This window comes from Coffea arabica, chromosome 10c (genome assembly GCF_036785885.1).
Source record: "Coffea arabica cultivar ET-39 chromosome 10c, Coffea Arabica ET-39 HiFi, whole genome shotgun sequence".
Taxonomy (NCBI): Eukaryota; Viridiplantae; Streptophyta; class Magnoliopsida; order Gentianales; family Rubiaceae; genus Coffea; species Coffea arabica.
Genome location: NC_092329.1, coordinates 38356545 through 38644902, shown reverse-complemented (window position 1 = coordinate 38644902; position 288358 = coordinate 38356545). Strand labels below are relative to the sequence as shown.

Below are 288358 nucleotides of genomic sequence, written 5' to 3'. Positions count from 1 at the left end.
TGATTAGAGAAGGCAAAGGACTAAGCCATCAACTTTCTTCATACTTCAAGGTTCATGTCTAGCAATCCTTTCTTTGTTCTTGATTATGCTAAATTAGTGACTTGTGATGGCTAAAGAGATGGTTTGATGGATTATATCTTGAGTTGTGGTTGACTTGATGAAGTTTTATAATTTTTGGGGATTTTTCTGTTTTAATATGAACATGGTTGTGTGGTTATATATGATGATTGGAAATGATGTTTAAGAGCTCTATGAGGTGGAAAAAGTGGTCAATTGCAATCAGTTTCTGTTTTGGAAGAAATTTCAGAAAATTAGGTTTTGTGAAGGAACATTCTGCCCGAATTTTTAGCTCCTAGTTAGAGGCTGAATTGGCCTTAGCTTAAAACATAAAAGTTGTAGGGAATGACATTTTAGAGGTGCTTACAGAATTTCAGGTCAATCGGAGTAGTGTAGAATGAGAAAAGTCGAAATTACTATTGCTGTCCTGGTTTTACCCGAATGCTAGAATTGCGCATGTAATTGGTTGTTTTGGCTGGAATTGCTTCCGAATTGGTTGTTGACGTCTTCTGATAAAATTTATCCCTGTTTCTTAGCTTTCAGTTGGTTTTGGAATTTCTGGATTTGGACTTGGATAGCATGATTTATGATGTTTCCGCTAGAATGCGATCTGTGAATCTATTTTTCCGGTTCTGGTGTAGTTTCTTGCATTTTTGACCTGGTTACACTCGAAACTAGGTTGAATGACCTTCTGTAATATTGTAGCCCTGTCTCTTAGCTTCGAAACGGTGGGTCTTGAACCTTCATCCGACAATCGTAGCGCCTTTGGTACCATTACCGCAAAATGACGTCAAAACTGTTTTTCTGGTTTTGAGCTTAACTTTCATTTCCGGACTTTTCCCTATCTTGACTTGTACTAGTACTACTTGGAGCTTGCTGAATGACTATTGGATGAACTTGTTGTTGTGTGTGTACCTTTGGGACTGGCTGAGGAAATAATGAAGCCATGATGGCTGGAAAAGTTAGCAAATTCAGGGGAAGTGCTGTCCGAACTTTGAAGGGACTTGTTTGCATTGAGTTTGTGATCGAAGACTTGGATTTGAGCAAGGCAATGTTATATGATGGATGATTTCTGAGCCATGGAGGTGAGTGACCCTAAACTATTTCCAAAGTACTTGTGAAATGCTTCTTGCATTATTTATTCGATTGCATATCATGCGTGCTTGCATGTGAATTCATGACATGATTTGGTTTCAATGAGTTCTGAGAAAGTCTAGTGCTGGACACCAACGTCTCCACCTTGTTTATGGTTCATGTTCATGTTTATCTGGAGCTCAAAAAGGGGCTCCCTCTCAATTTTAATGTTAAATGATCTATTTGAGCGTTGGGTGTTCAAGTGCAATGATTTCACCGGCTCATGAGAGCAATAAACGTACATTTGATCTCTGAATCATGACATCATCGAAATGATCGAAATGCATTATTGTGAAATATATTTGATTTCTGATTTTACTGGTTACTCGCTGAGCTTCTAGCTCACCCCAAAACTATTTTATTCCCCTCCACAGGGCTCGTGGCGAAGGAAGGCTTATTGTGATTTTATTGTTGTGGAATTCCTCTTGTATAAGAATTGGGATCATGGATCAGAGTGGCGCAGTGGAAGCGTGGACGCTTCGCTTTTGATATGTAAATGTTGGAACTTTTGAGTTATATTTGAGATTTATCTTGTATTTATTTGAGGACTGTAGTTTACGACTGAGTCCCGGCGAGAGCTGGACAGGCGGTCCGCCGAACCCTGGGGTACGCCCTAAGGAGAGGTGGGGCCTTCACAGTTGGTATCAGAGCTTAGGTTTCAGATCTCTGTAGTGTATCCTAGGCATGAAGTTTAGGATGCCGGACTGTGGGTTTGGTTTGCAATATTAGTGATTCTTGCGGGATATCTCGACTTGATTGGTACAAGACGGAATGTCGAGGACGACATTCTTTTAAGGAGGGGAGTTTGTGACGCCCCGAAAAGAGTGAGTTTGAGAACCCGAAAATTTTCTAATTTTCTAGGGTTTATTTTTTTTAATCGCCCGCCTTTTCTACATTTTCTTGATTAGAAAAATTCCCCAGATAAATTTTATGAGCAAAGATAGTTTTAAGATGATGTTTCTAGTATCGGTTAGTTTTTGAGAAATTAAGAGCGTATTTTGAACGTGGGACCCGCAAGTGCGGTAAATGCATTATACTTTTGACAACTTGTTGGAATTTTGTATTAAGTGATATTATTTTACAAAGTGTTAAGATATTTGTATTGGAGAGACAAAAAGATAAGTTTTAAACCAAAAAGGTGACATGTGTCACTTTCTTATTCAAAGTTGGACTTTGACTAATTTGCATCACCTTTACTAAACCTCAAAAATTGACCAATTTCTCTCCATTTTAAGCTTGTCTTGGCCGAACCTCTTGGAGCAAAAATACAAGAAGAAAGCCTTCAACTCCAACTCCATTTCTTGCTCAATCTTGTGAATCAACCGTTAAACTTTCAAATTCCTCCACAAAAGTCACTTGTTTAGGAAGATTGAAGGTAGTGGTGGAGTGATTAGAGAAGGCAAAGGACTAAGCCATCAACTTTCTTCATACTTCAAGGTTCATGTCTAGCAATCCTTTCTTTGTTCTTGATTATGCTAAATTAGTGACTTGTGATGGCTAAAGAGATGGTTTGATGGATTATATCTTGAGTTGTGGTTGACTTGATGAAGTTTTATAATTTTTGGGGATTTTTCTGTTTTAATATGAACATGGTTGTGTGGTTATATATGATGATTGGAAATGATGTTTAAGAGCTCTATGAGGTGGAAAAAGTGGTCAATTGCAATCAGTTTCTGTTTTGGAAGAAATTTCAGAAAATTAGGTTTTGTGAAGGAACATTCTGCCCGAATTTTTAGCTCCTAGTTAGAGGCTGAATTGGCCTTAGCTTAAAACATAAAAGTTGTAGGGAATGACATTTTAGAGGTGCTTACAGAATTTCAGGTCAATCGGAGTAGTGTAGAATGAGAAAAGTCGAAATTACTATTGCTGTCCTGGTTTTACCCGAATGCTAGAATTGCGCATGTAATTGGTTGTTTTGGCTGGAATTGCTTCCGAATTGGTTGTTGACGTCTTCTGATAAAATTTATCCCTGTTTCTTAGCTTTCAGTTGGTTTTGGAATTTCTGGATTTGGACTTGGATAGCATGATTTATGATGTTTCCGCTAGAATGCGATCTGTGAATCTATTTTTCCGGTTCTGGTGTAGTTTCTTGCATTTTTGACCTGGTTACACTCGAAACTAGGTTGAATGACCTTCTGTAATATTGTAGCCCTGTCTCTTAGCTTCGAAACGGTGGGTCTTGAACCTTCATCCGACAATCGTAGCGCCTTTGGTACCATTACCGCAAAATGACGTCAAAACTGTTTTTCTGGTTTTGAGCTTAACTTTCATTTCCGGACTTTTCCCTATCTTGACTTGTACTAGTACTACTTGGAGCTTGCTGAATGACTATTGGATGAACTTGTTGTTGTGTGTGTACCTTTGGGACTGGCTGAGGAAATAATGAAGCCATGATGGCTGGAAAAGTTAGCAAATTCAGGGGAAGTGCTGTCCGAACTTTGAAGGGACTTGTTTGCATTGAGTTTGTGATCGAAGACTTGGATTTGAGCAAGGCAATGTTATATGATGGATGATTTCTGAGCCATGGAGGTGAGTGACCCTAAACTATTTCCAAAGTACTTGTGAAATGCTTCTTGCATTATTTATTCGATTGCATATCATGCGTGCTTGCATGTGAATTCATGACATGATTTGGTTTCAATGAGTTCTGAGAAAGTCTAGTGCTGGACACCAACGTCTCCACCTTGTTTATGGTTCATGTTCATGTTTATCTGGAGCTCAAAAAGGGGCTCCCTCTCAATTTTAATGTTAAATGATCTATTTGAGCGTTGGGTGTTCAAGTGCAATGATTTCACCGGCTCATGAGAGCAATAAACGTACATTTGATCTCTGAATCATGACATCATCGAAATGATCGAAATGCATTATTGTGAAATATATTTGATTTCTGATTTTACTGGTTACTCGCTGAGCTTCTAGCTCACCCCAAAACTATTTTATTCCCCTCCACAGGGCTCGTGGCGAAGGAAGGCTTATTGTGATTTTATTGTTGTGGAATTCCTCTTGTATAAGAATTGGGATCATGGATCAGAGTGGCGCAGTGGAAGCGTGGACGCTTCGCTTTTGATATGTAAATGTTGGAACTTTTGAGTTATATTTGAGATTTATCTTGTATTTATTTGAGGACTGTAGTTTACGACTGAGTCCCGGCGAGAGCTGGACAGGCGGTCCGCCGAACCCTGGGGTACGCCCTAAGGAGAGGTGGGGCCTTCACAGTTGGTATCAGAGCTTAGGTTTCAGATCTCTGTAGTGTATCCTAGGCATGAAGTTTAGGATGCCGGACTGTGGGTTTGGTTTGCAATATTAGTGATTCTTGCGGGATATCTCGACTTGATTGGTACAAGACGGAATGTCGAGGACGACATTCTTTTAAGGAGGGGAGTTTGTGACGCCCCGAAAAGAGTGAGTTTGAGAACCCGAAAATTTTCTAATTTTCTAGGGTTTATTTTTTTTAATCGCCCGCCTTTTCTACATTTTCTTGATTAGAAAAATTCCCCAGATAAATTTTATGAGCAAAGATAGTTTTAAGATGATGTTTCTAGTATCGGTTAGTTTTTGAGAAATTAAGAGCGTATTTTGAACGTGGGACCCGCAAGTGCGGTAAATGCATTATACTTTTGACAACTTGTTGGAATTTTGTATTAAGTGATATTATTTTACAAAGTGTTAAGATATTTGTATTGGAGAGACAAAAAGATAAGTTTTAAACCAAAAAGGTGACATGTGTCACTTTCTTATTCAAAGTTGGACTTTGACTAATTTGCATCACCTTTACTAAACCTCAAAAATTGACCAATTTCTCTCCATTTTAAGCTTGTCTTGGCCGAACCTCTTGGAGCAAAAATACAAGAAGAAAGCCTTCAACTCCAACTCCATTTCTTGCTCAATCTTGTGAATCAACCGTTAAACTTTCAAATTCCTCCACAAAAGTCACTTGTTTAGGAAGATTGAAGGTAGTGGTGGAGTGATTAGAGAAGGCAAAGGACTAAGCCATCAACTTTCTTCATACTTCAAGGTTCATGTCTAGCAATCCTTTCTTTGTTCTTGATTATGCTAAATTAGTGACTTGTGATGGCTAAAGAGATGGTTTGATGGATTATATCTTGAGTTGTGGTTGACTTGATGAAGTTTTATAATTTTTGGGGATTTTTCTGTTTTAATATGAACATGGTTGTGTGGTTATATATGATGATTGGAAATGATGTTTAAGAGCTCTATGAGGTGGAAAAAGTGGTCAATTGCAATCAGTTTCTGTTTTGGAAGAAATTTCAGAAAATTAGGTTTTGTGAAGGAACATTCTGCCCGAATTTTTAGCTCCTAGTTAGAGGCTGAATTGGCCTTAGCTTAAAACATAAAAGTTGTAGGGAATGACATTTTAGAGGTGCTTACAGAATTTCAGGTCAATCGGAGTAGTGTAGAATGAGAAAAGTCGAAATTACTATTGCTGTCCTGGTTTTACCCGAATGCTAGAATTGCGCATGTAATTGGTTGTTTTGGCTGGAATTGCTTCCGAATTGGTTGTTGACGTCTTCTGATAAAATTTATCCCTGTTTCTTAGCTTTCAGTTGGTTTTGGAATTTCTGGATTTGGACTTGGATAGCATGATTTATGATGTTTCCGCTAGAATGCGATCTGTGAATCTATTTTTCCGGTTCTGGTGTAGTTTCTTGCATTTTTGACCTGGTTACACTCGAAACTAGGTTGAATGACCTTCTGTAATATTGTAGCCCTGTCTCTTAGCTTCGAAACGGTGGGTCTTGAACCTTCATCCGACAATCGTAGCGCCTTTGGTACCATTACCGCAAAATGACGTCAAAACTGTTTTTCTGGTTTTGAGCTTAACTTTCATTTCCGGACTTTTCCCTATCTTGACTTGTACTAGTACTACTTGGAGCTTGCTGAATGACTATTGGATGAACTTGTTGTTGTGTGTGTACCTTTGGGACTGGCTGAGGAAATAATGAAGCCATGATGGCTGGAAAAGTTAGCAAATTCAGGGGAAGTGCTGTCCGAACTTTGAAGGGACTTGTTTGCATTGAGTTTGTGATCGAAGACTTGGATTTGAGCAAGGCAATGTTATATGATGGATGATTTCTGAGCCATGGAGGTGAGTGACCCTAAACTATTTCCAAAGTACTTGTGAAATGCTTCTTGCATTATTTATTCGATTGCATATCATGCGTGCTTGCATGTGAATTCATGACATGATTTGGTTTCAATGAGTTCTGAGAAAGTCTAGTGCTGGACACCAACGTCTCCACCTTGTTTATGGTTCATGTTCATGTTTATCTGGAGCTCAAAAAGGGGCTCCCTCTCAATTTTAATGTTAAATGATCTATTTGAGCGTTGGGTGTTCAAGTGCAATGATTTCACCGGCTCATGAGAGCAATAAACGTACATTTGATCTCTGAATCATGACATCATCGAAATGATCGAAATGCATTATTGTGAAATATATTTGATTTCTGATTTTACTGGTTACTCGCTGAGCTTCTAGCTCACCCCAAAACTATTTTATTCCCCTCCACAGGGCTCGTGGCGAAGGAAGGCTTATTGTGATTTTATTGTTGTGGAATTCCTCTTGTATAAGAATTGGGATCATGGATCAGAGTGGCGCAGTGGAAGCGTGGACGCTTCGCTTTTGATATGTAAATGTTGGAACTTTTGAGTTATATTTGAGATTTATCTTGTATTTATTTGAGGACTGTAGTGTACGACTGAGTCCCGGCGAGAGCTGGGCAGGCGGTCCGCCGAACCCTGGGGTACGCCCTAAGGAGAGGTGGGGCCTTCACAGTTGGTATCAGAGCTTAGGTTTCAGATCTCTGTAGTGTATCCTAGGCATGAAGTTTAGGATGCCGGACTGTGGGTTTGGTTTGCAATATTAGTGATTCTTGCGGGATATCTCGACTTGATTGGTACAAGACGGAATGTCGAGGACGACATTCTTTTAAGGAGGGGAGTTTGTGACGCCCCGAAAAGAGTGAGTTTGAGAACCCGAAAATTTTCTAATTTTCTAGGGTTTATTTTTTTTAATCGCCCGCCTTTTCTACATTTTCTTGATTAGAAAAATTCCCCAGATAAAGTTTATGAGCAAAGATAGTTTTAAGATGATGTTTCTAGTATCGGTTAGTTTTTGAGAAATTAAGAGCGTATTTTGAACGTGGGACCCGCAAGTGCGGTAAATGCATTATACTTTTGACAACTTGTTGGAATTTTGTATTAAGTGATATTATTTTACAAAGTGTTAAGATATTTGTATTGGAGAGACAAAAAGATAAGTTTTAAACCAAAAAGGTGACATGTGTCACTTTCTTATTCAAAGTTGGACTTTGACTAATTTGCATCACCTTTACTAAACCTCAAAAATTGACCAATTTCTCTCCATTTTAAGCTTGTCTTGGCCGAACCTCTTGGAGCAAAAATACAAGAAGAAAGCCTTCAACTCCAACTCCATTTCTTGCTCAATCTTGTGAATCAACCGTTAAACTTTCAAATTCCTCCACAAAAGTCACTTGTTTAGGAAGATTGAAGGTAGTGGTGGAGTGATTAGAGAAGGCAAAGGACTAAGCCATCAACTTTCTTCATACTTCAAGGTTCATGTCTAGCAATCCTTTCTTTGTTCTTGATTATGCTAAATTAGTGACTTGTGATGGCTAAAGAGATGGTTTGATGGATTATATCTTGAGTTGTGGTTGACTTGATGAAGTTTTATAATTTTTGGGGATTTTTCTGTTTTAATATGAACATGGTTGTGTGGTTATATATGATGATTGGAAATGATGTTTAAGAGCTCTATGAGGTGGAAAAAGTGGTCAATTGCAATCAGTTTCTGTTTTGGAAGAAATTTCAGAAAATTAGGTTTTGTGAAGGAACATTCTGCCCGAATTTTTAGCTCCTAGTTAGAGGCTGAATTGGCCTTAGCTTAAAACATAAAGGTTGTAGGGAATGACATTTTAGAGGTGCTTACAGAATTTCAGGTCAATCGGAGTAGTGTAGAATGAGAAAAGTCGAAATTACTATTGCTGTCCTGGTTTTACCCGAATGCTAGAATTGCGCATGTAATTGGTTGTTTTGGCTGGAATTGCTTCCGAATTGGTTGTTGACGTCTTCTGATAAAATTTATCCCTGTTTCTTAGCTTTCAGTTGGTTTTGGAATTTCTGGATTTGGACTTGGATAGCATGATTTATGATGTTTCCGCTAGAATGCGATCTGTGAATCTATTTTTCCGGTTCTGGTGTAGTTTCTTGCATTTTTGACCTGGTTACACTCGAAACTAGGTTGAATGACCTTCTGTAATATTGTAGCCCTGTCTCTTAGCTTCGAAACGGTGGGTCTTGAACCTTCATCCGACAATCGTAGCGCCTTTGGTACCATTACCGCAAAATGACGTCAAAACTGTTTTTCTGGTTTTGAGCTTAACTTTCATTTCCGGACTTTTCCCTATCTTGACTTGTACTAGTACTACTTGGAGCTTGCTGAATGACTATTGGATGAACTTGTTGTTGTGTGTGTACCTTTGGGACTGGCTGAGGAAATAATGAAGCCATGATGGCTGGAAAAGTTAGCAAATTCAGGGGAAGTGCTGTCCGAACTTTGAAGGGACTTGTTTGCATTGAGTTTGTGATCGAAGACTTGGATTTGAGCAAGGCAATGTTATATGATGGATGATTTCTGAGCCATGGAGGTGAGTGACCCTAAACTATTTCCAAAGTACTTGTGAAATGCTTCTTGCATTATTTATTCGATTGCATATCATGCGTGCTTGCATGTGGATTCATGACATGATTTGGCTTCAATGAGTTCTGGGAAAGTCTAGTGCTGGACACCAACGTCTCCACCTTGTTTATGGTTCATGTTCATGTTTATCTGGAGCTCAAAAAGGGGCTCCCTCTCAATGTTAATGTTAAATGATCTATTTGAGCGTTGGGTGTTCAAGTGCAATGATTTCACCGGCTCATGAGAGCAATAAACGTACATTTGATCTCTGAATCATGACATCATCGAAATGATCGAAATGCATTATTGTGAAATATATTTGATTTCTGATTTTACTGGTTACTCGCTGAGCTTCTAGCTCACCCCAAAACTATTTTATTCCCCTCCACAGGGCTCGTGGCGAAGGAAGGCTTATTGTGATTTTATTATTGTGGAATTCCTCTTGTATAAGAATTGGGATCATGGATCAGAGTGGCGCAGTGGAAGCGTGGACGCTTCGCTTTTGATATGTAAATGTTGGAACTTTTGAGTTATATTTGAGATTTATCTTGTATTTATTTGAGGACTGTAGTGTACGACTGAGTCCCGGCGAGAGCTGGGCAGGCGGTCCGCCGAACCCTGGGGTACGCCCTAAGGAGAGGTGGGGCCTTCACAGTTGGTATCAGAGCTTAGGCTTCAGATCTCTGTAGTGTATCCTAGGCTTGAAGTTTAGGATGCCGGACTGTGGGTTTGGTTTGCAATATTAGTGATTCTTGCGGGATATCTCGACTTGATTGGTACAAGACGGAATGTCGAGAACGACATTCTTTTAAGGAGGGGAGTTTGTGACGCCCCGAAAAGAATGAGTTTGAGAACCCGAAAATTTTCTAATTTTCTAGGGTTTATTTTTTTTAATCGCCCGCCTTTTCTACATTTTCTTGATTAGAAAAATTCCCCAGATAAAGTTTATGAGCAAAGATAGTTTTAAGATGATGTTTCTAGTATCGGTTAGTTTTTGAGAAATTAAGAGCGTATTTTGAACGTGGGACCCGCAAGTGCGGTAAATGCATTATACTTTTGACAACTTGTTGGAATTTTGTATTAAGTGATATTATTTTACAAAGTGTTAAGATATTTGTATTGGAGAGACAAAAAGATAAGTTTTAAACCAAAAAGGTGACATGTGTCACTTTCTTATTCAAAGTTGGACTTTGACTAATTTGCATCACCTTTACTAAACCTCAAAAATTGACCAATTTCTCTCCATTTTAAGCTTGTCTTGGCCGAACCTCTTGGAGCAAAAATACAAGAAGAAAGCCTTCAACTCCAACTCCATTTCTTGCTCAATCTTGTGAATCAACCGTTAAACTTTCAAATTCCTCCACAAAAGTCACTTGTTTAGGAAGATTGAAGGTAGTGGTGGAGTGATTAGAGAAGGCAAAGGACTAAGCCATCAACTTTCTTCATACTTCAAGGTTCATGTCTAGCAATCCTTTCTTTGTTCTTGATTATGCTAAATTAGTGACTTGTGATGGCTAAAGAGATGGTTTGATGGATTATATCTTGAGCTGTGGTTGACTTGATGAAGTTTTATAATTTTTGGGGATTTTTCTGTTTTAATATGAACATGGTTGTGTGGTTATATATGATGATTGGAAATGATGTTTAAGAGCTCTATGAGGTGGAAAAAGTGGTCAATTGCAATCAGTTTCTGTTTTGGAAGAAATTTCAGAAAATTAGGTTTTGTGAAGGAACATTCTGCCCGAATTTTTAGCTCCTAGTTAGAGGCTGAATTGGCCTTAGCTTAAAACATAAAGGTTGTAGGGAATGACATTTTAGAGGTGCTTACAGAATTTCAGGTCAATCGGAGTAGTGTAGAATGAGAAAAGTCGAAATTACTATTGCTGTCCTGGTTTTACCCGAATGCTAGAATTGCGCATGTAATTGGTTGTTTTGGCTGGAATTGCTTCCGAATTGGTTGTTGACGTCTTCTGATAAAATTTATCCCTGTTTCTTAGCTTTCAGTTGGTTTTGGAATTTCTGGATTTGGACTTGGATAGCATGATTTATGATGTTTCCGCTAGAATGCGATCTGTGAATCTATTTTTCCGGTTCTGGTGTAGTTTCTTGCATTTTTGACCTGGTTACACTCGAAACTAGGTTGAATGACCTTCTGTAATATTGTAGCCCTGTCTCTTAGCTTCGAAACGGTGGGTCTTGAACCTTCATCCGACAATCGTAGCGCCTTTGGTACCATTACCGCAAAATGACGTCAAAACTGTTTTTCTGGTTTTGAGCTTAACTTTCATTTCCGGACTTTTCCCTATCTTGACTTGTACTAGTACTACTTGGAGCTTGCTGAATGACTATTGGATGAACTTGTTGTTGTGTGTGTACCTTTGGGACTGGCTGAGGAAATAATGAAGCCATGATGGCTGGAAAAGTTAGCAAATTCAGGGGAAGTGCTGTCCGAACTTTGAAGGGACTTGTTTGCATTGAGTTTGTGATCGAAGACTTGGATTTGAGCAAGGCAATGTTATATGATGGATGATTTCTGAGCCATGGAGGTGAGTGACCCTAAACTATTTCCAAAGTACTTGTGAAATGCTTCTTGCATTATTTATTCGATTGCATATCATGCGTGCTTGCATGTGGATTCATGACATGATTTGGCTTCAATGAGTTCTGGGAAAGTCTAGTGCTGGACACCAACGTCTCCACCTTGTTTATGGTTCATGTTCATGTTTATCTGGAGCTCAAAAAGGGGCTCCCTCTCAATGTTAATGTTAAATGATCTATTTGAGCGTTGGGTGTTCAAGTGCAATGATTTCACCGGCTCATGAGAGCAATAAACGTACATTTGATCTCTGAATCATGACATCATCGAAATGATCGAAATGCATTATTGTGAAATATATTTGATTTCTGATTTTACTGGTTACTCGCTGAGCTTCTAGCTCACCCCAAAACTATTTTATTCCCCTCCACAGGGCTCGTGGCGAAGGAAGGCTTATTGTGATTTTATTGTTGTGGAATTCCTCTTGTATAAGAATTGGGATCATGGATCAGAGTGGCGCAGTGGAAGCGTGGACGCTTCGCTTTTGATATGTAAATGTTGGAACTTTTGAGTTATATTTGAGATTTATCTTGTATTTATTTGAGGACTGTAGTTTACGACTGAGTCCCGGCGAGAGCTGGACAGGCGGTCCGCCGAACCCTGGGGTACGCCCTAAGGAGAGGTGGGGCCTTCACAGTTGGTATCAGAGCTTAGGTTTCAGATCTCTGTAGTGTATCCTAGGCATGAAGTTTAGGATGCCGGACTGTGGGTTTGGTTTGCAATATTAGTGATTCTTGCGGGATATCTCGACTTGATTGGTACAAGACGGAATGTCGAGGACGACATTCTTTTAAGGAGGGGAGTTTGTGACGCCCCGAAAAGAGTGAGTTTGAGAACCCGAAAATTTTCTAATTTTCTAGGGTTTATTTTTTTTAATCGCCCGCCTTTTCTACATTTTCTTGATTAGAAAAATTCCCCAGATAAATTTTATGAGCAAAGATAGTTTTAAGATGATGTTTCTAGTATCGGTTAGTTTTTGAGAAATTAAGAGCGTATTTTGAACGTGGGACCCGCAAGTGCGGTAAATGCATTATACTTTTGACAACTTGTTGGAATTTTGTATTAAGTGATATTATTTTACAAAGTGTTAAGATATTTGTATTGGAGAGACAAAAAGATAAGTTTTAAACCAAAAAGGTGACATGTGTCACTTTCTTATTCAAAGTTGGACTTTGACTAATTTGCATCACCTTTACTAAACCTCAAAAATTGACCAATTTCTCTCCATTTTAAGCTTGTCTTGGCCGAACCTCTTGGAGCAAAAATACAAGAAGAAAGCCTTCAACTCCAACTCCATTTCTTGCTCAATCTTGTGAATCAACCGTTAAACTTTCAAATTCCTCCACAAAAGTCACTTGTTTAGGAAGATTGAAGGTAGTGGTAGAGTGATTAGAGAAGGCAAAGGACTAAGCCATCAACTTTCTTCATACTTCAAGGTTCATGTCTAGCAATCCTTTCTTTGTTCTTGATTATGCTAAATTAGTGACTTGTGATGGCTAAAGAGATGGTTTGATGGATTATATCTTGAGCTGTGGTTGACTTGATGAAGTTTTATAATTTTTGGGGATTTTTCTGTTTTAATATGAACATGGTTGTGTGGTTATATATGATGATTGGAAATGATGTTTAAGAGCTCTATGAGGTGGAAAAAGTGGTCAATTGCAATCAGTTTCTGTTTTGGAAGAAATTTCAGAAAATTAGGTTTTGTGAAGGAACATTCTGCCCGAATTTTTAGCTCCTAGTTAGAGGCTGAATTGGCCTTAGCTTAAAACATAAAGGTTGTAGGGAATGACATTTTAGAGGTGCTTACAGAATTTCAGGTCAATCGGAGTAGTGTAGAATGAGAAAAGTCGAAATTACTATTGCTGTCCTGGTTTTACCCGAATGCTAGAATTGCGCATGTAATTGGTTGTTTTGGCTGGAATTGCTTCCGAATTGGTTGTTGACGTCTTCTGATAAAATTTATCCCTGTTTCTTAGCTTTCAGTTGGTTTTGGAATTTCTGGATTTGGACTTGGATAGCATGATTTATGATGTTTCCGCTAGAATGCGATCTGTGAATCTATTTTTCCGGTTCTGGTGTAGTTTCTTGCATTTTTGACCTGGTTACACTCGAAACTAGGTTGAATGACCTTCTGTAATATTGTAGCCCTGTCTCTTAGCTTCGAAACGGTGGGTCTTGAACCTTCATCCGACAATCGTAGCGCCTTTGGTACCATTACCGCAAAATGACGTCAAAACTGTTTTTCTGGTTTTGAGCTTAACTTTCATTTCCGGACTTTTCCCTATCTTCACTTGTACTAGTACTACTTGGAGCTTGCTGAATGACTATTGGATGAACTTGTTGTTGTGTGTGTACCTTTGGGACTGGCTGAGGAAATAATGAAGCCATGATGGCTGGAAAAGTTAGCAAATTCAGGGGAAGTGCTGTCCGAACTTTGAAGGGACTTGTTTGCATTGAGTTTGTGATCGAAGACTTGGATTTGAGCAAGGCAATGTTATATGATGGATGATTTCTGAGCCATGGAGGTGAGTGACCCTAAACTATTTCCAAAGTACTTGTGAAATGCTTCTTGCATTATTTATTCGATTGCATATCATGCGTGCTTGCATGTGAATTCATGACATGATTTGGTTTCAATGAGTTCTGAGAAAGTCTAGTGCTGGACACCAACGTCTCCACCTTGTTTATGGTTCATGTTCATGTTTATCTGGAGCTCAAAAAGGGGCTCCCTCTCAATTTTAATGTTAAATGATCTATTTGAGCGTTGGGTGTTCAAGTGCAATGATTTCACCGGCTCATGAGAGCAATAAACGTACATTTGATCTCTGAATCATGACATCATCGAAATGATCGAAATGCATTATTGTGAAATATATTTGATTTCTGATTTTACTGGTTACTCGCTGAGCTTCTAGCTCACCCCAAAACTATTTTATTCCCCTCCACAGGGCTCGTGGCGAAGGAAGGCTTATTGTGATTTTATTGTTGTGGAATTCCTCTTGTATAAGAATTGGGATCATGGATCAGAGTGGCGCAGTGGAAGCGTGGACGCTTCGCTTTTGATATGTAAATGTTGGAACTTTTGAGTTATATTTGAGATTTATCTTGTATTTATTTGAGGACTGTAGTTTACGACTGAGTCCCGGCGAGAGCTGGACAGGCGGTCCGCCGAACCCTGGGGTACGCCCTAAGGAGAGGTGGGGCCTTCACAGTTGGTATCAGAGCTTAGGTTTCAGATCTCTGTAGTGTATCCTAGGCATGAAGTTTAGGATGCCGGACTGTGGGTTTGGTTTGCAATATTAGTGATTCTTGCGGGATATCTCGACTTGATTGGTACAAGACGGAATGTCGAGGACGACATTCTTTTAAGGAGGGGAGTTTGTGACGCCCCGAAAAGAGTGAGTTTGAGAACCCGAAAATTTTCTAATTTTCTAGGGTTTATTTTTTTTAATCGCCCGCCTTTTCTACATTTTCTTGATTAGAAAAATTCCCCAGATAAATTTTATGAGCAAAGATAGTTTTAAGATGATGTTTCTAGTATCGGTTAGTTTTTGAGAAATTAAGAGCGTATTTTGAACGTGGGACCCGCAAGTGCGGTAAATGCATTATACTTTTGACAACTTGTTGGAATTTTGTATTAAGTGATATTATTTTACAAAGTGTTAAGATATTTGTATTGGAGAGACAAAAAGATAAGTTTTAAACCAAAAAGGTGACATGTGTCACTTTCTTATTCAAAGTTGGACTTTGACTAATTTGCATCACCTTTACTAAACCTCAAAAATTGACCAATTTCTCTCCATTTTAAGCTTGTCTTGGCCGAACCTCTTGGAGCAAAAATACAAGAAGAAAGCCTTCAACTCCAACTCCATTTCTTGCTCAATCTTGTGAATCAACCGTTAAACTTTCAAATTCCTCCACAAAAGTCACTTGTTTAGGAAGATTGAAGGTAGTGGTGGAGTGATTAGAGAAGGCAAAGGACTAAGCCATCAACTTTCTTCATACTTCAAGGTTCATGTCTAGCAATCCTTTCTTTGTTCTTGATTATGCTAAATTAGTGACTTGTGATGGCTAAAGAGATGGTTTGATGGATTATATCTTGAGTTGTGGTTGACTTGATGAAGTTTTATAATTTTTGGGGATTTTTCTGTTTTAATATGAACATGGTTGTGTGGTTATATATGATGATTGGAAATGATGTTTAAGAGCTCTATGAGGTGGAAAAAGTGGTCAATTGCAATCAGTTTCTGTTTTGGAAGAAATTTCAGAAAATTAGGTTTTGTGAAGGAACATTCTGCCCGAATTTTTAGCTCCTAGTTAGAGGCTGAATTGGCCTTAGCTTAAAACATAAAGGTTGTAGGGAATGACATTTTAGAGGTGCTTACAGAATTTCAGGTCAATCGGAGTAGTGTAGAATGAGAAAAGTCGAAATTACTATTGCTGTCCTGGTTTTACCCGAATGCTAGAATTGCGCATGTAATTGGTTGTTTTGGCTGGAATTGCTTCCGAATTGGTTGTTGACGTCTTCTGATAAAATTTATCCCTGTTTCTTAGCTTTCAGTTGGTTTTGGAATTTCTGGATTTGGACTTGGATAGCATGATTTATGATGTTTCCGCTAGAATGCGATCTGTGAATCTATTTTTCCGGTTCTGGTGTAGTTTCTTGCATTTTTGACCTGGTTACACTCGAAACTAGGTTGAATGACCTTCTGTAATATTGTAGCCCTGTCTCTTAGCTTCGAAACGGTGGGTCTTGAACCTTCATCCGACAATCGTAGCGCCTTTGGTACCATTACCGCAAAATGACGTCAAAACTGTTTTTCTGGTTTTGAGCTTAACTTTCATTTCCGGACTTTTCCCTATCTTGACTTGTACTAGTACTACTTGGAGCTTGCTGAATGACTATTGGATGAACTTGTTGTTGTGTGTGTACCTTTGGGACTGGCTGAGGAAATAATGAAGCCATGATGGCTGGAAAAGTTAGCAAATTCAGGGGAAGTGCTGTCCGAACTTTGAAGGGACTTGTTTGCATTGAGTTTGTGATCGAAGACTTGGATTTGAGCAAGGCAATGTTATATGATGGATGATTTCTGAGCCATGGAGGTGAGTGACCCTAAACTATTTCCAAAGTACTTGTGAAATGCTTCTTGCATTATTTATTCGATTGCATATCATGCGTGCTTGCATGTGGATTCATGACATGATTTGGCTTCAATGAGTTCTGGGAAAGTCTAGTGCTGGACACCAACGTCTCCACCTTGTTTATGGTTCATGTTCATGTTTATCTGGAGCTCAAAAAGGGGCTCCCTCTCAATGTTAATGTTAAATGATCTATTTGAGCGTTGGGTGTTCAAGTGCAATGATTTCACCGGCTCATGAGAGCAATAAACGTACATTTGATCTCTGAATCATGACATCATCGAAATGATCGAAATGCATTATTGTGAAATATATTTGATTTCTGATTTTACTGGTTACTCGCTGAGCTTCTAGCTCACCCCAAAACTATTTTATTCCCCTCCACAGGGCTCGTGGCGAAGGAAGGCTTATTGTGATTTTATTGTTGTGGAATTCCTCTTGTATAAGAATTGGGATCATGGATCAGAGTGGCGCAGTGGAAGCGTGGACGCTTCGCTTTTGATATGTAAATGTTGGAACTTTTGAGTTATATTTGAGATTTATCTTGTATTTATTTGAGGACTGTAGTTTACGACTGAGTCCCGGCGAGAGCTGGACAGGCGGTCCGCCGAACCCTGGGGTACGCCCTAAGGAGAGGTGGGGCCTTCACAGTTGGTATCAGAGCTTAGGTTTCAGATCTCTGTAGTGTATCCTAGGCATGAAGTTTAGGATGCCGGACTGTGGGTTTGGTTTGCAATATTAGTGATTCTTGCGGGATATCTCGACTTGATTGGTACAAGACGGAATGTCGAGGACGACATTCTTTTAAGGAGGGGAGTTTGTGACGCCCCGAAAAGAGTGAGTTTGAGAACCCGAAAATTTTCTAATTTTCTAGGGTTTATTTTTTTTAATCGCCCGCCTTTTCTACATTTTCTTGATTAGAAAAATTCCCCAGATAAATTTTATGAGCAAAGATAGTTTTAAGATGATGTTTCTAGTATCGGTTAGTTTTTGAGAAATTAAGAGCGTATTTTGAACGTGGGACCCGCAAGTGCGGTAAATGCATTATACTTTTGACAACTTGTTGGAATTTTGTATTAAGTGATATTATTTTACAAAGTGTTAAGATATTTGTATTGGAGAGACAAAAAGATAAGTTTTAAACCAAAAAGGTGACATGTGTCACTTTCTTATTCAAAGTTGGACTTTGACTAATTTGCATCACCTTTACTAAACCTCAAAAATTGACCAATTTCTCTCCATTTTAAGCTTGTCTTGGCCGAACCTCTTGGAGCAAAAATACAAGAAGAAAGCCTTCAACTCCAACTCCATTTCTTGCTCAATCTTGTGAATCAACCGTTAAACTTTCAAATTCCTCCACAAAAGTCACTTGTTTAGGAAGATTGAAGGTAGTGGTGGAGTGATTAGAGAAGGCAAAGGACTAAGCCATCAACTTTCTTCATACTTCAAGGTTCATGTCTAGCAATCCTTTCTTTGTTCTTGATTATGCTAAATTAGTGACTTGTGATGGCTAAAGAGATGGTTTGATGGATTATATCTTGAGTTGTGGTTGACTTGATGAAGTTTTATAATTTTTGGGGATTTTTCTGTTTTAATATGAACATGGTTGTGTGGTTATATATGATGATTGGAAATGATGTTTAAGAGCTCTATGAGGTGGAAAAAGTGGTCAATTGCAATCAGTTTCTGTTTTGGAAGAAATTTCAGAAAATTAGGTTTTGTGAAGGAACATTCTGCCCGAATTTTTAGCTCCTAGTTAGAGGCTGAATTGGCCTTAGCTTAAAACATAAAGGTTGTAGGGAATGACATTTTAGAGGTGCTTACAGAATTTCAGGTCAATCGGAGTAGTGTAGAATGAGAAAAGTCGAAATTACTATTGCTGTCCTGGTTTTACCCGAATGCTAGAATTGCGCATGTAATTGGTTGTTTTGGCTGGAATTGCTTCCGAATTGGTTGTTGACGTCTTCTGATAAAATTTATCCCTGTTTCTTAGCTTTCAGTTGGTTTTGGAATTTCTGGATTTGGACTTGGATAGCATGATTTATGATGTTTCCGCTAGAATGCGATCTGTGAATCTATTTTTCCGGTTCTGGTGTAGTTTCTTGCATTTTTGACCTGGTTACACTCGAAACTAGGTTGAATGACCTTCTGTAATATTGTAGCCCTGTCTCTTAGCTTCGAAACGGTGGGTCTTGAACCTTCATCCGACAATCGTAGCGCCTTTGGTACCATTACCGCAAAATGACGTCAAAACTGTTTTTCTGGTTTTGAGCTTAACTTTCATTTCCGGACTTTTCCCTATCTTGACTTGTACTAGTACTACTTGGAGCTTGCTGAATGACTATTGGATGAACTTGTTGTTGTGTGTGTACCTTTGGGACTGGCTGAGGAAATAATGAAGCCATGATGGCTGGAAAAGTTAGCAAATTCAGGGGAAGTGCTGTCCGAACTTTGAAGGGACTTGTTTGCATTGAGTTTGTGATCGAAGACTTGGATTTGAGCAAGGCAATGTTATATGATGGATGATTTCTGAGCCATGGAGGTGAGTGACCCTAAACTATTTCCAAAGTACTTGTGAAATGCTTCTTGCATTATTTATTCGATTGCATATCATGCGTGCTTGCATGTGGATTCATGACATGATTTGGCTTCAATGAGTTCTGGGAAAGTCTAGTGCTGGACACCAACGTCTCCACCTTGTTTATGGTTCATGTTCATGTTTATCTGGAGCTCAAAAAGGGGCTCCCTCTCAATGTTAATGTTAAATGATCTATTTGAGCGTTGGGTGTTCAAGTGCAATGATTTCACCGGCTCATGAGAGCAATAAACGTACATTTGATCTCTGAATCATGACATCATCGAAATGATCGAAATGCATTATTGTGAAATATATTTGATTTCTGATTTTACTGGTTACTCGCTGAGCTTCTAGCTCACCCCAAAACTATTTTATTCCCCTCCACAGGGCTCGTGGCGAAGGAAGGCTTATTGTGATTTTATTGTTGTGGAATTCCTCTTGTATAAGAATTGGGATCATGGATCAGAGTGGCGCAGTGGAAGCGTGGACGCTTCGCTTTTGATATGTAAATGTTGGAACTTTTGAGTTATATTTGAGATTTATCTTGTATTTATTTGAGGACTGTAGTTTACGACTGAGTCCCGGCGAGAGCTGGACAGGCGGTCCGCCGAACCCTGGGGTACGCCCTAAGGAGAGGTGGGGCCTTCACAGTTGGTATCAGAGCTTAGGTTTCAGATCTCTGTAGTGTATCCTAGGCATGAAGTTTAGGATGCCGGACTGTGGGTTTGGTTTGCAATATTAGTGATTCTTGCGGGATATCTCGACTTGATTGGTACAAGACGGAATGTCGAGGACGACATTCTTTTAAGGAGGGGAGTTTGTGACGCCCCGAAAAGAGTGAGTTTGAGAACCCGAAAATTTTCTAATTTTCTAGGGTTTATTTTTTTTAATCGCCCGCCTTTTCTACATTTTCTTGATTAGAAAAATTCCCCAGATAAATTTTATGAGCAAAGATAGTTTTAAGATGATGTTTCTAGTATCGGTTAGTTTTTGAGAAATTAAGAGCGTATTTTGAACGTGGGACCCGCAAGTGCGGTAAATGCATTATACTTTTGACAACTTGTTGGAATTTTGTATTAAGTGATATTATTTTACAAAGTGTTAAGATATTTGTATTGGAGAGACAAAAAGATAAGTTTTAAACCAAAAAGGTGACATGTGTCACTTTCTTATTCAAAGTTGGACTTTGACTAATTTGCATCACCTTTACTAAACCTCAAAAATTGACCAATTTCTCTCCATTTTAAGCTTGTCTTGGCCGAACCTCTTGGAGCAAAAATACAAGAAGAAAGCCTTCAACTCCAACTCCATTTCTTGCTCAATCTTGTGAATCAACCGTTAAACTTTCAAATTCCTCCACAAAAGTCACTTGTTTAGGAAGATTGAAGGTAGTGGTGGAGTGATTAGAGAAGGCAAAGGACTAAGCCATCAACTTTCTTCATACTTCAAGGTTCATGTCTAGCAATCCTTTCTTTGTTCTTGATTATGCTAAATTAGTGACTTGTGATGGCTAAAGAGATGGTTTGATGGATTATATCTTGAGTTGTGGTTGACTTGATGAAGTTTTATAATTTTTGGGGATTTTTCTGTTTTAATATGAACATGGTTGTGTGGTTATATATGATGATTGGAAATGATGTTTAAGAGCTCTATGAGGTGGAAAAAGTGGTCAATTGCAATCAGTTTCTGTTTTGGAAGAAATTTCAGAAAATTAGGTTTTGTGAAGGAACATTCTGCCCGAATTTTTAGCTCCTAGTTAGAGGCTGAATTGGCCTTAGCTTAAAACATAAAGGTTGTAGGGAATGACATTTTAGAGGTGCTTACAGAATTTCAGGTCAATCGGAGTAGTGTAGAATGAGAAAAGTCGAAATTACTATTGCTGTCCTGGTTTTACCCGAATGCTAGAATTGCGCATGTAATTGGTTGTTTTGGCTGGAATTGCTTCCGAATTGGTTGTTGACGTCTTCTGATAAAATTTATCCCTGTTTCTTAGCTTTCAGTTGGTTTTGGAATTTCTGGATTTGGACTTGGATAGCATGATTTATGATGTTTCCGCTAGAATGCGATCTGTGAATCTATTTTTCCGGTTCTGGTGTAGTTTCTTGCATTTTTGACCTGGTTACACTCGAAACTAGGTTGAATGACCTTCTGTAATATTGTAGCCCTGTCTCTTAGCTTCGAAACGGTGGGTCTTGAACCTTCATCCGACAATCGTAGCGCCTTTGGTACCATTACCGCAAAATGACGTCAAAACTGTTTTTCTGGTTTTGAGCTTAACTTTCATTTCCGGACTTTTCCCTATCTTGACTTGTACTAGTACTACTTGGAGCTTGCTGAATGACTATTGGATGAACTTGTTGTTGTGTGTGTACCTTTGGGACTGGCTGAGGAAATAATGAAGCCATGATGGCTGGAAAAGTTAGCAAATTCAGGGGAAGTGCTGTCCGAACTTTGAAGGGACTTGTTTGCATTGAGTTTGTGATCGAAGACTTGGATTTGAGCAAGGCAATGTTATATGATGGATGATTTCTGAGCCATGGAGGTGAGTGACCCTAAACTATTTCCAAAGTACTTGTGAAATGCTTCTTGCATTATTTATTCGATTGCATATCATGCGTGCTTGCATGTGGATTCATGACATGATTTGGCTTCAATGAGTTCTGGGAAAGTCTAGTGCTGGACACCAACGTCTCCACCTTGTTTATGGTTCATGTTCATGTTTATCTGGAGCTCAAAAAGGGGCTCCCTCTCAATGTTAATGTTAAATGATCTATTTGAGCGTTGGGTGTTCAAGTGCAATGATTTCACCGGCTCATGAGAGCAATAAACGTACATTTGATCTCTGAATCATGACATCATCGAAATGATCGAAATGCATTATTGTGAAATATATTTGATTTCTGATTTTACTGGTTACTCGCTGAGCTTCTAGCTCACCCCAAAACTATTTTATTCCCCTCCACAGGGCTCGTGGCGAAGGAAGGCTTATTGTGATTTTATTGTTGTGGAATTCCTCTTGTATAAGAATTGGGATCATGGATCAGAGTGGCGCAGTGGAAGCGTGGACGCTTCGCTTTTGATATGTAAATGTTGGAACTTTTGAGTTATATTTGAGATTTATCTTGTATTTATTTGAGGACTGTAGTTTACGACTGAGTCCCGGCGAGAGCTGGACAGGCGGTCCGCCGAACCCTGGGGTACGCCCTAAGGAGAGGTGGGGCCTTCACAGTTGGTATCAGAGCTTAGGTTTCAGATCTCTGTAGTGTATCCTAGGCATGAAGTTTAGGATGCCGGACTGTGGGTTTGGTTTGCAATATTAGTGATTCTTGCGGGATATCTCGACTTGATTGGTACAAGACGGAATGTCGAGGACGACATTCTTTTAAGGAGGGGAGTTTGTGACGCCCCGAAAAGAGTGAGTTTGAGAACCCGAAAATTTTCTAATTTTCTAGGGTTTATTTTTTTTAATCGCCCGCCTTTTCTACATTTTCTTGATTAGAAAAATTCCCCAGATAAATTTTATGAGCAAAGATAGTTTTAAGATGATGTTTCTAGTATCGGTTAGTTTTTGAGAAATTAAGAGCGTATTTTGAACGTGGGACCCGCAAGTGCGGTAAATGCATTATACTTTTGACAACTTGTTGGAATTTTGTATTAAGTGATATTATTTTACAAAGTGTTAAGATATTTGTATTGGAGAGACAAAAAGATAAGTTTTAAACCAAAAAGGTGACATGTGTCACTTTCTTATTCAAAGTTGGACTTTGACTAATTTGCATCACCTTTACTAAACCTCAAAAATTGACCAATTTCTCTCCATTTTAAGCTTGTCTTGGCCGAACCTCTTGGAGCAAAAATACAAGAAGAAAGCCTTCAACTCCAACTCCATTTCTTGCTCAATCTTGTGAATCAACCGTTAAACTTTCAAATTCCTCCACAAAAGTCACTTGTTTAGGAAGATTGAAGGTAGTGGTGGAGTGATTAGAGAAGGCAAAGGACTAAGCCATCAACTTTCTTCATACTTCAAGGTTCATGTCTAGCAATCCTTTCTTTGTTCTTGATTATGCTAAATTAGTGACTTGTGATGGCTAAAGAGATGGTTTGATGGATTATATCTTGAGTTGTGGTTGACTTGATGAAGTTTTATAATTTTTGGGGATTTTTCTGTTTTAATATGAACATGGTTGTGTGGTTATATATGATGATTGGAAATGATGTTTAAGAGCTCTATGAGGTGGAAAAAGTGGTCAATTGCAATCAGTTTCTGTTTTGGAAGAAATTTCAGAAAATTAGGTTTTGTGAAGGAACATTCTGCCCGAATTTTTAGCTCCTAGTTAGAGGCTGAATTGGCCTTAGCTTAAAACATAAAGGTTGTAGGGAATGACATTTTAGAGGTGCTTACAGAATTTCAGGTCAATCGGAGTAGTGTAGAATGAGAAAAGTCGAAATTACTATTGCTGTCCTGGTTTTACCCGAATGCTAGAATTGCGCATGTAATTGGTTGTTTTGGCTGGAATTGCTTCCGAATTGGTTGTTGACGTCTTCTGATAAAATTTATCCCTGTTTCTTAGCTTTCAGTTGGTTTTGGAATTTCTGGATTTGGACTTGGATAGCATGATTTATGATGTTTCCGCTAGAATGCGATCTGTGAATCTATTTTTCCGGTTCTGGTGTAGTTTCTTGCATTTTTGACCTGGTTACACTCGAAACTAGGTTGAATGACCTTCTGTAATATTGTAGCCCTGTCTCTTAGCTTCGAAACGGTGGGTCTTGAACCTTCATCCGACAATCGTAGCGCCTTTGGTACCATTACCGCAAAATGACGTCAAAACTGTTTTTCTGGTTTTGAGCTTAACTTTCATTTCCGGACTTTTCCCTATCTTGACTTGTACTAGTACTACTTGGAGCTTGCTGAATGACTATTGGATGAACTTGTTGTTGTGTGTGTACCTTTGGGACTGGCTGAGGAAATAATGAAGCCATGATGGCTGGAAAAGTTAGCAAATTCAGGGGAAGTGCTGTCCGAACTTTGAAGGGACTTGTTTGCATTGAGTTTGTGATCGAAGACTTGGATTTGAGCAAGGCAATGTTATATGATGGATGATTTCTGAGCCATGGAGGTGAGTGACCCTAAACTATTTCCAAAGTACTTGTGAAATGCTTCTTGCATTATTTATTCGATTGCATATCATGCGTGCTTGCATGTGGATTCATGACATGATTTGGCTTCAATGAGTTCTGGGAAAGTCTAGTGCTGGACACCAACGTCTCCACCTTGTTTATGGTTCATGTTCATGTTTATCTGGAGCTCAAAAAGGGGCTCCCTCTCAATGTTAATGTTAAATGATCTATTTGAGCGTTGGGTGTTCAAGTGCAATGATTTCACCGGCTCATGAGAGCAATAAACGTACATTTGATCTCTGAATCATGACATCATCGAAATGATCGAAATGCATTATTGTGAAATATATTTGATTTCTGATTTTACTGGTTACTCGCTGAGCTTCTAGCTCACCCCAAAACTATTTTATTCCCCTCCACAGGGCTCGTGGCGAAGGAAGGCTTATTGTGATTTTATTGTTGTGGAATTCCTCTTGTATAAGAATTGGGATCATGGATCAGAGTGGCGCAGTGGAAGCGTGGACGCTTCGCTTTTGATATGTAAATGTTGGAACTTTTGAGTTATATTTGAGATTTATCTTGTATTTATTTGAGGACTGTAGTTTACGACTGAGTCCCGGCGAGAGCTGGACAGGCGGTCCGCCGAACCCTGGGGTACGCCCTAAGGAGAGGTGGGGCCTTCACAGTTGGTATCAGAGCTTAGGCTTCAGATCTCTGTAGTGTATCCTAGGCTTGAAGTTTAGGATGCCGGACTGTGGGTTTGGTTTGCAATATTAGTGATTCTTGCGGGATATCTCGACTTGATTGGTACAAGACGGAATGTCGAGAACGACATTCTTTTAAGGAGGGGAGTTTGTGACGCCCCGAAAAGAATGAGTTTGAGAACCCGAAAATTTTCTAATTTTCTAGGGTTTATTTTTTTTAATCGCCCGCCTTTTCTACATTTTCTTGATTAGAAAAATTCCCCAGATAAATTTTATGAGCAAAGATAGTTTTAAGATGATGTTTCTAGTATCGGTTAGTTTTTGAGAAATTAAGAGCGTATTTTGAACGTGGGACCCGCAAGTGCGGTAAATGCATTATACTTTTGACAACTTGTTGGAATTTTGTATTAAGTGATATTATTTTACAAAGTGTTAAGATATTTGTATTGGAGAGACAAAAAGATAAGTTTTAAACCAAAAAGGTGACATGTGTCACTTTCTTATTCAAAGTTGGACTTTGACTAATTTGCATCACCTTTACTAAACCTCAAAAATTGACCAATTTCTCTCCATTTTAAGCTTGTCTTGGCCGAACCTCTTGGAGCAAAAATACAAGAAGAAAGCCTTCAACTCCAACTCCATTTCTTGCTCAATCTTGTGAATCAACCGTTAAACTTTCAAATTCCTCCACAAAAGTCACTTGTTTAGGAAGATTGAAGGTAGTGGTGGAGTGATTAGAGAAGGCAAAGGACTAAGCCATCAACTTTCTTCATACTTCAAGGTTCATGTCTAGCAATCCTTTCTTTGTTCTTGATTATGCTAAATTAGTGACTTGTGATGGCTAAAGAGATGGTTTGATGGATTATATCTTGAGTTGTGGTTGACTTGATGAAGTTTTATAATTTTTGGGGATTTTTCTGTTTTAATATGAACATGGTTGTGTGGTTATATATGATGATTGGAAATGATGTTTAAGAGCTCTATGAGGTGGAAAAAGTGGTCAATTGCAATCAGTTTCTGTTTTGGAAGAAATTTCAGAAAATTAGGTTTTGTGAAGGAACATTCTGCCCGAATTTTTAGCTCCTAGTTAGAGGCTGAATTGGCCTTAGCTTAAAACATAAAGGTTGTAGGGAATGACATTTTAGAGGTGCTTACAGAATTTCAGGTCAATCGGAGTAGTGTAGAATGAGAAAAGTCGAAATTACTATTGCTGTCCTGGTTTTACCCGAATGCTAGAATTGCGCATGTAATTGGTTGTTTTGGCTGGAATTGCTTCCGAATTGGTTGTTGACGTCTTCTGATAAAATTTATCCCTGTTTCTTAGCTTTCAGTTGGTTTTGGAATTTCTGGATTTGGACTTGGATAGCATGATTTATGATGTTTCCGCTAGAATGCGATCTGTGAATCTATTTTTCCGGTTCTGGTGTAGTTTCTTGCATTTTTGACCTGGTTACACTCGAAACTAGGTTGAATGACCTTCTGTAATATTGTAGCCCTGTCTCTTAGCTTCGAAACGGTGGGTCTTGAACCTTCATCCGACAATCGTAGCGCCTTTGGTACCATTACCGCAAAATGACGTCAAAACTGTTTTTCTGGTTTTGAGCTTAACTTTCATTTCCGGACTTTTCCCTATCTTGACTTGTACTAGTACTACTTGGAGCTTGCTGAATGACTATTGGATGAACTTGTTGTTGTGTGTGTACCTTTGGGACTGGCTGAGGAAATAATGAAGCCATGATGGCTGGAAAAGTTAGCAAATTCAGGGGAAGTGCTGTCCGAACTTTGAAGGGACTTGTTTGCATTGAGTTTGTGATCGAAGACTTGGATTTGAGCAAGGCAATGTTATATGATGGATGATTTCTGAGCCATGGAGGTGAGTGACCCTAAACTATTTCCAAAGTACTTGTGAAATGCTTCTTGCATTATTTATTCGATTGCATATCATGCGTGCTTGCATGTGGATTCATGACATGATTTGGCTTCAATGAGTTCTGGGAAAGTCTAGTGCTGGACACCAACGTCTCCACCTTGTTTATGGTTCATGTTCATGTTTATCTGGAGCTCAAAAAGGGGCTCCCTCTCAATGTTAATGTTAAATGATCTATTTGAGCGTTGGGTGTTCAAGTGCAATGATTTCACCGGCTCATGAGAGCAATAAACGTACATTTGATCTCTGAATCATGACATCATCGAAATGATCGAAATGCATTATTGTGAAATATATTTGATTTCTGATTTTACTGGTTACTCGCTGAGCTTCTAGCTCACCCCAAAACTATTTTATTCCCCTCCACAGGGCTCGTGGCGAAGGAAGGCTTATTGTGATTTTATTATTGTGGAATTCCTCTTGTATAAGAATTGGGATCATGGATCAGAGTGGCGCAGTGGAAGCGTGGACGCTTCGCTTTTGATATGTAAATGTTGGAACTTTTGAGTTATATTTGAGATTTATCTTGTATTTATTTGAGGACTGTAGTGTACGACTGAGTCCCGGCGAGAGCTGGGCAGGCGGTCCGCCGAACCCTGGGGTACGCCCTAAGGAGAGGTGGGGCCTTCACAGTTGGTATCAGAGCTTAGGCTTCAGATCTCTGTAGTGTATCCTAGGCTTGAAGTTTAGGATGCCGGACTGTGGGTTTGGTTTGCAATATTAGTGATTCTTGCGGGATATCTCGACTTGATTGGTACAAGACGGAATGTCGAGAACGACATTCTTTTAAGGAGGGGAGTTTGTGACGCCCCGAAAAGAATGAGTTTGAGAACCCGAAAATTTTCTAATTTTCTAGGGTTTATTTTTTTTAATCGCCCGCCTTTTCTACATTTTCTTGATTAGAAAAATTCCCCAGATAAAGTTTATGAGCAAAGATAGTTTTAAGATGATGTTTCTAGTATCGGTTAGTTTTTGAGAAATTAAGAGCGTATTTTGAACGTGGGACCCGCAAGTGCGGTAAATGCATTATACTTTTGACAACTTGTTGGAATTTTGTATTAAGTGATATTATTTTACAAAGTGTTAAGATATTTGTATTGGAGAGACAAAAAGATAAGTTTTAAACCAAAAAGGTGACATGTGTCACTTTCTTATTCAAAGTTGGACTTTGACTAATTTGCATCACCTTTACTAAACCTCAAAAATTGACCAATTTCTCTCCATTTTAAGCTTGTCTTGGCCGAACCTCTTGGAGCAAAAATACAAGAAGAAAGCCTTCAACTCCAACTCCATTTCTTGCTCAATCTTGTGAATCAACCGTTAAACTTTCAAATTCCTCCACAAAAGTCACTTGTTTAGGAAGATTGAAGGTAGTGGTGGAGTGATTAGAGAAGGCAAAGGACTAAGCCATCAACTTTCTTCATACTTCAAGGTTCATGTCTAGCAATCCTTTCTTTGTTCTTGATTATGCTAAATTAGTGACTTGTGATGGCTAAAGAGATGGTTTGATGGATTATATCTTGAGTTGTGGTTGACTTGATGAAGTTTTATAATTTTTGGGGATTTTTCTGTTTTAATATGAACATGGTTGTGTGGTTATATATGATGATTGGAAATGATGTTTAAGAGCTCTATGAGGTGGAAAAAGTGGTCAATTGCAATCAGTTTCTGTTTTGGAAGAAATTTCAGAAAATTAGGTTTTGTGAAGGAACATTCTGCCCGAATTTTTAGCTCCTAGTTAGAGGCTGAATTGGCCTTAGCTTAAAACATAAAGGTTGTAGGGAATGACATTTTAGAGGTGCTTACAGAATTTCAGGTCAATCGGAGTAGTGTAGAATGAGAAAAGTCGAAATTACTATTGCTGTCCTGGTTTTACCCGAATGCTAGAATTGCGCATGTAATTGGTTGTTTTGGCTGGAATTGCTTCCGAATTGGTTGTTGACGTCTTCTGATAAAATTTATCCCTGTTTCTTAGCTTTCAGTTGGTTTTGGAATTTCTGGATTTGGACTTGGATAGCATGATTTATGATGTTTCCGCTAGAATGCGATCTGTGAATCTATTTTTCCGGTTCTGGTGTAGTTTCTTGCATTTTTGACCTGGTTACACTCGAAACTAGGTTGAATGACCTTCTGTAATATTGTAGCCCTGTCTCTTAGCTTCGAAACGGTGGGTCTTGAACCTTCATCCGACAATCGTAGCGCCTTTGGTACCATTACCGCAAAATGACGTCAAAACTGTTTTTCTGGTTTTGAGCTTAACTTTCATTTCCGGACTTTTCCCTATCTTGACTTGTACTAGTACTACTTGGAGCTTGCTGAATGACTATTGGATGAACTTGTTGTTGTGTGTGTACCTTTGGGACTGGCTGAGGAAATAATGAAGCCATGATGGCTGGAAAAGTTAGCAAATTCAGGGGAAGTGCTGTCCGAACTTTGAAGGGACTTGTTTGCATTGAGTTTGTGATCGAAGACTTGGATTTGAGCAAGGCAATGTTATATGATGGATGATTTCTGAGCCATGGAGGTGAGTGACCCTAAACTATTTCCAAAGTACTTGTGAAATACTTCTTGCATTATTTATTCGATTGCATATCATGCGTGCTTGCATGTGGATTCATGACATGATTTGGCTTCAATGAGTTCTGGGAAAGTCTAGTGCTGGACACCAACGTCTCCACCTTGTTTATGGTTCATGTTCATGTTTATCTGGAGCTCAAAAAGGGGCTCCCTCTCAATGTTAATGTTAAATGATCTATTTGAGCGTTGGGTGTTCAAGTGCAATGATTTCACCGGCTCATGAGAGCAATAAACGTACATTTGATCTCTGAATCATGACATCATCGAAATGATCGAAATGCATTATTGTGAAATATATTTGATTTCTGATTTTACTGGTTACTCGCTGAGCTTCTAGCTCACCCCAAAACTATTTTATTCCCCTCCACAGGGCTCGTGGCGAAGGAAGGCTTATTGTGATTTTATTATTGTGGAATTCCTCTTGTATAAGAATTGGGATCATGGATCAGAGTGGCGCAGTGGAAGCGTGGACGCTTCGCTTTTGATATGTAAATGTTGGAACTTTTGAGTTATATTTGAGATTTATCTTGTATTTATTTGAGGACTGTAGTGTACGACTGAGTCCCGGCGAGAGCTGGGCAGGCGGTCCGCCGAACCCTGGGGTACGCCCTAAGGAGAGGTGGGGCCTTCACAGTTGGTATCAGAGCTTAGGCTTCAGATCTCTGTAGTGTATCCTAGGCTTGAAGTTTAGGATGCCGGACTGTGGGTTTGGTTTGCAATATTAGTGATTCTTGCGGGATATCTCGACTTGATTGGTACAAGACGGAATGTCGAGAACGACATTCTTTTAAGGAGGGGAGTTTGTGACGCCCCGAAAAGAATGAGTTTGACAACCCGAAAATTTTCTAATTTTCTAGGGTTTATTTTTTTTAATCGCCCGCCTTTTCTACATTTCCTTGATTAGAAAAATTCTCCAGATAAAGTTTATGAGCAAAGATAGTTTTAAGATGATGTTTCTAGTATCGGTTAGTTTTTGAGAAATTAAGAGCGTATTTTGAACGTGGGACCCGCAAGTGCAGTAAATGCATTATACTTTTGACAACTTGTTGGAATTTTGTATTAAGTGATATTATTTTACAAAGTTATAAGATATTTGTATTGGAGAGACAAAAAGATAAGTTTTAAACCAAAGAGGTGACATGTGTCACTTTCTTATTCAAAGTTGGACTTTGACTAATTTGCATCACCTTTACTAAACCTCAAAAATTGACCAATTTCTCTCCATTTTAAGCTTGTCTTGGCCGAACCTCTTGGAGCAAAAATACAAGAAGAAAGCCTTCAACTCCAACTCCATTTCTTGCTCAATCTTGTGAATCAACCGTTAAACTTTCAAATTCCTCCACAAAAGTCACTTGTTTAGGAAGATTGAAGGTAGTGGTGGAGTGATTAGAGAAGGCAAAGGACTAAGCCATCAACTTTCTTCATACTTCAAGGTTCATGTCTAGCAATCCTTTCTTTGTTCTTGATTATGCTAAATTAGTGACTTGTGATGGCTAAAGAGATGGTTTGATGGATTATATCTTGAGTTGTGGTTGACTTGATGAAGTTTTATAATTTTTGGGAATTTTTCTGTTTTAATATGAACATGGTTGTGTGGTTATATATGATGATTGGAAATGATGTTTAAGAGCTCTATGAGGTGGAAAAAGTGGTCAATTGCAATCAGTTTCTGTTTTGGAAGAAATTTCAGAAAATTAGGTTTTGTGAAGGAACATTCTGCCCGAATTTTTAGCTCCTAGTTAGAGGCTGAATTGGCCTTAGCTTAAAACATAAAGGTTGTAGGGAATGACATTTTAGAGGTGCTTACAGAATTTCAGGTCAATCGGAGTAGTGTAGAATGAGAAAAGTCGAAATTACTATTGCTGTCCTGGTTTTACCCGAATGCTAGAATTGCGCATGTAATTGGTTGTTTTGGCTGGAATTGCTTCCGAATTGGTTGTTGACGTCTTCTGATAAAATTTATCCCTGTTTCTTAGCTTTCAGTTGGTTTTGGAATTTCTGGATTTGGACTTGGATAGCATGATTTATGATGTTTCCGCTAGAATGCGATCTGTGAATCTATTTTTCCGGTTCTGGTGTAGTTTCTTGCATTTTTGACCTGGTTACACTCGAAACTAGGTTGAATGACCTTCTGTAATATTGTAGCCCTGTCTCTTAGCTTCGAAACGGTGGGTCTTGAACCTTCATCCGACAATCGTAGCGCCTTTGGTACCATTACCGCAAAATGACGTCAAAACTGTTTTTCTGGTTTTGAGCTTAACTTTCATTTCCGGACTTTTCCCTATCTTGACTTGTACTAGTACTACTTGGAGCTTGCTGAATGACTATTGGATGAACTTGTTGTTGTGTGTGTACCTTTGGGACTGGCTGAGGAAATAATGAAGCCATGATGGCTGGAAAAGTTAGCAAATTCAGGGGAAGTGCTGTCCGAACTTTGAAGGGACTTGTTTGCATTGAGTTTGTGATCGAAGACTTGGATTTGAGCAAGGCAATGTTATATGATGGATGATTTCTGAGCCATGGAGGTGAGTGACCCTAAACTATTTCCAAAGTACTTGTGAAATGCTTCTTGCATTATTTATTCGATTGCATATCATGCGTGCTTGCATGTGGATTCATGACATGATTTGGCTTCAATGAGTTCTGGGAAAGTCTAGTGCTGGACACCAACGTCTCCACCTTGTTTATGGTTCATGTTCATGTTTATCTGGAGCTCAAAAAGGGGCTCCCTCTCAATGTTAATGTTAAATGATCTATTTGAGCGTTGGGTGTTCAAGTGCAATGATTTCACCGGCTCATGAGAGCAATAAACGTACATTTGATCTCTGAATCATGACATCATCGAAATGATCGAAATGCATTATTGTGAAATATATTTGATTTCTGATTTTACTGGTTACTCGCTGAGCTTCTAGCTCACCCCAAAACTATTTTATTCCCTTCCACAGGGCTCGTGGCGAAGGAAGGCTTATTGTGATTTTATTATTGTGGAATTCCTCTTGTATAAGAATTGGGATCATGGATCAGAGTGGCGCAGTGGAAGCGTGGACGCTTCGCTTTTGATATGTAAATGTTGGAACTTTTGAGTTATATTTGAGATTTATCTTGTATTTATTTGAGGACTGTAGTGTACGACTGAGTCCCGGCGAGAGCTGGGCAGGCGGTCCGCCGAACCCTGGGGTACGCCCTAAGGAGAGGTGGGGCCTTCACAGTTGGTATCAGAGCTTAGGCTTCAGATCTCTGTAGTGTATCCTAGGCTTGAAGTTTAGGATGCCGGACTGTGGGTTTGGTTTGCAATATTAGTGATTCTTGCGGGATATCTCGACTTGATTGGTACAAGACGGAATGTCGAGAACGACATTCTTTTAAGGAGGGGAGTTTGTGACGCCCCGAAAAGAATGAGTTTGAGAACCCGAAAATTTTCTAATTTTCTAGGGTTTATTTTTTTTAATCGCCCGCCTTTTCTACATTTTCTTGATTAGAAAAATTCCCCAGATAAAGTTTATGAGCAAAGATAGTTTTAAGATGATGTTTCTAGTATCGGTTAGTTTTTGAGAAATTAAGAGCGTATTTTGAACGTGGGACCCGCAAGTGCGGTAAATGCATTATACTTTTGACAACTTGTTGGAATTTTGTATTAAGTGATATTATTTTACGAAGTGTTAAGATATTTGTATTGGAGAGACAAAAAGATAAGTTTTAAACCAAAAAGGTGACATGTGTCACTTTCTTATTCAAAGTTGGACTTTGACTAATTTGCATCACCTTTACTAAACCTCAAAAATTGACCAATTTCTCTCCATTTTAAGCTTGTCTTGGCCGAACCTCTTGGAGCAAAAATACAAGAAGAAAGCCTTCAACTCCAACTCCATTTCTTGCTCAATCTTGTGAATCAACCGTTAAACTTTCAAATTCCTCCACAAAAGTCACTTGTTTAGGAAGATTGAAGGTAGTGGTGGAGTGATTAGAGAAGGCAAAGGACTAAGCCATCAACTTTCTTCATACTTCAAGGTTCATGTCTAGCAATCCTTTCTTTGTTCTTGATTATGCTAAATTAGTGACTTGTGATGGCTAAAGAGATGGTTTGATGGATTATATCTTGAGTTGTGGTTGACTTGATGAAGTTTTATAATTTTTGGGGATTTTTCTGTTTTAATATGAACATGGTTGTGTGGTTATATATGATGATTGGAAATGATGTTTAAGAGCTCTATGAGGTGGAAAAAGTGGTCAATTGCAATCAGTTTCTGTTTTGGAAGAAATTTCAGAAAATTAGGTTTTGTGAAGGAACATTCTGCCCGAATTTTTAGCTCCTAGTTAGAGGCTGAATTGGCCTTAGCTTAAAACATAAAGGTTGTAGGGAATGACATTTTAGAGGTGCTTACAGAATTTCAGGTCAATCGGAGTAGTGTAGAATGAGAAAAGTCGAAATTACTATTGCTGTCCTGGTTTTACCCGAATGCTAGAATTGCGCATGTAATTGGTTGTTTTGGCTGGAATTGCTTCCGAATTGGTTGTTGACGTCTTCTGATAAAATTTATCCCTGTTTCTTAGCTTTCAGTTGGTTTTGGAATTTCTGGATTTGGACTTGGATAGCATGATTTATGATGTTTCCGCTAGAATGCGATCTGTGAATCTATTTTTCCGGTTCTGGTGTAGTTTCTTGCATTTTTGACCTGGTTACACTCGAAACTAGGTTGAATGACCTTCTGTAATATTGTAGCCCTGTCTCTTAGCTTCGAAACGGTGGGTCTTGAACCTTCATCCGACAATCGTAGCGCCTTTGGTACCATTACCGCAAAATGACGTCAAAACTGTTTTTCTGGTTTTGAGCTTAACTTTCATTTCCGGACTTTTCCCTATCTTGACTTGTACTAGTACTACTTGGAGCTTGCTGAATGACTATTGGATGAACTTGTTGTTGTGTGTGTACCTTTGGGACTGGCTGAGGAAATAATGAAGCCATGATGGCTGGAAAAGTTAGCAAATTCAGGGGAAGTGCTGTCCGAACTTTGAAGGGACTTGTTTGCATTGAGTTTGTGATCGAAGACTTGGATTTGAGCAAGGCAATGTTATATGATGGATGATTTCTGAGCCATGGAGGTGAGTGACCCTAAACTATTTCCAAAGTACTTGTGAAATGCTTCTTGCATTATTTATTCGATTGCATATCATGCGTGCTTGCATGTGGATTCATGACATGATTTGGCTTCAATGAGTTCTGGGAAAGTCTAGTGCTGGACACCAACGTCTCCACCTTGTTTATGGTTCATGTTCATGTTTATCTGGAGCTCAAAAAGGGGCTCCCTCTCAATGTTAATGTTAAATGATCTATTTGAGCGTTGGGTGTTCAAGTGCAATGATTTCACCGGCTCATGAGAGCAATAAACGTACATTTGATCTCTGAATCATGACATCATCGAAATGATCGAAATGCATTATTGTGAAATATATTTGATTTCTGATTTTACTGGTTACTCGCTGAGCTTCTAGCTCACCCCAAAACTATTTTATTCCCTTCCACAGGGCTCGTGGCGAAGGAAGGCTTATTGTGATTTTATTATTGTGGAATTCCTCTTGTATAAGAATTGGGATCATGGATCAGAGTGGCGCAGTGGAAGCGTGGACGCTTCGCTTTTGATATGTAAATGTTGGAACTTTTGAGTTATATTTGAGATTTATCTTGTATTTATTTGAGGACTGTAGTGTACGACTGAGTCCCGGCGAGAGCTGGGCAGGCGGTCCGCCGAACCCTGGGGTACGCCCTAAGGAGAGGTGGGGCCTTCACAGTTGGTATCAGAGCTTAGGCTTCAGATCTCTGTAGTGTATCCTAGGCTTGAAGTTTAGGATGCCGGACTGTGGGTTTGGTTTGCAATATTAGTGATTCTTGCGGGATATCTCGACTTGATTGGTACAAGACGGAATGTCGAGAACGACATTCTTTTAAGGAGGGGAGTTTGTGACGCCCCGAAAAGAATGAGTTTGAGAACCCGAAAATTTTCTAATTTTCTAGGGTTTATTTTTTTTAATCGCCCGCCTTTTCTACATTTTCTTGATTAGAAAAATTCCCCAGATAAAGTTTATGAGCAAAGATAGTTTTAAGATGATGTTTCTAGTATCGGTTAGTTTTTGAGAAATTAAGAGCGTATTTTGAACGTGGGACCCGCAAGTGCGGTAAATGCATTATATTTTTGACAACTTGTTGGAATTTTGTATTAAGTGATATTATTTTACGAAGTGTTAAGATATTTGTATTGGAGAGACAAAAAGATAAGTTTTAAACCAAAAAGGTGACATGTGTCACTTTCTTATTCAAAGTTGGACTTTGACTAATTTGCATCACCTTTACTAAACCTCAAAAATTGACCAATTTCTCTCCATTTTAAGCTTGTCTTGGCCGAACCTCTTGGAGCAAAAATACAAGAAGAAAGCCTTCAACTCCAACTCCATTTCTTGCTCAATCTTGTGAATCAACCGTTAAACTTTCAAATTCCTCCACAAAAGTCACTTGTTTAGGAAGATTGAAGGTAGTGGTGGAGTGATTAGAGAAGGCAAAGGACTAAGCCATCAACTTTCTTCATACTTCAAGGTTCATGTCTAGCAATCCTTTCTTTGTTCTTGATTATGCTAAATTAGTGACTTGTGATGGCTAAAGAGATGGTTTGATGGATTATATCTTGAGTTGTGGTTGACTTGATGAAGTTTTATAATTTTTGGGGATTTTTCTGTTTTAATATGAACATGGTTGTGTGGTTATATATGATGATTGGAAATGATGTTTAAGAGCTCTATGAGGTGGAAAAAGTGGTCAATTGCAATCAGTTTCTGTTTTGGAAGAAATTTCAGAAAATTAGGTTTTGTGAAGGAACATTCTGCCCGAATTTTTAGCTCCTAGTTAGAGGCTGAATTGGCCTTAGCTTAAAACATAAAGGTTGTAGGGAATGACATTTTAGAGGTGCTTACAGAATTTCAGGTCAATCGGAGTAGTGTAGAATGAGAAAAGTCGAAATTACTATTGCTGTCCTGGTTTTACCCGAATGCTAGAATTGCGCATGTAATTGGTTGTTTTGGCTGGAATTGCTTCCGAATTGGTTGTTGACGTCTTCTGATAAAATTTATCCCTGTTTCTTAGCTTTCAGTTGGTTTTGGAATTTCTGGATTTGGACTTGGATAGCATGATTTATGATGTTTCCGCTAGAATGCGATCTGTGAATCTATTTTTCCGGTTCTGGTGTAGTTTCTTGCATTTTTGACCTGGTTACACTCGAAACTAGGTTGAATGACCTTCTGTAATATTGTAGCCCTGTCTCTTAGCTTCGAAACGGTGGGTCTTGAACCTTCATCCGACAATCGTAGCGCCTTTGGTACCATTACCGCAAAATGACGTCAAAACTGTTTTTCTGGTTTTGAGCTTAACTTTCATTTCCGGACTTTTCCCTATCTTGACTTGTACTAGTACTACTTGGAGCTTGCTGAATGACTATTGGATGAACTTGTTGTTGTGTGTGTACCTTTGGGACTGGCTGAGGAAATAATGAAGCCATGATGGCTGGAAAAGTTAGCAAATTCAGGGGAAGTGCTGTCCGAACTTTGAAGGGACTTGTTTGCATTGAGTTTGTGATCTAAGACTTGGATTTGAGCAAGGCAATGTTATATGATGGATGATTTCTGAGCCATGGAGGTGAGTGACCCTAAACTATTTCCAAAGTACTTGTGAAATGCTTCTTGCATTATTTATTCGATTGCATATCATGCGTGCTTGCATGTGGATTCATGACATGATTTGGCTTCAATGAGTTCTGGGAAAGTCTAGTGCTGGACACCAACGTCTCCACCTTGTTTATGGTTCATGTTCATGTTTATCTGGAGCTCAAAAAGGGGCTCCCTCTCAATGTTAATGTTAAATGATCTATTTGAGCGTTGGGTGTTCAAGTGCAATGATTTCACCGGCTCATGAGAGCAATAAACGTACATTTGATCTCTGAATCATGACATCATCGAAATGATCGAAATGCATTATTGTGAAATATATTTGATTTCTGATTTTACTGGTTACTCGCTGAGCTTCTAGCTCACCCCAAAACTATTTTATTCCCTTCCACAGGGCTCGTGGCGAAGGAAGGCTTATTGTGATTTTATTATTGTGGAATTCCTCTTGTATAAGAATTGGGATCATGGATCAGAGTGGCGCAGTGGAAGCGTGGACGCTTCGCTTTTGATATGTAAATGTTGGAACTTTTGAGTTATATTTGAGATTTATCTTGTATTTATTTGAGGACTGTAGTGTACGACTGAGTCCCGGCGAGAGCTGGGCAGGCGGTCCGCCGAACCCTGGGGTACGCCCTAAGGAGAGGTGGGGCCTTCACAGTTGGTATCAGAGCTTAGGCTTCAGATCTCTGTAGTGTATCCTAGGCTTGAAGTTTAGGATGCCGGACTGTGGGTTTGGTTTGCAATATTAGTGATTCTTGCGGGATATCTCGACTTGATTGGTACAAGACGGAATGTCGAGAACGACATTCTTTTAAGGAGGGGAGTTTGTGACGCCCCGAAAAGAATGAGTTTGAGAACCCGAAAATTTTCTAATTTTCTAGGGTTTATTTTTTTTAATCGCCCGCCTTTTCTACATTTTCTTGATTAGAAAAATTCCCCAGATAAAGTTTATGAGCAAAGATAGTTTTAAGATGATGTTTCTAGTATCGGTTAGTTTTTGAGAAATTAAGAGCGTATTTTGAACGTGGGACCCGCAAGTGCGGTAAATGCATTATATTTTTGACAACTTGTTGGAATTTTGTATTAAGTGATATTATTTTACGAAGTGTTAAGATATTTGTATTGGAGAGACAAAAAGATAAGTTTTAAACCAAAAAGGTGACATGTGTCACTTTCTTATTCAAAGTTGGACTTTGACTAATTTGCATCACCTTTACTAAACCTCAAAAATTGACCAATTTCTCTCCATTTTAAGCTTGTCTTGGCCGAACCTCTTGGAGCAAAAATACAAGAAGAAAGCCTTCAACTCCAACTCCATTTCTTGCTCAATCTTGTGAATCAACCGTTAAACTTTCAAATTCCTCCACAAAAGTCACTTGTTTAGGAAGATTGAAGGTAGTGGTGGAGTGATTAGAGAAGGCAAAGGACTAAGCCATCAACTTTCTTCATACTTCAAGGTTCATGTCTAGCAATCCTTTCTTTGTTCTTGATTATGCTAAATTAGTGACTTGTGATGGCTAAAGAGATGGTTTGATGGATTATATCTTGAGTTGTGGTTGACTTGATGAAGTTTTATAATTTTTGGGGATTTTTCTGTTTTAATATGAACATGGTTGTGTGGTTATATATGATGATTGGAAATGATGTTTAAGAGCTCTATGAGGTGGAAAAAGTGGTCAATTGCAATCAGTTTCTGTTTTGGAAGAAATTTCAGAAAATTAGGTTTTGTGAAGGAACATTCTGCCCGAATTTTTAGCTCCTAGTTAGAGGCTGAATTGGCCTTAGCTTAAAACATAAAGGTTGTAGGGAATGACATTTTAGAGGTGCTTACAGAATTTCAGGTCAATCGGAGTAGTGTAGAATGAGAAAAGTCGAAATTACTATTGCTGTCCTGGTTTTACCCGAATGCTAGAATTGCGCATGTAATTGGTTGTTTTGGCTGGAATTGCTTCCGAATTGGTTGTTGACGTCTTCTGATAAAATTTATCCCTGTTTCTTAGCTTTCAGTTGGTTTTGGAATTTCTGGATTTGGACTTGGATAGCATGATTTATGATGTTTCCGCTAGAATGCGATCTGTGAATCTATTTTTCCGGTTCTGGTGTAGTTTCTTGCATTTTTGACCTGGTTACACTCGAAACTAGGTTGAATGACCTTCTGTAATATTGTAGCCCTGTCTCTTAGCTTCGAAACGGTGGGTCTTGAACCTTCATCCGACAATCGTAGCGCCTTTGGTACCATTACCGCAAAATGACGTCAAAACTGTTTTTCTGGTTTTGAGCTTAACTTTCATTTCCGGACTTTTCCCTATCTTGACTTGTACTAGTACTACTTGGAGCTTGCTGAATGACTATTGGATGAACTTGTTGTTGTGTGTGTACCTTTGGGACTGGCTGAGGAAATAATGAAGCCATGATGGCTGGAAAAGTTAGCAAATTCAGGGGAAGTGCTGTCCGAACTTTGAAGGGACTTGTTTGCATTGAGTTTGTGATCTAAGACTTGGATTTGAGCAAGGCAATGTTATATGATGGATGATTTCTGAGCCATGGAGGTGAGTGACCCTAAACTATTTCCAAAGTACTTGTGAAATGCTTCTTGCATTATTTATTCGATTGCATATCATGCGTGCTTGCATGTGGATTCATGACATGATTTGGCTTCAATGAGTTCTGGGAAAGTCTAGTGCTGGACACCAACGTCTCCACCTTGTTTATGGTTCATGTTCATGTTTATCTGGAGCTCAAAAAGGGGCTCCCTCTCAATGTTAATGTTAAATGATCTATTTGAGCGTTGGGTGTTCAAGTGCAATGATTTCACCGGCTCATGAGAGCAATAAACGTACATTTGATCTCTGAATCATGACATCATCGAAATGATCGAAATGCATTATTGTGAAATATATTTGATTTCTGATTTTACTGGTTACTCGCTGAGCTTCTAGCTCACCCCAAAACTATTTTATTCCCTTCCACAGGGCTCGTGGCGAAGGAAGGCTTATTGTGATTTTATTATTGTGGAATTCCTCTTGTATAAGAATTGGGATCATGGATCAGAGTGGCGCAGTGGAAGCGTGGACGCTTCGCTTTTGATATGTAAATGTTGGAACTTTTGAGTTATATTTGAGATTTATCTTGTATTTATTTGAGGACTGTAGTGTACGACTGAGTCCCGGCGAGAGCTGGGCAGGCGGTCCGCCGAACCCTGGGGTACGCCCTAAGGAGAGGTGGGGCCTTCACAGTTGGTATCAGAGCTTAGGCTTCAGATCTCTGTAGTGTATCCTAGGCTTGAAGTTTAGGATGCCGGACTGTGGGTTTGGTTTGCAATATTAGTGATTCTTGCGGGATATCTCGACTTGATTGGTACAAGACGGAATGTCGAGAACGACATTCTTTTAAGGAGGGGAGTTTGTGACGCCCCGAAAAGAATGAGTTTGAGAACCCGAAAATTTTCTAATTTTCTAGGGTTTATTTTTTTTAATCGCCCGCCTTTTCTACATTTTCTTGATTAGAAAAATTCCCCAGATAAAGTTTATGAGCAAAGATAGTTTTAAGATGATGTTTCTAGTATCGGTTAGTTTTTGAGAAATTAAGAGCGTATTTTGAACGTGGGACCCGCAAGTGCGGTAAATGCATTATATTTTTGACAACTTGTTGGAATTTTGTATTAAGTGATATTATTTTACGAAGTGTTAAGATATTTGTATTGGAGAGACAAAAAGATAAGTTTTAAACCAAAAAGGTGACATGTGTCACTTTCTTATTCAAAGTTGGACTTTGACTAATTTGCATCACCTTTACTAAACCTCAAAAATTGACCAATTTCTCTCCATTTTAAGCTTGTCTTGGCCGAACCTCTTGGAGCAAAAATACAAGAAGAAAGCCTTCAACTCCAACTCCATTTCTTGCTCAATCTTGTGAATCAACCGTTAAACTTTCAAATTCCTCCACAAAAGTCACTTGTTTAGGAAGATTGAAGGTAGTGGTGGAGTGATTAGAGAAGGCAAAGGACTAAGCCATCAACTTTCTTCATACTTCAAGGTTCATGTCTAGCAATCCTTTCTTTGTTCTTGATTATGCTAAATTAGTGACTTGTGATGGCTAAAGAGATGGTTTGATGGATTATATCTTGAGTTGTGGTTGACTTGATGAAGTTTTATAATTTTTGGGGATTTTTCTGTTTTAATATGAACATGGTTGTGTGGTTATATATGATGATTGGAAATGATGTTTAAGAGCTCTATGAGGTGGAAAAAGTGGTCAATTGCAATCAGTTTCTGTTTTGGAAGAAATTTCAGAAAATTAGGTTTTGTGAAGGAACATTCTGCCCGAATTTTTAGCTCCTAGTTAGAGGCTGAATTGGCCTTAGCTTAAAACATAAAGGTTGTAGGGAATGACATTTTAGAGGTGCTTACAGAATTTCAGGTCAATCGGAGTAGTGTAGAATGAGAAAAGTCGAAATTACTATTGCTGTCCTGGTTTTACCCGAATGCTAGAATTGCGCATGTAATTGGTTGTTTTGGCTGGAATTGCTTCCGAATTGGTTGTTGACGTCTTCTGATAAAATTTATCCCTGTTTCTTAGCTTTCAGTTGGTTTTGGAATTTCTGGATTTGGACTTGGATAGCATGATTTATGATGTTTCCGCTAGAATGCGATCTGTGAATCTATTTTTCCGGTTCTGGTGTAGTTTCTTGCATTTTTGACCTGGTTACACTCGAAACTAGGTTGAATGACCTTCTGTAATATTGTAGCCCTGTCTCTTAGCTTCGAAACGGTGGGTCTTGAACCTTCATCCGACAATCGTAGCGCCTTTGGTACCATTACCGCAAAATGACGTCAAAACTGTTTTTCTGGTTTTGAGCTTAACTTTCATTTCCGGACTTTTCCCTATCTTGACTTGTACTAGTACTACTTGGAGCTTGCTGAATGACTATTGGATGAACTTGTTGTTGTGTGTGTACCTTTGGGACTGGCTGAGGAAATAATGAAGCCATGATGGCTGGAAAATTTAGCAAATTCAGGGGAAGTGCTGTCCGAACTTTGAAGGGACTTGTTTGCATTGAGTTTGTGATCTAAGACTTGGATTTGAGCAAGGCAATGTTATATGATGGATGATTTCTGAGCCATGGAGGTGAGTGACCCTAAACTAATTCCAAAGTACTTGTGAAATGCTTCTTGCATTATTTATTCGATTGCATATCATGCGTGCTTGCATGTGGATTCATGACATGATTTGGCTTCAATGAGTTCTGGGAAAGTCTAGTGCTGGACACCAACGTCTCCACCTTGTTTATGGTTCATGTTCATGTTTATCTGGAGCTCAAAAAGGGGCTCCCTCTCAATGTTAATGTTAAATGATCTATTTGAGCGTTGGGTGTTCAAGTGCAATGATTTCACCGGCTCATGAGAGCAATAAACGTACATTTGATCTCTGAATCATGACATCATCGAAATGATCGAAATGCATTATTGTGAAATATGTTTGATTTCTGATTTTACTGGTTACTCGCTGAGCTTCTAGCTCACCCCAAAACTATTTTATTCCCTTCCACAGGGCTCGTGGCGGAGGAAGGCTTATTGTGATTTTATTATTGTGGAATTCCTCTTGTATAAGAATTGGGATAATGGATCAGAGTGGCGCAGTGGAAGCGTGGACAATTCGCTTTTGATATGTAAATGTTGGAACTTTTGAGTTATATTTGAGATTTATCTTGTATTTATTTGAGGACTGTAGTGTACGACTGAGTCCCGGCGAGAGCTGGGCAGGCGGTCCGCCGAACCCTGGGGTACGCCCTAAGGAGAGGTGGGGCCTTCACCGTTGGTATCAGAGCTTAGGCTTCAGATCTCTGTAGTGTATCCTAGGCTTGAAGTTTAGGATGCCGGACTGTGGGTTTGGTTTGCAATATTAGTGATTCTTGCGGGATATCTCGACTTGATTGGTACAAGACGGAATGTCGAGGACGACATTCTTTTAAGGAGGGGAGTTTGTGACGCCCCGAAAAGAATGAGTTTGAGAACCCGAAAATTTTCTAATTTTCTAGGGTTTATTTTTTTTAATCGCCCGCCTTTTCTACATTTTCTTGATTAGAAAAATTCCCCAGATAAAGTTTATGAGCAAAGATAGTTTTAAGATGATGTTTCTAGTATCGGTTAGTTTTTGAGAAATTAAGAGCGTATTTTGAACGTGGGACCCGCAAGTGCGGTAAATGCATTATACTTTTGACAACTTGTTGGAATTTTGTATTAAGTGATATTATTTTACGAAGTGTTAAGATATTTGTATTGGAGAGACAAAAAGATAAGTTTTAAACCAAAAAGGTGACATGTGTCACTTTCTTATTCAAAGTTGGACTTTGACTAATTTGCATCACCTTTACTAAACCTCAAAAATTGACCAATTTCTCTCCATTTTAAGCTTGTCTTGGCCGAACCTCTTGGAGCAAAAATACAAGAAGAAAGCCTTCAACTCCAACTCCATTTCTTGCTCAATCTTGTGAATCAACCGTTAAACTTTCAAATTCCTCCACAAAAGTCACTTGTTTAGGAAGATTGAAAGTAGTGGTGGAGTGATTAGAGAAGGCAAAGGACTAAGCCATCAACTTTCTTCATACTTCAAGGTTCATGTCTAGCAATCCTTTCTTTGTTCTTGATTATGCTAAATTAGTGACTTGTGATGGCTAAAGAGATGGTTTGATGGATTATATCTTGAGTTGTGGTTGACTTGATGAAATTTTATAATTTTTGGGGATTTTTCTGTTTTAATATGAACATGGTTGTGTGGTTATATGTGATGATTGGAAATGATATTTAAGAGCTCTATGAGGTGGAAAAAGTGGTCAATTGCAATCAGTTTCTGTTTTGGAAGAAATTTCAGAAAATTAGGTTTTGTGAAGGAACATTCTGCCCGAATTTTTAGCTCCTACTTAGAGGCTGAATTGGCCTTAGTTTAACACATAAAACTTGTAGGGAATGACATTTTAGAGGTGCTTACAAAATTTCAGGTCAATCGGAGTAGTGTAGAATGAGAAAAGTCGAAATTACTATTGCTATCCTGGTTTTACCCGAATGCTAGAATTGCGCATGTAATTGATTGTTTTGGCTGGAATTGCTTCCGAATTGGTTGTTGACGTCTTCTGATAAAATTTATCCCTGTTTCTTAGCTTTCAGTTGGTTTTGGAATTTCTGGATTTGGACTTGGATAGCATGATTTATGATGTTTCCGATAGAATGCGATCTGTGAATCTATTTTTCCGGTTCTGGTGTAGTTTCTTGCATTTTTGACCTGGTTACACTCGAAACTAGGTTGAATGACCTTCTGTAATATTGTAGCCCTGTCTCTTAGCTTCGAAACGGTGGGTCTTGAACCTTCATCCGACAATCGTAGCGCCATTGGTACCATTACCGCAAAATGACGTCAAAACTGTTTTTCTGGTTTTGAGCTTAACTTTCATTTCCGGACTTTTCCCTATCTTGACTTGTACTAGTACTACTTGGAGCTTGCTGAATGACTATTGGATGAACTTGTTGTTGTGTGTGTACCTTTGGGACTGGCTGAGGAAATAATGAAGCCATGATGGCTGGAAAAGTTAGCAAATTCAGGGGAAGTGCTGTCCGAACTTTGAAGGGACTTGTTTGCATTGAGTTTGTGATCTAAGACTTGGATTTGAGCAAGGCAATGTTATATGATGGATGATTTCTAAGCCATGGAGGTGAGTGACCCTAAACTATTTCCAAAGTACTTGTGAAATGCTTCTTGCATTATTTATTCGATTGCATATCATGCGTGCTTGCATGTGGATTCATGACATGATTTGGCTTCAATGAGTTCTGGGAAAGTCTAGTGCTGGACACCAACGTCTCCACCTTGTTTATGGTTCATGTTCATGTTTATCTGGAGCTCAAAAAGGGGCTCCCTCTCAATGTTAATGTTAAATGATCTATTTGAGCGTTGGGTGTTCAAGTGCAATGATTTCACCGGCTCATGAGAGCAATAAACGTACATTTGATCTCTGAATCATGACATCATCGAAATGATCGAAATGCATTATTGTGAAATATATTTGATTTCTGATTTTACTGGTTACTCGCTGAGCTTCTAGCTCACCCCAAAACTATTTTATTCCCTTCCACAGGGCTCGTGGCGAAGGAAGGCTTATTGTGATTTTATTATTGTGGAATTCCTCTTGTATAAGAATTGGGATCATGGATCAGAGTGGCGCAGTGGAAGCGTGGACGCTTCGCTTTTGATATTTAAATGTTGGAACTTTTGAGTTATATTTGAGATTTATCTTGTATTTATTTGAGGACTGTAGTGTACGACTGAGTCCCGGCGAGAGATGGGCAGGCGGTCCGCCGAACCCTGGGGTACGCCCTAAGGAGAGGTGGGGCCTTCACAGTTGGTATCAGAGCTTAGGCTTCAGATCTCTGTACTGTATCCTAGGCTTGAAGTTTAGGATGCCGGACTGTGGGTTTGGTTTGCAATATTGGTGATTCTTGCGGGATATCTCGACTTGATTGGTATAAGACGGAATGTCGAGAACGACATTCTTTTAAGGAGGGGAGTTTGTGACGCCCCGAAAAGAATGAGTTTGAGAACCCGAAAATTTTCTAATTTTCTAGGGTTTATTTTTTTTAATCGCCCGCCTTTTCTACATTTTCTTGATTAGAAAAATTCCACAGATAAAGTTTATGATCAAAGATTGTTTTAAGATGATATTTCTAGTATCGGTTAGTTTTTGAGAAATTAAGAGCGTATTTTGAACGTGGGACCCGCAAGTGCGGTAAATGCATTATACTTTTGACAACTTGTTGGAATTTTGTATTAAATGATATTATTTTACAAAGTGTTAAGATATTTGTATTGGAGAGACAAAAAGATAAGTTTTAAACCAAAAAGGGGACATGTGTCACTTTCTTATTCAAAGTTGGACTTTGACTAATTTGCATCACCTTTACTAAACCTCAAAAATTGACCAATTTCTCTCCATTTTAAGCTTGTCTTGGCCGAACCTCTTGGAGCAAAAATACAAGAAGAAAGCCTTCAACTCCAACTCCATTTCTTGCTCAATCTTGTGAATCAACCGTTAAACTTTCAAATTCCTCCACAAAAGTCACTTGTTTAGGAAGATTGAAAGTAGTGGTGGAGTGATTAGAGAAGGCAAAGGACTAAGCCATCAACTTTCTTTATATTTCAAGGTTCATGTCTAGCAATCCTTTCTTTGTTCTTGATTATGCTAAATTAGTGACTTGTGATGGCTAAAGAGATGGTTTGATGGATTATATCTTGAGTTGTGGTTGACTTGATGAAGTTTTATAATTTTTGGGGATTTTTCTGTTTTAAAATGAACATGGTTGTGTGGTTATATATGATGATTGGAAATGATGTTTAAGAGCTCTATGAGGTGGAAAAAGTGGTCAATTGCAATCAGTTTCTGTTTTGGAAGAAATTTCAGAAAATTAGGTTTTGTGAAGGAACATTCTGCCCGAATTTTTAGCTTCTAGTTAGAGGCTGAATTGGCCTTAGCTTAAAACATAAAAGTTGTAGGGAATTACATTTTAGAGGTGCTTACAGAATTTCAGGTCAATCGGAGTAGTGTAGAATGAGAAAAGTAGAAATTATTATTGCTATCCTGGTTTTACCCGAATGCTAGAATTGCGCATGTAATTGGTTGTTTTGGCTGGAATTGCTTCCGAATTGGTTGTTGACGTCTTCTGATAAAATTTATCCCTGTTTCTTAGCTTTCAGTTGGTTTTGGAATTTCTGGATTTGGACTTGGATAGCATGATTTATGATGTTTCCGCTAGAATGCGATCTGTGAATCTATTTTTCCGGTTCTGGTGTAGTTTCTTGCATTTTTGACCTGGTTACACTCGAAACTAGGTTGAATGACCTTCTGTAATATTGTAGCCCTGTCTCTTAGCTTCGAAACGGTGGGTCTTGAACCTTCATCCGACAATCGTAGCGCCTTTGGTACCATTACCGTAAAATGACGTCAAAACTGTTTTTCTGGTTTTGAGCTTAACTTTCATTTCCGGACTTTTCCCTATCTTGACTTGTACTAGTACTACTTGGAGCTTGCTGAATGACTATTGGATGAACTTGTTGTTGTGTGTGTACCTTTGGGACTGGCTGAGGAAATAATGAAGCCATGATGGCTGGAAAAGTTAGCAAATTCAGGGGAAGTGATGTCCGAACTTTGAAGGGACTTGTTTGCATTGAGTTTGTGATCTAAGACTTGGATTTGAGCAAGGCAATGTTATATGATGAATGATTTCTGAGCCATGGAGGTGAGTGACCCTAAACTATTTCCAAAGTACTTGTGAAATGCTTCTTGCATTATTTATTCGATTGCATATCATGCGTGCTTGCATGTGGATTCATGACATGATTTGGCTTCAATGAGTTCTGGGAAAGTCTAGTGCTGGACACCAACGTCTCCACCTTGTTTATGGTTCATGTTCATGTTTATCTGGAGCTCAAAAAGGGGCTCCCTCTCAATGTTAATGTTAAATGATCTATTTGAGCGTTGGGTGTTCAAGTGCAATGATTTCACCGGCTCATGAGAGCAATAAACGTACATTTGATCTCTGAATCATGACATCATCGAAATGATCGAAATGCATTATTGTGAAATATGTTTGATTTCTGATTTTACTGGTTACTCGCTGAGCTTCTAGCTCACCCCAAAACTATTTTATTCCCCTCCACAGGGCTCGTGGCGAAGGAAGGCTTGTTGTGATTTTATTGTTGTGGAATTCCTCTTGTATAAGAATTGGGATCATGGATCAGAGTGGCGCAGTGGAAGCGTGGACGCTTCGCTTTTGATATGTAAATGTTGGAACATTTGAGTTATATTTGAGATTTATCTTGTATTTATTTGAGGATTGTAGTGAACGACTGAGTCCCGGCGAGAGTTGGGCAGGCGGCCCGCCGAACCCTCTGGTTCGCCTTTGGGGGAGGTGGGGCTGTCACACCTTGATTTATAAATAGCCTTAAATACTTTCTCCTCCCGTGTCCAATTTTCATCACTCTTAATCTTCCCATTCAAACTCATACTTGTTAAACTTAACTATTCTCGGGTGCCATTCATGATCTTATTACAGGTCTAGAGACGTGGAACAATAGAGTACATATACGTATAAACCGTAAAATCAATTAAAAGCAAGGTAAATTTTCCTATGCCATAAAAGATCATAATAATTACACTAAGTTATAATAAGTTCATCAAATCATTTCAAAAGAAAGGGGAAACAATAAGATCAAAATGTGTTAAGTCACAATATACAACAAAAGGATGTCATCCCCTATACAAAAAAAAAAAAAATTACAACCTCTAAATGTGCCAGTCTATGCTAGGGTAAAACCACAATCCCTATTTGTTGAGTAGAGTCAGATTCACCCCTACTCGTAGAATTTGGATCCCTCTTACAATCATCGGCATTAATTATTCCTTTCGGCACTCGATTGATTTGCAGTGGATTTAGCAGGTTGTTGAGAATTTCCTTCTCCCTTAGAAGCTTTAGGGCAATTCGAAAACTTATGCTCGGTACTACCACACCTCAGACATTTTCCTTGTTTTCTCCAACACTCGGCCTCCGTGTGGTTAATCTTGCCACAGTATGCACAAGTTAAATGAGGAGTCACGGCTTGACTAGTTTGGGATTTTTACTTTGTTGACCTCGCCTACTCTGATTTCCTTTTGGCAGGGCTTCGCTTGATGGAGTTTCTCCGGGTTTGTCATGCATCCTCACTCCTCCAACCCCTTTTCCCATATCAAGGGGTTGGGTAGACTTCTCGGACAATTTAGGGGTATCGCTCGAGTTACCCCTTTTTCTAGCATGAAAAGCTTTAGATTGAGACTTAGCATTCTTTACCCTCTGCGCCTTATCTAAGGCATCCGTAAAAGTGGCAATTTGGGCAGCTGCTAGGGATTTTTGGATTCAACATTAACCCCTGAATAAACCTCCTTATCCGTTTCCGTTCGGTGACTACAAGCTCAGGGGCAAATTTGAAAAGTTTGGTGAACCGCTCCTCATACTCGGCCACACTTAATAATCCTTGCTTCAACTTAATAAAGTCGTCCTCCCTCTTTTCTTGTATAATTGGCGAGAGGAACTTGACATTAAATTCCCTCTCAAAGTTTACCCAAGTCCAACGGGTTTGTTCTCTTTCCCACATTGCACTAACAACATTCCACCATGAGCATGTTGCTCCCTCAAATTGGAAAACGGCAAAATTCACTTGCCTTTTCTCGGTATAATCTAAAGCAGCAAAAATATCAACCATCCTTTCAAACCAATTTTCCACTACCTCGGGATCAGATCCTCCATGAAACTTAGATGGAGCGAACTTCAAGAATCGCTCTAGGGCTCTATCCTCACCCCTCTCTTGGTTTCCAGGTTGGTTGACTGGTTCAGGTCCTTGACGCTCAACTAAGCGTTCGAGGATATCGGTCATGCGGTTAATGGCCGTAGCCACTTGGTCACCCTCTTCATTTCTAGGGTTTTGGTTTGGTCCAATCGCAGATCCCTCACCTCTCTCGGGAGTACGGGGTTGCCGAAACCCACGCCCATGCCCCCGTCCATGCCCTCGCCGATCCATTTGGCAAGGTTCTAAACGCATCATAAAAGTGAAAAGTATAAGCGCATGAATTGAAAAACATGTACACATTGCAACAGCACTTTAAATCACGGCATAGATATTTGCATAAGCCAGATGTCATGTCACATGTCAATATGCATACAACTAACTAACATTATTATCAAATACAGATTATGGGCAACTAAGGGCCGCAAATACAAGAGTACATGCAGGCAAAATACAAAAGGCCTCACGGCATGCGTTACCCCTACTATCATAGGCGGAATCAAAAGGAGAAAAATCATAAGTCTAGTTAGGGCAAAACTAAAAGAATCCACGATACCAAATCACATCATTTGAGTAATTGAAAATTCTAAATTTCTTTCAAAAGCCTAAGCTATTTTCTAAATTCTTAGTCTCCTTACTAGATTCAAGGTGAAAGTTCTTATACAAGCTAGGGTAATAAGTCAAACTAAACGGAATGCAAAAGATGTCTCATTTTTAAGTCCAAAGCGGAGGCCAAAATTGTTCAAATGGTTCAACTTTTCCTTCGGGAAGTTTGGCAAGCAAAATAATAGAGGAAACAAGGTTCCTACCCCTTAAACTCACCAAATGGTTATTTAATTTTCCTAATCTGGATTCACCTCCAACCTAACTTGAAGAGTAAAATCTTATAGTATTTTGTGAGCAAAATGGTGCTACAACCTCAAACACCAAGATCACTCTGCACGTAATACACAATCAAATCCCACAGTCCAGCATCCTAAACTTTTAAACCTAGGACACTCTACAAAAATCCAAAGCCTAAGCTCTGATACCAACTGTGACGCCCCCCACTTCTCCCAAGGGCGAACCCAAGGGTATCCGCGGGACGCCTGCCCAACTCACGCCAGGATTCGGTACAATTTCCCTTCAAACTTAAGAACAACCGATCGATACTAAAAGTCGAAGGTATAAAGGAAAGTCAATTCCTAAATAATCGTTCAAGTCTTATATCATAAGTTACCAAAATATCTCACATTACTAAAATATACAGCTTCCAAAAGTTGTCTAAATGAATACATTCAAAAATCTAATCAAAAGGCCATCAAATCGACCTCTCCACAATTCCATCCATTTCAGCTCCTGTTAAAGAAAACAAATCTAACGGGGTGATCGAATGCTCGTGAGGCCAAGAAAACATGCAACACGCGTAGTCCAAATAATAATAGCACTTACGCAAGAATGACAGCTATAATATTCAGGTGATTCACAATTTATACTAAGATACCCTTGAGTAGGATACAGGAGCTCTTATGAGCTAATTTCTATTTGTTTTGTCAAAGTTCAATCCAATACTTCCTTGGGATGACATTCCATCACCCGATTAGGTAATCAAGTCCGTAAAATTTCACGTTTTCAAGTATGGTTCTGAGTCAACATGAGAGGTACCTCCCACCCGAATCGGTGTGGTACATGCTACCGCTCAGTGGTCGATGAGACATCGCTCCAATCGACTTATACTTTATTTATAGTTTTGAATCGACCTGAGAGGTACCTCCCACTCGCATCGGTGTGGTACACGCTATCGCTCCAAAAACCAATTATAGCACTGAGACGGTATGAGAGGTACCTCCCACCCAGATTGGTGTGGTACATGCTATCCGCTCAGAGCTCATGAGTTAAACATATTCATGTACAATTTTCAATTATTGTTTATGGTTCTGAGTCGACATGAGAGATACCTCCCACCTGAATCGGTGTGGTACATACTATCGCTCAGGGAACCGAGTATGGCACTGAGTCGGGATGAGAGGTACCTCCCACCTGAATCGGTGTGGTACATGCTTCCCCTCAGAGCTTACGAGTTAAACATGTCTATGAACAGTTACCGATCATATGTATCCATGTAACAAGTATTGCATAATTAAAGGAAAGAGAGAACGAGGGTGTCCTCACGTATATACACATAAGTCGAGGAGGCTCACTCCACTCGACATCACAACACAAATAGGGTTGGCAATAACAACACTTCACTTAATTCCTATAACAATTCATTTCACACAATTCGAATATTAATTTACATAGCACATTTTAACTGATGTGAAACCCCCGATCTAGACAACCAAAACACCATGGCTTAGGCAGCGGAAATTTGACCGAACTAATCCCTAGAAGTCACGAACAATTTTGATATTATCTCAACCCGTCACTACTCGAATTAACGAACCAAATTGGAGGTAGTAGAACGCCACAATCAAGGAGATACTCGATTGATAACTTAAGGTGAATAACTTGAGAAGATTCTCAAGTATTCAAAGGCGACTCTCTTGCCAAAGAGAAAGTGAAAACTCACTAATTGTATTTAATAGCCAAAAACTGATCCCAAACAAAGAGAAAGTGGGGCTATTTATAGCCCTTACAAGCATTAACCCTAATCCAAAAGTTGATCAAACTACCCTACATACTTAAGAAAGATTTTGAGCCTTACTTACTAACAAATGGGCCGCAATTAAACTATCTTAATTACCTAGACTTTTTAAAACGAAAAATAACCAAAATCAATGAGGAAAATCAAATAATCCTACTAAACTCAAGCATTCGTGCAATCAACTAGTTTTCACTTGAATATTTCAATTCCCCATGTGCTTGAATGGGCCTTGGTTTTTATATTCTCATCATTCCCCTAATCTTAAAAGCAATTTGCCCACAAATTGAAGCACGAATGGTGACAAGACGAGTTACATGCCTTCGACTCAATCTTGTTATGATGGCTACAGATGGCATCCAATGCAAAGCCCATGTGCTAAGTTGGAAAATAACCCTCGTCGAACCGTGACTCTCACAAACCATCTTCAATGTATGCTCAATTTATTGATTGTGGTCATGAGGTAAGGGTCCTCAAAGTGGTATGGAGTGTATCCCGTGAAATCGAACTCCGGCTCGAACACACTTGCAAGGCACCAAGGCGGATTTGGTGATGTTGGAGCTGCATGTGGACTAAGAGCAAGACGAAAATCATAATGGTCATTGAGGTACTTGTTCTTTAAAGGAACCCTTGGTACACAACCATCCCTAAAATATGGAGTGTTCCCTTCAAGATGAGCTCGAATCAACTCCCCTTTGGTGTGGACTGATTTGAGTTGACATTGTTCCATGAATGGATACCAAGGGGGTTTAACCCTTGGAGTACCAACTCCATGGAGGCTTGCAACGTCTACAATTGATTTTGGAATGGAACACACCAAGATCAGCTCAACTTGCCTTTGCTTGATCTGTATAAAAGAAGAAACACTAAACAAAGCAAAGGTAAGTTTGTTAAGAAAATAATAGGCCTTCACCGGGTTGCTCAAGATCAGCCCACTTTCTCTTCTTTCTTCCTTTTTACCACCCATGTCATTAGATTTTTCCATCTCTTTTTCTAGTTCAACAGCTAACCCTTTTATCTCATTACTTTCAACTTCCTCGGGTTTTACCTCTGCAGGCACAATTCCCTCATCTAGTTTTTTCTCCATTCCATAACGCTCAAGCTCACTTTTCATGCATACTAGATCAATACAAAATTGGTCATAAGTGAGTGATACAAGTGCAAGACGATGACTATTAAATACGAAGGAATACTTATTAGTATGTCCATAAATTTTAACTTCTCGCCTCGACATCCATGCTTTGCCCAACAACACATGTGTCACTTGAATTGGGACTACATCACACAACACCTCATCCACATATTTGCCGATTTGAATAGGTACAAGTGTGTTCTTAGTAACCCAAACATCCCCATGAGTGCTCGTCAACTTGTACGGTTGAAGATGATCAATGGTTGGAAGATTTAATTTCTCAACCATGATAGCACTTGCAAGATTGACTTCACAACTACCATCAATGGCCAAGCTACAAATTTTATCTTTGACACCGCAATGAGTATAAAACCAACCAAGCAACTGAGATTTGACGAGGTCCAATTGCTCATCTACACCACGTAATGCCACTTCTTTGACTCCCTTAGGATCAGGAAGACGATGTTGTGGGCTAGCTTTTATGCGTCTTATACTCGCCATGACGTATGAGGGAACCTGCAAAAAGTTAGCAACGAAACCGAAGATATTGCCTTTCACGCTCCCTTACGTGTATCCACTCGCACTCGTGTATATGGATGTCACTCTAATGGACTTACCAAATACCTTTACCTGTTGGGTTAGGTAGTTGAGAAATGCTGCTCAAGTCCAACAACCGTTACCAATCTTTCCACAAGTGTAATCACAAGAATGTAGGAGAAAATGTAGGAAAGTGTTCCTAGAATCTAGGAAGAGAATATAGGAGAGTTTCCTAAAGTGGATGAGAGAATATAGGAAAGGTCCTAAAAATGGATGAGAGAATTTTAGGAGAGTTTCCTAAAAAATGGTTGAGAGAATTTAGGAAAGTTTCCAAAAAAAATGGATGAGAGAGTTCAGGAAAATTTCCTAAAAAAATGGATGAGAGAATTTAGGAAAGTTTCCTAAAAAAATGGATGAGAAAATTTAGGAAAGTTTCCTAAAAAAGGTAGGAGAGAGAGTGTCCAAGTGAGTACAAAGAGTTATCCAAGTGCTTTACTTAGTTTCCTAATTGATTTTGGAAACAAATTAGTTTTTGAAAACCCTTTGAAAATCCTTTTCCTCTTGAATAACTTTTGGTAATTTTCTTGAAACAACTTTTGGTAATCTTCTTGAAACAACTTTTGGTAATCTTCTTGAAACAACTTTTGGTAACCTTCTTGAAACAACCTTTGGTAATCTTCTTGAAACAACTTTTAGTAACTTCCAAATTCTACTCCAAGAAAGATTGCACAAATCAGATTTGGTTTCCTATTCAAAACAATTCGGTTGCCACTTTCTTTCCTTTCCTTTTTTTTTTCTTGCCAACCGATTCCTATTTTCTTTCTTTTTCTTTTCGTTTTTGTTTTCTGTTTTTTTTTTCTTGACTACAACTATCGACCACGACACAAAACAAGGAAGTCCACAAATAATAACTACCAAGAACTCCAAGATCTTTCAAGAACTTTCAAGGAAGTTGTCAGGAACTTCAGAAATTTCAAGATTGTGATCAAGAATGCAAGAAACTCAAGATTATTGTAAGTTCTCTTCAAGATTCACAAAATTCCAACAAGTTTTGCCAAAATTCAGATTTGAAAACCAAGTAAACAAGTTGGATAACACAAAAACAAGGCTGGACAGATTTGTATTCGGATGAACAGTAACTATGAACAGTGTCGGTGAACAGTAACGATGAACAGTGTCGGTGAATAGTACCGGGTGAACAGTATCGGTGAACAGTGACTCTTTTTTTTTTTTTTTTTTTGGTTCTAAACAAACGAACAGATTGGGATAAACATATATGACTCAAAATAAACGAAGAGAAAAAGAAAAAAAAAAGATATAACTTGGTGGAAAAAAGATATAACCTGGTGGTTGTCGACTAGCTCTGGTACCAACTGATGTGAAACCCCCGATCTAGACAACCAAAACACCATGGCTTAGGCAGCGGAAATTTGACCGAACTAATCCCTAGAAGTCACGAACAATTTTGATATTATCTCAACCCGTCACTACTCGAATTAATGAACCAAATTGGAGGTAGTAGAACGCCACAATCAAGGAGATACTCGATTGATAAGTTCAGGTGAATAACTTGAGAAGATTCTCAAGTATTCAAAGGCAACTCTCTTGCCAAAGAGAAAGTGAAAACTCACTAATTGTATTTAATAGCCAAAAACTGATCCCAAACAAAGAGGAAGTGGGGCTATTTATAGCCCTTACAAGCATTAACCCTAATCCAAAAGTTGACCAAACGACCCAACATACTTAACAAAGATTTTGGGCCTTACTTACTAACAAATGGGCCGCAATTAAACTATCTTAATTACCTAGATTTTTTAAAACGAGAAATAACCAAAATCAATGAGGAAAATCAAATAATCCTACTAAACTCAAGCATTCGTGCGATCAACTAGTGTTCACTTGAATCTTCCAATTCCCCATGCGCTTGAATGGGCCTTGGTCTTTATATTCTCATCACTAACTGTAGCATTCCCCAAAGGAGAACGAGCGCGATAAAATATACACTCGTCTCAACAAGTTTACGTATCATGTATAACACTTGTACAATTCACATTTCAATTACATAAGTATTTAACATGCACTTGACACTCACCAAGTAAACAAGAAGAAACAGCACTCGAAGTTCAAGCGTCCACCGTGGGATCCTCTTGAAGTTCCTCTTGTGTGCCTGAGCAATTAATAATGATTTATCACTCAAAAACACCCCAATTATTAGAAAGATTGTACTTAATGCACAATCTAAGAAAACTTCAAAGAAAACGAATCCCAACCACTCGTAAATCGGGGTTCAAAGATGGAATTTTAAAGCACAAAAGCAATTGAGGTTTCATCTTGGAAATCAAGTTTAATACGTTCAAGTAACATCAAAGGAATAAGGAGAATTCAAAAATCTCTATTTCCTTAAGATTCGGAAATTTCAGTTTTGGTACAAGATCTTTGAAAAATCGTATCTCATTCTTTACAAGTCCAAAATTAGAAAACTTGGTACCGTTGGAAACCGCTTCCAAAGTACTAAAAGTTCTTAGAATAACTTCTCTAAGATTTCAAATAAAAAATATTCAAAAATGAGCTCAAAGTCGCTGTTTTGGTTCATAAGGTAGATTTAAGTTGGTTTTTGGCCAAATTTGAAAATTTGGCAAAATTCACTTGATTGGAACTAGCCTTTGAAATTTGCAACTCTAGTAGTGTTGTAATCCAAGTTTACAACAAAATAAGCGGAATGAGAAATGGAGTTTTGAGTACCAAGATATGGTAGCTCAAATTTACCCAAATTTCCTTGTTAAACAAGGGTTTTCTAAAATTAAGTCTTGAACTTTGGAAATTTATTTGAGCCATGAAACGGTCTCGGAATAACACTAAAATTAGCAGTATAATATCACCATATAAGGGTTGTCCCTCTACCAAATTTCATGGAAAAATACCTTCGGGAAGGTAGTCAACCAAACATCCAAAGTTTCGAAAAAATCCTAAGGCAGAACTGCCTTGAGCTTTTTGTTTTCCATTCCAAACATTTGACTAGGGAAAATCCTTCAAACATGGTTCATTTGTGTAAGAAAAGCCTAAGGAACATTCATGGTACATTTGGTAAGTGTTTTAACTCCAAGAAATTCAATTGGCAAGTCCACACCAAATCTAGCATCAATTTTGCACAAAATTTAGGGTTTTCAAGAACAGGACAGGTTCCGTATTTTGATCACAAATCAGTCAAATTAACTTGGAATTGGGCATGGTTTATGGCATTGGAAAATAAATTCATAGAGATATAATTTCACAGAAGAAATCATTTTAAAATTCGGCACACAACTAGCTCGAATTCGAGCCTCAAGTTGCAGCCTCACCATTTCGTTCCAGGAAAACAGAGAAACAGACCAGCCGACTTTAAATGGTTGGTACGGGCTGCTCGGATGGAATCTTGGGTTGTATTTTATACTGTTGAAAATATGGGAATGTCTAGTTTCAAATGCCACTGACGGCACTCGATTTCGACATCGGAGTACAGAATTATGGACGAAACAAGCGAGCTGTCTGAGCATTATGGGAACAGTTTTCCAGATTTGAGTTCCAAACTTTGGGACTTTAGTTTGGTAGCAAAATAGACTCGGAATCACACCAATTTTGGTATGAATATACTAATATATAAGGTCCACTCCCTTGCCAAATTTCATAGAAAAATATAAATGGGAAGTCGGTTAACAAAACCGTTGAAATCGCAAGGAGTTCTAAGGCTAAGCTGCCTTTGAGCTTCCGGTTTGCCGTTTTCCAAACATTTGGCCAAGAAACGACTCAAACATGATTCATTCCAGTAGGTAATGTCTAAAATTTGTCCAAGGTACATTTGATAGGTGATTTACACCAAGAAATTTCGGATAACAAGTCCCAAATCATTGCTAGTACAAATCTGTCCAAATGTAAAGTATTCCTTCACCAGACATGCATTTTATACCAACAGAAAGCTAGGAATGTCTAGTTTCCAATGCTACAAATGGCACTCGATTCCGATATCGGAGCAACAAGTTATGGCCGAAACAAGAAGACTGCCTGGGCAGTGACGAGAATCAAATTCCAGATTTTCAAGTTTTCGAATTTCCGACATTTGGGTGATCAAATCATGTTATTTTTCAATGAAACTTTTAACACAACCAATATAACATGTAAACAACATAAACAAGCCATTAGAACCTCAAAATTTTGCACAAAAGTGGTCGGACAAGGTAGGGGTAAAATAGTCACTTTTGGCCATTGCACCATCTTGGAGTTTCTGACAATAACCCAACATTATACCACTAATTTAAGCACTAAACCAACATAATTATCATCATCAACCACCAAATCAGTCCATCAACCAAAGTGGGAGTTCATAGAGCCCACACAACCAAATTTCGATCATAGACAAGCTACCCATAAGCATGCAAGGGTATATAAATGTTATATTACTTCCATAAGCCAAGAATTGAGAGGTTGATCATTGATTACCTTAGTTGATGACTTAGGCAGAAATTTTCGGTCCTTCTTAGTCCAAGAAAACCATGAAAAGCAGCCCATTTTTGTACCTTAAGATGATCTCCAAGTTATTTTGTGTGTGTGGTAGAAATTTGAGGTGATTTAGTGCAAATTTGAGTGAAATGAGATGAAGAAATGGGTCTTCTTCTTCCTTGTGTTGTTTGGCCAGCTTGAGGAAAAGAAAAGAGTGTTATGGCTGATGAGGAAACTTCTGTGAGAAGCTTAGTAATTGTAGGCTCCAATTGTACAAAGTCAACTCTCCAATAGTCTCTCGGGTTTATTTCACTTGTGCACTAAACCTCTAATGCACTTATATTCATATAAATATTATTAATTCTTAATTGTCCCAAAATAATGGTCTAAAGTTTCTCAATTAATCGTGCGCGTGAAAACGCGTATTTCCAATTTAGGCGCGATAGAGTGAAACCTTCGAGAATTTCTTATAACGATCGTACCACTAACTATCACTTGAGTATTTAAACCTAAAATTACCTATTTTAGAACCATTGTACATGTCTCCAATTTTCCGAGCTTATTGTACTCCCAATTGGCTAAAATTTTCAAACATGTTTTCCCTATTTTCATTAATCGAGCTTCCAAAATTTAATTTTTGAAATGAGTCACTTTAAAACTTTAATGAAGTCATAATTCCATGTATTTAAGTCTAATAAGGTTAGAAAATATTATTCGGGGCAAATATTCAAATAAATAATTAAATGAGCCAAAAATAGGAGTTTAAAAATCGAAAAATTTGCGGGTCCTCACATCCTTCCCCCCTTAAAAGAATTTCGTTCTCGAAATTCATACCTTGATTTATAAATAGCCTTAAATACTTTCTCCTCCCGTGTCCAATTTTCATCACTCTTAATCTTCCCATTCAAAACTCATACTTGTTAAACTTAACTATTCTCGGGTGCCATTCATGATCTTATTACAGGTCTAGAGACGTGGAACAATAGAGTACATATACGTATAAACCGTAAAATCAATTAAAAGCAAGGTAAATTTTCATATGCCATAAAAGATCATAATAATTACACTAAGTTATAATAAGTTCATCAAATCATTTCAAAAGCAAGAGGAAACAACAAGATCAAAATGTGTTAAGTCGCAATATACAACAAAAGGATGTCATCCCCTATACCAAAAAAAAAAGAAAAAAGAAAAAAAATTATAACCTCTAAAAGTGCCAGTCTATGCTAGGGTAAAACCACAATCCCTATTTGTTGAGTAGAGTCAGATTCACCCCTACTCATAGAATTTGGATCTCTCTTACAATCATCGGCATTAATTATTCCTTTCGGCACTCGATTGATTTGCAGTGGATTTAGCAGGTTGTTGAGAATTTCCTTCTCCCTTAGAAGTTTTAGGGCAATTCGAAAACTTATGCTCGATACTACCGCACCTCAGACATTTTCCTTGTTTTCTCCAACACTCGGCCTCCGTGTGGTTAATCTTGCCACAGTATGCACAAGTTACATGAGGAGTCATGCCTTGACTAGTTTGGGATTTTCACTTTGTTGACCTCGCCTACTCTGATTTCCTTTTGGCGGGGCTTCGCTTGATGGAGTTTCTCCGGGTTTGTCATGCATCCTCACTCCTCCAGCCCCTTTTTCCATATCAAGGGGTTGGGTAGACTTCTCGGACGATTTAGGGGTATCGCTCGGGTTACCCCTCTTTCTAGCATGAAAAGTTTTAGATTGAGACTTAGCATTCTTTACCCTCTGCGCCTTATCTAAGGCATCCGTAAAAGTGGCAATTTGGGTAGCTGCTAGGGATTCTTGGATTTCTACATTTAACCCCTGAATAAACCTCCTTATCCATTTCCGTTCGGTGACTACAAGCTCAGGGGCAAATTCAGAAAGTTTGGTGAACCGCTCCTCATACTCGGCCACACTTAATAATCCTTGTTTCAACTTAATAAAGTCGCCCTCCCTCTTTTCTTGTATAATTGGCGGGAGGAACTTGACATTAAATTCCCTCTCAAAGTTTACCCAAGTCCAAGGGGTTTGTTCTCTTTCCCACATTGCACTAACAACATTCCACCATGAGCATGCTGCTTCCTCAAATTGAAAAGCGGCAAAATTCACTTGCCTTTCCTCGGTATAATCTAAAGCAGCAAAAATATCAACTATCCTTTCAAACCAATTTTCCGCTACCTCGGGATCAGATCCTCCATGAAACTTAGGTGGAGCGAACTTCAAGAATCGCTCTAGGGCTCTATCCTCACCCCTCTCTTGGTTTCCAGGTTGGTTGACTGGTTCAGGTCCTTGGCGCTCAGCTAAGCGCTCGAGGATATCAGTCATGCGGTTAATGGGCGTGGCCACTTGGTCACCCTCTTCGTTTCTAGGGTTTTGGTTTGGTCCAATCATAGATCCCTCACCTCTCTCGGGAGTGCGGGGTTGCCGAAACCCACGCCCACGCCCCCGACCACGCCCTCGCCGATCCATTTGGCAAGGTTCTAAACGCATCATAAAAGTGAAAAGTATAAGCGCATGAATTGAAAAACATGTACACATTGCAAGAGCACTTTAAATCATGGCATAGATATTTGCATAAGCCAGATGTCATGTCACATGTCAATGTGCATACAACTAGCTAACATTATTATCAAATACAGATTATGGGCAACTAAGGGCCGCAAATACAAGAGTACATGCAGGCAAAATACAAAAGACCTCACGGCATGCGTTACCCCTACTATCATAGGCGGAATCAAAAGGAGAAAAATCATAAGCCTAGTTAGGGCAAAACTAAAAGAATCCATGATACCAAATCACATCATTTGAGTAACTGAAAATTCTAAATTTCTTTCAAAAGCCTAAACTATTTTCTAAATTCTTAGTATCCTTATTAGATTCAAGGTGAAAGTTCTTATACAAGTTAGGGTAATAAGTCAAACTAAATGGAATGCAAAAGATGTCTCATTTTTAAGTCCAAAGTGGAGCCCAAAATTGTTCAAATGGTTCAACTTTTCCTTCGGGAAGTTTGGCAAGCAAAATAATAGAGAATCAAGGTTCCTAACCCTTAAACTCACCAAATGGTTATTTAATTTTCCTAATCTGGGTTCACCTCCAACCTAACTTGAAAAGTAAAATCTTATAGTATTTTGTGAGCAAAATGGTGCTACAACCTCAAACACCAAGATCACTCTGCACGTAATACACAATCAAATCCCACAGTCCGGCATCCTAAACTTTTAAGCCTAGGACACTCTATAAAAATCTAAAGCCTAAGCTCTGATACCAACCGTGACACCCTCACTTCTCTCAAGGGCGAACCCAAGGGTATCCGCGGGATGCCTACCCAGCTCTCGCCAGGGCTCGGTACAATTTCCCTTCAAACTTAAGAACAACCGATCGATACTAAAAGTCGAAGGTATAAAGGAAAGTCAATTCCTTAATAATCGTTCAAGTCTTATATCATAAGTTACCAAAATATTTCACATTACTAAAATATACAGCTTCCAAAAGTTGTCTATACGAATACATTCAAAAATCTAATCAAAAGGCCATCAAATCGAGCTCTCCACAATTCCTTCCATTTCAGCTCCTGTTAAAGAAAACAAATCTAACGAGGTGAGCGAATGCTCGTGAGGTCAAGAAAACATGCAACACGCGTAGTCCAAATAATAATAGCACTTACGCAAGAATGACAGCTATAATATTCAGGTGATTCACAATTTATACTAAGATACCCTTGAATAGGATACAGGAGCTCTTATGAGCTAATTTCTATTTGTTTTGTTAAAGTTCAATCCAATACTTCCTTGGGATGACATTTCATCACCCGATTAGGTAATCAAGTCCGTAGAATTTCACGTTTTCAAGTATGGTTCTGAGTAGACATGAGAGATACCTCCCACCCGAATCGGTGTGGTACATGCTATCGCTCAGGGAATCGATTACACATTTATGGTTCTGAGTCGACATGGGAGGTACCTCCCACCCGAATTAGTGTGGTACATGCTACCGCTCAGTGGTCGATGAGATATCACTCCAATCGACTTATACTTTATTTTTAGTTTTGAGTCGACCTGAGAGGTACCTCCCACCCGCATCGGTGTGGTATATGCTATCGCTCCGAGAACCAATTATAGCACTGAGATGGTATGAGAGGTACCTCCCACCCAGATTGGTGTGGTACATGCTATCCGCTCAGAGCTCATGAGTTAAACATATTCATGTACAATTATCAATTATTGTTTATGGTTCTGAGTCGACATGAGAGGTACCTCCCACCCGAATCGGTGTGGTACGTACTATCGTTTAGGGAACCGAGTATAGCACTGAGCCAGGATGAGAGGTACCTCCCACCCGAATCGGTGTGGTACATGCTGTGACGGCCCCACTTCTCCCAAGGGCGAACCCAAGGGTATCGGCGGGCCGCTTGCCTATCTCGCGCCAGGACTCAAAACTTAAAGTTTGAAAGAGCACTAAAAACAATATATACAACCCCAAAAGAGTTATAATTACATTCTCCAAAAGTATCGAGTCAAACCACCAAAACAAAAAAAAACAAACATCCTAACTGTTCAACTATTACAAGCCAATCTTACTATACTAGTATACGAGCCAAAAGTCCCCGCGTCGGCCCCTGCTAAGGAAAACAAAAGGAATGGGGTAAGCTATATGCTTAGTAAGTAAACAGGGGTGAAAGCATAAATTTCACGTAACAGTTACACATTTAGAGTAAAGCAAAAGCAGAAAAGTAACATCACATAATAAGGATACAGATGGCTCCAAAGCCAAGTCATGTGCCATGCGTGATCTCCTGCCGACACTCCGTCGACTGCAAATAATGGTCCGTAGAACTTCACTTGTACACCCACCGACACCTTATCACCCTCACTGGCCAGTCACCTCACAAACTTGCCCGGGCGAACGAAATCACAAACTTGAGCTTGAGTCACAAGCTCGGGTCACAAACTTGGTCACCTTCTCGGTGAACCGGATTTACAAAATTGGTTCATAACATGAACCTACAAACTTGGTGACCTCAGACTAAGTTGGACTGCCTTCGACCAAGCCCTAACCGGCTCGAATAGTCCAACCAGGTCAAGAGTTCGCCCCAAACTCACAACTTCACAAAAGTATTCAAAATCACAAACTTTGCAAACTTCACAAACTTTATACGAAAGTCGCCCCGAGCCACTAGCTCAAGGGTTTTGGTTCCAAAAGGTTCATATACATATGCCAAGTACAATTATACATCCAAATTAGGGTTTAGGTCGAGTGCGATAAAGTACACCCTCGCCTAAGTGCCCTTTTCACATATCTCAAACACATAGCAAAGAAAACACACCAAACTGGCCTGAATACTTACTCAAAATACCAAAAGTAGTACAAGATTGCTTCGCGCGTGATCGCTAGTAGTGGGCCCCACCGGCTCCGCCTATCTCACCACTATCTGAAATACAAGATTTTATCACTTATGTCACAAACGGCTACGAACCGATCCAAAACAAGTAAAACGACAAAATTGGCACACGTAATTTGCGGAAACGGCAAAAAGGGGCGCACGCGCGCGCGCGGAACGGCAAACGGAAACGGCCACAACTGCCATCTCAAACCGTTTTGGTCAAAAGTTAGGCTAGGAGTATCGGATCAAGGTACATGAGGTACCGTTGCGAAGCTAAGAGGAAGGGCTACAACTTCCCTTTAGACATCTCAACCCATATCTCAATAGGTATAGGTCAAAAATGCACGAAATAGTGCCAGCTGTTTCATTGCGGTTTACCACACAGGCCCTGTTTGCAAGGCCATAACTCACGGCTCAGGAATCGAAATCAAGAAATTCCAGAGGCGTTAGAAAGCTGAAATATAAGGTTAAAACTTTGATGTTTTGGCCAAGACTTGAATCCACTCAGAACAGAACGAAAATCGAGTGCCAAGGTACCCGTCAGAACTGTCCAGATACAAGGCAGTTCTGACGAGCGATATTGTTTTGATCATAACAGGGGCTACGGAACTCGGATTTCGGCGTACTTTATACCGTTTCGAAGCTAAGATCAAGATCTAAATTTCTTATGAAGGGATCAGTACCCAGTTCGTACGGGATCAAAACCGAAAAATCACGGGCAGAAGCTGAAATTCAAAACGTACACAAACCAATGTCTAAAACAGGCCTGAGGGTTTTGTCGATAACTCAGAATACGCTAACTTGTTTGACCTGAAATTTTACAGGGATACTCAGGACTCAAGGGGCTACATTTCCTAAGAAGGCACCAAAACCCAAATCAGAAGTAATCCCAACCAAAATAGCCAATTACTGAAGCAGTTTTCAAGTTCGGGTAAAAACAGGACAGCAAGGGTAATTCCGTCTTTTCATGAGCTACGCTACTCCGATTGGCCTGAAATTTTACAGGAACCTCAAACACATCAATATATACAACTTTAATGAAGACAATACATTCCAGTTCTCATCCTAACTAGGTCAAATTTACCAAAACAACCCCAGATTTTCCAGTTCAAAGTGTACTGCAGCAGTCCTGACTTATGCAGTCATATCTCAGCACCTACAACTCCAATTGAAGTGATTCCAAAGCCATTGGAAAGCTAAGATACAAGGCTATAAATGTTAAGAAGACGTCAACAACCAAATCAGTAGTATTCCTGGTCAAAACAACCAATTACAGAAGCTGATTATCATTCTCGGATAGAAACAGGGCAGCAGGGGTATTTCGGTCTTTTCACAGGCTACGTTGCTCCGATTGGGCTGAAATTTTACAGGCAACTAGAAAACATCATTCTCTACAACTTTCATGTTTTGTGCTAAGGCCAATTCGGCCTCTAACCTGGTCGAACAGAAACGGACAGAAAGGGGAAAAATGAAACCTTAAACTGGAATTTCCATAATACTACTTCCAACTATGAAATATACTCATAAACTACCAAAACTACAACTTTCAACCACTAATTACCAATTAATTGAAGTAAAGAAGAGGTTCTTGGTAAAATACCTTGAAAACTCAAGAAAAATGGTAGCTTAGGCTTTGTCCTCCAAAAATCCTTCCATAAACACCTTGGAAACTACTTGGAAAGCAAGTTTTATGGAGTAGTTTGCAAATTAATCGGTTAAAACTCAAAATTTGGACAAGAAATTGAAGTGGAAGATGAAGGGATTTTCTCTCTTTTCTCTCTCTCTAATTCAGCCAAGGAAGACAAGAAAATGAATGAATTTTGGTCAATTTTTGATTTATTGGTAAAGTTGGTCCAAAGGTCAAAGTCCAACCCAATCACAAAGTGACACTTGTCACTATAATTATTTCATGCCTAACTTTTTGTCTCTCTCACACTAATCCATTTGATACCAATAAATATCTCATCACACCCGGTAATTTAAACCCGGTATTCAAAACTTAACCTAGTTGGCCGAATTTTTCCGAACTTTTCGCACTAGTGGGTCCCACGTCCGACATACGTTCTTAATGTCTCAAAAACTAACCGATACTAGAAAAATCATCTAAAACGTATATTCACTCAATAAAATTATCTGGGGAATTTTCTAATAAAGAAAATGTGGAAAAGACGGGCGATAAACAAAACTCCATTTAAGCTTTCTAATATTGTAACACTAGAGGTTTGCTAATCCAGAGTTTACTAACCATTTTCAAACTTGTTAAACCTCTGTAAACTATAACGAATCCTATTTTTTTCTTGTGCCAAAACACACACTAGAATACCGCATAAACTAGGGTTTTATCGTAAGCAAAGTTAGGGTGTTCAATCTTGGCCGAGATTAGGGTTTCTCCTTAGCCCTAAAACCTTAATTTAACCGTACAAATAATGAATAACCCTAATCTCAACGTACGAACGGACTAGGTCCTCACACTTCCCCTCCGAGCTTACGAGTTAAACATGTCTATGAACAGTTACCGATCATGTGTATCCATGTAACAAGTATTGCATAATTAAAGGAAAGAGTGAACGAGGGTGTCCTCACGTATATACACATAAGTCGAGGAGGCTCACTCCACTCGACATCACAACACAAATAGGGTTGGCAATAACAACACTTCACTTAATTCCTATAACAATTCATTTCACACAATACGAATATTAATTCACATAGCACATTTTAACTGTAGCATTCCCCAAAGGAGAACGAGCGCGATAAAATACACACTCGTATCAACAAGTTTACGTATCATGTATAACACTTGTACAATTCACATTTCAATTACACAAGTATTTAACATGCACTTGACACTCACCAAGTAAACAAGAAGAAACGGCACTCGAAGTTCAAGCGTCCACCGTGGGATCCTCTTGAAGTTCCTCTTGTGTGCCTGAGCAATTAATAATGATTTATCACTCAAAAACACCCCAATTATTAGAAAGATTGTACTTAATGCACAATCTAAGAAAACTTCAAAGAAAACGAATCCCAACCACTCGTAAATCGGGGTTCAAAGATGGAATTTTAAAGCACAAAAGCAATTGAGGTTTCATCTTGGAAATCAAGTTTAATACGTTCAAGTAACATCAAAGGAATAAGGAGAATTCAAAATTTTCTATTTCCTTAAGATTCGGAAATTTCAGTTTTGGTACAAGATCTTTGAAAAATCGTATCTCATTCTTTACAAGTCCAAAATTGGAAACTTGGTACCGTTGGAAACCGCTTCCAAAGTACTAAAAGTTCTTAGAATAACTTCTCTAAGATTTCAAATAAAAAATATTCAAAAATGAGCTCAAAGTCGCTGTTTTGGTTCATAAGGCAGATTTAAGTTGGTTTTTGGCCAAATTTGAAAATTTGGCAAAATTCACTTGATTGGAACTAGCCTTTGAAATTTGCAACTCTAGTAGTGTTGTAATCCAAGTTTACAACAAAATAAGCGGAATGAGAAATGGAGTTTTGAGTACCAAGATATGGTAGCTCAAATTTACCCAAATTTCCTTGTTAAACAAGGGTTTTCTAAAATTAAGTCTTGAACTTTGGAAATTTATTTGAGCCATGAAACGGTCTCGGAATAACACTAAAATTAGCAGTATAATATCACCATATAAGGGTTGTCCCTCTACCAAATTTCATGGAAAAATACCTTCGGGAAGGTAGTCAACCAAACATCCAAAGTTTCGAAAAAATCCTAAGGCAGAACTGCCTTGAGCTTTTTGTTTTCCATTCCAAACATTTGACCAGGGAAAATCCTTCAAAAATGGTTTATTTGTGTAAGAAAAGCCTAAGAAATATTCATGGTACATTTGGTAAGTGTTTTAACTCCAAGAAATTCAATTGGCAAGTCCACACCAACTCTAGCATCAATTTTGCCCAAAATTTAGGGTTTTCAAGAGCAGGACAGGTTCCGTATTTTGATCAAAAATCAGTCAAATTAACTCGGAATTGGGCATGGTTTATGGAGTTGGAAAATACATTCATAGAGATATAATTTCATAGAAGAAATTATTTTAAAATTCGGCACACAACTAGCTCGAATTCGAGCCTCAAGTTGCAGCCTCACCATTTCGTTCCAGGAAAACAGAGAAACAGACCAGCCGACTTTAAATGGTTGGTACGGGCTGCTCGGATGGAATCTGGGGTTGCATTTTATACTTTTGGAAATCTGGGAATGTCTAGTTTCAAATGCCACTGACGGCACTCGATTTCGACATCGGAGTACAAAATTATGGACGAAACAAGCGAGCTGTCTGAGCATTATGGGAACAGTTTTCCAGATTTGAGTTCCAAACTTTGGGACTTTAGTTTGGTAGCAAAATAGACTCGGAATGACACCAAATTTGGTATGAATATATTAATATATAAGGGCCACTCCCTTGCCAAATTTCATAGAAAAATATAAATGGGAAGTCGGTTAACAAAACCATTGAAACAAGAAGTTCTAAGGCTAAGCTGCCTTTGAGCTTCCGGTTTGCCGTTTTCCAAACATTTGGCCAAGAAACGACTCAAACATGATTCATTCCAGTAGGTAATGTCTAAAATTTGTCCAAGGTACATTTGATAGGTGATTTACACCAAGAAATTTCGGATAACAAGTCCCAAATCATTGCTAGTTCAAATCTGTCCAAATGTAAGGTATTCCTTCACCAGACAAGATTTGAGTTTTGATCATAAATCCCTCAATTCAACTCAGAATTGATCGTGGTTGGTGGAGTTGGAAAATAGACTTATAAGACTACATTTTCTCAGAAGAAACCATTTTCAAACTCCGTCCATAACCAGCTCGTTCGTGAGCATTAAGTTGCAGCTCATGAGCTGCCTTCCAGGAAGCAACAAAACAGGACAGTGGATTTCAAATGAATGGTTTGGCTAGCTCAAGTGGAACCAGGACATGAATTTTATACCAACGGAAAGCTAGGAATGTCTAGTTTCCAATTCCATAAATGGAACTCGATTCCGATATCGGAGCAACAAGTTATGGCCGAAACAAGAAGACTGCCTGGGCAGTGACGGGATTCAAATTCCAGATTTTCAAGCTTTCGAATTTCCGACATTTGGGTGATCAAATCATGTTATTTTTCAATGAAACTTTTAACACAACCAATATAACATATAAACAACATAAACAAGCCATTAGAACCTCAAAATTTTGCACAAAAGTGGTCGGACAAGGTAGGGGTAAAATAGTCACTTTTGGCCATTGCACCATCTTGGAGTTTCTAACAATAACCCAACATTATACCACTAATTTAAGCACTAAACCAACATAATTATCATCATCAACCACCAAATCAGTCCATCAACCAAAGTGGGAGTTCATAGAGCCCACACAACCAAATTTCCATCATAGACAAGCTACCCATAAGCATGCAAGGGTTTATAAATGCTATATTACTTCCATAAGCCAAGAATTGAGAGGTTGATCATTGATTACCTTAGTTGATGACTTAGGCAGAAATTTTCGGTCCTTCTTAGCCCAAGAAAACCATGAAAAGCAGCCCCCTTTTTGTACCTTAAGATGATCTCCAAGTTATATTGTGTGTGTGGTAGAAATTTGAGGTGATTTAGTGCAAATTTGAGTGAAATGAGTTGAAGAAATGGGTCTTCTTCCTCCTTGTGTTGTTCGGCCAGCTTGAGGAAAAGAAAAGAGTGTTATGGCTGATGAGGAAGCTTCCGTGAGAAGCTTAGTAATTGTAGGCTCCAATTGTACAAAGTCAACTCTCCAATAGTGCGCGTACGCGCGCGTTTCCTCTCGGGTTTATTTCACTTGTGCACTAAACCTCTAATGCACTTATATTCATATAAATATTATTCATTCTTAATTGTCCCAAAATAATGATCTAATGTTTCTCAATTAATCGTGCGCGTGAAAACGCGTATTTCCAATTTAGGCGCGATACAGTGAAACCTTCGAGAATTTCTTATAACGATCGTACCACTAACTATCACTTGAGTACTTAAACCTAAAATTACCTATTTTAGAACCATTGTACATGTCTCCAATTTTCCGAGCTTATTGTACTCCCAATTGGCTAAAATTTTAAAACATGTTTTCACTATTTTCATTAATCGAGCTTCCGAAATTTAATTTTTGAAACGAGTCACTTTCAAACTATAATGAAGTCATAATTCCATGTATTTAAGTCTAATAAGGTTAGAAAATATTATTCAGGGCAAATATTCAAATAAATAATTAAATGAGCCAAAAATAGGGGTTTAAAAATCGAAAAATTTGCCGGTCCTCACACTAACCGTCTTTGCAGGTCATGTAATCATGCCTAGTAGAGTTGTATTTTGCTCATACAATCAAGAATTCTTGTAGAATGAGCCTCTCAAGGGGAGGAGTTCCATGTGAACTACGTCCAAGTACTCTAGTTCCATGCACTCTAGTTCACAACATGAGTTTCGTTCACTCCGGGAGGAGATGGAACGTTACCGTGCTTTGCATGCATATGAAAGTTATAAACATGCTTGTGATGAGTATGAGAAGGAGCAAAGAAGTTTGTGCCGAGCATCTAAATCAAGGTCATCCTCAAGCAAACGAGATTCATCTAAGGAGTGTCTTGACAATCAAATCAAGGAGTTTAAGAATTCTCGAATTGAGCCAAAGCCTCGTGAATCAAAGGATGATTTTTGAAGTCGGACTAAGGAATCGGTTGATTCTATGATGTGAGAAATTAGCCAAGTACTGCATTCATACTTTGAACAACTTAATCAAGTGTCAACCAGCGGTAATAAAAGAAAAATTCACTCCAGTCCCTCGTTGATTGAAGAGCCACATATGAATAAGTTGCAGCCGAGCCATGAACATCAGCTAGACAAAGAAAATCAACACTCAAGTGCAATGAGTGACCAATGGGCCGAGAAGAATGGAGTGGGAAAAGGCAAGAAAAATTTGGCCTTAGTGAAGAGTAAAAGGGAAGAGTTGGCCATGTTTGCAAAAGTTGAAAGTGTGAACATTTTGTTTTATAACCGGCTCACATGTGTTTTGTTTAGTATCTCTTCCTTTGTGCAGATTAAACAATGTTAAGTAGAATTGGTCATGGCATGTTCCATTCCGAAGTCACTTGGACACTTTGCGAGTTTTCGTGGAGTTTGTCTTCTAGGAGCTAAATCTCTTTGGTATAAATTCATGGAACAATATCAATTCAAACCTGTCCACACCATTGGAGGATTGACTCGAGTTCATCATCTTGATGAGAAGTGTTGTAAAGCTGTCCAAAATTTTCCAGCTATGATTAAAGACTTGCAATCCAATTTCATGCTTATTGCAGCTAAAAGTGGTGATCTTTGACGCTTATTCACATGTCCAAAAGCTGGTGGTCACGAGCCCATTTTATCAACTCTAACTTGTGCAAATTCATGTGATTAGTATGGAATGAGCTTCACTTCATTGCTGCCACTTATGTTGGGTGATGCAGACAAGTGTGTCAATCAAGATCCGAATGTTGTTCTTACCTCACTGGTTCATGCTTCTACGGATGTGCAACATGATTGGGTCATTGTTCTATCTCCAGATAGGCCAAACCGACAACTTGTGGAGACTTTTGTTACTTTGCATAACCAGATTCGAGATTTTTCTAAGCTAATTGAGTATCATTATGAAGATCCTCATCTGATGATTGCCAATGGTAAGTGGTTGAGTAGTTTTAAACTTATATATACTAATGGTGTTATTTGTTGTTTAGGTCTGAATTTGACATTCCATGACAAAGAGCTAATTAGAGAGCTTTGGAGTGTCACTTGAAATTCCCATAAGCTTTATAGGAGATGTTTCCTGTCTTGGAGGATGTTTTTATTCGAGAGCATTGTGAGGTTGACCACATGGCATGCAACATGGCTCGTAGTCATTCATCTATTTCCAACATTGTTGTCCTTTAAGCGCACCGTCGATTTGTGGACAAATCGCTTTCAAGAGGAGGGGAAAGAATACTGAAGGGTCAAAGGGAGTTTTCACGTTTAAATCTTGTTCTATACCTTCTTGACATTTAGCTAATGATGTCCCATTGCTTCACTACAAGAAAATTGGTCATCAGTGACAACTTTTCTTTGTGACGAAAAAAAGTTGTCACAATAGTGGATCCTTTATTGACGACTTTCTAACTCGTCACAAACCTCTAATGAGAGCCAACTCATTTGTGACGACTTTTCTAAATTCCCGCCAAATTTTAGCAAGAGCGCGGGAGTGTTTAGAACACACAATAGTGACGACATTAAGAACATCATCACTATTGCTTGCCCTATTTACGGACGACTTTTTGTTGTCGTCACTGATCACTAAAAAAAAAAATTTATTAGTGACAACATTTTTTAGTGATGACAATAAGTCGTCACAAAAGGAGCTTCTTTAGTCGCGACACCTAAAGTTGTCATAATTGCATCAAAACAACTAAATGTTTAGTGACGACCCGTTATTTTCGTCACAAACTACACTGCAAAAAATATGGTCATTAGTGACAACATTTTTTAGTGACGACAAAAGTCGTCACAAAACGTGGTTGTTTAGTGACGACAAGGAAAGTTGTCATAATTGCTCAAAGCAACTAAGTCTTCAGTGACGACTTTGAAAAAGTTGTCACTAAAATGATCTATATAGTGACAACTTCTAATATCGTCACTGTCACTCTACCGATTTGGATTTAGTGACAAGAATTAATCTTCACTGTTTAAAGTACTTATTTCTAAGTCACTCTCTGTAATTCTACTGTGCCACCCTAACTTTTGCGATTTAGCCCCAAATGTTGTAAAAAATTCCATTAATTCGATTATGATACCTTAACTTTTACAATTTAGCCCCATATGTAGTGCACCGATTTCTTTAATTCTATTATTACTCCCTAACTTTTGTAATTTAGCCCCATATGTAATTCACCAATTTTATTAATTCTATTATGGCACTATAACTTTTGCAATTTAACCCCCATATGTAATACACCAATTTTATTATTTATATTATGGCACCCTAACTTTTACAATTTAGCCCCTATTTTTTTATTAGGAAATTGCGAATGGTATCTTGATAAACTATGCATAAATATTTTATAATTTTCTCAAACTTAAGTAATAATTTGTTATAAACTCTAAAGATATATCTTTCATTACAATAGTTATAAGGCAGGCAGGTCTTTTTATCAATGGAATAAGAAATTTATGCCAGATTTATCCTTTGTACTACATGCCAAGTAGTATTAGCAAAGGAATAACAAAGTACTACAAAGTAATTAACAAAATAGCCTTTAGGGAGTGTAGTTTATGGGCAAATGAGCATTATCTATTTAAAGTACCAACTTTTTATGGGCATTTTACTCTCAAACATATAATTTATGATAAATTTATAAATGTTTGTAAGTAAAATTCAAAAAGTATTACACTGATTTCTTATAAAACGAAAACTGGCAGGTTATCTTTTCAACATAAATTAAATTTTTTTAAAAAAAAGAAATGGCCCATAAAGTACCAACTCTTTGTGGGTTTCCTCCATTACATGAATAAATATTCTGCTCTTTATGGGCATTTCACTCTGAATCATTTAATTTACGTTAAATACATAAATGTTTGTAAGTAAAATTCAAAAAGTGTTGCACTAATATTTTTATGAAAGGGAAACTGGTAGGTTTTGTATTTAACATAAATTAAATATGTGAAAGCAAAAAAAAAAAAATTACCCATAAATCTATGTCTTGCAAATCTATACTAGTAAAATAGTTTCAAACAAAATTAAATATTAAAATAAACTGTAATTTATACACAAAATATCTGTAATTTATACACATTTTGCAACTACTACTTTGTGTTTTCTCTGTAATGAATTTTTTAACTATTGAGAACTTAAGTTTTGTTTTGCAAATCTATACTAGTACAATAGTTTTAAACAAAATTAAACATTAAAATAAATGTTTGAAAAAGAACAAAAGTACATTTATCACTTGCAGTAATGTAACAAAATTTTCTCAACCATTATCAATATTTTCACAAAAGTATTAAAAACTAGCAATTGACAATATTAAAAACTAGCAATTTAATTAGTGACGACTTTTCTTGTCATTATAATCTTGAATAAATTAGTGATAACATTATGTCATCACTAAATTTTCTTTGATTTTGACTTAACAATAATGTCTTATTAATAGCATTTGATTATTTTTAATGAAAGTCTGTTATAACCATAGAATTTGACTTTCGTTATTTTCAATTAATGATGTACTTTAGTGCTGCAATTATAAAAAATTGCAGGGCTAAAATATTTGCAAATTATAAAAGTATATTTTCACTTATATGTAATTAACAAATTTTGCCACCTATATTGATGAAAATTTGTGTTTTTGTACTAAAAATAAAGAATAATACTATAGCAATAAAATCTATGCTTCAAACCAAATTAAAAATAAAAAAAGCATGATGATTGGTCTCAAATGTTGGGAAAATGATTATTTTTATTGAAACTATGTTATAACCATATAATTTGAGTTTAATTATTTTCAATTACATGATGTTCTTTAGTGCTGCAATTATAAGAAATTAGTATAAAATATTAGCAAATTATAAAAGTACATTTTCAATTATATGAAATTAACAAATTTTACCACCTATGTTGATGAAAATTTTTATTTTTTGCTAAAAAATAAAGAATAATACTATAGCATTAAAATCTATGGTTCAAACCATATTACAAATCCAGAAAAAAACATGATTTTTGGTATCAAATGGAGGGAAAATGAGTGAAGTCAAAATTTTGATCAAATCATAGTGAAAGTGCCGCACAACAAAAACAATATCCAAAGCAAAGCAAAGACCAAAGCAGCGGAACACATTCTGAAAAGAAAAACAACGGAACACTTGGTCTGAGTTAAAGCAACGGAACACTTGAGCAACACAAACTTTCACCGAGCTGAAACAAACAAGCTTCTGCACTGAGTACAAAACAGAGCTTCCGCACGGCACCTGATACCTTCACCCACACAACAAATCCGTTCTCTGGATTCTCACTAGCATCACCATGGCTGTCCAGCATTAAAGGGCAAGGTTTTCATTGGAAAGGTTCGTTTTTCTCTCTCCTATACATTTTCCCCAATTTTTCCAAATCCCTAATATTCTACAATATTTTTTGCAAATTTCTGCCCAAAATCTTTTAGCTGTCGAGGAAGAAAAGGGGGACGTCGGCAGGGGAACGAAGGAAAAGACTAAAGTTTCAATTGGGGGCTGGTGATTGAGGAAGTGAAACCAGAAACAGAGAAAGGTCTTGGCCTAGAGGGGACACAAAGAAAATACAGAGCAACAGCCGCTCATCGGCCATCACAGCGCGCAATCTCCATAGCTGCCGTCACTCTGCTCTCATCCAATTTCCGCCGCCTCCAAGTTCCGCCACGGCATCTCCATTTCGTGCGCCGCCTAGCTGCCTGACGCATCTCCCCTTCCCGCACGGCCTTTCTCTCTCACTGTCGCTCCTCGATTTCATGTTGCCACCCACCACTGGCGCCCAGCTCCAGCGCGGCTACCATGGCAGCTACAGCCGCCTGATCATTCGCACCTTCCTTCGACCATCACCATCGCCTGCAGACTTCGCCAAGCAAACGCTGTAAGCCGTCTGCCTTCTTTGAATTTTAGTTTTCCATTTTTAGTATGAACATTGAAAAGTCTCAAAGCATGTTTGCCGTGCGTTTGTTCAGTGCCAACTTCATGTTGATTGCTAACGATTTTAGATTGTATGCTATTGTATGTTGTTTGGACTGAAATCTCTTGTGTTTTGACAAATTTTGGGGGGCTAATTACAGTCCCAATTGAGCAAAAATTGCTGGATCCTTCTATGCCCATGTACTGTTTGTTAAAATGCCCGAGTGAAGGTCTAAATAGAAGATTGATGCCTAATCTGCTTGGGGAAGACGATCGTTTGCTTAAATTTGCAATTCCGGTCATTCCATCAAATATCAACTGAACTGAAAGAGGTCTCTAATTAGTTGTCGTTTTTAAGTGAATTTCTTTAGAGTGCGCGCGCGATATCAGAACCTAATTCAGGATTTTAAAATCAATTTACTAGCAATTGGAATTAGACGGTTGAAGTACACTACACACATGCTCCTTACAGATTGACGCAGGCAGTTTAAAGTTTTAAAACTTCAGAGTCTTTGCTTTGTAGTTTGACTTCCACAATGGTGCATATATCGTTTAGACAGATGGTTATTTTTAGTCGCTTTTTTATAAGTGAATTCATTTGATTATTAATATATATATATTTTTAGTAAACTAAATAGTTTCATGGCCGCTACGCAAAACTCTTATACAAACCTTTGATTTAAAGGTGGGTTTTTTCACTCTCTCTTCCCATGGCTTTGGAGTCTAGCTTTGTTAATATTGGATCACTTTACGAGATGTAAGCTGGTAATAATAATAATAATGTATCACTAGACAGTGGTTCTTTTTTACACTCCATTATTCAATCTAGTAGGATTTCATTGGTGGGTGCATTCTTTTTGTTGGTTTCTTTTATAAACGTGTAACTCAGCCACCTCTTCGATTCCAGAAAGTTGTCTGACCCTCTTAGGAGGTTAAAGAACGTCGTCATAGATAGGCCTGTTCTTAACCCTTTTTTTTGTAGTAGTAGTAGTGTATTTTTCCGAATACGACGATTATTCAAAAGTTGCCGTCTGGTGTTTTAGCTTCTCTCCCACTAAATTGCTAAAATGACGCACATTTATTTATCCCTTCCCTTGACTGACTACATAAAGACACTTCTTTACTGGTATTAATTGACTATGCCTTGAGGAGATCCAATCTTCTGTCGGAGCTCGCCAACCCCTTTTTTTTTTTAACGATAACTATTGTTTAGCTTCTTCTCGTACAGAAACAAACAAAACCGTAGCTTATGAGCCCACGTCACGAAACGGCACAGTAGACTGGAAATACGTAGTAGTTTAATCACAAATTACTGTATAAAAGTATGTTTCGTGTACAACTTCTTTAGGGAAATTCCAGTTGATTTTTGCTATTGGTGCAAATTAATAATTGATGTTCTTTCATTTATGTTACATGATTGGATTTATTATTGACATTATTAGTACAGAGTCTCTCTCTTATTATGATGGAATGGAACCCACTAATTGACTCGGTTATCTTTTCAATAAAAAAAACTGTTTGTATTATTGGAAAGCATTAAGGATATGTCTGTAAATTGGTTGGAAATGATTCAAATTAGTTCTCTCCAATTAAGCCAAAAAGTATATCAATTCGAAATGAGCCAAAAAACAAAGAGTTATTATCTGCCACGCCCTCCTCACGTAGCAAGTGACTAAAGATTTTTAGAATAACTATTATAGGATCTTCTTTAAACTAACTCAGTTCGCTAATTTGATAGGTACTATTTGATACTTTCAAAGCCATTTTTTAGCAAGGAAGGATTGGGAAGGAAGAAAAAAGGGAGATGGGAAAAAAAACCATTAACCACTAGGCTATCTATCAGATTGTTCTTCGCAGTTCATATCCTTCTTGTGTTCCTGCACTGTTTGTTAGTTTGATACTTGATGTTCATTTCATTTTCTTGAAATTAAATGAGTTCTTATTTTTTCCACTTGTTCTTGGGATGGTCACCACAATGTTTGAGCAAGCTCTTCGAACTCTTCAATCCCACGGTTGCTCAAGTAATTGTGGATTTCATCATGAGTGTGGAATTGCTTCATCCTGCAGTGTTTTAGTTTTTTTCTCTCAAAAACTATACATAAGAGTTTTACTTTTTCCAATAATATTTTTCGGTGCAAAAGGCTGTCTATCTACAATTTCCATCACCAAAGAATAAGCTGCAAAATTGGGAATAGTCATTGGAATAGATCTTGGAACTACCTATTCATGTGCTCATATTTACAAAAATGGTCATGTTGAAATCACAGCAAATGACCAAGGAATCGTATTAAGCCATCATGGATTGCATTTGCTGGTAGCGAAAGACTGATTCGATGTTATTGGATGAAAGTAAGGCACACTCGTGTATTTATCATTTTTGCTGGAACATTTTGGTGTGTATACATATGCTCACTGAAGTCTTAACTGTTATATAACAGGATTGAGACTAATGAAGTTTAGAGGGATATGAAGCTCGTTCCTTGTAAGATTGTGAACAAGGATGGAAAACCTTATATCTAGGTGAAAATTAAGGATAGTAAGGTTAAAGTCTTTAGTCTTGAGGAAATTAGTGTAATGGTTTTAACTAAGATGAAAGAAGCAGCTGAAGCTTTCCTTGCAAAGAAAATTAAGGATGCTGTGGTAACTGTTCCCGGTATAGTTCAATTTCTAGAGTTACTCGTTGAATCATATTTTACTTCAATGATGCCCAGAGGCAGGCAACAAAGAATGCAGGTATTATTGCTGGGCTGAATGTTGCTAGGACTATCAATGAACCCAGAGCAGCAGCAGTTGCCTATCTAACTACGAATTAAAAAAGTTTATCTAACTACACTAATTAACTGTTGATTTTGCAAAATATTGAACAATGATTAAAGCAACCAATTTCTTGTATAAGTTTTATTAGTTACATTTCTTATAAAAAGCTTTCATATGGTTCTAATTGCTCTGTTTTATTGTAGGCAAAGGCTTTCATCAAAGGATTATAGAATATTTCATCAAGTTGATTAACAAGAAACATGGAAAGAACATCAGCAACCACAATAGACCACTTGGAAAACTGAGGGAAGCTGAACGTGCCAAAAGAGCTTTAAGCAGCCAGCAGCAAGTTAGGACTCATGCTTGATTTGACGAGTTGAACAATGACCTCTTTAGCAAAAACATGGGACTTGTCAAGAAGGCTATGGGGGATGCTGGTTTGGAGAACCACCAGATGCATGAAATTGTTCCTGTTAGTGGGGCTACCAGGATCCCAAAAGTCCAATAACTTCTCAAGGACTACTTTGATGGAAAGGAACCCAACAAGAGTGTAAAACCAGATGAAGCAGTGGCTTATGGGGGTGGTGTTCAAGGAGGTATTCTAAGCCGGAAAGGTGGTGATGAAAGCAAAGGTACTTTTTAAAATTTTTAATGGACATGTAAAACTTGATATTTTGCAAACTTAAGATGCAACTTGATTGTCTCAAGAAAGTTGAAACTATTGGTATTGAAACTGTTGCTGTGGTAATGACCAAGTGATTGGTACTTGTGAAATTATTTTGCTGCTTCATAATTTATGAATTCATTCCTTGTGAACCCAGAACAAAAAAAAAATTTGCATGTGACCAAGTTGTAGCAATATCTTGCTACTTCCATTAACTGTTACTGCAGTAATGACCAAGTGATTGGTACTTGTGAATTTATTTCATTGTCATCTGAGTTGTTGTTACATGTTAATGGAATGTATTTGAACGTCAAAGGAGCCTCTTTCTTTTGAATCATCTATACTAAATTACTGCTGTATATGTAAATATCATGCTTTCCTTTTTCTTGTGAATCATCATTACTGCATTGGCTGTGTCCTTTGTATTAGTACATGACTACTCTTTGAACTAATATATTTTTGACTAATACTCCTTTTCACTCCCAGCCCAAGTTCACGATACACACCACATCACTCTTTTCATCATCTAAAATATTAAAAATATTACAATAACAAATACAACCTTACTAACAGGTCTAAAGTTCCCACGCCTTGCGTGGGAAGCAATCACCTAGTTTTAATATATAAACAACCAAAAGCATAAACATTAAACAATAATTACTGTGGGAGTCCAATTTAATTGTTCAATAAGTTGAGCTATTTAAAGAAGAAGAAAGAAAATTAAAAAAAAACTGTTTTAGAGAGCTCTTTAGTTGAACTTATGCAGTGTTGTATTTGTATAGATTGGACTGTGATTTCTAACTTCTTGCTGGTGTTGTAATATGTGGGCCCAAATTATATGAGATTCTTAATGAATTGTAATTTTTGTCTTAATAATCTAAGTCTCATTACTTGTTCTTTATTATTGTACTCCTCCCCTTACCTACTTCTTTTACTCTTTTATGACAGATAAATGCTATTCATACTAGCTTTTGGAAGATATCTATGGTTATGGTTGAAGAATGTTGAAGACAAAATTGCCTTTTGCTCATGGAGTGGTTCATTTAGATATTCTTCAATTTCTTAAACTGTGATTGCTTTTGTAAATGTACCTTATGTACAAGTGATATTTTGGACAAATGTTATTTTTGTAGGCATTAGTTGGGCAATGTACACTTGAATTTGGCATTTGAGAATGCTATATTATTACCATGTAATCTAATGCAAATACTTTTGGTTATCAATCATTCATGTTTATTTGTATGGTTTGTTTAAAATCAATGATTTAGCAATGATTACAGGCCAAATTATGACTATTAAGCTATTATGAAATTATCTAATGACAAAAAAAAGTTGTCACAAAATAGAAAATAAAAACTCCTTGTCACAACAGAAACTGTCACTAAATCTAAGTTACATTTGTGACGACAATTGTTGTCAGTAAAATAGTTATATATAATGGCTTTCGGTGCTTTTTAGTGACGACTTTAAGTAGACCATTTTTGACAAAAGGTCAATTCGTCAATAAAACACTTCCAGATTGTCGTCACTAATGACAACTATTTAGTGACGACCAAATAGTTGTCACTAAATAGTTGTCATTAGTGACGACAATCTGGAAGTGTTTTATTGACGAATTGATCTTTTGTCAAAAATGCTCTACTTAAAGTCGTCACTAATGAGAACTATTTAGTGACGACATTTTAGGTCGTCACTGTTTACTTTTACCGACGGGGATTTAGTGACGACTTTGTGAAGATCAAAAAGTCGTCAATAAAAGGTATTTGTGACGATATTTGTATGTTCTGTGATGACTTTGTGTTGTCACTGATGAACAATTTTCTTGTAGTGCTTCTTTATCCAATTTCTGATTTGTTTCAAGTTGAAAGTTATTTTATTTTTGTAGGTTGACTGATGCCAATTTCTCCACGTTGGTGAAGTTCATCCTTGCGATTCCCACAATCTTGATGGAAATTTTCTAGGTTTACTTGGCAGAATTCTTTTTGATCCAATCTAACCCTCTAAGTTGCGAACACTCTTGATACGATCTCAACCCGCGACTTAACGAATTAGCGAACCGAGGAATTTGGTAGAACGGCGCCACAAACAAGTGTGACTCTTGTTTAATAAGCCAAGTTAGGAAATTTCTAAGATGTTCAAGAGGTGCTTGCAAGAAGCCAAGAGAATACTCTCAATTTTATTTAAGTAATCAAAATATGTTTGTTGTTGTAGGTTTGAAGCTTATTTATAGCTTCTTACAACTCAAATCCTAATGAAGCTAGGAACTGTCTAGAAATCCTAATGTGATTTGGAATCACTTATTTTCCTAAAATTAATAACAAAAAGTCAGCCCACCTTGAGACACAATCTGGCCAAATTAATTAAAGTAGATAAACAACTAAATTAGCAAGGTAATTAACATTAAAACCCTTGCTTAACAACACCAAATAAAGACACAACTTGAAACTCGAATAACTTGAACAGGTGAAATCTTCATGGACTAGAGTGGGGGATCCGGATCATATCAATTGATTATTGGGATATTCACGAAAAGTCCCCTTAAGGTTTATAATGTTTTGCACTTTATCTCCTCATGTTAATTTTTTGGCACTTTATCCCCCTAATTGATAGTCAAAATGGTGGTGGTTAATAGGTAAAAGACAATGGTATTCCTGATAAAATAATGAACAGACAAAACTACCTATGAACTAGGGTCGAGCGATAAGTTTTTTTCAAAAATATCCTTCTTGGAGGGAAAAAGTCCATTCTTACTAATGTATTTTGCAAAGAAAAACGAGAAAATTGTATGTTTGACGATTCTAAGAAAAAAACAAATTTTTTGTTTTTCAAATTATTTTGTCTAAAAGCTAAAAAAGACATTAGTTTATCATACAATCATACCTTATAATTTGAATATCTAAGAAATCTTCTTTTGAGATTTTTCAATAGGATTTTCTTAAAGGTGCTATTTTACCACATCCACAGGCATCTTAATTTGGTTCTTTTAGATGCTGTGATAGACAACATCTAGAGGAAAACCAATGAAATGAATTTGAAGAAATTTGGGACATTTTTTTGTCACTTTTCAGCTGCAAATGTAGGATTTAGAAGTTTAAAGGCTTTAATGAATGATGAAATGATAACAAAATATTTCTCAACTTGAAGGGAAACGTATCTTTATAAATAACAGATTGGGGGCATTTATGTTAGAAATTTTAACGGTTTTAAATGGGGGTATTTTTGTCTAGTTTAATGTTTCAATTAATCATTTGAAGAGTGAACTAACCGCGGGGATAAAGTGTTAAAAAATAACGTTAGGGGTAAAGTACAAACCACCATAAACCTTAGGGGGACTTTTTATGATTTTGCCTTGATTGTTTCCCTCCTTCAACGCCGTCCAATTACTTTGTTTAATAATTACGCGTATAAATACGGCCTTTGATCGACAGCTGAACCACGTCCCACGTCCCACATCCTCCCGTCCTTTCTCCTTAAGAAAAGCCAAAAAAGGAAAAACGAAATCCAAAATTTCGATAAAAAAAAAAACTTAAGGCCAATCTACCTAAGGGTTTTAAAGATTACATATTTCTGTTTTGCTTTTATGAATGAAATTGTGGGAATTCAGATGAGATTTAAATTCCGAGTAATTGTAAATTACCTCGATTATTGTTATAAGAAGCATAATCGGATTGGTGAGAAGAAATTAGTTGATAAAGATTGGGTAATTAGAGAAGAATTGCGCAGTGGTGATGTACACGGCTAATTTGATTGGGTTTGGCTTAGCCGTAGCTTCAAGTGCGTTTATTGGATCCAGCTTCATCATCAAGAAGAAAGGTCTACAGAGGGCCGGCGCGTCAGGCTCACGTGCCGGTATGCGCTCTGTTTTACCTAGTCATTCCTTTTAAATTTTTTTTTTCTGGTTTCCACTATTGTCAGTAGTATGGGTTATTGCTATTCTCTGTGTTTTTTGATTTATTCCTTTTATTGTTGAGGAAGTAAATTGCTTCTTGTCAAATGGGCCTTACTAGTAGTTTTTTTTTTTTTTTTTTTTAATTTAATGTTTTTTCTTGCATTATTTCCTTTCCAGAATAAGTCAACTTGCAACACGGGATCTAGGAAAGTTTGATTTAGTTGAATGTTAAGAAATTTATGATGTGAACTGTCGATGTCTAGATTTAAGGTGTATTATGCCTAACATTCTACTTTGTCTATGAGAATATACTTTTCCTTGCATTTCTTTTGTTATGCTTCAATGAGTGTTGAGCACAGGTGTTAGAGCTATGAGGCTGGATAAATGAGCCATAGTAGCATGTGTGTGGACAAATTTGTTGCATAAGAGAAAAAACTTGAGGAAATGAAATCTCTGTTTTGTTACTCTTGTAAAAAATGATCAGGGGAAATTTCTGAAATGGACGCACTTCAAAGCAAAATATGTAAGGTTGGACTTTTGCTTATTTAGTTGTAGAGTTATCAACTATGAAACTGTACTACTTCACGCATCATTTTTTGTGCAAGTTTGCTTAAATGATGTTTGAGGAAAAATAAGGAAAAATTGCATTCCATTGTGAATTTGGTTTTGAAAGTGCGCCTTTTTCATAGTTTTACTGGAAGAGTTGTGAACCGTAAATGGACATGTTACTCAGTTACCAGTGAGAACCTTTGAATGTTATTCTGGTGTTAGTCAATTAATCAAGTAAAACAATTTCTTGCTAATGGTTTTGATGGAGATTGTTAACCTTCACTCTATTTGACAAGTGTAAGGATTGCTACTTGAGATGATGAGACACGCAGCTCTGTGGAGGCCCCTTTTTTATTGAGATAACAATATTTCTCTAGCTGGAACAGTATAATCAAAATACTTGCTCAAAATCTGATGTACCAAGCTCCTTAGTGAAAAGGAGAGTCCGATACAACATATTTGACAAGGGCTGGCTTCTGCTGGGTGCAATGTCATATGCTTTAGGGGTCTATCAAGAAGATAATAGGGTCCAACATCTTGATACAGCATCTTATATGTTGTTTAGGTTTTATGGGCATTGAAGAAATTAACCCACATCTAGTAGCTTAGGATGTTTGCCCTCAATATTGTCTCATTACAATAAGATAGGCAAGATTTTGGAACAACCATGATATCACACACTCAAAAGGAAAAACCAAATCGAAAGTAGTATGAAAATTTTATACGAAGTTTGATAGTTTTCACTCAATGTTATCATTATCTCTCTCTCTCTCTCTCTCTCTCTTCTGTCGACTTATAATACTGATTTCTTTTGCATGTCTGTAGGATCTGGAGGCCATGGCTATCTAAGGGAGCCACTTTGGTGGATCGGCATGATTGCTAGTAATTCTTTTTGTGGTTCAGACTTACTAATCTTGTTTATCTCTGCATTTAATGTTATTGAAAGGACACATTGACTGAATATTTTTTGTAATATCTGGCAGTGATTTTTGGTGAATTTGCCAATTTTGTGGCTTATATTTATGCTCCTGCGGTGCTTGTGACTCCACTGGGAGCACTGAGTATAATTGTAAGGTAAAGTATCACTTTCAAGTGATAACTAAAAAACTCTTACCAGTGACTTCAAGTGATGTTAATATTTCTTACTGCCCACGCAGTGCTGTTTTAGCACATTTCTTGTTGAAGGAAAAATTGCGAAAAATGGGAATATTGGGGTGCATCTTATGTGTAGTGGGCTCCACTGTCATTGTGCTTCATGCACCAGGAGAGCATGATATTAGTTCGGTTGATGAGATTTGGGAACTTGCAACACAACCTGGTAAAGAAATTAGTATAACTACTACCACTTAATATGATTTCTTCCCTTATCTATACTGGTTAAAGATTTTTCCTTGATAGTCTTGTTTTATTTCTCCAGCTTTTGTTCTCTACGCAGCTTCAGCAATTGCAGTGGTATTAGCATTAGTTTTGTATTGTGAACCACGATATGGGCAGACCAACATAATGGTATACATTGGCGTATGCTCCATCTTTGGTTCCTTGACAGTAAGTGTCTCCATTCTTTTTTCTTTTGGTGCCTCTGCTGGGATAATAGGACATATAAATGTAGAAGAAGTGATCATTCTCTTTCTTCTTCAACTCTATCTTTCGCTTTGATGGAGGTCCCCTGGAACAAGAGTTAAAAATACTAGTGACGATTATTCAGCATCCTTTTAGATGGTTAAACTGGACTAAACATATTATCATTGTTCAAAGATTCTCATAAATACAGGAGTTATGTGCGAGTATGTAATGCAGAGTATGTTGTCTAGAAACATTTGAGCTCACAGAAGAATTGTGAGGCTTATTTGACTTATGTATCAAGTTAAAATGCAGAAAGCATCTGTCGACCTGATTTCTTTGATCAGATTGTAAAATGTGAATGTATTCTGCCTTATGGAAAGGACAACTTCAACTTTTTGCTTTTTAGAATATAGTTACTGATAGCATACATTTCTTCCAAAAAGTCTTCATTGTCACCTAGTATATTGCCAGCTTTCTGGCCTACTCTTTCTCTCTCTCTCCCCCCTCCAATGTGTGTGTAAATATATATGTATCTGCCAGATTTTCTCAGCATATTAATAAGGACATAGTTCTTTTTTATAATTCTAACACCAATAAATTTGACATATGTTGCATTTCATTGGCTTTTAATCTGATTATAAGTGATCAATGATTTGATGCTTCATAGTGCTGTGCCTTCGCCTATCAATTCCTGCACAGGAAAAGGAAAGTAAATGGTCTGCAAAACTAAACCTTTTGGCCTATTATGTATGTTTTACAAAAAAGTTAGCAGCATCCAAGAGATGTAGCCAACCTTCAAGTGTAATGACCTTCTTGGTGGGTGGAGATGCATACATTTCTTTTTCTGGGAAACAGTTGGCATACACATTAATTTCTTGAGAAGTTGTATGGGGAATCATTCTTCCTTTGAGCAGTGCTCAAGTCATGCTGATTAGAAGTCTAAAGAAGATCTAGGTTCGTGATTAGTTTTTTTTAATCAAATAAAATTATTGATTAAGTAACCTTTTTCAAGCCATCACTGTTTTTTGAAGCAGTTGTTCGAACATGCAAATTGATTTTGAACTCAAGCTGGACGGTAAATATTCAAATGCTCAAGTTATGGAAACAAATTTGTGGGATTTCAAATTTTTTTACTAGATCCTAGTAGTAAGTTATGGTCATAGTACTTAACTACTTTTTCATATCTAAATTGTACATTTTTTGTTTCCCACCATGAATCAATCAGACTAGTCTTTTCTAGTAGTGGTACATTCATAATTGCTATTCTCATAACCACCTTGAAAGTAGCGTACAAGGAAACAAATTCCAAATCAAGCAAGGCCTGAATTGAATTTCGAGTTGAAATCGGCTAATTTAAATATTGCTGTTTAACAATGTATATGTGAATGAGTTCCCAGTTTCCTTCCTCACAGCTATGAGAAGCTTTCATGCACCTAAGTCATTTTTCAGCATACAGCTATGACAAGTTTTCTCAATTTGTACTTTATGTTCTTTGCTACACTCTCTGGTTAATATCTAGTTCTTTCCCTTTTAACTCTTTTTGCCCTCTGATTTAGTTAGTGGTTTTTTTTTGTTTAATTTAAAATTTTTTATTTTAACTGGTTGATATCTTTGGTGACAAACTATCAAAATGATTGATTGTTTCTGAATCTCAGATTCCCTTTCTTTTGCCCGCAGCATTTGAAGCTGATTATCTTGTACCTATTGCAACTTAAGGTCCTTAATTTAAATGGATAGATAAAAGAGTGGAAGAGTACCAACCACATGCATTAGCATTCTGACTTCTAACATTTACATAGATAAAAGATGGTTGAAATCTGTTTAAAGTGGATGGGTGAAGATTCTATTTCCTTGTAATTCCAGATTGAGAAGATTATAAAGGATAGTAGAACATTTCTTATGTTTTTTTAGATGGGTTTGGGTCCATCATCACAGTTAGTAAGGTTGTGCGTTAGTAGGTGAAAGACAAGTAGTATTTGTGGGAATGACTTTGGTTAAGAGTTGATTAGTTGATAAGACTTCTTAAAGTTTAATAGATGATTCTTGTGTTGAAAGCATGGTTTGATGCCATAGACTTGTGTACTGGTGATTTTATTTTGCTCTAAAACCTATCTTAAAACGTGAACCCTTCTTATTCTTTTGATATTAAATGTCGATAACATGTATGCAATATTTCAGTAAGAATCCTTGACATGTAAATCAAGTGACATAAATTGACTTGGTATACCTGCAAAACTACTCACTCTACTCAAGTTGCTTTCTCTGTTTGCTAAGCCCTGACTTGAAACATAACTAGTTTTAGTGGTCATATTTGATGGACATGATTATACTGGGAACAAAATAGCTAAAAGAAATTATGTTGACATGGAATAGCATTTTTATTTACGGGTTCATTCCTGGCATATTTTATGATCTGCAGGTTATGAGCATAAAAGCAATAGGTATTGCTATAAAACTCACTCTTGAGGGTTTTAGCCAGGCAGCACACTACCAGACATGGGTATTCGTAATGATTGCTGTAACATGTATAATCACTCAGTTGAATTACTTAAACAAGGTATGTAATTTCTTAACTGTAGGCTTTTCTCAATTGATGATGTATTATAATTCTTTGAGACAGCAGTATAGCCTTTGAACCTGAAGTTTTTGTCTGAAGTCACTCAAACGGGCAAGATTGAAAATGAGTTAATCAAGCATACTGTTACAACCTGTTTAGATACAATCCTGAAGTTCATTAAGCAGGCAATATGAAGGTGTATGGCAGGGAAAAAAAATGTTGCTATCTGGTCTGAAAAATTAATGACATTGAAGCTGTACAATTTTCTGTGGGTTGCTTCTAGTTCAGTTTCCAATCTGCTTCCTTATATGCCATGATAGGAGATGACTGATACTTAGCTTTACATGATTCATTTTGGTTTTCTAGTCGCCTTACCTACTGGAGTTGAAGACACATAGAAGAGTAGAAGTTTCCCAAGTCTGTCTTTTGCAAGAATATTAAATACCTGTGATATGTGATCAAACAGATTGTATTTTCTAAATTTTGATATAGTCTTTTCTATGTTCCTAACTAAAACCTTCTATTTCATTTATCTTCTGTAATGCCAGTGATTATTCACTTACTTTAGAAGTGCCCTTTTCCCTGTGATTCGTAATGAAAACTTTTCTGGCAGAGCTCATCTTCTGAAGAATCAACAATTACTGTCACCTAGGGCTCTAAACGAAACGAATGGAATTCAGCTTTCAAGCTGTGAAGCTCAATTCGAATTTTTGGCCCAAACTCGAGGGCTTGTATCCTAAATGAGCTCAAACTTAAGATCGAGCTTGATTCAATTTAATATTCAATAGGCTTGAGCTTGATTTAAGAGCTCAATATCTTTAATTTTAACATTAAATTTTCACTAATACATAGAGATAAGAAATAATAAATGTATAACTTTACATAAAAAATAATAGATAAAACATATGAAAAATTATTCGAGCCTTAAAGAGCTGAATATCTACAAGTTCGAATTCAATTCAATAATTTAATTAAATCCTAATCCCTGCTCGAATTTGAGCTTGAGCTCATTGAAATTTAAGCTTGAATTGAGCCTTTAACAAATCAAGCCTGAACTGTTCGCTAAGGGAACCACTTGTAACTGTTATGCTTTCTGAATGAATTAACGGGTTTGAAGCAGATTGTTGTTGTTAAACTGGAGAAAACATATGCAAGTTTATGACTTTAAAATGATGTGTATACAACTGGCTAAAATTGGAATTGGAAGGGTCTGTAGTAGCTTTTCTTCTTTAATTGGAATTGTATCTTTTTGTCTTGTATGGAAACTGGAATTGGAATAGTTATACAACAGCTAAATGTTGCTTTGCAGGCTTTGGACACATTTAACACAGCAGTTGTTTCTCCCATCTATTATGCCATGTTTACATCGCTCACAATTTTTGCAAGTGCTATCATGTTCAAGGTATGTGTGTTCATCTTTAGCTATGGAACCTTGTTCTCTTTGTAAAATCTCTAGTGAGTTTATCTGCTATTCTAGGACTGGGCTGGTCAGAGTGCTAGCAGCATTGTTTCTGTGCTTTGTGGATTTGTCACCGTTCTTTCGGGTACAGTAATTTTGCACAGCACAAGAGATCCAGAGGCTCCGCCTGTTTCAGGTAAATGGATAATAAACAAAATATTCTTTGTCACAATACGATAAGTAACCAATCATGCTGTTTACTTTTTTACTTTTTTTTTTTTTTTACTTTCTTACATGATCCGATAAAGAAGCATGAATATCATCAATTGAGACTGACGTCCAAATTAACTGCTGAAGTTTGTATATCTCATATTTAGGTTGCATTGTATGCATTTTTATTGCTCTGGTGATCATTTTCTTGCAGATGCATATTCATCACTTTCTCCTCAAATATCATGGCTGGTCCATGCTAACGGGGAAATATGGAAGCACAAAGATAATGATGAGATGCATCCTGAATTTGTTGCAATTATACGACAAGACCACTTTAAATAAGGGGAAGGAATCTGGAAAAGTCACAATCAGGGCTCGTTGGATTTGTTAACAAACGTGTTGAAGGTACTCCAAGCTAGCATTGGTGATAGTATTAGCATTCGTTACTTATCCCTTGACCAAATAGCACTCAAATTTCCTGCTTGAGGCATAATTGCTCTTGTTGACGGTTTACACAGAACACCTGGTAGAGGTAATCCATTTTGGGTTTGATAGTCACTAGGAAGCTGAAGAAATGGTGAAAGCTAATGTCTCTTGTTTTTGTGTCACTTCTTATTCTAGGTTTATTAATTTTTTTTTCTCACAATTTAGGGGACGCAGCCATGGGCTTTGTATGAGGTGAGATCCTTTTTCGCAAAAAACGAATAGAGAAATCCATTTTTCCTTGATAAAGTCTGATTGTGTTTGGATAGAGTATTATTTGAATATTATTTGGAATAATTATTATAACAGTTTTTATGATGTGATGCATGTGAGATAAAAAGATTATTGGAAATAATTAGTGTTGTCTCTCTAATTATGATAGTAACTTTGATGCTAGCTGTGGTCAATTATTGATATCATGTATTCCAGTTAAACATTTGCAAAATTGCCAGGTATTTAAATGTTGAATTTAGAGTTTCAAATTTTAGTGTCCTTTTTCGCCCTCCCATAGATTGAAATTAACTAAATACTTTATATGTGAGAAACTACTTATTACTGGCACTCGTGATACTGAAATCTTGAACGGTGGAACAGTAATTGATAATTAAACTCTATTTACAAAAGAAAGGATGATATTCATAATAGGGAAAAGCCAACTACCAAACGATGCATATATGAAAGCGCAGAAACTCAAAATCAAAATAATGGGCAAAAATTTTGAGTAACCTTCGTGTTTGTTACACTAAGATGTGAAACAAAAGGCTATTTGTTGTTACTCCGCAAATGATTAACATGCTAGTTTGCTGATCTCTAATGATGTAGATGTACAGATATTGTGATTAGCATTGATTTCAGCATTGTCCACTTTAGCAGGGGCTTCATGGATATTACACGAATTGCAAATCAAACATATACAACCAACGACGGAGCTCCGATAATTTTGTACAGCACGATTAGCTATTAGTATTTTTTTACGCATATTCTATTACTTTGCCTCCCCAAAATTTTTCTCCAGAGTTATTTTTTCCCCAAAATTAAAATTTCAATTTATGTATGACTAGCATAACATATCCAATAAAGAAATTAAATAAAAGGAAACAAAGACCAAAAGAATTTTAATCACTATTGCAACCTTTTTATACGAGATTGACTTGAATTAAGGGTTGAAACATGAACTAAATCACTTGATATTCGAATCATGTGTGGATCTATATGACGATATCAAATAACTTTCCCAATAATCAAGTCAAATACGACTGGCATTTTGTTTTTGGTTAGAGTTTGAAAATTGGCTCAAACTTAAACTCATTTAATACTACATCTCAAATTTGTAGGTGAAAAAATTCGAAGTACTGAAACATGACTCGAATTTGGTACAATAAAATGTTGTTTGAATTTGGCTTAATAGATAAACATGTCAAATTTGAAAATAATTTTGTAAAGGCCTCATGGTCCTTAATCCTTTAGCTTTAATAATTAATAGAACAATGATGAATTGATTAATGATTTAATTGAGTTAAATAATAGAATACATTCAAAAGAATATGAGTGCATCATTGGAAGAGAAAAAAACGAGTCGAAAGTCGAATAATGACTGTCACACACATCACACACACGGGTTCAGATGCCATCCTTTGCTTTGGCCGTCCAATAAGAAGATAGTAGCACTCGACAATTTTCGGATGCATGCTTTGGACGATGGAATTTTGGTTCGGCCATCCTATCGAGGATTGGACACATGAATCAAAGGCAGAGCTTTTGAAATGGTGAAATAGAAGGAGAGGATGATATGAGACAAATGGCATTCATGGCTATTGGTAATAATAAGTTGAACTCTTTTACGATTCATATGATGCAGTAGATGATGATTATGGCGATGAACCTTTATTTTCTTCTCGAGTTTATGATGAATTAAAAAAAAGGCTCATACTAGAAATAAAAACTTGAAATTGAAAGTGACAAAGTTGATAGATGAAAACTCTATGTTGGTCAAAGAGAATAAGAAATTGATATTTGAAAATGATGATTTTATAAAAAGCAAACTCAGTATGGATTCCAAGACGAACAAAATTGAGAAGCAAAACAAAAAGTTAGAAGACAAGATAAGAGTTTATGATAAAATGAAAGAGGAACAACTTTTTATGAGAAAAATAATTGATGACTTAGTGCATGTTTTGAGAAATTCACAAAAAAAAAAAAGGATAATTTAGAAAAGTTGTTGGATAACCAAACAATAGTAAATGATAAAAGTAGTATTGGACATGTGCCAATAAATAATAATGGATATAGAAATTATTTATTAGAGCCACATCCTCTAGTACTCCTATTGTCACTTGCAATTATTGTTGTCAAAATGATCATTTTTCTTATAATTACCATGTTAAAAGAGGTGTACAAAATGGTTTCAAAACCATTTGCGTGATTAAGAAATCGACTAATACTTAAGGACCTGAAAAGTTATAGGTGCCAAAAGCTATATCTTGCATTTGATGCAGGTGAAGAAGACAATAAGAAGATCCTAGTGATTCTTGGATATTAGACCCTCAAGCCATGCGCATAGAGATACTAATGAAAGGAAAAGTGTGAATGGGCTTGAAGATCAATTACCTTATTGACGGTCTTTATTGTGGGAATCTTGGTTTTATTATGATTTTATGTCCTTGTGGATTGCATATGATTGCACTTATCAGGATAATTTGTTATTTGATGAAATGTGGCTTGTTGGCGTGTGTAGGCCTATGCCCAAATTGTGCAAAAGGTCTTTCAAAAATCTAACAATTAGAATTTTCTTTTAAATCATAGGCTTTTACTAAGGGAATCATTACTAGATCTTATTCACTTTAGTTTAGCCTTCTTTTGGAAGGACAGATGGGATATAGGAGGCCTGTGCTCAATGCTACCAATCTTTGTCAACAAGAAGTTAGCCTCATGTTTGGAAAATGTGCTTTATGCTTTTACTTATATCTTAGTCATGCCAGAAAGAAAAATTTTCTTGATGCTTGCTCTTAAGGGAAGCTGCTTACTCTATGTGTTTAGTTGCTTATTTTCTATCATATACCATCATTTGATTTTTCATCATAAAAAATGAAGAGATTGAAGACCTCATGGTCCTTAATAATCTAGTTTTGATGATTAACAAAATAAATGAAGAATTGATTAATGTTTAATTAAGTTAAATGATATAATACATTTAAAAGAACATCTCTAGAAAAGAAAAAAAAAAGAGAAAAGGAGCTAAAAGTTGAAAAAATGGCAATTGAATGCAATCCTTTGGTTCGGCTGTTCGACAAAAAGACCGTAGCAGTGGATAATATTCCGATGCATGGTTTGAAGAGTGAACCTCTGGTTCAGCCATTCTATTAGGGGTCAGATACATGCATTATACGTAGTGCATTTGGATTGGCTGTTGTATCGTAGTAACGACCAGTTTTCAACAGCCAGTTTTTTGATTGTCGGAAGCATATTTTGGATATCTATAAAAGGCCAAATCATTACCATTCAGCCCAATAGATGATGACACATATTGTTAAGAGCTGAAAAGTCAATTTCTTCCATCTATACTTCAAATTCAAGAGTTTAAACTTGAATATCTTTTATAAAGGATGCTAGTGAGATTTTATTTGTAATATCCACACTAGTGCATTGATTCTTGTTGCACCTCAATTCATTGGAGTATTCATGTGAGGTTTCTTATTGAGAAGAACTAAAATTTTGGAGGAGATGATCCTCACTTGTAATACGTTGATATTATTCTTTGGAATAAAAATCTTGGTTAAGAGTTGGTGAACTCAAGAAGGAAGGTTATTCTCAAATGTATATGGGTTTATCACCTATCTTGTTGAAAAATGAACATAGTGAATAAATGCTGAGACTTGAAAGAAATTTGGGGATGGAGATAAGTATCAAGAAAGGTGACCAAACCACTATAAATATCTTGCATTTGATTTCTCTTTCCCTATGAACTTTATTTTTTATTGTGGTTCTTATTTAGTTAATTTGATTGATTTGAGTTTTTGGTTGTTCCTTTCATCTTTGTTTGTAACAACTCCACCTCCTTCTAAGGCGAACCAAAAAGGGTTAGCGGGCTGCCTGTCCAACTCTTGTCAGGACTCAGTTATGCGCTACGAAATTTTAGAACAATAACATCAATAATAAAGGCGATAACAAATACAACCTCCAATGTGTACAATTATGGGGCTCAAATGCCTGTACAATCTATGAATACAACCACGAAGTCGAATTTACAAAATCAAAACCATGCAAGCAAGCTAGAAATTCTAAGGGGTAATCACGCGAGCAACTACCAAACTTAGATGAAATCTAGGCATTTTCCAATTTCTAATCTCACGTTCTCATCCCTGTAAGGAAAACAAATTCATAAAATGAGCTAAAAACCCAGTGAGGTTCCAAGTAAACAGGCAAGTAAACTAACAGGCATGACACAATTTATAGGATGTCAAGAAGCAAGTCATATCTAGATAGATCATGGTCTAACGTACAGTAAAGTAGGTAAACCAGATAGATCATGCAACAAAGTATAGTAAAAAAAAACACATTCATGGCAAAAGATACAGGCTACTCTCAGGAGCAGGTTCCACGGCAGCTTGTCCAGGGAGAGTCAACCATGAAATTATAATGTCCGTAGGTCACCAGTAAACGTCAATCTTCGTCCACCGATCATCCCCCTACAGGGCTTGAACGCCAATCAAGTACCCAAGATTCGTCGATTGCCTCGACCAATCCCTTACCGACTCGGTTCGACCAACTAGCCATGGTGGACTTATAGCCCAAGTATTCAAGTATTCATGAGTGGAGTCGTTGGCTGTGACCCAATACTCACGTAAGATCAAGTGTTTCAAGTTCACGGAGGTCAAGTGCACATAAGGACATACTCGCCTAGCCAAAATCAAGTCACATGCAAGCTCAGCATGTCACGGTTTCAAGTATTTCAAGTCAAGATACAAGGCACATATAAATCACGTTACTTGTACATGTATGAATGAAATATCAAGTGTTTAGTCAAATTAGGTCAAGTGTGGTAAAGTACACACTCGCTTATGAAATGTCAAATCAAGTGTCTAGTAAATTCCTAGCAACAATGAACATAGAACATGCACATGAAACACTCACCAATTCAAAGCAGAGCAATGATAACCATTTGTCTCCAATTTATGCTCATATTTACCGTCGAACCGTATGAGCAACCAGGGCAAAATGTTATGGTCCCAACACCCAAAGCTTAGGTGAACCAAGTTCACATTTTAGACTCAACTATGAGTCGTACACGTATCCGAGTTGGCCTTATAATTTCACAAGGGTTCAAAGACAAATTTGAAAGTACAAATCAAGAGAAAAAACCAAGTACATACTAGGGCAATGATTCATATATGGTTTTGGAGTAAAAAGAGAACATTTGGACCCAAGAAACATGAGCAACCAAAGAGTTCCACATTTCATTTTATTGTTGGAAATTTCCAATAGCAAAACGGTGAAGAAAATGAGATTGTTAGCCCCCCTTAAAATTATGAAATTTACTCCAATTCCACACCTCATTATACTACAAGGTTTTAGCAAGTAAAGTGAGCAAGATTTAGTCCATAAGACCCCAAACCTGTAGACTTAAAGGCCAAAGAATAGCAAAGTATAAAACTGCCCAACATACCCGAAACTTCAGCAATGAAACAAGTACAAACATGAGGTTTTCACCTTCCAAAATTCGTAGGTTTCACACAAGATCAGCACACCAAAGTATTAACCAGGGTTTGAAGCAAGGTTTGGCCAAAACTCATCATAATACGGTTGAAAAACAAGGTGTAACATGGCCCTTCAATTCGGCTAGCAAGCATCGAGTTTGGCCAGCATGCAAGACAGCTTTGGAACAACCAAAAGAACACCAATAAAACGTTTCCAAATTAACTCAAATTCAACATACCAGCAGGGCTTACGATTTTACCAAGAACCCTAAACAAAAATTACCACAAATACACCCCACAATTAAAGGGAAACAAGCTACTACAATCCAGACAACATTTTCCATGTTTTCCTTCAATTTTTCACCAAATCACAAAGTACAACCTCTTAGCAAATCTACCACAATCAAGACTATAATTTACAGATTATAAAGGGTAGTAATTCTAAGCCATAAAGTTGTAAGAAACCCTCAATTCCAGTCATAAAACCAAGCTCAAAATAGTTTAACAACTCCAACTTAAAGTTGGTAATGGAAGCAAGAACAACTTTAGAAAATAAAATTTTCTCTAGTTTTGCGCGACACTTTTTGAAAAATTTATAAACTTTATGCTATTGGAAAATATGTGAGGCCCCAGTCCGTTTGTAAGTTGATATTAGGGTTTTCCATTATTTTGTGCAGCTAATTGGGTTTTAGGGTAAGAGGGAAACCCTAGTTATGTATTATTTGTAAGCTCGAGCTATAGTTTCTATGTGGTTTTCTAGTGTGTGTTTCGGCAAGTATAAAAAAATAGGATTCGTTATAGTTTACAGAGGTTTAATAAGTTTGAAAATGGTTAGTAAACTCTGGATTAGTAAACCTCTAGCGTTACAATATTAGAAAGCTTAAGTAGAATTTTATTTATCGCCCCGTCTTTTTCCACATTTTCTTTATTAGAAAAATTCCCCAGATAATTTTTATGAGTAAATATAGATTTTAGATGATTTTTTCTAGTATCGGTTAGTTTTTGCGAAATTAAGAACGTATATCGGATGTGGGACCCACTAGTGCGAAAAGTTCGGAAAAATTCGGCCAACTAGGTTAAGTTTTGGATACTGGATTTCATTTACCGGGTGTCATGAGTTAATTGAAGGTTGTTATATGGATGAGAGTGGAGAGAGACAAAGTGATAGAGATGCATTAAATAAGGTGACAAGTGTCACCATAAGATTAACTCTTACAATTTGACTTACTATTCATACTTTTACCATTTTGCTTAAATATCTCAAAAATTTGACCCAAAAATTATCAAAAATTCCTCCATAAGATCCGGCCCTCTCTCTCTAAAAGGAAGGAAGAAACTCTTCAAGTTTTGCTTCTATTTTGCTCCAAATCATCAAAACTAACCATTGAAACTTGAACTTACTCCATAAAACCTCTCCTATTAGTGTTAGTAAGTTGATTGGTGGAGTGATTTGGAAAGCTAGAAGGACCTATAGCTCTCTCTCTCTTGTTTTAAAGGTAAGTCATGAAGAACCACCCTCCTCTCTTACTTGATGCTTAAATCATGCTTAGTGGTTGTATGAGATGCAAATTTATGGGTTATTTCTTGATTTGTGGTTGAAATGATGAAGTTTTATTATTTTTGGGGATTTTTTCTGTTTTAATATGAACATGATGGTGTGGCTATATATGATGATTGGAAATGGTATATAATGATTCTAGAGGGTGGAAAAAGTGGAAGATTGCAAGTAATTTCTGTTTTGGAAGAAAAATTGGGAATTAGGGTTTCATTGTTCCTCAATTCTGTCCGGTTTTGTATCTCCTAGTTAGAGGCTGAATTGGTCTTGGATTAAAACATGAAAGTTGTAGGGAATGACATTTTAGAGGTGCCTACAAAATTTCAGGTCATTTGGAGTAGTGTAGAGTGAGATATGTCGATTTTACTGTTGCTGTTCTGGGTTGATCAGAATGTGCGAACTGCGTCTGAAATGGGTTGTTTTGGCTGGGATTGTTTTGGATTTTGTTGTTGGTGTCTTCTGATGAAATGTAGCTTGATGTCCTAGCTATCATATGCCTTTGGAATTTCTGCATTTGGACCTGTATAGACTGAGTTGTACTGATTACAACATAGTGTGATTTGTGAACCTGTTTTATGATTCTGGTGTAGTATGTGACATTTTTGACGTAGTTACACTCGAAATTGGACTGAGTGGCCTTCTTCAACATTGTAGACCTTTAAGTCCTGAATATTCCTGTAAAATTTCAGGTCAAACGGATTAGGGTATCATGAGTTATAGATGAAATACTCAGACCTGTTTAGACCGTCAAATTCTGTTACGTTTTTGGAAAGTTTCTGACCGTGACTTTTCGATTTTGATAGAGTACGATTTTTGTGAGGACTCGCAAATTCCTTGCATATTTCTCAAAAATTCCCTTTTATTTGAAAATTATTTGGAAATTATTATTTCATGTTATCCATGGTTCAATCACCCTAGAAAAGTGCCAATGACCATAGGAAATTAGGGTTTTCCTATTCGTTTTCAATTCAAGGTGAAATCGGATTTTTCGTGTAACCGCAGTATAATTATCCGGTACCGAGTAAGGATCAAATTTGGTGCTTAAGAGTGACTTTTAAGTGAGAAATAATATGTGGTTAGAAGCAATGATAAAAAGTTAGTGAATTGGAAGTAAAAACCCTAGTACGTGCGATTTAAGAGAAAACGTGTCACACCGACGTGTACCGTGCACTACCGTTTGAACCACCACTTGACCACCACTTTCTTGCCATACAAGTTTATCATTAATGGAGTAAAATATCTTCCCCCTCTTAGCCCTCCTATTGGCCGAAAATTAGAGGTTAGAAATGCAACAAGAGAGAGAAAAATTTGTGGTCAAGATTAGTCCAAGTGTTAGCCAAACTTGTGGCTAGAATTAATCCTTAGCTTTCCAACATTCTTATAACACAAGCTTAGCTTAATTTCCTTCATTAATTCTGCATCTTGGCCGAAATAAGAGAGAGAGAGAGAGACAAAGAGAGTTCATCTCATTCTCCTTCATTTCTTCTCCAAATCTTGAAAAGTTTCTTCTATTCGCGCAAATCTACTCCGATTAAGTTGTTATCTAGCACAAAGGCTACCTACCGGTGTAATTTTCTTGAGGAACAAAGGCCTTGAACACTTGTTTCTAGTCTCCTTGGAAAGGTATACATGCTGGAACCTTGACTCTCCGATTAAATTCACGATTAGTTGCTAAATATGTCACATATGGTTGAATTATTGAGGTATGTGGTGAAATAGAGGCTTGGGTCATGATTTTCCATTTTATTGGAATATTTTTCAGCTTTCCTATGATTTTTCTAGTGCTTAAAATTTGGGGCTTTGATGTTTAAAGTCTAATATGGGAAGTTAAGATGGTGAAGCAAGCCAAAAATAAAGAAATTAGCATTTGATTTCAAGAATTTCCAGATTTCTGGAATTTCATGTTTCACTTCTGTCCGGTTTTGTAGCCTTATCTTAGAGGCCGAATTGGCCTTAGGTCAAAGAAGGAAAGTTGTAGAGAATGGTGTTTTATAGGTGCCTATAAAATATCAGCTCAATCGGAGCAACGTAGGATGTGAAAAGTCCAAAATACCCTCACTGTTTTAAAAATTTCCCAGCAGTCCGTTTCATCAGTTAAGTCCAGTTTATCACGTTTTTTGACTAGTATTCATTCTGATTTAGCTTTTTGCCAAAACATGAAAGTTGTAGTATTCTGAATTATCTTTCAAATGCCTCTAAGAAAACCTGATTCGGACTTGTGTACTCTGAGATATGTCCATTACAGTGTAATGCATTTAAACAGCCGACGAATTGATTTCTGGTTTAGTAATTTGAGAATTTGACCAAGTTACATTTGAAATTGGACTAAGTGACCTTCATGAACATTGTATCCCTGTGTCTTAGCTTCGAAACGGCATAAGTTGCGTCTTAATCCGATAAGCGTAGCCTCGGATAAGTTATTTCCGCTTTCATACGTCAAATCTGTCTTTTGCTAAATTGAATTTCTGCACTTGTTATTTCTGTATTTCTTATTCTTATGATATTGTGAGCCTATGGAACGGCTCTTGACTTGAATTGTTTATGTGTGATGTTGGGTTGTGGTTGAGGAAAAATAATGAAGCCAAAATGGCTGGAAAATTAGGTAAACACAAAGGGCATGCTGCCCAAATTTTCGCCCGAAAGCTAAGGTTTATTTGAACTTGTAAAATACTATGACCGTTTTTCCATCTTAAAAACATGATCCTTCTTCAATTGGAAACTCCAAATGTTTACTTACTCTTACCAAATAAAGAGGAGTAGTTTAGGATTTTCTTGAGTATTTTGTCCTCTCTTTTTCATGAATTTCATTAAGACAATTAGTCTATAATATCTACTTGAATATAAGATAAGTTTCAACCACATAAACGATTCCGAAAATGGTATTTCCTAGTCTATCTAGTTGGATTTTGATTTGTATTTAGTTCAAGTGTTTCCATTAGAAAATTTTATAACCCTTTTGAGTTGGTTTTATGTGTGGTCTATGAAACCCTAGTTATTTTTATCCACGAGTCCAAATGTCCACGTTCCACTTTAAAGTCTTTTTATACGTTCTACTCATCATGCGACGAGTCTCTTTGATTGCACCTAATTGGTTGTGACAAATGAGTGGTAATATTCTTTTCATTTAATCTTAGGTTTTCTCGGTGACTAAAGATAATATCCGGAAGGATATTTTGCACGTTGTTGTGCGTAAATAGGTGAGTGTTCTATATACGTTTTGTTCCTATGACTATGTGGATTGTTGGATCTATGTGGTTATTTGTGACTATTTGATTACATGTTACTTGTTTTCTATGATTTTTAAAATGAACTTTTGCTAGGTGAGTGTGTACTTTATCGCACTCGACCTAAATAAATATGAAATTTTCGGTGATTAAATGTTGAAATACTAGTTGCGCATGAATGTAAGCCTTTTGGCTGAACTGGGCCCTTGCCCTTGTTACCGGTCGTCTCGAGCCAGAAGCGGACTCGGTCGAGCGATTAGGAACCTGGGTGAATTTGGTATACTCGAGTATTACCTTGTAGTCCGGCTACGTCCGGATGGGTGGAGTCCGGCCAATGTCCGGATGGGTGGAGTCCGGTCAACGTCCGGAAAAGGGGATGAACGAACAAAAGGATGAACGAGGGATTCTACTTACAAAAAAAAAAATGTATTTTCAAACGATTGGAAGAATAAGGGGAAATGTCAGGGGAACGAACGAACAAACAAATAGCTCCTCGTGAGCCTGTATCCTTTTAATGAATGTATTATCATTGCTTTATATTGAACATGTTTTCTGGATTAAATGTTATTACATGACTAATGTTCCTTGTTTAATTACTTGTTTATATATATAGAACCTCACTGGGCTTTTTAGCTCATACCACGTCAATTGTTTTCCTTAGCAGGGAAAGGCGAGCAAGGACGAGCGTTCTGTATAGTCTAGTTGATCTAGTTCTTTGGCCTTGTAATGGGTCTCGACCTAGTGCTTGGCACGGGCTGGTGGTATGAGGAATGAGAACCCTTGTATATTCGATGTTTGTACTTGAATGGTAAAAACTTTGAAGACTTCTGGTGTGTAGAAGTTTCTTATCTTTTACTTGAGCATCTATTGTCTATGGATGTATATACATGATTTGAGTTCCATAGTGAGTGAGTCCTGGTGAGAGCTGGGCAGGCGACCCGCTGAACCCTGGGGTACGCCCTAGGGGGAGGTGGGGTCGTCACAATTTGGGTATCGACTCCTTCATAAGAAATGTAGATCTTGGTCACAGCTTCGAAACGCTATAAAATGCGTCAAAATCTGAGTCCCGTAGCTCTAGTTATGATCGAAATAAGAATGCATGTCAGAACTGTTTTATATCCAGACAGTTTACGACTGGAACTTTGGCTTCACATTTGACTAGGTTACAAGCTGTTTGGGCTTGCGACCAAAACACCAAACTTATAACCCTATATCAGAGCTTTCTAACGCCCTTGGAATTTCATGAATCGGATTTATAAAACCTGAGATATAGCCGAGCAAATAAGGCCTGCCCGTGAAAATGACCATTTTCTGGTCAGATCTGTTTTGGTCCTGATGACCAATTTTCGTTCCGAATTTGGATTGTCGACCTTAATGGAAGTTGTTCCATTTGGAATGAACCATTTAACTGCCAATTTTTCAGCTCTTTTGACCATGTGTAGCATAGAAAACAGTTTGCACTCAAAACTGCCCAATTGTGCATTGGCTAGATTTCGTAAGTGATTGTGTTTGGTTCATTTGGGACTGAAGCCTCCAGTTTCAGTTCTGGATGTCTTCATAACAGTTGTTGTTCATCCTTTAAGCTTCGATATGGCGTCTCATACGCCTTAATCTGATATTCGTAGCTCAACTTATGATTAAAATAGAAACGAGTGTCAAATCTGCCGTTTCCGCTAACGGCCGTTTCCGTTTCCGTCCGTCATATTTACGTGCGCGCGTGTCGTTTTTAGCCGTTTTGCTTGTTTTAGGCACAATAGTAGCCGTTTCCGATATTATGTGACTTAATCTCCTATTTCAGACGGTGGTGAGTTGGGCGGAACTGGTGGGGCCCACTACTAGCTGTTCATTTCGATCCGACTTCGTACTTTTGCTATTTCAGTTTCTGGGTAAGTATTCAGGCCAGTTTGGTGTGTTTTCTTTGCTATGTGTTTGAGATGTGTGAAAAGGGTACTTAGAAGAGGGTGTACTTTATCGCGCTCGACCTAAACCCTAATTTGAATGTATAATTGTACTTGGCATATGTATATGAACCTTTTGGAACCAAAACCCTTGAGCTTGTGGCTCGGGGCGACTTTCGAGTAAAGTTTGTGAATTTTGTGAAGTTTGTGAGTTCGTGGGCCCGATCTAAGACCTGTAGGGACTATTCGAGCCGGTTAGGGCTTGGTCGAAGTAAGTCCAACTTAGTCTGAGGTCACCAAGTTTGTAGGTTCATGTTATGAACCAATTTTGTGAATCCGGTTCACTGAGAAGATGACCAAGTTTGTGAACCGAGCTTGCGCAGCAAGTTCAATTTCGTTCGCTCGAGCAAGTTTGTGAGGTGACTGGCCAGAGAGGGTGATAAGGTGTACGGTGGGAGTATAAGTGAAGTTCTACGGACCATTAATTGTAGTCGACGGAGTGTCGGCAGGAGATCGTACATGGCACATGAATTGGGTTTGAAGCCACCTGTATCCTTATTATATGATGTTACTTTTCTGCTTTTACTTTACTCTTACTGTATAACTGTTGTTACGTGAAATTTACGCTTTCACCCCTATTTACTTACTAAACATATAGCTTACCCCTTTCCTTTTGTTTTCCTTAGCAGGGGCCGACGCGGGGACTTTTGGCACGTACACTAGTATAGTTAGGTTTGATTGTAATAGTTGGACATACAGTATGTTTGTTTTTATTTTGGTGGTTTGTATAAGGACCCTCCTTAGGGTCTATCTTCTGCTAGTAGTGGTTATAGTATATTAGAGTGGTTTGACTCGAGACTTTTGAAGATATAAATATAACTTTTGGGATTGTATATATTGTATATAGTGCTCTTTCAAGTTATCTAGTTTTATTGCTTAAGTTTTGAGTCCTGGCGCGAGTTAGGCAGGCGGCCCGCCGATACCCTTGGGTTCGCCCTTGGGAGAAGTGGGGTCGTCACAAAATAGACTCAAAGGGTTACAATTCCTAGAAGACACATTTGCAAGATTCAGTTCACAAGTCAGTCAAATTTCAACCTCAAGTTGCTGCTTCATCGAGTAGAAAGACAAAGCAGGCGTGGAAATTCAGTCAACTTTAAAAAATCACAGATATTCATAGGAATTGAGAAAAATTCTAAAATTTTCACGGTATAAATTATTCTAAATCTAGTTTCAAACGCAATAAGCAAAACTCAATTTGAATTTTTCTACTCCAAAATATAATAGATTTCCCAAGACTGCTTGGAGTTACCTGCGGGAAAAATTTTTAACAACACTTGACTCAACCTTCCCACTTAAACTCATGATTTTGGTTCAAATCCAACTCACAATCAAAGTTTAACGTCCAACATAGTTTGTGGAGCAAAATTTCTCCCAAAATTTCATGAAAATAAAGGCTAATAGCACTCAAAAGTTTCAACCATTAAGAAGCTTTCAAAATAGAATTTTTTCCAACAAAATCCAACCAAGATTCAAGCTTTCCAAGAAATATACACACAAGCCACATCATCAAGTTTTAAGGCATCAAAATCTACCACAAGCATTCATCATAAAAGCACAAGAATGAATCTCAAGTCATCTACCTAGCTTGCCATGAAAACACAAGGAATTTTCCTCAAGTCATCTGTTAGGATCGAAGACAATTTAAGAGGGGGTGAATTGGGTTAATTAAAAACCTAATTAAATTATGGCTACTTTTTGCTCAATATGAAATTTACCCTCTTTTCTAAGTGATCACACAATGAATCAATTAATGAATGAACAAAATCACTTGACTACCCAGTTCCTCTTGAGCTTGTAGATTAATTCCAATAAGCTTTTTCAAGTTGATGAGTTACAATCACTCTTGTGTACAAAGGAAGGTTCACCTCCTCCTTGCCCCGAACTCCACTCGGTCAAGTTAGGAAGTTTTACTATCTCTCAGGACAACTCTCACAGAGCTAGGCTCATGAAGTATTCACTCACAAATGAAAAGCTTACAATGAATCTCACACCACTAAGACTACAAATCTTCCTTGGAGAGTGTTTTCTAACTAAAACTACTCTAGATCTTTTGTATTTTTAGTGTGCAAAAGTTGTTTGAAAATTCTGACCATGCTCTATTTATAGGAGACCAAAAAAGTGCTTCATTAATACTTCCAATGGATAGAAAGTAGCTGATCAGTCAACTAGCCGTTGGAGTATCGGACATCCGATACTACCCAAGCATGCGTCCGACAGCAGACAGTGAGTTTGTAAAATCTTCTTCAATTCTATCGGACGTTCGGTATTGTCTTTGTGAGCGTCCGACAGGTTTCGTCGAGTTTGAACGATCCTATCAGACGTCTGATGCTTGCGTCCGATCGAGGTCAGTGAGCCAGGGGAAATGTCTTATTTCCTTCCGACGTCCGGTGGTGGAGTTCTTCATTTGTTCGAAGTTGCGTAGTGATTATCGGACGTCCGATCCAAGCGTTCGACAGCTTTCAGCAACCTTTGTCCCTTTCAATTGCATTTGATCTTTGAATCTGATTTGCTTTATAACTGAAAATATTTCTTGAAGAGGTATTAGTATTATCCATTGTTTTGTAAACATCAAAAACTAGGAACCAATGTCAACATCATCTACCTAAATCAAAGTTTCAAGGAAACCCATCAACAACCCATTAAAGATTCAATTTTTCTAACTACAAATCTACTAGAAACTTGAAGGAAAAAGAGGGTTTCAAGCCAATACCTCTCCTAGCAATTTCAATCAAGCAACAAGTCCAAGTTTCTTCGGAGAGTTGCCCCGAAACAAGACTTTCTTTCAAGCTCAAGCAAGTTCCAAAAATCAACCAAAGTTGGAGAAGATTTGAAGCAAAAATGGAGGAAAAAAGTTGAACTTTTCTTCTTCTTCTTTTTTTCTAGCTCTCGGCCCTCTCTCTCTCTCCTTTCCTCTTGATTTTGGTTGTTTTATTTTTTTTTAAGGCAAGAAAGGAAAGATTAAATGATAAGAAAGTTTGATCAAAGGTCTCACTTGGTTCTTATGGTGACACTTGTCACCTTCTAGAGTTCTTTAGCTCCAAGTGTCCCAACACTTGTCACCTTCTAGAACTCTCTAACTTCAAGTGTCCTAATTCTCTCTCTTATTGCACTAAAGTCCTCTCTTTTTTTTCCCAAAAGTTTCTTTTACACTCCACTAAAAAGAAAATTTTCATTTTACCCCGCACATTAATTTTCACATGTAAAATTTAATAACAGTATTAAGGCAAAATCATCATCAAATCAATAAATAACCAAATAGATGACTTAATAAATAAAATACCATGTAGTTAAACTAGATAAATTAGCAAATTTCTAGGTTCTCACACCCTCTCCCCCTTAAAAGAATTTCATCCTTAAAATTCTTACATTTGCTCATAAAACTCGATTCTATAGGGTTTTCTCCACTTCTCAAGAGTTCCCTCTCTTCCATGATGCTTACACAATTGAGTTACTAAATACATACTACCCTTTCTAATCGAAAGTCCTTCCTTCCTTACAATCCACAAATAAAAATTCTTGTTCAAAACCAAGAATATAGTGCAGAAATTGAATCATGGATAGGGGTTTAATTCCAACCAAAGAAAGATGTTTAATATCACTAATCAAAACATTAGGCACCAAGTTCACTGTTTCTAACGGAGATACAACTTATATATAAATCTCTCACTACACATAGTCTAATAAATACAGCTATTTCAAGTAAAACATCACTAATTGCTAATTTTAACTATTATAGCAGCGTCACCCTTGCGAAATTCATTTATGTTGGACAGTTCCTCACTTAAATTCGAGACTTAGTTGCAGCAATGGACTCATGGATAGGAGTTTAACGCCAACCGAAAATAGACATTTCATATTACTAATGCAAGCATCAAGTTTCAAGTTCAAAGTTCATATCTGGAATCCAACTTACTACGTAAAACTTTCGTTACATATAGTCCAATAAATATAACTCTTCCAGATAAAACATCATGAAGAGCTAACTTCAACTAAAATAGCAGATTTTCCCACAGTTTAAGTCATTTATTTTGGGCAGTCTCTCACTTGACATCCAAAGTTGTTGCATCTATAAGGTACCAATATTCAACTCACACCTTCCAGTATGAAGTTTTGTCATAGATTTCACATTTAGAAGTTACAAATCTCTTCTTAATGTATCTCTTCTTTCTTTGTATTGTGGGAGTTTCCTTCATCACTTTTAATTTGGTTGCTAGGAATGTTTGGGAGAGACAACTTGAGTAGGTGAATGCACCAATAATTTTTTTCGTACCTTATTTCCCAATTTCTCTTGTTTCCTCTCGTATTTTCCTTGCCTTTTCACGTTATTGTTCAGTAACTCACTTTTGTTTCCACCGTCCTTCCTAGTGGTCAGCTAGTTTTTTGTAGAACTCTACCTCTTTTCGACAAACCTCTCTTTCCTCATGTATATTTTCCAAATTCTTCATATCACCACTTCACTTTAACTCAAATGAAAACTTGCTAGGCGAACCAAAAGATTGATAGGAGTGGCTAATCACAAGTTTTAACTCTAACCATATATCTCTTAAGGTCTTTTACTTCCAAACTAGCCATTAACTAGTCTCAACTAAGATAAATGAAAAGCGAAACGCAAGGAGGAAAGTACCTTGAGATACTATACCAATTACTCCCATTCTGGGGTCTTATACACATAATGAAGAATTGAATCATACTCCTTAGATCGTAAGTTCCACACCTTAACTCGCTCTCATTTATACACTCACTTACAAACTTGCTCAAGAAGAAATCATGACCTCTTACCCCTACTAATACTTTTTACCATCCTTCTTCAAGGCAGTCATCCGAATTCTGCCAAAAGTTACATACAAGCATAGAACCTGCATCTTTGTCCCTAAAATCTTCATACATAATTCATAACTTATAGAAAAATAGAAATCAAAACCAAGTTCCTATGTGGCGTCGCAAAAAGGTAGGAAATATACAAGGGTAGTCAAACAAGAGTTAAAATGAACTCATAAGGAATACATATGTAACTATAATCAGATCACAGCAAAATTAAGGAAACACGGGACAAGGGTACAACAGGTATAGGAGAAATGAAACAGACCTGCAATACTAGTACCTTAAACATTCACGATGACTGCGAGCTAGCCATCATCTATAGAAACCCTATGTAGATATGTACAAGACTAGTCCATGACGACACCCATCGATCCAAGACTATAATCTCTCACGTCTTCACCTTTGCCATAACAATTTATCTCAAAGGCAATCGTGATGTTGACTCTCATCCAAATACCCTCAACTCTTAGGTACTTGGGTACAAGAATCCAAAAATAGGGTAATTCACAACTCGAGCTGGCCAGTCCCAAGAGTAAATCACCTATATTTGAAATTCCTACTAGACATACATGTCTATCTTCCCCACGTATCATGCTAAAGGTTTTATGCGTATAACATTCATGATCCATAGTTTATGTTCAAAAAGAGCACTTAGTCCTTTACACTCACTCACGCAATCGGGATCATAACACTACTCGACCCAAGCTTACCCTGTGCAAAGACAACGCGAGGTGGCTCTAATACCACCTGTGATGACCCCACCTCCCTTTAAAGTGAATCAAAAAGGGTTAGCGGGCTGCCTGCCCAACTCTCACCAGGACTCAGTCACACGCTACGAAATTTTAGAACAATAACATCAATAATAAAAGTGATAACAAATACAACCTCTAATGTGTACAGTTATGGGCCTCAAATGCCCGTACAATCTATGAATACAACCACGGAGTCGGATTTACAAAATCAAAACCACGCAAGCAAGCTAGAAATTCTAAGGGGTGCTCACGCGAGCAACTAACAAACTTAGATGAAATCTAAGCCTTTTCCAATTTCTACTCTCGCGTCCTCATCCCTGTAAGAAAAACAAATTCATAGAATGAGGTAAAAGCCTAATGAGGTTCCAAGTAAACAGGCAAGTAAACTAACAGGCATGACACAATTTATAGGATGTCAAGAAGCAAGTCATATCCAGATAGATCATGGTCTAACATACAGTAATGCAGGTGAACCAGATAGATCATGAAACAAAATACAGTAAAAAAAACACGTTCATGGCAAAGGATACAGGTTGCTCTCAGGAGCAAGTTCCACGGCAACTTGTCCAGGGTCGGTTGACTCTCCATCAACCATGAAATTATAATGTCCGTAGATCACCACTAAACGACAATCTCCATCCACCGATCATCCCCTCACAGGGCCTGAACACCAATCAAGTACCCAAGGTTCGTCGATCGCCTTGACCAAGCCCTTGCCAGCTCGATTCGACCAACTAGCCATGGGTTGGGCTTATAGCCCAAGTATTCAAGATTCAAATATTCAAGTATTCATGAGTAGAGTCATTGGCTGTGACCTAACGTTCACGCAAGTAAGGATTGGAGACGTTAGCTGTTTCTAACGGCACCGTATTCAAGCATGTCACGAGAAAATAGGTTAGGAACTTTGTCCTTTACCCAAGGTTGCCCAGCTTACCCGACCGTTCTAAAGCTGGTCTCAAGCAAGAGATCCAACGAGGGCTCAATTCAGTCGTTACTAACCTACATTCACGCATACACATGAGTAACCCAAGTTCTAGCTTACCCGACGTCTCAGATAAGGGTCCAAGAGCCTAGTTCAATCCCTGCAAGAAGATATACAGCTAGTCTACAATCATGCATATGTATATGCAAGTCCACACGCATGATCAAATGTTTTAAGTTCACGGAGGTTGAGTACAAATAAGGACACACTCGCCTAGCCAAAATCAGGTCACATGCAAGCTCAGCATGTCACGGTTTCAAGTATTTCAAGTCAAGATACAGGTCACATGTAAATCACATTACTTGTACATGTATGAATGAAATATCAAGTGTTTAGTCAAATTAGGTCAAGTGCGATAAAGTACGCACTCACCTATGAAATGCCAAATAAAGTGTCTAGGAAATTCTTAGCAACAATGAACATAGAACATGCACATGGAACACTCACCAGTTCAAAGCAGAGCAATGATAACCATTCGTCTCCAATTTATGCTCATATTTACCGTCGAACCGTATGAGCCACCAGGGCAAAATTTTATGGTCCCAGCACCCAAAGTTTAGGTGAACCAAGTTCACATTTTAGACTCAACTATGAGTCGTACACGTATCCGAGTTGGCCTCATAATTTCACAAGGGTTCAAAGACAAATTTGAAAGTACAAATTAAGAGAAAAATCCAAGTACATACTAGGGCAATGATTCAAATATGGTTTTGGAGTAAAAAGAGAGCATTTGGACCCAAGAAACATGAGCAACCAAAGAGTTCCACATTTCATTTTATTGCTGGAAATTTCCAATAGCAAAACAGTGAAGAAAATGAGATTGTTAGCCCCCCTTAAAATTATGAAATTTACTCCAATCCCCCACCTCATTATACTATAAGGTTTTAGCAAGTAAAGTGGGCAAGATTTAGTCCATAAGACCCCAAACTAGCAGACTTAAAGGCCAAAGAACAGCAAAGTATAAAACTGCCCAACATACCCGAAACTTCAGCAATGAAACAGGTACAAACATGAGGTTTTTACCTTCCAAATTCGTAGGTTTCACACAAGATCAGCACACCAAAGTATTAACCAGGGTTTGAAGCAAGGTTTGGCCAAAACTCATCACAAAAGGGTTGAAAAACAAGGTGCAACATGGCCCTTCAATTCGGCCAGCAAGCATCGAGTTTGGCCAGCATGCAATACAGCTTAGGAAGAACCAAAAGAACACCAATAAAACGTTTCCAAATTAACTCAAATTCAACATACCAGTAGGGCTTATGATTTTACCAAGAACCTTAAACAAAAATTACCACAAATACACCCCACAATTAAAGGGAAACAAGCTAGTACAATCCGGACAGCATTTCCCATGTTTTCCTTCAATTTTCTACCAAATCACAAAGTACAACCTCGTGGCAAATCTACCACAATCAAGACTATAACTTCTAGATTATAAAGGGTAGTAATTCTAAGCCATAAAGATGTAAGAAACCCTCAATTCCAATCATAAAACCAAGCTCAAATGGTTTAACAACTCCAACTTAAAGTTGGTAATGGAAGCAAGAACAACTTTAGAAAATAGAATTTTCTCCAGTTTTTCGCAACACTATTTGAAAATTTATATCTCAAGTTTTTTAAGTCCAAAATTTATAAACTTTATACCATTGGAAAATAGACTCAAAGGATTACAATTTCCTAGGAGACACATTTTCAAGATTCAGCCCACAAGTCAGTTAAATTTCAATCTCAAATTGCTGCTTCATCCAGTAGAAAGACAGAGCAGGTGTGGAAATTCAGTCAATTTTGGAAAATGACAGATATTCATAGGAATTGAGAAAAATTCTGAAAATTTCATGGTATAAAGTATTCTAAATCTAGTTTCAAACGCAACAGTAAAACTTAATTTGGATTTTTCTACACCAAGATATAACAGATTTCCCGAGACTGCTCAGAGTTACCTGCGGGAAAAATTTTTAACAACACTTGACTCAACCTTCCCACTTAAACTCATGATTTTGGTTCAAATCCAACTCACAATCAAAGTTTAATGTCCAACATAGTTTGTGGAGCAAGATTTCCCCCAAAATTTCTTGAAAATAAGGGCTAATTGCATTCAAAAGTTTCAACCATCAAGAAGCTTTCAAAACAGAATTTTTTTCCACCAAAATTTGCAACAAAATCCAACCAAGATTCAAGCTTTCCAAGAAATATGCACACAAGCCACATCATCAAGCTTTAAGGCACCAAAATCTACCACAAACATTCATCATAAAAGCACAAGAATGAACCTTAAGTCATCTACCTAGCTTGCCATGAAAACATAAGGAATTTTCCTCAAGTCATCTACCTAAATCAAAGTTTCAAGGAAACCCATCAACAACTCATCAAAGATTCAATTTTTCTAGCTACAAATCTACTAGAAACTTGAAGGAAAAAGAGGGTTTTAAGCCAATACCTCTCCTAACAATTTCAACCAAGCAACAAGTCCAAGTTTCCTTCAAAAGTTGCCCCCAAGCAAGACTTTCTTCCAACCTCAAGCAAGATTCCAAGAATCAACAAAAGTTGGGGAAGATTTGAGCAAAAATGGAGGAAGAAAGTTAAGGTTTTCTTTTTTTTTTTTCCCTAGCTCTCGGCCCTCTCTCTCTCTCTCTCCTTTCCTCTTGATTTTGGTTGTCTTATTATTTTTTTATGGCAAAAAAGAAAAGATTAAATGATAAGAAAGCTTGGTCAAAGGTCTCACTTGGTTCCTATGATGACACTTGTCACCTTCTAGAGTTTTTTAGCTCCAAGCGTCCTAACACTTGGCACCTTCTAGAGTTCTCTAGCTCAAAGTGTCCCAATTCTCTTTTTTATTGTACTAAAGTCCTCCCTTTTTTTTTCCAAAAGTTCCTTTTACACCCCACTAAAATAAAAATTTTCATTTTACCCGCATATTAACTTTCACTTTCACATGAAAAATTTAATAAAAGCATTAAGGCAAAATCATCATCAAATTAATAAATAACCAAATAGATGACTTAATAAATAAAATATCATATAGTTAAACTAGATAAATTAGCAAATTTCTAGATTCTCACATTGTCGATTATTTATAAAACTTCATCTTTTAGAATTTTCACTTCGATTAGGTTGCTTTAGAGCTAAAATTTCAAACTCATTAATATAAATAAACAAGTTAAACACTAAATCTCGAAAGTCCATCATTATGTTTTGACTCTCCCTCTAACTTTATCAATTGTGTTTTCAGGCATTGACTCTCCCTCAAACTTCGTTTGCTATAATGTTTCTTTAACATTATATGCTCGATTGTTTACTTGCTAAACTAGATTCAACTCGATTGGCCCTAAATTTAGTAGACTGACTCTTATGCAACGTGAGCTAAACTAATCATGAATTAAAAATTTTGCTCGATTTAAATGTAAACTGAGGTTGGGTTGCATTGAACTCAACCCACTTAATATACACATTAGAACTCATACGTGAGAATCAAGGAGATTTATTTCTCTAAATACAGTCAAATAGTTGAAATTTAGATAGCTAATTTTATTATAAATTGTTCTTTTTCAATCTCTAGTTGATAGGTTTATGGATGTTAAGGTATATTATATTTCGTCAAGAAATTCAAACCTTTTTTTTGAGATAGAGCGCCTATGGATCAATTTATTTGACTAGATTTTATGAACTTAAAAAATATATTATGTGAGTTTGGATCTGCTCGCATTAGGTCCAATACCTGACTTTTCTGTGAGAGGAGCATGGTAAGAGAATGTGAGTCTGAATGAGTTCAGTCGAGTTTGGATTCAAAAGAATGGTATTCTATGTAAGTTAAATTTGAGTATGTCAAAACCCAAGTAACATAATCCAACTGATAGGCCTAATAACAGTTATGATTATAGCATCTGCTTTTCCAAAGAAAAGGAAGATTGTTTTACATCCTTTGCTTCCACAAAGTCTTATATTGCATATTAAAATTAAACAAAACTAGATAAGCAGAGGCTGAATCTCCAAAACAATCGCTAATTATTTTACAAGCAAATTCCAACCTTAAAAGTCTGTGGAAAAGCTGAACAACACTTGAGTTTGTGAGTTATCTTGACAAATAAAGTCCACTTAATTGTAAAAGAATGGGCATACGCTTCATCATGCATAATAATTTATTTACTAAGTATGCTAAAGACAGTTTTGATGAGCATTTAACTGAAATAGCAGAACACCGTAAACGTAGCAAAATTTCCATCTCTTTTCCCAGCATGTGGTATGCTTAATTGCCCGAAGCTACGACAATGAAATTTGAGATAGAGACTGGAGAAATCAATTTTCTTTGAGGCCACAAGAGATTGCATGAATTCACCACCATGCGGTAAGAAAGTCTGAATACTACCAATCGTGCTATTAACTTGTACTCAACTTTTCCTAATATGATTCTTCATGCACTTATCAATAAAAATACGATTGAGAAAGATTTGGTGACAATGTAGGGAAAAAAGACCATTTCTCAAGCGATAATGGAAGCAGCATAGATAATAACATGGAAAACTTAGCAAAATTTCCCTTCTCTTTTCCCGGTATGTGTTATGTTTAATTGCCCGCAACTACAACAAATGATTTTTGGGATAGATAATGGACAAATCAATTTTCTACTGAGCCCACAAGAAATTGGAAGAAATTAGCACCATGCGGTAAAAAATTTTAAATAATAACAATTGCGCTATTCACTTATACTCAAGCTTTCTTGAGAGAAATTCTTCATGCACTTATCAATAAAAATACAATTGAGAAAGATTTGGCGTCAACATAGGAAAAAGACCATTTCTCAAGCGATAATGGAAGCAACATAACTCATTTTCTTCTTCCTAAATTTGTGCAATAACCAAAGGTTATCATGCTCAAAATTAAGCTTGGGATAGATTGTGCTTATCCAGCAAAGCAAGCATAGAATGATAGAAACAAGGATTGAATATCGGACTTGTCCTTCGCTTTAATAAGAAATAGTTATTTACTAGTGCACCTGCACAAATACTTTTTTATCTTTGAGAAATTTATTTTTTTATCAAATTTTCATACAAAAGAATTACGACATTAAATTTCAGAAAATTTATAATACTAAATACAAGACAAAAATTGATTCCGAACATAATAAAATAATCTCTTTTGGCAAAAACCCTGTATATGGAGCAAGAAGAATAGAATAAAATAGTTGATTCATGAACAAATTAATGATTAGTTGCCAATGGATCTTACCCCATAGTTCAATTCTGATCGATCCAATTGATGTGCTACAGTAGCATATGAGATAAACAGATATATAAGAATATATACTAAAAGTCTTTTTTTTTTAAATGAGGCAAATTTCATTAAAGAAACACAAAATAAGATGTCCAAATAAGCAGAAATTTCATTAAAGAAACACAAAATATGATGTCCAAATAAGCGGGCATGTGAACATGGACAAATTTCTCAGAATATTACTAAAAAAAGGTCACACAAATGGGAACATTTTTTTCTGTTGGGGTTGTGCCGAGGGGGGGGTTCCTTTTTTTTTTTACAGCCGTGGCATCTCATGTGCGGCGGTTAAAAAAAATTTGTTTTTTTTTTTAAACGCATAGAGCCTTACAACTCCAGTCCCTGGAGACTGGAATGGCAAATTTTGTTTTGAAAAATCAAAGGGACCGCTGTACATGGCCTACGCGTCAGCCCATAAAGCCTTGTGCAGTGGCCATAATTACAACTCCAGTCCCCCAGCGACTGGAGTGGGAATTTTTTTTTCCTAAAATTAACAGGGCCGCTGCACATATCAAATTTTTATTTTTATTTTAAATCTAATAGTTAGTTATATTTGCAATAGCCATCTTATGCAATGGCTATATTACAATGGTCATATTTTGCATTTACAAAATGAGTAAATTTTATACATACTGATAGTATATACACTATTATCGTTTGATTCATAATATATGTATAAAAATTGAATTTCAAATTCAAATTTTGCATAGTTGTCGTTCATTAAATGCTGATAGTATATACACTGTTAATGTAGGAAAAATTAATCTTATAGAGTAAATCTTATAAACACTACCAGTGTAGGAAAGATTAATCTCTCGCTCCATTTCACCTTGATATCCAAATATATCCATTCTCTTCTTATTTTCATCCTCTCTCAATCTCCAATTTCTCCATTATCCAGCTCTTTTTTGTATTCTTTCCTTGTTCGCTTATCACACAACACCACCTCTCTTCTTACTCGGCCACAGCATTAATCTGAGTTGAGTTACCAGTATCTTTGCATCTCTCCTCTCATTATTGGTGGCCGCACTTTTAGTTTGGTGGTTATTTGCTACATGAATCTGAGTAAGCAGTACCTCTCCATCTCTTCTCCCATTTTTGGTGGTCGCACTTTCGGTTTGATAGTCATCGGAGCCTCCCACCACATCAGTAAAAGCTCGTGGTTGGCCATATTAATTTGAGACAATAGAATCCAGTTTTAGGAGGTAAGTAAATTGTAATGCCTTTCGTAATGTGATTTGTTATTGTTCTAAAATTTAACTTCATTTAACCTTTAATATTATGTTTGTAGTTATTTAATTAATTTTTTAACGATATGGAAGGTTAAATTAATTTAGTATAAGAATGTGGTTTGCTTTATATTTATGTAAGATTAAAGTAATCTAGTATTATCATGTCATTTGTTTCATATTTTGTAAGATTAAATTAATGTAGTACTAAAATGTAATTTGTTTGATAATTAGTAAGATTAAATTAATTTAGTACAAGAATGTGATTTGTTATGAAATTAATCTATTAAATTAACGTAATGTTATATTCATTTTATATTTGTTTTATATTGTTTAAGATTAAATTAATCTAGAATTAGCATGTGATATGTTTTTCATAAAATTAAATTAATCCAACATTAACATGCAATTTGTTTTGCATTGTTTGAATGAGCATGTGGTAATATATTTCCTAGTTTACTTTGTGGGAAACAAAAATTTAGCCTATTATTGAAGTTTAAAAATGAAAAAGTAAATTTCGCTTCAATTTTATGAGTATATATGTATATATAACAATTAGTTGCTATTTTCATCTAATTGAATGACATTTATTAGATTGGCGATTCAATTGCATTGAAGAGGCAAAATAGTATTGATTGGACATAGAGGTGGGTATGGGTCGGGCACTCGCCTTGAAAATGATTTAGTCGATCTGACCCTAATTTATTAGATTAGTAATTTTTGACCCTAATCCACCCCATATGTATTTGAGCTATGACGATCCAGCCGGACCCTAGGGCGAACCCTAAGGTTTAGTAGACCGTCTGCCCCGACTCTCGTCAGGACTCATTTAACTCACATTAATTTGAAAGATAACATTTGATTAACTAAAGACATTAACAGTGCATCATACATAAGTACATCCCAAACAAAAGTAAAGTTGTCTTAGTTTATTCCATTTAATATATATATATATATATATCTTGAAGATAAAAGCTAGAATAACTATAACATTTAGGTACAAAAGGAATTTTCCAAGTAAAATTTCGGGTCTCAGTTTAACTCCTGACTACTCCCCACACCCGTCTTCCCCTCCTGTAAGGAAAACAAACTAAATGGGTTAAGCAAAACCAATGAAGTTTGTGACAACCACACCTCCCCCTAAGGCGAACCAGAGGGTTCGGCGGGCCGCCTGCCCGGCTCTCGCCGGGACTCAGTCGTTCACTAAAGTCTTCAAATGAATTATAAGAATAAACCTCAAATATACATCACATGGTCCACAAATATACATCCAAGTCTCCAATAATTACATGTCACAAATGCAGCGGAAACTAATTCACAACTATACATCAAATGATTCCAAATCCAAAACTGTACAAGATATAGGCCATCCATTCACATGAATAAGCACAACAAGTCCTGCCTTCGCCTTGAGTCCTATGGAGGGGAATAAAATATTTTTGGGGTGAGTTAGAAGCTCAGCGAGTAACCAGAAAATCAGTAATCAAATCGGTTTAACAATATTTCTTTTCAATGATGTCATAAATCAATGATATCACAAATCAAATAATAAGTCTAGAAACGATTACAGCATTTACAAAACATTAAATATGAAGTATCAATAATTCAAGAAACATGTACAATGGAAAGCGATAGTAACATTCATGAAAAGGATACGTTCATTTTTTTTATAAATAATCCCTCGTTCATCTTTTTATTCGTTCATCTTTTTTTTTTACCCGACGTTGGCCGGTCTCCACCCATCCGGACGTAGCCGGACTACAAGGTAATACTCGAGTATACCAAATTCACCCAAGGTCACCATATCGCCCGACCGAGTCCGCTTCTGGCTCGAGTCGATCGGTAACGAAGGGCAGGGCCCAATTCAGCCAAACGGCTTACATTCATGCGCAACTAGCATTTAATCATTAATCATTGAAAATTTCATATTTATTTAGGTCGAGTGCGATAAAGTACACACTCGCCTAGAAAACTCGTTTTAACAATCATTGAAAGCACTTAACATATTATCAATCAATAATAACAAGCCAATAAATCAAGTGATATAGCAAACAAGGAACATTTATATGCAAGCACGCATGATATGCAAGAAAACAGTTCAAAAGTAACATTGGAAATAGTTTAAAGGTAAATAATGCAAAAAAAAGGTTCATAAATAACTTTAGAAATAGTTTGAGGTCACTCACCTCCATGGCTCAGAAATCATCCATCATGTATCATTGCCTTACTCAAACCCAAGTCTTAGATCACAAACTCAATGCAAACAAATCCTTTAAAAGTTCGGACAGCACTTCCCCTAAATTTGCTTACTTTTCCAGCCGTCATGGCTTCATGATTTCCTCATTCCAACCCAAGGGTACACACACAACAACAAGTTCATCCAATAGCCATTCAGCAAACTCCAAGTAGTACTAGTACAAGTCAAACTAGGGAAAAGTTTGGAAATGAAAGTTAAGCTCAAAACCAGAAAAACAGTTTTGACGTCATTTTGCAGTAATGGTACCAAAGGCGCTACGATTGTCGGATGAAGGTCCAAGACCCACCGTTTCGAAGCTAAGAGATAGGGGTACAATATTACAGAAGGTCACTCAACCCCGTTTCGAGTGTAACCAGGTCAAAAATGCAAGATACTACATCGGAATCACAAAAACAGATTCACCAAAACGCATTCTAGCGGAAACATCATAACTCAAGCTCTCCAAGTCCAAATCCAGAAATTGCAAAACCATACGAAAGCTAAGAAACAGGGCTAAATTTCATCAGGAGGCCTCAACATCCAATTCGGAAGCAATTCCAGCCAAAACAACCAATTACAGTCGCAAATCCCAATTTCGGGTAAACCAGAACAGCAATAGTAATTTTGACTTTTCTCACTCTACACTACTCCGATTGACCTGAAATTTTGTAGGCACCTCTAAAATGTCATTCCCTACAACTTTCATGTTTTAATAAAAGGCCAATTCGGCCTCAATCTAGGACCTAAAAATTCGGACAGAATGTTCATCACAAAATCCTCACTTTTCAATTTTTGGTCCAAAACAGAAATTGGTTGCAATTAATCACTTTTTCCACCTCCTAGAGTCATTAAACATCATTTACAATCATCATACATGACCCCATAATCATATCCATATGAAAACAGAAAAATCCCCAAAAATAATAAAACTTCGTCATTTTCAACCAAAATCAGGAAATCAACCATAAAATCACTTATTCAACCACCACCAATCACTAATTGAACATTATCAAGATCAAAGGAAAGGTTCCTTAGTCACTTACCTTACAAACCCAAGAAAAGACCCAACTTTGCACCTTTGCTTCTCAAACCACTTCACTACACACCTTAATACTACCAAGAGAAAGGTTTTTATGGAGCAAATCCAAATTTAATCGGTTAAATTGTTTGATTGGAGCAAGAAATGAAGAAGTAAGATGAAAGCTTTCCTTTCTTTTCTCCTTGTGAAGTTCAGCCAAGATGATGAAGAATGAAGGTAATTTTGGATCAATTTGGTACTTATTTGGTAAAGGTAGTAAGATGGTCAAATGTCAAAGTCCAACCTTCAATAACAAGGTGACACTTGTCACCCTTTAAGCTTGAGATTATCTTCTTGTCTCTCCAAGACAAATATCTTAACACCTTATAAAATAATATCACTCAATACAAAATTCCTACAAGTTGTCAAAAATATAATGCATTTACCGCACTTGCGGGTCCCACGTCCAAAATACGCTTTTATTTTCTTAAAAACTAACCGATACTAGAAAAATCATTTTAAAACTATTTTTGCTCATAAACTTTATCTGGGGAATTTTTCTAATTAAGAAAATGTAGAAAAGGCGGGCGTTAAAAAAAATAAACCCTAGAAAATTAGAAAATTTCCGGATTCTCAAACTCATTTTTTTCGGGGCGTCACAATGTTTCCCAAGTAAGCAATAATCAATAAACACTTAACACATAATCAAAATTAAACAAGAAAAGAATACTTCACTGAACAAAGTAAAGAACATTGAACAATCACTTTCAAAAGGATACGTTGCTTGCATTAGAACCACTTCAATGCACTACACACTCCGTCGAACTCTTCCTTATAACCTCCAAAACAGTGAACATTTCCCTCACTTAGATAGCCATATCAGTTGTTTGCTATTCCATGGTAATACTCGAGCATACCGAAATACTTACCCAAAGCTATTGTTCTACTTGATCAAGCCCTTCGCTAGCTTGAATAGTTCCGTTGAACAGAAGGTTTTGGAGCCCAGTTCACTCGGTGTGGTAAAGTACACACACAGCTTATAGTCATGTACACTTATAGTAACATTTGGTCAATTATCAACCTTCAAATTCAACTAAGTTGAGTGCAGTAAAGTACATCCCCGACTTAGAAGGTGAGGGACAATTAAGATACACTTTACAATGAATCACGAGCAATATTTCCATAGTAAGTAAATTATCACATAACATCACTTAAGAAAACACATAAGCAATTGACACACATATATGGAAACACTCACCCTAAGTGGACAATTTACATCTCGACGCTGGGGCTTCCATCTTGCACCCTGTTGTCTTTTGAGACAAGTTACAATTATCGTAATTATTTAGCTACTTACTTGGTGAAATTCTTAGGGAAATGCCTACATGCACGCTATTTTTAAGCCACTAATTACAAGTTCAAGAGGATTTTAAGCTATAAACAGGTTTAGGTGAAGTAAACATTTCACCTCTCTTCTAATTTTCACATAACAACCCCACTTAATTTCCAAGAAATTCAACATGTAACCTAACATACTGATAACATGTATTTTGGGTAAAAAAGGTCTACCTTTTGTATTATGAATGACCAACTAGTATTTATAGTATTACAAACCTAACAAACTATTTACAAAAATATCCTTACTAATTTATTATCTACAAGAGTATATATATTCTCTTAACACTTCCCCTCAAGTTGGAACATATGTATCATAAGCGCCCAACTTGTTACAAATGTATTTCACCTTAGAGGCCCCTAAACTCTTAGTAAACAAATCAGCCAATTGATCTACAAACGGTACATGAGATGTCTTGATTACTTTATCAATCAATTTCTCTCAAATGAAATGACAATTAACTTCAATATATAAGATTGAGAGTTAATTGGTGAAGTGTGTGGTGTATCAGAAGCTTTCTTAACTACGGAATGATGAGAATAAACTTGAAGATTAGACGAGATAACCGAGTTGTGAAATTTGACGGACTGTATAATTCAGGTAATAAAGATGAAGGGACTGGTAAAATAGGTGAAGGAATGAGAAATACTATTCTAACTCACTAGGCATACCTTGTTTTATAAAATAAAGAATGGATTTAAAGAAAGTAACATCAACATAAGTAAAAAATCGATTTAAATTTTATCTGTAACATTCATATCTTTTTTGCCCTCGTGCATATCCTAAGAAAATACACTTAATAGCACGAGGATCTAATTTATCCACTCGAGAGCAAGCTGATGAACAAAACACACACACATACAAAAATATGATGAGGTAATTTAAACACAAGTTCATGAGAAAAAGGAATGGAGTGAGGTAATTGGCCTCTAAAAATATTAGATGGCATGCGATTAATTAATAAACATGCAGTTAAAACTACATCACTCCAAAACTATTTAGGCACAGTCATGTGCAACAAAATTGTTCGAGCAATTTCGACTAAATGTCCAATTTTTCTTCTAGCAACTCCATTCTATTGTGGAGTGTGAGGACAAGAGAACTAATGAATAATATCGAACAAACGAATAATATTGGACTTAGTCATAAAAGTAGGAGTGCAAAAACATTTTTTTGCATATGTATAGGTACACCAAATTGATTCTTTATTTCTGTAACAAATGCACAAAAAATGGAATATAGCTTTGAACAATCTTTCATTAAATAAAGCCATGTAACTCTGAAAAAGTCATCAACAAAGATTACAAAATATTTAAAATCTAACTTTGAAGTGGCGCAACTAGGATCCCAAATATCAGAATGAACTAGCAAAAAGGGTTCAGAAACCCGTTTATTGACTCTAGGTGCAAAAGAAACATGATAATGTTTTCCTAACTGACAAGACTCACATTTTAATAAAGACAACTGACTCAAAATAGGAACCAACTTCTTCAAATTTTGTAGAGACGGATGACTCAAATGACTGTGAATTTCAAGAGGAGAAACAGTACCAGAACACACAATTGGACCATTGGAGTTAAGAAAATAAAGACCATTATGCTCATACCCTCCACCAATCATCCTCTTTGTTTTCAAATTTTGAATGACAACAAATCAAGGGAAAAAATAACTAAACACTGTAGAAATTTAGTAAACTTACTAATAAACATTAGATTAAAAGGCAAATTGGGTACGTAAAGAACAGAAAACAGTGGAAGAGATGGGTTAATTTCTATAGTGCCTAGTCCTTTGATTTTAGATGTAGATACATCAGCTAAAGTAACATGAGGAAAGAAAGTAGACTCTTAAATATTAGAAAATTTTCTAAAGATGCCTGACATATGATTAGTAGCCTCGGAGTTAATAACTTAAGAATTAGAATTAGAGGATGTGAAGAGACAAGCCATAACATTACCTTTTTGTACTAAAAAATAGAGGGAAGAGGTGTGATTTGCAGTTTGGTACTGTAGGAATTTAACATAATCTATCTTGGATATAGTAAAAGTCTTCTGGGAACCTTGTGTTGAAAAACTTGATTCAGTTTGGTCAGCGGTAACCGTATTAGGAAACCGAGGAGGTTTTTCAACTAAATCCCTGTGACGACCCCACCTCCCTCTAGAGCGTACCCTAGGGTTTAGCGGACCGCTTGTCCAACTCTCGCCAGGACTAACTCACGCTTAACTCGAGAAAAGATATCACGACCATAGAAAAGAAATGAAACAACAATTTCAAATTTAATATATACATTGATGTTCAAATCCAGCTACAAGGCTTATACACGCCCAAATACGTTAAAGTGCTTATAACCCAAGTACAATCAACCCTAGTTGGGTGCTAGCGCGAGTACAATTGTAAAATCCAAAACCTAGACTACGCTAGCCTGTACAAGTCTTACGCTCGCTTGTACCCCCTGTAAGGAAAAACAAATGGCGTGGAATGAGTTAAAAGCCCAGTGAGGTTCCAAATAGCAAGTTGACCATTATTTAAAAGTACAAATATCAACGTAGCAAAATAGTGAGCATAACAAGTTCATAAAAGTGAGCAATAATACTTCAAGTAGCAAATCTTAAAATGAGCGAGTGCAAAATTCTTTTCTAAAAGAAACAATGACACCGCAAATAACAATCAAAGTATAAGGATACAGATGGCTCTTAGGAGCCAAATGCCCATTGCTTCACCAGAGCTTGAACAAGTATTAGTTGACACTCCGTCAACTTTCAAGTAAAGTAACCAATCCAATAGTACTTCACTTAACACTAATCCGTCCACCATTCAACCCCCTTACCGGGCCCGAACACCAACTAAACACTGCTGGTAATACTCGACTATACCGATTAGTCGAGAAAATAAAATTCCACTTGACAACACTAGATACCCATAGTTCGTTATCTAATCGACCAAACCCTTGCTGGTTCGTGTGACGACCCCACTTCTCCCAAGGGCGAACCCAAGGGTATCGGCGGGCCGCCTGCCTAGCTCGCGCCAGGACTCAAAACTTAAAGTAATAAAACTAGATAAATCAAAATAGCACTATATACAATATATACAATCCCAAAAGTTATATTTACATCTTCAAAAGTATCGAGTCAAACTACTCTAATATACTATAATCACAACCAGCAGAAGATAGACCCTAAGGAGGGTTCTTATACAAACCACCAAAATAAAAACAAACATACTATATGTCCAACTATTACAATCAAATCTAACTATACTAGTGTACGTGCCAAAAGTCCCCGCGTCGGCCCCTGCTAAGGAAAACAAAAGAAAAGGGGTAAGTTATATGCTTAGTAAGTAAACAGGGGCGAAAGCGTAAATTTCACATAACAACAGTTACACAGTAAGAGTAAAGCAAAAGCAGAAAAGTAACATCACATAATAAGGATACAGGTGGCTCCAAAGCCAATTCATGTGCCATGTATGATCTGCTGCCGACACTCCGTCGACTACAATTAATGGTCCGTAGAGCTTCACTTGTACTCCCACCATACACCTTATCACCCTCTCTGGCCAGGCACCTCACAAACTTGCTCGAGCGAACGAAATTGAGCTTGGTTCACAAGCTCGGGTCACAAACTTGGTCCACATAGTCGGTGAACCGGATTCACAAACTTGGTGACCTCAAACCAGGTTGGACTGACTTCGACCAAGCCCTAACCGGCTCGAATAGTTCATCTAGGTCATGAGATCGGGCCCCAAACTCACAAACTTCACAAAATTTATTCAAAAGTCACCCCGAACCACAAGCTCAAGGGGTTTAGTTCCAAAATGATTCATATACATATGTCATGTACAAATATGTGCGCAAACTAGGGTTTAGGTCGAGTGCGATAAAGTACACCCTCGCCTAGGTACCCTTTTCATACATATCGAAACACATAAGCAACTAACACGTAAGAGCGGCCTGAATACTTACTCAAAATACAAAAGTAGTACAAAAGTAGTACAAAAGTGGAAATCACTTCGTGTGTTGGCTAGTAGTGGGCCCCACCGGCTCCGCCTAGCTCACCACTGTCTGAAATAGAAGATTTTATCACATTATATCACAAACGACTGCTAACAGACCCAAAACAAGCAAAACGACAAAAGCCAACACACGCAAGTACGGAAACGGCAAAATTGGCACATGCAAGTGCGCGGAACGGCAAAAGGAAACGGCCAAATCTGCCATCTCAAACCGTTTTGATCAAAGATTAGGCTAGGAAAGTTGGATCAAAGTGAGCGAGATACTGTTTTGAAGCTATGAGAAAGGGCTACAAATCTCCTGAAGAAACTTTAATCTAGATCTGAATGGAAGCAGGTCAAAATTGTAGAAAACAATACCAGAAATTTACGTCTTAGGGTGATGAACAGGGTTGTTTACTGGACCATAACTCCCAGCTCACAAATCCAAATCAGGAAATTTCAAAGGCATTAGAAAGCTGAGACCTAAGACTAAAACTTTGATGTTTTGGCCAAGACCTGAATCCACTCAGAACAGAACGAAAATTGAGTGTCAAAATACCCGTCAGAACTGTCCAGATACAAGGCAGTTCTGACGATCGATCTTGTTTGGGTCATAACGGAAGCTAAGGAACTCGGATTTCGACGCACTTTATACCGTTTCTGTAACATCCCGATTATTAGGAGGTTGTTTGTGAAGAAAATATTAAAGTATATTTCTTCGGGTTTGATTTAAAACCTTATTTTGTTTTAAAAGACTAGAAACCCCAATATTTTAGTCAAAAACCCTAGTTTACTTGTGACTAACCGGTTTTCTTAAATCTCTCACATTTTAATTGAAACCCTAATTTTAATCACTGGAATTGGAAAATTCCTCACGTTTTCTTAAAAATTCCCTTTTATTTGGAAATTATTATTTATTAAATCCCTACTATCCAATTATTCCATAATAAGTGCAAATGAGCCTAGAAAGTAGGGTTTCACTCTTCATTTTCAAGATTGGGCAAATTAGGGTTTTCGTGATTTTCCACCGGATGAATTTTCGGTACTGACCAAGGATCAATTTGGTGATTAAAAGTGACTCGTAAGTGATAAATAATATGTGATTAGGAGCAATGAGATGAGGTTAGTGAATAGGAAGTAAAAACCCTAGTACGTGTGTTTTTAAGAAAAACGGCGCGAACCGGCGGGACCCGCGCATTACCGATTGAACGCACCAATTGACCACCACTTTCTTACCATATAAGTTTATTGATATTTGAGCAAAATATCTCCTCTCTCATGATGACTTCTTGACCAAAAATTTGTGGCCAAAATGCAAGGAGAAGAAAGAGAAATTCTTGTGGTTGTAATTAAACCAAGTGTTGGCCAAACTTGTGGCTTAGATTACTCCTAATTTCTTGTCTTCTTAACTACTCAAGAACAGCCTTTCTTCTTCATTTTTCTGCCCCATAACCGAAATTAGAGAGAGAGAGAAAGACAAAGAGAGTTCATCTTGTTCTTCTCCAAATCTTGAAAAGTTTCTTCTATTCGCGCAAATCTACTCCGATTAAGTTGTTATCTAGCAGAAAGGCTACCTACCGGTGTAATTTTCTTGAGGAGCAAAGGCCTTGAACACTTGTTTCTAGTTTCCTTGGAAAGGTATACATGCTAGAACCTTGATTCTCCGATTAAATGCGTGATTAGTTGCTAAATATGTCACATATGGTTGAATTATTGATGTATGTGGTGAAATAGAGGCTTGGATCATGATTTTCCATTTTATTGGAATTTTTACAGTTTCCCTATGATTCTTCTAGTGCTTACAATTTGGGGCTTTGATGTTTAAAGTTTAATATGGGAAGTTAAGATGGTGAAGCAAGCCAAAAATAAAGAAATTAGCATTTGATTTCAAGAATTTCCAGATTTCAGGAACTTGAAAATTCAGTTCTGCCCGTTTCTGTATCACCTAGTTAGAGGCCGAATTTGGCTTGGCATGAAACATGAAAGTTGTAGATAATGGTATTTTATAGGTGCCTACAAAATTTCAGCTCAATCGGAGCAACGTAGGACATGAAAAGTCCAAAATACCCTTACTGTTTTAAGTATTTCCCAAGCAGTCCGTGTGATCAGTTAAGTCCAGTTTATCACGTTTTTCGACTAGGATCCATTCTGATTTAGCTTTTTTCTGAAACATGAAAGTTGTAGTATTCTTACTTAGCTTTCAAACGCCTCTAAGAACAACTGAATCGGACTTTTGTAACCTGAGATATGACCATTACAGTACAATGCGGTTAGACAGCCAACGAGTGAGATTTTGGTTCTGTAAATTGAGGATTTGACTATGTTGCATTGGAAACTGGACTAAGTGATTTTCATGAACATTGTAGCCTTGTGTCTTAGCTTCAAAACGGTATATGTTTCACCTCAATCCGATAAGCGTAGCCTCAGATGTACCCATTCCGGAAAAACCCATCAAAACTGTCTTTTGTAAACTTCGTTTCCACACTTGTTGTTAGCTTAAATTTTGTCCTTGTATTGTTATGAGCCTATGGAACGGCTATTGACTTGCATTATGATATATATGACTTTGGGATTGGCTGAGGAAAAATAATGAAGCCTAAATGGCTGGAAAATTAGGTAAACACAAAGGGCATGCTGCCCAAATTTACGCTTGAGGGAATGAATTCCGGTTTCTAGGGTTTAATTGGGGGTTTTTCTAATGGTGGCTTTTAAGCTTCTAATTAGCTTTGATTGAGGGATATTGTGGCCTAATTAGATATATTTTATTGCTTATTAACCGTATGTGTGATCGGTAATATATTGTAAGTTGGAAATGAAGCATTTATGGGGAAATGTTGTCCGAACTTTGAGAATGTATGATTGCTTTGAGTTTGTGATTTAGAGCTTGGACTCGGGCAAGGTAATGATATATGATGGATGGTTTCTGAGCCGTGGAGGTGAGTGACCTCAAACTACTTCTAAAGTTATTTATGAACCGTTTCTTACATTATTTACTTTTGAACTGTTTCCAAAGTTACTTTTGAAATGTTTTCTTGCATATCATGTGTGCTGGCATTTGAGTGTGCCTTGTTTGCTATGTTTCTTGACTTCATGACTTGTATTTTGGTTGATAACGTGTTAAGCGCTTATAATGATTTCCAAAACGAGTTTTCGAGGCGAGTGTGTACTTTATCGCACTCGACCTAAATAGCTGTGCAATTTTCAAGGATTTAATTATTGAAATGCTAGTTGCGCATGATGTAAGCCTTTTGGGCTGAACTGGCCATTGCCCCTTGTTACCGGTCGTCTTGAGCCAGAAGCGGACTCGGTCAGGCGATTAGGAACTTGGGTGAACGTTTGGTATACTCGAGTATTACCTATGTAGGTTGGTGGAGCCTGGCCAAAAGCCAGGGACGGGGTGAATGAAATAAAATGAATGACCAAATGAGCGAGGAAATGTCAGGAGAATGAATGTATCCTTTCATGAATGTTACTATCGCTTTCCATTGTAAATGTTTCTTGAATTATTGATAATCCATATTTACTGTTTTGCAAATGTTGTAGTTGTTTCCGGATTTATCATTGCTATATGACATCATTGAAATGAACTATTGTGAAACCGATTTGATTACTGATTTTAATGGTTACTCGCTGAGCTTCTAGCTCACCCCAAAAAATGTTTTATTCCCCCCCCCCAGGGCTCAAGGCGAAGAAAAGCTTGGAGTGCTTATTCACGTGACTGGATGGCTTATATCGTGTACAGTTTAAGTTTGGATCTATTTTATGTACGAGTTGGTCTTGTATAAATATTTGAAATTGATATGGATGTAAGTATACGTTCCACGATTGGAATCAGTTTCCGCTGCATTTGTGATATGTAATCATTGGAGAATTTGATGTAATTTTGAGATTTATATTGTAATTGGGTTGAGGACTGTAGTGTGCGACTGAGTCCCGGCGAGAGCTGGGCAGGCGGTCCGCCGAACCCTCTGGTTCGCCTTAGGGGAAGGTGGGGTCGTCACAGTTTCGAAGCCAAAACCAAGATATACATTTCTTATGAAGCAGTCACCACCCAGATTGTGAGGCCCCCAGACCGTTCGTAAGCTGACATGAGGGTTATTCGTTGATCGGTGGGGTGGAATTAGGGTTAAGGCTAAGATTGAAAACCCTAGTTATGTTATTAGACAGTTTAAGTGGAGTTTTATTTATTGCCTGCCTTTTCTACATTTTTTTTATTAGAAAATTTTCCCAGATAATTTTATTGAGCAAATATAGGTTATAGATGATTTTTCTAGTATCGGTTAGGTTTTGAGAAATTAAGAACGTATATCGGACGTGGGACCCACTAGTGCGAAAAGTTCGAAAAAAATTCGGCCAACTAGGTTAAGTTTTGGATACTGGGTTTAAATTATCGGGTGTGAAGAGATATTTATAGGTGTGAAGAGATATTTATAGGTATTAAGTGGATAGGTGGAGGAGAGAGGAAAAAAAAGTTAGGCAAGTCATTAAATGAGGGAAAAGTGTCACCATTTGAGTGGTCCAACCTTAAGACCACTATTCATTGTCTTACCATTGACTAAATAAATCATAAAAATCACCAAAAATTCCCCATTGTTCCTCTAAGCTTGGCCGAACCACTTCCTCCAGGAAAAGAAAGAAAAGCTTCCAAGTTTCTTGCTCCAATCTTGTCCAATCTCACAAACTAACCATTTAATCTTGAATTCCTTCCATAAAACCTCTTAGTTTAGTGCTTGTGAGGTGTTGTGTGGAATTATTTGGGAAGCCAAGAAGATTTATAGCTCTCTCTCTTGTGTTTAAGGTAAGTTGTGAAGAACCACCTCCTCCTTTAATTGATGCTTAAATCATGCTTAGTGGTAGTATAAGATGCAAGTTTATGGATTATTTCTTGATTTACGGTTGAAGTGATGAACTTTTATTATTTTTGGAGATTTTTCTGTTTTAATATAAGCATGATTGTGTGGCTATCTATGCTGATTGGAAATGATGTTTAATGACTCTAGGAGGTGGAAAAAATGATTCATTGCAACCAATTTCTAGTTTGGAAGGAATTTCAGAAAATTAGGGTTTTGTGAAGAACATTCTGTCCGAAATTTTAGGTCCTAGTTAGAGGCCGAATTGGCCTTAGCCTAAAACATTAAAGTTGTAGGGAATGACATTTTAAAGGTGCCTGAAAAATTTCAGGTCAATCGGAGTAGTGTAGAGTGAGATAAGTCGGAATTACTATTGCTGTTCTGGTTTTACCCGAATGTAGGAACTGCGATTGTAATTGGTTGTTTTGGTTGGGAATGCTTCGGAATTAGTTGTTGAGGCCTTCTAATGATTTATAGCCCTGTTTCTAAGCTTTCGGATGGCTTTGGAATTTCTGGATTTGGACTTAGGTAGCCTGTGTTATGATGTTTTTCCCAGAAGGCGGTTTGTTCACCTATTTTACGATTCTGGTTTAGTCTCTTACATTTTTGACATAGTTACACTAAGATCTGGGCTGAGTACCCTTATACAACCTTTTAGCCCTTTCTCTTAGTTTCAAAATGGTATAAATTATGTCAGAATCTAAGTTTCGTAGCTCCTGTAATGACTAAAACAAGATCGACCGTCAGAACTGTCTTTGAATCTGGACAGTTCTGACGGGTATTTTGACACCAAAATTTTGTTCTGTTCCGAGTGGATTCGGGTCTTGACTAAAACATCAAAGTTTTAGCCTTATGTCTCAGCCTTCTAATGCCTTTGGAATTTCCTGATTTGGACTTGTGAGCTGAGAGTTATGGTTCCGTAAACAGACCCTGGTTGTCATTCAAAATGCAAACTTCTGGTACCGTTTTCCATGATTTCGACTTGTTTTGATTTGGATCTAGTTTAAGGCGTCTTCATGAGAATTGTAGGCCTTCTTCATAGCTTCGAAACGGTGTCTCACTCACCTTGATCCGATATTCCTAGCCTAACTTTTGATCAAAACGGTTTGAGATGGCTGATTTGGTCGTTTCCGTTTGCCGTTCCGCGCGAGTGCGTGCACCGTTTTTGCCGTTTCCGCAATTACGTGTGCCAATTTTGCCGTTTTACTTGTTTTGGGACTGTTAGTAGCCGTTCGTGATATAAAGTGATAAAATCTTCTACTTCAGACAGTGGTGAGTTAGGCGGAGCCGGTGGGGCCCACTACTAGCAAACACGCGCGAAGCGATTTTTCTCTTGTACTACTTTTGATCTTTTGAGTAAGTATTCAGGCCACTCTTGTGTGTTCGTTACTTATGTGTTTCGATTTGTATGAAGAGGGTACCTAGGCGAGGGTGTACTTTATCGCACTCGACCTAAACCCTAATTTGTGCTCATATTTGTCCATGATATATGTATATGAATCATTTTGGAACTAAACCCCTTGAGCTTGTGGCTCGGGGTAACTTTCGCATAAATTTTGTGGAGTTTGTGAGTTTGGGGCTGATCTCAATACCTCGAGGGACTATTCGAGCCGGTTAGGGTTTGGTCGAAATCAGTCCAACTTGGATTGAGGTCACCAAGTTTGTGAATCCGGTTCACCGAGTTGTGAACCAAGTTTGTGACCGAGCTTGTGACTCAAGCTCAAGTTTGTGATTTCGTTCGCCCGGGCAAGTTTGTGAGGTGACTGGCCAGTGAGGGTGATAAGGTGTCCGGTGGGGGTATAAGTGAAGTTCTACGGACCTTGTTTATGGTCGACGGAGTGTCGATAGGAGATCACGCCTGGCAAATGACTTGGCTTTGGAGCCATCTGTATCCTTATCATGTGATGTTATTTTTTTTCTGCTTTTGCTTTACTCCTACTGTGTAAATGTGGTTACGTGAAATTTATGATTTTGCCCCTGTTTACTTACTAAACTTCCAGCTTACCCCGTTTCCTTTGTTTTCCTTAGCAGGGGACGACGCGGGGAACTTTGGGACTCTGCCGCTAGTAGAGTTAGGTCTAGTTTGTAATAGTTGGACAGTTAGGATGTTTGTTTTTGTTTTGGTGGTTTGTATAAGGACCCTTCTTAGGGTCTATCTTCTGCTGGTTGTGGTTGTAGTATATTAGAGTGGTTTGACTCGATACTTTTGAAGCTGTAAATAGAACTTTTGGTGGTTGTATATATAAAGTGCTCTTTCAATTTGTCTAGTTTTATTGCTTTAAGTTTTGAGTCCTGGCGCGAGCTAGGCAGGCGGCCCGCCGATACCCTTGGGTTCGCCCTTGGGAGAAGTGGGGTCGTCACAGGTGGTATCAGAGCGCCTAGGTTAGAGGACTTGGGCAAGTGGGACATACGCAATAGGCACTAGGCATATGTGACCATTTTAAGTTGAATGATATATTTTAAGCTGAAATGCCGGTTGACTGACGACTTAATGTTTTGTAGGTATGTATCCGGGCAGTTCGAGTGGTGCGGGACCCAGTGGCATGGGACCGAGATTTTCGAGTTCGAGAGGCGTAGAGGATCGAGTGTTGCGTAAGCGGGCGATCCGCTATCGGCGTAGACCTGGAGAGTCTTACACTTTATACTCCCCTTTTGGTCAGGTGGCGCACCGACCTTGCGGATGTTGGTACACATACTGTTATCCTGACGAGATCGTCCTGGTTGTGGACGACGAGCGACGCAGCTTGCTTAGACAGCTAGACGAGGCTAGAGAGGTTGGCCTTGGGCAGGCGATGCGTATTAGGGACTTGGAGCAGGGTCTCCGAGAGGAGAGGGAGAGGACGGATGCTTTGCACCGTCAGCTTCAGGACACACACCAGCACCTCTTCGCTATGAAGAGGCAGCTGAGGGATAGGGCTCGGAGTATGTCTGTCGACTGCGAGTTCCTACTAGATCTAGCCGCAGAGGCACCGCCACGGGCCACCGGTCCAGAGAGGATGGACGAGGTGGACACGTTAGGTTCCGTTGGGAACCTGGGCCCTAGGGGAGGCGATTAGGGTCGCTTTTGTACTTTTGTTTAGCTAGTGTATGACTTTTGTTAGAACTAGCATGACTACTTTCTTTTGTTATTTGGTTGGCCGACTAGATTTTGGAGCCAGTGCTCATGTGTACATTGGGTTTTGTACCGACTGGAGATCGGTAATATGTAAATCTTTTGGTGTGACTTTGTAAATATATGTATATATTTGAAAAGCATTTTGAACTTATCTTTTGTGTGTCTTCTATGCATCCGCTTTACGTCCGTACTCTTGTTCATAGTTTGGATAATAAGTATATGTAATGTTCCGATCTATAGACTTTTGCACTTAAATGGCCTCCGGTACTCGAGGTGGAGGTAGAGGGCGAGCACTAAGCCCTGAAAGGGAACAAGGACAAGAACCAGACCAAGTCGCTACAGCCATCCAGCGGATGGCCGATCTTCTGGAGCGAATGTCAAGTCAACAGGGCCAGGGGAGCAGTACTGGGAACCTTGGACATAATCCGGGACATAATCCGGGTAATCATGAGGGAGAGGACCGTGCTTTAGAACGGTTCCAAAAATTTGCGCCCCCTAAATTTGTAGGTGGACCCGACTCTGACCTAGCGGAGGGTTGGTTGGACCGTATGCTAGATATATTTGCCGCACTTAGGTATTCGGAGGAGCGGCAGATAACTTTTGCTGTTTTCCAGTTTGAGGGGGCCGCTCGAGCCTGGTGGAACGTGATTAAAACTAAGTGAGAGTGCGAACAAACCCCCTGGACCTGGATCAGTTTTACACGAGAGTTTAATGAAAAATATTTACCACTCATCGTACAAGAGAAACGGGAAGATGATTTTATCCGCTTGCGTCAAGGGACACTGAGTGTAGCGGAGTACGAGACCCAGTTCACAAAGCTCTCCCGTTTTGCCCCGGAATTGGTGCTAACGGAGCGAAAATGAATCCGCCGCTTCATTCAAGGTTTAAATGTGGAGATCCAAGAGGCACTTGTAGCTGCTCAGTTGGACACGTTTGGCCAGGCACTAGAAAAGGCACAGTCCTTTCATGAGAGGAAACGAAGACAACCCGATTCGAGCCATTTTGTGACTGGACAGAGCTCGCAAAGAGAGTCACCTTCTAAGAAGAGTCAAGGAACAGATGGTCCCCGACCCGCAGGAACCCTAAACCAGGGTAATTTTGGAAGAGGTCGGGTAGGGCAAGAGCCCCAGAGGAGTGCTCAGCGTGGAGGGCCAAGTGCGGGCATTAGGCCAATCTGTAGTTTCTGTGGGGCCAATCACACTGACGAAAACTGTTGGAAGAACAGCTCGATCCGAAGATGCTATAAGTGTGGTAGTGCAGAACATCTGATCGCCCAGTGCCCTAAGTTACAAAAGGAGAAACCTAAGCCACCGACTGAAGGGACTACAGCTAAGCCGTCAAATGCAGGGGAAACTCGACCCAAAGGACCAGCCAGAGTCTATGCAGTGGGTCAACCGGAAGTGACTAATCCTTCAGCGGGTTTCGAAGGTACGCTTTGACCAAAGAATAATTTCGAGGACGAAATTGTCCTAAGTGGGGGAGATTGTGAGGCCCCCAGACCGTTCGTAAGCTGACATGAGGGTTATTCGTTGATCGGTGGGGTGGAATTAGGGTTAAGGCTAAGATTGAAAACCCTAGTTATGTTATTAGACAGTTTAAGTGGAGTTTTATTTATTGCCCGCCTTTTCTACATTTTCTTTTATTACAAAATTTTCCCAGATAATTTTATTGAGCAAATATAGGTTATAGATGATTTTTCTAGTATCGGTTAGGTTTTGAGAAATTAAGAACGTATATCGGACGTGGGACCCACTAGTGCGAAAAGTTTGGAAAAAAATTCGACCAACTAGGTTAAGTTTTGGATACTGGGTTTAAATTATCGGGTGTGGAGAGATATTTATAGGTGTGAAGAGATATTTATAGGTATTAAGTGGATAGGTGGAGGAGAGAGGAAAAAAAAGTTAGGCAAGTCATTAAATGAGGGACAAGTGTCACCATTTGAGTGGTCCAACCTTAAGACCACTATTCATTGTCTTACCATTGACTAAATAAATCATAAAAATCACCAAAAATTCCCCATTGTTCCTCTAAGCTTGGCCGAACCACTTCCTCCAGGAAAAGAAAGAAAAGCTTCCAAGTTTCTTGCTCCAATCTTGTCCAATCTCACAAACTAACCATTTAATCTTGAATTCCTTCCATAAAACCTCTTAGTTTAGTGCTTGTGAGGTGTTGTGTGGAATTATTTGGGAAGCCAAGAAGATTTATAGCTCTCTCTCTTGTGTTTAAGGTAAGTTGTGAAGAACCACCCTCCTCCTTTAATTGATGCTTAAATCATGCTTAGTGGTAGTATAAGATGCAAGTTTATGGATTATTTCTTGATTTATGGTTGAAGTGATGAACTTTTATTATTTTTGGGAATTTTTCTGTTTTAATATAAGCATGATTGTGTGGCTATCTATGCTGATTGGAAATGATGTTTAATGACTCTAGGAGGTGGAAAAAATGATTCATTGCAACCAATTTCTAGTTTGGAAGGAATTTCAGAAAATTAGGGTTTTGTGAAGAACATTCTGTCCGAAACTTTAGGTCCTAGTTAGAGGCCGAATTGGCCTTAGCCTAAAACATTAAAGTTGTAGGGAATGACATTTTAAAGGTGCCTGCAAAATTTCAGGTCAATCGGAGTAGTGTAGAGTGAGATAAGTCGGAATTACTATTGCTGTTCTGGTTTTACCCGAATGTAGGAACTGCGATTGTAATTGGTTGTTTTGGTTGGGAATGCTTTGGAATTAGTTGTTGAGACCTTCTGATGATTTATAGCCCTGTTTCTAAGCTTTCGTATGGCTTTGGAATTTCTGGATTTGGACTTAGGTAGCCTGTGTTATGATGTTTTTCCCAGAAGGCGGTTTGTTCACCAGTTTTGCGATTCTGGTTTAGTCTCTTACATTTTTGACATAGTTACACTAAGATTTGGGCTGAGTACCCTTCTACAACCTTTTAGCCCTTTCTCTTAGTTTCAAAATGGTATAAATTATGTCAGAATTAGGGCTACAAACGAGTCGAGCCGAGTCGAGCTTTGAGCTAATCGAGCCGAGCCTCGGCTAAATTTTATCAAGCTCGAGCTCGAGCTCGAGCTCGACGAGCTGGCAATTTTTGAGCTCGAGCTCGAGCTCGAAAAAAAAAAATTATTTTATTTTTAAAAAAATAAATAAAATAATATTTTTTTCTGAATAAATAATAAAATATTAAGGATATATCCGTAATTTCACTATGAAATTAAAAAATAAAAAAAATATATATAATATACGTAATTTATTATTAAATAAAAATAAAAATAAAAAAAAATATATATATACTCAAGCTCGCGAGCCGGCTCGCGAGCTAACGAGCTTAATATTCTGAGCTCGAGTTCGAGCTCGAGCTCGACTCGAGCTCGATTAATGTCGAGCTCGACTCGAGCTTGGCTCGAGCCGCTCGCGAGCGGCTCGATTCGTTTGCAGCCCTAGTCAGAATCCAAGTTTCGTAGCTCCTGTAATGACTAAAACAAGATCGACCGTCAGAACTGCCTTTGAATCTGGACAGTTCTGACGGGTATTTTGACACCAAAATTTTGTTCTGTTCCGAGTGGATTCGGGTCTTGACTAAAACATCAAAGTTTTAGCCTTATGTCTCAGCCTTCTAATGCCTTTGGAATTTCCTGATTTGGACTTGTGAGCTGAGAGTTATGGTTCCGTAAACAGACCCTGGTTGTCATTCAAAATGCAAACTTCTGGTACCGTTTTCCATGATTTTGACTTATTTTGATTTGGATCTAGTTTAAAGCGTCTTCATGAGAATTGTAGGCCTTCTTCATAGCTTCGAAACGGTGTCTCACTCACCTTGATCCGATATTCCTAGCCTAACTTTTGATCAAAACGGTTTGAGATGGCTGATTTGGTTGTTTCCGTTTGCCGTTCCGCGCGAGTGCGTGCACCGTTTTTGCCGTTTCCGCAATTACGTGTGCCAATTTTGCCGTTTTACTTGTTTTGGGACTGTTAGTAGCCGTTCGTGATATAAAGTGATAAAATCTTCTATTTCAGACAGTGGTGAGCTAGGCGGAGCCGGTGGGGCCCACTACTAGCAAACACGCGCGAAGCGATTTTTCTCTTGTACTACTTTTGATCTTTTGAGTAAGTATTCAGGCCGCTCTTGTGTGTTCGTTACTTATGTGTTTCGATTTGTATGAAGAGGGTACCTAGGCGAGGGTGTACTTTATCGCACTCGACCTAAACCCTAATTTGTGCTCAGATTTGTCCATGATATATGTATATGAATCATTTTGGAACTAAACCCCTTGAGCTTGTGGCTCGGGGTGACTTTCGCATAAATTTTGTGGAGTTTGTGAGTTTGGGGCTGATCTCAATGCCTCGAGGGACTATTCGAGCCGGTTAGGGTTTGGTCGAAGTCAGTCCAACTTGGATTGAGGTCACCAAGTTTGTGAATCCGGTTCACCGAGTTGTGAACCAAGTTTGTGACCGAGCTTGTGACTCAAGCTCAAGTTTGTGATTTCGTTCGCCCGGTCAAGTTTGTGAGGTGACTGGCCAGTGAGGGTGATAAGGTGTCCAGTGGGGGTATAAGTGAAGTTCTACGGACCTTGTTTATGGTCGACGGAGTTTCGACAGGAGATCACGCATGGCAAATGACTTGGCTTTGGAGCCATCTGTATCCTTATCATGTGATGTTATTTTTTTTTCTGCTTTTGCTTTACTCCTACTGTGTAAATGTGGTTACGTGAAATTTACGCTTTTGCCCCTGTTTACTTACTAAGCTTCCAGCTTACCCCGTTTCCTTTGTTTTCCTTAGCAGGGGACGACGCGGGGAACTTTGGGACTCTGCCGCTAGTAGAGTTAGGTCTAGTTTGTAATAGTTGGACAGTTAGAATGTTTGTTTTTGTTTTGGTGGTTTGTATAAGGACCCTTCTTAGGGTCTATCTTCTGCTGGTTGTGGTTGTAGTATATTAGAATGGTTTGACTCGATACTTGTGAAGCTGTAAATAGAACTTTTGGTGGTTGTATATATAAAGTGCTCTTTCAATTTGTCTAGTTTTATTGCTTTAAGTTTTGAGTCCTAGCGCGAGCTAGGCAAGCGGCCCGCCGATACCCTTGGGTTCGCCCTTGGGAGAAGTGGGGTCGTCACACAGATCGTACGGTATCAAAACCGAAAAAGTCACGGGCAGAAGCTAAACTAAAAACGCACAGAACCTGATGTTCAAAATAGGGTTGAGTATTTCATCTATAACTCATGATACACTAATCCGTTTGACCTGAAATGTTACAAGCATATTCAGGACTTAAGGGTCTACAATGTTGAAGAAGGTCACTCAATCCAATTTCGAGTGTAACTACGTCAAAAATGTAACATACTACACCAGAATCGTAAAATAGGTTCACAAACCGTATTCTAGTACAAACATCATAAAACAGCCTACATAAGTCCAAATCCAGAAATTCCAAAGCCATACGAAAGCTGAGAAACAGGGCTACATTTCATTAGAAGACCTAAACAACCAATTCTGAAGCATTCTAAACCAATAATGAATAATCTTAATATCAAAATAATGAATAATCTTAATATCAACTTACGAACGGACTGGGGCCTCACAATCTCCCCCACTTAGGACAATTTCGTCCTCGAAATTAATTCTTTGGTCAAAGCGTACCTTCGAAACCTGCCGAAGGGTCAGTCACTTCTTGTTGACCCATTGCATACACTCTTGCTGGCCCTTTGGGTCGATTTTCCCCTGCATTTGACGGCTTCGTTGTGGTCCCTTCTGTTGGTGGTTTGAGTCCTTCCTTCTGCATCTTAGGGCACTGGGAATCAGCTGTTCGATGCTACCACATTTGAAACATTTCCGTACCGAACTATTTTTCCAGCAATTTTCATCGGTGTGATTGCCCCCACAGAAACCACAGGTTGGTTTAGTGACCGTACTAGACCCTCTACGCTGGGCGCTCCTCTGGGGCTCTTGCCCTACTGGACCTCGCCCAAAGTTGTTCAGGGTTCTTGTAGGTCGTGGACCGTCTGTGCCTTTACTTGTCTTAGCAGGTGGCTCGTTTCGCGAACTCTGTCCCACCGTTGAGTCATTCGAGCTGGGTTGCCTTCTTTTCCGGTCATGGAAGGCTTTAACCTGTCCCCTGGCAGTCTTAATCCGTTGTGCTTTTTCTAGCGCTTGGCTAAATGTATCCAACTGAGCAGCTGCTAGAGTCTCCTGGATCTCCACATTCAAGCATTGGACAAAGCGACGAATTCGCTTTTGCTCTGTTAGTACCAGCTTTGGGACAAAACGGGAAAGTTTCGTAAACTGAGTTTCGTATTCCGCCACACTCGATGCCCCTTGACGTAGGCGGATGAAGTCATCTTCCCGTTTTTCTTGCACAATGGGCGGCAGGTATTTTTCGTTAAATTCCCGTGTGAAGTTGATCCAGGTCCAGGGGGTTTGTTCGCGCTCCCACTTGGTTTTAATCACGTTCCACCAGGCTCGGGCGGCCCCTTCAAATTGAAAAGCAGCAAAGGATATCTGCCGTTCCTCCGAGTACCTAAGCGCGACAAAAATATCTACATACGGTCCATCCAACCCCCCGCTAGGTCAGGGTCGGGTCCACCTACAAATTTAGGGGGTGCAAATTTTTGGAACCGTTCTAAAGCACGGTCCTCTCCCTCATGATTACCCGGATTATATCCCGGATTATGTCCAGGGTTCCCAGTACTGCTCCCCTGGCCCTGTTGATTTGACATTCGCTCCAGAAGATCGGCCATCCGCTGGATGGCTGTAGCGATTTGATCTGGCTCTTGTCCTTATTCCCTTTCAGGGCTTCGTGCTCGCTCTCTACCTCCACCTCGAGTACCGGAGGCCATTTAAGTGCAATAGTTTATAGATCGGAACATTACATATACTTATTATCCAGACTATGAGCAAAAGTATGGACGTAAAGCGTATGCATAGAAGACACACAAAAGATAAGTTCAAAATGCTTTTCAAATATATACATATATTTACAAAGTCACACCAAAAGATTTACATATTACCGACCTCCAGTCAGTACAAAACCCAATGTACACATGAGCACTGGCTCCAAAATCTAGTCAGCCAACCAAATAACAAAAGAGAGTAGCCATGCTAGTTCTAACAAAAGTCATACACTAGCTAAACAAAAGTACAAAAGCGACCCTAATCGCCTCCCCTAGGGCCCAGGTTCCCAACGGAACCTAACGTGTCCACCTCGTCCATCCTCTCTGGACCGGTGGCCCGTGGCGGTGCCTCTGCGGCTAGATCTAGTAGGAGCTTGCAGTCGACAGACATACTTCGAGCCCTATCCCTCAGCTGCCTCTTCATAGCGAAGAGGTGCTGGTGTGTGTCCTGAAGCTGACGGTGCAAAGCGTCCGTCCTCTCCCTCTCCTCTCGGAGACCCTGCTCCAAGTCCCTAATACGCATCGCCTGCCCAAGGCCAACCTCTCTAGCCTCGTCTAGCTGTCTAAGCAGGCTGCGTCGCTCGTCGTCCACAGCCAGGACGACCTCGTCAGGATAACAGTATGTGTACCAACATCCACAAGGTCGGTGCGCCACCTGACCAAAAGGGGAGTATAAAGTGTAAGGCTCTCCAGGTCTCTGTCGATAGCGGATCGCCCGCTTACGCCTCGATCCTCTATGCCTCTCGTACTCGGAAATCTCGGTCCCATGCCATTGGGTCCCGCACCACTCAAACCGCCCGGATACATACCTACAAAACATTAAGTCGTCAGTCAACCGGCATTTCAGCTTAAAAGATATCATTCAGCTTAAAATGGTCAAATATGCCTAGTGCCTATCGCGTATGTCCCACTTGCCCAAGTCCTCTAACCTAGGCGCTCTGATACCACCTGTGACGACCCCACTTCTCCCAAGGGCGAATCCAAGGGTATCGGCGGGCCGCTTGCCTAGCTCGCACCAGGACTCAAAACTTAAAGCAATAAAACTAGATAAATCGAAATAGCACTATATACAATATATACAATCCCAAAAGTTATATTTACATCTTCAAAAGTATCGAGTCAAACTACTCTAATATACTATAACCACAACCAGCAGAAGATAGACCCTAAGGAGGGTCCTTATACAAACTACCAAAACAAAAACAAACATACTATATGTCCAACTATTACAATCAAACCTAACTATGCTAGTGTACGTGCCAAAAGTCCCCGCGTCGGTCCCTGCTAAGGAAAACAAAAGGAAAGGGGTAAGCTATATGCTTAGTAAGTAAACAGGGGCGAAAGCGTAAATTTCACATAACAACAGTTACACAGTAAGAGTAAAGCAAAAGTAGAAAAGTAACATCACATAATAAGGATACAGGTGGCTCCAAAGCCAATTCATGTGCCATGTATGATCTGCTGCCGACACTCCGTCGACTACAATTAATGGTCCGTAGAACTTCACTTGTACTCCCACCGTACACCTTATCACCCTCTCTGGCCAGGCACCTCACAAACTTGCTCGAGCGAACGAAATTGAGCTTGGTTCACAAGCTCGGGTCACAAACTTGGTCCACATAGTCGGTGAACCGGATTCACAAACTTGGTGACCTCAAACCAGGTTGGACTGACTTCGACCAAGCCCTAACCGGCTCGAATAGTCCATCTAGGTCATGAGATCGGGCCCCAAACTCACAAACTTCACAAAATTTATTCAAAAGTCACCCCGAACCACAAGCTCAAGGGGTTTAGTTCCAAAATGATTCATATACATATGTCATGTACAAATATGTGCGCAAACTAGGGTTTAGGTCGAGTGCGATAAAGTACACCCTCGCCTAGGTACCCTTTTCATATATATCGAAACACATAAGCAATTAACACGTAAGAGCGGCCTGAATACTTACTCAAAATACAAAAGTAGTACAAAAGTGGAAATCACTTCGTGTGTTGGCTAGTAGTGGGCCCCACCGGCTCCGCCTAACTCACCACTGTCTGAAATAGAAGATTTTATCACATTATATCACAAACGACTACTAACAGACCCAAAACAAGCAAAACGGCAAAAGCCGACACACGCAAGTACGGAAACGACAAAATTGGCACATGCAAGTGCGCGGAACAGCAAAAGGAAACGGCCAAATCTGCCATCTCAAACCGTTTTGATCAAAGATTAGGCTAGGAAAGTCGGATCAAAGTGAACGAGATACTGTTTTGAAGCTATGAGAAAGGGCTACAAATCTCCTGAAGAAACTTTAATCTAGATCTGAATGGAAGCAGGTCAAAATTGTAGAAAACAATACCAGAAATTTACGTCTTAGGGTGATGAACAGGGTTGTTTGCTGGACCATAACTCCCAGCTCACAAATCCAAATCAGGAAATTTTAAAGGCATTAGAAAGCTGAGACCTAAGACTAAAACTTTGATGTTTTGGCCAAGACCTGAATCCACTCAGAACAGAACAAAAATTGAGTGTCAAAATACCCGTCAGAACTATCCAGATACAAGGCAGTTCTGACGATCGATCTTGTTTGGGTCATAACGGAAGCTACGGAACTCGGATTTCGACGCACTTTATACCGTTTCGAAGCCAAAACCGAGATCTACATTTCTTATGAAGGAGTCACCACCCAGATCGTACGGTATCAAAACCGAAAAAGTCACGGGCAGAAGCTAAACTAAAAACGCACAGAACCTGATGTTCAAAACAGGCTTGAGTATTTCATCTATAACTCGTAATACACTAATCCGTTTGACCTGAAATGTTACAGGCATATTCAGGACTTAAGGGTCTACAATGTTGAAGAAGGTCACTCAGTCCAATTTCGAGTGTAACTACGTCAAAAATGTAACATACTACACCAGAATCGCAAAACAGGTTCACAAACTGTATTCTAGTACAAACATCATAAAACAGCCTACATAAGTCCAAATCCAGAAATTTCAAAGCCATACGAAAGCTTAGATACAGGGCTACATTTCATTAGAAAGCCTAAACAACCAATTCTGAATCATTCTAAACCAAAATAACCAATTACAATCGCAGTTCTCAGGTTCGGGTAGAAACAGGACAACAAGGGTAATTCCATCTTTTCACAAGCTACTCTACTCCGATTGACCTGAAATTTTGTAGGCACCTCTAAAATGTCATTCCCTACAACTTTTATATTTTAATCTAAGGCCAAATCGGCCTCTAACCAGGAGATACAAAACCAGACAGAATTGAAGGGTATGAAACCCTAGCTTGCTAATTTATCTTCCAAACCAGAAATTTGCTGCAATTAACTACCATTCACACCAACTAGCTTCATTCTCAATCATTTCCAAACATCATACATAGCCACATAATATTAATCATATGCAACCAGCAAAAATCCTAAATAAATAGAAAACTCCATCAATCTTAACTAAAATCAAGAAATAGTCCACCAAATCACACTTATAACAACCACAAGTCATTAATTAAGCATCTTTAGATAGAAGAGAGGGGTTCCATAGTCACTCACCTTAGAACCAAAGAAGAGAGACCACTTAGCACCTTAAGCTTCCAAACAACCTCACTAAACACCTCACAACCACTCACTTAAGGGATTTTATGGAGAGTTTTCAAGTTTAATCGGTTAGTTTGTTGAATTGTGCAAGATTGGAGCATGAAATTTGGAGAGCTTTTCCTTTCCTTTTGCTTAGTGTTGGTCGGCCACAAGAAGAAGAAGAAATGGTGAATTTTGGGTCAATTTTTGATATTAATTGGTAAAGGCATGAATAGTGGTCAAATGGTAAGATTAAATCTTATGGTGACACTTGTCACCCTATTTAATACATGGTTATCCTTTTGTCTCTCCTCTCTCATGCATATAACAACCTCTAATTATCTCTTAGCACCCGATAAATTAAACCCAGTATCCGAAACTTAACCTAATCGGCCGAATTTTTTCGAACTTACCACACTAGTGGGTCCCGCGTCCGATATACGTTCTTAATTTCTCAAAAACTAACCGATACTAGAAAAATCATCTAAAAACCTATATTTACTCATAAAAATTATCTGGGGAATTTTTCTAATAAAGAAAATGTGGAAAAAGGCGGACGATAAATAAAACTCCACTTAAGCTTTCTAATGTTGTAACACTAGAGGTTTGCCAATCCAGAGTTTGCCAACCATTTTCAAACTTGTTAAACCTTTGTAAACTATAACGAATCCTATTTTTTTTTTCTTGTGCTAAAACACACACTAGAATACCGCATAAACTAGGGTTTTATCATAAGCAAAGTCAGGGTTTTCAATCTTAGCCGAGCTTAGGGTTTCTCCTTAGCCCTAAAACCTTAATTTAACCGTACAAAATAATGAATAATCTTAATATCAACTTACGAACGGACTGGGGCCTCACAGTTCGACTCGATTAACTAGCCAGTAGGGTATGGGTCCCCAAGAATTCGATGAGATAACATCTCCAATCGAATGAATCAAGATAAAAGTACAGAGACGGGAATGAGAGGCACCTCCTGTGAGGCCCCAGTCCGTTTTACGTTGATATATTCATTAGTTGGGCGGTAACGTTTGGTTTCGGGAGTATTTCGAAAACTCTAAGTAGGGATTAAGATTTAAACCCTAGTTATGTATTGGTTACAAGTTCGAGTGGTGATTAAAGTTAGTAAAGTTAATGTGTGTCTTAGTGTGGATAAGTATAGGATTTAATCCATTTTGTATAGGTTAATTAAGTTTAAGAAGGGTAGAAACCCTAAGTGAGCAAAATCCCTAATTTTGCCCTTGACAAAAAGGTTCTTGTTTAATTACTTTTATGTGGGATAAAGCATGCTTAAGTGTAAGTGATTAAGATGAGAAAGTGATTAGTGAAGTAATTAAGTGTGATTATGTGATGCCCCGAAAAAAAGAGTGTGAGAACCCGTAAAAACCCTAATATTTTCCTAGGGTTTTAGTTCCTTTAATTGCATAATTTTTGCATTTCTGGCTTAGAAATATTATCTGGGTGGATTTTATGAGCAACTAAAGTTTTTAGATGATTTTTCTTGCATTAGTGAGTTTTTTAAAAATTCAGAACGTATATCGGACGTGGGACCCACTAGTGCGAAAAGTTCGGAAAAATTCGGCCAATTAGGTTAAATTCCGGATACTGTGTTAAATTTATCGGCTGTTAAGAGATAAATAGAGGAGGTGATTTGATTGATGTGAGAGAAGAAAGAAAGGATAGGAATGCATTTAATGAGGTGACAAGTGTCACATTCTCATTGGTTGGACTTTAAGAATTACTATTCACTTTCTTGACTTTTTTTGACCAAAGGATTAAATATCAAAAAAATGCACAAAAATCACCATTTTCTTCTCTTGGTGGCCGGATCTCCCTAGCTCAAGAAGGAAGTGCATTTCTTCAACTTTCAAGCTCCATTTGCTTCAATCTCCCACAAACAAAAGCCTAGATTAGATTCTACTCCATAAAAACCTTTCTTCTAGTGCTAGTAAGTGTTGTAGTGAAGTTTGTTTGAAGGTCTAAGGTGGCCAACATCTCTCTCCCTCTCTTGTTTCTTGGTAAGTGAAGCTTAAACTTCCACCTACACCTATTGATGCTTAAGATATGATTAGTAGTGATTAGAGTGCTGAAATTTCTGGTTTTTATCTTGGTTTGAAGTGATTTGGTGAAGTTTTCAATTTTATGATGATTTTTCTGGTTTAATTGGATTATGGTGTTGTGGTTGTTTATGATGATTGATAATGAGGGGTTATGACTCTAGTGGATGGAAATGATTGATATTTGCAACCAATTTTGGATTTGGAATAAATTTTGGAAAGTTAGGGTTCATAAACCCCTAATTCTGTCCGGTTTTATATCATAAGGTTAGAGGCCGAATTGGACTTTGCTCAAAACATGAAAGTTGTAGGTATTGATGTGTTTGAGGTGCCTGTAAAATTTTAGGTCATTTGGATTAGTGTAGAGTGAGTTATGCCGAAATTACTGTAGCTGTTCTGCTTTGATCAGAATGCGAAAACTGCGATAGTAATTGGCCATTTTGACTGGAATTGGTTTGGATTTTGGAGTTGGTGTCTTCTGATGAAATGTAGCTGGATGTCTTAGCTAACTTATGCCTTTGAAATTTCGGCATTTGGACTTGTATGGACTGAGATATACCGATTACAGTTTTCTGTGTTTTGCAAACCTGTTTTGGTGATTCTGGTTTAGTGTTTGGCATTTTTGACCTAGTTGGGCTAGGAACTGGATTGAGTGACCTTCTACATTGTTGTAACCCTGTTTCATAGCTTCGAAACGGTGGGTCTTACACCCCCAACCGATAATTGTAGTGAGAGTTGTGCCATTACCGCATTATGACGTCAAAACTGTTTTTCTGGTTTTGAGCTTAACCTTCATTTCCGGACTTTTCCCTAGCTTGACTTGTCTTTGTACTACTTGGAGCTTGCTGAATGGATATTAGATGAACTTATTTGTGTGACTTTGGGACTGGCTGGAGTAATAATGAAGCCATGATGGCTGGAAAAGTTAGCAAATGTAGGGGAAGTGCTGTCCGAACTTTGAAGGGACTTGTTTGCATTGGGTTTGTGATCTAAGGCTTGGAGTTGAGCAAGACAATGATACATGATGGATGGTTTCTGAGCCGTGGAGGTGAGTGACCCTAAACTGTTTCCAAAATTACTTATGAACCGTTTATTGCACTATTTACTTGATTGCATATCATGAGTGCTTGCATGTGGCCCATGACATGTTTTGGCTTAAATGAGTGCTTGGAATTCGTGTGCTGAACACCAACGTCTCCACCTCTGTGTACTGTTCATCTGGAGCAAATGGCTCCCCCACTGACTGTTTACTGTTTAATGTTTGTTTGGAGCGTTGGGTGTTTAAGTACAACGATTTCGCTGGCTCACGAGAGCAATAAATGTACCTTTGATCTTGAAATCATGACATCACTGAAATGAACGACTGTGAAACTGAATTGATTACTGATTTCAATGGTTACTCGCTGAGCTTCTAGCTCACCCCAAAAATGTTTTATTTCCCCCCCACAGGGCTCAAGGCGAAGAAAAGCTTGGAGTGCTTATTCACGTGACTGGATGGCTTATATCGTGTACAGTTTAAATTTGGATTTATTTTATGTACGAGTTGGGCTTGTATCAATATTTGGAATTGAAACGGATGTAAGTATACATCCCACGATTGGAATTAGTTTCCGCTGCATTTGTGATATGTAATTATTGGAGAATTTGATGTAATTTTGAGAGTTGTATTGTAATATATTTGAGGATTGTAGTGAACGACTGAGTCCCGGCGAGAGTTGGGCAGGCGGCCCGCCGAACTCTCTGGTTCGCCTTAGGGGGAGGTGGGGCCGTCACAGTTGGTATCAGAGCTTAGGCTTCAGATCTCTGTAGTGTATCCTAGACTTGAAGTTTAGGATGCCGGACTGTGGGTTTGGTTTGAAATATTAGTGATTCTTGCGGGTTGACTTGACTTGATTAGTACAAGATGGAATGTCGAGGACGACATTCTTTTAAGGAGGGGAGATTGTGACGCCCCGAAAAAAAGAGTGTGAGAACCCGTAAAAACCCTAATATTTTCCTAGGGTTTTAGTTCCTTTAATTGCATAATTTTTGCATTTCTGGCTTAGAAATATTATCTGGGTGGATTTTATGAGCAACTAAAGTTTTTAGATGATTTTTCTAGCATTAGTGAGTTTTTTAAAAATTAAGAACGTATATCGGACGTGGGACCCACTAGTGCGAAAAGTTCGGAAAAATTCGGCCAATTAGGTTAAATTCCGGATACTGTGTTAAATTTATCGGGTGTTAAGAGATAAATAGAGGAGGTGATTTGATTGATGTGAGAGAAGAAAGAAAGGATAGGAATGCATTTAATGAGGTGACAAGTGTCACATTCTCATTGGTTGGACTTTAAGAATTACTATTCACTCTCTTGACTTTTTTTGACCAAAGGATTAAATATCAAAAAAATGCACAAAAATCACCATTTTCTTCTCTTGGTGGCCGGATCTCCCTAGCTCAAGAAGGAAGTGCATTTCTTCAACTTTCAAGCTCCATTTGCTTCAATCTCCCACAAACAAAAGCCTAGATTAGATTCTACTCCATAAAAACCTTTCTTCTAGTGCTAGTAAGTGTTGTAGTGAAGTTTGTTTGAAGGTCTAAGGTGGCCAACATCTCTCTCCCTCTCTTGTTTCTTGGTAAGTGAAGCTTAAACTTCCACCTACACCTATTGATGCTTAAGATATGATTAGTAGTGATTAGAGTGCTGAAATTTCTGGTTTTTATCTTGGTTTGAAGTGATTTGGTGAAGTTTTCAATTTTATGATGATTTTTCTGGTTTAATTGGATTATGGTGTTGTGGTTGTTTATGATGATTGATAATGAGGGGTTATGACTCTAGTGGATGGAAATGATTGATATTTGCAACCAATTTTGGATTTGGAATAAATTTTGGAAAGTTAGGGTTCATAAACCCCTAATTCTGTCCGGTTTTATATCATAAGGTTAGAGGCCGAATTGGACTTTGCTCAAAACATGAAAGTTGTAGGTATTGATGTGTTTGAGGTGCCTGTAAAATTTCAGGTCATTTGGATTAGTGTAGAGTGAGTTATGCCGAAATTACTGTAGCTGTTCTGCTTTGATCAGAATGCGAAAACTGCGATAGTAATTGGCCATTTTGACTGGAATTGGTTTGGATTTTGGAGTTGGTGTCTTCTGATGAAATGTAGCTGGATGTCTTAGCTAACTTATGCCTTTGAAATTTCGGCATTTGGACTTGTATGGACTGAGATATACCGATTACAGTTTTCTGTGTTTTGCAAACCTGTTTTGGTGATTCTGGTTTAGTGTTTGGCATTTTTGACCTAGTTGGGCTAGGAACTGGATTGAGTGACCTTCTACATTGTTGTAACCCTGTTTCATAGCTTCGAAACGGTGGGTCTTACACCCCCAACCGATAATTGTAGTGAGAGTTGTGCCATTACCGCATTATGACGTCAAAACTGTTTTTCTGGTTTTGAGCTTAACCTTCATTTCCGGACTTTTCCCTAGCTTGACTTGTCTTTGTACTACTTGGAGCTTGCTGAATGGATATTAGATGAACTTATTTGTGTGACTTTGGGACTGGCTGGAGTAATAATGAAGCCATGATGGCTGGAAAAGTTAGCAAATGTAGGGGAAGTGCTGTCCGAACTTTGAAGGGACTTGTTTGCATTGGGTTTGTGATCTAAGGCTTGGAGTTGAGCAAGACAATGATACATGATGGATGGTTTCTGAGCCGTGGAGGTGAGTGACCCTAAACTGTTTCCAAAATTACTTATGAACCGTTTATTGCACTATTTACTTGATTGCATATCATGAGTGCTTGCATGTGGCCCATGACATGTTTTGGCTTAAATGAGTGCTTGGAATTCGTGTGCTGAACACCAACGTCTCCACCTCTGTGTACTGTTCATCTGGAGCAAATGGCTCCCCCACTGACTGTTTACTGTTTAATGTTTGTTTGGAGCGTTGGGTGTTTAAGTACAACGATTTCGCTGGCTCACGAGAGCAATAAATGTACCTTTGATCTTGAAATCATGACATCACTGAAATGAACGACTGTGAAACTGAATTGATTACTGATTTCAATGGTTACTCGCTGAGCTTCTAGCTCACCCCAAAAATGTTTTATTTCCCCCCCACAGGGCTCAAGGCGAAGAAAAGCTTGGAGTGCTTATTCACGTGACTGGATGGCTTATATCGTGTACAGTTTAAATTTGGATTTATTTTATGTACGAGTTGGGCTTGTATCAATATTTGGAATTGAAACGGATGTAAGTATACATCCCACGATTGGAATTAGTTTCCGCTGCATTTGTGATATGTAATTATTGGAGAATTTGATGTAATTTTGAGAGTTGTATTGTAATATATTTGAGGATTGTAGTGAACGACTGAGTCCCGGCGAGAGTTGGGCAGGCGGCCCGCCGAACTCTCTGGTTCGCCTTAGGGGGAGGTGGGGCCGTCACAGTTGGTATCAGAGCTTAGGCTTCAGATCTCTGTAGTGTATCCTAGACTTGAAGTTTAGGATGCCGGACTGTGGGTTTGGTTTGAAATATTAGTGATTCTTGCGGGTTGACTTGACTTGATTAGTACAAGATGGAATGTCGAGGACGACATTCTTTTAAGGAGGGGAGATTGTGACGCCCCGAAAAAAAGAGTGTGAGAACCCGTAAAAACCCTAATATTTTCCTAGGGTTTTAGTTCCTTTAATTGCATAATTTTTGCATTTCTGGCTTAGAAATATTATCTGGGTGGATTTTATGAGCAACTAAAGTTTTTAGATGATTTTTCTAGCATTAGTGAGTTTTTTAAAAATTAAGAACGTATATCGGACGTGGGACCCACTAGTGCGAAAAGTTCGGAAAAATTCGGCCAATTAGGTTAAATTCCGGATACTGTGTTAAATTTATCGGGTGTTAAGAGATAAATAGAGGAGGTGATTTGATTGATGTGAGAGAAGAAAGAAAGGATAGGAATGCATTTAATGAGGTGACAAGTGTCACATTCTCATTGGTTGGACTTTAAGAATTACTATTCACTCTCTTGACTTTTTTTGACCAAAGGATTAAATATCAAAAAAATGCACAAAAATCACCATTTTCTTCTCTTGGTGGCCGGATCTCCCTAGCTCAAGAAGGAAGTGCATTTCTTCAACTTTCAAGCTCCATTTGCTTCAATCTCCCACAAACAAAAGCCTAGATTAGATTCTACTCCATAAAAACCTTTCTTCTAGTGCTAGTAAGTGTTGTAGTGAAGTTTGTTTGAAGGTCTAAGGTGGCCAACATCTCTCTCCCTCTCTTGTTTCTTGGTAAGTGAAGCTTAAACTTCCACCTACACCTATTGATGCTTAAGATATGATTAGTAGTGATTAGAGTGCTGAAATTTCTGGTTTTTATCTTGGTTTGAAGTGATTTGGTGAAGTTTTCAATTTTATGATGATTTTTCTGGTTTAATTGGATTATGGTGTTGTGGTTGTTTATGATGATTGATAATGAGGGGTTATGACTCTAGTGGATGGAAATGATTGATATTTGCAACCAATTTTGGATTTGGAATAAATTTTGGAAAGTTAGGGTTCATAAACCCCTAATTCTGTCCGGTTTTATATCATAAGGTTAGAGGCCGAATTGGACTTTGCTCAAAACATGAAAGTTGTAGGTATTGATGTGTTTGAGGTGCCTGTAAAATTTCAGGTCATTTGGATTAGTGTAGAGTGAGTTATGCCGAAATTACTGTAGCTGTTCTGCTTTGATCAGAATGCGAAAACTGCGATAGTAATTGGCCATTTTGACTGGAATTGGTTTGGATTTTGGAGTTGGTGTCTTCTGATGAAATGTAGCTGGATGTCTTAGCTAACTTATGCCTTTGAAATTTCGGCATTTGGACTTGTATGGACTGAGATATACCGATTACAGTTTTCTGTGTTTTGCAAACCTGTTTTGGTGATTCTGGTTTAGTGTTTGGCATTTTTGACCTAGTTGGGCTAGGAACTGGATTGAGTGACCTTCTACATTGTTGTAACCCTGTTTCATAGCTTCGAAACGGTGGGTCTTACACCCCCAACCGATAATTGTAGTGAGAGTTGTGCCATTACCGCATTATGACGTCAAAACTGTTTTTCTGGTTTTGAGCTTAACCTTCATTTCCGGACTTTTCCCTAGCTTGACTTGTCTTTGTACTACTTGGAGCTTGCTGAATGGATATTAGATGAACTTATTTGTGTGACTTTGGGACTGGCTGGAGTAATAATGAAGCCATGATGGCTGGAAAAGTTAGCAAATGTAGGGGAAGTGCTGTCCGAACTTTGAAGGGACTTGTTTGCATTGGGTTTGTGATCTAAGGCTTGGAGTTGAGCAAGACAATGATACATGATGGATGGTTTCTGAGCCGTGGAGGTGAGTGACCCTAAACTGTTTCCAAAATTACTTATGAACCGTTTATTGCACTATTTACTTGATTGCATATCATGAGTGCTTGCATGTGGCCCATGACATGTTTTGGCTTAAATGAGTGCTTGGAATTCGTGTGCTGAACACCAACGTCTCCACCTCTGTGTACTGTTCATCTGGAGCAAATGGCTCCCCCACTGACTGTTTACTGTTTAATGTTTGTTTGGAGCGTTGGGTGTTTAAGTACAACGATTTCGCTGGCTCACGAGAGCAATAAATGTACCTTTGATCTTGAAATCATGACATCACTGAAATGAACGACTGTGAAACTGAATTGATTACTGATTTCAATGGTTACTCGCTGAGCTTCTAGCTCACCCCAAAAATGTTTTATTTCCCCCCCACAGGGCTCAAGGCGAAGAAAAGCTTGGAGTGCTTATTCACGTGACTGGATGGCTTATATCGTGTACAGTTTAAATTTGGATTTATTTTATGTACGAGTTGGGCTTGTATCAATATTTGGAATTGAAACGGATGTAAGTATACATCCCACGATTGGAATTAGTTTCCGCTGCATTTGTGATATGTAATTATTGGAGAATTTGATGTAATTTTGAGAGTTGTATTGTAATATATTTGAGGATTGTAGTGAACGACTGAGTCCCGGCGAGAGTTGGGCAGGCGGCCCGCCGAACTCTCTGGTTCGCCTTAGGGGGAGGTGGGGCCGTCACAGTTGGTATCAGAGCTTAGGCTTCAGATCTCTGTAGTGTATCCTAGACTTGAAGTTTAGGATGCCGGACTGTGGGTTTGGTTTGAAATATTAGTGATTCTTGCGGGTTGACTTGACTTGATTAGTACAAGATGGAATGTCGAGGACGACATTCTTTTAAGGAGGGGAGATTGTGACGCCCCGAAAAAAAGAGTGTGAGAACCCGTAAAAACCCTAATATTTTCCTAGGGTTTTAGTTCCTTTAATTGCATAATTTTTGCATTTCTGGCTTAGAAATATTATCTGGGTGGATTTTATGAGCAACTAAAGTTTTTAGATGATTTTTCTAGCATTAGTGAGTTTTTTAAAAATTAAGAACGTATATCGGACGTGGGACCCACTAGTGCGAAAAGTTCGGAAAAATTCGGCCAATTAGGTTAAATTCCGGATACTGTGTTAAATTTATCGGGTGTTAAGAGATAAATAGAGGAGGTGATTTGATTGATGTGAGAGAAGAAAGAAAGGATAGGAATGCATTTAATGAGGTGACAAGTGTCACATTCTCATTGGTTGGACTTTAAGAATTACTATTCACTCTCTTGACTTTTTTTGACCAAAGGATTAAATATCAAAAAAATGCACAAAAATCACCATTTTCTTCTCTTGGTGGCCGGATCTCCCTAGCTCAAGAAGGAAGTGCATTTCTTCAACTTTCAAGCTCCATTTGCTTCAATCTCCCACAAACAAAAGCCTAGATTAGATTCTACTCCATAAAAACCTTTCTTCTAGTGCTAGTAAGTGTTGTAGTGAAGTTTGTTTGAAGGTCTAAGGTGGCCAACATCTCTCTCCCTCTCTTGTTTCTTGGTAAGTGAAGCTTAAACTTCCACCTACACCTATTGATGCTTAAGATATGATTAGTAGTGATTAGAGTGCTGAAATTTCTGGTTTTTATCTTGGTTTGAAGTGATTTGGTGAAGTTTTCAATTTTATGATGATTTTTCTGGTTTAATTGGATTATGGTGTTGTGGTTGTTTATGATGATTGATAATGAGGGGTTATGACTCTAGTGGATGGAAATGATTGATATTTGCAACCAATTTTGGATTTGGAATAAATTTTGGAAAGTTAGGGTTCATAAACCCCTAATTCTGTCCGGTTTTATATCATAAGGTTAGAGGCCGAATTGGACTTTGCTCAAAACATGAAAGTTGTAGGTATTGATGTGTTTGAGGTGCCTGTAAAATTTCAGGTCATTTGGATTAGTGTAGAGTGAGTTATGCCGAAATTACTGTAGCTGTTCTGCTTTGATCAGAATGCGAAAACTGCGATAGTAATTGGCCATTTTGACTGGAATTGGTTTGGATTTTGGAGTTGGTGTCTTCTGATGAAATGTAGCTGGATGTCTTAGCTAACTTATGCCTTTGAAATTTCGGCATTTGGACTTGTATGGACTGAGATATACCGATTACAGTTTTCTGTGTTTTGCAAACCTGTTTTGGTGATTCTGGTTTAGTGTTTGGCATTTTTGACCTAGTTGGGCTAGGAACTGGATTGAGTGACCTTCTACATTGTTGTAACCCTGTTTCATAGCTTCGAAACGGTGGGTCTTACACCCCCAACCGATAATTGTAGTGAGAGTTGTGCCATTACCGCATTATGACGTCAAAACTGTTTTTCTGGTTTTGAGCTTAACCTTCATTTCCGGACTTTTCCCTAGCTTGACTTGTCTTTGTACTACTTGGAGCTTGCTGAATGGATATTAGATGAACTTATTTGTGTGACTTTGGGACTGGCTGGAGTAATAATGAAGCCATGATGGCTGGAAAAGTTAGCAAATGTAGGGGAAGTGCTGTCCGAACTTTGAAGGGACTTGTTTGCATTGGGTTTGTGATCTAAGGCTTGGAGTTGAGCAAGGCAATGATACATGATGGATGGTTTCTGAGCCGTGGAGGTGAGTGACCCTAAACTGTTTCCAAAATTACTTATGAACCGTTTATTGCACTATTTACTTGATTGCATATCATGAGTGCTTGCATGTGGCCCATGACATGTTTTGGCTTAAATGAGTGCTTGGAATTCGTGTGCTGAACACCAACGTCTCCACCTCTGTGTACTGTTCATCTGGAGCAAATGGCTCCCCCACTGACTGTTTACTGTTTAATGTTTGTTTGGAGCGTTGGGTGTTTAAGTACAACGATTTCGCTGGCTCACGAGAGCAATAAATGTACCTTTGATCTTGAAATCATGACATCACTGAAATGAACGACTGTGAAACTGAATTGATTACTGATTTCAATGGTTACTCGCTGAGCTTCTAGCTCACCCCAAAAATGTTTTATTTCCCCCCCACAGGGCTCAAGGCGAAGAAAAGCTTGGAGTGCTTATTCACGTGACTGGATGGCTTATATCGTGTACAGTTTAAATTTGGATTTATTTTATGTACGAGTTGGGCTTGTATCAATATTTGGAATTGAAACGGATGTAAGTATACATCCCACGATTGGAATTAGTTTCCGCTGCATTTGTGATATGTAATTATTGGAGAATTTGATGTAATTTTGAGAGTTGTATTGTAATATATTTGAGGATTGTAGTGAACGACTGAGTCCCGGCGAGAGTTGGGCAGGCGGCCCGCCGAACTCTCTGGTTCGCCTTAGGGGGAGGTGGGGCCGTCACAGTTGGTATCAGAGCTTAGGCTTCAGATCTCTGTAGTGTATCCTAGACTTGAAGTTTAGGATGCCGGACTGTGGGTTTGGTTTGAAATATTAGTGATTCTTGCGGGTTGACTTGACTTGATTAGTACAAGATGGAATGTCGAGGACGACATTCTTTTAAGGAGGGGAGATTGTGACGCCCCGAAAAAAAGAGTGTGAGAACCCGTAAAAACCCTAATATTTTCCTAGGGTTTTAGTTCCTTTAATTGCATAATTTTTGCATTTCTGGCTTAGAAATATTATCTGGGTGGATTTTATGAGCAACTAAAGTTTTTAGATGATTTTTCTAGCATTAGTGAGTTTTTTAAAAATTAAGAACGTATATCGGACGTGGGACCCACTAGTGCGAAAAGTTCGGAAAAATTCGGCCAATTAGGTTAAATTCCGGATACTGTGTTAAATTTATCGGGTGTTAAGAGATAAATAGAGGAGGTGATTTGATTGATGTGAGAGAAGAAAGAAAGGATAGGAATGCATTTAATGAGGTGACAAGTGTCACATTCTCATTGGTTGGACTTTAAGAATTACTATTCACTCTCTTGACTTTTTTTGACCAAAGGATTAAATATCAAAAAAATGCACAAAAATCACCATTTTCTTCTCTTGGTGGCCGGATCTCCCTAGCTCAAGAAGGAAGTGCATTTCTTCAACTTTCAAGCTCCATTTGCTTCAATCTCCCACAAACAAAAGCCTAGATTAGATTCTACTCCATAAAAACCTTTCTTCTAGTGCTAGTAAGTGTTGTAGTGAAGTTTGTTTGAAGGTCTAAGGTGGCCAACATCTCTCTCCCTCTCTTGTTTCTTGGTAAGTGAAGCTTAAACTTCCACCTACACCTATTGATGCTTAAGATATGATTAGTAGTGATTAGAGTGCTGAAATTTCTGGTTTTTATCTTGGTTTGAAGTGATTTGGTGAAGTTTTCAATTTTATGATGATTTTTCTGGTTTAATTGGATTATGGTGTTGTGGTTGTTTATGATGATTGATAATGAGGGGTTATGACTCTAGTGGATGGAAATGATTGATATTTGCAACCAATTTTGGATTTGGAATAAATTTTGGAAAGTTAGGGTTCATAAACCCCTAATTCTGTCCGGTTTTATATCATAAGGTTAGAGGCCGAATTGGACTTTGCTCAAAACATGAAAGTTGTAGGTATTGATGTGTTTGAGGTGCCTGTAAAATTTCAGGTCATTTGGATTAGTGTAGAGTGAGTTATGCCGAAATTACTGTAGCTGTTCTGCTTTGATCAGAATGCGAAAACTGCGATAGTAATTGGCCATTTTGACTGGAATTGGTTTGGATTTTGGAGTTGGTGTCTTCTGATGAAATGTAGCTGGATGTCTTAGCTAACTTATGCCTTTGAAATTTCGGCATTTGGACTTGTATGGACTGAGATATACCGATTACAGTTTTCTGTGTTTTGCAAACCTGTTTTGGTGATTCTGGTTTAGTGTTTGGCATTTTTGACCTAGTTGGGCTAGGAACTGGATTGAGTGACCTTCTACATTGTTGTAACCCTGTTTCATAGCTTCGAAACGGTGGGTCTTACACCCCCAACCGATAATTGTAGTGAGAGTTGTGCCATTACCGCATTATGACGTCAAAACTGTTTTTCTGGTTTTGAGCTTAACCTTCATTTCCGGACTTTTCCCTAGCTTGACTTGTCTTTGTACTACTTGGAGCTTGCTGAATGGATATTAGATGAACTTATTTGTGTGACTTTGGGACTGGCTGGAGTAATAATGAAGCCATGATGGCTGGAAAAGTTAGCAAATGTAGGGGAAGTGCTGTCCGAACTTTGAAGGGACTTGTTTGCATTGGGTTTGTGATCTAAGGCTTGGAGTTGAGCAAGGCAATGATACATGATGGATGGTTTCTGAGCCGTGGAGGTGAGTGACCCTAAACTGTTTCCAAAATTACTTATGAACCGTTTATTGCACTATTTACTTGATTGCATATCATGAGTGCTTGCATGTGGCCCATGACATGTTTTGGCTTAAATGAGTGCTTGGAATTCGTGTGCTGAACACCAACGTCTCCACCTCTGTGTACTGTTCATCTGGAGCAAATGGCTCCCCCACTGACTGTTTACTGTTTAATGTTTGTTTGGAGCGTTGGGTGTTTAAGTACAACGATTTCGCTGGCTCACGAGAGCAATAAATGTACCTTTGATCTTGAAATCATGACATCACTGAAATGAACGACTGTGAAACTGAATTGATTACTGATTTCAATGGTTACTCGCTGAGCTTCTAGCTCACCCCAAAAATGTTTTATTTCCCCCCCACAGGGCTCAAGGCGAAGAAAAGCTTGGAGTGCTTATTCACGTGACTGGATGGCTTATATCGTGTACAGTTTAAATTTGGATTTATTTTATGTACGAGTTGGGCTTGTATCAATATTTGGAATTGAAACGGATGTAAGTATACATCCCACGATTGGAATTAGTTTCCGCTGCATTTGTGATATGTAATTATTGGAGAATTTGATGTAATTTTGAGAGTTGTATTGTAATATATTTGAGGATTGTAGTGAACGACTGAGTCCCGGCGAGAGTTGGGCAGGCGGCCCGCCGAACTCTCTGGTTCGCCTTAGGGGGAGGTGGGGCCGTCACAGTTGGTATCAGAGCTTAGGCTTCAGATCTCTGTAGTGTATCCTAGACTTGAAGTTTAGGATGCCGGACTGTGGGTTTGGTTTGAAATATTAGTGATTCTTGCGGGTTGACTTGACTTGATTAGTACAAGATGGAATGTCGAGGACGACATTCTTTTAAGGAGGGGAGATTGTGACGCCCCGAAAAAAAGAGTGTGAGAACCCGTAAAAACCCTAATATTTTCCTAGGGTTTTAGTTCCTTTAATTGCATAATTTTTGCATTTCTGGCTTAGAAATATTATCTGGGTGGATTTTATGAGCAACTAAAGTTTTTAGATGATTTTTCTAGCATTAGTGAGTTTTTTAAAAATTAAGAACGTATATCGGACGTGGGACCCACTAGTGCGAAAAGTTCGGAAAAATTCGGCCAATTAGGTTAAATTCCGGATACTGTGTTAAATTTATCGGGTGTTAAGAGATAAATAGAGGAGGTGATTTGATTGATGTGAGAGAAGAAAGAAAGGATAGGAATGCATTTAATGAGGTGACAAGTGTCACATTCTCATTGGTTGGACTTTAAGAATTACTATTCACTCTCTTGACTTTTTTTGACCAAAGGATTAAATATCAAAAAAATGCACAAAAATCACCATTTTCTTCTCTTGGTGGCCGGATCTCCCTAGCTCAAGAAGGAAGTGCATTTCTTCAACTTTCAAGCTCCATTTGCTTCAATCTCCCACAAACAAAAGCCTAGATTAGATTCTACTCCATAAAAACCTTTCTTCTAGTGCTAGTAAGTGTTGTAGTGAAGTTTGTTTGAAGGTCTAAGGTGGCCAACATCTCTCTCCCTCTCTTGTTTCTTGGTAAGTGAAGCTTAAACTTCCACCTACACCTATTGATGCTTAAGATATGATTAGTAGTTATTAGAGTGCTGAAATTTCTGGTTTTTATCTTGGTTTGAAGTGATTTGGTGAAGTTTTCAATTTTATGATGATTTTTCTGGTTTAATTGGATTATGGTGTTGTGGTTGTTTATGATGATTGATAATGAGGGGTTATGACTCTAGTGGATGGAAATGATTGATATTTGCAACCAATTTTGGATTTGGAATAAATTTTGGAAAGTTAGGGTTCATAAACCCCTAATTCTGTCCGGTTTTATATCATAAGGTTAGAGGCCGAATTGGACTTTGCTCAAAACATGAAAGTTGTAGGTATTGATGTGTTTGAGGTGCCTGTAAAATTTCAGGTCATTTGGATTAGTGTAGAGTGAGTTATGCCGAAATTACTGTAGCTGTTCTGCTTTGATCAGAATGCGAAAACTGCGATAGTAATTGGCCATTTTGACTGGAATTGGTTTGGATTTTGGAGTTGGTGTCTTCTGATGAAATGTAGCTGGATGTCTTAGCTAACTTATGCCTTTGAAATTTCGGCATTTGGACTTGTATGGACTGAGATATACCGATTACAGTTTTCTGTGTTTTGCAAACCTGTTTTGGTGATTCTGGTTTAGTGTTTGGCATTTTTGACCTAGTTGGGCTAGGAACTGGATTGAGTGACCTTCTACATTGTTGTAACCCTGTTTCATAGCTTCGAAACGGTGGGTCTTACACCCCCAACCGATAATTGTAGTGAGAGTTGTGCCATTACCGCATTATGACGTCAAAACTGTTTTTCTGGTTTTGAGCTTAACCTTCATTTCCGGACTTTTCCCTAGCTTGACTTGTCTTTGTACTACTTGGAGCTTGCTGAATGGATATTAGATGAACTTATTTGTGTGACTTTGGGACTGGCTGGAGTAATAATGAAGCCATGATGGCTGGAAAAGTTAGCAAATGTAGGGGAAGTGCTGTCCGAACTTTGAAGGGACTTGTTTGCATTGGGTTTGTGATCTAAGGCTTGGAGTTGAGCAAGGCAATGATACATGATGGATGGTTTCTGAGCCGTGGAGGTGAGTGACCCTAAACTGTTTCCAAAATTACTTATGAACCGTTTATTGCACTATTTACTTGATTGCATATCATGAGTGCTTGCATGTGGCCCATGACATGTTTTGGCTTAAATGAGTGCTTGGAATTCGTGTGCTGAACACCAACGTCTCCACCTCTGTGTACTGTTCATCTGGAGCAAATGGCTCCCCCACTGACTGTTTACTGTTTAATGTTTGTTTGGAGCGTTGGGTGTTTAAGTACAACGATTTCGCTGGCTCACGAGAGCAATAAATGTACCTTTGATCTTGAAATCATGACATCACTGAAATGAACGACTGTGAAACTGAATTGATTACTGATTTCAATGGTTACTCGCTGAGCTTCTAGCTCACCCCAAAAATGTTTTATTTCCCCCCCACAGGGCTCAAGGCGAAGAAAAGCTTGGAGTGCTTATTCACGTGACTGGATGGCTTATATCGTGTACAGTTTAAATTTGGATTTATTTTATGTACGAGTTGGGCTTGTATCAATATTTGGAATTGAAACGGATGTAAGTATACATCCCACGATTGGAATTAGTTTCCGCTGCATTTGTGATATGTAATTATTGGAGAATTTGATGTAATTTTGAGAGTTGTATTGTAATATATTTGAGGATTGTAGTGAACGACTGAGTCCCGGCGAGAGTTGGGCAGGCGGCCCGCCGAACTCTCTGGTTCGCCTTAGGGGGAGGTGGGGCCGTCACAGTTGGTATCAGAGCTTAGGCTTCAGATCTCTGTAGTGTATCCTAGACTTGAAGTTTAGGATGCCGGACTGTGGGTTTGGTTTGAAATATTAGTGATTCTTGCGGGTTGACTTGACTTGATTAGTACAAGATGGAATGTCGAGGACGACATTCTTTTAAGGAGGGGAGATTGTGACGCCCCGAAAAAAAGAGTGTGAGAACCCGTAAAAACCCTAATATTTTCCTAGGGTTTTAGTTCCTTTAATTGCATAATTTTTGCATTTCTGGCTTAGAAATATTATCTGGGTGGATTTTATGAGCAACTAAAGTTTTTAGATGATTTTTCTAGCATTAGTGAGTTTTTTAAAAATTAAGAACGTATATCGGACGTGGGACCCACTAGTGCGAAAAGTTCGGAAAAATTCGGCCAATTAGGTTAAATTCCGGATACTGTGTTAAATTTATCGGGTGTTAAGAGATAAATAGAGGAGGTGATTTGATTGATGTGAGAGAAGAAAGAAAGGATAGGAATGCATTTAATGAGGTGACAAGTGTCACATTCTCATTGGTTGGACTTTAAGAATTACTATTCACTCTCTTGACTTTTTTTGACCAAAGGATTAAATATCAAAAAAATGCACAAAAATCACCATTTTCTTCTCTTGGTGGCCGGATCTCCCTAGCTCAAGAAGGAAGTGCATTTCTTCAACTTTCAAGCTCCATTTGCTTCAATCTCCCACAAACAAAAGCCTAGATTAGATTCTACTCCATAAAAACCTTTCTTCTAGTGCTAGTAAGTGTTGTAGTGAAGTTTGTTTGAAGGTCTAAGGTGGCCAACATCTCTCTCCCTCTCTTGTTTCTTGGTAAGTGAAGCTTAAACTTCCACCTACACCTATTGATGCTTAAGATATGATTAGTAGTGATTAGAGTGCTGAAATTTCTGGTTTTTATCTTGGTTTGAAGTGATTTGGTGAAGTTTTCAATTTTATGATGATTTTTCTGGTTTAATTGGATTATGGTGTTGTGGTTGTTTATGATGATTGATAATGAGGGGTTATGACTCTAGTGGATGGAAATGATTGATATTTGCAACCAATTTTGGATTTGGAATAAATTTTGGAAAGTTAGGGTTCATAAACCCCTAATTCTGTCCGGTTTTATATCATAAGGTTAGAGGCCAAATTGGACTTTGCTCAAAACATGAAAGTTGTAGGTATTGATGTGTTTGAGGTGCCTGTAAAATTTCAGGTCATTTGGATTAGTGTAGAGTGAGTTATGCCGAAATTACTGTAGCTGTTCTGCTTTGATCAGAATGCGAAAACTGCGATAGTAATTGGCCATTTTGACTGGAATTGGTTTGGATTTTGGAGTTGGTGTCTTCTGATGAAATGTAGCTGGATGTCTTAGCTAACTTATGCCTTTGAAATTTCGGCATTTGGACTTGTATGGACTGAGATATACCGATTACAGTTTTCTGTGTTTTGCAAACCTGTTTTGGTGATTCTGGTTTAGTGTTTGGCATTTTTGACCTAGTTGGGCTAGGAACTGGATTGAGTGACCTTCTACATTGTTGTAACCCTGTTTCATAGCTTCGAAACGGTGGGTCTTACACCCCCAACCGATAATTGTAGTGAGAGTTGTGCCATTACCGCATTATGACGTCAAAACTGTTTTTCTGGTTTTGAGCTTAACCTTCATTTCCGGACTTTTCCCTAGCTTGACTTGTCTTTGTACTACTTGGAGCTTGCTGAATGGATATTAGATGAACTTATTTGTGTGACTTTGGGACTGGCTGGAGTAATAATGAAGCCATGATGGCTGGAAAAGTTAGCAAATGTAGGGGAAGTGCTGTCCGAACTTTGAAGGGACTTGTTTGCATTGGGTTTGTGATCTAAGGCTTGGAGTTGAGCAAGGCAATGATACATGATGGATGGTTTCTGAGCCGTGGAGGTGAGTGACCCTAAACTGTTTCCAAAATTACTTATGAACCGTTTATTGCACTATTTACTTGATTGCATATCATGAGTGCTTGCATGTGGCCCATGACATGTTTTGGCTTAAATGAGTGCTTGGAATTCGTGTGCTGAACACCAACGTCTCCACCTCTGTGTACTGTTCATCTGGAGCAAATGGCTCCCCCACTGACTGTTTACTGTTTAATGTTTGTTTGGAGCGTTGGGTGTTTAAGTACAACGATTTCGCTGGCTCACGAGAGCAATAAATGTACCTTTGATCTTGAAATCATGACATCACTGAAATGAACGACTGTGAAACTGAATTGATTACTGATTTCAATGGTTACTCGCTGAGCTTCTAGCTCACCCCAAAAATGTTTTATTTCCCCCCCACAGGGCTCAAGGCGAAGAAAAGCTTGGAGTGCTTATTCACGTGACTGGATGGCTTATATCGTGTACAGTTTAAATTTGGATTTATTTTATGTACGAGTTGGGCTTGTATCAATATTTGGAATTGAAACGGATGTAAGTATACATCCCACGATTGGAATTAGTTTCCGCTGCATTTGTGATATGTAATTATTGGAGAATTTGATGTAATTTTGAGAGTTATATTGTAATATATTTGAGGATTGTAGTGAACGACTGAGTCCCGGCGAGAGCTGGGCAGGCGGCCCGCCGAACCCTCTAGTTCGCCTTAGGGGGAGGTGGGGCCGTCACAGATTACATGTTTTAAAAGAGATTAAGTTATGACTTATGGAGTAAATTGAAAGATTATCAAATGTGTGAGGGAAATTGTGTAAGAAAGAGAAAGTTAAAGTGCAAGGGTTTAAACAACAAATAAAGCATTTTTGTGATTGGTTAGCTATAAGAAATATCTCCCAAAGCTTTGACTATATGTTGTCTTACAACTTATAAGAAACAAGAGAAAACAAAACAAAACAAAACTAAAGAAAAAAAGAAAGGAAGAGCCGAGAGAGAGAGGGAGAGAAAGTGAGAAAATTTCTTCAAAAATCTTCAGGTTTTAGCTTCCATCTTGGGTTTGAATCTTGGAGCAACAACTTGGGTGCTTGATTAGTGAAGGTTAATCATCTACAAAGCTTAATTGAAGGTATGCCTCTTACTTGAAAGATAGACTTTTGGGGTTTTGATCTTTAAGCCATGGAAATGATGTATTATGTTATGATTATGGACTTATATGGTTGATTTGATGTTTATATGGAAGTTTCATGGTTAATTTTAGTGTTATTTGGTTGCTGAAAATTCGGCCAAGAAGGGGGAAAATTTGGGTTTCTTGCTTAATGTTTTCCTTAGTTGCTTTGCTTGAGAATTGATGTGTAGTGGTTGTGTTTGATAGATTGCCTCACTTGATTTGGTTGGTTGCTAGCAAAAAAATCTTATTTGGGTTAAGAAACCCTAGACTCCATGAGGTTAGTTTAGTTTAGCCTAAGGCTTTTGGGTTAGGGTTTGGTTAGTGGGATGTTAGATCAAGTCTTTAGTGCATATGAAGATAGGTTAGGGAGTATGGTTTGTGTTTGGTAATTTTGTGGTAAAATAGGGAGAGAAATTCGGACCATTAATAGACCTTTTAGAAGCTGGTATAAGTGTGTTTCATTGGTAGGAATTTGGTTGGAAACTAGTATAAGAACCATAGAAACGGACCGTGCGATTTTGACGCGCAAAGCCGGCAAATCTGGGAAAACAGGACAGTTCAACGACTGAACTTCAGCTTCATTTTTCTTAATGCTATGTATGGATTTAGGAATTCCTCAAAACATGAAAGTTGTAGCCTTGTAAGTCCTGAGTATGCCTACAAAATTTCAGGTCCATCGGATTAGCGTAGCCTGAGTTATCGACGAAATGCTCAAGCCTGTTTTGACCCTTTGATTCTGCGCGTTTTTCTAGTTTAGCTTCTGCCGTGATTTTTCGGTTTTGATCCCATTCGATCTGGGTGTCGACTCCTTCATAAGAAATTTAGATCTTGGTATCAGCTTCGAAATGGTATAAAGTACGTCAAAAACCGAGTTCCGTAGCTCCGGTTATGATTGAAACAATATCAATCATCAGAACTGCCCGGTATTTGGACAGTTCTGACGGGTACTTTGGTACTCGAATTTTGTTCTGTTCTGAATAGATTCAGGTCTTGGCCAAAACATGAAAGTTTTAGCCTTATGTTTCAGCTTTCTAATGCCTTTGGAATTTCTGAATTTCGATTTCTGTGCCGTGAGTTACGGCCTTGCAAACAGGGCCTGTTTGGTAACCCGCAAGGAAACAGCTGGCACTATTTCGTGCATTTTTGACCTATACCTAGTGAGATCTGGGTTGAAATGTCTTCACGAAAATTGTAGCCCTTTCTCTTAGCTTCGAAACGGTGTCTCACCACTTTGATCCGACACTCCTAGCCTAATTTTTGACCAAAACGGTTTGAGATGGCCGATTTGGCCATTTCCGTTTGCCGTTCCGCGCGGACATGTGCGGCCGTTTTGTCGTTTCCGCACTTGCGCGTGCCAATTTTGCCGTTTGGCTTGTTTTAAGTACGTTAGTTGCCATTTGTGATATATTGTGACATAATCTTCGATTTCAGACAGTGGTGAGCTAGGCGGTGCCGGTGGGGCCCACTACTAGCCAACACACAAAGTGAATTCCGCCTTTATACTACTGTTGGTATTTTGAGTAAGTATTCAGGCCGCTCTTATGTGTTAGCTGTTTATGTATTTCGTTATGCGTAAAAAGGGTACCTAGGCGAGAGTGTACTTTATCGCGCTCGACGTAAACCCTAATTTGCGCGCTTATTTGTACATGACATATGTATATGAGAAATTTTGGAACTAAAACCCTTGAGCTTGTGGCTCGGGGTGACTTTTGAATAATTTTGTGAATTTTGTGAGTTTGAGGTTGAACTCAATACCTAGATGGACTATTCGAGCCGGTTAGGGCTTGGTCGAAGTCAGTCCAACCCGGATTAAGGTCACCAAGTTTGTGACCCGAGCTTGCGACTCAAGCTCAAGTTTGTGATTTCGTTCGCCTGGGCAAGTTTGTGAGGTGACTGGCCAGTGAGGGTGATAAGGTGTCGGTGGGTGTACAAGTGAAGTTCTACGGACCTTATTTATGGTCGACGGAGGGTCGACAGGAGATCACGCATGGCAAATGACTTGGCTTTGGAGCCACCCGTATCCTTATTATGTGATGTTACTTTTCTGCTTTTGCTTTACTCTTACTGTGTAATTGATGCTACATGAAATTTACGTTTTTGCCCCTGTTTACTTACTAAACTTTTAGCTCACCCCATTCCTTTTGTTTTCCTTAGCAGGGGCCGACGCGGGTACGTTTGGGCACACACACTAGTATAGTAGATTGGCTTGTAATAGTTGAACCATTAGGATGTTTGTTTTCTTTCTGGTGATTTGTATTAGGATCCTTCTTAGGGTCTACATTTTGATTTTGGTTGTAATTATACGGATGTAATAGTAAGAGCAGGTACTTTTGGAGAATGTAATTATAACTCTTTTGGGATTGTAAATAGTACTCTTTTGGATTTTCTGGCTTTTATTGTTTTAAGTTTCGAGTCCTGGCGCGAGCTAGGCAGGCGGCCCGCCGATACCCTTGGGTTCGCCCTTGGGAGAAGTGGGGTCGTCACACCTCCCACTTAGATTGAGTGTGGTACATACTGCCGCTCAGCACTTACAAGTCAAGCACAAGTATATCAAATCAATGGCAACAATAAACAAGTACATATCTCATTAGGACAAGTGCGATAAAACACACCCTTGTCCGACCATACCCATCACATATTATTCGATCACATTGGTCAAGTATTGAAAACAAGTGTCAAGTTCAATCAGGTATTTGGAAGCACTCACCAAAGATTTAGTGCTTGTCAAAATCATGTTCAGGTGTAACTCCTTGGTTGGAGTCCACATTTGCCATACAATAACAATTAAGAGTTTAAAATCCACTAGGATTCGAAACATAGAAGTTTCGCTTCAAGAAGATCAAGTAAATGGAACTTGTTTAAGTAGTAGTCATATGACTTCTCAAACTCTCGAAAATTCATGCTCGCTCTTTTAGTTTCGATAAAGAAGTGATTCATATTTTGAAAATCACACTTGGTATGACAAATAGAGAAAATCATGTTTTGAAGGGTCACTACTTTCACTTGTCCAAGGGTACGAGTCTCTGCCAAATTTTAGTTTATATACCTCTACGAAAGAAGACTCGAATACCCTAGACAAATCGAGTTCAATTCAACCTCAATTCTTCGCTCGAATCATAAGTACACACTCCTAGTTATCGAGTTAAAATTTGGGCGGCATGCCCCTTGTATTTAGCTAGTTTCCAGCCATTAATGGCTTCATTGTTTTCCTCAAATCAGCTCCAAATTCACACACAAGCAATGTTACCACAATAGTCCTTCAACTAAGCTTAATTTCATTCAATTACAAAACAATACTAGTAATGCGACCGGAAACCAAGTTTAAGGACACACAACAAAACAGCAGGTTTGACGTCACTTGGTGTTTCGGTCACAACTAAAGCTACGCCTATTGGTTTGGGGTAAACTTTATACCATTTCGAAGCTAAGTCAGAGAACTACAAGTCTTATGAAGACATCAACAGCCAGTTTGTTCATTTTCAAGGTCAAAAGTTGCAATCTCAGAGAAAACAGAAAACTGTCTGCGAAACAGTGCATTTGGCAGTCAGAGGTAATTTTGTCATTTCACATGATACAATACTCTGATTGAGATGAAATTTTACAGACAGTTATATAACTCCATTATCTACAACTTTCATGTTGACCTAGACCTGATTCAGCCTCTAACATGGACGAATTAAACAGGTCAGAACATAACAGAGTGGTTTCAAATTTCTGGAATTTGAACTTTTATTCTAGAAATTCATATCTAACAAGTACTCTATCATCAAAACCATCAAGTACTAGCTCAATAACATCAATTTGTGGGTAGATAACCATAATCAAGGCTGAAAATATAAACCCTAACTAAACATTCCACCATACCATGCACAACTCACTAATTAACCGTCGTAACCCAAGATTAAGAGTTTCTATCCAAATTTTAGCAAGATTAAGAAGAGAAAAAAGGAAAGACAGTCATGGTGCCTTCCAAAAAATGCTTGTAGGTGAGAACCACACCCCTTTCTTCCACAACTTTTACCACACAAAGCTTCCTAAGTACTAAAATGAAAGTTTAATCGGTTCGGATTGGGTGATTTCTCTCAAACAATGCAAAATCTAAGGTTGGAGTTGAAGTTTGTTTTCTCTCTTTCCCTCTCCAAAATTTCAGTCATGCTAGTAAGAAATGAAGCAAAATTGGCCAAGAAGAAAGATGAGAAGAAAGAAACTTGTCTTAGTCAAACAACCGTTAGATTGCCGACACCTGTCGCTCAAGATCTTTCTTTGGTTTTGTTTTGTTTTCTTCCTTTTCCTTAGTCAATAATGGTGGCTGAATTATGGGTTAATTAGCTCAATTATAAACAAGAAGATTAAGGTAATAAAATAATGTTCAAGTGGTGTAGTCACTCGATAGCAAACGGTGCACGTCGGTTCAAGCCTATTTTCCTTAACTCGCACGTACTTGTGCTTTTACTTATGGTTCACTAACTTATTATTATCACTTCTAATCACACACTTTTTCTTGTCTAAAACTCACTCTTAACCACCAAATTTAGTACACACACCTCACCAAGTGATCACACTACCAAAATGCACCAAAAACACACCAAAAACCCTAGTATGCACAAAAAATCCTAACCTATACCCTTCCTTTAGAAAAATCATAACTTGAGTTATAAATATCAAAATTTATACAACTTAGCCTGTTAAAAACTAGACTTCAAATTCTAATAGTCTTTAGAAGAAACCTCAAAGAGATTCAGTTCATAAATTGGTCCAAATTGAGCCATAACCTACGACAACATTCCTATTGTTACTTGTGCTGGGCAGAATTTTCAGTCAATTTTTCAATTGTTTGGAATTTATAGAGATTGAACCTGTGACGGCCCCACCTCCTCCTAAGGCGAACCAAAAGGTCGGTGGACCGCCTGCCCAACTCTCGCCAGGACTATGGATCAAATCATCAAGAAAACGAAACATCGGAAAGCACTAAGGACCGCGGCTGCGTCAAAATCCGACCAAATTTATTTCTGCCTCGTTCAAGCTTCACACTCGCTCGTTTTTCCCCAATGGATACAAGAAAATTCACATAGCTATAGAAACATACAATCTCAAATGAATACGCTTGAAACACTTGATCAAACACTTATTTACATATGTATATCGAAGTTTTCAACCAGTTAACTTGAAGTATAAACCATAGTAGTCATACTTATATAAACTACATTTAGGGTTTGCCAGTACAGAAGAGCCTAATCAAAGGAAACGTCTAGAACTGGCTCAACTCTTATCTTCAAAATCATAACTCTCAAAATACTGAACCCTGTAAGGAAGACAAAGATAACGGGAACTGGGTGAGCTTACGCTCAATGAGGTACTACAAGTACAAGTAGTAAAGAATCATGGTATTTCACTTTTAAGATACATATACACAACATATAAGAAAATGAACAAACACCTCAGATAAAAAGGATACAGGTGACTCTCAGGAGTCAAATTTCCGTTGCAGTACTTGATCCACCCTCGTTGACTCTCCGTCAACGTTTAGAGAACATAAATGACCGTAGACCCCACTTGTCAACAAATTTTGTCCACCGAACAAACCCCTTGCTGGGCCTGAACACCACATACAGAACAGAGGTGGTAATACTCGAGTATACCAAAAATTCAGAGTCTCCAATACCCAAGGATTTTCCAGAATCAGAATACAGTGGTTCGTTATCTAATCGACCAGGCCCTTGCTGGCTCGACTCGAATAACTAGCCACAGGTTTTGAGCTTAGAGGTCACAGAAGGGTCGTTGGATACCGACCTCCAAACGACATCAAACATGTGACAGCCCCACCTCACCCTAAGGCGAACCAAAGGGTTCAGCGGACCGCCTGCCCAGCTCTCGCCAGGACTATGGAGTCGAATCACACAAATCCGATATTACGCAAGATAGGACCCAAAAGAAATGAACGATTGAAGACCGCCAAGCTTAAACATGGGGAAAACGCTTTCATATATATACATGTCGCTAGGTTTACAATACAAGTGGAACCAGTGAAATGAAATACATTTGGAGTTTGCTCACTCTCGAGGAGCTATACAAAAGAACAAAAGATTATCTAACTAGCTCAACTCGCTTCTCAAAATCATGATTCCCAAAAGAGATTCCTGTAAGGAAAACAAAGATAACGAGGAGGGGGTGAGCTTACGCCCAATGAGGTACCAAACATGTAGCAGAAAAATCAGGCATTTCACGTTATACAAATCAGATACACATGCTCGCTATAAAGTAAGACAGGTAAACATAAGAACTCAAATAGGAAGGATATAGGTGGCTCTCAGGAGCCAGCTTTCCAGCGCAGTACTTGATCCAAGCCGGTTGACTCTCCGTCAACATATATAGAACCAACACGTCCATAGACCCCACTTTACACCAAATTCCGTCCACCAAACACCCCTTTACCGGGCCCGCTCACCTCAACAGAAACAGAAATGGTAATACTCGAGTATACCGGAATCAAGGGTCTCAATACCCAAAGATCCCAAAACAGACTACCGTGGTTCGTTATCTAATCGTCCAGGCCCTTGCCGGCCCGACTCGAATAACTTAGCCACAGGATTTGAGCTCATAGGTCACAGAAAGGTCGTTGGTTACAAGTTTCCAAACGACGTCCGAACAGATACAGATACAGATACAGATATCAGATACAGATACAGATTCAGATTGACACCAAAATTGGCATATGAACAGACAAGAGAACGAGTGTGATAAAGTACACCCTCGTCTCAAACAAATTAAACAGATTACAGAGCAGAAATCAAGTTAAACAGCAATGGAGGGGAGTGGTACACTCACCGGTTCAAGTTCAGATACTTCAAAAGTTTTCACTTCGGATTGGCTTTAATCGCCAATAAACCCTAAAATAATCAAAGTAAACCAATTGAAGGTTTTACATCCAGAATCGAGTAAACAAAATGCACATATGAGGCTCGACTACTAGTCGTATGCCTCGCCAAATAATTACTAATGCAAGGGTACAAAACATGATTTTTGGGAACAAAAAGGTAACATGAAGACCTAGGTTCAACAACCCAAAAACCCTTCATTTCTATCACAAGCCAATTCAAACTTAAAGGAACCAATCGGCCTAGAAAAATTGGACAGCACTTCCCCTAAATTTCTTACTTTTCCAGCCATCACGGCTTCATCATTTTCCTCAATCAACTCCCAAAGTCATTCTCAATATACATTCATCACCACAGCCGTTCAATAGGCTCAAGGTTATCCAAGTACAAAAGTTAGCTAGGAAAATGACCGGAAATAAAAGTCAAGCCCTAGAATATTCCAATAAGCACAAGAAGACTCGATTACAAGTCATAAACCAATGCCAACACGATCACAATAGGGTTCCATAAGCTTATATAAGCATTAGAGGAAACCAGAAAAATCCGGAAATGGAATTAGCTTTAGTCCTGAAAAAATAGTTTTTGACCTCATTTTGCGGTAATGGCACCAATTTCACTACGATTATTGGATGAGGGTTCAAGACCCACCATTTCGAAGCTAAAAGACAGGGTTACAACATCACAGAAGGTCACTCAACCCAGTTTTGAGTGCAAACAGGTCAAAAATGCAAGATACTACATCAAAAACGTAAAACAGATTCACCAAAATGCATTCTAGCGGAAACATCATAACTCAGGCTCTCCAAGTCCAAATCCAGAAATTCCAAAACCAGATGAAAGCTAAGAAACAGGGCTAAATTTGATCAGAAGACCTCAATAACCAATTCCAAAGCAATTCCAGCCAAAACAACCAATTACAGGCGCAGTTCTTACATTCGGATAAAACCAGGACAGCAAGGGTAAATTTGACTTTTCTCATTCTACACTACTCCGATTAATCTGAAATTTTGTAGGAACCTCTAAAATTTCATTACCTACAACTTTCATGTTTTAAGCTAAGGCCAATTCGGCCTCTAAATAGGAGCTAAAAATTCGGACAGAATGCTCCCTCAAGAACCCTAATTTTCTGAAATTTCTTCCAAACCAGAAATTGGTTGCAATTAATCACTTTTTCCACTTCCTAGAGTCATTATATACCATTTCCAATCATAATAGATAGCCACACAATCATGTTCATATTAAAACAGAAAAATCCCCAAAAATAATAAAACTTCATCACTTCAACTACAAATCAAGAAATAATCCATAATATTGCATCTCATACCACCACTAATCATGATTTAAGCATCAATTAAGGGAGGAGGGTGGTTCTTCACAACTCACCTTAGAAACAAGAGAGAGAGAGCTACTAGTCCTCTTAGCTTTCCAAATAACTTCACCAATCACTTCACAATCACTAAGTGGAGGGGTTTTATGGAGTAATTGCAAGATCAAATGGTTGGATGGTTCAACTTGAGCAAGATTGGAGCTAAAACTTGAAGATTTTTCTTTCTTTCTTGAGAGAGAGAGGGTCGGCCAAGCTTGCAGAAATTTAGGTGCTTTTTGGGTCAAAATTGAGTATTAGTAAAGGTAAGAAATAATGGTCAAAGTCAAGGTTGAATAGGAAGGTGACACTTGTCACCCTTTTTAATGCAACTCTATCCTTTTGTCTCGCCAATGATAGTCCATCTAGGTATCCTCTAATTATCTCTTAACACCTGATAAATTTAACCCAGTATAAAAAACTTAACCCAGTGGGCCGAAATTTTCCGAGTTAGCGGGTCCCACGTCCAATATACGCTCTTAATTTCTCAAAAACTAACCGATACTAGAAAAATCATTTAAAAGCTATATTTACTCATAAAATTTATTTGCACAATTTTTCGAATAAAGAAAAGGTGGAAAAACGTATAATTAAAAGAAATTAAAACCTAGAAATTAAGAAAATTACGGGTCCTCACAAAACAGATACAGATATAGATAACCATTTCAAACATATACAGGAACCAGAACAGACAGATGAGAGAAACGAGTGTGATAAAGTACACCCTCGCTTCATACAGAGCATACAAAAGTCACAGATAATCAGGTTGCAAGTTGCAAGTGCAAATAAACCAGATAGATAAACCAGATAAGCAACAAATTAGGGGAGTGGTACACTCACCAGTTCAAGCAAAGATAACTTCAAAAGTTTTCTTCCAAAGGATGGCTTTGATTACCGTCACGTCCTATCAACAACCAAGATAGAACAATTATGGTTTCTCCCATCCACTAACCCAGGAAACAAAATGCACAAATGAAGCTCGACTATAAGTCGTGTGCCTAGCCAAGTGAACTACTAGTGCGAAGAAATAATAATGTGATGTTGCAGTAAAAAGGTAGCAGTTGGTCTTAAAACCTAAACAACCCTAAAAACCTTTCGCTCAAGTCATAAGTACATCCAACTAGCTTGCGAGTGAAGATGTGGGTAGCATACCCCTTGTGTTTACCTATTTTTCAGCCATTTATGGGTTCATTATTTTCCTCAAATCAGCCCCAATGTCACACATAGGTAATGTCATTACAATAGCCATTCAATTAGGCTCGACAATCATCCAAGTACAACATAAGTATAAATCCAATCGGAAATCAAGTTTGAAGGTAAAAGGCTAAATGGTAGATTCGATGTCTCTAAGCGTATCGGTCACAACTGAAGCTATGCTTATCCAATTGGGGTAAACTTTATACCATTTTGAAACTAGGACAAAGGACTACAACTTTCATGAAGACAACTCAACCCAGTTCCCGGTTTATCTATGTCGAATTTACAGATTACAGAACCAGAATTTCACCATCAGGCTGGTTAACAGCACTGTGTTCAAATGACAATAACTCAGGCTACAAAAGTCCAATTGAGGTGTTTTCAGTTGCGTTGGAAAGCTGAAACATAGGGATAAAAGTTTTGTGTTTTGGCCAAATGCTAATTTGATATGGATCAAGGTGAAAAAAATGCAGCTAGAATGAGAAAATGTCAAAACTGTCCACAGAATTATACCTATGACAGCAAGGGTAATTTTGTAATTTCACATGATACAGTACGTGGATTGAGAAGAAATTTTACATGTAGTTACAAAACATCATTTTCTAAAACTTTTATGTTTTGAGCTAAGTCTAATTCTGCCTCAATCATGGCCAAACAAAACCGGTCAAAATAGGGCAGTGAAGAGCTTCAAATCTAGAATTCAATGAATTTAAGGTGCAAACTTCACATTTCTTGCTTGAACCACTACCTCAGCTTCCTATACAAGGTTATAGACACCATATACCATCTAAACAACAAGAAATATAAGTGAACAATTCAAAACCCTAACTCACAATTCCACCACCACAATCATCAAAATCACTTAAATAGGTATCACAATGCATGAATACAAGTTGCTACATAACTTAAACAAGACTAAGGGGAAGGCAGAAGATGGTCAGACATAATACCTCAATAAAAGGCTTGCAAGAGATATCCTTCACCTTTCCTTGCAAAATTTAGCTCCCCAAGCTTCCTAATCTCTCAAATTAGAAGTTAATCGGTTTAGTTTTCTTGATTTCACAGTCAAACAAGCTAAGCTCAAGATGGATTGAGATGGTTTCCTCTCTCTTTTTTCCTCTCAAACTCATGGCTGGAAGGCTGAAAATGAAGGCTCAAATGAAGCTTCAAGAAGGTTAAAATGATAGGAATTAATTTGGGTCAAAGTTGACAAGTGTCACACTTTGATTGGAAGTCAAATTTTGTTCTTTTCTCTCTTATTTTTGGTCCAATATTTCGGCTGCCTTGAGGATATTTTGGGGGCTGATTTTAATCAATTAATAGCAAGGAAATTAAGGTAATGAAGTAGTGTTCAAGTGGTGCACTCACTCGATAACAAACGGTACCCGTCGGTTCAACCCGTATTTTCTTAAATCGCGTATACTAGGGTTTTAACTTATAATTCACTAACTTATGATTCTTACTTCTAATCACACACTTAATATCATCTAAACTCATCCTTAATCACTGAAATTAATGTACACATCTCACCAAGTGATCACACGGTCAAAATATGTGAAAAACCCTAATTTACCTGAACTAAGAACCTAAAGGGAAAACCCTTGATGCTATGGTTGATTACAATTACTGAGGGTGTGAATGAGTAGTAAAGCTATTAGAAAGGAATAAATGCCAAATAAAAGGAAATTTTAAGAAAAATATAAGGGATTTTACAAGTACTCACACTTTCTTCCCCTTAAGAAATTTCATCCTCAAAATTTTCTAACCACCAGAAGCTATCCAAATCTTAGTTAAACGGTGAATTACGGGAATCATACCTTCTACATCCTCAAGCGAGTCAGAGACCCGATGTTGCTCTAGGGAATACACCCGAACCGGTACTTTTGTTCCAGTCCTTTCCCCTTTCGACTGTCCAAGGTTAGTTTTGGTTGGTTGCTGGGTCCCTTTCCCTACTCGTAATCGAACTGGGCAGTTAGCAATCCGATGATCGGCGTTCCTATAGCGCAGGCATTTTCCCTCTTTTTTCCAGCAATTATTCTCCGTATGATTTGGCCCCCCGTAAAATTCGCAGGGACCACGGAATGCAGAAGACGAGCCTCCCTGTGAGGCACCACTTGGTTCTCGCCCAACTTGTCCACCTCTGGCCTGGGCTCCCCTTGACTCCCTGGGAAGTCTTACTCCTCCAGTTCTCTTTCATTTTCTTGTCTTGAACTACTTCCAGGCCATCCCCGTTTCTTCACTTGGAAGGTTCTAACTTGAAGTCTCAAATTTTCAACTCGTAGGGCTTTCTTTACAGCATCACTAAATGTATTGATCTGGGCTACGGCTAAATCCTTTTGAATCTCAACGTTCAACCCTTGAGTAAATCGTTGTATCCTTCTTTGCTCAGTCACAATAAGTTCTGGAGCGAACTTAGACAACCTAGTAATGTGGCTCTCGTATTCTACCACGGTTTGAGCTCCCTGACGAAGTTTAATAAACTCATCCTCCTTTTGCTCTTGAATTAAAGGAGGAAAATACTTGGCGTTGAACTCTCTCATGAAATTGACCCAAGTCCTTGGTGTTTGCTCCCTCTCCCACTTCATTCTGATCATATTCCACCAAGAACGGGCTGCTCCCTCTAATTGGAAGACAACAAATATTACTTGTCTCTCTTCGGTATAATGCAGGGCAGCGAAAATGTCAATCATTTTCTCCAACCACTTTTCGGCCACATCTGGGTTTGGTCCTCCAATAAATTGTGGTGGAGAGAACTTTTGAAACCATTCGAGGGCCTTATCCTCACCCTCTATATGGTTTCCAAGGTTTCCAGGTTGGAGAATAGGGTTTTGGCCCTAGCGTTCTGCTACATGGGCCAATAGATCGGTCATACGCTGGATAGCGGCAGCTACCAGAGCATTAGAATCCACTCCAATTTCAGGGTTTGGTTTCGGCATTTGTACACGAGTACCCTCTTCAGTCAACGGTTGCCTAGAGCTGCGCCCACGGTCTCGTCCACTACGAGTGCCCTCCATTTAATTTAACTAGTCTAGGGTCGAAGCACGAATACAATAGTAAAACAAAGGTATACAGGTACAAGTGACAAAATAAGACACAACTCAAAAGGCAAGTATACATATAACACATCTTTATCAAATAGATTACACAGTAGCAGTCAGTCAGATACAAGTAAAAAGAATTCCATGAAAGTATCGAGGTCATTCAAAAATAAAATGCACAAATTAGGCCAAAAGTACAAAACAACTAACTGAGAACTTTCCCTAACTATCCCTCACAGGGAATCAAAACATGACTCTAAGGAGCCCTAACCTAGTTCCCAATTGAGCCAACGTACTCTCCCCCTTATGGGTTAATCATACTTAATGGCACCCTAACACATCACACGAACTTCCGTAGAATCAAAATTCTAGATCACCCAAGTTATTTCTAACCTAAGCTCTCATTTTTAGTATTCAGGTACAAGAATCCAAAATACGATAATTCACAACTTGAGCTGGGCCAGTCCCAAGAGTAAATCATCTACATCTTAGATTCCTACCTGACATACATATCGATTATCTCCAAGTACCATGATAAAGGTTTGAAACCTATAACATTTCACGATCTATAGCTTATGCTCAAAAGAGCATTTAGTCCTTTACACTTATTCACCACTTGGCCCAAGCTCACTTCGCACAGAGACCATGCGAAACAACTCTGATACCATCTGTGACGGCCCTACCTCCTCCAAAGGCGAACTAAAGGGTCGGCAGACTGTCTGCCCAGTTCTCGCCAGGACTACGGATCAAATAATCAGGAAAACGAATCATCGGAAAGTGCTAAGGACCGTGGCTGCGTTAAAATCCGACCAAAATTTTTTCTTCCTCGTTCAAGCTTCACACTCGCTTCTTTTTCCCCAATGGATACAAGAAAATTCACATAGCTATAGAAACGTACAATCTCAAATGAATACGCTTGAAACACCCGATCAAACACTTATTTACATATGTACATCGGAGTTTTCAACCAGTTAACTTGAAGTATAAACCATAGTAGTCATATTTATATAAACTACATTTAGGGTTTGCCAGTACAGAAGAGTCTAATCAAAGGAAACGTCTAGAACTGGCTCAACTCTTATATTCAAAATCATAACTCTCAAAATACTGAATCCTGTAAGGAAGACAAAGATAACGGGAACGGGGTGAGCTTACGCTCAATGAGGTACTACAAGTACAAGTAGTAAAAATCATGGCATTTCACTTTTAAGGCACATATACACAACATTTGAGGAAATGAACAAACACCTTAGATAGAAAGGATACAGGTGGCTCTCAGGAGCCAAATTCCTGTTGCAGTAATTGATCCACCCTCATTGATTCTCCGTCAACGTTTAGAGAACATACATGACCGTAGACCCCACTTATCAACAAATTTCGTCCATCGAACATACCCCTTGCTGGACCCGAACACCATATACAGAACAAAGGTGGTAATGCTCGAGTATGCTGAAAATCCAGAGTTTCCAATACCCAAGGATTTCCCAGAATCAGACTACATTGGTTCGTTATCTAATCGACCAGACCCTTGTCGGCTCGACTCGAATAACTAGCCACAGGTTTTGAGTTCAAAGGTCACAGAAGGGTCGTTGGATACCGACCTCCAAACGACATCAAACAGATACAGATACATACATAGATAACCATTTCAAACATATACAGGAACCAGAACAGACAAATAAGAGATACGAGTATGATAAAGTACACTCTAGCTTCATACAGAGCATACAAAAGTCACAGATAATCAGGTTGCAAGTTGCAAGTGCAAATAAACCAGATAGATAAACCAGATAAGCCACAAATTAGGGGAGTGGTACACTCACCAGTTCAAGCAAAGATAACTTCAAAATTTTTCTTCCAAAGGATGGCTTTGATTACCGTCACATCCTATCAACAACCAAGATAGAACAATTATGGTTTCTCCCATCCACTAACCCAGGAAACGAAATGCACAAATGAAACTCGACTATAAGTCGTGTGCCTAGCCAAGTGAACTACTAATGCGAAGAAATAATAACGTGACGTTGGAGTAAAAAGGTAGCAGTTGGTCTTAAAACATGAACAACCCTCAAAACCTTTCGCTCAAATCATAAGTACATCCAACTAGCTTGCAAGTAAAGATGTGGGCAGCACCCCTTGTGTTTACCTATTTTTTAGCAATTTGTGCCTTCATTATTTTCCTCAAATCAACCCCAATGTCAGACATAGGTAATGTCATTACAATAGCCATTCAATTAGGCTCCACAATCATCCAAGTACAACATAAGTATAACACAAGTATAACAATCCAATCGGAAATCAAGTTTGAGGGCAAAAGGCTAAATGGCAGATTCGATGTCTCTAAGCATATCGGTCAACCCAGTTCCTGGCTTATCTAGGTCGAATTTACAGATTACAGAACCAGAATTTCACCATCAGGCTGGTTAACAGCACTGTGTTCAAATGACAATAACTCAGGTTACAAAAGTTCGATTGAGGTGTTTTTAGCTGCGTTGGAAAGCTGAAACATTGGACTAAAAGTTTTGTATTTTGGCCAAAGACTAATTTGGTACGGATCAAGGTGAAAAAAATGCAGCCAGAATGAGGAAATGTCAAAACTGTCCACAAAATTATACCTATGGCAGCAAGGGTAATTTTGTAATTGCATGTGCTATAGTGCTCAGATTGAGCTGAAATTTTACAGGTAGCTATAAAACATCATTTCCTATAATTTTCATGTTTTGAGCTAAGTCTAATTCTATGAGAACCCGAAAATGTTCACATTTTTCTAGGCATTATTTTATTTCTCACTCCCCTTTTTAAATAAAAACTTTTCACTGTATATATATAAGCATGTGTTTGTGTATGTCCATTGTATTTGTGTGATATTGTCAGTCTATGTGTTGGAAGGACAGAGGAGCACGACATTTGAACTAGGAAAAGAAGAAAAACTTTTGGTGGAAAGGGTTAGGACCGAATCCGGCCGCAAATCCGGCCAGTTATTGGCCGGATTACTGTTGGTTTTTGAAAAAAAAATTAATTTCTCTTCTGCCTTGAATCCTGTGATACCCCAAATTTTAGGATACTATTTTTGTTTAATCTCAAAGAAAGGATTACGGTTTCTTTATTTTATTTTTGTCTTAAAACATTGTTTTATTTCAAGACTAGAAACCTTACTTGTACTTTAAAACCCTAGTTTACTTGTGACTAGCAGGTTATGTTTAAATCCCTCATATTTGACTGAAAACCCTAATTTTATTCTATGGAATTGTAAAATTCATCACACTTTTCTTAAAATTCCTTTTATTTGGAAATTATTCATTTAATATGATCCTACTACTCAATCATTCCTCAATAAGTGCAAATGAACCTAGAAAGTAGGGTTTCACTCTTCGTTTTCAGGATTGGAGCAAATTAGGGTTTTTGCGATTTTTCGCCGGATGATTTTTCGGTACGGAGCAAGGATCAAATTTGGTGTTTCAGAATGACTTTTGGGTGAGAAATAATATGTGATTAGATGCAAAAATAAAAAGTTAGTGAATAGGAAGAAAAAAAATCCTAGTACGGGTGATTTAAGGAAAATCGGCCCGAACCGACGGGTACCGTTTGTTACCGGATAAACACACCATTTGACCCATACTTTATTACCTTAATCTTCTTATTTTATTTTAGATAATTGACCCTCAAAATATCTCATACATCAGCCACAATATTTGACCAAGAGAAATGAGAGAAAATGCTAGAAAGAAAACAAGTGTCAAGGCATCTATGGAAGTTGGACTTTGACCAACTTGTCTTAACCTTCATAAAACAGAAATTTGACCAAAATTTCCTCATTTCTTCCCCTTTTCTTAGTCTTGGTCGAAATTCTTGAGAGGAAAAACAAGAGATGAAAAAACTTCACTTTGCACCTCAATTTCAAGCCTCAATCTTGAGTTTCAACCGATAATCTCGCAAATTCCTCCACAAAAGTTGATCTCCAAGGAAGCTCAAGGGTTTTGGTGGAGTGATTTGGGAAGAGGAAGGTCTTGGCAGCTTCTTGATATAGGGATTAAGGTGAATTTGGTAAGAAACTTCCCTCTATTTCTTATATGTGTGAACTTGAAGTTTAAAGTTATAGTTTTGATGGATTTACGGGGAAAATTTCATGGGTTAAATGGTATGTTGGGATGGTTAACTAGGGTTTATATTTTCAGCCTTGATTATGGTTATCTACCTCTTAATTGATGTTATTGAGCTAGTAATTGGTGGGTTTGATGATAGAGCACTTGTTAGATATGAATTTATAGAGTAAAGGTGCAAATTTCAGAATTTGGAAACCAAGCTACCCTGTTCTGTTCGGTTTTAGTACTCCATGTTAGAGGCCAAATTAGGCTTGGCACAAAACATGAAAGTTGTAGATAATGGTATTTTATAGTTGTCTACAAAATTTCAGTGCAATCAGAGCAATGTAGCCTATGAAAAGACCAAAATACCCTCACTGCCCTAGGATATTTCCAGTGATCCGTTTTGGACAGTTCATCCAATTGATTGTGTTTATTCACTATGATCCGTGCTGATTTAGTCATTTACCAAAACTTGAAAGTTTTAGTACTCTATCTTAGCTTTTCAACTCCACCAAGAACACCTTAAACGGATCGGTGTAGCCCAAGTTACACTTGCACCTGTTTTGTACCTTGGATTGTGTACGTTTTTTAATTTTGCTTCTGACCATGTTTTATTAGTTTTGATAACGTACGAACTGGGTGTTGACCTCTTCAAAAAAAATGTAGATCTTGGTTTTAGCTTCGAAATGGTATAAAATGCGTCAAAATCCGAGTTCCGTAGCTCCAGTTATGACCAAAACAAGATCGATCGTCAGAACTGCCTTTGAATCTGGACAGTTCTGACGCGTACTTTGGCACTCAATTTTCGTTCTGTTCTGAGTGGATCCAGGTCTTGCCCAAAACATCAAAGTTTTAGCCTTATGTCTCAGCTTTCTAATGCCTCTGGAATTTCTTGATTTCGATTTGTGAGCTGGGAGTTACAATCCAGCAAACTTACCCTGTCCGTCACCTTAAAGTGCACATTTCTGGCACTGTTTTCCATACTTTCGACCCATCTCTGTTCAGATCTGGATTTATGTGTCTTCATGAAAGTTATAGACTTTTCTCTTAGCTTCGTAACTATACCTCATGTACCTTGATCCGACACTCGTAGCTTCAATTAGGCTCAAAACAGTTTTGACGGCAAAACGGCTAGGCCGCCATTCCCTTTTCCGTATGCCATTTCCGTACTTGCATGTGCCCATTTTGTCGTTTTGCGTGTTTTAGGCATAATAGTAGCAGTTTGTGATATTATGTGATGCAATCTTCTATTTCAGACGGTGGTGAGTTAGGTGGAGCCGGTGGGGCCTACTAGCTACTCTTCGCGACGCGAATTTCGTCCTTTTGTTATCCTTGTTCGTTGAGTAAGTATTCAGGCCGCTCTTATGTGTTAGTTGCTTATGTGTTTCGATATGTATGAAAAGGGTACCTAGGCGAGGGTGTACTTTATCGCACTCGACCTAAACCCTAATTTACGCACATATTTGTACATGGCATATGTATATGAATCATTTTGGAACCAAACCCCTTGAGCTTGTGGCTCGGGGTGACTTTTGAGTAAATTTTGTGAAGTTTGTGAGTTTGAGGCCCGATCTCATGACCTAGATGGACTATTCGAGCCGGTTAGGGTTTGGTCGAAGTCAGTCCAACTTGGTTTGAGGTCACCAAGTTTGTGAATCCGGTTCACCGATTATGTGGACCAAGTTTGTGACCCGAGCTTGTGAACCAAGCTCAATTTCGTTCGCTCGAGCAAGTTTGTGAGGTGTCTGGCCAGAGAGGGTGATAAGGTGTACTGTGGGAGTACAAGTGAAGTTCTACGGACCATTATTTGTGGTCGACGGAGTGTCGGCAGGAGGTCACACATGGCAAACGATCTGGCTTTGGAGCCACCTGTATCCTTATTATGTGATGTTACTTTTCTGCTTTTGCTTTACTCTTACTGTGTAATTGTTGTTGCGTGAAATTTACGCTTTTGCCCCTGTTTACTTACTAAGCATATAGCTTACCCCGTTCCATTTGTTTTCCTTAGCAGGGGGCCGACGCGGGGATCGCTCGGGAAGGTGGTTAGATTTTGAGCTATAGAATACTTTAATTTGTATTTGTTAAAAGTTGACGAGTAAGATGTATATAGTTGGCGTGGTGGTTGTAGTTATCAGTTTTTCTAGATTTTACTTTCTGGTACTCGTAATATGTAATTCTTGGAGAAATGGATGTAATACTTGAGATTTATTTTATACTTCATTGGAGGACTGTAGTGAGTGAGTGAATCCCGGCGAGAGCTGGGCAGGCGACCCGCCGAACCCTTTGGTACGCCTTAGGGGGAGGTGGGGCCGTCACAAATCCGGCCTAGAATCCGGCCGGATTGTGACGTGACAGCTTCGGCAGCCAACTTTGACTAGTTATTTCTCTCCATACTTATCTTGTTTTAGCTGCATTTGCTCTTCATTTTTCATCTTCCTTGCCCGGCTGTCTTGGAGAGAAAACAAGAGAGGAAAAAACTCCATTTTCTTCACTTCATTTGCTTGCTTAAATCTTGAGTTTTAACTGGTGGAATCACAAACTACTCCGTACAAGTGTACACTAAGGAGGATTAAGGGCTTTGGTGGAGTTATTTTGGAGGAGGAAAGGCTAAGCAACCACTTTCTTTGAGGTACTAAGGTATATTGCTAAGAATCTCTCTCTTTGCTTCTAATAGGTGGAAATTAGTGGCTTGTGGTTGCCACTATGGTGATTTTGTGTAGTATTTCTTGGTTAGAAGTGATGATAAGTGGATTTTCAGTTTTATAGTGAATTTTTCTGCCCATATATGAAGTTTAAAGGCTAGCCATGATTTACCAATTTTGATATGTGGAATATCTAGTGTTTTAGTGCTATTTCACTTTGTCTAAAGAAATTTCTGGTTTGTGTGCATAATTTCAGATTTAGGGTTTCCAATTTTGGGGTAATTGGGATTAGTTTTGGAGCTACCAATTGGTTGTATATTAAGGGGGTTTAAAAGCCTATGATGTAAATGTGCAATTAATTGCTATGAGAATTGGTATTTGTGTGAGAACCCGTAATTTTCTTAATTGTTAGGTTTTATTTTCTATTAATTGCACGTCTTTCCACATTTTATTTATTCGAAAAAAATTGTGAAAAATAATTTTTATGAGTAAAGATGGTTTTGAAATCATTTTCTAGTATAAGTTAGTTTATAAAGTTTTAAGAGTGTATACCGGATGTGGGACCCACTAGTGCGGTAAGTTTGATCGAATTCGGCCAATTAGGTTAAGTTGTGTATACCGGGTTTAATTTATCAGGTGTGAAGAGATAATTAGAAGTTACCTAGATGGATTATCATTGGAGAGACAAAAGGATAGAGTTGCATTAAATAAGGGTGACAAGTGTCACCTTGTGGTTTATTCTTGACTTTGACCATCTTACTTACCTTTACCAATTAACCAACATTGACAAAAAATTCATCACTTTCATCCTTCTCTTGGTCGAATTTCTTGGAGAGAAAAGAGAGAAAAACCTTCAACATCTTCCTTCCATAACTTGCTCCAATTTTCAAATCTAACCGATAAAACTTCAAATCACTCCATAAAAACTCTTCTCTAGGTAGGATTAAGGTTCTTGGTGAAGTGATTTGGAAGAAATTGGTGCTAAGTAGCTTCCTTTCTTGAGGTTGCAAGGTGAGTAGCTAGGGAATTCTTTCCTTGGTATTGATAATGTCAAATTAATGACTTGTGGTGGCTAAAGGTGTGATTTGGTGAAAGATTTATTGATTTTAGTTGAGATTGGTGACTTTTATATTTATTCTTGAATTTTTCTGTTTTCATATGTTTAATATTGTGTGGCCATGGATGATGACTTGGTATAGCTTAGAATGAAGCTCTTGTGTGTAAATTGTAGTTATTTGCAGAAATTTCTGCTTTGTACCAAAATCTCCAGAATAGGGTTTCATTTTTCCCCAATTCTGTCTGGTACTGTTACACCTAGTTAGAGGCCGAATTATCCTTAGGTTAAAACATGAAAATTGTAGAGAATAATGTTTTATAGTTTTCTGTAAATTTTCAGCCCAATCTGAGCTTGGTAACTTGTGCAAAGTCAGAAATACCCAGACTGGCGTAGGTAGGAGTTCAGTGAACAGGGTTGTCATTTCACCAAATCTGACCGTGACTTTTCACCCTGATCCTTACCGAATTAGATTTTTGCCAAAACATGAAAGTTGTAGTTAATGACCGAAATACTAGTACTGTAGTACTGTAGCTTGTGAAATGACCGAAATACCCTTGACTGTCCATGAACCCTGTTTCGCGCTCAGATTTCTATTTTCGTAGAGTTTTCCATTTTTGACCATGAAAATGCATGATTTGGCCTTGGAGGTCTTCATAAGAAATGTAGGTATATGTCTTAGCTTTCCAACGCCCCTAGAATCACCTCGTTTTTACTTCAGTAGCCTGAGTTATTGTCGTTTACGTATAAAGCGGTTAACCAGCCTGAATGTGAGATTCTAGTTCTGTGAATGGCAATTTTGACCTAGATACACTACAAAATGGACTGAGTGTTCTTCATCAAAGTTTTAGCTCTTTGTCTTAGCTTCGAAACGATATAAATTGCACCCCAATCCAATAAGCGTAGCTTCAGTTGTGTCTGTTCCGCTAAGAGACATCAAACCTATTATTTAGCTTTTGTCTTTAAAAACTTGATTTCTAGTTGCATTCCTAGGCTTGCTTTGTGTTTGGATGAACTTTAGCCTAGTTGAAGGGCTATTGTATTGAGATTTCTTATGTGTTGAATTGGTCTGACTTGAGGAAAGACAATGAAGCCATGATGGCTGGAAAAGTAAGGAAATTTAAGGGGAATGCTGTCCAATTTTCTAGGCCGTTTGGTTCCCTTAAATTTGAGTTGATCTTAGTAAAAATGAAGGGTTTTGAAGGTTGTTTGTAACCCTAGGACCAACTGTTATCTTTTGCTCAAAAGTCATATTTTATTCTTTTGTACTAGTACTTAACCTGGAAAGACGTATGACATGTAGTCGAGTCTCACTTGTACATTCCGTTCACTCGATTTTGGATGTGAAACCTTCAATTGTTTTATTTGATGATTTTAGGGTTTCTTGGCGATTAAAGCTAGTTTGAAGTGAAACCTTTTGGAAGTATCCGTACTTGGATCGGTGAGTGTACCACTCCCCTCACTTGTTGTTTAACTCGGTTTCTGTACATACAATCTGTGATATGAACTACTGAACTATCTATTTATTTTGTTTGAGACGAGGGTGTATTTTATCACACTCGTTCTCTTGTCTGTTCATATGCCAATTTTGGTGCGAATCTGAATCTATTATCTGTATATGTTATCTGTATCTGTATCTGTATCTGTATCTGTTCGGACGTCATTTGGAAACTTGTATCCAACGACCTTTTTGTGACCTCTGAGCTCAACACCTGTGGCCTAGTTACTCGAGTCGGGCCGGCAAGGGCCTGGTCGATTAGATAACGAACCACAGTAGTCTGTTTTGGGATCTTTGGGTATTGAGACCCTTGATTCCGGTATACTCGAGTATTACCATTTCTGAACTGATTGGAGTTTGGGCCCGGTAGGGGTATGTGATGTGGAAGGAATCGGAGAAAGTGGAGTCTACGGTATTGGTTACTCCTTTAGCGTTAGCGGAGTGTCAACTATTATTTCGATCAAGTTTCGGTGAAACAAATGGAAATTTGGCTCCTGAGAGCCACCCGTATCCTTTCTATCTGTGGTGTTGTTCATTTCTTTATTTGATTCGCATATGTGACTAATTGAATATGAAGTTCCACGTTTCTTACTTGCTATTATTTTGGTACCTCGTTGAGCGTAAGCTCACCCCCTTCCCGTTATCTTTATTTTCCTTACAGGGGACAAACTTTGAAACCACGATTTTGGAAGAAAAGGGGTCGAGCTAATGTATACGTTATTTTGTTAAGCTCCTTTGTAACCGAAATCCTAATTGTATTTTGTGTAGCATGAATACTTTGGCTTGTATTTTGGTTCACTTGTTCAAGACTCTGATGTAAAAATATGTATAAGGGTTTAACCGACGTTCCGTACTTCCGTATGGTTTGGCAAGTTCTGTTGTAACTGTTGGTGGTCTGCAATTGCTCGTTTTCTTAGATCCTTTCGTGCGTACTATATTGGGTTTGTGTGAATCGACTCCGTAGACCTGGCGGGAGCTGGGCTGGCGGTTCGCTGAATCCTTTGGTTCGCCTTAGGGTGAGGTGGGGCTGTCACAATTTGATTTTACGGTGAAAGCGAAGTGGTTAAGGGGAAATACTGTCCGTTTATTTTCTTGTAATTTGAGTGAGAAAAGTGAGATTTGAAAATGTGATTTTGTACCGAGTTGGACTTACTGCGTTTAGTACTACTTTGGTTCTCTTGAAGGGTGTTCGAGGAGCCCCATTTCTATTTGAACTTATATATTTTCGCTTGGTGAATATCATGACCGTTTTACCATTTGAAAACATGATACCTCTTCAGTTTGAAACTTCAAATGTTTACTTACTCCTTACCAAAATAAAGAGTTATGAAGTATGGTTTTCTCGGCCACGAGAAAACTACTTTCAAGTGAGGTTTAAGTGTGAAATTAAGGTCTTTTGTCCTCCTTTTCACATGATTTTCATCAAGACACTTGTTATATAATATCTACTTGAACATATGTTGATTTTGAGCCAAATAAAAGATTCACGAAAAATCAGAAAAAAAATATTTCTTTAGCCTATTTAGCTGGATTCTAATGTGTCTTCGATCCAAGTGTTTTCTGTTGGAATTTTCTACAACCCTTTTGAGTTTAGTTTTGCGTTTGGTTTGTGAAACCCTTAGTTATTCCCGTTCTCAGATCCAAACGCCCTCTTTTCACTTTTAAAGTCTTCCTTATACGTTCTACTCGTCGTTAGTCGGATTTTCTTCGATTTCACCTAATTATTTTTGCTAGATGAAGTGTAATATTCTCTCCTGCTTAATCTTAGGTTTCATCGGTGACTGAGGGTATTATTCGGAAGGATTTTTTGGACATTATTTTGCATAAATAGGTGAGTGTTCCTTGTTTGTTATATTTCCATTGACTATGTGGCTTGTTGTGGATGTTGATAATGTGTTAAGTGCTCTCAATGATTGCCAAAACAAGTTTTACTAGGCGAGTGTGTACTTTACCGCACTCGACCTAAAAGAATGTGAAATTTTCAATGATTCAATGATTTAAACGTTACTTGTGCATGAATGTAAGCCTTTTGGCTGAACTGGGCCATGCCCTTCGTTACCGATCGACTCGAGCCAGGAGCGGACTTGGTCGGGCGATTTGGTGACCCTGGGTGAATGTTTGGTATACTTGAATATTACCTTGTTGTCGGGTGGAGTCCAGCCAACGTCCGAAAGGGGGTGAAATGAAATGAATGAACGAGTGGTAATGTAAATGAAGGGTTTTTACTTACAAAAATGCAATTTCAAATGATTGGAGGAATAAGGAATGAAAGGAAAATGAATGAATGAATGGCTCCATGTGAGCACGTATCCTTTTAATGAATGTGTTATTATCGCTTTACATTGTAAATGTTTCTTGAATTATTGGTTATCTATGGTGAATACATTGGACTGATTGTTTGATTATGTGTTTGGAACTTCACTGAGCTTTTAGCTCATTCTTTTAGTTTTATTTTCCTTAACAGGGGAAAGCGAGCAAGGACGAGAGCTCTGTATAGACTAACCTAGTTTAGTTCTTTGAATTTTTGTAATGGTTCTCGCCCTAGCGTTTGGCATGGGCTGGATGTATAAAGAATTGAGAACCTTTGTATATTTGAGTTTGTACTCCCTTTTGAGATAGAAATGTATATAAGTTTTGCTTTAAGTTTAGGATTGTTATTATACTTGTTCTTGTGGTTTTATTCCGATTTCACTTGAGGTATGACTGAGTCCCAGGGAGAGCTGGGCAGGCGGTCCGCCGAACCTTTTGGTTCGCCTTAGGGGAAGGTGGGGCTGTCACAAATTCAGCCTCCGTCATGGCCAAATAGAACCGGTTAGAACAGGACAGTGAAGAGCTTCAAATCTGGAATTTAATGAATTTAAGGTGCAAACTTCACATTTCTAGCTTGAACCACTACTTCAACTTCCTATACAAGGTTATAGGCACCATATACCATCTAAACAACAAGAAATATAAGTGAACAATTCAAAACCCTAACTCACAATTCCACCACCACAATCATCAAAATCACTTAAATAGGTATCACAATGCATGAATACAAGTTGCTACATAACTTAATGATTCGGTCCTCGATCAACTTGTTTCGAGGCACATAGCACGTTTGCCCAAGGATCTAGCGAGGTTGTTCAACGCTTGGATTGCGGAACCTAGAATCAAACGGACAACACGATTTGATTAAAGGCGGTAGAACGATGACTCCAATGGAAGATGGTTACTCCAGTGGATAGGTCGATAGAACAATCAAGAACAAGACGCAAGATTGCTCAATACCCTTGCCAAGAGCAAGTAAAGGCTCGCATCTCTCTTACTAAAAAGAATCGAAAATAAACAAAGTTCTATTGATAAAACGGCTATCTAAAACCTTACAAAGCAAGCCTATTTATAGGCTAAGGGTTACTAAAACCCTAAGGAAAACAAGTAAGGGAATTTCGGCCATCTTGTGGTTAAGATGGGCTGGCCCATGCTCTACTAAATAACTATTTCAACTCTATTAGACACTAAGGCCTAATGCCCTACTCGGCCAACCCTCTTGGAGGTCTACTTGTCTCTTCATGGGCTTGGATCATGGTGTAGATAACTCGATGGTGTCCTTCTAAGCCTTCAATATCTCTATGGACCTTATGTTGGTTTTGGACAACTCGGACAAGGCCTTGGAGGGATTCTTTGAAGAGTTTGGCTCGTGCACGTGTGACTAGGCCCAATGGAACTCGGACCGGGTCATTGCGTGGGCCTTGATCCATGCACACATCAGTCCCCTCCTCTTGAGAAGGATTTGCCCTCAAATCTGAATCCTTCTCGTCAAGAAACGGGCTCAAATCTACGACATTGAAGGTCACGCTAACATTGTATTCCCCAGGTAACTCCAGTTTGTAAGCGTTGTCATTGACTCGTTGGAGCACTCGAAAGGGTCCATCACCTCTTGGGGATAACTTGCTTTGATGCTGCTTGGGGAATCTCTCTTTTCTCAAATGTAGCCAAACCAAGTCTCCAGACTAAAAAACCATCTTACGATGGTGCTTGTTTGCTTGCTGGATGTATTGCTGAGTACGCCTCTCAATGTTTCTCGAACGGTTTCATGTAACCTGCGCACAAAATTAGTTTTCTTTTTCCCATCTAAGCTTGTGTGCTCAGAGGAAGGTAAGGGTACCAAATCCAGGGGGTCAGGGGGTTAAAGCCATAAACAACCTCAAAAGGTGAGTAGTGTGTTGCACTATGAACAATTCGATTGTAAGCAAATTCAATGTGAGGCAAACACTCTTCCCAAGATTTAAGATTCTTCTTAATCAGAACCCGAAGTAGAGTACCAAGTGTGCGATTGACAACTTCCATTTGTCCATCGCTTTGTGGATGACTGGTGGTGGAGAATAACAATCTAGTGCCAAGTTTAGATGACAAAGTCTTCCAAAAGTAACTCAAGAACTTTACATCTCTATCACTAACAATGGTCTTAGGCATGCCATGCAGACGGACAATTTCTTTGAAGAACAAATTAGCAATGTGAGATGCATCGTCAATTTTGTGACAGGGGATAAAATGTGCCATCTTAAAGAATCTATCAACTATGACAAAGATGGAGTCATTACCTCTTGGGAACCTAGGGAGTCCTAAGACAAAATCCATAGACAAGTCTACCCAAGGATAGTGCGAAATAGGCAATGGGGTATACAGGCCGTATGGATTTGTTTTGAACTTCGCCTTATGACAAGTGACACATCTACCAACCATGCATTCAACATCTCTACGCATATGAGGCCAGTAAAAGTGCTCTTGTAACATGGTTAGAGTCTTAACAATGTCAAAGTATCCCATGAGACTACCACTATGTGCCTCTCGAATCAAAAAATCACGAATGGAAGAATTAGGGACACACAATTTATCCATATAAAATAAAAATCCATTGTGCAAGAAATACTTTCCATGTGGACTCTTTATACAAGATGCATAGACTTCCCCAAAGTCATGGTCATGGGCATATATCTCCTTGAGCATCTCAAATCCTAACAACTTGGTATCAAGAACAGCAAGCAAAGAATGTCTACGAGATAAAACATCAACGACCACATTCGTTTTGCCAGTTTTGTACTTAATGACATAGGAGAAGGTGTCGATAAAACTTACCCATTTGGTATGGCGCTTGCTCAACTTGGGTTGCCCTTTGAGAAATTTCAAGGAGTCGTGATCAGTGTGTATCTCGAACTCCCTTGGGCGGAGGTAGTGTTGACAAGTCTCCAATACGCGTACAAGTGCATAGAACTCTTTATCGTACGTGGGGTAGTTCAGGGCAGCACCTCCTAGTTTCTCACTAAAGAATGCACAAGGCCTATTGTCTTGCATAAGAACGGCGCCAATACCTACACCAGAGGCATCACATTCAATTTCAAAGGTCTTGTCAAAATTTGGTAATGCCAAGACAGGTGCATGTGTGAGTTTGTCTTTGAGGGTGATAAATGCTTGTTCTTGGGCTTCTCCCCAATAGAATTTGTCATTCTTCTTGGTCACGGCAGTCAATGGGGCATGGTGCTAAAGTCTTTGACAAATCGTCTGTAGAAGCCTGCCAATCCATGGAAGCTGCGTACCTCATGGACGGATGTTGGAGTTGGCCATTGTTTGATGGCCTCAATTTTGGACTCATTTACTTTGATTCCTTGTGAACTCACTACATATCCTAAGAACACAAGCTCGTTAGTACAAAAGGTACACTTCTTAAGATTAGCGTATAAACGTGCCTGTCGAAGTGTCTCAAGAACTAATTTCACATGCTCCATTTGCTCTTGTTCACTGCGACTATATATTAGAATATCATCAAAGTAAACAATGATAAATTTTCCAATGAAATGTCTCAAAACATGGTTCATTAATCGCATGAATATACTAGGGGTGTTAGTCAACCCAAAAGGCATGACTAGCCACTTTCATCCTGAAGGCCGTCTTCCATTCATCGCATTCTTTCATCCTGATTTAATGATAGACACTCCTTAAATCAATCTTAGTGAATATAATAGCACCATCGACCTCATCAAGCAAATCATCTAGTTTAGGAATGGGATGACGATATTTCACAGTAATAGCATTAACGGCCCTACAATCAGTGCACATGCGCCAAGTACCATTCTTTTTGGGGACAAGTACCACAGGCACAACACAAGGACTTAGACTCTCTTTTATCCAACCCTTACCTAGTAGGCCATCAACTTGCCATTGAAGCTCCTTTGTTTCCTCAGGACCCATGCGGTAAGCAGGTTTGTTGGGTAGCGGTGCTCCAGAAATCAGGTCGATTTGGTGCTCAATCCCTCGAATGGGTGGTAAGCCATCAGGGACCTCGTCAGGAAAAACACCCTCAAATTCTTGCAAAAGAGCAACCATACTCAAAGGCAATGCCTTATCGAACTCAGCAACATCTAAAAGCACATGTTTGCAAATCATGAGAAGTACAGGCTGATCAGAATTCATAACTTTTCTAATGTCCTTAGCCTTAATGATCATGTTTTGTTTCCTAGTGGTAGGTGTAGTGGGCAATTTGTCATGCATAACGTTAGGTGTGCTCACTTGACCCTTGGTCGATTGCTCACTTGTAGAAGTGGAGCTTTTGCCAGGGTTGACCGCCTTTTGTTTCCTTCTTTGACAGTTTTGTTCACACTCTTTCTGCAACTTAAGTTGGTCCTCATACGCTTGTGCAGGAGTGAGTGGTGTGAGGACCTTATGTTTGCCATCGTGTAGAAGGGTGTACTTATTTGCCTTTTCGTTGAATGTGACGTGTTTGTCAAATTGCTAGGGTCTCCTCAAGATGACATGAGTAGCATGCATAGGCATGACATCACAAACAACTTCATCAGTATAAGTACCAATAGAAAAGGGAACGTGTATCTGTTTGAAGACACGTACTTCTCCATCCTCACTTAGCCATTGGAGGCGGTAAGGCTGTGGATGTCTAATAGTTGGGAGTCCTAAACTCTCAACCATGAGCAAGCTCGCCACATTTGTCGAACTCCCATCGTCGATGATGAGGCTGCACACTTTGTTACCTACTTTACAACGAGTGTAAAATAAGTTCTCTCTTTGTAGTTGCTCGTCCTCCTTAACTCAGGCGGTTACTACCCGTCATGCCACCAAGCAACCTACTTCTCCTTGTGTAGGTGAGCAATCTTCCTCAGCTAAACCTTCTTCCAGGCAATCGCCCTTGACCAATTCGGGCATCTCCTCACAATCGTCATCATCGGACATGATCTCGCCATTGTGAGTGATTAACATGACTCATTAGTTTGGACATTGAGACTGAATATGTCCAAACCCTTGGCATTTAAAACACTTGATGTCCTTACTCTTAGTCTTAGGAGTCTCATATGGTGCCTTGGAGGTAGACCTGGAAGCATCAACAGCTTTGTTAGGGGTAAAATTGAAATTACGGTTAGAGGAATTACCTTGAATTCGGCTAGAAGGAGTTGGTGTAGCCGAATTTTTAACTTCGTGGGCTGCTCTCCATGGTAAGTTTCCCTTCTAGGAAGGCGAGTTGGAAGTTTGGAAGGTATGGGTCCCACGCCTCAATTTCTTTCCCCTCTCGGCCTTGATGGCGAGTTCAAGAAGGTCATGCATGTCCAAATAGTATTGGAGCTCCAAGGCTTCTTGAAGGTCTGGGTTGAGACCTCTAAGAAACCTAGCCATGGTTGTTTCACTATCTGCTTGAAGGTTCGCCCTCATCATGGTCATCTCGATCTCCTTGTAGTAATCTTCCACACTCATATTACCTTGAGTTAGGGTTTGAAGTTTGGCGTAGAGATCTCGATTGTAGTAGCTTGGAATGAATCTCTTACGCATCAATGCCTTGAGCTCTCGCCAAGTTCGGACTCGTGGTTCTCCCATTCTCCTTCTATGGGTTCTCACTTGGTCCCACCAAACTAAGGCGTAGTCGGTGAACTCAACGATGGCAACTTTAACCTTTTGTTCCTCACTATAGTCATAACAGTTGAAGACCATCTCGATACGGCCTTCCCACTCCAAGTAAGCTTCAGGGTCGCTTTTGCCTTTGAACGCGGGAACTTAAATTTTAAGTCCCTTGAGTTCGTTCTTAGACGTGTCCCTTCTAGGCTTCTCAGGTCGTTTCTCATCCTCACTAGCGGAGTAGTCCTCGCTATTTGCCTCTTTGGTGCCATGGTTACTCCGGTTGTGAGATTTTGAACAAGAGCCCCATGTGAGATTCTTGGATAGCTCGTCAAATCGAGTGTGCTACTCCTCCATTTGTTGCTCACTAATTCGCCTGTGCTCGTTCTTCATGGCGGTGAACATCAAGGAGTAGTCTGTGGTGGATTGCTGTTGCTCCATGTCTCTCTTTATGCCCTGCAAAAGGTTAGTAACAAGAAAATAATACAAGTATATCCTCACTTCACTCCCTTAGTGTATCACTCTCTCTCATGTTTTATCACTCAAAACACTTTAAAGATCTTTACCTAAAACCTTTACCTGTTGGTTTAGGTAGGTGAGAAATGCCGCTCAAGTCCAAAAAATTATCACCAACATTTCCCACAAGAGTAACCAAGAATGTAAGACACAAATGGAATGCAAATTAAGGTGGAAATGGCAGTTTTGGGAGGACTCTAGTGGCGGACAGCAATGGGAAAAACGCTAATGTGAGCAAAGAGAAAGAAAACCCTAGCTTCCTTTGATGTAGGAGTGAGTTTCGGAAATTTAGTAGAGAATGTAGGAGAGTGTCCTAAAATATAGGAGAGAATATAAGATAGTGTCCAAGTGAAAACAAAGAGGGTATCCAAGTGTTTTACTTAGTTTCCTAAATTGATTTGGAAAACAAGTTAGTTTTGGAAACTCTTTAGAAGACCTTCCTTGAACAACCTTTGGAAACTTCCAAATTGTTCTCTAAGTTGACTTGCAAATCAGATTTGGTATCTCCTTCCTCCACCGAAATTTTTCCAGATTTTCTCCTTCTTAATCCTTTCACCAAAGTCGGTTGGTTTTCTATAAAAAAACCCCCAAGGCAGCCGCACTCTCTTTCACCAACACAATTCAAATTCGGCTTCAAGAAACAAGACAATTGGTTTCTTCCTTCCTTGCGCGACACACAAACAGTTTCGCCCCTTTGGTGTAAGAGAATGGCGTCTCAAGACAATAGGAGCAATGTCACTCAAGCCTCCCCCCAACGGGCTGCTCAAGATTCCTCCAAGAAATTTATTCCCAAACCAAGAAAGCCTTTTACCACCGCTAGGGAGTATAGGAAGTTGTTTATTCACAGGGAGGTTCAAGTTTTCAGGAAACAAGGTGGTCAAGAAATTCAAGAACCTCGAAGGGTGGTTCAAGTTATCAAGGCACAAGGTGATCAAGAATTGCAAGAAGAGGTAAGCCAAAACTTTTGAGTTTCTTTCCATTTTGTTCGAATTTTCTGTTTGGGGTACAAGCATGATGTAAGAGACTGATTTGGCAATAAAATTCGACTTCCTTTTGCTTCTTCTTGTGCCACCCGAATGCTCTCCTTTCTTTTTCTTTCATTTCAGTTTTTTTTTAACTTAAAGAACAACTCAAAGACTTGCCCGAATGAGTAAAATTCCACCAATCTGGTCGGCTCTCCAATGCACTCCTTCAATCCTCCAAGACTAGCAAGATACGTTGCAAAGTTTCAAGAACTTCAAGGTAGTAACCAAGAACTTCAAGAACCTTAAAATCTTGTAGATTCTCTTCAAGATTCTCAACCCCAACAAGTATTAACCAAAAATCAGTTTAGGAAATTAACTAAAACGACTTAGACGACACCAAGTAAACTCGGACAGAATTGGAAACAAAAGACTCTTGCGCACAAACGAAACCCTAACCGCCAAAAGCAAACCCTAGCCGCCAAAGCAAAACCCTAGCAGCCAAGCAAAACCCTAGCCACCAACTCACTTGTTTTCTTGTGGATTCGGCTCGGATGACTTGGATAGAATTTTGGTGCAACAAGCGACAAAAGATATGGTTAGATTTGCCACAATAATGACTCAATATTAAAGAGAATTTGCGGTCAGAATTTGGGCAACACGGTGCAACAACAACCACGGCTGTTTGCCTCTTTTTTTTTTTCTCTTCTTTGTTTTGATGAATGCGGACACAAATGGCCAGATTGGCCACGACTTGACAACCAAAACAAATGACCAAAGGACGGGCAGACTTGAGCCAAACGACTCACACAACAAGGGACAACATGCGTGGACAGATTTCAACGATAAAGCAACAATAACACTTGTGGTCAGAAGTTTTATTTTACTTTTTTGAAGATGGCAGCTGACGAACACACAAAAGCTTACGACACAACTACGAAAAACTAGGATATAACGAAAAATACCTCCATCAAAGCTCTGAAGCCAACTGATACAGTTCGCGATCAACTTGTCTCGAAGCACGTAGCATGTTTGCCCAATGATCTAGCGAGATTGTCCAATGCTTGGATTGCGGAACCTAGAATCAAACGGACGACACGATTTGATTAAAGGTGGTAGAACGACGACTATAATGGAAGGTGGTTACTCTAGTGGATAGGTCGATAGAACAATCAAGGACAAGATGTAAAATTGCTCAACACCCTTGCCAAGAGCAAGTAAAGGCTCGAATCTCTCTTACTAAAAAGAATAAAAAATAAACAAAGTTTTATTGATAAAATGGCTATCTAAAACCTTACAAAGCAAGCCTATTTATAGGTTAAGGGTTACTAAAACCCTAAGGAAAACAAGTAAGGGAAATTTGGCCATCTTGGGGTTAAGATGGGCCTGCCCATGCTCTACTAAATAACTAATCCAACTCTATTAGACACTAAGGCCTAATGCCCTATTCGACCAACTCTCTTGGAGGTCCACTTGTCTCTTCATGGGCTTGGATCATGGTATAGATAACTCGATGGTCTCCTTCTAAGCCTTCAATATCTCTATGGACCCCATGTTGGTTTTGGACAACTCGGACAAGGCCTTGGAGGGATTCTTTGAAGAGCTTGGCTCGTGCACGTGTGACTGGGCCCAATGGAACTCGGACCGAGTCATTGCGTGGGCCCTGATCCATGCATACATCACTTAAACAAGACTAAGGGGAAGGAAGAAGATGGTCAGCCATAATACCTCAATAAAAGGTTTGCAAGAGATATCCTTCACCTTTCCTTGCAAAATTTGGCTCCCTAAGCTTCCTAAGCTCTCAAATTAGAAGTTAATCGGTTTAGTTTTCTTGATTTCACACTCAAACAAGCTAAACTCAAGATGGATTGAGATGGTTTCCTCTATCTTTTTTCCTCTCAAACTCATGGCTGGAAGGCTGAAAATGAAGGCTCAAATGAAGCTTCAAGAAGGTTAAAATGATAGGAATTAATTTGGGTCAAAGTTGACAAGTGTCACACTTTGATTGGAAGTCAAATTTTGTTCTTTTCTCTCTTATTTTTGGTCTAATATTTCGGCTGCCTTGAAGATATTTTGGGGGCTGATTTTAATCAATTAATATCAAGGATATTAAGGTAATAAAGTAGTGTTCAAGTGATGCACTCACTCGGTAACAAACGGTACTTGTTGGTTCAACCCGTATTTTCTTAAATCACGTATACTAGGGTTTTAACTTATAATTCACTAACTTATGATTCTTACTTCTAATTACACACTTAATATCATCTAAACTCACCCTTAATCACTGAATTTAGTGCACACATCTCACCAAGTGATCATACGGTCAAAATACGCAAAAACCCCTAATTTACCCGAACTAAGAACTTAAAGGGAAAACCCTTGATTCTATGGTTGATTGCAATTACTGAGGGTGTGAATGAGTGGTAAAGCTATTAGAAAGGAATAAATGCCAAATAAAAGGAAATTTTAAGAAAAATATAAGGGATTTTACAGTCCTCACACTCTCTCCCCCTTAAGAAATTTCGTTCTCGAAATTTTTTTATCACCAGGAGCTATCCAAATCTTAGTTAAATGGCGAATTATGGGAAACATACCTTCTACATCCTCAAGCGAGTTAGGGACCCGTTGTTGCTCTAGGGAATACACCCGAGCCGATACTTTTGATCCAGTCCTTTCCCCTTTCGACTGTCCAAAGTTAGTCTTGGTTGGTTGCCGGGTCCCTTTCCCTTCTCGCAATCGAACTGGGCAGTTAGCAATCCGATGATTGGCGCTCCCATAGTGCAGACATTTTCCCTCTTTCTTTCAGCAATTATTCTCCGTGTGATTTCGCCCTCCGCAAAATTCACAGGGACCATGGAATGCAGAAAACGAGCCTCCCTATGAGGCACCACTTGGTTCTCGCCCAACTTGTCCACCTCTGGCCTGGGCTCCCCTTGACTCCCTGGGAAATCTTACTCCTCCAGTCCCCCCTTCTAGACTTGGGAGGGGTACTTTTATTTTCTTGTCTCGAACTACTTCCAGGCCATCCCCGTTTCTTCGCTTGAAAGGTTCTAACTTGAAGTCTCGCATTTTCAACTCGTAGGGCTTTCTCTACAGCATCACTAAATGTATTGATCTGGGCTACGGCTAAATCCTTTTGAATATCAACATTCAACCCTTGAATAAATCGTCATATCCTCCTTTGCTCAGTCACAATAAGTTCTGGAGCGAACTTAGACAACCTAGTAAAGTGGCTCTCGTATTTTGCCACGGTTTGAGCTCCCTGATGAAGTTTAATAAACTCATCCTCCTTTTACTCTTGAACTAGAGGAGGAAAATACTTGACATTGAACTCTCTCATGAAATTGACCTAAGTCCTTGGTGTTTGTTCCCTTTCCCACTTCATTCTGACCACATTCCACCAAGAACGGGCTGCTCCCTCTAACTGGAAGACAACAAATGTTGCTTATCTCTCTTCGGTATAATGCAAGGCAGCGAAAATGTTAATCATTTTCTCCAAACACTTCTGGCCACATCTGGGTCTGGTCCTCCAATAAATTGTGGTGGAGAGAACTTTTGAAATTGTTCGAGGGTCTTATCCTCTCCCTCTATATGGTTTCCAAGGTTTCCAGGTTGGGGAATTGGGTTTTGGCCCTGGCGTTCCACTACATGGGCCAACAGATCGATCATACGCTGGATAGCGGCAGCTACCTGAGCATTAGGACCACTCCAGTTTCAGGGTTTGGTTCCGGCATTTGTACATGAGTACCCTCTTCAGTCAACGGTTGCCTAGAGTTACGCCCATGGCCTCGTCCACTACGAGTGCCCTCCATTTGGTTTAACCAGTCTAGGGTCGAAGCGCGAATACAATAGTAAAACAAAGGTATACAAGTACAAGTGACAAAAAAAGACACAACTCAAAAGGCAAGTATACATATAACACATCTTTATCAAATAAATTACACAGTAGCAGTTAGTCAGATACAAGCAAAAAGAATTCCATGAAAGTATCGAGGTCATTCAAAAATATAATGCACAAACTAGGCCAAAAGTACAAAACAACTAACTGAGAACTTTCCCTAACTATCCCTCATAGGGAATCAAAACATGACTCCAAGGAGGCCTAACCTAGTTCCTAATTGAGCCAACGTACTCTCCTCCTTATGGGTTAATCATACTTAATGGCACCCTAACACATCACATGAACTACCATAGAATCAAAATTCTAAATTGCCCAAGTTATTTCTAACCTAAGCTCTCATCTTTAGTATTCTGGTACAAGAATCCAAAATACGATAATCCACAACTTGAGCTGGCCGGTCCCAAGAGTAAATCATCTATATCTTAGATTCCTACCTGACATACATATCTTTTTATCTTCAAGTACCATGATAAAGGTTTGAAACCTATAATATTTCACGATCTATAGCTTATGCTCAAAAGAGCATTTAGTCCTTTACACTTATTCACCACATGGCCCAAGCTCACTTCGCGCAGAGACCATGCGAAGCAACTCTGATACCATCTGTGACGGCCCCACCTCCTTCTAAGGCAAACCAAAGGGTCGGTGGACCACTTACCCAGCTCTCGTCAGGACTACGAATTAAATCATCAGGAAAACAAATCATCGAAAAGCGCTAAGGACCGCGACTGCATCAAAATTCGACCAAATTTTTTTCTTCCTCGTTCAAGCTTCACACTCGCTTGTTTTTCCCCAATGGATACAAGAAAATTCACATAGCTATGGAAACGTACAATCTCAAATAAATACACTTGAAACACTCAATCAAACACTTATTTACATATGTACATCGGAGTTTTCAACCAGTTAACTTGAAGTATAAACCATAGTAGTCATACTTATATAAACTACATTTAGGGTTTGCCAGTACAGTAGAGCCTAATCAAAGGAAACGTCTAGAACTGGCTCAACTTTTATCTTCAAAATCATAACTCTCAAAATAATGAACCCTGTAAGGAAGACAAAGATAACGGGAACGGGGTGAGCTTACGCTCAATGAAGTACTACAAGTACAAGTAGTAAAGAATCATGGCATTTCATTTTTAAGGCACATATACACAACATATAAGGAAATGAACAAACACCTCAGATAGAAAGGATACAGGTGACTCTCAAGAGCCAAATTCCCGTTGCAGTACTTGATCCACCCTCGTTGACTCTCTGCCAACGTTTAGAGAACATACATGACTGTAGACCCCACTTGTCAACAAATTTCGTCCACCGAACATACCCCTTGCTGGGCCCGAACACCACATACAGAACAGAGGTAGTAATACTCGAGTATACCGAAAATCCAGAGTCTCCAATACACAAGGATTTCCCAGAAACAGACTACAGTGGTTCGTTATCTAATCGACCAGGCCCTTGCCGACTCGACTCGAATAACTAGCCACAGGTTCTGAGCTCAGAGGTCACAGAAGGGTTGTTGGATACCAACCTCCAAACGACATCAAACAGATACAGATACAGATATAGATAACCATTTCAAACATATCCAGGAACCAGAACCGACAGATGAGAGAAATGAGTGTGATAAAGTAAACCCTCATTTCATACAGAGAATACAAAAGTCACAGATAATTAGGTTGCCAGTTGCAAGTGCAAATAAACTAGATAGATAAACCAGATAAGCAACAAATTAGGGGAGTGGTACACTCACCAGTTCAAGCAAAGATAATTTCAAAAGTTTTCTTCCAAAGGATGGCTTTGATTACCGTCACGTCCTATCAACAACCAAGATAGAACAATTATGGTTTCTCCCATCCACTAACCTAGGAAACGAAATGCACAAATGAAGCTCGACTATAAGTCGTGTGCCTAGCCAAGTGAACTACTAGTGCGAAGAAATAATAATGTGACGTTGGAGTAAAAAGGTAGCAGTTGGTCTTAAAACCTGAATAACCCTAAAAACCTTTTGCTCAAGTCATAACTACATCCAACTAGCCTGCGAGTGAAGATGTGGGCAGCATACCCCTTGTGTTTACCTATTTTCCAGCCATTTATGGCTTCATTATTTTCCTCAAATTAGCCCCAATGCCACACATAGGTAATGTCATTTCAATAGCCGTTCAATTAGGCTCCACAATCATCCAAGTACAACATAAGTATAACACAAGTTTAACAATCCAATCGGAAATCAAGTTTGAAGGCAAAAGGCTAAATGGCAGATTCGACGTCTCTAAGCGTATCAGTCACAACTGAAGCTACGCTTATCCGATTGGGGTACACTTCATACTGTTTTGAAGCTAAGACAAAGAACTACAACTTTCATAAAGACAACTCAACCCAGTTCCTGGCTTATCTAGGTCGAATTTACAGATTACAGAACCAGAATTTAACCATCAGGCTGGTTAACAGCACTGTGTTCAAATGACAATAACTCAGGCTACAAAAATCCGATTGAGGTGTTTTCAGTTGCGTTGGAAAGCTGAAACATAGGGCTAAAAGTTTTGTGTTTTAGCCAAAGGCTAATTTGATATGGATCAAGGTGAAAAAAATGCAGCCAGAATGAGGAAATGTCTAAACTGTCCACAAAATTATACCTATGGCAGCAAGGGTAATTTTGTAATTTCACATGATACAATGATCAGATTGAGCTGAAATTTTACAGATAACTATAAAACATCATTTTCTACAACTTTCATGTTTTGATCTAAATCTAATTTGGTCTTCATCATGGCCAAACAGAACCGGTTAGAACAGGGCAGTGAAGAGCTTCAAATCTGGAATTTAATGAATTTAAGGTGCAAACTTCACATTTCTAGCTTGAACCACTACCTCAACTTCCTATACAAGTTTATAGACACCATATACCATCTAAACAACAAGAAATATAAGTGAACAATTCAAAACCCTAACTCACAATTCCACCACCACAATCATCAAAATCACTTAAATAGGTATCACAATGCATGAATACAAGTTGCTACATAACTTAAACAAGACTAAGGGGAAGGAAGAAGATGGTCAGCCATAATACCTCAATAAAAGGCTTGCAAGTGATATCCTTCACCTTTCCTTGCAAAATTTAGCTCCCCAAACTTCCTAATCTCTCAAATTAGAAGTTAATCGGTTTAGTTTTCTTGATTTCACACTCAAACAAGCTAAGCTCAAGATGGATTGAGATGGTTTCCTCTCTCTTTTTTCCTCTCAAACTCATGGCTGGAAGGCTCAAATGAAGCTTCAAGAAGGTTAAAATGATAGGAATTATTTTGGGTCAAAGTTGACAAGTGTCACACTTTGATTGGAAGTCAAATTTTGTTCTTTTCTCTCTTATTTTTGGTCCAATATTTTGGCTGCCTTGAAGATATTTTGGGGGCTGATTTTAATCAATTAATAGCAAGGAGATTAAGGTAATGAAGTAGTGTTCAAGTTGTGCACTCACTCTGTAACAAACGGTACCCGTCGGTTTTCTTAAATCGCGTATACTAGGGTTTTAACTTATAATTCACTAACTTATGATTCTTACTTCTAATCACACACTTAATATCATCTAAACTCACCCTTAATCACCGAAATTAGTGTACATATCTCACCAAGTGATCGCACGGTCAAAATATGCGAAAAACCCTAATTTACCCGAACTAAGAACCTAAAGGGAAAACCCTTGATTCTATGGTTGATTACAATTACTGAGGGTGTGAATGAGTAGTAAAGCTATTAGAAAGGAATAAATGCCAAATAAAAGGAAATTTTAAGAAAAATATAAGGGATTTTACAAGTCCTCACAGAATCAAATCTTGAATTTTACACTGTAGGAAGCCCTATGAGTCTAGTTTCAAACTCAACAAACGGAACTCAATTCCAACTTTTCTATACGAAGTTATAGCCAATTTTCCAAAGCTGCGCAGAACCTCCTGCGAAAATTTTCAGATTTTCTAACAACTTGAGATTATGAAACTTTTCCTAACAAAATTCACTCATTTGGCTCAAATTCAACCATTAAAACAACCAAGAATCTAAGGCAAGTAAGTTCAAATAAGAGCTATAAAGACAAGTAAAATTTCGGGGTCTCACACTCTCTTCCCCTTAAAAGAATTTCGTCCTCGAAATTCGAACCTTTACTCGCACAAAACTTGATGTTACATGATTTTCCTCCAATTTCTAAGTGGCTTTCTCTTACTCATAGTACTGCCACAAACTTACCTAGAGAGAAAATCTCACTAACGTAATGGCTAAGTTGATATGCTAAGGAAGTTCAATGAAGGCGTCAAATTGTGCAAAGTGATATAAAATTAGGAACTTGATGAAAAGGAAAATTCGTAACTAGGTTACTGCTATTGCTAAATCGTGAAATAAAACACTATGCATTGGCAAATAATCTCCAAAGTACATCTCTTCTCATGACTACAATTAAATCTCTGACACGTACTACCCTTCATGCCTCTTTTGAAAAAAAAACAAAAATAGACTATAGAGGTATAAGCAAAATAAAGTAACTATAAAGTTCGGTAAAAACATGTCCAAATCAAAAAGTGAAAAGAATAGAGCATATTTAAAATAAAACACTCTCCTTATATATATAGTCACACAGCCAATGGGACATTAACCCTAGGTATTGCTCAGGCACTACACTTAATCAAAACTTGAAGAAGTACAACCAGGTATATACACTTGCATACTAAGGGTTCCAATTCTCACTAATATCTTCAATACATCCCAAATTCAGACTATTCGCATTCCCGGTGCCATGGATTTTGCTATCTAAACTTATCCTAATATTACTCGAGATATTAACTTATCATAAAGGGATCACTCTTTGGTACTCGGGTACAAGAATCCGAAAATATGATAATTCACCACTCGAGCTGGCCAGGTTCAAGAGAAATCAACCACTTTTGGGATTCCTACCAAACAAACATATCTAATGTTCCCAACAATAGACAATTATTCCACACTTAATAAACCGATCCCCACAGTTTGAGAACCCTCTCCTGGCACGAGCTCGATAAGAGCTCTGATACCATCTGTGATGACTCCACCTCTTCCTAGGGCGTACCCCAGGGTTTAGCGGACCACCTACCCAACTCTCGCCAGAACTCACTCACGCTTAACTCGAGAAAAGATATCACGACCATAGAAAAGAAATGAAACAACAATTTCAAACTTAACATATACATTGATGCTCAAATCCAGCTACAAGGCTTATACACGCCCAAATACGTTAAAGTGTTTACAACCCAAGTACAATCAACCCTAGTCGGGTGCTAGCGCGAGTACAATTGTAAAATTCAAAACCTAGACTATGCTAGCCTGTACAAGTCTCACGCCTTGCTCGTACCTCCTGTAAAGAAAAACAATGGCGTGGAATGAGCTAAAAGCCCAGTGAGGTTCCAAATAGCAAGTTGACCATTATTTAAAAGTACAAATATCAACATAGCAAAATAGTGAGCATAACAAGTTCATAAAAGTGAGCAATAATACTTCAAATAGCAAATCTCAAAATGAACGAGTGTAAAATTCTTTTCTAAAAGAAACAATAACACTACAAATAACAATCAAAGTATAAGGATACAAATGGCTCTCAAGAGCCAAATTCCTATTGCTTCACAAGAGCTTGATCAAGTATTAGTTGACACTCCGTCAACTTTCAAGTAAAGTAACCAATCCAGTAGTACTTCGCTTAACACCAATCCGTCCACCATTCAACCCCCTTACCGGGCCCAAACACCAACTAAACACCGGTGGTAATACTCGAATATACCGATTAGTCAAGGAGATAACACTCCACTTGACAGCACTAGATACCCATGGTTCGTTATCTAATAGACCAAGCCCTTGCCAGCTCGACTCGATTAACTAGCTAGTAGGGTTTGGGTCCCCAAGAATTCGATGAAATAACATCTCTAATCGAATGAATCAAGATTAAAGTACGGAGACGGGAATGAGAGACACCTCCCACTTAGATTGAGTGTGGTACATGCTGCCGCTCAGTACTTACAAGTCAAGCACAAGTATATCAAATCAATGGCAACAATAAACAAGTACATATCTCATTAGGGTAAGTGCGATAAAGTACACCCTTGCCCGACCATACCAATCACATATCATTTGATCACATTGGTCAAGTATCGAAAATAAGTGTCAAGTTCAATCAGGTATTTGGAAGCACTCACCAAAGATTTAGTGCTTGTCAAAATCACGTTCAGGTGTAACTCCTTGGTTGGAGTCCAAATCTGCGATACAATATCATTTAAGAGTTTGAAATCCACTAGGATTTGAAACATAGAAGTTTCGCTTCAAGAAGATCAAGTAAATGGAACTTGTTTAAGTAGTAGTCATATGACTTCTCAAACTCTCGAAAATTCATGTTCGCTCTTTTAGTTTCGATAAAGAAGTGATTCATACTTTGAAAATCACACTTGGTATGACAAATAGAGAAAATCATGTTTTGAAGGGTCGTTACTTTCACTTGTCCAAGGGTACGAGTCTCGGCCAAATTTTAGTTTATATACCTCTACGAAAGAAGACTCGAATACCCTAGACAAATCGTTCAATTCAACCTCAATTCTTTGCTCGAATCACAAGTACACACTTCTAGTTCTCGAGTGAAAATTTAGGCGGCATGCCCCTTGTATTTAGCTAGTTTCCACCCATTAATGGCTTCATTATTTTCCTCAAATCAGCCCCAAAGTCACACACAAACAATGTTACCACAATAGCCCTTCAACTAGGCTTAATGTCATTCAATTACAAAACAATACTAGTAATGTGACCGAAAACCAAGTTTAAGGACACACAACAAAACAATAGGTTTGACGTCTCTTGGTGTTTCGATCACAACTAAAGCTATGCCTATTGGTTTGGGGTACACTTTATACCGTTTCAAAGTTAAGACAGAGAACTACAAGTCTTATGAAGAAATCGACAGCCAGTTCGTTCATTTTGAAGGTCAAAAAGTGCAATCTCAGAGAAAACAGAAAACTGTCCGCGAAACAGTGCATTTGGCAGTCAGAGGTAATTTTGTCATTTCACATGATACAGTGCTTCGATTGAGCTGAAATTTCACAGACAGCTATATAATTCCATTCCCTACAACTTTCATGTTTTGACCTAGGCCTGACTCGATGGACGAATTAAACAGATCAGAACATAACAGAGTGGTTTCAAATTTTTGGAATTTGAACTTTTACTTTTGAAATTCATATCTAACAAGTACTCTATCATCAAAACCATCAAGTACTAGCTCAATAACATCAATTGATAGGTAGATAACCATAATCAAGGCTGAAAATGTAAACTCTAGCTAAACATTCTACCATACCATGCACAACTCACTAATTAACCGTCGTAACCCAAGATTAAGAGTTTCTATCCAAACTTTAGCAAGATTAAGAAGAGAAAAAGGAAAGACAGCCATGGTACCTTCCAAAAAGTGCTTGTAGGTGAGAACCACACCCCTTTTGATGTGTGCATGGACCTCAACCCATGTAAAGACCCAGTCCGAGTCCTATTGGGCCCAGTCACACGTGCACAAGCCAAGCTCTTCAAAGAATCCCTCCAAGGCCTTGTCCGAATGGTCCAAAACCAACATGGAGTCCATAGAGATATTGAAGGCCTAGAAGGAGACAAGCAAGTCATCTACACCATGATCCAAGCCCATGAAGAGTCAAGTGGGCCTCCAAGTGAGTTGGCCGAATAGGGCTTTAGGCCTTAGTGTTTACTTAGAATTGGATTAGTTGCTTTAGTGGAGCATGGGCCGGCCCATCTTGACACCAAGGTGGCCGAATGCTTCCCTTAGGGTTTTAGTGACCTTTAGCCTATAAAAAGGCTAGCTTTGTAAGGTTTGAGGGTAGATGTTTTATCAATAAAATTTGATTATTTTCGATTCTTCTTACTAGGAGAGATTCGAGCCTTTTACTTGCTTTGGCAAGGGTTGTTGAGCAATCTCGCGTTTTGTCCTTGACTGTTCTATCGACCTATCTACTAGAGTATCCACCTTCCATTGGCATCGTCGTTCTACCACCTTTAAGCAAATTGTGTCGTCCGTTTGATTCTAGGTTCCGCAAATCCAAGCGTTGGACAACCTCGCTAGATCCTTGGGCAAACGTGCTACATGTCTCGAAACGTGTTGATCGAGGACTGTATCAGTTGGCTTCAGAGCTTTGGTCAAGGTATCTTTCGTTATATCCGTTGCTTTTGTCTTTATTTGTCATCTAGAATTCCTTGTTTCCGCTGCCGTGTTAAAAAAAAAACAAACACAAATCTGTCCGTTCTTTTTGACGTTTGAGGCCAAATCTGTCCGCCTTTGTGTCGTTGAACCTTGTTGCTAATCTGTCCGCCTTGTTGCACATCGTTACAAAAAAAAATGATTTCTGTCCGCAACTTGTTTTGTTGTGTGTTGCTTTGTTAGTTGTTCATTGGTATCAAATCTGTTCGTGGTTGTGTCTTGCTGTGAGTCTTCACTTTCTGTCCGTCGTGTGTTCAATTGTTGTGCCTTGAAATCTGACCATGATTTGCGTCATAACTTGGTGAAAAAAAAATTCTGTCCATAGTGGTGTTACAAATCTGGCCGAATCTTGTCTAGTGTTGTTGAGTCGTTAATTTGTTCGTCGTACAACTTCAATTCTGTCCAAGTCATGCGTTGTTGCTGTTAGCTCCAATCTAACCGAATTGTGTATCCTTGTTCACCGATCCTGCCAAGTCATTGGTCATAGCTGAAACCACAAGAAAGAGAGAGCGACGGATAGGGTTTCTTGTGCGGCTAGGGTTTCTTGTGCGCTAGGGTTCTTGTTTCCAATTCTGTCCAAGTTTATTTCGGTTACCCAAGTTGTTTTAGTTAATTTTTCTAATCTGGTTTTTGGTTAAAAAACGTGTTGGAGTTGGGAATCTTGAAGAGAATCTACAAGATTTTAGGGTTTCTTGAAGTTCTTGGTTACTACCTAGAAGTTCTTGACATTCTTGAAAGGATCTTGCTAGTTCTTGAGGGACTTGGGTTGTGCGTTATTGCGAGTTGAGGGGGCATTATTACGAGTTGAGGGGCTGACCCTATTTCTGGAATTTTACTACTTCAGCCGAGTATTTGTGTTGTTCTTTAAGTAAAAAAAAAATAGAAATGAAAGAAAGCCATACGGCTAGGACAAGAGGGCCGAACAAGAAAAGGAAGAACTTGGTTCTTTTACTGCCAAGACAACTACCATTACATCTTGTTTCTAAACCAAACCAGAAAATTGCACAAGGAAAAGAACTCAAAAGTTTTGGCCTACCTCTTCTTGCAATTCTTGATCACCTTGTGCCTTGACAACTTGAAGCACCCTTTGAGGTTCTTGAATTTCTTGACCACCTTGTTTCTTGAAAACTTGAGCCTCCCTTCGAATAAACAACTTCCTATACTCTCTTGCGGTGGTGAAGGGCTTTCTTGGTTTGGGAATAAATTTCTTGGAAGAATCTTGAGCAACCCGTGTGGGTGTAGCTTGCGTGAGGTCACTTGCATCCTTTTGCCATGACGCCATAATCAAAACTGTCTTGGTTGTTGCGCAAGGAGGAAGGGTAGCCGAATCTGGTTGTGTGTGTATGAGCTCGGGTTGTGTGGAGGGAATCTTATAGGTGTTTTAGCCGACTTGAAAGAGGATTGAAATGCGAAAACCAAATCTGAAATTTCGGTTGGAAGGAGTTAGAACCCAAGTCTAATTTGCAAGCCCACTTGTAGAGGAATTTGGGGGTTTCTAAAAGTTATTCAAGACAGGGTTTTCTAAAAGAGTTTCCAAACTTAAACTTGTTTTTCCAAAATCACAATAGGAAACTAAGTGAGACACTTGGGTAACTCTCCTACTTCCACTTGGACACACTCCTACGAATTAGGCAACCACTCCTATATTTTAGAAACATCTCCCTATATTTTAGGAGCACCTCATCCATCTTAGGAAACTAGGGTTTTCATCCTTGTTTGTTCACACTAGCGCCCCTCTAAAGCTGTCCGCATTTGGGACTTTCCAAAACCGCGCAACCCCCTACTTGAGTTCACATTGGCACCCTTCCCAAATCTGACCGCTATCTCCATCCTTTGACGATCCGTGCTTCTTGTCTTCTATTTGCATCCACTCTTGAGTCGTACTTCTTGACTACCTTGGTGGATAAGTTGCTTGCAATCCTTGGACATTGCGCGGCATTTCTCACCTACCTAAGCCGACAGGTAAGGGACATTGGTGAGTTCCTCGGAGTGCTTTGAGTGATAAAACACGAGAGAGAGTGATACACTAAGGGAGTGAAGTGAGGATATACTTGCATTATTTTCTTGTTACTAACCTTTTGCAGGGCATAAAGAGAGACATGGAGCAACAACAAACCACCACAGACTACCCTTGATGTTCACCGCCATGAAAAACGAACTCAGGCGAATTAGTAAGCAACAAATGGAGGAGTTGCACACTTGGTTTGACAAGCTATCCAAGAGTCTCACACGGAGCTCTCGTTCAAGATCTCACAACCGGAGTAACCATGGCACCAAAAAGGCAAATAGTGAGGACTACTCCGCTAGTGAGGATGAGGAATGACTCGAGAAGCCTGGAATGGACACATCTAAAAACGAACTCAAGGGACTTAAAATTCAAGTTCCCGCGTTCAACGGCAAAAGCGACCCTGAAACTTACTTGGAGTGGGAAGGCCGTATCAAGATGGTCTTCGACTGTTATGACTATAGTGAGGAACAAAAGGTTAAAATTGCCACCGTTGAGTTCACTGACTACGCCCTAGTTTGGTAGGACCAAGTGAGGACCCAGAGGAGGAGAATGGGAGAACCACGAGTCCGAACTTGGCGAGACCTCAAGGCATTGATGTGTAAGAGATTCGTTCCAAGCTACTACAATCGAGATCTCTACTCCAAACTACAAACCCTTACTCAAGGCAACATGAGTGTGGAGGACTATTACAAAGAGATCGAGATGGCCATAATGAGAGCAAACATTCAAGAGGATGGTGAAGCGACCATGGCTAGGTTTCTCAGAGGTCTCAATCCTGACCTTCAGGAAGCCTTGGAGCTCCAACATTATGTGAACATCCATGACCTTTTAGAACTAGCCATCAAGGCCGAGAGGGGAAAGAAATTGAGGCGTGGGACCCGTACCTTTCAAACTTCCAACTCGCCTTCCTGGAAGGGAAACCTATCACGAAGAACAACCCACGAAGCTGGGAACTCGGCTACACCAACCCCTTCAAGCCGAATTCAAGGTAATGCCTCTAACCGTAATACCAATTTTACCCCTAACAAAGCTGTTGATACATCCAGGTCTACCTCTAAGGCAACACATGAGACTTCTAAGATTAGGAGTAGGGACATCAAGTGTTTTAAATGCCAAGGGTTTGGACATATTCAGTCTCAATGTCCAAACCAACGGGTCATGTTAATCACTCACAATGGCGAGATCATGTCCGATGATGACGATTGTGAGGAGATGCCCGAATTGGTCAAAGGCGACTGTCTGGAAGATGATTCAGCTGAGGAAGATTGCTCGCCTACCCAAAGGGAAGTAGGTTGCTTGGTAGCACGACGAGTGCTAACTGCCCGAGTTAAGGAGAACGAGCAACTACAAAGGGAGAACTTATTTTACACTCGTTGTAAAGTAGGTGACAAGGTGTGTAATCTCATCATCGACGATAGGAGTTGTACGAATGTGGTGAGCTTGCTCATGGTTGAGAGTTTAGGCCTCCCAACTACTAGACATCCACACCCTTACTGCCTCCAATGACTAAGTGAGGATGGAGAGGTACGTGTCTTCAAACAGGTACGCGTTCCCTTCTCAATTGGTACTTACATTGATGAAGTCGTGTGTGATGTAGTGCCTATACACGCTACACATGTCATTTTGGGGAGATCCTGGCAATTTGAGAAACATGTCACATTCGATGGAAGGGCAAACAAGTACACACTTTTGCATGAAGGCAAACATAAGGTCACACACCACTCACACCGGCACAAGCGTATGAGGACCAACTAAAGTTGCAAAAAAAGTGTGAACAAGACCGTCAAAGGAGGAAACTAAAGACAGTCGACCCTGGCAAAAGCTCCACTTCTACAAGTAAGCAATCGACCAAGGGTCAAGTGAGCACACTTAGTGTTACACATGACAAATCACCCACTACACCTACCACTAGGAAGTAAAACATGATCATTAAGGCTAAGGACGTTAGAAAAGTTGTGAATTTTGATCAGCCTGTACTCCTCATGACTTGTAAACATGTGCTTTTAGATGTTGTTGAGCTCGATAAGGCATTGCCTTCGAGTTTGGTTGCTCTTTTGCAGGAATTTGAGGATGTTTTTCCTGATGAGGTCCCTGATGGCTTACCACCTATTCGAGAGATTGAGCACCAAATTGACCTGATTCCTGGAGCACCACTACCCAACAAACCTGCTTACCGCATGGGCCCTGAGGAGACAAAGGAGCTTCAACGGCAAGTGGATGGCCTATTAGGTAAGGGTTGGGTAAAGGAGAGTTTAAGTCCTTGTGCTATGCCAATGATACTTGTCCCCAAAAAGGATGGTACTTGGCGCATGTGCACTGACTGTAAGGCCGTTGATGCTATTACCGTTAAATATCGTCATCCCATTCCTAGATTAGATGATATGCTTGATGAACTCGATGGTACGATCATATTTACTAAATTTGACCTAAGGAGTGGCTATTATCAAATTAGGATGAAAAAAGGCGATGAATGGAAAACGGCCTTCAAAACCAAACATAGTCTATATGAGTGGCTAGTCATGCCTTTGGGTTGACTAACGCCCCTAGTACATTCATGCGATTAATGAACCATGTTTTGAGGCATTTCATTGGAAAATTTGTCATTGTTTACTTTGATGATATTCTAATATATAGTCGCAGTGAACAAGAGCACATGAAGCATGTGAGATTAGTTCTTGAGACACTTCGACAGGCACGTTTATACGCTAACCTTAAGAAGAGCACTTTTTGTACTAACGAGCTTGTGTTCTTAGGATATGTAGTGAGTTCACAGGGAATCAAAGTAGACGAGTCCAAAATTGAGGCCTTCAAGCAATGGCCAACTCCAACATCTGTTCATGAGGTGCGCAGCTTCCATGGATTGGCAGCCTTCTACCAACAATTTGTCAAAGACTTCAGCACTATTGCTGCCCCATTGACTGCCATGACCAAGAAGAATGACAAATTCTATTGGGGAGAAGCCCAAGAACAAGCATTTCTCACTGTGACGCCCCGAAAAAAAAATGAGTTTGAGAACCCGGAAATTTTGTAATTTTCTAGGGTTTATTTTTTTAATCGCCCGTTTTTCTACATTTTCTTGATTAAAAAAAAATTCCCCAGATAAAGTTTATGAGCAAAAATAGTTTAAAAATGATTTTCCTAGTATTGGAGAGTTTTTAGAAAATTAAGAATATATAACGGACGTGGGACCCACAAGTGCGAAAAGTTCGAAAAAATTCGGCCAATTAGGTTAAATTCCGGATACTGTGTAAAATTTATCGGGTGTTAAGGGATAAGTAGAGGATGTGAATTGATTGATGTGAGAGGAAAAAGAAAAGATAAGATTGCATTTATGGAGGTGACAAGTGTCACCATTGTATTGGAAATAGCTTATGACTTACTATTCATTTTCTTGACTTTTTGACCAATTGCTTAAATATATTAAAAATCACACAAAATTCATTCTTGTCTTCAACCTCTTGGCTGATTCTCTCTCTAGCAAAGAAGGAAGAAAAAACCTCTTCAAAGTTTGGCAATTATCTAGCTCAAATCCTCCAAAACACTTGCTTGATCTAGTTTCTACTCCATAAAACCTCTTCTTTTAGTGATAGTGAGTTGTTTGGTGAAGTTGTTTGGAAGCTTAAGGTGACAAGTAGCTCTCCCTCTTGTTTTGCTAAGGTAAGTGGTGGATGAACACCTCTCCTTCCTCTAATGATGTTCAATTCATGATTAGTGGTGTTATAAGATGCAATTTCATGGATTATTTCTTGAGTTTGGTTGAATTGGTGAAGTTTTATTATTTTTGGGGATTTTTCTGTTTTCATAGGGATATGATTGGGTGGTCATGTATGATGATTGGAAATGATGTTTAATGACTCTAGGAGGTGGAAAAAGTGATTAAGTGCAATCAATTTCTGTTTTGGAAGAAATTTCAGAAAATTAGGTTTTGTGAAGCTACATTCTGTCCGGTTTTATAGCTCCTAGTTAGAGGCCGAATTGGCCTTGGCTTAAAACATGAAAGTTGTAGGGAATGACATTTTAAAGGTGCCTACAAAATTTCAGGTCAATCGGAGTAGTGTGGAATGAGAAAAGTCGAAATTACTATTGCTGTTCTGGTTTACCCGAAATTGGGATTTGCGACTGTAATTGGTTGTTTTGACTGGAATTTCTTTGGATTTAGGTGTTGGTGTCTTCTGATGAAATGTAGCTGGATGTCTTAGCTACCATATGCCTTTGGAATTTTGGCATTTGGACCTGTATAGACTGAGTTATAGTAATTACAGCATTATGTGATTTGTAAACCTGTTTTTTGGTGTTTCCAGTTGAGTATTTGGCACATTTGACCTAGTTGTGCTAGGATTTGGACTGAGTGACCTTCTACATTGTTGTAGCCCTGTTCCATAGCTTCGAAACGGTGGGTCTTGCACTTTCATCCGACAATCGTAGAGCCTTTGGTACCATTACCGCAAAATGACGTCAAAACTGTTTTTCTGGTTTTGAGCTTAACCTTCATTTCCGGACTTTTCCTAGCTTGACTTGTACTAGTACTACTTGGAGCTTGCTGAATGGCTATTGGATGAACTTATTTGTGTGACTTTGGAACTGGCTGAGGAAATAATGAAGCCTTGACGGCTGGAAAAGTAAGCAAATTCAGGGGAAGTGCTGTCCGAACTTTTAAAGGACTAGTTTGCATTGAGTTTGTGATCTAAGACTTGGGTTTGAGCAAGGCAATGATACATGATGGATGATTTCTGAGCCATTGAGGTGAGTGACCTCAAACTGTTTCTGAAGTTCTTTATGAACCGTTTCCTGCATTATTTACTTTTAAACTGTTTCCAAAAGTTACTTTTGAACTGTTTTCTTGCATATCATGCGTACTTGCATATCAGTGTCCCTTGGTTGCTGTAATTCTTGACTTATTGGCTTGTCATTATTAATTGAAAATGTGTTAAGTACTTTCGATGATTGTTAAAACGAGTTTTCTAGGCGAGTGTGTACTTTATCGCACTCGACCTAAATAAATATGAATTTTCAATGATTAATGATTAAATGCTAGTTGCGCATGATGTAAGCCTTTTGGCTGAACTGGCCACTGCCCTTCGTTACCGATCGACTCGAGCCAGAAGCGGACTCGGTCGGGCGATATGGTGACCCTGGGTGAATTTGGTATACTCGAGTATTACCTTGTAGTCCGGCTACGTCCGGATGGGTGGAGTCCGGCCAACGTCGGATGGGTGGAGTCCGGTCAACGTCCGGAAAAGGGGATGAACGAATAAAAAGATGAACGAGGGTTTATTTATAAAAATGAAATTTTCAAATAATTGGAGGAATAAGGGGAAATGTCAGGGGAACGAACAAATGAATAGCTCCATGTGAGCGGTATCCTTTTAATGAATATGTTACTATCGCTTTCCATTGTAAATGTTTCTTGAATTATTGATTATTGATGGTTAATGTGTTGGCTTTGTTATGAAATTTCATGTTCGGAACCTCATTGAGATTTTAGCTCATTGAGCTTTGTGGAATTACCATGTGGTGTCATTTTCTGCTTTTGTTTTACTCTCACTGTGCAAATGTTGACCTGTAACAAAATTACATTTTTACCCCCGGTTACTTATTGAACTTCTAAAACATTACAATGATTTCACTGGCTCACGAGAGCAAAAATACGTACATCTGATTTCTGAACCATGACATCAATGAAATGAATTTTTGTGAAAACTATTTAATTACTGATTTTACTGGTTACTCACTGGGCTTTTAGCTCACCCCAAAAATATTTTATTTCCCCCCCCACAGGGCTCAAGGCGAAGGAAGGGCTTGTTGTGCTTATTCACGTGACTGGATGGCTTATATCGTGTACAGTTTAAGTTTGGATCTATTTTATGTACGAGTTGGTCTTGTATAAATATTTGAAATTGATATGGATGTAAGTATACATTCCACGATTGGAATAAGTTTCCGCTGCATTTGTGATATGTAATTATTGGAGAATTTGATGTAAATTTGAGGTTTATTCTTGTAATTCATTTGAGAACTTTAGTGAACGACTGAGTTCCGGCGAGAGCCGGGCAGGCGGCCCGTCGAACCCTCTGGTTCGCCTTAGGGGGAGGTGGGGCCGTCACAGTTGGTATCAGAGCTTAGGCTTCAGATCTCTGTAGTGTATCCTAGGTTTGAAGTTTAGGATGCCGGACTGTGGGTTTGATTTGACTCTTGAGAGATTTGTGCGGGATGTCTTAACTTGATTGGTACAAGTGAGAATGTCGAGGACGACATTCTTTTAAGGAGGGGAGATTGTGACGCCCCGAAAAAAAAATGAGTTTGAGAACCCGGAAATTTTGTAATTTTCTAGGGTTTATTTTTTTAATCGCCCGTTTTTCTACATTTTCTTGATTAAAAAAAAATTCCCCAGATAAAGTTTATGAGCAAAAATAGTTTAAAAATGATTTTCCTAGTATTGGAGAGTTTTTAGAAAATTAAGAATATATAACGGACGTGGGACCCACAAGTGCGAAAAGTTCGAAAAAATTCGGCCAATTAGGTTAAATTCCGGATACTGTGTAAAATTTATCGGGTGTTAAGGGATAAGTAGAGGATGTGAATTGATTGATGTGAGAGGAAAAAGAAAAGATAAGATTGCATTTATGGAGGTGACAAGTGTCACCATTGTATTGGAAATAGCTTATGACTTACTATTCATTTTCTTGACTTTTTGACCAATTGCTTAAATATATTAAAAATCACACAAAATTCATTCTTGTCTTCAACCTCTTGGCTGATTCTCTCTCTAGCAAAGAAGGAAGAAAAAACCTCTTCAAAGTTTGGCAATTATCTAGCTCAAATCCTCCAAAACACTTGCTTGATCTAGTTTCTACTCCATAAAACCTCTTCTTTTAGTGATAGTGAGTTGTTTGGTGAAGTTGTTTGGAAGCTTAAGGTGACAAGTAGCTCTCCCTCTTGTTTTGCTAAGGTAAGTGGTGGATGAACACCTCTCCTTCCTCTAATGATGTTCAATTCATGATTAGTGGTGTTATAAGATGCAATTTCATGGATTATTTCTTGAGTTTGGTTGAATTGGTGAAGTTTTATTATTTTTGGGGATTTTTCTGTTTTCATAGGGATATGATTGGGTGGTCATGTATGATGATTGGAAATGATGTTTAATGACTCTAGGAGGTGGAAAAAGTGATTAAGTGCAATCAATTTCTGTTTTGGAAGAAATTTCAGAAAATTAGGTTTTGTGAAGCTACATTCTGTCCGGTTTTATAGCTCCTAGTTAGAGGCCGAATTGGCCTTGGCTTAAAACATGAAAGTTGTAGGGAATGACATTTTAAAGGTGCCTACAAAATTTCAGGTCAATCGGAGTAGTGTGGAATGAGAAAAGTCGAAATTACTATTGCTGTTCTGGTTTACCCGAAATTGGGATTTGCGACTGTAATTGGTTGTTTTGACTGGAATTTCTTTGGATTTAGGTGTTGGTGTCTTCTGATGAAATGTAGCTGGATGTCTTAGCTACCATATGCCTTTGGAATTTTTGCATTTGGACCTGTATAGACTGAGTTATAGTAATTACAGCATTATGTGATTTGTAAACCTGTTTTTTGGTGTTTCCAGTTGAGTATTTGGCACATTTGACCTAGTTGTGCTAGGATTTGGACTGAGTGACCTTCTACATTGTTGTAGCCCTGTTCCATAGCTTCGAAACGGTGGGTCTTGCACTTTCATCCGACAATCGTAGAGCCTTTGGTACCATTACCGCAAAATGACGTCAAAACTGTTTTTCTGGTTTTGAGCTTAACCTTCATTTCCGGACTTTTCCTAGCTTGACTTGTACTAGTACTACTTGGAGCTTGCTGAATGGCTATTGGATGAACTTATTTGTGTGACTTTGGAACTGGCTGAGGAAATAATGAAGCCTTGACGGCTGGAAAAGTAAGCAAATTCAGGGGAAGTGCTGTCCGAACTTTTAAAGGACTAGTTTGCATTGAGTTTGTGATCTAAGACTTGGGTTTGAGCAAGGCAATGATACATGATGGATGATTTCTGAGCCATTGAGGTGAGTGACCTCAAACTGTTTCTGAAGTTCTTTATGAACCGTTTCCTGCATTATTTACTTTTAAACTGTTTCCAAAAGTTACTTTTGAACTGTTTTCTTGCATATCATGCGTACTTGCATATCAGTGTCCCTTGGTTGCTGTAATTCTTGACTTATTGGCTTGTCATTATTAATTGAAAATGTGTTAAGTACTTTCGATGATTGTTAAAACGAGTTTTCTAGGCGAGTGTGTACTTTATCGCACTCGACCTAAATAAATATGAATTTTCAATGATTAATGATTAAATGCTAGTTGCGCATGATGTAAGCCTTTTGACTGAACTGGCCACTGCCCTTCGTTACCGATCGACTCGAGCCAGAAGCGGACTCGGTCGGGCGATATGGTGACCCTGGGTGAATTTGGTATACTCGAGTATTACCTTGTAGTCCGGCTACGTCCGGATGGATGGAGTCCGGCCAACGTCGGATGGGTGGAGTCCGGTCAACGTCCGGAAAAGGGGATGAACGAATAAAAAGATGAACGAGGGTTTATTTATAAAAATGAAATTTTCAAATAATTGGAGGAATAAGGGGAAATGTCAGGGGAACGAACAAATGAATAGCTCCATGTGAGCGGTATCCTTTTAATGAATATGTTACTATCGCTTTCCATTGTAAATGTTTCTTGAATTATTGATTATTGATGGTTAATGTGTTGGCTTTGTTATGAAATTTCATGTTCGGAACCTCATTGAGATTTTAGCTCATTGAGCTTTGTGGAATTACCATGTGGTGTCATTTTCTGCTTTTGTTTTACTCTCACTGTGCAAATGTTGACCTGTAACAAAATTACATTTTTACCCCCGGTTACTTATTGAACTTCTAAAACATTACAATGATTTCACTGGCTCACGAGAGCAAAAATACGTACATCTGATTTCTGAACCATGACATCAATGAAATGAATTTTTGTGAAAACTATTTAATTACTGATTTTACTGGTTACTCACTGGGCTTTTAGCTCACCCCAAAAATATTTTATTTCCCCCCCCACAGGGCTCAAGGCGAAGGAAGGGCTTGTTGTGCTTATTCACGTGACTGGATGGCTTATATCGTGTACAGTTTAAGTTTGGATCTATTTTATGTACGAGTTGGTCTTGTATAAATATTTGAAATTGATATGGATGTAAGTATACATTCCACGATTGGAATAAGTTTCCGCTGCATTTGTGATATGTAATTATTGGAGAATTTGATGTAAATTTGAGGTTTATTCTTGTAATTCATTTGAGGACTTTAGTGAACGACTGAGTCCCGGCGAGAGCCGGGCAGGCGGCCCGTCGAACCCTCTGGTTCGCCTTAAGGGGAGGTGGGGCCGTCACACTCACCCTCAAAGACAAACTCACACATGCACCTGTTTTGGTATTACCAAATTTTAACAAGACCTTTGAAATTGAATGTGATGTCTCTGGTGTAGGTATTGGCGCCGTTTTCATGCAAGACAAGAGGCCTTGTGCATTCTTTAATGAGAAGCTAGGAGGTGTTGCCCTGAACTACCCCACGTACGATAAAGAGCTCTACGCACTTCTACGTGCATTGGAGACTTGGCAACACTACCTTCGCCCAAGGGAGTTCGTGATACACACTGATCACGAGTCCTTGAAATTTCTCAAAGGGCAACCCAAGTTGAGCAAGCGCCATGCCAAATGGGTAAGTTTCATTGACGCCTTCTCTTATGTCATTAAGTACAAAACTGGCAAAACGAATGTGGTAACTAATGCTTTATCACGTAGACATTCCTTGCTTGCTGTGCTTGATATTAAGTTGTTAGGATTCGAAATGCTTAAAGACCTATATGCACATGACACTGACTTCAGTGATGTCTAAGCATCTTGTATGAAGAGTCCACATGGAAAGTATTTTTTGCACAATGGGTTTTTGTTTTATGTGGATAAATTGTGTGTCCCTAACTCTTCCATTCGTGATCTTTTGATTAGAGAGGCACACAATGGTGGTCTCATGGGACACTTTGGCACTGTTAAGACATTAGCCATGTTACAAGAGCACTTTTACTGGCCACACATGCGTAGAGATGTTGAACGCATGGTTGGTAGATGTGTCACTTGTCATAAGGCAAAGTCTAAAACAAATCCATACGGCTTGTATACCCTATTGCCTATTCCTCACAATCCTTGGGTAGACTTATCTATGGACTTTCTCTTAGGGCTATCTAGGTTACCAAGGGGTAGTGATTCCATCTTTGTCGTGGTTGATAGATTCTCTAAGATGACACATTTTATCCCCTGTCACAAAACTGACGATGCATCTCATATTGCTAATTTGTTCTTCAAAGAAATTATCCGTCTGCATGGCATGCCTAAGACCATTGTTAGTGATAGAGATGTCAAGTTCTTGAGTTATTTTTGGAAGACGTTGTGGTCTAAATTTGGCACTAGATTGTTATTCTCTACCACCAGTCACCCACAAAGTGATAGACAAACTGAACTTGTCAATCGCACACTTGGAACTCTATTTCGGGTTTTGATTAAAAAGAATCTTAAAACTTGGGAAGAGTGTTTGCCTCATGTTGAATTTGCCTACAATCGAACTGTTCATAGTGCCACACAATACTCACCTTTTGAGATTGTTTATGGCTTTAACCCGCTGACCCCCCTTGATTTAGTACTCTTACCTTCCTCAGAGCACACATGTGACAGCCCCACCTTCCCCTAAGGCGAACCAAAGAGGTTAGCGGACTGCCTGCCCAGCTCTCGCCAGGGCTAACGGTGCAGTTTAGAGCCATCTATTTCGTTCCGGAACTTATAAACGCGCGTAACAAGACAAAAGGGCAAAATAACCCAAAATAAAAAAAAATGAAAATCGGAGTCGGTCATGAATAGTAACCGACCCGTCAGAGCGCAACCAAATATCTAACAAACATTCACGTCTTGAACTTTAGCAAATACAATCCAAAGTGACAAACAAAAGTTGTCAAAAGTGAATATATACACGGTTTGCCAAATTGAAAGTGAAAACGGCCCTAAAGATACATTTAGGGTTTCACTTCATACAATCAAAAAAAAAATATACATCTAGTTCATTCGGCAACCATCTATCAAGATTTATTCCAAAAAAAGTGTCATATTCCTGTAAGGAAAACAAAAGGAATAGTGTGAGCTAATTGCCCAATGAGATACTATCACTTACGCAACCAATTGCATATAAGCATCAAGCTTTCATTCAATATAGTAAAATAAACAAAGGCACACGTCAAATATGGTGATAAAAGGATACAGATGGCTCTCAAGAGCCCTTTTCCTCGTTTGCATTTCTTGATCGAACGTCATTGACTCTCCGTCAATGTTCAACAATAACCAACCGTAGACTCCACTTTACTTCCATTCCTTCCACCTAACATTCCCCAACCGGGCCCGAAATCCAAACACTTGCATTGTGGTATTACTCGAGTAAACCGGAATCGAGAGTCTCTCATACTACAAGATTCCATATAACATTGCCCCAAGGCACATTAATTGGCACGACCATGCCCTCGCCGGCTCGATTCAATCAATTACCAATGGGGTTGAGCTCACGGATAACAATTGTAGTCGTTGGAGACTCGTCGAAACGACACCAAATCATGTATTTCATTTCATATAACATTCCAATAACTTTCCAATAACATGCGAAACAATAAGTGAGAGTGATAAAGTATACTCTCACGTCAATCAACTAACATTCAACATCTCAAGTTCAAATATCAAAGCCATATAATAGCACACAAGTGAGTAGTTGTGACAGCCCCACCTTCCCCTAAGGCGAACCAAAGAGGTTAGCGGACTGGCTGCCCAACTCTCGCCAGGACTAACAGTGCAGTATAAAGCGATCTATCACGTTCTGAAACTTATAATGCGCGCAAACAAGGCAAAAGGGCAAAATAACCCAAAATAAAAGAAATGAAATCCAGAGTCGGCCATGAATAGTAACCGACCCGTCCGAAACCCAACCAAACATCGAAATACACATACAACATAACATTAACCATTTACAAGCCACAATGGCATTTAAAAGTGATACAAAAGTCACTACATATGTGGGTTGCCAAAACAAAAGTGAAAACGGCCCTAATAATACATTTAGGGTCCCATTTTATATACAATACAAAAGAGGCATTCATCTAGTTCATTCGGCAACCATTTAACAAAATTCATTCCAAAAGTGTCATATTCCTGTAAGGAAAACAAAAGAAACGGGGTGAGCTAAATGCCCAGTGAGAATACAACCACCATAGCAACTAAGATCACATAAGCATAACCGTTCAGTTCAAGTATGCAAATAAGAAGTAAATCAAATCAGTGAAAGGATACGGACGGCTCTCAAGAGCCCATTTCCTCGCTTATTTTCTTGATCCAACCTCATTGACCCTCCGTCAATGTTAAAAGTACCAAACCGTAGACCACACTTTACTTCCATTCCTTCCACCCAACATACCCCAACCGGGCCCGCACTCCATTCAGTCATTTTGGTAATACTTGAGTTTACCGGAATCAAGAGTCTCATTACTACAAGATTCCCCAGTACAGTCCCCGTGGCATGTCAATTATCACGACCAAGCCCTCGCCGGCTCGATCCAATTGACTACCTAACGGAGTTGAGCTCAGTGATACAGTAAGGTCGTTGGACATTCGTCCAAACAATACCAAATCAGTTTCCATGAAATGGAATGCAATAACTCATATATCAAGTTCAGTAAGACAGTGAAACTGTAGACAATCAGTGATACTATCAAAAGGGGTGAGGGCGGTCAAGTACACCCTCACCTTAATCAATTACAATATCCAAATAAGCCTTCAAGGCAACACAACCACATATAGCAAAGCCACATTAGAACATTTAAGTGAGTAGTATACTCACCAATCACGTAAGTGATACTTCATGCACCGCCGTTAAACGAACGTCGTGCACCAACGTCACTTCCTAGAACATGCAAACAAATGCAATGAGACTCGATAACGAGTCATATAGCCATACCAATTATAACCCTAATAGGGTTTCATATGCATAAATAAGCATCACAGGTAACCAAAAATTAAGAAATGGCATTAGCTTAGGCCTTAACAAAAAAACAGTTTTCGTCATACTTTTGCGGTAATGGCACAAAATGCGCTACGCTTATCGGATGAGGGTGTAAGACCCACCATCTCGAAGCTAAAAGATAGGGCTACAACAATGTAGAAGGCCACTCAGTCCAAATCCTAGGACAACTAGGTCAAAAATGCAGATTACCAAACCAGAACCGCAATTGCAGGTTCCCAAATCGCACTATGCTGTAACTAGTCTATTTCAGTATACACAAGTCCAAATGCATTGATTCCAAAGGCATATGATAGATACGACATCCAGCTACATTTCATCAGAAGACACCAACAACAAAATCCAAACCAATTCCAGTCAAAATGGCCAATTACTAGTGCAGTTTTTGCATTCTGATCAACCCAGAACAGCAACAGTAAAATCGACATATCTCACTCTACACTAATCTAAATGACCTGAAATTTTTCAGGCACTTCAAACTCATCAATACCTACAACTTTCATGTTTTGAGAAAAGTCCAATTCGGCCTCTAACCCTATGATCCAAAACCGGACAGAATTAGGGGTTTTGAAACCCTAACATTTCACATTTCAATCCAAATCCAAAATTGGTTGCAATTATCAACAATTCACATCTACTAGTGTCATTATAGGCCATTGCCAATCATCATAAACAACCACACCATCATAATCCAATTAAACCAGAAAAATCATCAATAAAATAAAAACTTCACCAAATCACTTCAAACCAAGATAAAAACCAGAAATTTCAGCACTTTAATCACTAATAAGCATAACTTAAGCTTCATAAGGTATAGGAGGGTAGTCAATCACCACTTACCAAGTAAACAAGAGAGAGGAAGATGTTGGACACCTTAAGTTCTCCAAAAAGCTTCACCAAAACACTCACTAACACCAAGTGGAAGGATTTTATGGAGTAAAAACTAATTTAAGCAAGTAGTTTGGATGATTTGAGTTAGGAATTTGCCAAGATGTTGAAGAGTTTTGTCTTTCTTCTTGCTAGGGAGGGCCGGCCATCAAGGGGTGAAAAATGGTAATTTTTGAGCAATTTTAAAGATTTTTAATCAAATGGGTCAAAAGTAAAAAAAAGTGAATAGTAAGTCATAAGCTTCAACCCCTAAGATGGTGACACTTGTCACTCAATTAAGTGCATTCTTATCCTTCTTTTTTCTCTCACATCAATCAAATCTCACTCTCTACTTATCTCTTAACACCCGATAAATTTCACACAGTATCCGGAATTTAACCTAATTGGCCGAATTTTTCCGAACTTTTTGCACTAGTGGGTCCCACGTCCAATATATATTCTTAATTTTCTAAAAACTCTCCAATATTAGAAAAAATATCTAAAAACTATAATTACTCACAAAATTCACCAGAAAAATATTCCTAAACCAGAAAATGCAGAAAACTTGAAATTAAGGGAACTAAAACCCTAGGAAAATGATTAGGGTTTTTTTTTTTTTTTTACGGGTTCTCACACTCTCTCCCCTTAAAAGAATTTCGTCCTCGAAATTTCTCACCTTAATTCCCGAAAAGGTTTGGGTACTTTTTCTGCATTTCCTCTTCCACTTCCCAAGTAGCTTCCTCAACTCCGTGGTTTCTCCACAACACCTTTACTAATGGAATCTTCTTGTTGCGAAGCTCTTTGACCTTCCGATCAAGTACCTGGACCGGTTTCTCTTCATAGGCCAGTGATTCATCTACTTCGATATCCTCCGGTTGCAATACATGGGATGGGTCGGGATGGTACTTCTTTAGCATCGAGACGTGAAATACATCGCGGATTCGAGAGAGACTGGACGGTAGTTCCAATCAATACGCGACCGCTCCTACCCTTTGCAGAATCTTGTAGGGTCCGACGTACCGCGGTTGAAGTTTCTTTCCTTTGCCCGCTGTGATACTTCGTAAGGGTGTGATCTTGAGAAATACGTAGTCTCCAACTTCAAACTCCAAGTCTTTTCTTCGATTATCAGCGTAGCTCTTTTGTCGGTTTTGAGCTGTTTGGATTCGTTGCCGTATCAACTTGACCTTCTCGTGAGCCTCTTCCATCCATGGAATAGTTGCCGGGTCCAGTGCTTTCTTTTCGCCAACTTCATCCCAGTAAATCGGCGACCGGCACTTGCGTCCGTAGAGGGCTTCGTACAGAGCCATTTGAATCGATGAATGGAAGCTGTTGTTGTACGCAAACTCTACTAAGGTCATATGCTGACCCCAGTTGCCTCCAAAGTCTAGAATGCACGTTCGTAGCATGTCCTCGAGAGTTTGAATCGTCCATTCTGACTGGCCATCCGTCTGAGGATGATAGGTCGTGCTCAAATTGAGTTTCGTCCCCAAGGTTTCTTGAAACTTCTGCCAAAATCGGGATACAAACCGTGGATCCCGATCGGAGACGATGCTCACAGGAACACCGTGTAGTCTTACTATCTCGTCCATGTACAGTCGGGCCAACTTGTCCATTGAATACTTCATGTTTACCAGCAAGAAATGGGCCGATTTGGTTAATCGATCCACGATCACCCAAACGGCATCATGTCCTCTTTGCGTCCTCGGTAAACCCGAAACGAAGTCCATTGTGATGTTTTCCCACTTCCATTCGGGTATCTCCAAGGGTTGTAACAGACCCGATGGTTTTTGATGCTCTGCTTTCACTTGTTGACAAATGAGACATTTCTGCACGTACTGAGCGATTTCCTTCTTCATATTGTCCCACTAATAAGTTTCTTTCAGGTCTTGATCATCTTGCTGCTGCCCGGATGGATTGTATACTTGGATCGATGAGCTTCCTCCAGAATCTCCGTTTTTATCGACTCTTCCTTCGGTACCACTATTCGGTTTCGATACTTCAAAATGTCCTCAGGACTCAAATTGAAGTCCGTAGTTTCTCCTTTTTCCACTTTCTCTCTCCACTTCCGTACCATCAAATCTTCGCTTTGCGCCTCTTTAATGCATTCCAGTAGAGTGGAGGTCACCCTAATATTGCTAAATATCACCTTATGGCTCCCAAGACAGGGTCTCCATTCGCACACGGATTCTAATAAATCCCACTCCTTAATCATCAATCCTGCTACTTGCACCTTACGACTCAAAGCATCTGCTACCACATTTGCCTTTCCCGGATGGTAATTGATTGTGCAGTCGTAATCTTCCAGGAATTCCATCCACCGTCGTTGCCTCATGTTCAGTTCCTTCTGAGAGAAAAGGTACCTAAGACTTTTGTGATCCGAATACACTTCGAAAGTCACCCCATATAGGTAATGCCTCCACTTTTTCAGTGCAAAGACAACTGCGGCTAGTTCCAGATCGTGAGTCGAGTAGTTCTGCTCGTGAAGCTTCAATTTCCTAGAGGCGAAAGAAATCACATTCCGGTTCTGCATCAATACGCACCCCAGGCCTTCTCGCGACGCGTCCGCATAAACCGCAAACCCGTCCACTCCATTTGGCAAGACCAGTACCGGAGCCATGGTCAATCTTCTCTTTAATTCCTGAAAACTTGTTTCGCATCGGCCGTTCCAGATAAACTGGCCATGCTTCTTCGTCAGGTCAGTTAGAGGTCCTGCTAGTTTGGAAAAATCTTTAATGAACCTTCGGTAGTACCCAGCTAACCCTAGAAAGCTGCGAATTTCCGTGGGGTTTTCTGGCCTCTTCCAATTTGTCACGGCCTCTACCTTCGCCGGGTCCACCGAAATGCCTTCGTGGGAGATCACGTGCCCTAGGAATGCTACTTTCTCCAACCAGAACTCGCATTTACTAAACTTGGCGTACAGCTGATGTTCCCTCAATGTCTGCAACACCACTCTCAAATGCTCCTCATTCTCCTCGCGTGTCTTAGAATAGACCAAAATGTCATCGATGAACACCACGACAAATCGGTCTAGATAGGGTTTAAAAACCCGATGCAATAGGTCCATAAAGGCGGCGGGAGCATTTGTCAGTCCAAAGGGCATAACGGCGAACTCGTAATGCCCGTATCTTGAGTTGAAAGCAGTTTTCGAAATGTCCTCCTTCCTAATCAACAACTGATAGTATCCCTGCCGGAGGTCCAACTTGGAGAAGACCACTGCTCCTTGCAGCTGGTCAAACAACTCGTCGATGTGAGGCAGTGGATACTTATTCTTGATGGTTACGTTGTTCAGCCCCCGGTAATCAATGCACATCCTCAAGGTTCCGTCCTTCTTCTTCACAAATAGGACAGGAGCTCCCCAAGGAGACCCACTATCGTGAATGAATCCCCACTCCAAAAGATATTGTAATTACAACTTAAGTTCCTTAAGTTCTGCAGGCGCCATTCGGTAAGGGGTTTTTGAGATAGGTGAGGTTCCAGGTAAAAGATCTATTCGGAATTCTATCTCCCTTTCCGGAGGTAAGGCTACTAACTCATCAGGAAATACATCCGGAAATTCCCTCACTATGGCCACGTCTTCCACTTTTAACTTATCCGTAGGGGTATTAATCAAAAAGGTCAAAAATCCTTGCGCCCCTCTACTTATCAGTTTCCTAGCTAGAATGCCCGAAATTAGAGCGGGCGAGGCTAACCTACCCCTTATATCCAACCTTAAGGTTGCCTCGCCAGGAATGCGAAATTCTACTATTTTTGTTTTACAATCCAGTTGGGCGTTATATTTGGCTAGCCAGTCCATACCCAGAATCACATCGTACCCCTTACTGGACAAGCTAATCAGGTCTCCTAAAAATCTCCTTTCACCTACCCATACCTCGCAATCCCTATAAACCATACTAGTCACCAAACGTTGATTTCCCGTAGGTGTACTAACTTCTAGGTCATATGGTAAACTAGCAAGTTTTATATCGATGCCACACATGAAATCAGGGTTAACAAACGAATGAGTGGCACCAGGATCAATTAAAACTTTGGCAAAGCGGTGGAAAATAGGGATCGTACCTTCTACGACCTCCGAAGACTCAGGACCGGGCATGTAGCCAATTTGTGGTCTGCGCTTCCACATTGCAGACATTTGCCCTGTTTCCTCCAGCAATTATCTTCGGAGTGGTTTGCTTTGCCACAATGCCCACAGGGACCACAAGGTGCCGAAGCCGAGCCACTCTGAGCATTTCCCCTTTGTCCTCGCCCAGCTTGACTACCCCTGAACGGAGTCCCTCTGCCTGAACCCGATTGTCGACCACCACCCGTTCCTCATCCAAATTTAGAGGGAGTGCTCTTCTCACCTTGTCCAGACGTACTCCCAGGAAAACCACGCTTCTTAGCCTGGAAGTTTCGGACCTGCAGCCGTGCACTTTCAACTCGTTGGGCTTTTTCCATTGCCTCGCTAAACGTAGTGATTTGAGCCGCTGCGAGGTCTTTCTGGATCTCAACGTTCAAGCCTTGAATAAAGCGCCTAATCCGTCGTTGTTCAGTCATGATTAACTCAGGCGCAAATTTGGACAGGCGGGTGAACTGACTCTCATATTCCGCCACAGTCTGAGCCCCTTGCCGGAGCCGGATAAACTCGTCATCCTTCCTCTCCTGGACTAGAGGAGGGAAAAACTTTGCATTAAATTCTCGGATGAAGTTCACCCAAGTCCTAGGCGTCTGCTCCCGCTCCCATTTCTATCTAATTACGTTCCACCAGGAACGGGCAACCCCCTCAAGTTGAAACACGACAAAAGTCACCTGCCGTTCGTCTGGGTAATGTAGAGCTGCAAATATATCAACCATCTTCTCAAGCCATTTCTCAGCAACGTCAGGGTCGGGTCCCCCAACAAACTTTGGCGGGGAAAACTTTTGAAAACGTTCTAGAGCTCTATCTTCGCTCTCAATATGATGGCCAGGGTTTCCGGGGTTAGGGTTTGGGTTCTGGCCCTGTTGTTGCACTACTTGTGCTAGTAAATTGGTCATTTGCTGCATAGCAGCAGCTATTTGCACATTCGGATCTATTTGCGGTCCAGGATTGGGTCCAGTAGAGGTTTTCCCCGTTTCCCTAACCGGTGTGGGTTGTCTAGTTCCGCGCCCACGTTCTCGACCACTCCGTGTACCTTCCATGAGTTTTACTCGGTCTAGGCAAAAGTACTAAACCAAAGCAGTAACAAGACATATAAGTAACACTTAAACTTTGCACAATAACACATATTTATACAGTCCAAGCATAATCACAAACACACATATATACAAGCCAAACACATATATACAATCAGTCAAGTCAAGTACGGCCAAAGCACGTACAAACACAAACGATCCCCCCGAGGATTGGCCTATCAAAAGAGATTTACACGTAGCTAACCCAACCCAAAACGGTTAGCTAAGGCTCTATCCCTATCCCTATGTACATACAAAAACCACCAACTATCCAAAAGATGCCTAAAGATCAAGGCCTAATCAGTCGCTGGGGTCTGGGATCCAGGCGACGGGGTAGACTCCTCCCCCGCCTCAGCCCCCGCATACGAAGCCTCCTCGCTAGACTCCTCAAGACCATCGTCACACAGATTAAGGATCGCCTCAGCACGACCCCTGACTTTGCGAGCTCGCTTAACCTCGCGCTCGCGTGCATCCCTCAGTTGGTCGCATAGATCATCAACTCTGTCCTCGACCTCGTGCACGTCATACTCTAGCTCCTTGATGCGTGCAGCGTGCTTCTCGTTGGTTGCCTTAACCTGAGTCACCCCAGCTTCCAGCTTAGCAACCCCAGCTTCCAACTTAGCGTTATCCTTAGCAAGCCCCTCACGCTCCTTTGCCACAGCCAAAACTAAGGCGTTCGGGTAAGCATAAGTATCACGGCACTCACACCGTCGAAGGCGGTTGGCCGGGCTCCAACGCACCACGGCCCCCTTCTGCCTGATCTGATATGGGATCACGGGGAGTGCTCTGGGAGGTCTCACTCCCGAAGGACTAGCACTAGGATCACCACTCGCATTCATCCTATAGCAAAGGAAGAAATAACATGAATACACTTAATAGGCATAAACAATAGAATCGTCAAGTCAAGCACTTCTATTACACCCAAGCTAATTCAAACCTAGGCTCTGATACCACCTGTGACAGCCCCACCTTCCCCTAAGGCGAACCAAAGAGGTTAGCGGACTGCCTGCCCAACTCTCGCCAGGACTAACGGTGCAGTATAAAGAGATCTATCACGTTCTGAAACTTATAATGCGCGCAAACAAGGCAAAAGGGCAAAATAATCCAAAATAAAAGAAATGAAAACCAGAGTCGGCCATGAATAGTAACCGACCCGTCCGAAACCCAACCAAACATCGAAATACACATACAACATAACATTAACCATTTACAAGCCACAATGGCATTTAAAAGTGATACAAAAGTCACTACATATGTGGGTTGCCAAAACAAAAGTGAAAACGGCCCTAATAATACATTTAGGGTCCCATTTTATATACAATACAAAAGAGGCATTCATCTAGTTCATTCGGCAACCATTTAACAAAATTCATTCCAAAAGTGTCATATTCCTGTAAGGAAAACAAAAGAAACGGGGTGAGCTAAATGCCCAGTGAGAATACAACCACCATAGCAACTAAGATCACATAAGCATAACCGTTCAGTTCAAGTATGCAAATAAGAAGTAAATCAAATCAGTGAAAGGATACGGACGGCTCTCAAGAGCCCATTTCCTCGCTTATTTTCTTGATCCAACCTCATTGACCCTCCGTCAATGTTAAAAGTACCAAACCGTAGACCTCACTTTACTTCCATTCCTTCCACCCAACATACCCCAACCGGGCCCGCACTCCATTCAGTCATTTTGGTAATACTCGAGTTTACCGGAATCAAGAGTCTCATTACTACAAGATTCCCCAGTACAGTCCCCGTGGCATGTCAATTATCACGACCAAGCCCTCGCCGGCTCGATCCAATTGACTACCTAACGGAGTTGAGCTCAGTGATACAGTAAGGTCGTTGGACATTCGTCCAAACAACACCAAATCAGTTTCCATGAAATGGAATGCAATAACTCATATATCAAGTTCAGTAAGACAGTGAAACGGTAGACAATCAGTGATACTATCAAAAGGGGTGAGGGCGGTCAAGTACACCCTCACCTTAATCAATTACAATATCCAAATAAGCCTTCAAGGCAACACAACCACATATAGCAAAGCCACATTAGAACATTTAAGTGAGTAGTATACTCACCAATCACGTAAGTGATACTTCATGCACCGCCGTTAAACGAACGTCGTGCACCAACGTCACTTCCTAGAACATGCAAACAAATGCAATGAGACTCGATAACGAGTCATATAGCCATACCAATTATAACCCTAATAGGGTTTCATATGCATAAATAAGCATCACAGGTAACCAGAAATTAAGAAATGGCATTAGCTTAGGCCTTAACAAAAAAACAGTTTTCGTCATACTTTTGCGGTAATGGCACAAAATGCGCTACGCTTATCGGATGAGGGTGTAAGACCCACCATCTCGAAGCTAAAAGACAGGGATACAACAATGTAGAAGGCCACTCAGTCCAAATCCTAGGACAACTAGGTCAAAAATGCAGATTACCAAACCAGAACGGCAATTGCAGGTTCCCAAATCACACTATGCTGTAACTAGTCTATTTCAGTATACACAAGTCCAAATGCATTGATTCCAAAGGCATATGATAGCTAAGACATCCAGCTACATTTCATCAGAAGACACCAACAACAAAATCCAAACCAATTCCAGTCAAAATGGCCAATTACTAGTGCAGTTTTCGCATTCTGATCAACCCAGAACAGCAACAGTAAAATCGACATATCTCACTCTACACTAATCTAAATGACCTGAAATTTTACAGGCACTTCAAACTCATCAATACCTACAACTTTCATGTTTTGAGCAAAGTCCAATTCGACCTCTAACCCTATGATCCAAAACCGGACAGAATTAGGGGTTTTGAAACCCTAACATTTCACATTTCAATCCAAATCCAAAATTGGTTGCAATTATCAACAATTCACATCTACTAGTGTCATTATAGGCCATTGCCAATCATCATAAACAACCACACCATCATAATCCAATTAAACCAGAAAAATCATCAATAAAATAATAACTTCACCAAATCACTTCAAACCAAGATAAAAACCAGAAATTTCAGCACTTTAATCACTAATAAGCATAACTTAAGCTTCATAAGGTATAGGAGGGTAGTCAATCACCACTTACCAAGTAAACAAGAGAGAGGAAGATGTTGGACACCTTAAGTTCTCCAAAAAGCTTCACCAAAACACTCACTAACACCAAGTGGAAGGATTTTATGGAGTAAAAACTAATTTAAGCAAGTAGTTTGGATGATTTGAGCTAGGAATTTGCCAAGATGTTGAAGAGTTTTGTTTTTCTTCTTGCTAGGGAGGGCCGGCCATCAAGGGGTGAAAAATGGTAATTTTTGAGCAATTTTAAAGATATTTAATCAAATGAGTCAAAAGTAAAAAAAAGTGAATAGTAAGTCATAAGCTTCAACCCCTAAGATGGTGACACTTGTCACTCAATTAAGTGCATTCTTATCCTTCTTTTTCCTCTCACATCAATCAAATCTCACTCTCTACTTATCTCTTAACACCCGATAAATTTCACACAGTATCCGGAATTTAACCTAATTGGCCGAATTTTTCCGAACTTTTCGCACTAGTGGGTCCCACGTCCAATATATATTCTTAATTTTCTAAAAACTCTCCAATATTAGAAAAATTATCTAAAAACTATAATTACGCATAAAATTCACAAAAAAAATATTCCTAAGCCAGAAAATGCAAAAAACATGCAATTAAGGGAACTAAAACCCTAGGAAAATGATTAGGGTTCTTTTTTTTTTTTTACTGGTTCTCATAGTAGTACACTCACCAAGCTCGTAAATATGGTTTCATGCACTTCCGTCAAAAGAACGTTGTGCACCACGGTCACGTCCTAAAACATGCAAACAAATACAATGAGACTCGATAACGAGTCACAAACCAAGGCCAAACATGACCCCAATAGGGTTTCATAAGCATATACAAACATTAAAGGAAACCAGAAATTTCGGAAATGTAACTAGCTTTGGCCTTGAAAAAACAGTTTTTGTCCTCATTTTACGGTAATGGCACCAATTCCACTACGATTATCAGATGAGGGTGCAAGACCCACCATTTCGAAGCTAAAATACAGGGTTACAACATTACAGAAGGTCACTCAACCCAGTTTTGAGTGCAAACAGGTCAAAAATGCAAGATACTACATCAAAAACGTAAAACAGATTCACCAAAACGCATTCTAGCGGAAACATCATAACTCAGGCTCTATAAGTCCAAATCCAGAAATTACAAAACCAGCTGAAAGCTAAGAAACAGGGCTAACTTTCATCAGAAGGCCTCAACAACCAATTCGGAAGCAATTTCCGCCAAAACAACCAATTACAGGCGCAATCCTTACATTCGGGTAAAACCAGAACAGCAATAGTAATTTCGACTTTTCTCATTCTAATCTACTCCGATTGACCTAAAATTTTGTAGGCACCTCTAAAATGTCATTCCCTACAACTTTCATGTTTTAAGCTAAGACCAATTCGGCCTCTATCTAGGACCTAAAATTTCGGACAGAATGCCCCCTCAAGAACCCTAGTTTTCTGAAATTTCTTCCAAACCAGAAATTGGTTGCAATTAATCACTTTTCCCACCTCCTTAAGTCATTATATACCATTTCCAATCATCATAGCTAGCCACACAATCATGCTTATATTAAAACAGAAAAATCCCCAAAAATAATAAAACTTCATCATTTCAACCACAAATCAAGAATTAATCCATAAATTTGCATCTTATACTACCACTAAGCATGATTTAAGCATCAATTAAAGGAGGAGGGTGGTTCTTCACAACTTACCTTAAGAACAAGAGAGAGAGAGCTATTGACCACCTTAACTTTCCAAACAACTCCACAAAACAACTCACAACCACTACTTGAAGGTGTTTTATGGAGCAAAATCAAGGTTGGATGGTTGGTTTTGATGATTTGGAACAAGATTGAAGTGTTTTCTTCCTTGTGCTTGGAGTAAGAGAGAGAGAAAGAGAGCAAGAGAGGGCCGGCCACTTCTTGAGGATTTTTGAAGATTTTTGGGTCATTTTTGGTTATTTAAGTCAATGGTAAGAAAGTCTTAAGGTAAGCCCAATCCAATGGTGACACTTGTCACCTTTTAATAAATGCTCACCAACCTTGTCTCTCTTATATCAATCCACTTAGCACCCTCTACTTATCTCTTAACACCCGGTAAATTAATTCCAGTATCCAAAACTTAACCTATTTAACCGAATTTTTCCGAACTTTTCGCATTAGTGGTTCTGACGTCCGGTATTCACTCTTATTTTCTCAAAACCTATTCGATACTAGGAAAATCATCTAAAAATTATATCTGCTCCTTAAAATTATCTAGAAATGTTCCTACTCCCGAAAATGCAGAAAACAAGCCATGAAAAAAAATATACGAGAAACCTAGAAAATGAAAATTATGGGTTCTCACACTCTCTCCCCCTTAAAAGAATTTCGCCCTCGAAATTTCTCACCTTAATTCACGAAAAGGTTAGGGTACTTCGTTCGCATCTCTTCTTCCACTTTTCAGGTAGCTTCCTCTACCCCATGGTTTCTCCACAGTATCTTCACTAACGGAATTTGCTTGTTTCTGAGCTCTTTGACTTTCCGGTCAAGCACTTGGACAGGTTTTTCTTCGTAAGCAAGCGATTCGTCCACGTCGATCTCCTTTGGTTGTAAGACATGGGTTGGGGAGACTTGACGGCAGTTCTAGTCTATACGCTACCGCACCTATCCTCTGCAAGATCTTGTATGGTCCGACAAACCTCGGTTGAAGCTTCTTTCCTTTGCCTGCCGTGACACTTCGTAAAGGTGTGACTTTAAGAAATACATGGTCTCCAACCTCGAACTCTAAGTCTTTTCTTCGATTGTCTGCGTAGCTCTTTTGTCGGCTTTGAGCTGTTTGGAGTCGTTGCCGTATCAACTTGACCTTATCTCGAGCTTCCTCCATCCAAGGAATAGTGGTTGGATCTAATGCCTTCCTCTCGCCAACTTCATCCCAGTAAATTGGTGATCGGCATTTTCGTCCATATAATGCTTCATATGGAGCCATTTGAATCGACGAATGGTAGCTATTGTTGTACGCAAACTCTACCAAGGTCATGTGTTGGCCCCAATTGCCTCCAAAATCCAGAATGCAAGTTCGTAGCATGTCCTCGAGAGTTTGAATGGTTCGTTCTGATTGTCCATCCGTCTGAGGGTGATAGGTTGTGCTAAAGTTGAGTTTCGTCCCTAGAGTCTCCTAGAACTTTTGCCAAAACCGAGATACGAAACGTGGATCTCGATCGGAGACGATGCTCACCGGAACACCGTGCAGCTTTACAATCTCGTCCATGTATAGTTGGGCCAACTTGTCCATGGAATACTTCATGTTCACCGGCAAGAAATGGGCCGATTTGGTTAATCGATCGACGATCACCCAAACGGCATCGTGTTCTCTTTGCATTCGTGGTAAACCCGAAACGAAGTCCATGGTGATGTTTTCCCACTTCCATTCAGGTATCTCAAGGGGTTGTAACAAGCCCGATGGTTTTTGATGCTCTGCTTTCACCTGTTGGCAAACGAGACATTTTTGCACGTACAACGCGATTTCCTTCTTCATATTGTCCCACCAATAGATTCCTTTCAGGTCTTGATACATCTTGCTGCTACCCGGATGGATTGTATACTTGGATCAATGGGCTTCCTCTAGAATCTCCATTTTCAACGATTCATCCTTCGGCACCACTATTCGGTTTCGGTATTTTAAAATACCCTCAGGACCAAAATTGAAATCAGTGGTTTCCCCTTTTTCCACTTTCTCTCCCCACTTCCGTACCATCTGATCCTCCTTTTGAGCTTCTTTAATTCTCTCCAAGAGAGTGGAAGTCACTTTAATATTGCCAAAAATCACCTTATGGCTCCCAGGGCACGGTTTCCATTCACACACGGAGTCTAACAATTCGCACTCTTTGATCATTAGACTCGCGACCTGAGCTTTGCGACTTAGGGCATCGGCCACCACATTTGCTTTTCCCGGATGGTATTTGATGGTACAGTCGTAATCCTCCAAAAATTCCATCCACCGTCGCTGCCTCATGTTTAATTCCTTATGTGAGAAAAGATACCTCAGGCTTTTATGATCGGAGTAAACTTCGAAAGTTACTCTATATAAGTAATGCCTCCACTTCTTCAGAGCAAAAACAACTGCAGCTAGCTCTAGATCGTGGGTCGGGTAATTTTGCTCGTGGGGTTTTAACTTCCTCGAGGCAAAAGAGATCACATTTCGGTTTTGCATTAATACACAACCCAGGCCTTCTCGGGATGCATCAGTGTACACAGCATATCCGTCCACCCCGTTTGGTAAGACTAGAACTGGAGCCATGGTCAATCTTTTCTTTAATTCTTGAAAACTTGTCTCACTTCGGGCGTTCCATAAGAACCGACCATGTTTCTTCGTCAAATCAGTTAGAGGACCGGCTAGTTTAGAGAAGTCCTTGATAAAACGCCGGTAATATCCAGCTAGTCCTAGAAAGCTGCGGACCTCTGTGGGAGTTTCTGGCCTCTTCCAATTAGTCACAGCCTCTACTTTCGCCGGGTCGACTGAAATACCCTCTTGAGAAATTACATGCCCCAGAAAAGCAAATTTCTCCAGCCAAAATTCGCACTTGCTGAACTTGGCATACAGTTGATGGTCTCTCAGGGTTTGCAAGACAGTCTTCAAGTGTTGCTCATGCTCTTCACGGGTCTTGGAATAAACCAGGATGTCATCGATGAAGACTACTACAAATCGATCCAGGTAAGGCTTAAAAACCCTATGCATTTGGTCCATGAAGGCGGCAGGAGCATTGGTTAGTCCAAAGGGCATCACTGCAAACTCGTAATGCCCATATCTCGAGTTGAAGGCGGTCTTCGGAATATCCTCCTTCCTGATTAGTAACTGGTAGTACCCTTGGCGGAGGTCCAGTTTCGAGAAAACCACCGCTCCTTGCAACTGATCAAATAGCTCATCGATATGGGGTAGTGGATACTTATTTTTAATTGTAATATTATTCAGGCCCCGATAATCAATACACATCCTCAAACCACCATCTTTTTTCTTTACAAACAGTACAGGAGCTCCCCAAGGAGACCCACTCTCTTGAATGAATCCCCGCTCCAGAAGGTCCTGTAATTGCAACTTTAGCTCCTTGAGCTCTGCAGGGGCCATTCGGTAGGGTGTTTTTGAGATGGGTGAGGATCCCGGTAGCAGGTTTATTTTGAATTCAATTGCTCTTTCTGGAGGTAAGGCTACTAATTCATCAGGAAACACGTCCGGAAATTCCTTCACTATGGGCACATCCTCCACTTTCAACTTATCCGTGGGGGTGTTAATCAAAAAGGCCAAAAATCCTTGCGCCCCTCTGCTTAGCAATTTCCTAGCTCGAATGCCCGAAATCAAAGCAGATGAGGCTAACCTATCCCTTATATCTAACCTTATGGTTGCCTCACCAGGGATACGAAATTCCACCACTTTCGTTTTACAATCCAGTTGGGCATTATACTTGGCTAGCCAATCCATACCCAAAATCACATCATACCCTTTAATAACCAAACTTATCAAGTCCCCTAACAATCTTTTCTCTCCTACCCACACTTCACAATCCTTATAAACCATACTAGTAACCAAGCATTGATTCCCCGTAGGTGTACTAACTTCTAGGTCGTATGGTAAACTAGCAGGTTGTATATTGATGCCACACATGAAATCAGGGTTAACAAAGGAATGGGTGGCACCAGGATCAATTAAAACTATGGCAAAACGGTGGAAAATAGGGATCGTACCTTCTACGACCTCTGAGGAATCTGGGACCTGTCGAGGTTCTAAGGAATAGACTCGAGCTGGCACTTTAGGTTTCGCCTCATTCCTCTTATTCGGTCCCGTATTGGTCTTTGGCGTCGTTTGAGTTCCCCTTACGTCTTGCGTTATGAGTGGGCAGGTAGCAAGCTGGTGGTCTGCACTTCCGCAACGCAGACATTTGCCTCCCTTCTTCCAGCAATTGTCTTCAGAGTGATTCAGCTTTCCGCAGTACCCGCAAGGTCCACGAGACGCCGAACCTGAGCCCCTCTGGAAGTTTCCACCTTGGCCTCTCCCGGCTGGGCCGCTCCTAGACTGAGCCCCTTTACCGGAACCTGACTGTCGCCCACCTTCAGTTCCACGTCCAAACTTGGAGGGAGTACCTTTGTCCCCTTGTCCAGAACTGCTTCCAGGAAAGCCCCGCTTCTTCGCCTGGAAGTTCCGGACTTGCAATCGAGCACTCTCTACCCTTTGGGCCTTTTCTACGACCTCGCTAAAAGCATTGATTTGAGCCACTGCGAGATCCTTTTGAATTTCGACGTTCAAGCCCTGAATGAAACGCCTGATTCGCCGTTGCTCTGTCATGATCAGCTCAGGCGCAAATTTGGACAAACGGGTGAACTGGCTCTCGTATTCCTCCACCGATTGAGTTCCTTGGCGGAGTCGGATGAACTCGTCTTCCTTCCTCTCCTGAACTAGAGGAGGAAAGAATTTCACGTTAAATTCCCGGATGAAATTTACCCAAGTCCTGGGCATTTGTTCCCATTCCCATTTTTGTCGTATGACGTTCCACCAGGAACGGGCCGCCCCTTCGAACTGGAAAACGGTAAAAGTCACCTGCCGTTCATCGGTGTAGTGCAAAGCCGCAAAAATATCAACCATTTTCTCGAGCCATCGCTCGGCAACATCCGGATCAAGTCCCCCAATGAATTTGGGTGGAGCAAACTTTTGAAAACGTTCGAGGGCTCTGTCTTCGCTCTCGATGTGGTTACCAGGGTTTCCAGGATTAGGGTTTGTATTCTGGCCTTGTTGCTGCACCACTTGTGCTAGCAAGTTAGTCATTTGCTGCATAGCGGCAGCGATTTGCACATTGGGGTCAAGGTTAGGTCCAGTAGAAGTTTCCCCAGTACCCCTATCCGGTGTGGGTTGTCTATTTTCGCGCCCACGTCCCCGTCCACTACGTGTTCCTTCCATACTTTATATGATCTAGGCAATGGTACTAAACCAATATAAAACAATGCATGTAAGTAAACTCAAAACTTTCTAAACACACATATTTACATTACAAACAAAGCAAACAACACACATATATACAATCAGTCAAGTCAAGTTCAGTCAAGTCAAGTACAAGCATGGACAATCCCCAAGGGATCGGCCTCATCAAAAGGAATATACACGTAGCTAATCTAGCCGCACAAAATGATTAGCTAAGGCCCTTTCCCTATCCCTATATACAGAACAAAACTATCCCAAAAGAAAACCTAGAAGTCGTAACCTAGTCCGACGACGAGCTAGTAGACCCACCCGACGGGGTAGATCCAACCCTAGCCTCGGGCCCCGCACAAGAGTCCTCGTCGCTCACGCCCTCGACCACGTCAGTACAGAGGTTCAGGATCGAGGTAGCTCGAACCTTCACCTCTCGGGCTCTCTTCATCTCACGCTCACGAGTGTCCCCAAGCTGGGTGCAGAGGTCATCCACCCTATCCTCCACCTCAAGCACATAATATTCTAAATCCTTGATTCACTTGGCTTGTTTCTCATTATCTGCCCTCAACTACTTCACCTCAGTCTCAAGCCTAGCGTTATCTTTCGCCAACGCCTTCCGCTCCTTTGCCACGGCCAACAGTAAGGTGTTAGGGTAGCCGTAGGCGTGGTGACGCTCACACCGACGAAGGCGACTCGCCGGACTCCAACGCAAGACGGCCCCTCTCGGCCGAATCTGGTACGGGATCACTGGGAGGGCTACACGGGGTCGCTCGCCTGCAGGGCCATCACTCGGTCCACTAGATCCGTCCATCCTACACCAAAAGTGTAAATAAGCATAAATAAGCTTAAAGGCCATAACAAAGAACCCTCAAATCAAGCAATTCTAATATACCCAGGCCAATTCAAACCTAGACTCTGATACCACCTGGGACAGCCCCACCTTCCCCTAAGGCGAACCAAAGAGGTTAGCGGACTGCCTGCCCAACTCTCGCCAGGGCTAACGGTGCAGTTTAGAGCGATCTATTTCGTTCCGGAACTTATAAACGCGCGTAACAAGACAAAAGGGCAAAATAACCCAAAATAAAAAAAATGAAAATCGGAGTCGGTCATGAATAGTAACCGACCCGTCAGAACGCAACCAAATATCGAACAAACATTCACGTCTTGAACTTTAGCAAATACAATCCAAAGTGACATACAAAAGTTGTCAAAAGTGAATATATACACGGTTTGCCAAATTGAAAGTGAAAACGGCCCTAAAGATACATTTAGGGTTTCACTTCATATACAATCAAAAAAAATATATACATCTAGTTCATTCGGCAACCATCTATCAAGATTCATTCCAAAAAAAGTGTCATATTCCTGTGAGGAAAACAAAAGGAATAGTGTGAGCTAATTGCCCAGTGAGATACTATCACTTACGCAACCAATTGCATATAAGCATCAAGCTTTCATTCAATATAGTAAAATAAACAAAGGCACACGTCAAATATGGTCATAAAAGGATACAGATGGCTCTCAAGAGCCCTTTTCCTCGTTTGCATTTCTTGATCGAACGTCATTGACTCTTCGTCAATGTTCAACAATAACCAACCGTAGACTCCACTTTACTTCCATTCCTTCCACCTAACATTCCCCAACCGGGCCCGAAATCCAAACACTTGCATTGTGGTATTACTCGAGTAAACCGGAATCGAGAGTCTCTCATACTACAAGATTCCATATAACATTGCCCCAAGGCACATTAATTGGCACGACCAAGCCCTCGCCGGCTCGATTCAATCAATTACCAATGGGGTTGAGCTCACGGATAACAATTGTAGTCGTTGGAGACTCGTCCGAACGACACCAAGTCATGTATTTCATTTCATATAACATTCCAATAACTTTCCAATAACATGCGAAACAATAAGTGAGAGTGATAAAGTACACTCTCACGTCAATCAACTAACACTCAACATCTCAAGTTCAAATATCAAAGCCATATAATAGCACACAAGTGAGTAGTACACTCACCAAGCTCGTAAATGTGGTTTCATGCACTTCCGTCAAAAGAACGTTGTGCACCACGGTCACGTCCTAAAACATGCAAACAAATACAATGAGACTCGATAACGAGTCATAAATAGGGTTCCATAAGCATATACAAATATTAAAGGAAACCAGAAATTTCGGAAATGTAACTAGCTTTGGCCCTGAAAAAACAGTTTTTGTCCTCATTTTGCGGTAATGGCACCAATTTCACTACGATTATCGGATGAGGGTACAAGACCCACCATTTCGAAGCTAAAAGACAGGGCTACAACATCACAGAAGATCACTCAACCCAGGTTTGAGTACAAACAGGTCAAAAATGCAAGATACTACATCAAAAACGTAAAACAGATTCACCAAAACGCATTCTAGCGGAAACATCATAGCTTAGGCTCTACAAGTCCAAATCCAAAAATTGCAAAACCAGCTGAAAGCTAAGAAACAGGGCTAACTTTCATGAGAAGGCCTCAACAACCAATTCGGAAGCAATTTCAGCCAAAACAACCAATTACAGGCGCAATCCTTACATTCGGGTAAAACCAGAACAGCAATAGTAATTTCGACTTTTCTCATTCTAAACTACTCCGATTGACTTGAAATGTTGTAGACACCTCTAAAATGTCATTCCCTACAACTTTCATGTTTTAAGCTAAGACCAATTCGGCCTCTATCTAGGACCTAAAATTTCGGACAGAATGCCTCCTCAAGAACCCTAGTTTTCTGAAATTTCTTCCAAACCAGAAATTGGTTGCAATTAATCACTTTTCCCACCTCCTTAAGTCATTATATACCATTTCCAATCATCATAGCTAGCCACACAATCATGCTTATATTAAAACAGAAAAATCCCCAAAAATAATAAAACTTCATCATTTCAACCACAAATCAAGAATTAATCCATAAATTTGCATCTTATACTACCACTAAGCATGATTTAAGCATCAATTAAAGAAGGAGGGTGGTTCTTCACAACTTACCTTAAGAACAAGAGAGAGAGAGCTATTGACCACCTTAACTTTCCAAACAACTCCACAAAACAACTCACAACCACTACTTGAAGGTGTTTTATGGAGCAGAATCAAGGTTGGATGGTTGGTTTTGATGATTTGGAACAAGATTGAAGTGTTTTCTTCCTTGTGCTTGGAGTAAGAGAGAGAGAAAGAGAGCAAGAGAGGGCCGGCCACTTCTTGAGGATTTTTTGAAGATTTTTGGGTCATTTTTGGTTATTTAAGTCAATGGTAAGAAAGTCTTAAGGTAAGCCCAATCCAATGGTGACACTTGTCACCTTTTAATAAATGCTCACCAACCTTGTCTCTCTTATATCAATCCACTTAGCACCCTCTACTTATCTCTTAACACCTGGTAAATTAATTCCAGTATCCAAAACTTAACCTATTTAACCGAATTTTTCCGAACTTTTCGCACTAGTGGTTCCCATGTCCGGTATTCACTCTTATTTTCTCAAAACCTATTCGATACTAGAAAAATCATCTAAAAATTATATCTGCTCCTTAAAATTATCTAGAAATGTTCCTACTCCCGAAAATATAGAAAACAAGCCATGAAAAAAAAATACGAGAAACCTAGAAAATGAAAATTATGGGTTCTCACAACACAGGCTTAGATGGGAAAAAGAAAGCTGATTTTGTACGCAAGTTACATGAAACCGTTCGAGCAAACATTGAGAAGCGTACTCAGCAATACATCCAGCAAGCCAAGAAGCACCGTCGTAAGATGGTTTTTGAGCCTGGAGATTGGGTTTGGCTACACTTGCGAAAAGAGAGATTTCCCAAGCAGCGTCAAAGCAAGTTATCCCTGAGAGGTGATAGACCCTTTTGAGTGCCCCAACGAGTCAATGACAATGCTTACAAATTGGAGCTACCTGGGGAATACAATGTTAGCGTGACCTTCAATGTCGCAGATTTGAGCCCGTTTCTTAACGAGAAGGATCCAGATTTGGGGGCAAATCCTTCTCAAGAGGAGGGGACTGATGTGTGCACGGACCTCAGCCCACGTAAAGACCCAGTCCAAGTCCCATTAGGCCCAGTCACACGTGCACGAGCCAAGCTCTTCAAAGAATCCCTCCAAGGCCTTGTCCGAATGGTCCAAGACCAACATGGAGTACATAGAGATATTGAAGGCCTAGAAGGAGACAAGCAAGTCATCTACACCATGATCCAAACCCATGAAGAGTCAAGTGGGCCTCCAAGTGAGTTGGCCGAATAGGGCTTTAGGCCTTAGTGTTTACTTAGAGTTGGATTAGTTGCTTTAGTAGAGCATGGGCCGGCCCATCTTGACACCAAGACGGTCGAATGCTTCCCTTAGGATTTTAGTGACCTTTAGCCTATAAAAAGGCTAGTTTTGTAAGGTTTGAGGGTAGATGTTTTATCAATAAAGTTTGATTATTTTCAATTCTTCTTACTAAGAGAGATTCGAGCCTTTTACTTGCTTTGGCAAGGGTTGTTGAGCAATCTCGCGTTTTGTTGTTGATTGTTCTATCCACCTATCCACTGGAGTATCCACCTTCCATTGGAGTCATCGTTCTACCGCCTTTAATGAAATCGTGTCGTCCGTTTGATTCTAGGTCCCGTAAATCCAAGCGTTGGACAACCTTGCTAGATCCTTGGACAAACGTGCTACGTGTCTCGAAACGTGTTGATCAAGGACCGTATCACCTTTCTTCCACAACTTTTACCACACAAACCTTCCTAAGTACTAAAATGAAAGTTTAATCGGTTTGGATTGGGTGATTTCTCTCAAACAAGGCAAAATCTAAGGTTGGAGCTGAAGTTTGTTTTCTCTTTTTCCCTCTCCAAAATTTCGGCCAAGCTAGTAAGAAATGAAGCAAAATTGGCCAAGAAGAAAGATAAGAAGAAAGAAACTTATCTTAGTCAAACAACCGTTGGATTGCCGACACTTGTCGCTCAAGATCTTTCTTTGTTTTTGTTTTCTTTTCTTCCTTTTCCTTAGTCAATAATGGTGGCTGACTTATGGGTAATTAGCTCAATTAAAAAAAAGAAGATTAAGATAATAAAATAATGTTCAAGCGGTGTGCTCACTCGGTAGCAAACGATGCACGTCGGTTCAAACCTATTTTCCTTAACTCGCACGTATTTGTGTTTTACTTATGGTTCACTAACTTATTATTTTCACTTCTAATCACACACTTTTTCTTATCTAAAACTCACTCTTAACCACAAAATTTAGTACACACACCTCACCAAGTGATCACACTACCAAAATGCACCAAAGACACACCAAAAACCCTAGTATGCACAAAAAAACCCTAACCTATGCCCTTCCTTTAGAAAAATCATAATTTGAGTTATAAATATAAAAAATTCATACAACTTGGCCGGTTAAAAACTAGACTTCAAATGCTAATACTCTTTAGAAGACACCTCAAAGAGATTCAGTTCATAAGTTGGTCCAAATTGAGTCATAAGCTACTACAACATTCCTATTGTTACTTGTGCAGGGCAGAATTTTCAGTCAACTTTGCTAATTTTCTGGAATTTATAGAGATTGAATCAAATCCTGAATTTTACATCGTAGGAAGCCTTATGAGTCTAGTTCAAACATAACAAACAGAACTCAATTTTGACTTTCCTATACGAAGTTATAGCCAATTTCCCAAAGCTGCGCAGAGCCTCCTGCGAAAATTTCTAGATTTTCTAACAACTTGAGATTATGAAACTTTTCTTAACAAAATTCACTCCCTTGGCTCAAATTCAACCATTAAAACAACCAAGAATCTAAGGCAAGTAAGTTCGAATAAGAGCTATAAAGACAAGTAAAATTTCGGGGTCTCACACTCTCTTCCCCTTAAAAGAATTTCGTCCTCAAAATTCGAACCTTTATTCTCACAAAACTTGATGTTACAGGATTTTCCTCCAATTCCTAAGTGGTTTTCTCTTACTCATAGTACTGCCACAAACTTACCTAGAGAGAAAATCTCACCGATGTAATGGCTAAGTTGATATGCTAAGGAAGTTCAATGAAGGCGTCGAATTGTGCAAAGTGATATAAATTTAGGAACTTGATGAAAAGGAAAATTCGTAACTATGGAACTTGGTTACTACTCTTGCTAAATCGTGAAATAAAACACTATGCATTGGCAAATAATCTCCAAAGTACATCTCCTCTCATGACTACAATTAAATCTCTAGACACATACTACCCTCCATGCCTATTTTGAAAAAAAAACAAAAATGGTTATAGAGGTATAAGCAAAATAAAGTAGCTATAAGGTTCGGTAAAAACATATCCAAATCATAAAGTGAAAAGAATAGTAAAATGGTTTTTTTTCGTGGCCGTGTTATCTTTGATAATTTTCTCCTTGCCCAAGAGTTGTTGACTAGAATTGGGAAGAATAGATGGGGGAATGTTGCGCTTAAGCTGGATATTGCAAAAGCCTATGATAGGCTGTCATGGCCTTTTTTGCTTCAAGTGTTAAGTCAATTTAGTTTGGAGGATGACAGGTGGATATGATATGGCATTTAATATCTAATTGCTAATTTTCTATTCTTTGAATGGAAATCCTAATGGATTCTTTAAATCTGCACGAGGCCTTTGACAAGGGGACGCTATCTCACATGCCCTTTTCATAATTGATGTCAAGGTCTTATCCAAGAAGTTGAATTCATTAGTATCTAATGCTACATGTCATTCCTTACAATTAGTATGGAACTTATTCGGGATTATGAAACTATTTCAGGCCAAATAGTTAATATTCAGAAAATTTGTTTCCTATGTCATTCAAAGTTGCCTCTTATTTATTGGTAAATCATGACTCGAGTCAGCGGCTTTTATTTTAGGCCATTTCCAGGTAGGTACTTAGGTTGTCCTCTTTTGTTAGAAGAAGGAAAGTATCTCACTATAATGACATTTGCCAGTCAGTTATTAACCGAGTGTTATTCTTCTTGCCAGTCAGTTATTAACCGAGTGTTATCCTAGAAGAATCAATTACTATTTACATGCGTAAGTTGGTTCTAATTAAACAGCTTCTTCTTTCTTCTATTCCTCTCCATATATTAGCAGTTGCAAGTCCTCCTAAGATAGTTTTCAATACATTACAGAGAATTTTTTCTAATTTCTTGTAGGGCTCTTTGAAGGAGAGCCATAAGTATCATTGGTTGAAGTGACGGGCTTTGTGTTTACCAAGTCCAAAAGGAGATGATGGAATTCGATCATTACAAAACATGTCAAGCATTTTCTATAAAATTGTGGTGGAATTTCATAAAACAAGAACCTTCGTAGACTAAATTTATGCAAAAGTATTGTGTAGCTGTCCATTTATGTAGTGTTTAGTCTTCTCCTACTAGCTCAATTACTTGGAAACAATTACTGATGTATCGGGAGGCTACGAAAAATCATGTTTAGTAGATTTTATATAATGGCTCCTGTCACTTTCAGTTTGATAATTGGCTAGGTTTAGAGGCCTTGTATTGTCACTTATCTATTCAGGAGAATCATCAGGTTTGTGACTTTGTTCTCAATGGTCAATGGCATATTTTTCTTCTTTAAAGCAGTGACTACCTCAAGAAATTATTTTTGAAATTGTATGGGTTTAGCTCCTGATAGATAATACTCAAGACTGAATAGAGTGGACTTCAACCTTCTTTATCTTTTCTAAGCTATGGCATAATGCCATCCCTTAAAGTTGTCATTTTTTATGCTACGACTAGTGAGATATAGGCTTTCATTTATTGACTCTCTTGTAAAGATAGGTTTTCATGGCCTTTCTCATTGCTTTTGTTATGCTGATCTTCACTTGGAGTCCATTGATCATGTGTTTTATGTGGTGAGCTAGCTTCTCAAGTCTGGAAGTATTTTGCTATTGAATTGGACTTTACATTTGATGATTCTTCAGTTCAGCTTTCATTGGTCAAATGGTGGTTATGGCCAATTAAGAATGTTGGACTTGCCTTCCTTTTTTAGATTTTGCTATTTTGTATGTGTTGGCATTTGTGGAAAGCTCGAAACCTTGCTTTATTTGAAGGTGTGTCTATTTTTGCCATCATGGATTTTTTGACGCTAAAATGGTGTTCCTCTCTCACTTTAATGTAAGCTTTTTGGTGAATTCTTGGATTGATTTTGCAGCTTCAATCTTATCTTTCCAAAGGATGCCTCAGATTACTTTGGTTAAATTGACTTCCCCTAGTGCTTCAATAGGCAAGTTAAACTCAGATGACTGTTGTAAAGGGAATCAGGGATTGAGTTGTGGTGGTCAAAGTGTTAAAGATTCTAATGGACAAATTTTTCTTGCTTATTTTTCTTTTTTTTGGCTGGTACAAGTCTTATAGTAGAGATTAAGGCTTTACTCTTTGGAGTTAAGCTGGCTTTGTCAAAAAAGTTTCTTTTCTTTGAATACTAAGATGGATTCAAAGGTTTTATTTGATATAGTGGAAGGCCTAATGCGCTATCCATGGAATGGCCAATGGGAGCTTGATCAGCTTCTACACTTTAAACATCATTTTTCCAAGGTTCGTCCTTGTTTCTATGAGGCTAATAAGCCTGTGGATATATTATCAAACTTTGGGGTTCATGGTGCTTCTAATAGAATCTACAAGTTGTTTTTAAGTTTGCCTAAGTTGGTTCGTGCTAACATTTGAATGGATTGGTTAGGTTTGCCGTCTTTCAGGCATTGTTAGTTTTCTAACTAGGTGTTTCCTTAGGCTTTTAAATATTATTGTTTACAAAAGAGTAGTATACTATTTATTTACAATTTGCATTCATCCATGTACCTTTTTGAGGTTATGTTTATGAGCCCCTCTACTTTATTTATTTCAATAAAATCTAGAAGTGGTGCCTCCCCCGTGTATGGGGTTAGCCAATAATAAAATAAAAAGTAGGATCTATACTTCTTCCTTTTAATCAGTGGCAGCGTCCTTTGAAAAATTTTCAACTTTCATTTTTAAAGATAGAATATTGCTTGACAAAGATTGATTGGAAGGAACTTCTGTTAGTAACCACAAGGAACCAAACATAATTGTGCTTTGATTTATGGATGTTTCATCTTCTTCAAGTAAGATTTTGCCCTAGCGGGCTAAATCTATGACTTTCTCCTTGGAGACATAACATCTTGTAAGAGGATGGCTAATCAAATGATGGTCACAACAATAATTCAAATCATTTACTCAACTAGCTTTCTTAGGGCACTTTATCTCAAGAAGTTTGATGAGTTTTGCCTTAAAAAGATCATCAAAATGCCTTGCAAATTAGAGCAATGAAAGAGTATTCCCTTTTTTACATCCCAACTTATCAGAGTGGCCAGCATCCCTCAAGGTATTCCCAATCAAACACATCCATCTCTTCGGCTTTTCAAAGATCAAGGGACTTTTATGAAGCGACTTTGGATACCCTTCTAGCCATATATCATTGCCTTATTTGAAGGAAATAAAAGAAAACTTAGGCTGACATATTTGGAGAACACTCGGAAATTTTATTGATTCAAACTTAAAATAGATTATCAACCAAATAGAATGACTCACCTATTTATAGTACAAACCTACCGACACTTATACAGTAATATGACCTTTGGGAATAACTTTCTGGAAGGGTCACTTGACTCTTGGGATAAAAGCAGTAAAAATGGCCGACAACTGTTATTTCATGGCCGACAACCTTTATACAAGCAAAATTAGTAAAATGGCTGACAAGGGTCCTCATCAATAAAGCTCATCATATAATCTTCATCTGGAGTATCTGATGGAGTGGAATCTGCGTCTGTGATATTCATTTGTTCAATCCAATCTTCATGATCCTTTTTGTTTTTCCTTTTGTTGATCTGTCTTTTCCATTCAGGACGTATCTTGTAAGAAGATATGGATGGTCCTGCTTTTGAGTTTTGTTGTGAATTTTCTATATCATATGGATCTTGAGAATCTTGCATAACAAAAGAATTCAACATGTTGTCCAATGCTTTTTGGCTTTTTGGATTTTTGTCCAATATGGATGAAAGTTTTGGAAATTCCACGAGCCATAAGGTCCTGGCCAAATTTTAGGAGGAATTCATCTGTTTTCTTGGAATATATATCTCTGTGTGACGACCCTACCGCACCCAGAGGCATACCAAAGGGCTTAGCAGACCGTCTGCTTAGCTCGGGCCAGGACTCAAAAGCACAAAGCAATAAAACTATATAAATCAAAAGATTATCATTCATAATATATACAACCCCAAAAGAGTTCTATTTACACCCTCAAAAGTAGCTATTCAGACCACGACATTACCCTATGATAATAACCAGCAGAAAGTAGACCCTAAGAAGAGTTCTTATACAAATCACCAAAACAAGAATAAACATCTTAATTGTCCACTATGACCAACGAAAACTCCCTATACTAGTGATAGTGCCAAAGGGTCCCTCGCATCGTCCCCTGTTAAGAAAAACAAAGGGAAAGGGTAAGCTATATGCTTAGTAAGTAAACAAGGGTAAAAGCATAAATTCCACAATAAGACGAACAATTACGTCACAACGATGTCAAATCAAAAGTACAAAAGTAACAACACAAGTTAAGGATACAGGTTGGCTCCAAAGCCAAATCATGTGCCACGTGTGACCTCTTATCGACGCTCCGTCGACCACAAATAATGATCTGTAGAACTCCACTTGTACTCCCACCGTACCCCTTACCACCCTTACTGGCCAGTCACCTCACAAAATGGCTCGAGCAAACTAAACGAACTTGGTTCACAAACTTGTGACCTCAAGACTAGGTTGGACTGATTTCGACCAAACCCCGCCCGACTCAAATAGTCCATCTAGGTCTTAAGATCAGGCCTCAAAGTCATCATATTTCACAATTCACAGAAAATCACCCCGAGCTACAGGCTCAAGGGGTTCAGTCCCAAAACAATTCATATTCACATATCATGTACAAATATATGCACAAATTAGGATTTAAGTTGAGTGTGATAAAGTACACTTTCGCCTAAGTACCCTTTTATTCACATTAAAACACATAAGCAACTTATACATCAAAACGGCCTGAATACTTACACAAAGAGCAAGTATAGCAAAAGTACGAAGATCACGCCACATATAACAGCTAGTAGACCCCACTGGCACCGTCTAGCCCGTCACCATCTGAAATAAAAGATTGCACCACATTACTACACAAAAAACTACTAAAATGCATAAATAAAGCGAAACGGCAAAACGGACACACGCGCGTGCGGAAACGGTGAACGGAAGCGGAAACGGCCGGCAAAACGGAAACGGGCAGATTTGCCGTCCCAAACTGTTTTGACTAAAAGTTAGGCTAGGAATGTCAGATTAAGGTGTGTGAGACACCACTTTGAAGCTAAGAGAATGAGTTACAACTTTCACGAAGGCCTTGTAATCCAGATCACAACGGAACTAGGGCAAAAATGCACAAGAGAGTCTCAGCCGTTTCAATTCAGGTTACCGAACAGGCTTGCTTGAATGACCATAACTCATGACTCATAAATCGGAATCAAGAAATTCCAGAGGCATTGGAAAGTTCATGTTTAAGACTATAACTTTTGTGTTTTGACCAAAAGCTGAATCAGTACAGAGCATAGGGAAAAATGGGTCCAAAGTTCGTGCTTAGAACTGACTGGCTTCAACGGCAGTTCTGGCACCTTACATTGTTTTGGGTATAACTGGAGCTACACTGATCGGATTGGGCTGAAGTTTTGTAGGTACAACAAGGATTTAATAAGCTACAACTTTTATGTTTTGGGTAAACCCTGAATCAATACGTAGCACAAAGAAAAATGGAGCCAAAGTTCTGGTTCTGGGCAGCCCTGATTTCCAGTTTAAACGGTTTAGCGCGACGCAAACGCATGATCCGTTTCTATAGTTCTCATACAAGTTTTCTAACCAACTTCAGACCAAATAAACACGCATATACCAGCTCCTAATTGCTCCACAAAAGACCCGAAATTCCTTTCCCAATTTAACCCCAAAACCTAACAAATACTAACCATATTCTATACTTTTAATCTTACAAGTTCTATTAACCTCCAAACCTATCTAATCAAACCCTAATCATTTAAACCCTAACTCAACCAAAATAACTTCCCTTTTAACTAGGGTTTCATGGCCAAATCTGATTTTTGCTAAGAACCACCCATACAAGAGAAATTAATACATCAAAGACTCCATTTACAAGCCAAAAACCAACCAAATCAACTTAATTGAATCATGAAGCAAGAAACCCTAACTTTTCATAGCCTTGACCGAAATTGCGGCAGCAATATATCACCAAAATAACCCATCAAAATACACAATAATCACCACATAAACCATACAAGTTCACAATCACAACAAAAACATCACTTTCATGGCTTCAAAACTTAATCACCAAACTTTAACTTTCAAGTGAGATGATTTACCTTCAAGTAAGCTTTGTAAGTGAGGAAGCTACCACAATCAAGTGCCAAAGTTGTTTCCTTAAGCTCCAAGATCAAGATGGAAAGCTAGAAGAAGATGAACTTGGAAGAAATTTTCCTCCTCCCTTGGCTTCTTGGTCTCGGCCCTCTCTCTCTCTTCTCCCTGTGGTTTTGTTTTGTTTTGCTTCTTATGTTTATCTTGTAAATCCTATGATATAAGATTAGTCAAAGCCTTGGAAGATATTTTCCCATCACAACCAATCACATAAAAGCTCACATTTTGCTCTTTAGCCCTTACACCTTCATTTTCTCTTTCTTACACTCTTGCCCATAAATATATGAAAAGCTTTCAATTAACTCCACAGGATACAAACTTAATCTAGTCTAAAACACTTAACCACACTTAATTGTTTCACTAATCACCCTCCTATATTAATCACCTATATTTAATTATACTTTATCCTACATAAAAGCAATTAAACAACAACCTTTTTGTCATAGGCAAAATTAGGGTTTTAAACCCAACTTAGGACTTCTAATAAATTATAACACTAGAGGTTTTGTGAGGACCCGAAAACTTCCTTATTTTATTTTATTTTACTATCTTAATTAATTATTTAATTTGACTATTTAAAATCCATTTATATGGATTTACGCCTCTCTTATGTTTTTAAAGCGTTTTGTTAGAAAAGTTACTTTTCGAAAACTCGTTTAGTTCGGAACAAGTACACGTTTTTTGAGACTATATTTGAATTGAGAGTATATTAATTTTGGAAAAATAAGAATGATCAATAGTAGATTAAGAAAAGTCGTGAGGACTCGTAAATATGTATTTATTTTAAGCTCCTATTACGAGTTTATTTAAATATTTAATTGCCTGTTTGCCCCGAATATTATTTTCTAACCTTTTAGACCCAATTACATGGAACTATGACTTACATGTATTTTTAAAATGACTTCTTATGAAAATTAATTTTTGGAAGCTCGTTTAGTGAGAATAATGAATACACGTTTTCGAGACAGTGATCGATTTGGGGATACAGTGAGTTCGGAAAATTGGAGACTTATACATCAGTCTTAAAAATAGGTATTTTATGTTTAAGTACTCAAATATTAGTTAGTAGTACTATCGTTATAAGAATTGTTTAGAGATTGCACTTTATCACGCACAAGTCGGAAGTTCGCGTTTCTACGCGCGCGATCAATTAAGGGACTTAAGACCTTTATTTTTAGACTATTAAGATTGAATAATAATAATATGAATAGAAGTGCATTGGAGGTTTAGTGTACTAGTGAAACAAATCCGAGAGGAAACGAGCACGAAACGCGCGCGTACGCGCACTAGTCTTGGTTATTCTTAGCCACACATTCTTAAGCTTCCTCAAGAAGCTTTTGCAGCTGCAACAACCTTTATTTTCTCCTCTACCAGCCGTGCATCACCCCAATGAAGAAGACAACCAAAATCACTCCCTCATTTCTCACCCAAATCACTCCAAAATTTAACTACAACTTGCAAACAACTTGGAGATTCACTTAAGCTAGGAAGAAAGCTTCATTTCCACGGTTTTCTTGGGGCTCAGAGTGACCAAAAATTTCTGATCTTGATCATCTAAGGAGTTAATGATGATCAACCCTTCAAATCTTGCTTTATGGAAGTAGTAGTGCACATATAAACTCATGCATGCATGTGGATAGCTTGTTTATGTTGGAAAAATTATTGTGTGGGCTCTATGAACTCCCACTTTGGTTGGATGGACTGATTTGATGAATGATGATGCTATTAATGTTGGTTTAGTGCTTAAATTAGTGGAATAATGTTGTATTGTTGGTAGAAACTCAAAGGGGAGTGAAGGTGAAAGTTTTCCAATTCTGCCCCTATATTGTCCGTGACCCTTAGGGTGATATTTCATGGTTATAATGGCTTATTTATGATGTATATATGTTGTGTGAGTTGTGTAAAAAGTTTCATCAAAAAATAACGTGATTTGGTTGGCCAAACGTTGTGATTTCGAAAGTTCAGCAAATCTGGAAATTTTCCCGTCACTGCCCTGGCAGTGTTTTACAAACAGCCATAACTTTTTACTCCGATGTCAAAATAGAGTGCCGTTTGCAGCACTGGAAACTAGACATTCCCATATTTCCAATGGTACAAGATGCATGTTCTGATTCCACCTGAGTAGTCCATACCAATCGTTTCAACATGACCATCCTGTTTCACGTCTACACTGGGAGCCCTGTTTTGAGCAGTGAATTGATGCTCAAATATGAGCTAGTTGTGGACAGATTTTGAAAATGATTTCTTCTGAGAAATTGTAACTTTATGAATCTAGTTTTCAACGCCACTAACCGTGCTCAATTCCAAGTTGAATTGAGTGAGTTGTGGCCATGTTTCGAAACTGATGCAGTGAGTAAAAACCCTCTTTTTGACTAGTAAATGCCTAAATCTTGATTGGGACTTGTTGTTTTGAAATTCTTGGTGTTAATCACCTACCAAATGTATTTTAGATGTTTCCTAGACTTTGTCTACACATATGAACCATATTTGAGATGTTTTCATGGCCAAATGTTTTAGAAAAGGAAAATTGAAGTACAAGGCAGATTTGCCTTGGAATCCTTGAAATTTTAGTGATTTGATTAACCAACTTCCCATACGTATTTTTCTATGAAAATTGGCAGAGGACTTATATGGTAGTGTGATCATACCAAATTTGGTGTCATTCCGAGTCCGTTTAGATGTTCAATCAAGGTCCCAAAATTTGTTAATTAAACCTAGAAATTTCTTAACAGTTTCACATTTTTACCAACTTTGAGCTACTATATCTTGGTGCTCAAAACTCCAATTCTTGTTCTGCTTTTTGTGTTTTAAACTTGGATTGCAACTCTAATAGAGTTCCAAATTTCAGAGGCTCGTTTACAATGTGTGAATTTTGCCGAATTTCCAAACTTTGCCAAAAACCCAACCCAAATCCGTCTTGATAACTCAAGTCATTAACTTTGAGCCAAATTTTGAATGTCATCCATTTGGAATCATAGAAAAGTGTCTTCTAGAAACTTTTAGTACTTTGGATGTAATTTCCAACGTATCAAGTTGTTCAATTTTGGATCTACGGAAAGTGAGATATGATTTTTCAAAGATCGCATCTCAAATCTGAAATTTTCAAACTTGACGGGAATTGAGCTTTAGAGACTCTTCCCAATCCTTCACTACTAATTGACCATTTTGGACTTGTCTTCATAAAGGAAATCAGATTTTCCTTGTGTTGTTAAACATCACTTTTAAATCTTGAATTTTAAGTGAGTAAAGCTCCATTTCACGATATTTCCTTAGATTGTACAAGTGTACAATCTTCCTTGGTAATTAGGGATTTTTAAGTGATAGTGTGTGATAGTTAGTTGTTATTTGCTCAGGCACTCAAGGGGACTTTCAAGAGGAACTCGAAGTAGACGCCTAAACACTTGTTTGAGCACTTACTCACTTGTTTTGACTAGGTAAGTGTTCCATATAGGAGTACATAATTTGAATAAGTCTATGATATGCTTATTCTATGATCATTAAGTGTTAAGGGCTACATGTTAAGTATTTACCACATTCATGCATATTTAAACAAGGTATACTTCAATTACTCGACATGAAATGCTTGAAGAGCATATTTACATGAATACTTGAATTACTCGACATGAAATGCTTGAAAAGCATATTTACATGACTACTTGAATTACTCGACATGAAATGCTTGAAGAGCATGTTTATTTGACTTCTTTAATTACTCGACATGAAATGTTTGAAGAGCATATTTACTCAACATGTTTCCCAATTAACCGTTAACCGTAATTACTTACCATTTACCAACCTAATTGGTTACCTGCTTATTTGACTACTTGAATTACTTACTTACCGTAAATTATATGTTCATATGAAATTATCCACTGTTTTAAGGCGAGTGTGTACTTTATCTCATTCGACCTATTCAAATGATAAAATTTTACCGTTCGTCGATTTACTTGATTACTTGTGCATGTTGTAAGCTCTAAGCTGAACTTGGGCCCTGCCCTTGGTTACTGACCTACTCGAGCTAGGACTGGGCTCGTTCAGGTAGGTTGAAACCCTGGGCCACCGTTTCGGTATACTCGAGTACTACCACTGGAGGGATAAGGTGATGGCCAGACAGTATCGTGGGGACCGGAAGTTATAAGGCGCAGTTGACCGAAATAGTTCCAATGGAACACCGTATCCTTCAATGTGTGTTTATTTTACATAATGATAACCGTTTCATGCAAATGTGCTATACCTGTGATATGCTCAAATTACTCGTAGAATGATAATTGTCTCACTCATGTTCATATGCCAACGTGCAACCCCGAACCATACATGTGATATGCTCAATTACTTGATTTATTAGAACTACTAGAGTGTCTTGGAACCTCACTGGGCTGTGTAGCTCATTCCACAATTTTGTTTTCCTTAACAGGGTTTGAGACCAAGAGTGCTCGTGAATAGTACTAGATTGTTTTCTTTTGAAGACTTTAAGTTGTATTACAGCAAATGACTATAGTAAATATTCTTTTGGGTTGTATTAAGTTTGAGAGCTGATTAATTGTAAGTGTGAGATATTTTGGAGTACTTTTATTATGCATTGAAGTATTTTTGAAGTATTTCGAGCTTTTGAATTGTGGATTGTAGTGAGTCCTAACGAGAGTTGGGCAGGTGTTCCGCGAATACCTTTTGGTTCGTCTCAAGGAGAAGTGGGGGTGTCACAGGTTTTGCTAGTGTAGGGTTTTCTAACCTTTTAAAACCTACTTAACCTTTGAAAAATAAATCAAATCATATACTTACCTATACCAAAACACCCACTAGTATATATAATTTTTAACTACAACTCGAGCTTGTGATTAATACAAAAGCTAGGGTTTTATAAATAATCCAAATTAGGGTTTTCTAATAAATTAGTACAAAATAGAACAAAATGCTCTTAATATCACATAATATCGAAATTAATGACTAATCGGGGTCTCACAACCTCCCCCTCTTAGAACAATTTCGTTCTCGAAATTAATACCTTTGTTCGTGAACAAAGAAGGATACTTCTTTTGCATGTCTTCCTCCACTTCTCAGGTGGCTTCCTCCATATCATGATTTCCCCATAAAATCTTCACCAAAGGTATCCGTTTATTCCTTAGTTCTTTCACCTTTCGATCCAAAATCTGTACTGGTTGCTCTTCGTAGGTGAGGGTTTCATCTAGCTCCACGTCCTCAGGGTGTAGAATGTGAGTGGGGTCGGGATGGTATTTCTTGAGTAAGCAAACATGAAAGACATTGTGAATTCGAGACATACTGACGGGTAGTTCCAATTGATATGCCACCGTCCTGACTCGTCGTTGAATCTTATACGGCCCTATATATCGGGGTTTCAATTTCTTTCCTTTCTTAGCTGAAATAGTTCCCCTCACTGGTGTAACTGTTAGGAACACCATGTGTGACGACCCCACCTTCCCCTAAGGCGAACCAGAGGGTTCGGCGGACCGCCTGCCCAGCTCTCGCCGGGACTCAGTCGCACACTACAGTCCTCAACCCAATTACAATATAAATCTCAAAATTACATCAAATTCTCCAATGATTACATATCACAAATGCAGCGGAAACTGATTCCAATCGTGGAACGTATACTTACATCCATATCAATTTCAAATATTTATACAAGACCAACTCGTACATAAAATAGATCCAAACTTAAACTGTACACGATATAAGCCATCCAGTCACGTGAATAAGCACTCCAAGCTTTTCTTCGCCTTGAGCCCTGGGGGGGAAATAAAACATTTTTTGGGGTGAGCTAGAAGCTCAGCGAGTAACCATTAAAATCAGTAATCAAATCGGTTTCACAATAGTTCATTTCAATGATGTCATATAGCAATGATAAATCCGGAAACAACTACAACATTTGCAAAACAGTAAATATGGATTATCAATAATTCAAGAAACATTTACAATGGAAAGCGATAGTAACATTCATGAAAGGATACATTCATTCTCCTGACATTTCCTCGCTCATTTGGTCATTCATTTTATTTCATTCACCCCGTCCCTGGCTTTTGGCCAGGCTCCACCAACCTACATAGGTAATACTCGAGTATACCAAACGTTCACCCAAGTTCCTAATCGCCTGACCGAGTCCGCTTCTGGCGCAAGACGACCGGTAACAAGGGGCAATGGCCAGTTCAGCCCAAAAGGCTTACATCATGCGCAACTAGCATTTCAATAATTAAATCCTTGAAAATTGCACAGCTATTTAGGTCGAGTGCGATAAAGTACACACTCGCCTCGAAAACTCGTTTTGGAAATCATTATAAGCGCTTAACACGTTATCAACCAAAATACAAGTCATGAAGTCAAGAAACATAGCAAACAAGGCACACTCAAATGCCAGCACACATGATATGCAAGAAAACATTTCAAAAGTAACTTTGGAAACAGTTCAAAAGTAAATAATGTAAGAAACGGTTCATAAATAACTTTAGAAGTAGTTTGAGGTCACTCACCTCCACGGCTCAGAAACCATCCATCATATATCATTACCTTGCCCGAGTCCAAGCTCTAAATCACAAACTCAAAGCAATCATACATTCTCAAAGTTCGGACAACATTTCCCCATAAATGCTTCATTTCCAACCTACAATATATTACCGATCACACATACGGTTAATAAGCAATAAAATATATCTAATTAGGCCACAATATCCCTCAATCAAAGCTAATTAGAAGCTTAAAATCCACCATTAGAAAAACCCCCAATTAAACCCTAGAAACCGGAATTCATTCCCTCAAGCGTAAATTTGGGCAGCATGCCCTTTGTGTTTACCTAATTTTCCAGCCATTTAGGCTTCATTATTTTTCCTCAGCCAATCCCAAAGTCATATATATCATAATGCAAGTCAATAGCCGTTCCATAGGCTCATAACAATACAAGGACAAAATTTAAGCTAACAACAAGTGTGGAAACGAAGTTTACAAAAGACAGTTTTGATGGGTTTTTGCGGAATGGGTACATCTGAGGCTACGCTTATCGGATTGAGGTGAAACATATACCGTTTTGAAGCTAAGACACAAGGCTACAATGTTCATGAAAATCACTTAGTCCAGTTTCCAATGCAACATAGTCAAATCCTCAATTTACAGAACCAAAATCTCACTCGTTGGCTGTCTAACCGCATTGTACTGTAATGGTCATATCTCAGGTTACAAAAGTCCGATTCAGTTGTTCTTAGAGGCGTTTGAAAGCTAAGTAAGAATATTACAACTTTCATGTTTCAGCAAAAAGCTAAATCAGAATGGATCCTAGTCAAAAAACGTGATAAACTGGACTTAACTGATCACACGGACTGCTTGGGAAATACTTAAAACAGTAAGGGTATTTTGGACTTTTCATGTCCTACGTTGCTCCGATTGAGCTGAAATTTTGTAGGAACCTATAAAATACCATTATATACAACTTTCATGTTTCATGCCAAGCCAAATTCGGCCTCTAAGTAGGTGATACAGAAACAGGCAGAACTGAATTTTCAAGTTCCTGAAATCTGGAAATTCTTGAAATCAAATGCTAATTTCTTTATTTTTGGCTTGCTTCACCATCTTAACTTCCCATATTAAACTTTAAACATCAAAGCCCCAAATTGTAAGCACTAGAAGAATCATAGGGAAACTGTAAAAATTCCAATAAAATGGAAAATCATGATCCAAGCCTCTATTTCACCACATACATCAATAATTCAACCATATGTGACATATTTAGCAACTAATCACGCATTTAATCGGAGAATCAAGGTTCTAGCATGTATACCTTTCCAAGGAAACTAGAAACAAGTGTTCAAGGCCTTTGCTCCTCAAGAAAATTACACCGATAGGTAGCCTTTGTGCTAGATAACAACTTAATCGGAGTAGATTTGCGCGAATAGAAGAAACTTTTCAAGATTTGGAGAAGAACAAGATGAACTCTCTTTGTCTTTCTCTCTCTCTCTAATTTCGGTTATGGGGCAGAAAAATGAAGAAGAAAGGCTGTTCTTGAGTAGTTAAGAAGACAAGAGATTAGGAGTAATCTAAGCCACAAGTTTGGCCAACACTTGGTTTAATTACAACCACAAGAATTTCTCTTTCTTCTCCTTGCATTTTGGCCACAAATTTTTGGTCAAGAAGTCATCATGAGAGAGGAGATATTTTGCTCAAATATCAATAAACTTATATGGTAAGAAAGTGGTGGTCAATTGGTGCGTTCAATCGGTAATGCGCGGGTCCCGCCGGTTCGCGCCGTTTTTCTTAAAAACACACGTACTAGGGTTTTTACTTCCTATTCACTAACCTCATCTCATTGCTCCTAATCACATATTATTTATCACTTACGAGTCACTTTTAATCACCAAATTGATCCTTGGTCAGTACCGAAAATTCATCCGGTGGAAAATCACGAAAACCCTAATTTGCCCAATCTTGAAAATGAAGAGTGAAACCCTACTTTCTAGGCTCATTTGCACTTATTATGGAATAATTGGATAGTAGGGCTTTAATAAATAATAATTTCCAAATAAAAGGAAATTTTTAAGAAAACGTGAGGAATTTTCCAATTCCAGTGATTAAAATTAGGGTTTCAATTAAAATGTGAGAGATTTAAGAAAACCGGTTAGTCACAAGTAAACTAGGGTTTTTGACTAAAATATTGGGGTTTCTAGTCTTTTAAAATAAAATAAGGTTTTAAATCAAACCCGAAGAAATATACTTTAATATTTTCTTCACAAACAACCTCCTAATAATCAGGATGTTACAATCTCCCCTCCTTAAAAGAATGTCGTCCTCGACATTCCATCTTGTACTAATCAAGTCAAAACATCCCGCAAGAATCACTGATATTTCAAACCAAACCCACAGTCCGGCATCCCAAACTTCAAGCCTAGGATACACTACAAAGATCTGAAGCCTAAGCTCTGATACCAACTGTGACGACCCCACCTTCCCCTAAGGCGAACCAGAGGGTTCGGCGGACCGCCTGCCCAGCTCTCGCCGGGACTCAGTCGCACACTACAGTCCTCAACCCAATTACAATATAAATCTCAAAATTACATCAAATTCTCCAATGATTACATATCACAAATGCAGCGGAAACTGATTCCAATCGTGGAACGTATACTTACATCCATATCAATTTCAAATATTTATACAAGACCAACTCGTACATAAAATAGATCCAAACTTAAACTGTACACGATATAAGCCATCCAGTCACGTGAATAAGCACTCCAAGCTTTTCTTCGCCTTGAGCCCTGGGGGGGAAATAAAACATTTTTTGGGGTGAGCTAGAAGCTCAGCGAGTAACCATTAAAATCAGTAATCAAATCGGTTTCACAATAGTTCATTTCAATGATGTCATATAGCAATGATAAATCCGGAAACAACTACAACATTTGCAAAACAGTAAATATGGATTATCAATAATTCAAGAAACATTTACAATGGAAAGCGATAGTAACATTCATGAAAGGATACATTCATTCTCCTGACATTTCCTCGCTCATTTGGTCATTCATTTTATTTCATTCACCCCGTCCCTGGCTTTTGGCCAGGCTCCACCAACCTACATAGGTAATACTCGAGTATACCAAACGTTCACCCAAGTTCCTAATCGCCTGACCGAGTCCGCTTCTGGCGCAAGACGACCGGTAACAAGGGGCAATGGCCAGTTCAGCCCAAAAGGCTTACATCATGCGCAACTAGCATTTCAATAATTAAATCCTTGAAAATTGCACAGCTATTTAGGTCGAGTGCGATAAAGTACACACTCGCCTCGAAAACTCGTTTTGGAAATCATTATAAGCGCTTAACACGTTATCAACCAAAATACAAGTCATGAAGTCAAGAAACATAGCAAACAAGGCACACTCAAATGCCAGCACACATGATATGCAAGAAAACATTTCAAAAGTAACTTTGGAAACAGTTCAAAAGTAAATAATGTAAGAAACGGTTCATAAATAACTTTAGAAGTAGTTTGAGGTCACTCACCTCCACGGCTCAGAAACCATCCATCATATATCATTACCTTGCCCGAGTCCAAGCTCTAAATCACAAACTCAAAGCAATCATACATTCTCAAAGTTCGGACAACATTTCCCCATAAATGCTTCATTTCCAACCTACAATATATTACCGATCACACATACGGTTAATAAGCAATAAAATATATCTAATTAGGCCACAATATCCCTCAATCAAAGCTAATTAGAAGCTTAAAATCCACCATTAGAAAAACCCCCAATTAAACCCTAGAAACCGGAATTCATTCCCTCAAGCGTAAATTTGGGCAGCATGCCCTTTGTGTTTACCTAATTTTCCAGCCATTTAGGCTTCATTATTTTTCCTCAGCCAATCCCAAAGTCATATATATCATAATGCAAGTCAATAGCCGTTCCATAGGCTCATAACAATACAAGGACAAAATTTAAGCTAACAACAAGTGTGGAAACGAAGTTTACAAAAGACAGTTTTGATGGGTTTTTGCGGAATGGGTACATCTGAGGCTACGCTTATCGGATTGAGGTGAAACATATACCGTTTTGAAGCTAAGACACAAGGCTACAATGTTCATGAAAATCACTTAGTCCAGTTTCCAATGCAACATAGTCAAATCCTCAATTTACAGAACCAAAATCTCACTCGTTGGCTGTCTAACCGCATTGTACTGTAATGGTCATATCTCAGGTTACAAAAGTCCGATTCAGTTGTTCTTAGAGGCGTTTGAAAGCTAAGTAAGAATATTACAACTTTCATGTTTCAGCAAAAAGCTAAATCAGAATGGATCCTAGTCAAAAAACGTGATAAACTGGACTTAACTGATCACACGGACTGCTTGGGAAATACTTAAAACAGTAAGGGTATTTTGGACTTTTCATGTCCTACGTTGCTCCGATTGAGCTGAAATTTTGTAGGCACCTATAAAATACCATTATATACAACTTTCATGTTTCATGCCAAGCCAAATTCGGCCTCTAAGTAGGTGATACAGAAACAGGCAGAACTGAATTTTCAAGTTCCTGAAATCTGGAAATTCTTGAAATCAAATGCTAATTTCTTTATTTTTGGCTTGCTTCACCATCTTAACTTCCCATATTAAACTTTAAACATCAAAGCCCCAAATTGTAAGCACTAGAAGAATCATAGGGAAACTGTAAAAATTCCAATAAAATGGAAAATCATGATCCAAGCCTCTATTTCACCACATACATCAATAATTCAACCATATGTGACATATTTAGCAACTAATCACGCATTTAATCGGAGAATCAAGGTTCTAGCATGTATACCTTTCCAAGGAAACTAGAAACAAGTGTTCAAGGCCTTTGCTCCTCAAGAAAATTACACCGATAGGTAGCCTTTGTGCTAGATAACAACTTAATCGGAGTAGATTTGCGCGAATAGAAGAAACTTTTCAAGATTTGGAGAAGAACAAGATGAACTCTCTTTGTCTTTCTCTCTCTCTCTAATTTCGGTTATGGGGCAGAAAAATGAAGAAGAAAGGCTGTTCTTGAGTAGTTAAGAAGACAAGAGATTAGGAGTAATCTAAGCCACAAGTTTGGCCAACACTTGGTTTAATTACAACCACAAGAATTTCTCTTTCTTCTCCTTGCATTTTGGCCACAAATTTTTGGTCAAGAAGTCATCATGAGAGAGGAGATATTTTGCTCAAATATCAATAAACTTATATGGTAAGAAAGTGGTGGTCAATTGGTGCGTTCAATCGGTAATGCGCGGGTCCCGCCGGTTCGCGCCGTTTTTCTTAAAAACACACGTACTAGGGTTTTTACTTCCTATTCACTAACCTCATCTCATTGCTCCTAATCACATATTATTTATCACTTACGAGTCACTTTTAATCACCAAATTGATCCTTGGTCAGTACCGAAAATTCATCCGGTGGAAAATCACGAAAACCCTAATTTGCCCAATCTTGAAAATGAAGAGTGAAACCCTACTTTCTAGGCTCATTTGCACTTATTATGGAATAATTGGATAGTAGGGCTTTAATAAATAATAATTTCCAAATAAAAGGAAATTTTTAAGAAAACGTGAGGAATTTTCCAATTCCAGTGATTAAAATTAGGGTTTCAATTAAAATGTGAGAGATTTAAGAAAACCGGTTAGTCACAAGTAAACTAGGGTTTTTGACTAAAATATTGGGGTTTCTAGTCTTTTAAAATAAAATAAGGTTTTAAATCAAACCCGAAGAAATATACTTTAATATTTTCTTCACAAACAACCTCCTAATAATCAGGATGTTACACCATGTCTCCCACCTCAAACTCCAGGTCTTTTCTTCGATGATCGGCATAACTCTTTTGCCAGTTCTGAGCGGTTTGTATGTTCTGGCGAATAATTTTGACCTTTTCTATTGCTTCTTCAATCCATGGTACTGTGGTCGAATCCAATACTTTCCTCTCACTTACTTCATCCCAAAAGATCGGTGAGCGGCACTTGCGCCCGTATAAGGCATCATACGGTGCCATTCGTATGGTAGAATGATAGCTGTTGTTATAGGCAAACTTGATCAGGGTGAGGTGTTGGCTCCAGTTCCCTCCAAAATCCATAACACACGATCGAAGCATGTCCTCAAGGGTTTGTATAGTTCTATCCGATTGTCCATCTGTCTGAGGATGGCAAGTTGTACTTAAGTGAAGTTTAGATCCCATAGCTTCTTGCGTCCTTTGCCAGAATCGTGATACGAAACGGGGATCTCTATCCGAGACAATACTCACCGGTACTCCATGTAGCCGTATAATTTCATCTAGATACAGTTGAGCTAGTTTTTCTAAGGAGTACTTCATGTTCACAGGAAGGAAATGAGCTGATTTGGTTAAACGGTCCACAATTACCCATATGGCATCATGTCCATTTTGTGTCCGTGGTAATTCTGAAACAAAATCCATCGTAATGTTTTTCCATTTCCACTCTGGCACTTCTAAGGGCTGGAGTAACCCTGAGGGTTTTTGGTGCTCAACTTTAATCTGCTGACAGGTTAGACATGTTTGTACAAACTGAGCTACCTCCTTCTTCATACCATCCCACCAGTATAACTTTTTCAAATCTTGGTACATCTTTGTCGTACTCGGATGTACAGTATATCGTGATCGGTGAGTTTCTTCCAATATCTCCCTTTTAATGTCTTTATCTTGTGGTACAACCAATCGATTGCGATATCTCAATATCCCATCTGAGTTCACATTAAAGTCAGGTATCGTTCCTTTTCCAACTTTCTCCTTCTATTTTTGCACTTGTGAATCATCCTTCTGAGCTTCCTTTATACGAGGTATTAGAGTAGAAGTTATTGTAGACACCAAATTTTTGGTGTAATTTCATTTACTGTTTATTTTTAGTTTTTTATTTGTCGTGTTAGTTTTATTCGATTTTTAGTTTTTAGTTTATAGTTTATTTTTATTTTTAAGTTTTTAGCATAGAATTTCTTGAAATGAAAAAAAAGAGAGAAAAAGGAAAAATGAGAAAAAATGAAAAAATGAAAGAAAAAGAATGAAAATGGCAAAAAATAGGTGGAAGTGTGCATGTTGAACAAGTGTACAAAACAATCATGGGACAAGTGTCCCTTTTATTTAATTGACAACACAACATTTAGGAGGACACTTGTTTAGCTTAGAAGGGAGGTTTTGAGAATTGAAAAAAAAAGAAAAAAAGAAAGGAGGCCACGGATGAAAAGAAAAGAAAAAAAAGCAGAGGGCGGACGACGGGGAAAGAAAAATAGCAAGAGGAAGGCAGACGCAACAGGGGGGTTTTTGGGGACAGCAAAAAGGAAAGAAACAAAAAGAGGTTTGGGTAGAGTAGCCGGCAGAGGAGATAGAGAGAGCCGAGAGAGCTCTCGACTATGAAGGAAAACAAAAGGGGGGCTTCGGTGGGGAAAAACAAAGAGGCCGAGAGAGATTGCGGCTCGAAAACAGAGCAAAAGAAAAATGAAAAGAGGGGTCTGGCGGCGGAGCAAAAGAAATATAAAACAGGGAGGTGGCGGCTGAGTTTTGACGGCTGAAGGGAAACAAAAAGAAATCTAGTGACAGCCGGCAAAAGGGAGCAGGAGCAAAAGAGCAAAAACAGAACCAGAAAGGGTCGGCGGCTGTGGGTAGTGAGAGAGCATAAGGCGAGGGGATAGAGAGAAAGGCCGAGAGAGGTTTTGGGGGCGGGGCAAAAACAGATAAAGAAAAAAAACAGAGGGAGCAAGGAAGGGGGAGGACGGCTAGGTTTTGAAGGAAAAAGAAACAGCAAGAAAAGGGCGGCGGAAGGAGAAGCTTCGGGAGGCAGCAAAAAGGAAAAATGGAAGAAAAGGGAGGCGGCGGATGAAATGGGGGGACCGGAAAAATCAGAAAAAGGAAAGAGAAGAAGAAAAATCAGGGGGATGGCTTCGGCTATGGCGGCTTGGATAGGAAAACAGAAAAGCAGAGGGACAAGCGGCCGCAAGGGAAAAAGAGGAGAGAGTCTCGGCCACCCAGGTCTGACCGCCGCATGGTGCTGGCCGCAGGAACATCAACCGAGTCTTCATCAATCGTTGATAAAAAACAAACGGGCAGCCTGCAACGCGGCCTACGATGGAAAGAAGCCTCTGAACAGCACCGGCAAAGCAGCGTGAATCGAGCGTTTCTCAGGCTACTCCGCCTCCTCAACAAGTTCACCACCAGCCAACTTTCATTAAGCAAGAGCAGGGTAAGCCGTTTTTTTTTTTTTTTTTCTTTCGTTGAAATTTCAATTTTTGTTCAAGCTTCAGAAACAGGTTGCCGTGACTTTGTTCTGCAATTGACTTGTTGATTTTCCGTAACTTTCTGATTGTACATGTTTTATGTGTTAATTGGTTTGAATTTTCTTGGGTTGCTGGTAAATTTTTTGGCTGTTTACGTTTCAAATAAGCAAGGAAATCCCTGATTTTTTAATGCCTTTTACCTGTTTGATGAAATGCCCGGCTAAGAATTCTGCTTGAGGGATGATTGACTTGCATTTTGCTTTGATGTTCTTATTCTGCGAAGAAAGGCTAAGTGGTCGCCGATACTCTTTTGATCTGCAATGGTTTAATACGCATCACTGGGTTGTGTTGATCAAAGGGGGGGGTTTGAATTTGCTAAAGTGGCTTGTTTACTTTGAATCTGTGTCGTGTGGTTCCTGGGGTGAGTTACAGAAGAAAGAAATGAAAAGAAAGCTGCAAAAGAGCTTCGGTCAAGATGCACAATGATTTCTGATATTTTAATTAACCCCTCACATTTTCCCTTATTCTGCTATGGCCCAAAACTTGGCATAATTGAACTAATTCTGTCCTTCTAAGTTTAATTCTCTGTTTGCATATTTTATGTGATTTTGTGGATAGATTAATTCTTGATTGAGGGTCATAATTGTGGCTTAATAATTTTAGTTGATTTGTTTATCTTGATGGGTTTAGTGAAATAAGTGATAAGAGGTTATTTGTTTGGGCTACTTGGAACTGGGTTTGGTTTCCTTTCATTTGGGTTTATCCTGGGCTGAAGGTTTAAAGCCCATCAATTTGTTGGTTTATGTTTTGGGTCAAAGTAAAATGACCCATTCCTTTTGTTTTTGGATTTCCGTTTGGGCCAAGTGATTTTGGCCCAAACGAATAAGAAAATGGCCCACTGGCCTGACCCATTAGCAACCAGAAGTGATTTTGCAAATCAATCCCTGGATTTCTCCTTAACTACACTATGGCCCTACAAACTTTCAATGCTGTCAGTTGGGTCCTTAAACTAATTGCAAATAGGTCCCTGAACTTTATTTTTCTTTGATTTTGACCCCAAGACTTTATTAATTTTGCAATCAAGTCCTTTCTTCTTTTGACTTCTTAAATGTAGGTTGTCTGCATGATTTAATTGATTCAAATTCATGTTTGTTTTTGTCATTTGTGATTATTTGTCAAATAAATTGGCACCTTGACTCCTTTATTATTTTGGAGGGTAAATAAGTTGATTTCACTCCATTAGAGCTTCATTTCAAGGGAGGTATAATTTCTTTTATCCCTTTTGTCTCTCCTATGTGACCCAACGTGCTAAGTGCATTGCATGTCTACTTTGCTTTCCTAGCTTTTCTTTAATTCCTTTTACTTATATCATTTACTTTTTGTTTTCATCAAATTATTCTTTTAATGGGGTATGTGTACACCTCTTGGCTTGTAATAGATAGGGCTGTGGCGAGCAATTCGGTCCATTTTCCCTTCCCCTTTTGTTTTAGTTAGTGAATGTAATAAGTTCATTAGCTTAGTTGCATGCCTATGTGTTACTTGTTACTTGCATTATTAGGGTCTTGCATCTAGTCGAGCATGCTAAGTGTTATGTGCTACGTGTTATAAATGATTTTGCATGTCTAATTGCTTTCTATATTTATTAATGAATATGGTGAATGGAATGTACGTCACCACACTAGTCCAACGCTAGTTGTGGTTCATTGTCCCGTATTCCACTAGTCCAACGCTAGTAGGAGCTCCTAGTTATGGGCTAGTCCAACGCTAGACCCAATAGGCTGTCCCTTTTTCATTAGTGCATATTTTGCATGTTCACTACATTTCATGCATTTTTCTTAGTTTTTGTTATCATTTAGCATGCTCCTCGGACCCCTTTTCCCCTCATTTTAGATCTTTGCATTCCATACTAGTTATAGGGTCCATTTGCTTGAGAACCCCCTTGGGTAAGGGAAACGAGCGAGTGTGGCTTCAAAATAGCCTTAGCACGCTAGTTTTTTTCCTTCTAATCAAAGGGAAAATTAAAATCACAAAAACTAGAGGTCATTCCCGTACCCGACCTGATGCATTCCTCTAAGTTCATGCATTTTCATATCATTTTCTCACTATTTTCCTCACTAATTATATATTTTAAAATCCACATGTCATATTCACACACTCATTCACTTTCTTTACTTTTCACTTCACACATTGCACCTATTTTACTTATATATTTACTATTTTCATTCACTTGCACACGAGCATTTATATTTTTATTCATTTGCACACAAACACTTTCAAATTGCACACATGCACTTTTTTCTACACTTTGCACACTTACACTCTCATTTGAGTCCTCATTTGCATCATTCATGATTTTCTATGAGGACTTTCCTTATTGGCCGTCACGACTCGTGTGAATGGGACCAAAAGCCTCATAAGAAACATTACTTAGATTTAGGATTGCATCTCTCATTCATTAGTCAAATCCAATTTGCACTACATACTTTGGGTAGAAAAATATAGGAAAATAAGGGTTAAATCACGCAACTAGCCTTGACTAGGTCGAAGGGGTGCCTTGGATTTTTATCCTTGCCTTCCCCCTCGTCAAATGTGACTCCCGAACCTTTTTCTTTGTTTTACGTGGACTAGGAGTCGTTTAAAAAGGGTTTTCTTACTTTTTTCTTTAAAAAATTCATTTTTGGGTGATTTGGTACACCCTAACTCTATACCAAGTGGCGACTCCATTTTTCATATAAAAAACCCTTTTTGAACTATTTTTCTTGGGTCAAATCGTCGCATTTTCAAAAGTCCCATTTAGACCCATTTTTGTTTTTATCAACAAAATTCATTTTTCCCAAATCAATAAATTCACAAAAAAGAATCATTTTATTTTTCCAAAAAATGGGGCGCAACAGTTGGCGACTCCACTGGGGACTTCCTAAGTGGGTCCAAGCATTTTTGACTTAACCATTTGTTTCCTTTTTCTACCCTTTCTATGCATTGCATTTGGATATTAGGGTTGCATTTCTCATTTTAGGGCTTTTTGTCCTCGTATGCGTATCAAACTACTCCCTCGATCACGAATGTGTGATTGGTTGATTGAATGTATGTTTACTTGTTATCTCGCGCTTGCATTGCATTTGGGAGGTATGGGTCACCCTAGAGCCTCGCGTTGGTTCTTGACCCTTCCCCTCCAAGCGAGCACTAGCATACGAGCATACGTTTTCTTCTTTTATCCCTCTCTTATTTTCTTTTTAGTGGCTTGTCACGCCACTCCACCCTTACTAGGATTAGGCGACCCATTTGGACATGTGATCACGACACGATGTGTGTGTAGCATGATCCAATGGGTCACTCAATCTTCCACTTTAAGCTATGGGTTGATAGCCTGTAGCTTTTAGTCGAAGGTTGAGGACTTTGATAGATTCACTCAAACACGTAGCCGCGACACGATGTGTGCGTAGCGGTGTTTGGGGAATCGCTCGAGCCACCGACAAAGAACCTTGGGATTGATGACCCTTGGTTTCTAAGTCTGAAGGCTCGGGGACCTGAGCTTATCGAGTCTAGATGCATTAGCGAACCCCAACCTCATGCATCCATATTAGAATTGCCTAGGGTAGAGTCGACCTTGCCCTAAATTAGGAAACACTATTCACGAGGGGAGGGGTCCCACCCTTTTTTCCTTATCTGTCTCTGTTGCTTTTCATCTAATTGTCCAAATGTGTTATGTGTTATGTGTTGAACTCACAATTCCTTGTCTCTTGTCTTTTGCATTCACAAACATTAGGAAATAAGAGGTCTGGCATGACTTTCTTTTAGAACCTACCTTTGTAGACAGGCTATTGCACGTTTAAAGATTTTGGTATATTGCATTAATAGATTAATGATTGCATATCATTCTAAGCCTACCCTGGCAGATAAAGAGTTCCTTAGGTCACGTTTCGTTTCGAATTGCATATTTTCTTGCTTTGATAAAAATGGCATCATGCGTTAAACCCTAGAAAGGGAATGCCACTTAGGGGATCCCGTGTTAGGAATAAACCACCTTGCGTCTCGGATACTTAATCCAACGAGACCTGCACGTTTACATTTTGTCCATCCGAAGGGGTAGGGCACAAGGTAAGGTAGGATCCGATCATTTTCATAGAGTGATCTTTGGAATATGAGCATCTAATAATCACTTTTTGGCCATTTTATCAAAAATTGGTAAAATTCCCTTGCGTAAAAGGACATTAATTTGAAGAAATTCACAAATAATTCCTCACTATTGAGACGATAAATTGAGGCCAAATCGTGATTTTAGAAGGTTCATAGATTAATTTTTTTTTAAACTACCCAATAGGTAGATAATTCAATCATTTTTGAATAAATCATTAAAATCATCAATTCATTTGACCAATTTACCCTTTTTAAGGTCATTCGGTCAATTTTTGAAAAATCATCAATTCATTTGACCAATCTACCCTTTTAGGGTGATTTGGCCAATTTTTGAATAAATCATTAGCTTCATTTCATTCATTTGATCAATTTACCCTTTTTAGGGTCGTCCGGTCGGGTTTTGAATAATCATCAATTCATTTGATCAATTTACCCTCTTTTAGGGTTATCCGGTCGATTTTTGAATAAATCATCAATTTCATTCAATTCATATGACCAATTCACTTTTTTTTAGGGTCACGTAGTCGATTTTGACCAACTTACCCTTTCTAGGGTCATCCGATCGATTTTTGAATAAATCGTCGATTCATTTGACCAATTTGACCTTTTTTTTTAGGGTGATTTGGCCGATTTTGAATAAATCATGTACATTTCATTCATTTGGCCAAAATTTTCAAATTATTTTTCACTCAATAAGTTGGTTGGATCCGTCAGGTATTGTATAGTGCATGCTCTGGAGGACTGCATTTTCATTCTAGGCCTACCCTTGGCACAAAAAGGGTTCCCCCATAGGACATGCATACCGATTTTGCAGTCTTGTTTACTAACTCGGGTTATTTTTCTTTTGTTTTTCCCCCTCCCCTGCATTCATGAAAATGTTTCAATAAGGCAAAAATATTTTTCTACATTTGATAACATTTCTGATCTAATAAAGTGTGAAAAGTACAAGTATTATTTGATTCTTGGGCAGACCCTACAATGGAAACGTGAAAGATCCATCTGAAAGTTCTAGACTAAGAGCTTCTAAGAGATTTCATAATTATTTTTCAAAGAAGACTCTGTATATTGGATTTGTTAATACATTCTTGTTCTCAAAAGAGGCAGAAATGTGTATATGGGGAGTTCTTAGAAGTTTTTCTCTTCTCATTTGTATTATAATTGAATGAGCATTTTGTTTCAAACTCTTTCAGCAATAAAATTTTTTGACAATTATAGTTTTGTATATCCATGTACATTTCATTCTTTTTGCTCATTGGAAATTTCATGATGAATTTTAAAGAAAATAAGACTAAATTGAGATTTCCTCAACCTCCAGTCTGAAAATTCACAAGTGTATGCTTTCTAAAATTCTTGCGTACATTAGATTGGTGATTCGAGCTATCCAATAAGAGTGCTCAAAGTTAAAAGAAGTCACTCAAAAGACCCAATGAGATACCTTTTTTTTTTTTCCTTTACTGTACAATTCATATTTTGCCCACTCCTATTGACCCCAAAATAAAATCAGTCACATTGATTGATAAATTGCAAATTGGGGCAATCTTTGCTTGGAAAAATGTCCATAGCGTCTAATTAGATTCAATTCACATCTCAATGAAAGCAAAAATGTGCATTATTCTTGTTTGTTTTGAAAATTTGGAATGATACTTTGAGCATTCTTTTCTCTACCTATACACATTTTATCATTTGCTCTCCCATTTGAGCCTGTGAAAGAATAATTTCGTTTCAAATAAGAGCCCTAATGATCACTACCCTTCATTGGAAAATTTTCAAATATCAAAAGGGGAATAGATTCTCAATGAGCATTGCGTTACGTTGATTGTCATGAAGTGTAAGAATGATGCTTTGGCCATCATTTCTACAACCTAAACACTGTTTTATCCCTTGCATCCCCGTTTGAGCCAAAATTGCTGGTTCTTTTCAAAGCACTTATGATCGCCCCCCACACTGGGGAAGAAGATTGGAGAATTGTCCAAAAGAGAGAGAAAAGCCAAAATGCTAAGGCTAAAAGGGAGAGAACCGCAAATTGGAAATTTGATTCCACTTGGGTTCCAATGTTGAAAAAAGAAAAGGAAGAGTTTGTCTGGCAGATCGCCTATGTTTTCACACATATGAAGAAAAAGAGTCTTCCTCAGTCAATTAATTCAGATACATGCCAAAAATTTTGCATTAATGAAAGTTTCCTTTCAGAGTTATTGTAAGGAACGGAATACAAGTCAGGCCATCTTCTTTTTCCGATCAAGCATTCTATCCCTAGTTATCCCTTTTGAGCCTTCAGAATAAAATACTTTATCTGGCAACCCCTGAGAATCGCAAACCCCACACTGGGGTAACTTTGAGTTGGAAAAGAAAAGAAAAGAAAAGTCCCAAGAGGTGAAAAGTGCTAAGGCAACAACAAAAGCAAAAGAAAAGAGAACCTCAGTTCAAAATAAACTGGGGCAAATTTTTGAAAAATTTCAAAGGAATGGCAAAAGGCCGAGGGAAAAACAAAATGAAAGAGAAAAAGCCTCAATTGAGCATAAACTGGGGCAAATTCTGATTTAGCCCTAAAATAAGGTTGGCGCAGCAATGCGATCTCAGATTATTCAAACCACTTTTGAAATCCGCTTTCAAGCCTTAACTTTTCTAAGCACCCCACCAGACCCCATTACAAAAGCTGAAAAGTCCTGACTTCTGTTCTTTGCAATGGCCCTGTCAAGAAAATTTCTGATGCCGAAAATTTTTAGCTGTATTTCTGAATTGTTTGGGTATGGGGTTGACGCTACTCACCATGTGAAAACCCACCAGATCAAAGAAGAGAAAACGGAAAAGTAAAAAGGAAAAATGAAATACAAAAGATTCGATGGTGAAGTCACTATTGAGTGATCAAATAAAGTTCAGAATCTCCGGGTTCAAAATAGGGGCAATTTTGGAAAAATGCGATCTGTGGTGCAAGGTCCTTGGAAGTCTTATCTTTCAGCTATCGTTTCAAGCCACGTTACAAGTTAATAAAGTCCATCGTTGACTTATTCCTTCATGACAATCCAAAGTGAGGATTATGCTCGTAAGAAATCCATCAATCATTTGTGATCATGGGGGTATAACCAGTTTTCACAGGTTTAGCTATCGCTTCCACCCATTTTGGTACAAGTTTAAAGCTTATATGTTGTTCAAAAACCTGCTTGTAAATATTCAACCTTTTTTGACAGACAGCCCTTCTTTTTCAAGATACTTCTCAATGAACAAGATAATATAGTAGCACAGGTATTAGTGAGATGAGGAGAAAAGCAGTTTATATAGAAAAGCAGTAAATGAGAGTAAAGAGCCAAACCAAGCTTCAAACACAACTGATGTTTGAAACCCTCTATTATATACCAAGTTACTTCAAGCTGAATAGACTTGCAACCAATCTTATGTGTACAAGGAAGGGATCACTTCCTTCTTGCCCCAAAATACACTTGGTCAAGCAAGGAAGTTTTACAAACAGTCGCAAACCCTCTCTTTGCTACACTATTGAAGAAGCTATGTCACACTTGAAAAACAGCTACACGAAGATTGCACATACAAGGAATACAAATGTTTCTTTTGAGTATTCTAGCACTTGAATTACTCACAATCTGATGTAGGCTTGATGTACAAAGTTCCCCTGAGGTGGCTGACTTAGTTCCTTTTATAGGAGATCAGAGAATTCTTCAATTAATGCTGTCAACGGGTAGAAGGCAGCTGAAGAGTCAACTAGCCGTTGGTGCTGTCGGACGTCCGATGCTTGGTTTTTATGCGTCCGAATGATACAAATGAGTTCTGGAAGTTTTCTCGAGTCTCTTAGGACGTCCGATCATGCGTCCGAGGATAGGATGAATACTTGGACTTTTCTTCTTCAATTCCTTCGGACGGCCGATGCATCCAAAGTGTTGTGTCCGAAGATCAGCAACATTTGTCGGACGTCCGATACACAGGTTTTGAGCGTCCGAACCAAATTAGTAATAGAGTAACTCCTGGCTTGTCTTCTTCGGACGTCCGAGTCTGAGTTCTCTACTCGTCCGAAGATACTCAAAGAATATCGGACGTCCGATACTTTCCTTTTGTGCGTCCGACATCATCCTCAGCATACTTCATTCCTTTCTGGTCTTCTTTTTCTGCTTTAACTCCACATACCTGTTTGGTTTATTTCTGAAAAGGATCTTTACAAAAAGTATTAGAAACATCCAATTGTTTTGTAATCATCAAAAGATATGAATTGAGATAAACAATCTCCCCCTTTTTGATGATGACAAAACAATTGGATACAACACAAAATATAGCAGCTCCCCCTGACGAAGTGCATGAGTAGTATATTACTCCCCCTAAAACTGACTCCCCCTAACTAGATACTTTATACCATCAGTTATAAACCAAATCCAATTCCAATTCTCCCCCTTTTTGTCATCACAACCAACAAATCAGTATAAATATTCATCACAGTTTGGAGGTAATCATCGTGCAGATGTCAATCAGACACATTCATTCAACCAGCACACATACATACCAATCATATTAAAAAAAAACATCCATAACACAATACTTAGTTAAAGCATTCATAAACAGTAAAGAAACTATCCAGTTTTACAGACCATGTGTCCAGCACTTAAAACAAAAGATAAACTATAGTCCTAGATTTTGGTGCAGTGACCTAGAAGTGCCTAGATAGTGATTTTAGATGATCCAGGCCTCCTCCTGGTCAGACGATACTGTTCAGGATCCTCCTCTTCCTCAGTTTCTTCATCATCATCTTCAACTTCTTCCTCAGTAATTGGAGCCTTGCCTTTGTCCTTGGGCTGAGAACTAGAAGCTGGAGTAGTCTCATCACCAGTGGTTGGCCTTGTGGGCTCAGATCTTGGTTCTTTCTGATGAGCAGCTTCATTTGTTTCAGGTATAGGGGGCACAAGAAGATTCCTTTTTTCAAGAAAGGAGGATTGTTGGGCAGAGGTCATGGTCATCATGAGACCATCTTCAAGAAGCATAACATGCTGTTTGAGGTCTTCAAGCAGGGAGATGACCTCAGAATTGGAAGGGAAGGACTTACTGGCAGACTTTCTGGGATGAATGGTGAAAGGAGACACATATCCTGACTGATCATGGGGAGTTCTAGGAGTGACAGGGGTTTCATGCAAATTTTTTCTTCTAGACTCGGCCACAGTTTCCTTGTAGCACCAATGACCCTCAAAAAATTTTAGATTCTTTCTTTCAAAATAAGCTTTGGAGAAAACTGAAGAAGCACTTTCTTTTGGAGATTTGCCAGAAAAGGGTATGTCAAAATGAGCAAAAATGGGAGTCAGAAATCTGCCATAGGAAAGCTTCCTACGACTGTCAGTGCTGATTTTGAGTAGAAATTTGCACATTACAAATCCAAAGTCAATGCGAATTTTTTCAACAAAGCAGTAGAAAAGATATAGTTCCATTTTATTTGCATCTGTTCTGTGGCCATCAGTTGGCACCAACAGATTCGAGATGATAGTGAAGATGATCAGATTTTGAGGACTGAGATCATCCAATCTTGCCTCAGCAGGGGTGTTGAATTTGGATTGAAAATAAGTCATGAGTTTAGCATTGTAAAAGTGATGATAGGCAGAAGGAAATTCCTCATATGAAAAGAAGTTTGCAATTTTTCCTTTGAAACTGGGTTCAATGCTAGTTTTCAAAATGGAGTTCACAATGTCAGGAGTTAACATGATGTCCACAGAATTGACCCTAGAGATGAGTTCAGTGTGTGATTTACCCTTTCTAAGATTAGCAAAGAATTGATATAGCATGTCAGGGTAAAAGACATTAGGAATGGTTAGAATATGGGTCCATTTCTGGAACTCAAACAGTTTGACAACAGATTCAAGATCAAGTTTACGGAATTCATAGGGAATGATAAGTCTTTGGGTGATAAAACCTTTTTGGGAGACCAACTCAAATCTGTCTCTGGCTTCATCATCAATGAATTTCGGAAGAGGAGTGGGTTCTTCAACTGGTTGAGACACAGGATCCCTTCCAGAGCGTTTCTTGCTTGAAGTTTGTGTGGCAGATGCTTCCACATTTTGAGCCTCAGATCTAGTCCTTGGAGACTTCCTGGTGGAAGGTTCAGGAGTCTTCTTATTCCCAGTAGTGTTCTCTTCATTCTGCTGATCATCAGTGGGATCAGCAGACTGTTTTTTCTTGGATTGAGGAGTGCTCTTCCTCTTAGCGGACCTCTTTCTTTTAGCAGAGGATCTTGTGACAGTTTTATCTCCCTGGTCAACCTGTTCTGGTTCCTCATTTCTACCAACAATGTTCTCTTCAGAGTTCTGCCCATCCAACTGCTCATCAGATGATTCAGCAGATTGGATATCCAGTTTTCTTTGGGCAGTCTGCTTCACCTTACCACTACGGGTTGCAGTCTTCTTTTTGGGTGCCACAGGAGGTGGTTCCAAAATTTCAACATCTTCATCCCTAAGCCTAAAGGATCGTCCGACACTAGAAGATCCTCCTCTCATTCTAACCATGATGCAATGTGGATATATTTTTGGATAAGGAGTGTGGTGTACAAAGAAAGAGTGCAGTAGGAACCAACTGATGAATACTGAGAAGCCGCAAGGAGAGGGTTATAGGATTTTAGGGTTTCGTATGTAAATTAGGAATTTTGGGGTTGTTGGGTGTTAGGAGTGCCTTTTATGAATTATTAATGAGCAGGAGAGGTGTAATGGAGTTGGTTGAGTTAATTTCTCGAAACTTGGTTTGAGGAGGGAGGAATTTGAATTTCAAATTTTAGAGAAACTGAAAGGACGCGTCCGAGACTTATGAAGGAAAATGAATTGAGAAGAGTGGATAATTGTCTTATAGGACTCATTTTTTGAGTGTCGGACGTCCGAACGAAGTGATGCGTCCGACACAACCGTCCGAGCCAGGGATTTTCTGGACCTTGGATGAAGAACACTGTCGGACGTCCGTTCCAATTCATCGGACGTCCGATAAGGATTGTCTGGAAATAAGACTCAGAACATTTTTTTCTATAACACCCAACTTAGTCCTCAAAGACACAAATTGATCTAGCGGAAGAGCTTTTGTGAGTATATCAGCGATCTGTTCTTTAGAACAAACAAACTCAACACGGATTATCCCCTTTGAGACAAGATCGCGAATGAAATGATGCTTAATATCAATGTGCTTAGTCCTAGAGTGTTGAATGGGATTTTTTGTTAGATTAATTGCACTGGTGTTGTCACAGTACATGGGTACACATTCATACACTAAACCGAAATCATTTAGTGTGTTTTTCATCCACAACAATTGAGCACAACAAGCACCAGCAGCAACATACTCAGCTTCAGTAGTGGACAGTGAGATAGCATTTTGTTTTTTACTAAACCAAGAGACCAAGCAATTTCCAAGAAAGTTGCATATACCAGTAGTACTTTTTCTATCTATTTTACAACCTCCAAAATCAGCATCAGAAAATCCACACAAAGGAAGTTCATAACATTTTGGATACCACAGGCCAAAATTTAAGGTTCCTTTAAGATATCTCAAGATTCTTTTTACTGCATTCAAGTGTGATTCCTTTGGACAGGATTGAAATCGAGCACATAAACACACAGCAAACATGATGTCAGGCCTACTAGCAGTTAAATAAAGTAAACTTCCAATCATACCTCTGTACTTCTTCTCCTCAACTTTAATACCTTCCTCATCTTTGTCTAGTTTGGTAGAGGTGCACATAGGTGTTCCAACAGGCTTTGAATCCTCCATTTTGAATCTTTTCAGCAACTCCATGGTGTATTTTGTTTGATTTATAAATGTTCCATCATGGGTTTGAATCACTTGGAGTCCAAGGAAGAAATTCAGTTCTCCCATCATGCTCATTTCAAATTCTTTTTGCATGATGATGGAAAAATCCTTGCACAAATTTTCATTAGTAGCACCAAATATGATATCATCCACATATATTTGCACTATCAAAAGATCTTGTGAGCTTTGTTTTGTAAAAAGTGTAGTGTCTACAATGCCTCTTTTAAAACCATTTTCAATCAGAAATCCACTCAGACGTTCATACCATGCTCTAGGAGCTTGCTTTAATCCATATAAAGCTTTTGAGAGTTTAAACACGTGATTTGGATAAGATACATTTTCAAAGCCAGGTGGTTGGTCAACATAGACTTCTTGATCTATAAATCCATTTAAGAAAGCACTCTTAACATCCATTTGAAATAATTTAAAATTCTTGAAACATGCAAATGCTAAAAACATTCTTATGGATTCCAGCCTGGCTACTGGTGCAAAAGACTCATCAAAGTCTATTCCCTCTTCTTGAGTGTATCCTTTAGCCACCAGTCTAGCCTTGTTTCTAACAATCTCCCCTTTATCATTCAATTTGTTTCTAAACACCCATTTTGTGCCAATGATAGGATGGCCTTGTGGTCTGGCAACCAGAGTCCAGACTTTGTTTCTTTCAAATTGGATTAACTCTTCTTCCATAGCTAAAATCCAGTGCTCATCATTCAAAGCATCAACAACATTTTTTGGTTCAATATGTGATACAAAAGCAAGATTATCTACCAGATGTCTAGAGGAACGAGTCCTGACCTTTTCAGAAGGATCACCAATTATGAGCTCCCTGGGATGATTATGAGCAAATTTCCAGGCTCTTGGAAGATCATTAGGAGTAGTGGTATCTCTATTATTCACTTCTTCAGCTGGACTGATCTGAGCATCATTATCCTTTGAATCAGTTTCTGGTGAAGCAGAGTCATGGTCATTGATTGCTAGTTTCTTTAGTCCTTCTTGAACACCTGTGTCATCATCATCACCACAACTCATAGAAATGTCACCATTAGATTCATCAAAAGTAATGTGTATAGCCTCCTCTATAATCAATGTTCTACGATTATAAACTCTGAAACCTCTTTTGTTTTCACAATATCCCAAGAAAATTCCTTCATCAGATTTTTTGTCAAACTTTCCAAGATGTTCCTTGATATTCAAAATGAAACACTTACAACCAAATACTTTGAAGTAGCTGACTACTGGCTTTTTATCATACATGAGCTCATAGGAAGTTTTGTTCAAAATTGGTCTTAGAAGAATTCTATTCATGGTATAACAAGCTGTGTTTATGGCTTCAGCCCAAAAATATTTTGGTAAATTGCATTCACTAAGCATGGTTCTAGCAGCTTCTTGGAGAGTTCTATTTTTTCTTTCTACAACTCCATTCTGTTGAGGAACTCTAGCAATAGAGAATTCATGGGTAATACCATTGTGATCACAGAATTCTGGAAAACCACAGAACTTAAATTCTGTCCCATTATCACTTCTAATTCTAACAATTTTCAAGCCAAGCAGATTTTGTACTTTAGCAAATAATGAGGTAAAATTCTTAAAGGCATCATCTTTATGAGCAAGGAATATTACCCAAGTATATCGAGAGAAGTCATCAACAATCACAAAACAATATCTCTTACCACCAAGGCTTGCAGTCTGTGTAGGGCCAAATAGATCAAGGTGCAGAAGTTCAAGTGGTTTTGAAGTGGAAACACATTTCTTAGTTTTAAAAGAGACCTTGACTTGTTTTCCAAATTGGCATGCATCACAGATTCTGTCTTTTTCAAATCTGATTTTTGGAAGACCTCTAACAAGTTCCTTTTTAGAAATTTCTTTCAGCAAGTCCATATTGAAGTGACACAACCTTCTATGCCATAACCATGGGTCCTCATTTGCTACTTTGAGACATTTGAGATATGAGGAATCAAAATTTTCAAGATACACAACGTAGACATCATTAACTCTTTTTCCTTTGAAAATAATGTTGAACTTTGAGTCAAATATAAGACATTCAAGCTTTTTGAATAATACAAACAGATTCCTATCACACAATTGGCTAACACTTAACAGATTGTAGCTCAAATTATCAACAAGAAGAACATTGTGAATAAAAGTTTGATCATTCTTACCAACATCGCCAATGCCAACAGTTTTGGCTTTGTTATCATCTCCAAAAGTTACCTTTCCACTTGCTTTTTGCTTGAGTTTAATAAATTGTGATGCATCACCAGTCATATGTCTTGAACATCCACTATCAATGAACCATTTTGATCCTTTAGTACTGTAATCCTGGTTCACCTACACACAAACCCACAAGATAATACTTGGTACCCTTTACATGTTGGGTCCTTGAGAGTTAGTCTTATGTTTGACTATCCACATGCATCTCATCCCATTCCTCATATTTTTCTTAACATGACAGTTGCTGTACATGTGGCCAGATTGATAACAAAAGTTGCACATTGACATAGGATTAATCAAATGAACAGGTTTGATGAATCTGACTTGCCTTCTTCTGTGGATAGCAAACTCATTTGTATTTTGGTTCAGTCTTATTCGATGAGTATTAACATAAGGTACAGTGTCAATTTTTTGAAGATGATTCTGTTTCACATGATGTAACAATTTACATAAATCATCCATCCTTTTTCTCAGGCTGCATTGCTCACTGTTGAGTAAGTCACAGTAATTTTTCTTTTTGTAAAGTTCAGCAATCGCATCAGTTTCAGTCCTTTTCAGGTTATCATTTTCATGCTTAAGGCATTTGTTTTGTCGAAAAAGATTTGCATTGTCTTGTATTAGAAAGCTGATTTTTTGCTTCAGTTCTTTGTTTTTAGCATAGGATTCTTTCAAGCTGTCATGCATTTTTTCTAGAAAAGAATTGACATCATCATCAGATTCACTATCACTATTGATTTGAGAGTTGCATTGTGTTACCTCTTCATCTCCAATGGCCATGAAAGCTACTTGAGCAGATTCCTCTTCTTCTTCAACTTCGCCTTCTGAGTTGCAATCATTCCAGGTAATCTGGAAATTGTTGAACTTTGGTTTTCGTTCAATCTTGTTTTCCTTCTTTTTCTTCATTGGACACTCATTTGCATAGTGTCCAGGTTGGCCACATTCAAAGCATTTATCATTCTGCTTCTTGTTGAACTCTAGTTTCCCTCTGTTCCTGAAGTCATTAGTCTGATTCTGGAAGGAATTGCTGGATCCGCCTTTCCTGAATCTTCTCTTATTAAGAAATCTTTTGAAGCCTCTTGTGATGAGTGCAATGTCACTATCATCACCTTCCAAGTCATTTTCATCCAGTGAGGCTGTTTCATCTTCATCTTGTGACGTTTTCAGAGCAATACTCTTCCTTCCTTTTGTGTCTTCTTCTTCCTGCAACTTAGATTTAAGCTTCAGTTCATAGGAAGTTAGAGAGTTAATCAGAGATTCAATGGATAAGGAATTTAAATCCTTAGCTTCCTCTATAGCAGTTACTTTGCTTTCCCAATCCTTTGATAGAGCATTCAGAATTTTTCTGTTCTTTTCACCTAGAGAGTATTCCTTCTCGAGTACCTCTAAATCCTTGATCAGATCATTGAATCTACAATACATTTTGTCGATGTTCTCATGAGGCTCCATCTTAAAAGATTCATATTTGGTGACCAGAATGGACTTTTTCTGTTCTCTTACGTTGTCGCTGCCCTCATGAATTTCTCTTAACTTATCCCACATTTCTTTGGCAGATTTACACCCTTTTACTCTAATTGACTCATTTGAGTCTAAGGCACTGTAAAGAACATTCATGGCTTTGGCATTCAATGTGAGATTGGTTCTGTCTTGAGCATTCATCTCAGCTCTAGTTTTTGGCCGCAACAAACCTGTTTCTGCATCAAGAAAGTTAGCATCATGCGGTCCTTCATTCACAATAAACCATAGCTCAATATCAATGGATTGCAAGAAGATAATCATTCTTTCTTTCCAGCTAACATAATTGGAACCAGTAAACATGGGAGGCCTAGTAACAGATTGCCCCTCAACAAACATAGCATGACTGGTTGTCATCTTACTCCAAGCCGCTTGAGCTTAATCTCTAGGAGACCAAGCTCTGATACCAATTGTTAGGATCGAGGACAACCTAAGAGGGGGGGTGAATTAGGCTTTCAAAAACCTGCTTGTAAATATTCAACCTTTTTTGACAGACAGCCCTTCTTTTTCAAGATACTTCTCAATGAACAAGATAATATAGTAGCACAGGTATTAGTGAGATGAGGAGAAAAGCAGTTTATATAGAAAAGCAGTAAATGAGAGTAAAGAGCCAAACCAAGCTTCAAACACAACTGATGTTTGAAACCCTCTATTATATACCAAGTTACTTCAAGCTGAATAGACTTGCAACCAATCTTATGTGTACAAGGAAGGGATCACTTCCTTCTTGCCCCAAAATACACTTGGTCAAGCAAGGAAGTTTTACAAACAGTCGCAAACCCTCTCTTTGCTACACTATTGAAGAAGCTATGTCACACTTGAAAAACAGCTACACGAAGATTGCACATACAAGGAATACAAATGTTTCTTTTGAGTATTCTAGCACTTGAATTACTCACAATCTGATGTAGGCTTGATGTACAAAGTTCCCCTGAGGTGGCTGACTTAGTTCCTTTTATAGGAGATCAGAGAATTCTTCAATTAATGCTGTCAACGGGTAGAAGGCAGCTGAAGAGTCAACTAGCCGTTGGTGCTGTCGGACGTCCGATGCTTGGTTTTTATGCGTCCGAATGATACAAATGAGTTCTGGAAGTTTTCTCGAGTCTCTTAGGACGTCCGATCATGCGTCCGAGGATAGGATGAATACTTGGACTTTTCTTCTTCAATTCCTTCGGACGGCCGATGCATCCAAAGTGTTGTGTCCGAAGATCAGCAACATTTGTCGGACGTCCGATACACAGGTTTTGAGCGTCCGAACCAAATTAGTAATAGAGTAACTCCTGGCTTGTCTTCTTCGGACGTCCGAGTCTGAGTTCTCTACTCGTCCGAAGATACTCAAAGAATATCGGACGTCCGATACTTTCCTTTTGTGCGTCCGACATCATCCTCAGCATACTTCATTCCTTTCTGGTCTTCTTTTTCTGCTTTAACTCCACATACCTGTTTGGTTTATTTCTGAAAAGGATCTTTACAAAAAGTATTAGAAACATCCAATTGTTTTGTAATCATCAAAAGATATGAATTGAGATAAACAAAATGAAAAAAAAGAGAGAAAAAGGAAAAATGAGAAAAAATGAAAGAAAAAGAATGAAAATGGCAAAAAATAGGTGGAAGTGTGCATGTTGAACAAGTGTACAAAACAATCATGGGACAAGTGTCCCTTTTGTTTAATTGACAACACAACATTTAGGAGGACACTTGTTTAGCTTAGAAGGGAGGTTTTGAGAATTGAAAAAAAAAAGAAAAAAAGAAAGGAGGCCACGGATGAAAAGAAAAGAAAAAAAAAGCAGAGGGTGGACGACGGGGAAAGAAAAATAGCAAGAGGAAGGCAAACGCAACAGGGGGGTTTTTGGGGACAGCAAAAAGGAAAGAAACAAAAAGAGGTTTGGGTAGAGTAGCCGGCAGAGGAGATAGAGAGAGCCGAGAGAGCTCTCGACTATGAAGGAAAACAAAAGGGGGGCTTCGGTGGGGAAAAACAAAGAGGCCGAGAGAGATTGCGGCTCGAAAACAGAGCAAAAGAAAAATGAAAAGAGGGGTCTGGCGGCGGAGCAAAAGAAATATAAAACAGGGAGGTGGCGGCTGAGTTTTGACGGCTGAAGGGAAACAAAAAGAAATCTAGTGACAGCCGGCAAAAGGGAGCAGGAGCAAAAGAGCAAAAACAGAACCAGAAAGGGTCGGCGGCTGTGGGTAGTGAGAGAGCATAAGGCGAGGGGATAGAGAGAAAGGCCGAGAGAGGTTTTGGGGGCGGGGCAAAAACAGATAAAGAAAAAAAACAGAGGGAGCAAGGAAGGGGGAGGACGGCTAGGTTTTGAAGGAAAAAGAAACAGCAAGAAAAGGGCGGCGGAAGGAGAAGCTTCGGGAGGCAGCAAAAAGGAAAAATGGAAGAAAAGGGAGGCGGCGGATGAAATGGGGGGACCGGAAAAATCAGAAAAAGGAAAGAGAAGAAGAAAAATCAGGGGGATGGCTTCGACTATGGCGGCTTGGATAGGAAAACAGAAAAGCAGAGGGACAAGCGGCCGCAAGGGAAAAAGAGGAGAGAGTCTCGGCCACCCAGGTCTGACCGCCGCATGGTGCTGGCCGCAGGAACATCAACCGAGTCTTCATCAATCGTTGATAAAAAACAAACGGGCAGCCTGCAACGCGGCCTACGATGGAAAGAAGCCTCTGAACAGCACCGGCAAAGCAGCGTGAATCGAGCGTTTCTCAGGCTACTCCGCCTCCTCAACAAGTTCACCACCAGCCAACTTTCATTAAGCAAGAGCAGGGTAAGCCGTTTTTTTTTTTTTTTCTTTCGTTGAAATTTCAATTTTTGTTCAAGCTTCAGAAACAGGTTGCCGTGACTTTGTTCTGCAATTGACTTGTTGATTTTCCGTAACTTTCTGATTGTACATGTTTTATGTGTTAATTGGTTTGAATTTTCTTGGGTTGCTGGTAAATTTTTTGGCTGTTTACGTTTCAAATAAGCAAGGAAATCCCTGATTTTTTAATGCCTTTTACCTGTTTGATGAAATGCCCGGCTAAGAATTCTGCTTGAGGGATGATTGACTTGCATTTTGCTTTGATGTTCTTATTCTGCGAAGAAAGGCTAAGTGGTCGCCGATACTCTTTTGATCTGCAATGGTTTAATACGCATCACTGGGTTGTGTTGATCAAAGGGGGGGGTTTGAATTTGCTAAAGTGGCTTGTTTACTTTGAATCTGTGTCGTGTGGTTCCTGGGGTGAGTTACAGAAGAAAGAAATGAAAAGAAAGCTGCAAAAGAGCTTCGGTCAAGATGCACAATGATTTCTGATATTTTAATTAACCCCTCACATTTTCCCTTATTCTGCTATGGCCCAAAACTTGGCATAATTGAACTAATTCTGTCCTTCTAAGTTTAATTCTCTGTTTGCATATTTTATGTGATTTTGTGGATAGATTAATTCTTGATTGAGGGTCATAATTGTGGCTTAATAATTTTAGTTGATTTGTTTATCTTGATGGGTTTAGTGAAATAAGTGATAAGAGGTTATTTGTTTGGGCTACTTGGAACTGGGTTTGGTTTCCTTTCATTTGGGTTTATCCTGGGCTGAAGGTTTAAAGCCCATCAATTTGTTGGTTTATGTTTTGGGTCAAAGTAAAATGACCCATTCCTTTTGTTTTTGGATTTCCGTTTGGGCCAAGTGATTTTGGCCCAAACGAATAAGAAAATGGCCCACTGGCCTGACCCATTAGCAACCAGAAGTGATTTTGCAAATCAATCCCTGGATTTCTCCTTAACTACACTATGGCCCTACAAACTTTCAATGCTGTCAGTTGGGTCCTTAAACTAATTGCAAATAGGTCCCTGAACTTTATTTTTCTTTGATTTTGACCCCAAGACTTTATTAATTTTGCAATCAAGTCCTTTCTTCTTTTGACTTCTTAAATGTAGGTTGTCTGCATGATTTAATTGATTCAAATTCATGTTTGTTTTTGTCATTTGTGATTATTTGTCAAATAAATTGGCACCTTGACTCCTTTATTATTTTGGAGGGTAAATAAGTTGATTTCACTCCATTAGAGCTTCATTTCAAGGGAGGTATAATTTCTTTTATCCCTTTTGTCTCTCCTATGTGACCCAACGTGCTAAGTGCATTGCATGTCTACTTTGCTTTCCTAGCTTTTCTTTAATTCCTTTTACTTATATCATTTACTTTTTGTTTTCATCAAATTATTCTTTTAATGGGGTATGTGTACACCTCTTGGCTTGTAATAGATAGGGCTGTGGCGAGCAATTCGGTCCATTTTCCCTTCCCCTTTTGTTTTAGTTAGTGAATGTAATAAGTTCATTAGCTTAGTTGCATGCCTATGTGTTACTTGTTACTTGCTTTATTAGGGTCTTGCATCTAGTCGAGCATGCTAAGTGTTATGTGCTACGTGTTATAAATGATTTTGCATGTCTAATTGCTTTCTATATTTATTAATGAATATGGTGAATGGAATGTACGTCACCACACTAGTCCAACGCTAGTTGTGGTTCATTGTCCCGTATTCCACTAGTCCAACGCTAGTAGGAGCTCCTAGTTATGGGCTAGTCCAACGCTAGACCCAATAGGCTGTCCCTTTTTCATTAGTGCATATTTTGCATGTTCACTACATTTCATGCATTTTTCTTAGTTTTTGTTATCATTTAGCATGCTCCTCGGACCCCTTTTCCCCTCATTTTAGATCTTTGCATTCCATACTAGTTATAGGGTCCATTTGCTTGAGAACCCCCTTGGGTAAGGGAAACGAGCGAGTGTGGCTTCAAAATAGCCTTAGCACGCTAGTTTTTTTCCTTCTAATCAAAGGGAAAATTAAAATCACAAAAACTAGAGGTCATTCCCGTACCCGACCTGATGCATTCCTCTAAGTTCATGCATTTTCATATCATTTTCTCACTATTTTCCTCACTAATTATATATTTTAAAATCCACATGTCATATTCACACACTCATTCACTTTCTTTACTTTTCACTTCACACATTGCACCTATTTTACTTATATATTTACTATTTTCATTCACTTGCACACGAGCATTTATATTTTTATTCATTTGCACACAAACACTTTCAAATTGCACACATGCACTTTTTTCTACACTTTGCACACTTACACTCTCATTTGAGTCCTCATTTGCATCATTCATGATTTTCTATGAGGACTTTCCTTATTGGCCGTCACGACTCGTGTGAATGGGACCAAAAGCCTCATAAGAAACATTACTTAGATTTAGGATTGCATCTCTCATTAATTAGTCAAATCCAATTTGCACTACATACTTTGGGTAGAAAAATATAGGAAAATAAGGGTTAAATCACGCAACTAGCCTTGGCTAGGTCGAAGGGGTGCCTTGGATTTTTATCCTTGCCTTCCCCCTCGTCAAATGTGACTCCCGAACCTTTTTCTTTGTTTTACGTGGATTAGGAGTCGTTTAAAAAGGGTTTTCTTACTTTTTTCTTTAAAAAATTCATTTTTGGGTGACTTGGTACACCCTAACTCTATACCAAGTGGCGACTCCATTTTTCATATAAAAAACCCTTTTTGAACTATTTTTCTTGGGTCAAATCGTCGCATTTTCAAAAGTGCCATTTAGACCCATTTTTGTTTTTATCAACAAAATTCATTTTTCCCAAATCAATAAATTCACAAAAAAGAATCATTTTATTTTTCCAAAAAATGGGGCGCGACAGTTATCATAATATTGCTAAAAAGCACTGCTGATGACTTAAGTTGAGGATTCCATTCCCCAACTTTCTCTAATAACTCCCACTCTTTTACCTGCAAATTGGACACCTGAACTTTACGGCTAAGAGCATCAGCTACTACAAGAGCATCAGCTACTACATTAGCTTTCCCTGGATGAAACTTAATGGTGCAATCATAATCCTTTAGGAATCCATCCACCGACGTTGCCTCAAATTCAACTCTTTTTACGAAAATAAATACTTGAGGCTCTTGTAATCGGTGAATAGCTCAAAAGTTATCCCGTACAAATAATGACGCCACTTTTGAAGAGCAAAAACTACGACTGCTATTTCCAAGTCATAGGTAGGGTAGTTTTACTTATGAGGTTTTAACTTCCGAGATGCGTACGCAATCACCTGCCCATTTTGTATAAGTACACAGTTTAGGCCCATCCGAGACGCATCTGTATATACCACAAAACCATCCTTTTCGTTGGGTAATGTCAAAATTGGTGCGGAAGTTAATCGCCTTTTCAACTCTTGAAAACTGGCCTCATACTTTGAAGTCCAGACAAATTGATTATGAATTTTGGTCAAATCTATTAGAGGTCCAGCTATCTTGGAAAAATCCTTGATAAAGCGGCGATAATATCCTGCCAGCCCTAAGAAACTCTTAACTTTCATTGGGCTTTCTGGTCGTTTCCATTCGACGACCTTAGCGGGGTCCACCGCTATACCATCTTTTGAAATAACGTGGCCTGAAAAGGATACTTTGTCCAACCAAAACTCACATTTGCTAAATTTAGCATATAATTGGTGTTCCTTAAGAATTTGTGGTACTAGCCTCAAGTGTTGTTTATGGTCCTCACGAGTCTTAGAGTAGACCAAAATATCATCAATAAATGCCACAACAAATTGGTTTAGATGTGGTTTAAAGACACGGGAGCGTTGGCCAATCCGAAGAACATGATAGCAAATTCAAAACGTCCATACCGTAAATTAAAGGCGGTCTTAGGTACATCCTTCCTTCGTATCCTCAACTGGTAATATCCCTGCCGAAGATCCAATTTAGAAAATACAACTGCACCTTGCAGTTGATCAAAGAACTCATTAATAAGTGGCAGGGGATATTTATTCTTAATGATGAGATTATTCAACCCTCGGTAGTCAATGCACATTCGTAGTCCTCTATCTTTTTTCTTCACAAACAATACCAGGACTCCCCACGGCAATTCACTTTCTTGTATAAATCCTCGATTCAGTAATTCTTGTAACTGTGTTTTCAACTCCTTAAGTCCTGCAGAAGCCATACGATAAGGAGTTTTTGATATTGGCTCTGCTCCAAGATGCAAGTCAATCTTAAATTCTACTTCTCTCACCGGAGGTAGTGATGTCAATTCTTCGAGAAACATCTCAAGAAATTCACATACCACCGGTACATTTTCTGTGAGGACTTGCAAATTCCTTATATTTTTCTCAAAAATGCCCTTTATTAGGAAATTATTCATTTATTATAGCCCTACTACCGAATCATTCCACAATAAGTGCAAATGAACCTAGAAAGTAGGGTTTCACTTTTCGTTTTCAAGTTGGAGCAAGTTAGGGTTTTCACGTGTATCCGTAGTGTAATTATCCGGTACGGAGCGAGGATCAAATTTGGTGCTTAAGAGTGACTTTTAGGTGAGAAATAATATGTGATTAGAAGCAATGATACAAAGTTAGTGAATAGGAAGTAAAAACCCTAGTACGTGTGATTTAAGGAAAAACGGTGCGAACCGACCTGTACCGTGCACTACCGATTGAACACATCACTTGATCACCACTTTCTTACCATACAAGCTCATTAATACTTGAGCAAAATATCCTCTTATTTCCAGCTGGCTTTGACCGAAATTTAGGGCTAAAAATGCAAGGAAAGAAAAAGAAATTTTGGTTAGCTTTGGTGGTGACAAGTGTCACTCACCTATGGCCACTTAACCAAGCCAAAAGTCCAACCTTCTTATCCTCCATTTTGCTCCATTCCCCTTCATTTTTCTGCTGGCTGGCCGAGACAAGAGAGGAGAAAGAGAGAGCAAGAAACAACCTTCCTTCATCTTGAGTTTGAGCCATCCAAGTGAGGAAACAAAATTCTAAACCGATTAATTTGTGAGTTATGACTTTGGGAAGCTAGGGGAACCAAAATTTCAAGAGGAGGTGAAGTATTACTGTGACGGCCCCACCTCTCCCTAGGGCGTACCCCAGGGTTCGGCGGGTCGCCCGCCCAGCTCTCGCCGGGACTCAGTCGTTCACTACAGTCCTCAAATAAATACAATACAAATCTCAAGTATACATCAAATGGTCCACAAATACACATCCGTCTCCAATAATTACATGTCACAAATGCAGCGGAAACTAATCCCAAATATACATAAAATAATTCCAAATCCAAAATTGTACAAAGTTTAGGCCATCCATACACGTGCACAAGTACTACAAGTCCTTCCTTCGCCACGAGCCCTGTGGAGGGGAATAAAATAGTTTTTGGGGTGAGCTAAAAGCTCAGCGAGTAACCAGAAAATCATTAATCAAATCGGTTTCACAATAGTTCATTTCAATGATGTCATATAGCAATGATGTCATAAATTAAATGATAAATCCGGAAACAACTACATCATTTGCAAAACAGTAAATATGGATTATCAATAATTCAAGAAACATTTACAATGGAAAGCGATAGTAACATTCATGAAAGGATACATTCATTCTCCTGACATTTTCTCGCTCATTTGGTCATTCATTTCATTTCATTCACCCCGTCCCTGGCTTTTGGCCAGGCTCCACCAACCTACATAGGTAATACTCGAGTATACCAAACGTTCACCCAAGTTCCTAATCGCCTGACCGAGTCCGCTTCTGGCTCAAGACGACCGGTAACAAGGGGCAATGGCCAGTTCAGCCCAAAAGGCTTACATTCATGCGCAAGTAACATTTCAATCGAAAATTTCACATTTATCGAGGTCGAGTGCGATAAAGTACACACTCGCCTCGAAAACTCATTTTGGAAATCATTATAAGCGCTTAACACGTTATCAACCAAAATACAAGTCATGAAGTCAAGAAATATAGCAAACAAGGCACACTCAAATGCCAGCACACATGATATGCAAGAAAACATTTCAAAAGTAACTTTGGAAACCGTTCAAAAGTAAATAATGTAAGAAACGGTTCAT

General features: G+C 38.8%; 1 protein-coding gene and 1 long non-coding RNA gene across 3 annotated transcripts; both read left to right on the top strand.

Moving 5' to 3' along the window:
* Window positions 1–75191: 75191 nt before the first annotated feature.
* On the top strand, window positions 75192–80066 carry LOC113713397 (uncharacterized). The gene is made up of 3 exons (XR_003453534.2): window positions 75192–75387; window positions 78383–78811; window positions 79792–80066. It is a non-coding gene; the product is annotated as an uncharacterized lncRNA (long non-coding RNA).
* Window positions 80067–82278: 2212 nt separating this feature from the next.
* On the top strand, window positions 82279–89745 carry LOC113715073 (probable magnesium transporter NIPA6). Of its 2 annotated transcripts, XR_011822451.1 has the most exons (10): window positions 82279–82692; window positions 84107–84163; window positions 84265–84355; window positions 84439–84599; window positions 84699–84826; window positions 87264–87401; window positions 88711–88803; window positions 88879–88996; window positions 89225–89418; window positions 89665–89745. XR_011822451.1 is itself a non-coding variant. In XM_027239227.2 (9 exons), exons 1-9 carry the CDS (start codon window positions 82572–82574, stop codon window positions 89353–89355), a joined length of 1038 nt encoding a protein of 345 aa, XP_027095028.1. In that variant the 5' UTR covers window positions 82279–82571; the 3' UTR covers window positions 89356–89745. The 2 variants fall into 2 exon arrangements, 1 of the variants encoding a protein (XP_027095028.1); XM_027239227.2 differs by having other exon boundaries at window positions 89225–89745.
* The last annotated feature ends 198613 nt before the right edge of the window (window positions 89746–288358 follow it).

Bases quoted from the DNA above. Each gene is read 5' to 3' on its own strand.
- LOC113715073 (XM_027239227.2), top strand. From the start codon at position 82,572: ATGTACACGGCTAATTTGATTGGGTTTGGCTTAGCCGTAGCTTCAAGT. The intron at 84,356-84,438 runs GTAAAGTATCAC...CTGCCCACGCAG, and splicing joins GCACTGAGTATAATTGTAAG to TGCTGTTTTAGCACATTTCT. The intron at 84,827-87,263 runs GTAAGTGTCTCC...TATGATCTGCAG, and splicing joins CCATCTTTGGTTCCTTGACA to GTTATGAGCATAAAAGCAAT.